This window comes from Crinia signifera, chromosome 5 (assembly GCF_055691185.1).
Source record: "Crinia signifera chromosome 5, ASM5569118v1, whole genome shotgun sequence".
NCBI classification, from domain to species: domain Eukaryota; kingdom Metazoa; phylum Chordata; class Amphibia; order Anura; family Myobatrachidae; genus Crinia; species Crinia signifera.
In genome coordinates, this window is record NC_139221.1 from 168,653,743 (window position 1) to 168,942,100 (window position 288,358).

Here is a 288,358-nt window from a genome sequence, read left to right on the forward strand (position 1 = left end):
TGCTATGCTCATGGCATTCATCTAGCTGTTATGGATGTATTGTACAAGAGTCCTGAAAGTCTAGCTTTAACAGCTAACATGCAATCTGATAATTCAGTTGATGAAGAGGATCAAATAAAGGTCACTGACCACAATATTGATGACATCGCTGAACTTTCATATGACTACTTGCACCTGATCCAGAAGGTTAGGAAGGTCATAAAAATCTTCAGACGGTCACCAACAAGAAATGACGAGGTACTATGGAAGTATGTAAGAGCTGAACTTGGACAGGAGTTAAACTTGATACTGGACTGCAAGACACGGTGGAATAGCCTCTTTGAAATGCTAAGTCGATTTGCACGTTTGAGGAGCTGTATCCTGAAGGCCATGGTCGATGTAAAGTCTCAAGTTCATTTAACAGATGCCGATTTTGAGAGTGTGCTAGAAATTGTCAGCTATGCAGCCAGTGAAACTTGTTGTAGAAGCTCTATGTCGTTGAGACATTAACCTCATCACAGCTGATGCTACAATTACATTTGCACTTCAACAACTGGAAAAACAATGTTCGACAATGGCAAAGAACCTCGCTGCTGCGGTGCGTAAAAGGATTATTGAACGAAGAAATTAATATTCAGGCGTTCTACAATACTTAAACAATCCTAGGGCCATAAATGACACAACATTCACAGTTGCAAACTCAGCAGAGGTCAAAAGAACTATGGTAGCATTGTTGCTACGTCTCCATTATTTAAATCGGTCTACATCTGAAGGTAGTGGTGGTGACTCATCATGTGAATGTGATCAAGTTACAGAAGCTTGTTCTTTAAGGAATCTCATCGGAAGATGGACAGTCCTGTGAAGTGGAACTAAGTCTACAAAAGCAACTTGAATTGGCAATGAAAGATTCTTTGACACAACCTTCTTTCCAACAGAGTCCAACTGATGAAAAGGATCTAATAAAAGCTGTTAAAACAGAGATGGTTTTATTTGAAAGTAATGGAAAGCATAGCTTGTGTCTTCAAAAGGCGTATGAGTTCATGATGACTGTACCAGCTACTTCTGTTGAGGCAGAGAGGTCCTTCTCTGCAGCTGGCATCATCTGCACTAAAGTACGCACACGTCTGGGAGATGAAACTATAGACACACTTTGTTTTCTACGCTCCTATTATAAGGACATGCGCTGTAAATAGTTTTACCATCCATTCTTGATTGCATTTTTTGTCTTTAAATCTTTTTAGTCTTTAGAAGCTGTTTAACAGTATTGCTGACAAAGTGACGGGGACAGAGGGGGCTGAGTTAAGCTGGGTACACATATGTACAATTTCATTTTTCTGGCGACCGTTCGATCGACCGAATACACGTTCGGCCGTCCAAAACATACGACCGATCTGCGCGTACACATATGTACAATTTTACTTGCGACGTCCGATGTACTCCCGTCCAAACAATCGCAAGAAAAAGATTGTACCACCGTACACACTCTCCCGATCTGGCTATTCGCACGATAAAAATGTTTATAAAAACCGTTTTACCTCAAATAAACAAAGTGTTCACAGTATTTTTTGTCAGTATTTCTTAATAAATGTTAAGTGTTTATGCAGAACAATGAACATCACATATCTATCTATCTTCTATAACTATATCTGTCAGGAATGCACACACAACGATTATGTATTTCAAAAGGAATGCACACACAACGAATATTCTTTAACAGCATGGCGCGGAAAGTACGGGGGAGAAGACTTCCTGTTGTTTACATGCTGCGCTGATGGAGGGATGACGCAGCTAGTCAACACCCACATGGGCGTGCTGCTTTTGGGAGGAATGATCGCAGGAACGGGCTGCATATCGATCGAACGTGCGTACACATGTCACTTTTCTTTCGATATGGAGCCGTCCTGTCGGAAGAATATTAAGCAGCAAAGAACCTGCGACCGACCGACCGTGGACGGCCAAGAGCGTTTTTGGCCGTTTATCGATCGCAATGAAGGGATCGGGACTGCGTACACATATATACAATCGAACGGCCGTTCGTCCGCAGAACGGAAGAACGGCCCGACGATTGTACATATGTGTACCCAGCTTTACTCGGGCCAGGGTCGGCAAACCGTAGTCCAGTCCATTCTTTATTGCTTTTTTTGTCTTTAAATCTTCTTAGCATCTTTAGAAGTTGTCAGATATGTTAATGGTTACTCAGATAATCATTGAGGACTGTCCTTGGACCATTTCTTGTTTTGTTCAAATATTGCAAAAGTGAATGTTGCCTTTGACAGTTTTAAAACTTGTATTTTGAGAATGCTAATAAAAACAAGCTATTTTCACAACTTTATTTGTACTTGTCACTCATTTTTATATTGGAAAAAGTACAGAATAAATAATATTTTCATTGGCCAGCTCAATCCCGGGATTGAGATTTTTCAAATTCCGAAATTTAAAAAATAACATGGGATTGGCATCCCTAGCCGGAACCCTAACATCATATGGCAGCTGTGCACCCACGCAGAGAGAAATGCTATAGCTGCTGGTAGCAGACACAGAGGCAGCAGCTCCCCAGTTTCACTGCAATGGTAGGGACATATCCACCACATTGGCAGTACCCCATAGATGCAGACTTTGATAATCAGGAGCGGCAGTGGTGGCTCCTGATTGGCCACTGGACTGCAAGCTCCAATTGGTTCGCAAGCCACTTGAAAAAGTTGCGGACTTGCTCTTAATACAGCTGGGCTTTACCCCAGCTGTTGTTGAACTACGCATCCCAGCATGCCCTGCAACAGGTTTAGCGCAGCAAAATAGCAAAACTGTAGCAGGGCATGCTGGGAAGCATAGTTCAACAACAACTGGAGGGCCAAAGGTTCCCCATCCCTGGCTTAGAAATTCAGCACACATCACATAGCAAATGTGATACGTGGTCCAGCTTGTTGCCATCACCTGATTAGATTTTGACTGCTGACCAGTGTCCTCTGATGAGATCGCACAGCACACATCGCTGGTGCGCCAGGGGAAAACACAGGATTTTCGTGAGGGGGTTTCTGCCCACAATCTCATCAAAAATGTATTATCGTAATGCTGAAATTATTTTATACATTCATACAGTCGACGCACATAGTATACATAAACACAGCCAACACACACATAGAATACATAGGACAGCTCACACACACACACATAGAATACATAGGACAGCTCACACACACACACACACACACACACACACACACACACACACACACACACACTAGTATACATACAAAAAGCTGAGAACACATAGTATACAAACAAAGCGGACACATTTGTCACGCACAATGGTATACAGACACACAGCCTACACACACACACACACACACACAGTATACATATGGAGCCGGCCGCTGTCTTTCAGAGGCTGGTGATTATATGCGCAGCGAGACTATGGAGCTTTCTCCGCCATCCCCCGTTGCCCCTGGCCACCCCGCCATACCCCCTATCCCTGCCCATCTCCCTGAAGTGGAGATGGGCAGGGACCTGCAGCGGCGCCATCTGGAAACTGGGACGCACGTGCGCGTGAGAAGCACGTGCGTCCCAGTCACATGGAGCGTCTCTGCGCCGGCAATCCCGGGCAAGAACCAGGCACGCTCCATTTATACATACACACAGATGAAACGCATACATGGTATACAGACAAACAGCCTACACACATGCACAGTATACATACACGAAACACATACATGGTATACAGACACGCAGCCTACACTCACATGCACAGTATACATAAGTAGTACACAGACCTGTTTCACATAAAAATAAAAAGCATCATCATTTATTAAAGCACATAAATCTCCTGAGCCCACAGATAACAGTCATGGAGAGGACTCACTGGGCCAGCCAGCATGATTTATTATAGATTACAACCCCTAATCCCCCAGCATCAACAAAATACCTGCAGTGGCAATCACTGCCTCACCCAGCCAGTGCATAGTGCAGATCCATTAATGCTGGAGGAGCTGTACACTGGTGCCCCCCCTACAGGCAGCCCAGAGGCCTCAGTCTGTGTAACAGAAGGCAGGAACTGACGCCGCTCTGCCAGTGATGTTACTGCGGCCAGCCCCTGCTGTGCTCCCTCCAAATGCCGGTAAACTGCACTGATAGATCGGTGGATGGCGGGGGGGTCGTGTGTTTCAAGATACCCGGAAACCCCTGCTTCGTGCGCGCCTGATCGCATGTAGGGAAAAAATCCCGGGGGATTTTTTTCAATCCCGGAATTTGGGATTGAAAAATGGTCAATCACGGGATTCCAAGGATTGAGTTCCCAAATAAAAAAAATGCTCAGATCAACCGCATATTTACCTTATATGGCCGGGTGAAAAGTGGGCAGGTGGCTGGGAGCCAGGCCAAGAAAGCAATGCAGTGCCGCTGGGGGCAGGCTGAGTGGCTGGAAGCCAGGCTGGGAGAGCAATGCAGTGTGGCTGGGGGTGGGCGGAGCGTCTGTGCAGCTTGCACAGCTGCACATGCACAGTCCTGAAATACCCGGCAATTTTGGGGCCAAATCCCAGGTTCCCGCTGATCCCAAATTGGCTACCCTAATCGCATGTGTGCTTAAACACATCGCTCAGCACAGTGCTTTAGAGACATCGCTTGCCCCGTATGTACGGGGCTTTAGAGACATTTACTCTCACTATTTAATTAGTTCATGAAGATGGATTAAAAAGGACACTGTTAGGGTTACACCTCTCCAAAAATAAAGGAGAAATAAATGCTATGCATTTTCCAACAGGTTCATGTTTATTTGTACCTAGCACATACAATAAAGGTTTACACAAAATGTTGATGGAAACTTTTTTGTAAACAAATATATATTTTAATATACGTATGCGATTTAAACACACACACAGGCAGCAGCATCCTCTTTCAAAAGAAGGTTCTTTTCTCAAGGGCAAGGTTGAACATAAAAATAGTAGCCGTACTGTTCTGAATCAACAATACTAAATACATACATATTAGAACATCTATATTTCATATTAAATAGTGCAAGGCCCACAAAAGGCATCCCTTGTGAAATTTACCAAAACATCTCACCATCCAATTACTTTCTTTATGCTGTACAAGCGCTTCTTCTACGTAGACTGGGGGACTGACTGGGGGGCACTGAAAAGAAATTATTCTACAGTGTCTTTTGATACAAAGCCTTTAGTAAAAAAAATACAGGAGGAAGCAAGATATATGTTAATTTGGAGGGGACATGTAAAATAAATTTGCATTTGAAGACCCTACACATGGCACTAATAAAATCATATACAAAAACTATAAAATCAAAATTCAAAGCTACCAGTATTTGGTTTAAACAACTCCAGAAACTCCAAATCTTTACACATCAAATATTTACATAATCAAAAAAATCCTTAATAAGCTCCATCAAGATATAAAATTAGCTATATATATATATATAAAAATGTATGGATTTCCCAGCAGCAGGTTACTACAACCAATTCAGTAAGCTTCTCTGCAGAATAGCAAAAAATGTCAAGCTTTTTATATTCCCCAGTAGTTATCAATATCAAATGACATTTCCAGACGTGCAGTTAGCGGCCAGTTCATATTCTTCCAGGACAAAGGGAAATATACTGTAATATATCTTTTACATCCCAAGGCTCATTGGATTATTAGTTCAAAATTACATCATTAGCATAATTTAATGACCAAATTTTTTTTATAAAAGAACAACCCAACCCCCCTTCCCCCAGTATTAAAAAGTATTAATTCCATCTTAAATCAAAATGTGTCATTTGTGCAACATGGTGTATGATTTAAAAATAAAGCAAAAAGAACTTGATAAAAATCCAAAAAGCCTTTAAATATATTAAAATGATCAACATTTAAAAAGGACACATTTTATGGACATATCGGATCATTATATTACATTGACGGAGGACACTGAGTACGTGTATGAAAACTGTGCTTGTCCACCGTTTTCCAGAACATAACAGGTTAGTAAGGTTTTGTAACATAAGCACTGCAGACAGCTCATGCATAGACCACATTAGTGCTTGTGTGAGCAGGTGGGGCAGAGATTTGGAGTTGAGAGGGGGTGCTCAAATTGAATTCTAAACTGCAGTGCAAAAAACAAAAAGTATCTATTATTTGTGAGTTACATTCAAAAGTGGCCAGTATTCACCCTGCATGCATTTGCATCCCTTGCACTAAAGCATGGTTTGTTCAGGTACTACAGTTACTTGCGCTTTCATACTTTATTCCCAAACCAGAATTGGGGTCTGGGGACACAATGCAGGCTAGGCAGACAATGTAGCTACACGCCAACCACCATATAAAAAAACAAGTGACACTTACAGCATCGGCAATGATATTTAGTGTGTGGCTAGAGCTGGTGAGGGGCTTCATTCCAAAGAAAAGCTGATTTTCCTGATTCAATACCACTAGAGATTAAGGAGACGTGTTTGGCATACTGATGCTCAGGATGACGGCAGTCAGAATTCCGACACTGGTGAGAAGATGGGTGCCGATCCTCCAACAATGCTCGTGATGCTGGGAAAGGTTTAGGCAGTATAGGGGAGATTAATGATAGGCTGTGGGTGGGGATGGTCAAGGTGCACGGGAAGTGTCAAGGTGCATGGGAAGTGTAAAGGTGCCCATACACAGTACAATTTTTCCTGTGCGTTTTTAACTAGATCACATTGGATCGCAATGCGATCAGAAGGCAGTACAAAAAGTAAGTGCAGCACATACTTTTGTACTGTGCAATGAGATACCCGCGGAAGTGCGCATTGCATCGCACAGCACACTTGTACAGTGTATGGGCACCTTTAGGGTTAGGCACAGAGAAGGGAGGGTTAGTGTTTAGCACTAAGGGGGTATGTTTTAGGTTAGGCTGCAGGAGGAAGTGTTAGACGCTAAGGAGTGGTGGTTATGGTTTGGCTGCAGGGAGGGAGAGATGGTTTAGAACACTTACCTAGCAGGTGTTGAAATTCTGCGCATCAGGATGCCACTGTCTGTCCTCTGACAGCCGGCATACCAAGTGCTGGGTCGCTGATACGGATATTAAGATAAGATAAATAGGTATCATATCATAGATCAGATATAGATAGGGAAAATCTTGGAGATTGGAGGGAAACGATGTACCAACTAATAATCCTGTAAACCATCAAAGGTTTGAAACATCTCCACCATAGACAAATATTTCCCACAGGCCCACCTATATGGGTCCTGCCTCCGATAGATGTACAGTATTTGTGGAGAGCATTATATTGATAATAGTTGTAAACGTATTATACAATATAGATTATCCAAGTATTTTAGGCGAACAAAGGTTAGAAGATTAATGTCTATACCTTCTTTTGAGAGTCACCACTAAAAAGGCACTTCCCTGGAAGAGATGAATTTTGGTTTATTTGCATTTTACATTATTTGATTGCTGATAAAGATCAACCTAACACTGTAGCATATGTTGGCCGAAAAAAAAACAGCAAATCCCACATTACAGTCGAGTCAGCCATTACAAATGTACATAGGAAAAGATATCCCCAAAACTTAAATAGTCTATATACAGTATTGCTCATGATATTCCATAGCAATATACATATTGGTTTATGATCAATGCCACTGTTTCTACACCCATCCATTTATCTTCTCAAATGTAGCATGTGAATAAATTAAGATTTGTCCAAAATGCAGCTGTGGGAGAGTGTGCATCCAACATGAGACCCGTGAATATTTTGCTATCTGAGAGAATAGACTCTTTGCCATTTTTACATTAAGCAATGCTTGAAAACAAAGGATGGACAGACAGATGACTTCATGAATGCAATGGTATCTGTGATGATTGTTGAACTTAGTCTATGATTTTCAAAGAGTTGTCATGAGTTTGTCTTGATACATAATGCTTTGCATGCCTCCCAAATTCTTCTGGTTCTGATCCTGAATGTATCGTGTGTTTCTGCCATCTCCACTGGAAGCTGGTTTCCATAATGGCCTGTCGTCATGAGAAGATGGCCTGCAGTGTTTGCACAGTTAATGGTTAGTGACAGATGAAACCATTCAAAACAAAAACATATACTGTATGATTAATGATCAACAAGCACTTAGTAAATAGTTTATTATCTCCACCCTATAACCCCCATTTATTTTGGGTGGAGTCCAATGAATTGTGATAACTTTGTTCTACTAGTCCAGGTGTTCAGAACGTCCCAATGCTCTTATCTTTTTTTATGTCCCCTCTAGGCACATCAACGGTCTTAGGGCCCGATTCAGGTTGGCTTGTTAGGCAGCATACATTCGCTGCCTAACAAGCCCATAAGCGCCACGCCTGCCTGCCGTATTCCACCCAATACCATGCGAACGTCCTGCCTTTTTATGGGGATGTCCATAAAATTCTGGGGGCGTTCCCCTGCTGCTGCCCCATGCACAACCCCAGCCCTCCCTCCCTCCCCGCATTGAATGACCCGGCAAGTGTGTAACTTGCCGATGCCGTTTGCTGATGAGGTTTGCACATGCACAGAAATGCGCAAACCCCGACTATCGGGTACGAAATCAGATCGCAATGAGCGATCCTGAATTTGACCTTTCGTTTTAAGGATAGCTATACTGTGCAAACATGTAACATAAGTATCTCAGTGATCCTTAAAACTTGGACTGTTAGGGGGCTGTTCAGCTATATGGCTAATTTATGGCAAAAGATAGCAAGCTTTTTACTGTGCTGAAAAACCATGACTGACATGTGGAAACACACTTACGTGTAACCAAGTTTATTTCCCCATGAGTAACCCAGCTTTCTGGGTTTTTCCATGAATGTAACCTTGCAGCTCATTTGGTCCATCTGTGGGGACTCACAAGCTTTTAGAAGATCCCTCCCTTAGTGTGCCTTGAGGATAGAGGTTGGGAAACACTGCTCTGTACACCTGCCAGAGAAAATTATCACCACTGGGTAGCAAAGGGGACTAAATCAGACTTTTTTGGGACCAAAGGATTGTGGGGGAATACAGCTTTTTATACTGTACCATAAATGACTCTATTCCACCACAATGTAAAAGAAAAAAAATGAATACATGAAACACAGATGAGTAGATTGTGCAGATTTGTAATGGATATGTAATAAAGCTTCTGTAGTTGTAGATGGCAAAGAAGGAACACACCACCTGTATAATGTACCCAGATACATAAAATTGGTGGGTAACTAGAACTATAGTTATCCATAGAGAAATGAAGGCAAGAGGGGAAAGAGTAATCCACATTGAATTGCTCAGAGTGGTAAATAAGGCATTCGTTCAGCTTTGCCAACATAAAAATGCATTCACTTTCGATCAACCTTGTCACAGTTAATGACATGTAAATGTGTAAAACAAAACCTGAGTGCCTGCAACTTTGTTAGAACAATCCCAGAATGTTGCCAGAGGGCAGAAAGTATAGTGTTTGTTGGGAGGAGGTATTGCTAAGGATCCCAGATCACGCTCTTGCCTGGCAATTATTTAACTACTCTGCAAATAATTAAGATATGTTCTGGAAAGAAAACTGCCACAAATCCACAATTTGTAGAAATCATAAAATAAACAAAGTAATTAAATGCGTGGCAACTGTCAGTATTCTCTTGTTTTGAAAAATGAGATTGACAAGTTGATAGGATAAGAAAAATGTTGTTAAATTTAAAAAAAAAGTAATTCTATTAGGCTAAAGCAGTCCATTAGTGTTTTCCTAATCCATACTCCCTGTTAGCAAGAGTTTTTATTGCCGATTTATAGTTCATGCATTGGGTCATAGGAAAGTTAAAAATGGAGGACAAAATACAAGGATTGTCTATGTGATTATAAAGCATTAACACCAAACTATTCATTCTCACTTTCCCTCCTGCACACAGGACTGACTTATCAAATTTACAGACAAAGGGGCAGATGTATTAAGCCAAAAAAAAAAAAAAAAAAGTCAGATCGCTATATATATATATATATATATATATATATATATATATATATATATATATACATATACATATATATATATATATATATATATATATATATATATATATATATACATATACATATATATATATATATATATATATATATATACATATACATATATACATACCATTATTATATTTGTAACTAAGGTCACTGAAATAATATTCTTGCTCTAAGCTCCAGAATCACTACTACAAAATAAAGAAATATAATAGTCTAGCCTGCCAGAAAGTTGTGTTGCAATAAATGGGAGGATACAGCTATTATGTTTAAAATTACAACAAATAGGTCATCAGCTGCAGCACACACAGACAAGTTGGAAATATAAAATAGGTCTGTTTTTCTATCAAAGGACAACTCTTCAAAATACTTAGTCAATCATTACATTATTATTTTTTTAGAGAAAGGAGTTTAAAATGTCCTTTGATGTCCTGTTAATGTCCTTTTAGAATAGAAATAACATGTATTCTCATATTTAAGTGAAATAAAGCCATAATCTATCTATCTACAGTATCTATCGAATTCATCCTACACACATCATACACATTCCACTGGGACAAGTAGATAACGCCTCAGACGCAGTATTAACAGTATAGGATGTAATGGTGCAAGTTGTAAATAAAATAAAACACAAATGTGTTTTATATGAAAAGGTAGAAACAGTAAAGAATAAAATAAATTGTAGACATCAGTAACAAAGAATGCATCATATCTCTGGTGTTCTTAATCCATTCTGCGTGTAAATCAGCTTCATGACCCAAGGCTCAGCTTTTAACAATGTTTTCTTTTCTATTATACAATCCTTAACTAAATAATCAGTAAATGACCTAAAAAGCAAAATTAAAGGAGAGTATTTTTACATTCTGATTGAATGTATTATTTACTAAACAGTGGTTTCTCAAAGCAACCAACTGTTGGAGGATATGCTCACAAATGTAAACCTACAATATTAATTGCAAAAACAGCGGTCTTTTGCATTTAACAATATTACGATTTTAAATTCTACAGGTAAAAAGCATGGAATTGGCATCTTTAAAAAGCCATTGTTTAGTAAATACCACTTAGGGTTAGTGTCTTGTTACATAAAACAAAAAAAAAAAATCCATTGTGCAGTTACTATTGTTTTCAAGATCGCCTAGTGATGGAATTATTGGGAGTACTGCCACTACAGAGTTTGGTATCCTCTTCTGAACAGGCCCATGTGCTGTGGATAAATGGGCTGGCTGTTCTCAGCAAAGTGTGAAATCTGGGCTGCTCGATCAGTAACACTAGGCACCTATATATACTTTGCTAGGTTGCCCAGCAACGCATAATTCCGCATTGGGTTTGCCTCTTATGTTAGGAACACCTTAATTTAAAAGAACAATATTAATTCCTGGTGTGTCAGATTTTTTATACTATTAATACACTTCACAATAATGGCAACTCCTTTGTTTCCGCATTCACTGCATAATGAGCAGCCTTCAAAGCAGCAATTAGCATGGTTTGCAGATTACTCATTAGATGCATCAGTGTTCCTTTGGGTGTTGTTACATCTATGTAAATTAATGTCACTAAACAAGTGTTGCTAAAGTGCACCTAATAATTCTATTTAGTCAACAGAGACTTGCATGCCTCCATTCCTTTCTTGTTTATCAGAACTACACGGGTGTGGTAAAAAAGATCTACAGCATGTAGGTAGACAGTCATTAGGCCGATATGCATTAGATAACCTGGATAAAAAAGGTAGACAGACAGTGGTTAAGGTTGACCTGTGCAAAAGGTCAACAAGAAAATGGTCAAAAAGTTTTTCTATTACATTTATGAGGTGTCATTTTGTATGTTTTATCAGGTGATCACAATTAGAGCAGATGTGTTTCCCCACAGACTCTTTGCTCAGGCTAAGGGGGTATTCAATCTGGCGTCACTGCTTTCGAGCTAGCCCGACAGCCGTGACCCTGTCCTGTTCTCGGTCTGCTCAACCGAGAATAAGCAGGCGGGATTCAATGTCCCTGCAGCGGGACGAGAAGGAGGCATGGCCGCGAGCTGTGGCCAAGAAGAGGCAAGCTGTGGCTGGGAGCTCGTTACTTCCCGGCAGAATGAGCCTGGCTGCTTGTGAAGTTGGGCTTGTTCTGCTGAGATACCCTGTTCAATACGGTCGGGGAAGACAGCATTGAATAGGGCCCCGCAGCCATCTTCCCCATCAGAAGATGGCTGCAGGTGATTGAATACCCCCGAAATTGCTTACTGCACTCGTTACAGATTACGGTTCCCAATCATTGTCCACGTGTATAGTAAATGAAGCAAAAAGGTAGGATGACATGAATTTCAACAAATCCTTGTGGAAAATTGTCTTGTTGACATTTTGTACCTTTCTACCTTAATCACTGTCTACCTTTTGACTCTGTCAATCATATGGTGTTGACCTACTGACTGTAAACCTATAATCCGGAACCTGAACTACACTCCTGAAAAGCACAGAAATGTTGTTAGAAGCTTTGTAAATGAAGGAAAGAAATGTCAAACCTGATATTGGAAGTTGTGTGCGGATGCCAGTGCTGCTGACTCGGTTGTATATTTGGAAGGTATTGTTGCTACAGAAACAAAACAAAGTTTTTAATTTATTGCACATAAATATACAATGATTAAATACTGCACACATTTATCAAAAATGAGTAAAATTATATTTTCTAGGAATATATACAGATAGCCAGTAGTCAGAACACCTGCAGCAGCATCCCGGTGCTAAGAATCCTGACAGGGGTCCAGTTGGTATACTTGCCTACCCCCTGTCCCCACCTAACCCTCCCGACCCCTAACCCTAAAGCTGGGTACACACCTACAGATCTATCTGTCCAATACAGTATGTCTGGTGGAAACAAAAACCTAGTAATGTGTGGTAGCAAATAACAGTCAACTATTGGCTTCCAAATGCTGGAAAATGTCCAAAAATATTCTTGTTAATTGAAAAAGATTTATATAAATTTGTCTGAATGACCATTGTATGTTTTCCGGTAATTGGGAACAAATGGTTGATGGCCATTTGCTCCAGTACATTACCAGGTTTTTCCCACCAGACAGATTGGACAGATAAATCTGTAGGTGTGTATCCAGCATAACGCTCACTCCTTGCAGCCTAGCCCACACTCTAGTGCCAAAACCCTACTTCCCTCCCACTCCCTAGCAGCCTCACCCTAATCTTCCCCAGATAATTCCGATTGGGATGCTGGCAGTCAGGATTTGAGGCAGTATTGTATTCCAGTGCCTGTGGCATCCTGACCATTGGTATGTTTACCACATTTCTATTCACTCAAATGAGCTTTAAGATGAAAAAAAAAAAAAACTACCGTATTTTTCGGACCATAAGACGCACTTTTTCTCTCCCAAAATGTGTGAGAAAAACTATGTGCGTCTTATGGACCGAATATAACATGTGAAGCAGAGAGCTGGAGCTTACATGGAGCTTACGTAAGGGGCAGCGCTCCCACTGCGCTGGGTGGGAGAGCCCAGATAAAGTGTGCGGGTAGCGCCGGTTCCTGGATACTGCTGCGCTGTCATCTCAGAGCATGGCAGCAGAGCCCGACATCTCAGAGCATGGCAGCAGAGCCCGACATCTCAGAGCGCGGCAGCAGAGCCCAACATCTCAGAGCGCGGCAGCAGAGCGCCCGCATCTCAGAGCCTAGCAGCAGAGCCGGCACCATGTGACTCCCCTGCTCCCCACCCCCCACCTCCATCCACAGGAGTGCACCGCGGGCAGCATTAGCTGAGAGCCTGGATGCGGGGAACCACTGGGTCTGTATCTACAATACTGTCTACAGTGTGTGTGTGTGTGTGTGTGTGTCTATGTGTATGCTGGCTCTGATGTGTGTGTGTGTGTGTGTGTGTGTGTGTGTGTGTACACGCTGGCTCTTATGTGTGTGTGTCTATGTGTATGCTCTATAAAGTGCAATGTTACTGTCACTCAGCCCACACTACTCTGCTTTGATTTGTACATAAATAACTGATGAATTTCTTTGTTTTCACTTAGAAGTGATAAGTGGAGCGCAGTTGTTCCTGCCTTTAATATACCCACTTTCAGTACTCAAAACCCCTGCTAAAAACTGACCAGAAGAATTAGATTGCAATCTTCATCTAAATTATTACACTATTTGGTTCAGAATATTTTTTTCCCTGTTTTCCTACTCTAAAAACTAGGTGCGTCTTATGGTCAGGTGCGTCTTATAGTCCGAAAAATACGGTATTTAGTGGGGGGATGGAGAAGTCTTCTTATCTTGCATTGCTCAGTGGCAGGGCAAGAGAAGGAGTATGTGTGAGAAGTCGGGAACCCTTGAAAAATGTGGCTCCCTCTCAGGCAGCGTACTCCACCCCCTGCTGCCGCATACCTTAACAGCCGGTGGGTTGCCATCCGCTGCTCTTCAGACAGCAAGTGAGGCACTTGGGTCTGACATGATAAATCTGCCATGTACAGCACCATGACACAAAAGCAGCAGAAGACAAGTTCTTAACAAGCTACTGACTATCTCTCCTTCATGTCAGCAGTCAACCCCCCCCCCCCCTTGTATCCAAGTCTCTAAATGAAGATATATTTATGAAAATAAATTCCTCTAATAAGTGAGGTAAACAAATACAGTAAAGTTTCCTCTGCCTAAGATAAAGATAAAGCTCTGATAAACATTCTATCATTTATTCTTTCCTCCAGCTTTACTAAAAAAAAAAAAAAATTACGAAAACACTGATACACTATAATGAAATAAAGCTTGCCATTATACCTAAAAGTGAAAAGGATTATATGTAATATCTTGATGAAAATATTACCAGGTCCATTGAGATGTGGGGATGGCTGGTGAATGAGGACATTAAAAAAAAGGAACACACTTTTCAGGTTCCATAAATTGTGTCACGAAACCAAAAGTATATGGCAGCAGCTGTCACTTTGGTTGCAGCCATTACTGAGAACTAATGTGGCAGCCAACAGGCCGCCTATTGAGACGCCCACTGGATGCAGCTCCAATCCACCAAGATGCACACCATTGAGTACCAACCAGCAGACATCAGCCAACATCAGACTTCTAAGCAACCCTATGTCTCCAACATGGCTGTCACCGTGATTGGGGCTTTTTGAATTCAGTCCTTCGTCTTTTTGCAGTAGAAAATTCGTTTTAATTTTCCAAAACCACATAAGAATTAAGAACTATAAAATGTTTAATTAGGCACCTAAGTTAGTTTATGATAGTCTAGAACCATCACAAATGAAGAACTTCCAATGCAGGAGTGAAGTTACCATAAATATCTGTGCAGGATCAAGAAAATCCTCTAAAGCCCCATACACACTAAGCAATATTGTTCACAAAATCGCTCAGAAAGGCTTTCTGAGTGATATTATTTACAATATCGCCTAGTCTGTACACTCCATACAGATACACGTGTTGTGAGAAAACCCCCTCCTTTGTCTGAACAGGTTCAGATGAGGGAGTCCTCATTAATGATGCACCATGACCATGCTCTCTTTTCCCCACCGAATTCGACAAGTGTGTGCCTCCTTGGCAATAAAACTGAGAAAATGGTACTCTTTACTTAGAAGGGCGCCCATCTCGGCCATCTCGGGCATTGAATGCACAAAAAAATCAGGTGCGATGCGACAGACGAGATGCCCGAGATTTCCCATAGAGAACAATGTTAAATGTCTCAATTGACCCGATTTTCCTGTTCAATGCCTCAATTGACCCAATTTTTCCATAGGAAACAATGTTAAATGGGCCACAGAGGCCAAATAGGCACCCTGAAGTGAATAATGGCCACCCGAATTGTTAACGCCACCCCACGATCAACGTCAACCCGAAGCGTGGCGAGCGCAGCGAGCCCGCGAGGGGCGGCGGTACACGTCCTACGACCTTTTCATACCCCCACTATCCACGTCGGCGTGGAGTTGAGAATAGAAAGTGTGGCGAGCGCAGCGAGCCACCGAGCCCGAAGCGTGGCGAGCGCAGCGAGCCCCGCGAGGGGACGCGGATACCTTCACAGGGCTTCACAGCTGTCCGCGTACCCTCGCCCGAGATGCCCGAGATTTTTTACTAACGATGCCCACGATCAAAATCGTGGGCGCCCTTCTAAGTAAAGAGTACCGAGAAAATAATATAAGGGGCAATGCCACTTTGACAATAGAGGATTTCCGGGTAGACAAAGAATCAGCGGTAAAGCGCTGGAACTTGAATAAGGACTGCCACTTGGACGCTGTGGGGTAACTCACTTCCCTATGCCACCTAATTAAACCCCCTCCCCCCATTAGGCAGAGATAGGGCCATTGGTAGGGTTTACGGCAACCCCCTACAAACTACAATGCTTTTCTGTAAGAATTACTGTGCAGGGACAATGTGGAAGTTAAAATGTTCCACCTCACCATTAGGAGGTGGTAAACTCAGTTCCACCCCATCCCCCCTCACTTTAACCCCTGGTTTCACTGACCACCGAAGCATGACCATATAATATAACTTCAATTCCAGAGGCGTGCAGTGGAATATCTAGAAGCTTGTTAACAGCTGGTTCATCCGAAGTGACACAGTAGCTGATAGTGGCTGGTTAGCCTGTCACAGCACTGTATCCGGTAGCAGCTGGTTAGCCAGTTGCGGTTCTGTAGCTGGTCACTGTACTGTAGCTGACAGACATTGGTTAGCCTATTGCAGTAAAGTATCTGGTAGCAGCTAGTTACACTAAACAGGAAGTTCACAGGATCGACGACTGGATGCCGCAGGGTGCAGAGTAGAAGCAGGATTCCGGGTATTTACGGAAGTCAGAATGACAGCTGGAATAGCAGCTATCTGGCTGCACATCGGCAATCCGGAATACAGTGGATAGTTATGCAGCAGCCATAGTCAACTGCGGCTAAGAAGCCGGACAGCAAGTGGAGTCTGGATCTCGGCTGGGAAGCCAGGCTATTGTCAGGGTACTGGTATGGCAAAAGGAACAAAAAGGGCCAAGTACAAAAACAAGCTAGCGTACGAAGCGGGTGTCTGGTAGCAATGTTGCTGAAGGCAACTTTCTAGTTCTGGAGCTGAACCTTTAAACCCTTTGCCTAGCACTGATTGGAAGGAAGGACAGAGGGAACATGCAATCCATGGCATGGACTGAAGGAGTTTCAGTCTGCACTACCAGGTGAGAGAACAGAACAAGCCACCAAAGATTTACAGATGATCTGGCTTCAGCCTGGATTCTTGGATTCTCTCCAAGTGATTGGCAGCATGAATGCAGAGTGAGTCAGACTGAGACACGTAGACACAAGTCTGGTAACCTGATTAAGCAGGTTCGTGACATGGTGTTTTAGCATACAATATAATGGTGCATCTGCAGATGCAGTAGTACATCACAGAAGACAGCAGGGGGCGTGTATTCAATTAAATTCACAGTAGCGGCTGTGACATTGTGTCCACCTCTCAACCAGCCCCTGAGTTTAGCACTTGAAAATAATTTAAATGTGTTCAACTTCATGATAAAAAAAATTACACTATACTGTGAAAGCAGCCCGTTCATGTTATGATTATACTCAGCACAATACAGAAATTGCTATTTCACAACAAAATAAAAAAAGGATTACAAGTGAAACTAATTTACCTGGTAATTCTGCATTTCAGACGTATTTTTTGTACTGTAGGGAGAAAAAGAATAGAAAATCTTAGGAAACACTGCACAACTTTAGAATTATAGGTATGTTTATTAAATATGGTCATGTCACAAAATTAAGTTCTCAGTGCAAAGCAGGATTTCCCTCCAGTTCCAACACAAACACATCTGTTAAATTGTGATTTCGTATTAATAGTAATACATTAGTATAATCATATTTACTTAAAAATGGATACAAGTAAATGGGAAACACACATTGCAGAAGTAAAAACAAACAATTTCTATATAGTAATGCTCTCATCTATTTTTTTTAAAGGATATAGGACTTAAAAATAAAGATTAAAGTTTCAGTAAGATCAATTCATTCACTCCATCTAGGAATCTTTGGAGTTAGAAATAAATGGGGGAAATTGGAGAAGAGTATAATAATCAAACACAGCCGAAGAACCCATTAGGGGGGGGGGGGGGGGGGGGGGGGGGCACACTTGGATGCTTGTGATAGTATGGAAATCCTGAAATGTACCAGTAACTGCAAAATATCCACTGTACTGTACCATAATCTATATATATGTATACAGTCTAAATGACTTCCGACATGCATATACGGATCCAATATGTAATGCCGGCGGACGGAATCCCGGCGGTCGGAATCCCGACCGCCGTAATCCCGACATGGGGGGGACGTGGAGCGCCCCCCCCCCCCTTCCCCTTGCGGGCTCGCTGCGCTCGCCACGCAGCGGGCCCGGTGCCTCGCTACGCTCGGCACACTATTTTATTCTCCCTTTCTGGGTGTCGTGGACACCCACGGAGGGAGAAAGTTTCGGGATTTCGGCGGTCGGGATTCTAGTGTCGGGATTCCGACCGCCGGCAAATTGACTGCATCCCGCATATACTACCCCTGTAAACTGTCCTACTTAGTAAATATGTATACATAATACAAATGGCAGTTAGTGGCTTTTTATGAAAACATTAAATTGGTTATTATCAAATGAGGGCTTATACGTAATCAATAAAATAAATAAAAATAATACAATTAGGCGGGATAGGGGGGTGCAGTTATTGTTGTGCCTAGGGGCACAATCACCCCTAAATCGGCCCCTGCAAAAAGTCTGAATGGATAATATTGACTATTATTCACTGTATAGAACATGTCAAATTATGTATGAGGCTGCATTGATTTCTCATGTACAGCCATAGGCGTGCACAGCACATTTTATTAGGGGGTGCACCGTCAAAGGGGTGTGAGTAGCTCCACCTATTGAGCATGTCTAACACCGCCAATCAGGCAGCCACAACATAATCTCCTGCCTATTTCAGTTTTCATCTTCTAATTACTCTGTGCAACACTAACAGCACATGCAAAGTGCAGTTATACACATATATGGATGACACAGGTATGTAGTAATATGACAATGGTCTAGTACAATTACCAATGCAAACACACATTATTGAAGGATGGGCGCTTCTTTAAATGGAATACGGTTCTAAAAAAGCAAAAGTCTTTCAATAAAGGTATCGCTAGCGGCAGGGAGGTGTTAATAGGGGTGGGCACAGCACATAACAGTTGGCATGTCGACATATTGTTCTTCTTGCGCACATTTAGGACCTAGTCCTAACTGCAGAATAACTCTATCCACACTGTGCCAGTTAGCAGTCATGATGGTAGACTTATGATGTTAACATTTTGTCAATGTCTAATTTTGACTGCCGACATTCATTCTAAATGTTGTCATTTCCCCTACATACCATGCATATAGTGCCAGATTTCCCACTAGGCACGTGCCTAGGGGCGGCACCTGCTGGGGGTGGCATGGTAGCTTCCTTCCCTGCATTATACAGTGGAAAGTGCAGATCGAATGGGTCAATGCATGGAATCTAATGGCAAAGGAGGAAGAGGCTCATTATATTCTATACTACGGGGAGCGGGGGAGGAACATTATACTCTGTAATGTAGGGAAGTGGAGGTACATTATATTCTATACCAGGCATTCCTAACCACGGTCCTCAAGGCACACCAACAGTGCAGGTTTTAGTGATATCAAGACTTCAGCACAGATGGATTAATCCATTGGCGGATCTAGACTTTTCTTCTAGGGGGGGCGGTTTACTGTTTAATCTTGACCCTCCCCCTTCAGTTCTGACTCCTCCCCTTCCCAGTCCTGGCTCTTCCCCTTCCCAGACCTATCTCCTCCATCATACAAATAAATATATTGTACATTTGTTATTTGCTTTATTTTAAGCAAAACACCTAAACCGGTGTATACCCTGATGAAAAATGTTGTAATAACATTTGAAACGTTGGATCACCTGACCGTTTGATTATTGTCATTTTTTCTGGAGTGCCACCCGTTTGTGTGTTGTTATATATTGGAGTGGGTCTCATCCCCCTCTCCTGGGAGGGCACCCGACCCGTTTGTCTGCTGCTGCATGGAGTGACGGCCACCCTCTGGACCCAATATATATATATATATATATATATATATATATATATATATATATATATATATATATATATATATATATATATATATATATATATATATATATATCACACACCAATAAAAGCACCAAATAATGAAATAGACAGAATATTCAGCAATAATGAGAAAAACAGAAATAAGTAACTTTTTGCTAAACAAAATCCATTCTTCAATTTCTACTATTTGCATAGCAATCAATCACGCTGTCCAGGTATACTGCAATTCCCCTATGAATATGTACAAGATTCCCTGCACTGGAAGAGAGGAGCTCCATCTGTACATATGATGCCAGAGAACAATAGCTCACCTTATTATTATTATTATTATCAGTTTCTCTTATAGCGCACACATATTCTGCAGCGCTGTACAGAGAATATTATTACCAGTCAGTGGCGTAACTACCGAGGGTGCAGGGGGTGCAGCTGCTATGGGGCCCGAGCTGTTTCCAGGGCCCGCTGCTCCCCCTGCACCCAGTCACGCTGCACTGCCTAGCTGGGACTTTCTCCAGCGGATTAACAGAGCCAGGACGGAGACAGCAGCACGCACGCACGCAGCATAAATCAGGAAGTGTCATCTCTGCATGTGCTGGGAACGGAGGTGAGCAGATACAGGAGCTTGAAGAGACTAGAGGCACACTGAGAGACAGTACAGAAACACTATAGTGACTAGAGACTGGTTATAGGATAGGAAAGAGAGAGCCAGGGAAGCCTTAATAGAGAGACTGCTGATAGGACAGAGCAGTCAGAAAACTGGGGAGTGTAGGACAGAGATAGAGATTGGGGAGTTAAGACAGAGACTGTTGCTAACAGACATTAGAGAGAGCTAGGGGAGGGAAGGAATGGAGAGACAGTCAGAGAGTGATAGGGGAGACTGGACACAGAGACTGTTGCTGGAAGAAACAGAGAGCTGGGGGAGTGATGGGACAGAGAGACTGTCAGAGAGAGAGAGATGACAAAGGCAAGTTGGGAAACAGAGACTGAGGATGGGACAGAGAGACAGCCAGAGAGCCTGGGAGTCAAACCACACAAAGACTGCTCCTGGGGATTGGATAGAAACAGTTAGAGAGCTGAGGGAGTCACAGCACACAGTGACTGCAGTTGTGGATTGTACAGACACAGAGAGATCCAGTGGATTCACTTCAGAGAGAGACAGTCAGAGAGAAGGGGAAGTCACAGGACACAGACAGAGAATACAGTCACAGAATACAGAGACTGGGATGGATTTCTAGACGCTGGGGGGCCCCTTTTAAAATTTTGCTATGGGGCCCACAAGTGTCTAGTTACGCCTCTGTTACCAGTTATTATATAGCGCACACATATTCTGCAGCGCTTTACACAGAATACGAGTGGGGGAGGCATTGACAATGGGGGTGCATTTAACATTGTAAGCACCCATTAGGGTGCTTGTACAATTAAAAATTGAATCGCATCGCATGCCGCTATATTGCATGCGATGCGATTGCATAAGACGCACTTCAATCAAAATCGTGGGCGCCGTGCTAGGAAACAAGTACCGAAAAATGACACCACACAAAAGCACAATATAATACCACACAAAAAGTATTCAATAATCTGGAGAACCCACAGGTATATAAACAAGCATGGAGAGCCCCACACAAATACTGGAAAAGGAAACTAGGTCTTAGAATGGTGAGCTTACAACTACCGGAATCGGGCCAGAACAGGCAAATAGACTCTCCAGAATAAGAATTCAGAAGACCCAGGAACTACTGGAGCTGAGCAGAAGCAAGTGAATCAGCTAGACATAAGCTACCACCGGCGGGGATTTGCAGGGCTGAGTCCATTATGAAGGCCTTGTGGCCAATCATCAATAGAGCAAAAAGCCCAGCCCCCCGGCGCTGATTATCCAGCACCCCCTGTTGCCAGGAAACCGCAGCAGCGGAGAAGCACTTCGGCCACTGCCGTCACCTGGTGTTCCCTGCTGCCTAGCAACTGCGGAAGAAGTAATCCTGTCGTGCCATCCCCCCGGGTCCCTGGTTGCCTTGCAACAGACCCCATATACGTTGCTGTGGGAAGGATGCACTGGAGGCTGCCGCACGTTGGGGACCTGTCCGGAGCGCGTCCGGCAATCAATATTATGTTCGTTGACCTTTATGGTTTATACATTACAAAGAAATATCTTTTATTATTATAATTTTTTACCATCTAGACTATTGTATATCATAAATAGAAAAATTATATGTTTTATCTCAGTGAACTTAATGATTTTCTTTACTCAGACATTTACAAATATAAACAGGCATACTGTTTGCAATTTTACTATGGAATCAGTATGTTATATTGAGAAACAGTCAATTTTATGCCACAAATGACCAGAGACCAGTTTTTGATGGATACTACTGTATTTATAAAAGGCCAACATAAATTTAGCTCACACACTTTAAAAAACTATGATCAGTTGCTACCGTTCCCAGGGCCAGATGCACTAAGCTTCAAAAGTGATAAAATGGAGAGTGATAAACAACTAACCAATCAGCTCCTGCTTGACATTTTTCAAACACAGTCTGTGACATGACAGGTAGGAGCTGGCTGTTTATCACTCTCCATTTTATCACTTTTGAAGCTTCTGTGACCCAGAATCTCTTGATGAAATCATGCATATAGAATGTTTGTTTGCCATACTCAATCACCCACAACTATATAATCCTTCACTCTTGTATAGCAACTCTACAATATTTACTTCATAAAAGGACACAAATCACTAGAATACAAAGATAGGTTAACCAGGCTGAGTATTTTTTCACTGGAGAAACAGAGGTTGTATGTTGAGGTGATATGATTAGTATGTTCAAATACAGGATTGGGAATCATATGGAACGGAGATGATTTGTTCACTAACAGGCCTATACTTAGGACATGCAGGCATGTACTGAGGCTCGAGAAAAAGAAATTCCGTACTGAATTAAGAAAAGGATTCTTCACCATTAGAGCAGTACAATTCTGGAACTCATTGCCGGTGGGGGTGATTACAGCAACTACTGTTAATGAATTTAAATCTAAATATTTAAATTTAAAACTGGATACATTTTTGGCCACTGAGGGAATCCTATAGATATGACTTACTCAAGTCAGTAATTACAAGTTAGATAGGTTGAACTTCGATGGACAAAACATCTTTTTCAGCATTAATTACTATGGGGGTTATTCTGGTTCACTCATTCTGGCAAATTCCTTCCTAAATGGACAAAACCATGTGCACTGCAGGGGGGGCAGAGAGAATTAGACTTGGGTGTGTTATTTTGTTTCTGTGCAGTGGAAATAATGACTGCTTTATTTTCACACTGCAATATAAATATCACTTTGCAGTAAAACCCCACCCAAATGTAACTCTCTCTGCACAAGTAACATCTACCCCACCTGCAGTGCACATGGTTTTGTCCATTTGAGAAGGAATTTGCCAAAAAGGAGTGAACCAGAATAACCCCCTTTGTTACTATGTTACTTCCACTTCACCAGTGTTGTGACTATTTTCCCTTTGTGAAAAGGACCTGAATGTGATGTGAGGGCAGAAGTTGGTAGTTGTTTATTTTATCTGTAATTTAGGTTGGTGTGGGTTATTTTCTTGTATTTTAAATGCAGTGGACCTTCACGTACTCCCTTTGCTTGCCACACTTCTGGCAGAGGTGGTTTGCTTCACTAGTCACAGTTTTATTTTCTCCCCTCCAGGTAGACGTAGATCCAGTGCATGATCAGAAATGTCCTCAAGTTAAAGGGGTTCTAGCTGCTACCATTTCATCAGACCAGAACTAATCTTCCTAAACCCTCATAAAACCTGGTAGAAGGTAAGTTAAGGCAGCACTTAAATACTTTAGGTCAGGCATGTCCAAACTATGGCCCTCCAGCTGTTAACCTACCAATCCCATCATGCCTTGCCAAGTTTTGCTATTAGGGAATGCTAAATCTATGGCAAGGCATGCTGGGATGTGTAGTTTCACAACAGCTGGAGGGCCATCGTTTGGACATGCCTGCTTTAGGTGAGTGGTTCTCAGGACCCAACACAGTTCACGTTTCCCAGGTCTCCCAACAGGTGCACGCATTATTGCCAGACACATTTTAAGTGGAGGTAATTATTTCACTTGATTCTGTCAGACCTGCAAAACATGCAGCGTGGGGTCCTGAGGACCAACTCTGAGAACCTGTGGCTATTCTATTGAGTTCGGGTGACTCTGAAGGTCAACTAAGAATGCCCTTTAGGAATAGCCTTTGCTACAGGTAGGCTTTCATAATTAGACAATTGCTTTAAGTGATTTAGGTCATTGTGAAACTATCAGCTCAGACAGATAGAGGAGTCCAGCTTCACAAAAGTAGTATCCAAAAACAAGGTTAGAGATCCAAGGGTACTTGGTTATATAAAATGAAATTACCTTGTGTTAGTACTCTATGCACAGGAGTACACGTAGTATGAATAGCCCTACTGCGTATAGCATAAACACAAAGTACTTTCATTTACTATGACTCAGTACCCAGAACATTGTTGTTGATTGTTTTTTTGTATAAAACCTGCCCTACATCATGTGTATTCAGCAATAATCGAATTATGCTGTTACCCACTATTCACCATTTGTAGACTCTGAACCTCATTGCTAGGAGATATTTTATGTTACACAGAGTTTATTGGAAACATGAAGCACCCGTGAAGACCCAGAACAGTGTGGGACAGAGGAACAATTTTAAGTCTGTTGCTGGTCCCATTGGGTGCTCTGTGGATCATGAAAATTTTGGTGGGTAACATGCTACGTGGGTTGTCCCCTGTATGTGAAAGCTTGAGGAAGATACTTACAAGAATAGCACAGGCTCATTAATGAAATCAAGAAAACAGAAGAAAAAGGCCCGTAATCAGATCTGATCACAGTACAAATTTGTTCTCAAAATGGGCAAAACCATGTGCACTGCAGGTGGGGCAGATGTAACATGTGCAGAGAGTTAAATTTGGGTGTGGTGTGTTGAAACGGAAATCTAAATTGCAATGTAAAAATGATGTAGCCAGCATTTACCCTGCACAGAAACAAAATAACTCACACAAATCTAACTCTCTATACATTTTACATCTGCCCCATCTGCACTGCACATGGTTTTGTCCATTTTGAGAACAAATTTGTACTGCGATATGATCTGAATAAGGACCTAAATGTATATTTAATTAAAATTAATTTGTCACGTAATGTAACATAGTAATTAAGGTTGAAAAAAAGATGTTAGTACATTGAATTCAACCTACAGTAAATCATATCTATAGCATTTCCTTTGTGGCCAAAAATGCATCCAGTTTTGATTTAAATCAATTAACAGTAGTTGCTGTAAATCACCCCCACTGGCAATGAGTTCCAGAATTTTACAGCTCTAATGGTGAAGAATTTTCTTAAATCAGTATGGAAATTCCTTGAGACTCAGTACATGCCCGTGTGTTCGAAGTATAGACGTGTTAGAGAACAAATCATCTACCCGTTCCTTTTGGTAGATGTAGATGGAATTCTGTATTTGAACATGCTAATTATATCTCCTCTCAACCTCGGTTTCTCCAGTGAAAACCTATTCAGCCTGGTTAACCTATCTTTGTATTCTAGTGATTCTAGACCATTTACTAGTTTAGTCGCCCTTCTCTGTACCTGTTCCAATTCATTTATGTCCTTTATAAGGTGCAGTGGCAAGAACTGAACACGGGAGTATTCCAAGTGTGGTCTCACCAATGCCTTGTAAAGAGGCACTATCACATTGGCATCCCCTGAATCCATTCCCCTTTTAATTCATGCCAGTGTCCTGTTTGCTATTGCTGCTGCACTTGAGCAGTGTGTACTATTACCCAAATAATGATCTAAAAAATACCCCAAATCCTTCTCTACAGCAGAATTCCCTATAATAACTCTATTATTTATTTATTTCATTTTTGTTCCCATAAGGAGTTACATTTATCAACTTTAAACCACATTTTCCACATTTCCAGTTTAATTAAGTCACTTTGCAGTGTATTCACTCTGAGTTAATTTTCTTAGTCAATTTCATGCCGTCTGCAAATATTGCAATCTTACTCACTATTGTCACTACCTATATCATTAATTAATATAAACAAGGTGAGTCCTAATATTGAAGCTTGTGGGAATCCACTTTGGACCTTACCCCAGCTGGAATGTATGCCATTTATCACCACACTCTGGATTAATAACTCTTTGTACAATCGGGGACAATTACAAATGTTATTTCCTAACCCTAAGTTACCTAGTTTTATTAATAACCTTTTATGAGGCACCTTGTCAAAAGCTTTAGCGAAATCAAGAAGTATTACATTAACAGATTTCCCTAATTCCAACCCCCTACTGACTTCCACATAGAAGCAAATGAAGGCTCAGCATGGGTTCATCAAAAATAGAGCATGTCAGACTGAGGGGCAGATTTATTAAGCTTGGAGAAGAGATAAACTGGAGATAAAAGGGAGAAAAGGTAAAAGGAGATAAAGCACAGCCAATCAGCTGTGTTTGAAAAAGACAGTTGGGAGTTGATTGGCTGGTGCTTTATCTCCTTTTACCTTTTCTCCACTTTATCTCCAGTTTATCTCTTCTCCAAGCTTAATAAATCTGCCCCTAATTTACTTATCACATTCTGCTGTTGATATGTGTTGCAGTTTAGTGGATAGTGGTTTACTGATGGTCACTAGAAACAGTAGGGGAACTAAAGTGAAACAACTATACAGAACCCCTATAATATTTGTTAGCCAGACACATGATCAGATGATAATCTGGTATGCATATGGATTATTTGAGCCTTGGTACACAAAGCCTCTATATGCCATGCACTGCAAGATGCCTGGTGAACCCACAGTTCCTGTTCTACTCAGCTAACATGCTGCTTTTCTGGACAAAAATGTGTCCTACTCTCATCACTATGCGAATAAGGAAAACACTGTAATTTCGCATTTTGTATGCAGATACAGTTACCGTCACACACACACACACACACACAATAAAGGCATGCTGCATATTATTTTAATTAACAAGGTATGCTTGTACTGTAAGTCTTCGGATAAATTTAAAAAAAAAGTTGTACAGACAGACACTTGGTGCTACCGAGTCATGTCATGAAGGGCTGTTTAACATGCAAGGAGGGTAGATGTGTGTCGACACATCCGTATGTAATTAGCGGACAAAGCCCACTTGGCAGCACTTGGATTGGCTGTGCTGTGAAGAAAGGAATACTACTTTAGGGACATTATCTGTTTTCTCTTATCAACCAATCTCTTATTTGTGTCTAGCGGTCTTTCTGCATGGCCTCCTGTGTGTCCCTGCAGTTTCTCAAGCTCAACATACAGTATTAAAAACAGTAATAATCTTCACTTTCCACTTCATCGCTATCCAAGCTTGATAAATATTTTATTAAATTCATTAAATCAAAAACTACCAGTCTGACCATTTGCTATACCTATGGCAATAGTGGCTTTTGGCTTTGCTGGTTATATTTTTCATTCTTGTTCATAATAACCAATATTTGGCTGGATGTTGTTCAATACAATACATGCGCTTCCCTCCTTACATTTTCTTTTTTTGTGTGTATTTGACACTGTTTGACCTGTATTTCTTTTCTTATATCAGTAGATAATTAATGCGATTATCTATTTTCAAACAACAAAAAGATGCATCATTCATTGTCTAGACTCTAGCCTCTGTACTCTAGGGGGCTTGACGCAAAAAGTGCATAAGAGCCACCGGCACTCATGCAATTTTTTTTCTGAAAATGCATCTTATTTCAATCATGTGTAAGAGGTCCTTGGCAAACACTAGAACATGACATTTTGTATGCCGATATAGCCGCAGTCAGAGTACACACATGCCTAATAATTTAACTAGCATAGTCTGATTGTGTGTGTCTTATTTACACAATAAGAAGGGGAAAAGGTACTTGTTTCCTAGCACGGCGCCCATCGCATAAGATTGTATGCCTTAATTAAGGCATACAATCTTATGCGATCACAAACAATTGAAAAGATTTTTAATTGTATGTACAATATCGCATCTTATGGATCTCATCTTATGCATCCATAAGATCCATGAGATCCATAAGATGCCATAAGACAAAAATTGTGAGCCCCCAATAACCATTATTAACGCCACCGGCACTATCAACGCCACCCCGAAGCGTGGCGAGCCCGCGAAGGGCGGCGGTACGCATCCTCCAACCTTTTCATGCCCCCACTATCCACGTCGGCGTGGAGTTGATTGTATATAGTGTGGCGAGCGCAGCGAGCCACCGAGCTTGAAACGTGGGGACGCGGACTACTTCACATGTATTCCGCGTCCCCTCGCCGGGCTCACCACGCTTCGGGCTCGGTGGCTCGCTGCACTCGCCACATTATATAATATCAGTTCCCCGCCGAAATGGATAGTGGGGGTATGAAAAGGTCGGAGGACGCGTACCGCCGCCCCTCGCGGGCTCGATGCGCTCGCCACGCTTCGGGTTGGCGTTGATAGTGCCGGTGGCTTTAATGGTGGTTATTGAGGGCTCATTTTACATTTTAAGGGTATTTTTACAATTAAAAATCATATGAATCATATACAATAAAAAAGAAAATCGCATCGCATCCGATATATCGGATGCAATGCGATGCGATATTGTACATACAATAAAAACAACCAAAATCTTATATACTTGATATACAATGCGATGAGATCAATAAGATGCATCTTATGCATCCATAAGATGCATAAGATGCCATAAGATAAAAATCGTGGGTGCAGTGCTAGGAAAAAAATGAATGGCACACTCAGGACTAGGAGCAAGTAAAAGGGCCATTAAATGTAGCTGCAGCGACAACAGGGGAGGACACAACTGTAGAAGAAACAAATGCAGATATGTTCCATAGATTTACAAAGTGTTCTATTTATTTATTTATTTTTTTTACCAAGGAGGGCTTCATTTATCAAGTGTTTATTTATGGAAATGTACTAATGACAACTTCCATTAAGCTGTACTAGTACTGTATGATATATTTGTAAGTAGACAAATTTACAGCGCACCTTAAAAGAACCGTAAAAGGTTAATACAATGGGGCAGATGTAGTAAGCCTTAATGAGAGATAAATGCAAGGGTGATAAAGAGAGATAAATGTCCAGCCAATCACCTGCTAATGGCCATGTTACAGGCTGTGTTTGAAAAAAAAAAGTCAGTAAGGAGCTGATTGGCTGGACGTTTATCTCTCTTTATCACCCTTGGATTTATCTCTGGTTAAGGCTTAATACATCTGCCCCTGTTACCTATGCATTGTCTGTTCACTATAATGCATAGTATGTCTTTTATAAACCAGAGTGTAAGTGACTACTGTGCTGCCAGCATATTTTACTGTTACTTAACTGCTGTGCAGTCCTAAACCATGTAGAAATATGTCATATTAAGCCAAAACCTCCAATAACCTAGTAAATACAGGGGACATATGGCGCTTCACTTACAACAGACAACAGTCACATCTGCTTTGTGTATAACGGATTCCCAGAGAGTAATATTTATCCAATCTCGTGTGTGTTTTACAGAAGTGACACAGCCTTGACAGGCCCTGCCAGAATAATGTGCAGAAAATATTCAGGATGCACTTTGTCGTTTATACTCCATTCCTCTCTGCACCTTATATTAAATACTCTGGCACAAGATATCCTCAGGGCTTCAAGGTGTGCTAAGCTCAGCAGTCAGACATTAATATACAGTGTATTAATCAAGAGAATGTATCTGTACAAAAAGACATACAGTGCCATTGCTCTGGTTAGGAGAATAGTTTTAGTGTATTTAATCTAGGTTTGTTTAAAAATGGTAATGTCAATGACAGATTTACTAGTTTTGTTAGGAACACTTGACCCAATAACAGATATGCTTATTAATAATAAAGAAAATTTATTGTCAGTAATTATGAAAAGTATAACATTATGCATTCAACCTAGTTCCACTCCACCTACCAGAGCTGAGGGGCTTTCATTGGGTTGTTAGCTGGAGAAAGAAAACATAAAAATTACATTTGTTTATTATTGAAAAGCATTTGTTTTGCTAACATTTGAAAAAAAAATAATAATTCTACATTTGCACCACCACTGTCAAATTTCCAATGCACTCATACACCTAACATCATAACCAGATTGGGATGCATTTTTATGATCCTAATCCTTTATACCAGGGGTAGCCAACTCCAGTCCTCGAGACCTACCAACAGTTAATGTTTTCCCAGGTCTGCTCACAGAATCACAGGTGAAGTATTTAGCTCCACCTGTGGATCTTTTAAAACGTGTTAGTCAGTAATGAGTGCACCTGTGAGGTGAGATGGAAAACGTGAACTGTTGGTAGCGCTCGAGGACTGGAGTTGGCTACCCCTGCTTTATACCATAACATCACAAAGAACCAGCACCTCTACATCTAATCTGTAACCGATCTCTAAAACTTCCGATAAAGTACAAAAGTGTTCATCCTCATCCATTTCTGGTTTCTTAGGTTCTTGCAACCCAACATTGCAAAAAATATCCAGCAATACACTACATGAGGTACTTGTTTCCTAGAAGGGCACCCACGATTTTGATCTTAGGCATCGCAAGGAAAAAAATCGCGTCGGCCAAAAAATCGCATGCGATGCGACCGACGCGATTACCGCAATTTTACATAGGGAACAATGTTAAATGGCCCAATTGACCCGATTTCACATAGGGAATAATGTTAAATGGCCCACAGACCCCAAATACCCACCCTGAAGTGTGAAATGGCCCCCCCAATTGTTAACGCCACCCCACGATCAACGTCAACCCGAAGCGTGGCGAGCGCAGCAAGCACGCGGCGGTACGCGTCCTTCGACCTTTTCATACCCCCACTATCCACGTCGGCGTCGAGTTGAGAATAGAAAGTGTGGCGAGCGCAGCGAGCCCGAAGCGTGGCGAGCCCCGCGAGGGGACGCGGAACACGCTCCCGAAGCGTGGCGAGCCCCGCGAGGGGACGCGGAACACGCTCCCGAAGCGTGGCGAGCCCCGCGAGGGGACGCGGATTACTTAACATGTATTCCGCGTCCGCTCGCCATGCTTCGGGCTCGTATTCCGCGTCCGCTCGGGTCAATTGGGTCATTTAACATTGTTCCCTATGTAAAATCGGTAATCACGTCGGTCGCATCGCATGCGATTTTTTGGCCGCATGCGATGCGACCGACACGATTTACATTTTACCATGCATTTCTATGTAAAATCACAGACATCGCATCGGTCGCATCGCATGCCATTATAAGGAAACAAATACCCTACATGATATTATCATAACTCATGTTTATTACAGCATAGCATTACATTACAATACACAGAACATGAATAAACATGAATAAATAGTTTTTCGTCACTATAAACAATCTGTTTCAGAAACAAATATTTTAGAATATTCCATTTTACCATCTCTGTAACCTCGTGTGCCCTAGATGAAGTCCAGTATCTAATAAAAACAGTAATTTTGTATTGCGAGTTAGACTCAACAATAAAGGTCTGTTTTACCCAAATTATGAACTTTGGCTGTCTCCATGCTAAAAAGGACTTTAATGTTGTGAGTATTAATGACTGATATTAGTGTTAAGGTGCCCATACATGGTGCGTTTACACCGTGTGAGGCGCGCTCCAGCGGGCATCTCATTGCACAGCACAAAAAGTATGTGCTGCACATACTTTTTGTACTGCCTTCTGATCGCATGCGATCCAGCCCATAACAGCTGCGATCATCGCACTGTGTATGGGCACCTTTAGACTGCAAAATAATAAAATAAATATTGACAAAATTAAACCTTTAAAAGTGGAATGTCTTCTTGATGGATATCGTCTACTAGGACGCCTTTCAAAAGTACTAGTCCTTCTTAACTTTCCGGCATGCGTTGCCTGGTATTCCGTCCGCCCACTATAAAAGAGAAATATATTTATATGTACTATAACACGATTTTTCAAATATAAGTTACTTACACATGCCTGCCGATACTCCCGCATTTTGCGGGAGCCTCCCGCTTTAGCCCCCAGAGAAACATAGAATTTGACGGCAGATAAGAACCACTTGGCCCATCTAGTCTGCCCCTTTTTAAACATGTTACCTCAAACCATATTTGATCCTTATTTTATTTGTAAGGATATCAATATGCTTATCCCAAGCATGTTTAAATTGTACTACTGTATTTGTGTCTACCACCTCTGATGGTAGGCTATTCCACTTATCTACTACTCTTTCTGTAAAGTAATTCTTCCTCAATTTTCCCCTGAATCTTCCTCCCTCTAGTTTCAGGGCACGACCTCTTGTTCTGCTGCTCCTCTTCCTGTGAAGAAGGTCTCCCACCTGTACCTTGTTTAAACCCTTGATATATTTGAAAGTTTCTATCATGTCCCCCCTTTCCCTTCTCTGCTCCAAAGTATGTATGTACAATATATATATACATATACAATGTCCAGTCTGAAAATCCGGACTGCGCATGCGCTAGTCCGGCGTGATGGGGGGCTGAGTTTGGACTAGCTGCCGCCCAGCAGAGCCTCCAGGGAGACTTTACCAGCACTGCGTAGTCTTTGGGTCACCCCTGCATGGTGGAAGCTGCAGGCTGAACACACAGAGGAGGGGGAGAGTGATGGGGAGCTACTGTTAGCACAGGAAGGAAGCAGCTTGGAGGAGAGGCTGGGGGAGGAGTAGAAGTGCTCAATTCACAGGTTAGTACATTTATTTCTGGCTGCTCCGGCAGCTCCATACTGGCTTGACTGTGTGTAGGCAGCAGTGTGGTGTTTTTGTAATATATGTAGCTTGGCACTGACTCCAATGTGTGTTTGTAGGTAACCCCCGGGTGTATCTATTAGAGCTGGCACTGCCCCCTTTGTGTGTGTGTGTATTCAGGTACTGACCCCTGTCAGAGTGTGTGTGAGCACACTGGCATTGTGTTTTTGTATAGGAGAACACACTGTCCTGTGTCTGTATGCATGTGTGTGTGGGTAGGCTGGTAGTGACCCCTGTGTGTGTGTGTGTGTGTGTGTGTGTGTGTGTGTGTGTGTGTGAGACATGGATGACCAGCAGACCAGTGCCGGCAGTCAGAATAACTATGCCGGCACACCAAAGCAGGAAATCCCGACAGGGGTTAGGTAAGTATACTTTCCCTCCCACTGACCACCTCCTCTCCACAGCCTGACCCGAGCCCTCTTTACCTGCAGCCTAAACCCCCCCCCCTCCCCCCCGCAGCCAAACCTCCACGTGCCCTTCTGCTGACAAAACCTAATTCCCACCCATCCCTGGTGTAACGCTAACCCATAGCAGTTACTCACCTTTTAGCATCCCAACAGTACCATAGCAAAAAAATAGGTACCTATATGTTTTACATTGATCAACCAGTTTTAACACATCCACAATTAGTTTTTTAGTCCTTTCAGTCTTCCTAGAGAATCTCCATGAAAAAAATCCCATGTTTAATAGTAACCTTACAGCAAGCACAGTAGTTAAAAACATGGACATCACTGTAGTCAAATCTGCATAAGCAATGTTTTACCTGAACCTGAATCTTGATCCTAATCTAATAAATTCAGATCGATCCGGTTTAGTATTTGCTGGGGTTCTTAGCCTGAAAAACGCATGATGTTCCACAGCACATTTCCACAAATGTTTACAAGCTTTAGAGTTATCCATGCGGAAAACGAATGTATGCTCCTGTTCTCTTCCCTATAATCAGAAAAAAGGTAATGTCATGTGACATGATGTCATTGCATTGTACTTAAAGGGGGGTATTCAATGTGCCGCTGCTGTTCCCGATGGGGGAAATAGCAGCAGCTCCCTATTCAATGCTGTCTTTAGGGACATCAATGAAGCGGGATCATGGCAGAACGGGCCTGACTTTAGAAGCTGTCGGGCCCATTCTGCTGATAATGGTGCTGGATTGTTGCGATCTCGGCTGCAGAACGACAATCCACGGCCGTTTTCGTGGCCACACCACTTTGCGCCAATTGGCAGGCAGGACATTAAATCCTGCCTGTCGCAAATGGGCCAAGATCACGGCTGTTGGGAGGGATCGACAGCCGTGATCCTGGATTGAATACCCCCAAAGACTCAAACAAATTGCATACATTTCAAATGTACTTACCTGCTCATCATCCTCTACGACTACTAGGGTTAACTTGCTTTTTTTGAAATCCATTTTGGTAATTTTAGGCCTACAAACAAAAAAGGACAACAAAATGCTTTAATGTCACAAATACTATATTGTACCATGTAAATTAAACATTAGCCTAAAGACATTTAGAGACATTTTATCAAGTTAGATCACAAAATTCATGTTTGAAAAAACATTATACTTTCTCTATCCCCACTTACACGGTTTGATGTCTCCAAATAGCATATAGTATACCATGTTCTATCTTTTACTTGTGCATATTCTTTTCAGAACTTTCTACAACAAGCTGTGCGTGAGGTCAAAGTGTCTCTGCTAAAATGTGCCTGTTTGCATAGATGTAATGCAAACAAATGTGTCTGTTTACTCTAATCTTAAGAGTAACCCTCAGCAATCCGACATTTGAAAAGTATCAGGCAAAGTGATTTATAATAGTTATTGCCAACTAGTTAACCAAATGAATTTAGTTGAGAACAGTAACGTAACAAACATGAAAAAAACTCTAACCGTTAAAAAAATGAAACATAGGAAGAAGCCCCAACAACAGACAGAGTAAACAATAGCAACATTATAATAATCAGCAATATCCCTAAAAAGCTAAAAAAAAAAAAAAAAAAATATATGTTTGTAGCTAGTGTTCCCTAAAGCAGACAATTAAAGATTCACATAGGCATCAGTGGCGTCCCTGCTTGTTTGGGTACACAGTGCAACAGAAACTGTAGTTCGTGTGGCAAAGCCGCATGCTGGAAAAACTTATTAAACAGCATAAATATCGGTAAATAATAATGGACCAGTTTTCTCATTTGCTGTTAAATAAGACCTCTTGCAAATGGAAAAAATAAAAATATTTTATACACTATATGGACAAAGTATTTGACCACACCGGTTAACTGAATCCAGGTGTTTAAATCTGACCCATTGCCACAGGTGTATAAAATCAGGCACCTAGACATGGAGTCTCCATCTGCAAACATTTGTTATACAAAAGGATGCCACCTTTGAAATAAGATTGTTTGTGAAATTTCATCCCTGCTGGATATTACATGGTCAACTGTAAGTGATATTATTAGAAAGTGGAAGTTTTTAGGAACAGCAGCAACTCAGCGACCAAGTGAAAGACCACTTTCTAAAGGCCCCCATACATAGAGCCGACTTGTCCTAAGGACAAGTCGGACCCAATTCTCCTCCGAGCCGCCCAGCAGCTCCCCGTGAGGCTCACATACGATTTAGGACATGATGTGCCATTTTTTACATGTGATAAATCGCATGCAATTTATCACATGTAAAAAAAAATAACAGGGAGCTGCGATGCTTAATAAATCAGTCGGCGCTGGACAGTCAGTCTCTCTCCACTGTCCAGCACCGTAGCGGTGAGGAGCAGTGGGGGCGGGCGGCTGGGGAGGAAGCAGCGGGGCGCAGTAGCGCGTTACCAGATCAGTGCTGGGGCGGGCGGCGGTGACAGTCAGTCTCCACTGTCTACTATAGCGCTGTAGCGGGCGGGCAGCCGCGGCCATTACAACTTTAAAATAACATGTCAAATGACTGCCCGGCTAATGATTGGCTGAGATAGAGCACTCTCAGCCAATCAGTGGCCTCCCTCCGCGGCCGCTGATTGGCTGAGAGTGCTCTATCTCAGCCAATCAAATGCCGGAGAGTCATTTGACACATTATTTTAAAGATGTAATTGTCGCCGCCCGCCCACTACAGCGCTATAGTAGACAGTGGAGACTGAGTGTCACCGCCGCCCGCCCCAGCACTGATCTGGTAACGAGCTGCTGCGCCCCGCTGCTTCCTCCCCAGCTGACTGCCCCCACTGCTCCTCACCGCTACGTCGCTGGACAGTGGAGAGAGACTGACTGTCCAGCGCCGACTGATTTATTAAGCATCGTATGTCCCGCCGGTCCGACCCCTGGGGCTGGGTCCGGTACGCACGGGACCACGCATCGGACCCGACCCCATGTCATGAAGAACCGATTTGGTCCGATTTATCGGGCCGATTGATCGCAATCGGCCGAAATCGGTCAAAATTGGCTCGATGTATGCCCACCTTAAGGCGCAAAAGTGGGCAACGTTCTGCTGATAATGGTATATGGCTATTTTTCAGGGTTTGGACTAGGCCATTTATATCCAGTGAAGGTCAATCTTAATGCTCGTGCATACCAAATCGTTTTGGTGTTGTGGCAACAGTTTGGTAAAGGCCCTTTTCTATTCCAACATTAATGTGCACAAAGCAAGGGTTATAAAGACCTGGTTTGAGGAGTTTAGTTTTGAAGAACTTGACTGGCCCACTCAGAATCGTGACCCATGAAGCACCTTTGTGATGAACTGGAATGGAGATTGTGTAAATCAGGCCTTCTCGTCAGAATGAATGGGCACAAATTCCCATTTACCCCGAAAACATGTGGAAAGCCTTTCAAGAAGAGTGGAAGTTGTTATATCAGCAAAAGGAGGACCACCTCCATATTAATGTATATGTATTTGAATGCAATGCCATTACGGTGTCTGTTGATGTAATGGCAAGTTGTCTAAATACTTTTGTCCATATAGCACATGCTATACATACAGATGAACCCCGGACCCAATGCCGGCGTTTACCTCCAGATATCGGTAATTCCGGCAGGTGTTCGGTAACTATACTTACATTTTTCCCCTGGCCTACTCAAGCCTCCCTCCCCCACCTAAGGCTAACCCCTACCATCCCCCCACCACTCCCACGATCGTGATTCCAGCAAATTATTATATAAATATATACTGTAGTTTGAGGGTGGGTGGTTGCTAAAATACAAGAGGAAGGCCTTTAGTTCTCTTCTCTCAATACAATTGTGCTTAATTTGTATCTTTTTCTATCTATATACAGTATCCTGTAGTTCCACTGCTTTCCCATTGCATCAGTGCACTCAACCTACCATTTAACTTTTTTTTTTTTCAACATTGAATTTTTATTGAAAGAAATTTTTGTCCAAAATACATTTTTTTTTGGGGGGGGGGGAGCAAAAGATACAAAATTGCCGATACAATTGCATCAAATCACAAACAAATAGACAATCTGGAGAGTATGAACAAATGTCACTAAATAGAACATGCCAGTAACTGAACCAATATAAAAGCTGTCTGGCCCTTACTACGGAAAGGTATTACAAGTGCTTATTTTGAACAAAGCTATATAGCCCTAACTAAGTCTAAGAGGCTAGAATAGACAAATCCGTGATATCACTAATCAAGTTCGATCTGCCCACCACATCACAATAAAGGTACCAGCCGAACCATTTCATATGTATTGAATTTGGGCACTAGAGTATCTAGCACCAGAAGTTTCGAATATGTAATGTTTATGGACTTTCTTGAGGATGGAGTCTATAGTTGGGGTTGCATCAGATTTCCAAAGTTTAGCTATGGTGGCTTTAGTTGCAATCAGCACATGGCCTACAATGTATTTGTCAGCAGCAGACATAGATAGTGGGAAAATATGTAGAAGCGCTAGGGCAGGATCTACGGTAATGGGACGTTTTAATATAGAGCTCAATCGCTGAAATACATCCGCCCAGAGAGGCCGCAACATCGGGCATTCCCAGAAAATGTGGAAGATATTTCCAACATGTCCACACTTTCTCCAACATAAGTTCAAGACTGTCGGCCAGATCTTATGCAGCCTCTCCGGGGTGAAGTAAGCCCTGTGTATCAGCTTAAAGAACATTTCAGAGTGGTGCAAACATCGAGAGATCTTAAAGCAAGACCTAAACACACCATCCCAATCCTCATCTGATAGGATCTTGTTCAAATCCCTTTCCCAGTGTAATTGAGGAGGACTTTTGCTCCGGTCCTGGAGAAAGAAGAAGAGAGTACCACCTAGAGATTCCTCCTTTGTGTGAGGCAGCACTAGCTAGTTTTTTAAGGCAAAGTGGGAAGTAGGGGAATAATTTGCGGTACCATTTAACTTTTTGACTGATGATCAGAAGTGACTTGGCTAAACAACAGTATCCAACACAATACAATTGAAGTTTAAAATGGCAGGTAAGCACAAGAGGTTTTTCTTTTCTTTTTTTAATAATTGTTTTTCTTATTTTGATTTTCATTTTTTTTTTTTAAAAGTGAAACATTGATACAATAATATTGAGCAGATTAAAAAGACTAAGACAAAATAAAACTGGGCAGATTAAAAAGATTAAGACAACAAACAATACAAAATCAGAACACATAAAGAGGAACTCAATTGTGGGTAGGATATTGTAAAAAACAAAAAAAATGGTGCTGGGGTTTTCTCACAGCTGCTTGGATTTTCAGGACTGAATATGGGATGTGGTGATTTCTATAGAAAAGCAGTATATTCTGCATCCAGCATCAGGAGCAAGGTCTTCTGCTTTCAGGGTACTAGGGGCCTTATTCTGCTTGGTGCGGTGAAACGTACATACGGTCCGTTTCACCGTACGTTTCCCGTATACGGACCGTGAGCGTAAGTCCGTCCACGGACGGTCACAAACACCGACAAAGGGGAGTGGCGTACACTTGACCGTACGCCACCGTATACGGACGGGTCTCCTCTCAGCCACCGATAACTGGCGTACAACAGAGCGTACGCCACCGTATATGGACAGGTCTCGTCCGTTTTCCCACCGACATCTTGCGTATATCTGAGCGTACGCCACAGTGCAAGTAGAAATTGAGTCTAAAAACATCCTTGTTGCTCTTAGATGTGGTTTATGTGTCTTTTTCCTAATAAAAAACTGGTATGTTTGTGTTACAGTGAAAAAGTTGACACATGTCGACTCCTGTGAATTGAGTGTCCTGCTTTTTAAAGTATACAAAAACACTTTCTGAATGGGTGTACATGGTTATAAAATAACTACCTTGACATATATAAGCAGGTCTTACAATGAATCTTACCTCAAATTAACCCATCCTTTACTTGTAGAGAAGTGTAGAAAGATACGCTTCCAATGTGTTTGAGGGCTGTGTGTGGCTTGCAGGTAGTGAAATCATGGTTTTCACTTAATAGCCTGCAGCATTGCTTATTACATTCAGGTGTATGTGTTTGAGTAATTAGCAGACCCAGGCGTCCGCTCTCATGCAGTATCTCTAGGGGTGGTCTGGAGCTATCTTTGGCATCCGCCTGTTTTTGTCCCAAAATGCACAGTGCTTTCGCCGACCGAGCGGGTGTCGCACCGTACATTTTTGGTGCACAACCCCGTGTACGCCCAGTTTTCCTCATTATTTCGGCCGCTCCCCTAAAAACGCCCCCCATGCCGCCCATAATGACTGTACTCTTGCGGACAGGTTTTTTCGCACGAAGAGACCCGTCCGTGAGCGGTGTGAGGTCGGCGCGCCTGTGCATTGCGAAAGTTACGCATGCGCAGATGAATAAAAAACCCCGATCCGACCGTGTACGGTCCCACCGCACCAAGCAGAATAACCCCCTAGGTGTGTAAGTGATTTCCAGTGTCTGAGACTCCCTGCGTGCAGTGTATTTCTCCCCGGAGCAGGGAAAACGACATCTCTCATTGCTCCTCCAAGCAGCTTCGGAACATCCCAGAAGCCCCCAGTACTCCCAGCCAGTCTTCTCCCCAGTGTTAAGATTGGATGTAATCAGAACGGGATGCGGTCATTTGGTCTACTGCATTATGGTCGACAGTCATTAGGTCGAATCCATTAGGTCGACATGCTAAAAGGTCGACATGACTCTAGGTCGACATGGGAAAAGGTCGACATGATTCTAGTTCGAAAGGTCATTAGTTCGACAGGTCATTAGTTCGACAAGGTCATTAGTTCAACAAGGTCATTAGTTCGACAAGGTCATTAGTTCGACATTGTCTATGTCGACATTCACAAGGTCGACATGGAGTTTTTCACTGTCTGGTGTGATAGGGGTATTATTTCAAATAGCCGGGACCTGCAGTACTCTAAATACAGCAGGGCAGCCTCCTGCTCTCTTCCCGGCTATCAATGGCTGTCACTTCTGCCTGGCGGCGGGTGTCCCCCAGTTACCACAAGCATGTATTCCCCCTTGGCAAAGAGCATGTAATCCCACATGGCAACGAGCATGGAACCCTTGGCAATGAGCATGTAGGCAAGCAGCACTTCCAAATGGAGCTAGCCTCCCTCTTGCTGGCGAATCGCCAGATTGTCTTCGCTGGCAATCCGCCAGCGGCGAGGCGCTCCATCTGACTATCTGACTGAGACGCGTGTGCATCTCACACGCACGCGCGTCTCAGTTTCCGGGCGGCGGGGCGACGGGAACCCTGTCCGTCTCTGCTTCAGGGAGACGGACAGGGTTAGGTGGGACATCGGGGAGGCGGGGGAAGGGCCGTCGGAAGGGGACGCGCACGCATCTTGTGCAGAACAGTTGGCTGCGATGGCGGCTGGCGAATCTTCCGCCATCCCCTGCAAGAGCGAGGCCCGCTCCACCTTTATGTTGCATAATTTTTAATAGGCATTATGGTGTTTGGCATAATACTTAATGGACATAATGGCATGTGGCTTAACATGTAATGAACATTATGGTATACATTTTTAATGCACGCCAATGTCCCTGTTTATAAAGCATATTGTGAATTTTTGCTCAATCTGTGTGGTATTTTATGAATTTTGGCTCATTCCATTTGGCATCATGTGTAAGGGGCAAGTATAATGGAGTCTAGTATTTAGTTGCATAATGTGTACAAGTTGTATATGGTGTGGTACACTACACTCAAGGACACGCCCCTTTTGAGTGGCCACACCCCTTTTATGGAACGCACCTTCGGCGCGTGCACAACTACATCCTTCACTTCTTTCGCCAAGGTGGGCCTGTGTACTTTAACCGTCAGGGCCTATTTTTTATCCAATTTCCGACCTCTCTCTGCTCTCCTCTCTCTCTTACCATGTACAGTACACTGGAACCACTAACACCCCCCCCCCTCCCCCTCCTAAACCCTCTCCTATCATGGAGTCCCCTCTGTCATTTTTTCCTGGATCCGCCCCTGGATGTAAGCAAACATTTATCAAGTATACTCTATATAATAATAGGTCTATGGGCAAATTTTACACTTCTTGATACATCAACCCCTCAGTCATTAAGGCACCCTCATAGGGCAGTATTCAATGAGAAAATTCTCCGTGCATGGAGAGCGTTTTATTTCGCTCTCCATGCACTCTCCGTGTTTTTGCGGAGATTCTCCATGTTTGGAGATTCTCCGTCACAGCACTTTATCCACTATTCAATGTGGCTGATGCTCGCCGCCACTCGCGGCGAGTCTTAACCCCTGCAGCGGACGAGCGTCCGCGGCAGTGAGCTTTCAGGGAGCCGGGGGACGGAAGCAGCCAGAGAGATTAAAGTCTCCCTGGCTGCTCCAGAGGAATGTGGTGGGGAGGGGGGCTCCCCAGGACCCAGGCAGCACAGGCTGCCCCCCCTTATAGCCAGCGGGGGACCCAGTATTCACTGCACTCGATCGTGCATATTAACGATCGGGTGCAGTGAATATATGAATATCTAATGAGCGGCTCGAGCGCTCCGGCCCCCTGCTGGCTGCACTGTGTAAAAAAAAAAAATATATTTTTTTTTTAAATTAAATATATATTCATGTGCTATAAGCACATGAATAAAAATAAAATGCCCCTTCACAGAAAAAAAAACCTGATTTTTTGACACCAAAATTAAAAAAAAAAAACCTTTTAGTTTAAAAGTTCACATTCCAGCTCCCCATCAAAAGATGGAGAATTGCTACACGGAGAGACACGGAGAAAATCACTTAGAAAGACGGAGAATATTTCACATTGAATAGGGTTGCTCGCTTTTGGAGAGCAAAATGCTCCGTCCAAGGCGAAAAAAGCAAAAATTCTCCATAAAACACGGAGAATTTTCTCATTGAATACTGCCCATAGTCTAGGCTTGTAGCATGTGCATGGTTAAGCAGAATGTATATATCCAAATGACTTTGGCTCTAATTAAGGCACCTGTGCTGAAGCAAGGATATCCTTAAAACCTGGACTGTTAAGGCATCTTGAGAAGTTGGGTATATTTTTGTCGACATTCATAATGCTGGCATTATGACAACACTGAATGTGGAAAAATGTTTCAGGTGGTCCAGTGGTGAACTTAACTTGTCAGGGGTCTACAGTGGAGTCTTCCAGTCCTGGTGCTCAAATTATGGACTGGAGGACTGCAGTAGCCTAAATGTAAAGGTGCTTAAACACTAGACTTTTTTTTTCAATGCAATACATTTTTAATAGGTTTTACAACATACAAAAACAAATCCAAACAATTAAACAGTGTAATGGTGCCCATACACGGTACAATTGCCAGGTGCAATGTGATGCACGCTCCCATGCACATCCCTTCGTACTGCTCAAAAAGTATGTTCTGCACATACTTTTTGTACTAGATTAGTTTACACCTCATTGCATTGCACAACATATGCGATGTGATCTAGTCCAAATTGCATACAATAATTGTATCGTGTATGGGCACCTTAAGAAAAATAAGAGAAAAAATAAACAAAATTACAAGTAAATAAAGCAAATATGTCATATCAAGTAGTGGCCCCTGGTTCTTACTGGTATGTGCATTCTTAAAGGCAATCATGAGATAATGTGTGTATAAAGAAGTATAAAAATATACCAATTGTATAGTAGTAAATATGCTTTAAGTGGAGGCGGTGGGCAGTCGTGGGCTTCATCATATAGTAGGCGAGCAGACAACTAGAAAACAGGCATTGCGTAGGGGTAATCTAACCATTTGGACCACACCGCTAAGTACTTAGTCTCTGCATTCCTGCCCAGGTATGTAAACTTCTCATGAGAGACCATTTCATTGACTAGAGATCCACAAAAGAGTATAGACGGCAAAGTTTTAGCTAGACAAGTTCTGTCAATACAGGGTGCAGAGGTCAACGTCTAGTCGGTGAGTCCAGAATTTCCTCATCAATTGCAGCCAATAGACAAACCATGGGCTCATTGAGAGAGAAGCTTGCAGACTAAAGTGAAGCTTGAATATTTAAGTGACTTGTGAGTTGGAAACAGAAGCAGGTGAGTTAGAATACAGAAAAAGGTGAGTTTGAACACAAAAGCCAAAACACATATTATTGTTATTACCATACATCTGATACAATGTTTGGCCTGGTGCAGTGCAGTGGATGTAATGCATTTGTTTTGAGGGAGACATTCTGGAGACTCGGCTGCTGTCCAATCTGCAAACAATTTTCTTTGCTGCAGGAGGAGATACGTAGGATGTCTGTGTCCTTGCAACCACCACTGTCTCAGAGAGCCCCCAGAAGATATTCTGCCTGGACTGCTGTGGGCTCTGAAAGTTAGAGACTGACAGAGGGCATCAGACACATTCCCCAAGTGGTCACACTGCAAAACTCATATGCTGCTCTTGCAGGTTTGAAAGTCCAAAGGCGAGCAACAAAGCTTATTAGGGGAATGGAGAATTTAAGCTACGGGGAGAGATTAAGCAATTTGGGACTATTTACATTAGAAAAGAGACGTTTAAGGGGGGACATGCTCAACATGTACAAGTATATCAAGGGCCAATATAAGGAACTGTCACACACCCTATTTTCTACTAGAAAGGAATCTAGGACGCGAGGGCATGAGTATAGATTAGAAGAAAAAAGATTTCATTCAGCTAGTAGAAAGAATTTCTTTACGGTCAGAACAGTCAAACTCTGGAACTCTCTTCCCAGAGAGGTGGTAACGGCTGGCTCATTAAATGCGTTCAAGGCAAAGTTGGACAAACATTTACTGGAGAAAAACATCCATAGGTACAAATAAGAAATATAATTTGTCTGTAAAATACCAGAACCTACCAAATCAGCAATGGATATCTATACCAGGTTGAACTGGATGGACGCAAGTCTTTTTTCAGCCTTACCTACTATGTAACTATGTAACTATGTATGACCAACATAGGCAATAAAGAACAGGAAGATATGAGGACTTCTACCTCTTCTAACTGTAGGACCAGGATAATTTCACCTCCAAAAAGGACTGCACTTCTTTTGGGAGATTCCATCATTAGAGGGGTTAATCTGGGAAATGCTACTAAAGTAGAGAAACAAGTAAGGTGCTTACCTGGAGCCACAGCTCCAAGAGATAAAGAACGCATGCTAAGAATTGTAAAGGCAGCAAGAAAAGATGGGGAGGTGGATGTCATCGTTCACCTAGGCACAAATGACCTGGTTAATGCTGAAGTCATGGCCGTAAAATATGAATTTAGAAAGTTAGGAACTGCTCTAAAACAGGTGGCAACAACTGTAACTTTTTCAGAAGTATTGCCAGTACACCAAGGGGAAGATAGAACTCTGAGAATTAGAAACTTCAATGTTTGGCTAAGGAATTGGTGCAACGAGGAGAGATTTTGATATTTAGGTCAAAGTCAAGCTACCTGGCAAGACAGAGCCTTATATAAAAGTGATGACCTGCACCCATCTTCAAGGGGAACGAGAATATTAAGTGAGAAGTTTGGAAGCTTCATAAGCAACTTTTTAAACTAGCAGAGGGGGGCAGTGAACCAAATAAGAATGAAGAAATCTGCTCCCCCAACCTAGAGGTATTGTCTCTGCAGGCAAATGGAACAGAAAGCCTATCCACTGCAACAGAAGATAATGCCGATCAAAACCGAATAGATATAGGCAGAAAGATGAACATAGCTAGCAGCAGGAGAAGCACAAACACAACTTTAAGAGCTATGTGTGCAAATGCTAGGAGCTTAGGAAATAAAATCCTAGAACGAATTGCAATAATGACAAGGGATGAACTGGATATTGTGGCTATTACAGAGACATGGTGCAATGAAAATCATGACTGGGACATAGCTATACCAGGATATACTTTATTTAGGAAGGACAGAATGGGAAAAATCGGAGGAGGGGTTGCAATATATGTGAAAAAAAATATAAAGACTACCTTAATACAAAGTATTGAAGAAAAAACGGAGGCCCTTTGGGTGACCATAGAAACAGGGGAGAAGGCGATTCTTCGTATAGGGGTGATCTACAGACCACCAGGTCAGGAAGAGGAACTATACAAGAGCCTATTGCAGGACATCAATAAAATGGCATTAAAAGGAGAGGTGATAATCATGGGAGACTTTAATCTACCTGATGTAAACTGGGAGCTGCCTGTTGCAAGTTCCACCAGAAGTAGGGACATGCTGAATTCCTTGCAAGGAGCATCCCTCCAGCAATTGGTGAGGGAGCCCACTCGTACGGACGCAATATTAGACTTAATACTTACAAATGGTGACAGAATATCTGACATAAATGTGGGTGAAAATCTGGGATACAGTGACCATCAAGCAGTATGGTTCAAAATAAAGACAGAGACTGACTCATCGCACACAAAAACAAAGGTGTTAGATTTTAGGAAGGCTGATTTTGTAGAGATGGGAAACTCTGTAAGGGATTCTTTGGCAGAGTGGAAGAACTTGGAAGGAGTGCAGGATAAGTGGGAAAAATTAAAACTTGCAATTCTAAAAGCAACAGAACTTTGTGTCAAAAGAGTTAGGAAAAACACAAGAAAAAGAAAGCCATTGTGGTTTGCAAAAGAAGTAGAAAGTATTGTGAAAGCAAAAAAGTTGGCCTTTAAGAAATTTAAGCAGACGCAGAAGAATGAGGACAAAGAGGTGTAACTTGTTAGACAGAAGGAGGCTAAGAAGGTAATCAGATGTGCAAAAGCACAGGCTGAAGAGAAAATGGCCCAGTCAGTGGGTAAAGGGGGGAAAACTTTTTTTTAGGTATATAAGTGAAAGGAGAAAAACAAAAAGTGGAATAATTAGACTGAAGACAGAGAGTGGAAGTTTTCTTGAGGGGGACAATGTAATAGCAGATAATATTAATAATTATTTCTGCTCAGTATTCACTGCTGAAAGAGAGGGGAAGGGGCCACAGTTAAGTTGCAAGTATAGTCAGAAAACTGAGGGAGAGACAAGTACATTTACAGAGGAGAAAGTCCTCACAGAACTCTCAAAACTGAAAGTGGATAAATCAATGGGGCCAGATGGGATACATCCAAGGATACTAAAAGAGCTTAAAGGGGAGCTGGTAAAACCAATAACAGAATTATTCAACCAGTCACTAGCTACTGGAGTAATCCCAGAGGACTGGAAAACAGCGAATGTAGTTCCACTGCACAAAAGTGGAAGCAAGGAAGAGGTAAGCAACTATCGACCAGTGAGCCTTACATCAGTAGTAGGGAAACTGATGGAAACACTCTTAAAACAAAGAGTTGTAGAATATCTCAAAACCAGAAATTTACAGGATCCAAAACAGCATGGGTTTACTGGGGGAAGATCATGTCTTATTGACTTTGACTGGGTGACTAAAGTAATAGATCAAGGTGGGGCTGTAGATGTAGCTTATCTAGACTTTAGTAAAGCTTTTGACACTGTTCCACATCGCAGACTGTTAAATAAACTTGAAAGCTTGGGATTGGATTCTAAGATAGTTGAATGGATAAGAGCGTGGTTGCAGGATAGTAAACGGAGTACAGTCAAAGGAGGGAAAGGTTACAAGTGGAGTACCCCAGGGAACTGTACTTGGACCGGTGCTTTTTAATATCTTTATTGGTGATATTGCAAATGGAATTGAGGGTAAAATGTGCCTTTTTGCAGATGACACAAAGGTATGCAACAGGGTAGACACACCAGGAGGGGTAAAAGAAATGATTGAGGATCTAGGTAGATTAGAGAAATGGTCAAGAGAATGGCAACTACAGTTTAATGCCAAAAAATGCAAAATCATGCACTTGGGTCTCAGAAATCCAAAGACTCAATATAGTATAAATGGCACTATAATGGAAACTACTGAGGAAGAGAGGGATCTAGGTGTCACTATTTCAGGGGACTTAAAAGCAGGTAGGCAATGTAACAAAGCAATGAAGAAGGCAAGTCAGATGCTTGGTTGCATAGGGAGAGGTATCAGCAGTAGAAAGAAAGAAGTAATAATGCCACTGTATAGGTCATTGGTACGACCTCGCCTAGAGTATTGTGTTCAGTTCTGGAGGCCATATCTCCAGAAGGATATAAATACATTAGAGACTGTACAAAGAAGAGCAACTAAAATGGTGCATGGCCTACATCACAAAACGTACCAGGAAAGACTAAAAGATCTTAATATGTATACTTTAGAGCAGGGAAGGGAAAGGGGGGACATGATAGAAACTTTCAAATATATCAATGGTTTTAACAAGGTACAGGTGGGAGACATTCTTCACAGGAAGAGGAGCAACAGAACACAAGGACATGCACTGAAACTAGAGGGAGGAAGATTCAGGGGAAATGTGAGGAAGAATTACTTCACAGAAAGAGTAGTAGATAAGTGGAATAGACTACCATCAGAGGTGGTAGACGCAAATACAGTAGAACAATTTAAACATGCTTGGGATAAGCATATTGATATCCTTACAAAAAAATAAGGATCAAATATGGTTTGAGGTAACATGTTTAAAAAAAGGGGCAGACTAGATGGGCCAAGCGGTTCTTATCTGCCGTCAAATTCTATGTTTCTATGGGTGTTAGAATATTTTTAATGATGCCAGTACTGGATATAGTGTCTATAACATAGGGACACAACCAAATTAGGTGCCAGAAAGAACCCCCCCCCCCCCCGAGCTCCACATTTGGTTCATTGCAGGACAGAGATACTGCCCATGCAAAACAATTTGTCTGGGTCATTTAGCCAGTGCCATATGAATGTGCACATAAAAGTAATGTAGGTCCTAAAATGCTCCCTATCTATAGGACACATCAAGCTAGCTAGTTTCAGTCTGGCATGTTTATGTGCCCACACCAGCTAGGAGAGTAGGTCATCAATATTTTTAAAGACCTTCTATGGAATGTAGACTGGGGATTGTTGTAGGACATAGAGCAGTTTAGGCTGGAAGACCATTTTAATCAAGTTCACCGTGCTGGTCAAAGTCACGGGCAACTTACTCCACATCCCCACCCTAGTGCATAGATAAGAAATCAATAAATCTATGTTTATTTGAACAAACTGATGGGAGTCATTTGAAATTTGGATGCCCAGATACTTAAAGTAGTTTGACCATTGTAAGGGTATCAAGATGTCTGGGCCAGTCAGGGACTTCCCGATCAATGCATAATGTTTTATCCCAGTTGATCAGTCCAGAATATTTACCGTCTTTGTTGATGAAAGCAAGTACTAATGGCATATAGTGGCCATAATTCCGGAGAAATAAGAGGACATCGTCGGCATACAGTGCTATTTTGTCTTCCCTAGTCCGACTCCCCACCCTCAGGCCATGATTATCAGGGCAGTTTATAAGCAAACAGGCAAGGGGTTCAATGGCAATTGCGAACAAATTGGGGGAAAAGGGGCATCCCTGCCTCATTCCACAATACAGAAGAAATGGGGAGGAGACAAATCTATTCACAGAGTTCCTTACCACCGGGTCAGAATAAAGCAGTTTAACATAACTAATAAATGTAGGGCCTATACCCATGCGGTGTATAACTTCCCAAAGAAGATCCCTATCCACAAGTCAAATGCCTTAGAAGGATCCAAGTACACTATAGCCGAGGAGTGGGAATCCTCGTGAGGCACTTGCAAATGGGTAAATAATCTACGTAAATTAATGGCCACTCATGATTGGCCCACCAGCCAATCATGATTGGCCATCAGGAATTCTCTGCTCATGATTGGCTGATGGGCGGAGCCACAGATGAAAACACAAGCTCAGCTTGTGTGTAAAGGATAGGTGCAGCGTCAATCATAGAAGCACAGCGTTTATCAGGCGGGTGAGTACAATTTCATTAAACAGGTACCCCAAACTTGGATTAGACTTGAAAAGGGGACCCAATTCTTCGTGTCAAAGGAGGTAAGTATCAGAATGTATGGGCTCTGCTTGTAATCAAGTTCTACTTTTCTATGTGTGTGTGTTTTGCATTTCTGTAGAAATTCAAGACCCAGCTGGGACATGTGGTTCTCCAAGTCGCTGTATGCGGTTCCACAACAATGCATAATAGTTTGTTCTATTTTTTACCATTCAAACAGCCCAGTGCCCGACGCTATGGTACACCAGGGACAGCCCAGGCAGGGTTAACTCTGGAGGGAGGACTTTATTGGAGGGGTCCCCACTCCCCCAGGGTCCCTGCCCGGGCTGACCAGCGACAGGGGATGAATGCTTTGGCTGGGGGAACTTGGGTAAAATGTTTACCCCGGCTATGGCATTACCCTGTTGGCTGTTTGGGCTCAGTGCTGGTTGCCAAAATATGTGGGACCCTACTCATTTTGTCCCCGTATTTTGTGAACCAGAACCATCCCTTGAGCCTGGTGCTGGTTTTAGAAATCCTGTGGATCTCATGAATTTCTAAATGCAGGTCTGGTTCTTTGAGTCAGGGGATGGTTATGCTCAGGAGGGGGGACCCCATGCTTTATTTTTTTACTTTTATGCATTTTTTGGGACAGAATCATGCACAGATCTCATTGATCTGTGTACGGTTCAGTCAAATTCGCCAGTCAGAACCTGGTCTATTTTTTGGGGTGATTTTTGGTAACGTTTACCAAAAATTGCATCTTATTACATTTGCGAATTGTATACTTTATATTAAGAAAACATCTGGATATGAATTGAATTGTGCGAATTTCCCAACAGGCCAAAATGTGTGATTTCACCGCAAAAAACATGTAAATTAACCGCAATTCGCCTCATATTACATTTGCGATTTGAAGACATTTGTTTTATTTGTGAAATAGTCTAAAATTAGAACGCTATTACATCTCGGCTCTGGAGTTTTGAATTGGAGTGATAAAAAAAAATCATTAATTCAAATAATGGAATAAAAGTGAGCCTTACCAGAAAAATAAGCCTATTTTGTTTGAACCTTCAAATATTAAGATGCCTGTTGGGGTCAGTCCAAGGGCATAATCACAACCATCTTTGCCCTGAAACAAAGAAAAGGCAAACAAAACAAAAAAAATGAATAAACTAATTTTACTTAACAAAAACACCAACATATACAGTGTATGTATATACACATACATACACATATATTTACATACACACACACACACACACACACACACACACACACACACACACACACAGGAATGAGTATCCCTTATCCAACATGCTCGGGACCAGGATAATTTTGGATAATGGATTATTCCGTATTTCAGAATATTTTAATATTTCAATGATGTATTTTGAAGTATCTTTCATTTATACAGCATTTGCATTTATGCTGTATAAAACATATCAACCACATGAAAAAAACACAAATATATTTAATTTGTTCTTCAAAACATGATACAAAATTTGTTTACTATCTCAGGCACTTAATTTGAATGCAAATCAATCATTTTCTTGCACATATTTAGTGCCAGTTACATATCATATCCTCAGTAGTGCTGTTACAGGGGTCCCCAGTAAGTTTTCGGGGGAAAAAAAATAATAATTCACTTTCTGGAAAGTAAGGTTTTCGGAATAATTCAGATGAGGGATAATATATAATATATAATATATTATATATATATATATATATATATATATATATATATATATATATATGCAGTACGGATGGTGTAATGGTTAGCATTACTACCTCACAGCACTGAGGTCATGGGTTCGATTTCCACCAATGTGCGGAGCTTGTATATTCTCCCCGTACTTGCATCTGTTTCCTCCGAGTCCTCTGGTTTCCTCCCACAATCCAAAATATACTGGTAGGGTAATTGGCACCCAACAACTTAACCCTAGAATGTCTGTATGCATGTACATGTGGTAGGGAATATAGATTGTCAGCTCCACTTGGGCAGGGAATGTTCAAATATTCTCTGTAAAGCGCTGCTGAGATATACACATACACACATATACAAAACAATTTTCCTCGACGCGCCCAAGTTATATCGTAAGTTTCCAATAAAAATATAAAGGCTGCCTATCACACACTGTTTCCAGTTGGCATGGAAACCACAAAAATACTACAACAAAGAATTGATGGCGCCACAGGATGACTTCTTACACTATAAAACCTTCTCGGGTCATCAACAATAATAAAAAGTCCCAAAAGTCCTTGAAAATATTTATTTTCATAAAAAGGTTCTTAAAAGATGATAACGTTTTCACTTTACAGCCGATGCTTTGTTATGATGTTTGCGACACTTGTTCACAGAGCTGGATTATTTTCACATAGGAGGAAACCCAATGCGCTTCGTCAGCATGTGACTTCATCAGGGGTTGTTCAGTTCTGACATTGGAACAAATCAAAGCGCTTTTTTTACAAGTCATAAATGGGAATTCCACGTAAATTTTCTCAAGGTTCCTTTAGGTCTGTGACATTGTAATCAAGGTCTTATGGACAAATAAGAGGCGAATCAAGCTCCCACACAATTTACTCTGCTGGGGTATCTGTGTCAGTATATATATATATATATATATATATATATATATATATATATATATACACAGACAGATAGATATAGTCGGGGGGTTTCAATTGATGGCAGGAAATAGACCCGGAAGGTTTTGCTATTCATGACAGAGAATGAGCGGTGTTTAAATCTATAAAATCTCAAGAGCAAATCTTATTTTTGCTAAAAAAGGTTAATTAAAAAAATATAAAATCACAGAGACATCCTACTGCCAAAGCAATGTCTTCTCATTTAGCATTGGGATCTGTACTCCAGTATCAGAGGGTATGTAAGTGTATGCGAATGCCTATAATGGTTTGTGTGTTCAATAGAGTGTGCATATGTGTATGTGAGCCCTGGAAAACATCAGACGGATGAGGTTTTTTTTACTCAAGCCATGGGCTTTTCAGAGTTTCTTTTTTTTTTTTTTTTTTTTAATCGGATCTTGTCAGCACATACCCACAGTAATAAGATATTGGTTTCAGTGAGGTTTTATACCATGCTCTATAAAAAGATTTGAACAATTTGGAGGAATTTCTGTTAAGGACCATCATTTAGTGCACTAGATACAATATATTTAAGAAAACAGCTAATCATTTGCAATTCTGATCTAAAGAAAAGAGGACTTAAGGCCGTATTCTAGTTCACTCTTTCTGACAAAATCCTTCTTAGGTGGACAAAACCATGTGCACTGCAGGGGGACAGATGCGTCTGATGTGCATATAATTAGATTTGGGTGAGTTATTTTGTTTCTGTGTAGGGAAAATACTGACTGCTTTATTTTTACACTGCAATATAGATCTCACTTTGAAGTAAAACCCCACCCAAATCGAACTCTTTCTGCACAAGTAACATCTGCCCCACCTGCAGTGCACATGGCTTTGTCAGAAGGATTTTGTCAGAAAGAGTGAACTAGAATAAGGCCCCAAATGCGTAAAGGACGCAAGAATAAGACTATCTTAGAAACATTGTATTCTGGTTGTTTGCATAAACCAGGGGATAAAGCGTGTATGTGCGTGCAGGGGGAGACATAGTAGAACTGAGTTCCACCATCTGTAATGGCAAGTTAGAACTAGTTCAACCTCCACCTTGGCCCTGCACAATAAGTTCCCCCAACTCTCCAACGCCTCTTTAAGCTCCGTCATGTACTTTATACTTATTAATTCTGGCAGTATACAAGTCTACATAAATCAGGTGTATAGAATGTAATACATTTAAAACAACTATGTTACCTTTACAACATGCATATTTACTCCATACATTTCAAGCCACTTTGCTTTGTTCAGATAACAAAGTTCTGCCTGAGCTGGTGTTTTCCCCCTTAGAGACAAAAGATTAAAAAAAAAAAACTTAAAACCTTACAAAACATCTACACACACACACACACACACACACACACACACACGTGTAGCATGCCGTCAGGGATGCAGTCAAAATCCTGACGGTGAAAATACCGACAACCATTAACCGAAGGTCAAAATCCCGACATTTAAATTCCTGACAAGGTCAAAATACCGACATATAGAATGTAGACAGGTGGAAAAGTCAACATGACTTTTGGTTACATCGTAGGTAAGGCTGAAAAAAGACTTGCGTCCATCTAGTTCAACCTGGTATAGATATCCATTGCTGATTTGGTAGGTTCTGGTATTTTACAGACAATTTATATTTCTTATTTTTACCAATGGATGTTTTTCTCCAGTAAATGTTTGTCCAACTTTGCCTTGAACGCATTTAATGAGCCAGCCGTTACCACCTCTCTGGGAAGAGAGTTCCAGAGTTTGACTGTTCTGACCGTAAAGAAATTATTTCTACTAGCTGAATGAAATCTTTTTTCTTCTAATCTATACTCATGCCCTCGCGTCCTAGATTCCTTTCTAGTAGAAAATAGGGTGTGTGACAGTTCCTTATATTGGCCCTTGATATACTTGTACATGTTGAGCATGTCCCCCCTTAAACGTCTCTTTTCTAATGTAAATAGTCCCAAATTGCTTAATCTCTCCCCGTAGCTTAAATTCTCCATTCCCCTAATAAGCTTTGTTGCTCGCCTTTGGACTTTTTCTAATTCTATGATGTCCTTTTTATAGTGTGGGGCCCAGAACTGTACTCCGTACTCTAGATGAGGTCTCACCAATGCTTTATATAGTGGCATAATTACCCATGAGTCCCTAGTTTCCATTCCCCTCTTAATACATGCCAGAATTTTGTTGGCCTTTTTTGTAGCTACATTACAATGGGCACTACATCCTAGTTTGCTGTCTATTTGGACTCCTAGATCCTTTTCAAGTATGGAATTACCCAGTTCCTCTCCACTAAGGTTGTAACTTGCACACTGGTTGTGTCTCCCAAAGTGCATAACCTTACATTTATCTACATTGAACCTCATCTTCCATTTTTTTGCCCACTCATCTAGAATTGCAAGATCATTTTGAAGCATGGTGACATCTTCTGATGATTTGATGACTTTGCTAAGTTTTGTATCATCCGCAAAGATGGATACATTGCTGAGTAACCCTATCCCAATATCGTTAATAAAAATGTTAAACAAAATGGGCCCCAAAACCGAACCCTGGGGCACTCCACTTAGTACCGGTATCATATCTGATATGGCACCATTCACAACCACTCTTTGTTTTCTATTACATAGCCAATTCCCTACCCATCTGCAAATATTTTCACCCAATCCTAGGTTCTCCATTTTATTAATCAATCTCTTATGTGGGACAGTATCAAATGCTTTAGCGAAATCTAGGAAAATCACATCTACAGCATTTCCATTATCGAGGTTTTTGCTATGCCATGGTCGACATGGTTTTCACAGTTTTTTTTGACCCGACGTGCCGACAGGCGGTATTTCATGCCCTACCATCCACTAGGGCAGGGCTGGGCAACACCGGCCCTCCAGATGTTAATTAACTACACATACCAGGATGCCTTGCATCAGTTTCAGCATGGCCACATACCAAAACTAATGCAAAGCATCCTGGGATGTGTAGTTCATTAACATCTGGAGGGCCGGTGTGTTGCCCAGCCCTGCACTAGGGCATGATGGGGGGGAATAAGATAATGTGCCCTGAAGCATTGTGAGCGAAGCGAAGGCTGGGGTTGACTTGCAACTGTGTCCATGTCGACGTTCGGGTCAAATTTAAAAAAAAAAAAACATATCAACCTTGCGACCTGTTGACCAAAAGTCATGTTGACTTTTTCACCTGTCTACATTCTATATGTCGGTATTTTGACCTTGTCGGGATTTTAAATTTCAGTATTTTGACCATGTCGGTATTTTGACCTTGTTGGGATTTTAAAGGTCGGTATTTTGACCATCGGTCAATAGCTGTTGGGATTTTGACCGTCAGTATTTCATACCGAATCCGCCATCAGCATTGTGGTTGGCAGCATATTTAGTAACTGCTAAGATCATTACAATTTAAGACACACTTTGGGGAACAGATTTACTAAACTTTGGAGAGTGATAAAGTGGAGAGAGATAATCTACCAACCAAATCAGGTCCTAACTTATACTGCAAAACCTGCTTTGACCCGCTTTTTGAAACATTTCTTAAAACGGGTCAGAACAAGTTAAACCCCTTTCACATTGAACCCGTTGTGAAAGGTACAAAAAAACGGTAATTCACCAGTAATATACCACCCATTCCCTGGAACCTGGCTTGGCCAATCAACTTTAGGAGTTGATTAGCTGTTACTTTATGTAGCTTATTCATTTATTAGATTTTTCTAGAGAACGTGGAGAAAAGTTCCATACAGTACCTGCATTCTGTCCATTTCTGAAATATATCAAGTTCAATAGCTTCAGTTTGATTTGGGATAAATCTGAATTCAGAAACCAGTTCTGGGGTGTATTCTGAGTGCTCACACTCACCTAGTTCAGCTACCACAAAATAAAACAGAACAATTATACTTTTTAGTATTGGGTTGGGTGCCCAAACAATTCAACCTTTCCCTTACACTTAAAATTGTATAAATTTTAGCAGTATAATAACCCACTACTTCCTGATAGTAGTATATGTAGCACTAGTTCCTGTAATGAAGCATGTGCTATTTTCTCCAACATTGTTAATCACAAAATATTTTTACACCAAAAAATGTAATCTGGGTAATTGAGGTAATTATATATTTATGGCAAATGGGGTTACAGCAGAATAAAAGGTGAATATGCTTGTAATTGCATATTAATGTATTGCATCAATCATCAAATAAAGAGACACTTTTTATATCTACTATCTGCGCTTTTTAATTTCAGGCTTTTATGGAAGAATTCACACTACACCATCATACTGTATTTCAAACATTTAAAAACACATTTATTATAATGACCGGACAATAGCTAAAATACCAATTCTACAAGAGCAATAAATATATTAATATAAACCTTTTAACATATGTTTAAAACGTGGATCATTTGACTAATGATCAAAAATAAATATAAATACTGACTCACTGACTTGGGATGGGACCGATGTCACATGTGCAGAGAGAGTTAGATTTGGGTGTCATTTTGTTTCTGTGCAGAGTCAATACTGGCTGCTTTATTTTTACACTGCAATATAAACATCAGTTTGAAGTACAAACCCCACCCAAATCTAACTCTCTCTGCACATGTTACATCAGCCCCACCTGCAGTGCACATGATTTTTTCCATTAGAGAGAGAATTTACTTTTCCAAGTGAACCAGGGTCAGGCCCCAAGTTCCCTGCAGCACAGATATCAAGGGCAAGCAAGCAGCCAATGATGGCCATGCTGAGTGGTCACAAATCATACGAGTGGGATGAACGGCAGAGCTGCCAGGTCGTGCCATGTATAGCATTTTTTTTGCATAAACTATGTAATAAATACTAGAATTTGCCATAAGTATTCATCAATAGCCTTCAGTTTCTTAAGGTTAAACACTGAAGTATTGTGTGAATGCCAAGTATATTAAGGCACCTGGCAACCCTGATGAACGGAATGGACACACACATCCGCTGAACTCCTGAGACTGACTCACCGAACCCCTGGGGTTCGATCAAACTCAGGTTAAGAACCACTAGAAGATCATACAAAAAGAAACTCGTCAGCCTCGCACAAAATCCCAAATCTATAGAAACTTGACAATAAGGCCCATACAGACTGGGTGAATTTGAGCAGAAAGTCGCTCAAAACAGGAGGTTTGAGCGGCTTTCAGCTCAAAGCCGCCCAGTGTGTATGGCTCCCGCAACATCGCCGGGAAAGCCGTTCATCTGCTGGTTGTACCAGCAGATGAGCGGCTTTCAGGAAGGCTTTGCATAGCTCTCCACTATGCGCCGTCCCCCCCCCCCTCCCCCGTCGGCGCCGGGCAGAGGGAAAGCCACTCAGTGTGTATGCACTGAGCGGCTTTCCCCGCAGTGATGAACGTGATCATAGTGTGTATGGACCTTAAGACTATTTGAATACTGCAAGATCTTCCCACTTCACTTGCAACTATGCAGACTTGTACTTTCAGTTTTTCACAAGCATCTGAAGGTACATTCTATACCAATGCCATTTTGCCTTCATACGTTTAAAAATCATGCCTCTCATATGTAAGAGGTAAATTTACTAAGCTTCTTAAAAAAAAAACCAGATGGTGTTGTCCATAGCAACCAATTTTTTGAAGCATCCTAGAAAATGATAGACAGAATATAATAGGTAGCTATGGGCAACATCAGCTCTCTTGACTTTTATCAGCTTTAGTAAATTTACCCCTAATAGTCAAGTTGTCTGCCCCTTCCCTTTAGAATGTCAGCTCTAACGAGCAGGGCCCTCTTTATTCATGTGCTTTTCTAAGAATATATCTCTGCCACTGTTATAATTGTGTCAGTGTCCACTTCTGCAAATGTCTTATTTACCATGAACTTGTCCTAATTTGCATTTGTACTGTACTGGGAGTTCAATCGACGTTTGGATGTTGCCCATAGACACCAATCAGATTTGATCTCTTATCTTCTAGAACGTGCTAAATTATTAAGTAGTAGATTCTGATTGGTTGCTATGGGTAACATCCCATCTTCAATAGAACTCATCTTATACCCCTTTTACACCGCTGCAAAATCCGGGTCTTGGGCGGTTCAAACGCGGTGTAAATGGGACACGCCGTGTCCCTTTACATGGGACTTCTACCCAGGTCCTGACCTGGGTAGAAAATGGCTAGGATCTGGGTAGAGGGCGGTGTAAATGGGTATGCCGGGTCATCCGACCCGGCTCCCATTTACATGAATGGGGGTCATCCAACCTGCCGACCCCAGCACCCGCAGGTTGGACGGGAGGGCACAGACAGCCTGCGCTACTGTCTGCTTTACTCTGCAGACAGCAGCGGTGGCGGTAGTGGAGGAGGTGAATGGATGCCTGTGTGCGGCATCCATTCACCTCCCGGAAGACGGCTGGGGGGGGGGGGCACAGGGGCTGGGGGTAGCCCAGCAGCTTACCTTGGTGCTGGGCTGCCCCCAGCATGGCGATCAGCGGTCCTCGCTTGGATGACTGCGGTCCCGGTGCTTGGAGATGATGTCAACTCCAAGCGCCGCCTCCGTCTACACTGCGGGTGGGCACCGCAGTGTAAACGGTGTAAATCCCGGATCCGACCCGGCTTGGATCCTTCTTCCAAATGCCGGTCGGATTCTGAATTTTTGGTGTAAAAGGAGTATTAGTAAATAAACTCCTATGTCCAAGTGTTCTTCAACTCCCTCCAGCAGTGTCTAATTAAGCCTTTATTGTGCCTACTGTTCCCACCTCTATCCCCCCCCCCCCCCAATAGTCTCCTCTTCACCTCCTACTCTCTCCCTCATCTCATTCTGCTTTCACCCCAATGCTAACCTTCCACCTCTTCTCCTGTTACCCCACTTTCATGCAGTACTGTCCCACCATGGGTCTGCAACCCCGTCATTAAGCCCTGCTCTCTTCTTCCTCTTCATGTCATCTCTCCTCCATCCACATAACATTAAATTCCCTCCCTCTCCACCTACTGCAGTTTCCCTTCCTAACTCAGGAGTCAGCACCATCATCATTACACTCTTTATTCTCCTCCCTCTAAGCAATCGTAGCTCAACACTACATAAACCCTTATAATCTTTTCCAAATCTCTAAAAACACTGTCCATTTCTCATGTGTCTTCTGGAATGCCAAATCTTTCTGTAATAAACTGGTTCAGATTAATGACCTTTCCATATCCCTGAATCTCCTAGCTAATACCTGGATTTTTTTTCCTCTGACACAATTTCTCTGGCTGCTCTCTCCTCTGGTGGCATCATATTCTTGCATACTTCCTGTCCCAAGGGTAACAATGGGTTGAGTCCTTTAATCTACCAGCTACACCTAGAAGGAATGTGTGTGCGTATACATGTGGTAGGGAATATAGATTGTAAACTCCACTGGGGCAGGGACTGATGTGAATGTTCAAATATTCTCTGTAAAAGCGCTGCGCAATATGTATGCGCTATATAAGAAACTTAATAAATAAATAATAAATGCACCTGACCATTCCTAACCTCCAAAAAAGAAAAAAAAATTACATTCTATACATTTGAGATCCATACTATACAACTCATACAACCTATTCACCTTTGAGTAGCTGCCATTTACCATCCTTCGGGCTCTACCTGCACACATTCCTTGACAAAATTTCCATCCTGGCTCGCTCACTTCTCTTCAGATCGGGAAATGGTCGTATTGTCGACCCAACTTAGGTCGACAGTCATTAGGTCGACAGGGTTCTAGGTCGACATGGATGAAGGTCGAAAGGTGTTTAGGTCGAAATGGGACAAGGTCGACTGGTCACCATGGGTTTTTTCACTGTTTTTGAGCCGACATGCGGGATTTCGTGCCCTACCATCCACTAGGGCGTGGTGGGAGAACAAAATAGTGTGCCCTAAGCATTGCGAGCGGAGCGAGGGGCTGCAGTTGACTTCCCACTGTGTCCAAAAAAAGGTGAAAAACCCCATGTCGACCTCTCGACCTAACCCATTTTGACCTAATGCATTTGTCGACCTAAACCTATGTCGACCTAGACACCTGTCGACCTTCATCAATGTCGACCTTGCTGTCTGTTGACCCAACGTTGTCGACCTAAGTCAGGTTTACAATACGATCCACACCCTTCAGATCTTCCCTCCATTATCTTAGGTGACTTTAACACCAGTCTCCCCACAGAATCCACTGCCTCTAAACTTCTTAAAATCACTTCATCATTTGTTTCTCCCAATGGACCTTCTCACCTTGGCACTCAATTGATTCTTTACACATTGTGACACTTTGATTACTCCAACCCCACATTCCCTCTCTTTGGCCATCACCTACTCTTTTAACTTATTGCCTTTTGCTTCACGTTTCTCACTTTAGCCTAACATTGAGGCTATTATATTTTATTTATATGGTGCCACAAGGGTTCCACAGCGCCTAACAATACATAAATTAGCAAAAAAAAAAACAAATAACGAATGACAGTACAAGACAATTTAGGACAAGTACATGGTAAATAAGGATAGTTACATCAGGGGACAGGACACTGAAGCAATTATCAGGGGGGCAGAGGTTTATATATTCAAAGAAAGGCACATGTGGAGTTAGGGTCCTTCTTGTGAGAGCTTACATTCTAAAGGGGAGGGTAAGACAGACAGGGGTGACACAGAAGGGGTAGCAGTGAGCATAAATAGACTGTTAGGATGAAAGATGGTTGGATTTTATGCAGGAGGGTGGGAAGACAATCAGTTCCGTCTTAGACATTTGAAGTCTAAGAAAGCGATGGATCATCCAAGAATAGATAGAAGAGAGACATTTGGAAATAAGTGAGGATAGAGGGAGAAAGATCAGGAAAGGAGAGGTAGAGTGGAGTATTATCAGCATAAAAGTGATATTTGAAGTAAGTCGAGTGAGCAAATGAGCTCACCCAGAGAGGGCGTATAGAGAGAGAGGAGGAGAAGAGGACCAAGAACAGAACCTTGGGAGACACCTACTGACATCGGAAGTGCAGGACAGTTGAGTTGGAGGCATAGTTGGGCATTTTTAAGTCTGACAGTGCAAATACAAGCATTAATGGTTACAGAATGTTCTTTCTGATGTCAAAAGGTGTTGTTGTTATTATGAAAGAATATCCAAATTAAGCAGGCAGGAGTAGTATGTAGTGAGGATAAAGTGAACTCACTCAAAGCAGTCCTTTGGTTTTCAGAGTAGTGGTTGTTATTTCTCCTTCTGTTTCACTTCGGTAAAACGCTGCAGTTATGTTTAAAATGAAGCCGCTCTTTAAAATTATGCCCTTCAAATATTGTCACACAGCTATATACCGTGCACACAGCCTAAACCAGCCATAGCCTATGCAATGATCCTTAAATGCATTGCATGTGCTCTGCTTAATTGGACTTTAACCCCTACTACAATGAAAAGTAATAAAAATGGCTAACAAACAACCAATGGCATTCCAAAATAACATGTATCATTATGAATTATATGAAGTACCTCCCTTCACAAAGGCAAGAGAGATTTTCTAGTTAACTTGTAAAATGAAGTTTGCCAATAACACACTTCTGATATCTGAAGCAGTGTGCAGAATGAACAATTACCTATGACAATATCAAATCAATCTAGGACATGGGGTGGAATAATCTGCAGCCCAGATCAGGTATGTAGAATGTTGGTTACATATGACAATATCAAATCAATCTAGAACAGGGGGTGACAGTAATTCCTCATCCTGACTGCTCATCTCTTGCTCTGCCTTTAACAAATTTGCTAAATTTACCAAAATTACAACTCAAGGTGGTAGGCTGCGAAGGGACATCTAACCTACAGTTTCTGCCTCGATGAGGTTATTCAATTGTGATGATCACTGATTCAGCAATATTTAAATACCATCTACTTATCCTGCATTGCATTGTTTTTTTGGTACATCTGGGTCGAAAGAGCGGGCAGAAAATTCTGTAGATGTGTTCCAAGCTTAAGAGAAATTATTTTAGTCAAGCACCATTTCTACATGAAGACACCTTCAAAGGGCCCAATATAAAATGTAGCTGCTTTGTAATCTCAAATTAGATGGAAGTGTTATTTGAAACCTACCTCATTTATCATAACGTTTGCCAATAACCAGAATGCCTAAATACTGTAGCCTGGTCATCGTAATTCATATGCCTTATTTGACATGTTCAAGAACATGACAATCTACTGAGACATTAAAATCTTCTGGATCTCAACTTGTTTTCTATATAGAAAAAGAAGCTAATATATACTATTACCCAACTATCACTACAATCCACTGAAATACAGGTTGAGTATCTTTTATCCAAATAATTCCGAAACCCAGATATTCCAGAATTTTTTTTTTGTGGTTTGTTAAAAACTTACTGAAGACATTTGTACCAGCACTACTGAGGACATGATATGTAACTGGCACTAAATATGGGCAAGACACAGATTGCTTGACATTCAAATGCAGGATCTGAGATTGTACACACATTTGGTTTCATGTTTTTAAACCTTGTTTTATGCACAAATAAAATATATTTGTGTGTATTTCATGCAGTTGATGTGTTTAAGATACTCAAAATACATAATTGAAATACATAAATATTCTAAAATATGGAATAAATCCGTTATCTAAAATTCTCCTGGTCCCGAGCATTTTGGATAAGGGATACTCAACCTGTATACCAGTATTCTGCACCAGATACTGTGTAATTGTAAAAGGCAATGAACTACTATATATGAAGTGTCCAGTAAAAACTGTATTCAGGTGTGAAATTGCAAATAGTTCTAAATCTAGTTTTGCTGAAACAGGTCTCTTAATGGTTACCATGGCAATTTGTTTTACTTCTATTTATATTAGCACCTACTTTATTTTCACAATAATATGCCATATGACCTATTAAATTGTGGAAATTACAGGGTTTTAAGAAGTTGCAATTACAATATAAGAGCTTCCTTTGTCCTCATGTCTCTAGCTTGCTGAGCCTACAGCTTTGTTATGATTAGCAAAGAATATTGACCTAAATGCACTTGTATCAAACAAGCAACACAATAGGGAATACAAAAAAAAATGTGTGGCAACCCTGATTTACATAGAAAAATGGTTTTAGAAAATTTTAAACACAATAACTTAAATCAAGACCTATAGATCAGGAAGATTTAGGGTTGTATTCACTTCTACAATAAAACAAATGGTCCATAGAAGAGTCACATTTCTAGCAAGGGTATAAGGTGCCCATACATGGTGCATTTTTCGGGTGTGATGTGTGCTCCCTCGCACATCACATCGCACAGCACAGAAAGTCTGTGCAGCCCGTACTTTTTGTATGAGATTGCAACGTATCTAGCACTTTGCTGTAGCACATTGTATGGTTTTTGTACTATATACAGTACAATCTACTACAAAAACGGAGTACAGAGTTCATCGCTCCGTGTATGGGCACCTACTGTATACAGCATTTCAGAATTACAAGTAGATCATTTTGCGGTCTGGGAACTAAAAAACTAAAGATTGTTAACCAACTAAAACTTGGGACCCTCTCCTGTATGGCAATATAAATAATAGCATGCTGATACTAAATATAAAGCTACATTACTATTCTTTTTTTAATTCAATACATTTTTATTGGCGTTTGAACTGTTTTGTTGCAACAAGGTTACATATACAAAACAACTACAAATAAAAATAAAAACGTAAAGCAACATAACATAAAATACTTATACAGGGGTACAGTAAAAGTAGTATCACGGAGCAGCTGTTCTTTTTGTAGGTTTGGCATGTACAACAATACAATAAACAAGCTCAGCTCACAAACTGACATGATGTAGTGTGTTTTATAATATTGTACTCAGACAAGAAATCACATGTACATATCGTCCCATTATGGTATATTAAATACCCGGTATGCGTCCGCTCCAAACCCCAGCACAGAAACAGGATTGTGCAACACATAAGAGTATAGTTGTAGTATACGGGACACAGCACCCAATCATAACTAGAACATTTTGAAATTATATAGATAAAACATAGTATAGTTGGGGAATGTAGACCTAGTGATCACATTCAGTCCTGATCTGTATGGTGGTACATAATCGCTGAGTCGATCCACCTGTTCCAAATGTCGTAGTATTTTTCTCAGAGCCCCTTGAAAGATAAACAAAATTTTCATGCCTGACTACCTCATTCGTCAAAGGGAACCACTCTCTCAGTGTGGGTCCACTGGGAGCCAACCATGACCTTGCAATGCAAACTTTTACTAAGGTACATACATTAATGACATAGCGCTGAGTGGGTTTGTCAAGAACATCCCCCATCCATAACTGCTAAGATGCACAACATAGGATTAAAAACATCCTGGGGGATGCCTGTACCCGCGATGGCACGGGTGACCTCCTGCCAAAATGGCGACACTGTCCTGCAGCTCCACAGAAGGTGCCAATAGGAGCCCCCTGGGGAACCACACTTGGGGCATTTAGAGTCCACCCTACCGCCCATTCTAAGCAGTCGAATCGGTGTCAAATATACCCTATGCAAGACATACAACTGGATTTGCTGAAATCTAGAGGACGTGGTGGAGATGCATGGACTACACAAGGCCATTTCCCAAGCCTCCTCAGAGAGTGGGCCAATATCAAACTCCCATGTCTCCCTAAGGTGGGGTAGATCCGATCCATGTTATGAAGACAGGAGGTCAGCGTAAACCACAGCTATAGCTCTACCCGTATTGCATGAGAACAATAGTGACTTAGCCGGGGAGGCATTAAGCAACGTGGGAGCGTGTCGAAGTTGAAGGTAACGGAAGAAGTGAATGTTGCGTATGGGACAGTCAACCTTTAATTGTTGAAATGTCTTAAAAATACCATCAGAGTATACTTGACCAATCGAGGTGATACCCCATTGGCTCCAAAACTCAAGAATTTGAAGACCTAATAATTCCGGAAAGGCCCTAAAACCATCCAATGGAGTATCAGAATCATACCCAGTAGCATGAAGGATGCGATTTACTTGTCACCAAATAGGCACCGCCTGTTTTAAGATAGGCATCTTAATGAGCGCAATATTGTCACTTAATAATATTTGCATTGGACAAAGACCCAGCAGCACCGGAGACAGCACCCGGGAGCATAATTTGCAATGCACATCCCCACCAATCCAATCTAGCAAGTGGGCCATCTGCGCAGGGCCGGCCTTAGGCATAGGCAAACTAGGCAATTGCCTAGGGCATTTGGAATGCCTAGGGGCATCAGCAGCTTCTGCTAATTAAAATGATATGCAGCATGCCTATATTCTGTGTGTGAGTGAGGCTGTATCTGCATATGAAATAGTGTATTCATGGAAGTTATAGCATTCCGTATGCAGGTACAGCCACAGTCACACACAAAATATATTCATGCCACATATCATTTTAATCATCGGAAGCTCCTTGTGTGTGCTGGTCATAACAATGCAAATAAGACGAATTTTCAGCAAAAAAGGCACCCAGCGTTAGCAGAACTGGCCAGGAGCTGCATGGCCTATTGAGGCAAGATGTATGAGGAAACATCTGTATCCAAGCAGAGGCAGAGGTCACAGTGTTAGCGGCTGTGCGAGTGCTGTCTGCGGGTGGGTTGGTTGTGCAATAGTTTTCGGCATATGTGTAAGGGGCATTATGTGTGTCATGTATAAATTCATTAATAATGTGTGACATATGTGTAACAGGCATTATGTGTGTCATGAGTATAAGGGCATTAATAATGTGCAACGTATGTGTAATGGGCATTATGTGTGTCATGTGTATAAGGGCATTAATAATGTGCAACATATGTGTAAGGGGCATTATGTGTGTCATAATGTGTAAGGGGCATTATGGTTATAAGGACATTAATAATGTGTGTCATGTGTAAGGGGCATTACTGTGTGGTATTATCAGGGGTGGCGAGAGAAAGGGGTAGGGGGTACAAATTACCCAGGCCAAAGTCTGATGGGAGGGCCCAGTGGGGGCCCAGGGCCCCCTCCCCTTAAGTGACAACAGCAGAAGCAGCTCATCTCCTCTGCCAGCACAGGTATAATGTGAATAATGTGAGGAGTAATGTATATAAGGTAAAGTGGTAGTACATTGTGATGTAACGTGAATAAGGGACACCATCGCATGATATAATGTGAATAAAGGGTACTTGTTTAGTTTCACGGCACCAGCATGGCGCCGTGCGTCTGAGTCCCCTTGCGGGGCTCGCTTCGCTCGCCCACGCTGCGGGCTCGGTGGCTGGCTACGCTCGCCACGCTATGTAAAATCAATTCCATGACAACATGGATAGTGGGGGTATGAACTATCCATGTTGACATGGAGTTAAGTTAGTTTATTTTAGATAGTTGTGGCGAGCGGAGAAGCCAGAAGTAGCACATGCTGGCGCCGTTAAACTACACAAGTACCGAATAAAGTTGCACTACTGTGTGGCATAATTTGAATTGGGGGTAAAATTGTGTGGCCATGCCCCTTTCCAGCAAGAACACACCCCTGTTTGGGCTGCACACCGAATGTGTGCGCTGTTTCTATTTAAAATATTGTGGGTAGGAGCACCAAAACGATGACTGCTATGATGAGGGTTGATGGTGCTGGGAAAGGGGAGCAGGGTCAGAGGCGGAACTAGTGGCGGTTCTAGGGGGCACCAGCCAAAATCTTGCCTAGGGCGTCATTTAGGCTAGGGCCGGCTCTGCATCTGCGCCTTGTAGTACAGTCTAAAGCATGGGTCTTCAATCTGTGGCCCTCCAGATGTTGTGAAACTACATACATACAAACTTCCAACATGCATTGCCACAGTTGTTCCTATAAGAGCATGCCAAAACTGTCAGGGTATGCTGGGACATGTAGTTCCACAACATCTGGAGGGCCACACTGTGGTCTAAAGGATGGAACCTCCATGCCTCCACTCTCGTGAGTCCTCGTCAAAGTATGCGATTTTATGCAAGCCCTTTTGCCAGACCATATGATAGAGAATAATATGCCATCAACATGCCTAAATATCTTAAGAGGTATATAAACTGGAAAATGCTGTAAGACAGAGAAGCTTAGGTTGGGCAATCATTTTTATTAAGGCAATCCTACCCGTCACCATAAGGGGGAGTTTACCCCACACCGATATTCTAGACTTTAATCCCTTCAGTGGCAATCCCGAGAATTTTACAGGCTGTGTCTCAGTGCCCAGTCTGGCAAGCCCGGAAAATTCCTCGGGATTGCCACTGTTTTCACTCACTGATCTCAGGCAGCTTTGCGCTGCCCGGCTCCCTCCCCTCTGCGGCGCCACCTCCTACCTCCTCTTCCCCCTCCCGGTTTCTTATTGAAACCCGGAGGGGGGGCAGAGGTCCGTTCAGCCGCTTATTGACAGTGCAGCGGAGCTGCCCGGACCTGGGGAGGTAGTGGTGGGGAGCGCTCCCCATAAAAAACTCGCCCAGTGGGGAGCGCTACCCCCCCAAAAAAAACCACCACTGAAGGGATTAAATAAAATAGTTGTGGCTGTATATTGAGAGGTACATAGCCTGTCGGGTCATTGGTTATGTATATGCCCAGGTACTTAAAGGAGTCAACCCACCATAGAGGGAGTAGCACAACGGGGGTAGCAGGGATTGCATACATTACTATTCTTACTGCAGAAGACACACTAAAGGTGCCCATACACTAGTAAGATTTATCTTCTGATCTGGCTGGTTGGAACAAAAACATGGTTATGGATGAGTGACAGTTTGTCAGTTTTCCAAGCAAATGGTCAACTGTCATTTGCTCTCATCCATAACCATGTTTTTATTCCAACCAGACAGATCTGCAGATAAATCTGCATGTGTATGGCCACCTTTACAGTATTTTGTCATACTCAGCCAATGGCTTGAATCATAACCACAACAGCTGTATAATATAATGTGATGTTGTTATAGATGCAGCCACAACATTCAGTTCAAGACATTAAACAGAGCTGAGGCAACTTGGTCTAGTATGTTGTTTCAGGATCTGAGCAAGCCGAAGAAACTAAATAGCCCTACACATGTTCCAAAGTGTGTATGGAGAGCGTTCTGAGCAATGCTGTTTTGCTCAGAAATCTAAGGTCAAGGTATCAGGAGCAGTGATCTCCGTTAAGAACACTGGCCCTGACCGATTCATTAACCTGCATTCAGGTTATTAATCAGCTGAAGACACAGACCCACGGGGCCGCGCATTTAAATCACTGTGTGGTCTACTCACAGTGATTTTCAGGCATTTTCTGATTGAATTAATGAAATAATGTGAAATCGCTCAGAAAATGCCAGAATATCACTCTGTGTAGGGCCCATAACTGTTACAGAACTGAATGACTACAACCTGATTGCCTTGATGTCTGTGGGCATGAAAATGTTTGAGCGATTGGTATTAAACCATCTGAAAGAAGCAGTGGTGGCAGAGGCAAATACAGTAGAGCAATTTAAACATGCTTGGGATAGGCATATTGATATCCTTATAAAGAAATAAGTCTCATATATGAGGGAACATGTTTAAAAAAGGGGCAGAATAGATGGGCGAAGTAGTTCTTATCTGCCGTCAAAATCTATGTTTCTATGTTTAAGCGACTGGTCTCCATTTGAACCCCTTGTAGTTTGCTTATTGGACAAACAGGTGTGTTGTGGATCCGGTCAACATGGGGCTACACTACAATCTGCAGCATCTGGATTTGATGGGTACCTATGCCAGTGTTCTGTTCATTGATTTCAGTTCAGCATTCAACACAATTGTTCCAAGCCTCCTGTACCCTAAATTACTTTATCTAGGGCAAGCACGTCCAAACTATGGCCCTCCAGATGCAGTAAAACTACAAGTCCCATCATGCCTTGCAACAATTTTGCTATTAGGGAATGCTAAAATGCTTTCAAGGCATGCTGGGATGTGTAGTTTCAAAACCGCTGGAGGGCCATAGATTGGACATGCCTGATCTAGGGGTAGCAGAACATAATAATGGATTCTAGATTTCTGGAAACAAGTAGAGAAAGCATGGGAGTTTACATGATTTATGAGGACAATCAGCACAGGTGTTCCCAGGGATGTTTTTTATCCTGCACACCGACTACTGCAACTCGGTCATCATCATCATTGGTTTGATCAAGGATGGGGATAAGTCTGCATATAGAAGGGAGGTGGACCGGTTGGCACTATGGTGCAGCAGTAATAACGTAGAGCTAAACCCACTTAAAACAGTGGAGATGGTGGTGGATTTTAGGAGGAAGTAAGTGACCATTTGTGATTGCTGACCATGTGGTGTCAAAGGTAGACTCCTTCAACTTGATAGGGTCTAAAAAAAATTCAGGACCTTAAATAGGGGTCCAACATTGACACTATCGTCAGAAAGGCACAACAGAGGTATTTTCTGAGGCAACTGAGGAAGTTACATGTTCCTCAGAAGATGTTGGTTCTCTCTTACTCTGTTATAGTAGAGTCTGTATTATGTTCCTCGATTACAGTTTGGTATGGTTTTACCAATGAAAGCAACAGATGTAGGTATGGTTTTACCAATGAAAGCAACAGATGTAGGCTCCAAAGGATGGTGAGGTATCTGTCTAGCCTTAGAAAGCGTGGAAAATTGCAGGGGGAACAGTTACATCAGGTCTGTGATCTGTTCAAGTTGTTGATATCAGACAAATTTTGAGTATACGTGAGTATACCTGGCCAATAAGGTTGATTCGGATTCAGATTCTGCTAGTGTGATTATTTAGGTCAGAACTATAATCTAGAAAGAACTTTGTACCAGAAGACGATGTGGGAATCTCTGCATACTGTAGCAAATATTATTTGTGATCTGGTCTTCAGGGCTGCATTTTATTTGATCAAAAATGTTACATTTCACCAACTATGTACAAACATTCCCATAAAACATACCAATATTGTATTGCCTTGTATAGTTAACCACTCTCATCTAAAAAGAAAGGTCAACACTCCTTAGGTCTACAGGCAGAAGGTCGACAGGGACTGAAAGTCGTCAGGGTCCTTAGGTCGACCAGCGTAAGGTCGACAATACAGAATGACGACACTTTTTTTTTTAGGAGTCTAGATCTAGACATCTAGTTCTGGACACTGTCTAAGTGTACGGCAGCCTCTCGCATCGCTCACAATGCTTCAGGGAAAACACTATTCTCCCTCCATGCCCTAGTGGATGGTAGGGCAGGAACCCTACCGCCTGTTCTGGAACCACAGTGGGGGAAAAATATTTTAAAAAACCATGTCGACCTTCTGCATTGTTGACCTTCCGCCAGTCGACCTAAGGACTCTGTTAACCTTCTGACTGTTAAGTAGCGCACGCAGGGGGGGTTTCTGGGTACCCAGAAACCCCCCTGGAGTCTAAGGGCACTAGGCTGAAAGCTGAGGGTCCCCTCTTTCCATGGGTATAAGAATTTTAAAAATCGGCCCTTGGGAACCGGAGATATCTGACTTCAAAGCAGTGGTCCCCATCCAAGCCTGTTAATTGCTCTTTCAAGTCAGATATTTCAGGTTCTGTCTGACTCAGAGTTTCTCTGAGGGTATATTCCAAAAGCTGGGACTACCCCCCATTGGTAGACACTAGTAGCTTGTCTCTACTGTTCCCAGAACCAGAGATATCAGCCTTCCAGCAGCTGGTTACTGCTCCAGCTCCACACACCTGGTATGTAGTTTTATATTCTCGTTGGCAGATTGCTCTGCCTCCTGAACTCTGATCCCCTAGTCCCTAATACCATTTGGTAGGTGGGATTCTCTAGTTTTTAATTCCATTAAAATCTAATAAATCTATTTCTGGGAACTGGAGATATCTGCAGTCAAGCAAGCTGTCCTCCCACCAGAAAATTATGGATAATATGCCCACTCCACTATACACCCCTCCTCTGCATATTAAACATCCTCTACCACCCTGGAAGTTATGTGTCAGGGCCCCTTCATTCAGCCCAATGCCCTCTTCTCCCACTCCATCTCCCACCATCTGTACAGTAAAGGGGTAATTAATGGAAATTACTGATCCAGGCGCTACATGCTGAGCGGGTGATATAATACCCCCTACCACCCGGGGGACATCAAAGCTTCCCCCACCCCTACCGCTGGAGGATCAGTAGTGGCCCCAATACATTGCTATGCCCAGGGGTCTACACTGCTGTTGACGCCCATGTATGTATGTATGTATGTATGTATGTATGTATGTATGTATGTATGTATGTATGTATGTATGATATATATATATATATATATATATATATATATATATATATATATATATATCTCTCTCTATCTATAATACTTTAATTGACCCGGCATATACTGGGTCACCTAAGTGTCCATCTCTGTGCTTTGCTCCGCCCCTCTGGAAACCCCGTTCTGAAAATCCTGCGTTTGCCACTGACTGTTGACCTTCCGGTGTCGACCTAAGGAGTGCCGACCTAATGACCGCATCCCATCTAAAATAGCAGAAAAAGATCTCCAAAATGCAGCAGTAATTATAGGGTGTGCTGGTATGGTCAAGTAAAAGGGGTGCAATAATAAATACTTGCTTACAGTTGTGTCCACATACACTCATCTATTCTTGTGTGACTTTGGTAAAGCGGAGCTTCTTTTCTTGTGACTTTTTCGGTTAAAATGTGTCTTATTCCAAAAGTGATGCAAATAAAATGCACATGCAGCTTATACAGATAAAAATGTGGCATGCCTATATTCCCTTATGTGACCATATACATACGAAATGCTACCTTAGTGTTTTCCAGTAAAACAACCATGGCTAAGGTTTTCCAGCAAAATATTGTAACGTAGCATCTCATTGTTGTGGTCGCACACAGAATGTAGGCATGCAGCAGCTCATTTATCCCTGAATAGATACTCAGCACTATAGACACAGCATGGCACGACTAGAAGGGAGGCTAAATGGGGACAAATCTGTACTGTTAAAGTCTCATCCCTAGACGAAGCTCAGAGAAAAGACGCTGCTTTAACCTTCGAAGGGTGGTGATGGGTGGTCACTCACTAGGTCCCCAAAATGCAGTGATTTGTCTTCTATGAGGGGATGGGGCTTATGGATACAAATTCACATAATTTTACCCCACACTCACCACAATGCAAAGCAATTCCCTGAAAAATCTCCTCATCCTGCTCACTTCCCTGATAAGAGACTGAATGATCTTGCTGCCTCAAAAATCATAAATCTTCCGGAACTCGTTAGAGATTAAGCAAGTATGGTCCACCGACACCATTGCACTTAGCAGGATAGGTTTTCTTCTGTGAGTATTCTCTGCCATTCTACATGCCACTGAGGCTAGAAGATCAAAAGTATTCAACAGTCAAACTTAGTGAAATGAAATGTTTGTAGTACAGTACCTTGTAAACACCAAGCTGCCAATTCTACTGCAGTCTCATAAGGACATTTTAACCTAGATAACAAAAAAAAAAATAAGCACATTACAACATTTACAGGAGTGATCATTCCTCCTAGTCCTCATGCACTTCATTTAACTATGGCTTTAAAATGTTAAGTTTTCATTAAACTTGTTATTGCTTCTAAACATTTTTAATGTGGCAACCATAACACAGGTAAATCAGAACTATTCATCTGAGGAGGGGGCGGGTCTAAAGTGTTAATCACTGCATTTAAGCCCAGCCTCCTCCACGGAGATCGGGTTTCCCCCTCCTGGGGGCAGGGCTTAATGACATCACACAAGACCCGCCTCCGAAGTGCTGCTGAAAGTTTCCTCTCCGGGCTTCTCCCAGAGAGGAGACTTCAAAAGTCGGCAACCCTGATATGTGTGTAGTTTAAGGGGACAGTGTAATAATAATAGATTATATAGGTGTGTTATTCTAATAATTAAAAAGTAACTTAATTTCTCCTTTTCGAGAAATTAAAGACAGTTTTGTTCTCCATAGAGGGAACATTTAAAACAACGGATTTCTGGTTTTGTAGTTTTAAATACTTACTTTCCTGAAAGAATGTCTTGTCTAAGCTGTAATACAAATAGATACCTAAAAACAGATGGGAGGGACCAAGCAAAAAAAAAAAAAAGTTTTAGTTGGTTTCTGTAAATGGACTATACACTAGACATATATAAGATTTCACATTATCTTTGAACAGCAGCCAAATTATAACAAAGCACTACAATTTCAGGTGCTAAGGATATCACAGGCTGTCCTACTGACTATTGTAGGTGTGTGAGAGAAAGAGCTGTAGTTTCACTCGCTGCCAACAGATGGCAGCATTTTGGAGACACAAACGGACACTAGATATATACACACACACACACACACACACACACACACACACACACACACACACACACACACTTGAATTTTGAAATAGGTTGCCTGATTTTAAAGACCTTCCGACTGTCAAAAATCTCAGGAGGAGGAGGATAAACATAAGTTCACAAGACAGTGAGCTCTGCACCATTATTCAGATTTGATCGCAGTACAAATTTGTTTTCAAAAAACATTTGCACTGCAGGTCGGGCATATGTAACATATATAGAGTTAGATTTGTGTGAGTTTCTGTGCAGGGTAAATACTGGCTGCATTATTTTTACACTGCAATTTAGATTTCAGTTTCAACACACCCCATTCAAATTGAACGCTCTCTGCATATGTTATATCTGCCCACATGGTTTTGCCCATTTTGAGAACAAATTGTACTGCGATCAGATCTGAATAAACGCCCATGTTAAGGGGGTATGCAATACCGGATCACGGCTGTCAATCCATCCCGACAGCCATGATCCAGACCCGTTTGTGGTTTGCCCGACAGCTAATCTGCAGGCGGGATTCAGGTCCCTCCAGCCGATCGGAGAAAAAGGGGGCGTGCCTGCGAAAACGGCTGTGGATTGTCAACCTACGGCCGGGATTGCGACAATCCACGGCCGTTATCGGCAGAACGGGCCCAACAGTATCTAAAGTCGGGCTCATTCTGCCGCGATCCCTCTTCCATGCTTTCGGTAAAGACACCATCAGGAATAGCAGTGGAGGATTCATAGCCCACGAAGACTCATCTAATTGGGGCCCACTTGCTACAGTGGTTATACCAAGGCCTTTATTAACAAGACAGAATGATCCTCTTTACTAGCGGCGGGGTGGATGACTTTCCATAGTGTCATGCAATGGAAAGCTGTCCACCCTGGAGAAAATTAAGTGTACTTTATGCATAACGATTAAAATGGATAATGCAAAACAGATTTACTAACACTACTACTACGGATTAGCTGGTTTTTACAATTCTTTTTGAAAATTGCAATTGGATATTATTATTATGATTAAAAAATGAAAAAATGCTTTTCATTTGCATTTAAAAATTAAGCTCAACAGAAAACAGAACTACTGTATGCATTCGGAAACTAAAGGGACATTAAAATATACCCATTGTCACAATCCCAGTTATCAGAGGCTCATTTTCTGCTAAGATGCTTGTCCCGGCTTGCGCTGCAGTTTGTGTTCAAAGGTCACTCACGGTATTGGCAAAGAGGGTGTTATTCAACCTGATTGCAAGGGCGATAATCAAATGACTGTGTATGTGCAAGTTTTCTGGGAGGGTCAGTAAAAACGTAGGTTCCGAAGCATTTAAATGGGAAGTCGCATGACAATCTCCGGCCTCGATCGACTTGTTTCTATTACAGATGCTGGGCTACACACAGACTGCACACAGTGGAAAAATCATTAGATGGTGAGCGGCTTGCTTATGGATTTTGAAGTTAATCACAAGGCCTTGCACAGCAATTCTCAGGCTTGCACTCTGGCTGGGCAGTGTTAACATGACCACCGGGCTTAGCAAATTAGCAGCCCAGCTATCAGATCTGAATTTCCAGCGATCACCCAAATCTGTCCACGCAGTCGCTGTAGAGCACGCCTATCTGACCTTAGCGGACACCAGTCACAGTACTCCGCAGCACTCTGCACCTGTATTGCAGGTCTTTGTTCTGCCAGCACCACTCCAAGTTTCCCTTCCAGGAATCAAAACATGGGCACAGACATTTTATAATCCATCACATGATCATCCACAGGCAGGCAATCTTGCACTTCCCGATTGTCAGCTAACCTCTTGCAGCCTATCACCTAGCACTGCTTCCTATTTAAAAAAAAAAAAAAAGACCACTCCCAAATCGCTAATGCATTCATGTTCTCAGCCTAGCTGCATCCTGTGCAAATCCTTTCTTGTAGAGAATCTGGTGCAAGCATCTAATCTGCTGCGTCACCTGGCTCTTCTTTGGTTCCAATGGAATTCTGTACCATGATCAGGTTCGGTCCGGACTGATATTGGTACTACCATCAAACCCTGTCATTATTGGTACCTACTGTGTTGGTCTTTAACCATCGGTACCTCCTTACATAGGTGTTCTCCTTTGGTGCCTGCTTCATTGGTGTACCACCTCAGCACCTGCTACCCACGATGTTCATCACAGATACATGCAAAACAGTGGTTACTTCCATCGGTACCAGTCAACATCAGATTCCAGCATCGGTACACAGTAGCAACCTCTGTGACCTCTGGTGCTCCTTTGCCTCTGCCCTGCTTACTGGGCTACTTGGTTTCAGATGACTTCAGCATCAATTTAGTTGCCAGCAAATTCCAGCATTTCCTTTGGTTCCAGCTGATACAGAGACTTCGCTCCGAGACTGGGACCACTGGAGTCTTATTCAAATAGACTTCTTGCTTCTTATTCAAATAGACCTCTTGCTTCGGGACTTTCCCATTCCAGGACTCTCCACTACTCAGGCCACGCCTTCGGGCTTCAATCCCATTAAGCCTCCACGCTTACACTTCTCTCCAGGACCAGAGCAACAAGCCAATCAGGTAAGACAAAACCCTCAGGCATGACACTAGTTTTCCTCATTTAAGCCTTTTTCCTCTCTCTATGTGGGAAATGTATCAAATCTGGAGGAAAGATTAAGTGGTACTTTATCTCTTTGATAAATCCCCCCCATAAAATCTTCAAATCAACTTTTGATTTTTTTCTAGCACGGCTATAAAATGCCATTAACTGATTGATAGGTACTTTATCTGTACACTTCAACTCTATCCCATAATTGAGAACTTATTCCGTCTGTCTGTCTTAAGCTCTGGTCCATTCCTCTATATATACCCCCCCCCCCCCCTCTTGCTCCACCTCTCATAGCTTGCGCTCTCCTCACAAATATCTCGGTTTACTGTTTCACACATTTTTTTTGTCTTGAAAGTTCTGAAAAAAGAGAAGGGAATGTCACTAACGCACAATCTTCAGACTATCGGTTAGCTGGGATAGGAGAAAAGGTTAGGGAGCAGGGCCTTGCTGGAGCATCCTAGCTCAACAGAGCTTAAAAGATGCAGCAATATTTCCAGGCCACTGCAGGGTGGGAAGAAGAAAGTGCTGCAACCAGGCAGGGGATAGATAAAGAAAGAACCAGAGATCTGGTAGCAGGGTATAAAGAACCCTATTACTGGCACTGGCTCCACCTAATGGGTGGTAGGTGTATGTGGAAAGGAGTTCCACCAGCTCTCAATGACCCCTTTAATACCGGGTTGAGGTGTATGCAATCAAAATCTGATGGTTCCACCCAGTACACTGCAGTATTGCACTTCCCTATTTATTATCCTATAACATACAAGTTTTAATGCAATGAGCGTTTGTCAAAAAGTCTAAAATTTCTCCTTTATTTATCCAATATACAGTATTTTATTTTCTCTTATTATCTCTTACTTTGAAAAATAAAGTAGAATAAATATGAAAATCTATGTGGCAGTGATTGTAGTAAACAGAATTACATTTGTAAAATAATAGACTCAAAGTAGATCTAGAAAACAACAAATGGTTATGTAGATCATGAACTGTAGGACATAAAAAGCTGGCCGTTCACAGTGCAAAAAGAATAAAAAAAAGCACAGTAATAATTGGACCACTGACAGATATATGCATATATACACACACACACACACAAATGTACGTACATACACACATACAAGAATACAGTTTCGCCTCCTATGTTTTACAGCTTCGCCCACAGCTGCTTGTATAGGTACTTATGTATTAGCAGGGCGCCTGGCTACGCTACGCTGACAACGTACATTAGGCTACGTGGTCAGTGTAGCCTAGCCGGGCGCCCTGCTAATATGTGTGGACTTACTTAGGTCGGGCTTCACCGGCGTGGTCGGCGGGATGAAGGGCAGGCAGCGGGGCTTGGGCGGCGGCCAGGCGGAGGGGAGGAGATACAGCCGGCGGGGAAGAGACTCGTACTGGGGCAGCGGCAATGGACGTCATTCAGTGTACTGCCGCTGGGAGAGCATCACATGGTTTCCCTGCTCCCCCAGCGGCACTACACTAACTGCATACATTGCTGCCGCCGGGGACTGTCATAGAGGATGGTGAACGCTGCTGCCGGGGACATCATTCAGGGTAAGTATAATGCACTGTACACACACACACACAATCATATCCCCACTATCCCCCGTCATACCCCAGTGTCCACGTGGGCATGAAGTTATTTTTATAAAGTTTGGTGAGCGCAGCGAACCACTGAGCCCATGCGAGGGGATGCGGATACGCATCCCCTTGCGGGGCTCGCTGCGCTTGCCACACTTTATAAAATTATCTCCACGCCCACGTGGACACTGGGGTTATGACATGGATAGTGGGGATATGAACCATTATGTATTAGCACAGGTCCAACTATGTAAATGACGTAGTTTGCATAAATTACATAGCCAGCATAGTGGTGCATTGGTATTCTCAATACACCACTACGTAAATTACGTAATGATCGCCCTGCTCATACATAAGTACCCTTGTATAACATGTGACACACAAGATATACAGGTGTTTGTTCTTCTGCAGGTTTGCAGTAAGAAGATATATAAATGTATTGGTCCAAAGTACCGGGAGGAAACCAAAGCAACCGCGGGGAGAATACACAAACTGCACAGTTAGAACCATGGTGGAAATCGAACCCATGACCTTCGTGCTGCGAGGCAGTAATGACCATTACAATTACAAACCATAATGAAAATAATATAGGTTAGAAGTGTACTATTAATCTGGTAACATCATATAAATAATAATTTCAATCACTTCTACCATGCATTGGACCTCAGCATTTTACAAAAACCAAAATTTCCTTGGCTGCAGTAAAATATTTAATACTATTTTAAAGATATTTTAACGATATCGTAGCTGATTATAAGCAACAGTTTGTTAATGTTTGTCACAAATATGCTGCAAATCTGTTCATACACAGTACATACCTTGTGAACTCTTCATGAAGATTGTTTGGTTCTGAGGAGTAATATTTAATTCGAAAGTGCAATGTATAGGGAGGACCAACTGTTGAATAAAAACAAAATCAATGAATTCTGTATGTGCAAATAGTAAAGAGTTTATTTGAAAAAAAAAAAAAATTTAAATGAACAAATCTTTCTAGAATGTTATTTTTAATATTTATACAGCACTAAGGCTTAACAGACTGTAGAGCATACCACTGAAGAAGCATGCTGACATTGCTCCCAGCACTAGAACATAGTGGAGTTTCCAGCTTATGTTGCTCTTTTTGACAAGAACTGCTGATACAATTATTATTATTATTATTATTATTAAGAAAACAGTGTATATGGTTTAAACAGCGCTTTTGGATCAACCAAAAATAAAATTACACCTTTCTCTTAAATCAATTTAGACATTTATTTACATAAAAAACGAAGTCCACCGGCCGGCAGAGACAATAAAATGTATCAGTATTATTACAATTTATAAAACATATACTGCTGACCAATTTGCTGGTTTATCAGGTCAATTACCAATATATAGAGAGCAAATACAGTATCAACTAAACTAATGTGACATAAGCACTTTAGCAAGCATGTATCCATTTGTTGGTTATTAATCAGAATTGTATGCAAAGCAAGAGTTTGTTAGGTGCAGTGCTATTCTTTGGCAATGATTAGAAACATATGTACAGGATGCCTTTTTCTTGAGTCATACTTAGAAACAAAGTTCCGTTTTTATGGAGCAAAGCAAGCAGACTTAAGGAGCGCTCACTTCCATATATCCAAACTTATATTAGCAATCATTGCAGTGATCAGTGCAGTTTTTTTAAGCCAAGAGTAATGGTTATACTTATACTCCGCTGTTAGGGATCTGTAGTCCACCAGCTGTGTGTTGGAAATTCACACCGTGAGCTGGTTCCCGGCTGCTGGGGCCTCCCCAGTTCTGCAGCCCTATCTGGAGTATCCGGCTTCGGTTGCAGGGGTCTCTCAGTCTGTGGAGTTTTTGTGCAGTAAGCAATCAGTCCTGTGATGGGTTTTCCCGCCTCCTCTTACATCAGCGGCTTCCTCAGACAAGGATAATCACTCCCTCCAAGCGAGGGTTTATGTAGGGCTTACTCCGCCCCCTTGGGCATGTGTTTAGTTTGTTCCGTCTGGTTATCTTTAGTTTGTATGATGTCAGTATGATTCGGCGCATGCGTCGTCAATCATTCCAAGCCTTGGTTTCATATGGACTATCACTTCCTGGATCAGACGCTTCCGATCCAGGATCCTGCATTTATGTTACTAATCATTGCCAAGGAATAGCACTGCACCTAACAAACTCTTGCTTTGCATACAGTTCTGATTAATAACCAACAAATGGATACATGCTTGCTAAAGTGCTTATGTCACAGTTTACTTGATTGATACTGTATTTGCTAATATATATATATATATATATATATATATATATATATATATATATATATATTATAAGGGCACGTTCGTGCCCTTATATTAAGGCTGAATCCAACGAACGGATTTTTCCCATAGGGAACTTTTCGGATGGGGGCATGGTGTTTGAGGGACTGCACCTCAAAAGTGACTGGACGTTTCAGGGCGAAATATAAAAAAATGACCAATTGGGAGCGATCTAAACTTCCAACTGTCAGTTTTTTTCTGACACTTGCGAAATGACACTTTGTCACCCATGTTAGTCTATGAGGGTTTTTTTGGGAAGGCATAACTCGGGGTAGAGAAACAATTGAGACTTGGGGTTTGTTTTATTAGGTAGATATTGTCCCAGTGGAGTGCCTTTTGGGGTTGAGGATTTTCAGATAGGTGCAGTTTTTTTTTAATTTACTGAAACGTCCCCCATTATAGAGATAGGGGTTTCAACTTGTTGCGCATGCGCAGTATGTACAGCAGGGGGAGCACTCTGAGAGGCTTCACTTGAGTGTCCCAAGATGGCCGACGGAGATGTGAGGCGTCTGCACAGACTACACATGGAGAAGTGTCCTGACTCCGTGCTGAGGCTGCCGAGGAGGTGTCACATAGCACACATTGTTGGAAAAGCAGGTGCCCGTGTCAGCTATAGCGGTGATCCCTCCCGCAGCCCCCACTCCCTTGCGTCCTCTGTCACCTACCATCCAGCAGGTAGGACACCAAGCGTTCGTCCGCCCCTCCCCCACTGTCATCCTAATTCTCTGCTCTCTCCATTGTCGGCGATCGTGTGTCAGCGGTAGCGGTGTTCCCTCCCACAGCCCCCATTCCCCGGCGTCCTCCGTCGCCTACCATACAGCACGGGGACGCCGAGCGTCCGCCCGCACCTCTCCCACTGTCATTCGCATACCCCGCTCTCTCCCTTGTCGGCGATCGGTCCCAGGCTCAGCATGTAGAAGACAAGCGGGTGCATAGCCGTTCCCGGGCAGTGTGCTGTCACACGGAGAAGTGTGTCTGCATACCAGAAGATTAACCCTATGTGGCTCAGTTTCCAGTTCGCATCATGGGTGAGTGGGTGGATAATGGGGTATTGGGGAGGTACAGGTACGAATCAGTTGCTTACCCCTTTGCTTTGCCCATGGGGCCTGAATATCTCAATTGAACACAATTTGTCCAATTGCCAGCAAATTGCATCAGTGGGGCCCAGATAGCGTGTTGTGAGGTCATCCATGTATGAACAGTGAGCAGTTATGGGAACATGCTGCCACAGGAGAAATGACTGTGTATTGCAGGGAATGATACTAGTGTAATGTAATGCTGTATATGGGGGTAGTCGCTGTGACCCCCGTGTATACGCTGTTACCCCCCGTGTACGCTGTGACCACACACCCCGTGTGTACGCTGTGACCCCCCGTGTGTACGCTGTGACCCCCCCCGTGTGTACGCTGTGACCCCCCCCGTGTGTACGCTGTGACCCCCCCGTGTGTACGCCGTGACCCCCACCCGTGTGTACGCCGTGACCCCCACCCGTGTGTACGCCGTGACCCCCACCCGTGTGTACGCCGTGACCCCCACCCGTGTGTACGCCGTGACCCCCACCCGTGTGTACGCCGTGACCCCCACCCGTGTGTACGCCGTGACACCCCCCGTGTGTATGCTGTGACCCCCCCCGTGTGTACGCTGTGACCCCCCCCGTGTGTACGCTGTGACCCCCACCGTGCCCCCGTGTGTATGCTGTGCCCCATCACTGCCCCCCATGTGTATGCCGTGCCCCCTCATTGCCCCCCGTGTGTATGCCGTGCCCCCTCATTGCCCCCCGTGTGTACGCCGTGCCCCCTTGGTGCACCCCCCGTGTGTACGCTGTGCCCCCTTGGTGCACCCCCCGTGTGTACGCTGTCCCTCCTCAGTGCCACCCCACCCCCCCACCCCCATGCCTGCACCAGTGCTTATCCCTCTGCCGGGGGGCACCTGCTTTGGGCTCTGACCATGACCCAGCTCTTTTCTGTATGCTGTCCACCCTTAGTGCCCAACCCCGTGTACGCTGTCCCACCTCGGTGCCCCCCCTGCATGTACGCTGTGCCTCCTACATAGTTACATAGTAGGTTACATAGTAGGTAAGGCTGAACAAAGACTTGCGTCCATCTAGTTCAACCTAGTATAGCTATCCATTGCTGATTTGGTAGGTTCTGATATTTTACAGACAAATTATATTTCTTATTTGTACCCATGGATGTTTTTCTCCTGTGTGTACGCTGTGTACTCCGTGCCCCTGTGTACGCCTCAGTGCCCCCCCCTGTGTGTACGCCTTGCCCCCCCACGTGTGTACGCCATGCCCCCTCCCCCACTGTGTGTATGATGTGCCCCATCACTGCCCCCCATGTGTATGCCGTGCCCCCTCATTGCCCCCCCGTGTGTACGCTGTGCCCATGAGTGCCCCCAGTGTGTACGAAATCCCCCTCAGTATCCCCCCTGTGTGCCCTGTTCCCCCGTGTGTGCACCACGCTCCGCCGTGTGTGCGCCGCGCCCCGCTGTGTGTACGCCGTGCCCCCGTGTGTATGCTGTGCCCCCTCATTGCTCCCCGTGTGTACGCTGTGCCTCCCTGTGTGTATGCTATTGCCCCTTAGTGCACCCCCCATGTACGATGTCCCCCCTCAGTGCCACCCCCCATGCCTGCACCAGTTTTGATCCCTCTGCCGGCGGGCACCTGCTTTGGGCTCTGACCTTGATCCAGCTCTTTTCTGTATGCTGTCTACCTTTAGTGCCCAACCCCGTGTGTACGCTGTCCCACCTCGGTGCCCCCCCTGCGTGTACGCTGTGCCCCCTGTGTGTACGCTGTGTACTCCGTGCTCCTGTGTACGCCTATGTGCCCCCGTGTGTGTATGCTGCGCCCCCCCATGTGTATGCTGTGCCCCCCCATGTGTATGCTGTGCCCCCCCTGTGTGTACTCCATGCCCCCCCCACTGTGCCCCCGTGTGTATGATGTGCCCCATCACTGCCCCCCATGTGTATGCCGTGCCCCCTCATTGCCCCCCGTGTGTATGCTGTGCCCCCTTAGTGCACCCCCTGTGTGTACGCTGTCCCCCCTCAGTGCCACCCCCCCATGCCTGCACCAGTGCTGATCCCTCTGCCGGCGGGCACCTGCTTTGGGCTCTGACCAGCTCTTTTCTGTATGCTGTCCACCCTTAGTGCCAAACTCCGTGTGTACGCTGTCCCACCTCGGTGCCCCCCCCCTGCTTGTACGCTGTGCCCCCAGTGTGTACGCTGTGTACGCCGTGCCCCTGTGTATGCCTCAGTGCCCCCCGTGTGTATGCTGTGCCTCCCCCGTGTTTATGCTGTGCCCCCGTGTGTATAGTGTTGCCCCCCCGTGTGTATGCTGTGCCCCCCCCCCCCCGTGTGTGTAAGCTGTGCTCCTCAGTGTACGCTGTGCCCCACCCCTGGGTGTACGCTGTGCCCCACCCCTGGGTGTACGCTGTGCCCCACCCCTGGGTGTACGCTGTGCCCCACCCCTGGGTGTACGCTGTGCCCCACCCCTGGGTGTACGCTGTGCCCCACCCCTGGGTGTACGCTGTGCCCCACCCCTGGGTGTACGCTGTGCCCCTCCCCTGGGTGTACGCTGTGCCCCTCCCCTGGGTGTACGCTGTGCCCCTCCCCTGGGTGTACACTGCGCCCATCAGGTGTCCGCTGTGCCCCCTCAATGCCCCCCCATGTGTACACTGTGCCTTCCGTGTGTACGCTGTCCCCGCCTCAGTGCCCCCCATTTGTATGCTGTGCCCCCCTCAGTGCCTCCCCGTGTGTACACTGTCCCCCCTCAGTGCCCCCCTGTGTACACTGTGCCCCCTCAGTGCACCCCCGTGTGTACGCTGTGCCCCCCCCCGTGTGTATGCTGTGCCCCCATAGTGCATGCACACACCCCACCCCCCTGTGTGTATGCTGTCCCCCCTCAGTACCTCCTCGTGTGTACGCTATCGCCCCTCAGTGCCCCCACCATGTGTACGCTGTGCCCCCCCTGGGTGTACGCTGTGCCCCCCAGGTATATGCTGTGTCCTCTCAGTGCCCCCGTGTGTACACTGTTTCCCCTCAGTGCCCCCACCGTGTGTATGCTGTGCCCCCCAGGTATACGCTGTGTCCTCTGTGCCCCCCGTGTGTATTCTGTGCCCCCCGTGTGTATGCTGTGCCCCCCGTGTGTATGCTGTGCCCCCCGTGTGTACGCTGTGCCCCCCGTGTGTACGCTGTGCCCCCTCACTGCCCCCCATGTGTACGATGTGCCCCTTCATTGTCCCCCCTCAGTGCCCCCTGTGTGTACGCTGTCCCCCCTCAGTTCCCCCCTATGTACACTGTGCCCCCTCAGTGTCCCTCCCCCTTGTGTATTCTGTGCCCCCTTAGTGCACGCCCCCATGTGTACGCTGTCCCCCCTCATGTGCCCCCCGTGTGTATGCTGTACATGGGGGGGCCATGTGTATGATGAGCCCCCTCAGTGGCCCCCCTGTGTACGCTGTCCCCCCTCAGTGCCCCCCCGTGCCTGCACCAGTGCTGGTCCCTCTGCCGGCAGGCACCTGCTTTGGGCTCTGACCATGACCCAGCTCTTTACCGCCATCACCATCCTGCCTGAGCTCTAAGCTTCAAGTGAGGTCTGCTGCTGCTGCTAAATTCATTTATTTTAATTAATTGGGATTCCAGCACCTTAAGTGACATTATTTTACCATTAAATGCATGTGATTTATGAATATTTTTGTATATGAATTTATTATTATGTGTTAATAAAATATTTTTGATATTTCAATTGAACCGACTCTCGTGCCGTACTTTATTCAAAGGTATAAGTGGTAGCGCTGAGACAGCTTTCCAATTATTTTATTTTACTACTTACAAGCTGGTTTGCTTGTTGTCATATGCGGCTTTCCTTGCCTATTAATAATTTTATTCAATATAGCGCCAGAGGTATGGTGTGACTCACTACCTCCCTCCTTTTTTTTTTTTTTTTTTTACACGAAAATTGGTCACATTTCTCTTAGCAGTATTTGTTCATAACCAAAAAACTAATTTGATCATTGCCCAAAAGCAAAATGGCCATGGGAGAGCTGCTGCGCATGCGCAGTCACATGTTGCACCTCCCATGGTCCTTTGCAGGGAGGACCATGGGAGGAGTTGTGCATTGTCGTACATGCGCAGCAGCCTTCCCACGGCCATTGCTGCACAGGGTAGAGATCCACAGGAAGCCCACCACCCTGGTCACCCCATCTACTCTACCCTTAACTCCACCGATCCAGTCCGGAGCCCACACCACTGCCATGCCAGGAAGGGGTGGCCTGGCACTGTGTTCCCGATCACCATCTGCGGACACAGAGGAAGAGGGGAGTGGCTGCCTGGAACTCGCTGCTGGAGGGGAAACCACCAAGTCAGACAGCGGGAGCAGATCGGTTGCCATTCCCTGGAGGAGCCCCCAGCCTGGTGGAGTTCTATGATCTGGTAGGGTCAGCGTATCATGTACAGGTAGGCATCATTGACTCATGTACCTCCTGGCACCTGTATACTAACCCTGTACACACACACCCATAGCCTATCCATACATTCATACATACACACACACATATTTAGCCTAACCCTATTCATACATACACATCCTCAGCTGATCCGTGACCTGGTAGAGTCAGCGTGTCATGTATATGTAGGGATAGGCATCATTGACTGTGTGTACAGGGTTATAACACAGGTGCCAAACACACACACACCCATAGCCTAACCCTATCCATACACACACACACACACACACACACACACACACACACACACACATAGCCTAACACTATCCATACATGTAGCCTACCCTATCCACACACACCCATCTGCACACTCTCTATCCATACACACCCGCAGCCTAACCCTATCCACACACACACCCGGCCTAACTCCATTCATACACACACTAACAGCCTAACCCTTTCCATGCACACACTCACAGCCTAACCCTATCCATGCAAGTGTAATTTGATCTCTGCCCCATGCAAGGCACATGCTCTCATTAAAATAGTCATGGCCTCGCCAGAAAAGACTACCTTACACCCCAGTTTTTGGCCCTACACCAACAGACCTTGGCCACCACAGGGAAAAACATTTTTTCACCATATTAAGCCCCATACAGTAATGTCCACTGCACCATATGCCTCACACTACAATGCCCTACAGTAAAGCTTTTACACAATGGGTTTCATGCTCTTGGATGGGTGTCATACTCATTGCCAGGGGTTTGTAATGCTTGTAGCCAGGGGTAATGCTCGTTGCCAGGGGTGTGTTCTTGTTAAACATTTAAATAAATCCAATGTTTATTCTTACAGTGAAATTTTAGATTTCTGAATTAAAAAAAAAAAAATTAAAAAAAAGCCATGAAATTCCATAGACAAAAAACCTTACGGTTTCACATGTCCCATTAAGGCTTCTTACACATGATCTGGCATTTCAGAAACCTGTTGTAACTCTTCCACTCAAACTCAAAAAAGCAATGAAATTCCGAATATTAAGGCAGACGCCTTAATGGACGTGTTCCTTGCGCAATACAGATATGGTACGCCATCACAGAGTGAGATTGCTGTCACTCACACAATGGTGGAGCTGCTAATTCACAGATGTGTGTGCTCATTGGAATACACACATGCAGCCCATGCAACTGAAGGTCTGAGCAGTTATGTGACGTACTCATCCTAATACTGTAAGTACCCGCAATCATCTAAAACGGTCTAGCCCACTGAATTACTATAGTGTTCATTCTAGCACCCACCATCTTTGAAAACACATGCAGTTCCTCTTCCCTGCCTGGGGTATAGCTGTCTGCTGTAGTGCTTCTAGCACAGTGTGGTCTGTATATCAGCACTGCAAACCAGACCTGTGCAAGAAACACTACAGCAGACAGCAATATAGAGGAACTGCATGGGTTTTCAAAGATGGCAGGTGGTAGAATAAACACTATTACTAGAACTATCCCACTGAGGGTCCAACATCTTTCACACTCACTACCTATATCCATTTAATTTAGTATTCACATGCAGTTACCAGAAACATCTTTCATAATTGCAAAAACTATAATACTCCCAACTACTATGCATCAACACTTTTTTCTCCTATACACCTTCATGCTGCTCTGTCTTCCCCGATACCTACTGCTGTGTGTATTGCCTTATCTGCACCAATGTGTCTTTCCCCATCTGCGCTGCCCTGTCTTTCCACACCGATGCCACTCTTTTTCTTTCAATCTGTGCCAATGCATCCCAGTCTATTAGTGATACTCTCTACCCCCTCCATCCATGCTGCTCTGCCCTTCTCATCCATGCCACAGTTTCCTTCCATCTATACTGCTATCTCTCTCCTATCTGGTCCACTGTCTTTTCTCCAACTGCTTCACTGTTTCCCACCCAATCGCATCACTCTGTCTTCCCTCCCCCAATCTGTGCCACTGTTTTCCACCCATCCGCATTTGTTAGTCTCCCATCAATGCTGCTTAGCCTTTCCACCATCTACGCATTTCTATTCCTCCTCAACTGCACCACACTGTCTCCTCCCCCAATCAACACCACTTTTACCCCATCCTCTCGGCTCTGTTTACTGCTCAGACCTTCAGTTGCATAGACTGCATGTGTGTATTCCAATGAGCACACAAATCTGTGAATTAGCAGCTCCACCATTGTGTGAGTGACAGCAATCTCACTCTGTGAGAGTGCTGAATCTGCACTTACCCACAGGCTGTGATGGCGTACCATATCTGTATTGCGCAAGGAACACGTCCATTAAGGCGTCTGCCTTAATAATCGGAATTTCATTGCTTTTTGGAGTTTGAGTGGAAGAGTTACAACAGGTTTCTGAAATGCCAGATCATGTGTAAGAAGCCTTAATGGGACATGTGAAACCGTAAGGTTTTTTGTCTATGGAATATATATATATATATATATATATATAACAGACAGGAGATCCGGCACAACCACTTAAAAGTCCAGCTCAGGCGGGTGCCCACACAGCAAACACGCTAATTAGAATCCACAGAGGTGTCGCACTCCAGCCCTTTTTCAAAAGCTTCTTTATTGCAAACAACGATGACACAGCAACGTTTCAATACACTTAAGTATTATCGTCAGGCTCATTGAACTTACAAACAGACACTGTTTAAATAATGAACACCGCGCCAACCAGCCAGGGTACACGCCCAGCCAGGCGGCGCTATCAGATGACATCATCAAACATTACTAAGTTGCAATATCTAAGACAATATATCAAAATGCTAAAGTAACCAAAACCACCTATAACATAAAAACAAACACCATGTAACATATAAGTCCATCGTGAATGAACAATTACTGCTATATTGATCAGGACAAAAACCTTCCCATATTAAGCATAATAAATACAGCGTGATATATAAAAAAGACATAGCAAAAAATCACAAAGTAACCAAAACCACTTATAACGAAATTACAAACAACATCTAACATATAGCGGATAGTCTCACTGATAGGTTTAGCATAACATCAGCGAGAATCAAAGGCAAAAATACTGAGAACATCGGTCAGAATTATCAAATGCAAAAACATCGAACAAATCAATGGAATCATTGTAGTAAAACATTAAGGCCCATATTTTCATTAAGCCCCTTAGGAGCAACTGTATCCAATCTTATGATCCATCTAGATTCACATTGCAATAATCGAAGACCACGATCACCCCCCCCCGTAGAGAGGGTGCTACGTGGTCTATCATACGGTATTTTAAAGACGCAATGCTATGTCCAGCTGTAAAAAAGTGGCGAGCCACTGGCTGTTCACTTTTACCAGTCTTAAGGGCTTTAGAAATCGAAGACCGATGTCCAGCCATTCGATCCTTAAAGCTACACTCGGTTTTTCCGATGTAGCTTAAGCCACAAGGGCACAAAATCTGATAAACCACATAACGGGAATTACACGAAAGTGTATGTCTGATGGTAAGTACCTTTCCCGTATGAGGGTGATAAAATGTAGGACCAGGAATCATAAATCTGCAAGTAGTGCAGGGACATCGCACACAACCCAATTTTTTTGATCGATCCATATCGGTCGGTGTGTATGTCCTTACTAGATGATCACGTAAATTGGGTGGACGTTTGTAACATGACATCAATCGGGAATTGTTAAGCTTAAGTTCAGGGTCACTCTGTACTATTGGCCACAACTTTTTGGCTGCAGAATTAATTTTAGTACTACAGGTGTTAAATGTATTAACCCAGGGAAACATTACAGTATTATTATTTCTAGTGGGCACATTATGGAGCAACAAATTTCTATCCAGATTAATCACTCGTTGTTTGGTAGCCTCTAAGGTATCTCTATCATAGCCCCTAGCTGCAAAATGGTGGACAAATTTGCAGCTAGGGGCTATGATAGAGATACCTTAGAGGCTACCAAACAACGAGTGATTAATCTGGATAGAAATTTGTTGCTCCATAATGTGCCCACTAGAAATAATAATACTGTAATGTTTCCCTGGGTTAATACATTTAACACCTGTAGTACTAAAATTAATTCTGCAGCCAAAAAGTTGTGGCCAATAGTACAGAGTGACCCTGAACTTAAGCTTAACAATTCCCGATTGATGTCATGTTACAAACGTCCACCCAATTTACGTGATCATCTAGTAAGGACATACACACCGACCGATATGGATCGATCAAAAAAATTGGGTTGTGTGCGATGTCCCTGCACTACTTGCAGATTTATGATTCCTGGTCCTACATTTTATCACCCTCATACGGGAAAGGTACTTACCATCAGACATACACTTTCGTGTAATTCCCGTTATGTGGTTTATCAGATTTTGTGCCCTTGTGGCTTAAGCTACATCGGAAAAACCGAGTGTAGCTTTAAGGATCGAATGGCTGGACATCGGTCTTCGATTTCTAAAGCCCTTAAGACTGGTAAAAGTGAACAGCCAGTGGCTCGCCACTTTTTTACAGCTGGACATAGCATTGCGTCTTTAAAATACCGTATGATAGACCACGTAGCACCCTCTCTACGGGGGGGGTGATCGTGGTCTTCGATTATTGCAATGTGCATCTAGATGGATCATAAGATTGGATACAGTTGCTCCTAAGGGGCTTAATGAAAATATGGGCCTTAATGTTTTACTACAATGATTCCATTGATTTGTTCGATGTTTTTGCATTTGATAATTCTGACCGATGTTCTCAGTATTTTTGCCTTTGATGTTATGCTAAACCTATCAGTGAGACTATCCGCTATATGTTAGATGTTGTTTGTAATTTCGTTATAAGTGGTTTTGGTTACTTTGTGATTTTTTGCTATGTCTTTTTATATATCACGCTGTATTTATTATGCTTAATATGGGACGGTTTTTGTCCTGATCAATATAGCAGTAATTGTTCATTCACGATGGACTTATATGTTACATGGTGTTTGTTTTTATGTTATAGGTGGTTTTGGTTACTTTAGCATTTTGATATATTGTCTTAGATATTGCAACTTAGTAACGTTTGATGATGTCATCTGATAGCGCCGCCTGGCTGGGCGTGTACCCTGGCTGGTTGGCGCGGTGTTCATTATTTAAACAGTGTCTGTTTGTAAGTTCAATGAGCCTGACGATAATACTTAAGTGTATTGAAACGTTGCTGTGTCATCGTTGTTTGCAATAAAGAAGCTTTTGAAAAATGGCTGGAGTGCGACACCTCTGTGGATTCTAATTAGCGTGTTTGCTGTGTGGGCACCCGCCGGAGCTGGACTTTTAAGTGGTTGTGCCGGATCTCCTGTCTGTTATATATATATATATATATATATATATAATTTGCCTGATAAACCAGCAAATTGATCAGCAGTATGTTTTATGAATTGTAATTTTACTGATAAATTGTAATGTCTCTGTCAGCCGGTGGACTTTTTGTATTTTATGTGAATAAATGGCTAAATTGATCTAAGAGAAAGGTGTAATTTTCCACTTGTTCTTTTAATTTAATTTTTGTTTTTAAACTTGTTTATTAAATTGTCTGGTATTGAGACGGTCTCCATTCTCCATCTTTTTTTGTTGCTCAACTGACGAGCCAAATTGAATGGAAAAATACCTGTTAGACCCATCCGATCAAAGATACCATTATAGGATTACCAGTGCTTGATGCTTTGTAAGTACGGTACGCATCCAATACAGATCCAAGATCCCTGCACTCTGGGTGATCCCCCTAAAGAAACCTTTCTACACTTGGCATTTCACATTTCTTTGTGAGTTTCGGTACGATTTACGGGTCCCCTCTGTATAAATCGGTTCATGTTCCAATAGAATTGTTTACAAACATTATCTTTCTGTATTTTTCCAAATCCACAACAAGGGATTCCCCTATTGAATTGCCTTAAGGAGACGCACCAAAGAAACCCAGATAGGAGTTTAACATCCATTTCTCCTGTGAGTATGGTACGCATTCTGATCACCATATAAACATCTTCACTGAAGGAGTGACCATCTAAAAGATACCTTTACACGTGTATCCATTCTCATCACTAAGTGAGTTCGGTACGCCACTCACTTTTTTCCAACCCTTCCCCTGGTTGCAACATTCTCATTGCAAGTCACTGATCCATTGTTTAAAATCCTTTTTCCCATATGTCACCGTGACCATCACTGCAACACGCCCTGCACCCCAAGAGTCAAGCGCCATCAATATCCTTTTTTTTCTAAATTCTACAAGGGAGGTACCCCAGTGATCCTCCATCGATATTGAGGCAGCAATGACTAAGTTTGCGCCTTGGGACTTTCTTCCTTTTTGTTTTGCACGTGATATACATGTATAAGTACATCGGCTCATGTGTACACAACATATCTGTGAAAGACATTGTTCAGACATATCGCCTCAGCCCTTCAGTACGGCAAATGTGGATACACCTGCTTGTGTGTACGGGTAACTGAACGACATGTTATGCTGGCTACAGGAACCGCTGACAATGACATCACAGACATAATGTGTGGCCGATTTGCAATTGTGTATAATTACCAAAATTGGTTGTATGGTTATTGCTGCAAATCGGCCAAGTGTGTACCAAGCTTTACATATTTCAACTTCAAGGAAGCAAATCAAACACAAATCATGTGATCAATATAGGAAAAACTTTTTTTTTGCATTGACTAGTTAAATCTTTGTCTGACTTAATCTCTGAGATACTTCATTACATATGGGTCAGTGAGGGATAGAGGTGTCACCACATTTTTTTTTGTGTGTTGTAAAAACTCCTAACCTCCAACCCCTCCTCAGTTTGAACTTAAAAAGCCTTAAGGATAGGTAGAATAAAGCAATTGACCTCTTTATCGTATATTCCATTAATAAGTGAGGGATCAAAGTGTCCCCCGATGAAGTAGAGAATAGAAAAAGAGATTTAACTGTTAAGTACCAAAAAAATTATTTTCTTGTATCTGGTGAACATTGTATAACACATGGGGATGTACAAAAGCAACCCCCAGGGGAGGGTGCATCCACATTTCATAACTCAATACGTTAAAGCCAAAGTCAAGCTCACTGGACATCAAAATTGGAGAATTTGGTGAATGCATGAAACATGGACCATGTCGCTGGTCTACATAACTGATCTGCAGAATATGTGCTGCCCATGAAGTACCTATAGAGATTGTGGGATGGACTGAAATGTTATCTGGAACATACAGTAGCTAATATACCAGCTTAATTGTGGTGGTAATCCGTTTAGCTAAAAGCCTGCTTAGAAATGAGTGGTATGTAGAAAACACTGCCCTTTTATTATGAATGGCTAAATATGGAGATTTGCAGGAAAATACTTTATTCTGGCACCATCCTAGCTAATATAATGTCCAAGACAAAAGCCAACGTTCAAGACAGACAAATAAGAAAATAAGATTTCAAGAAAAAAAACATTTTTTCTTTAAATCTTGGTTTGAATACAGAATATGAAAGGTTGCCTTAAATCCCTCCTTGGTGATTCATATATGCTACTGCTGTAGCAAGGACCAACTGAGTTCATATAGGTTTCTCCAAAATAAAGGGGAATAAAATAAATAGCTCTTAGCGCCAACATTTCTGAAAATGGTGGTTTTCTACAATGCCCCCACCTCCCCAACCATGGAGTGGTTATTATCTAGTCCAGGGGATGAAAGCTCCTGCCTTTATTCAGATTTTGCACATTAGTCCACCACCTAACTGTCTTGTTTTTTGGAGGTAGGGGAATGAACGGATTTGATAGGTGAAAATGGGAACCTGATCAACCCATTAGAATGTTTAACTGTAACATTCTGGAATGGAACTTTGCATGCTGGATTGTCTCATCTTCCCTTACCATTTCATGAAACAGAACTGGTGGATTTTTGAGTCCTAAAATAATGTTGACTAGCTTTTGAATGTCCTTGATCTTTTCAGTCTAAAAGATCTATATTTTATTGTCTGCTGGCCATGTTAAAAATCTTTTGGGATAGACCAGACATACCGATACCATAGCCTACCGTAACATAGCCTTTTTCGATTATGGTTGTTACCCATTTGTCTGAAGACATCTTCATTGGACTCTGAATTACAGTAATCACACACGTACTCCTGAAAAGTTTGAGCGTATGTGGCCTTCCCTTCTATGTCAAACAGACTTAAAATGGACCTTTGATGTTTGTTTCCGCTAGTCCTTTCTGACTAACCTACTGTAGATTTATCTCTGAAACAAAAACATATGGCCAAGGAAGATTGCCCCTTTCCCTAAGAGGACTGGGTTGTTTTCTGTTTAAAGGAACAACAAGAAGTTGGCAAATTTACCAGAAAAGTCTTTGTTTCTGTGCCCGCCTCCAATGATTTTAACCACATAACTCTTCTGACAACCACTGCTACAATGCATGCCAGAGGTGTCTAAGGCTGCATTTCTAGGTACTCTACTCCTACTCCGAGTTGTTCTGCTATGAACAACAACTTTGTCTTGGATTAATAGGTTTGGATAACCTATACAAATTAATTACGTCAAACCTTTTTTCCATAGCTTTGCTAACAAAGCAGAAGCCAGATTTTGTCAAATGTAGAACCCATTGCCATAAAAATCTATAATAATCTTTAAGATTTTTTTCTATAACTTGACTTGACAAACCACTTTGACTAAATCATCTACACTCTGTACGCCAACATTGAATTCATTTTTACCACTAAAAAGTCACCTCATTTTCTAACACCTCTATCCCTCACTAACCCCATGTGTAATTAAATGCATACCAGAGAAATATTTAACTGGTAAGAAACAAAAAATATATTTTCCCTATACTGATTGTTCACATGATATCTTCTTGATTTTCTGTTCATGGCTTGGAAATCTCCAGGGCTTGGTACACACTTAGCCGATTGCGCCACCAACCATGCATCAGACTCTGGCAAGTATACACAACTGTCCCCCAGATGAAGGCACAATACAAAAATCTGTTCATTTATATACTTATTTCAGAGCAATTTATTCAGTGGAAAACATAATGACAGGAGTAATGTTGTAATAGGAAGCTGCCTGGGCAGATGCACACTACATAACATAATATTTGCCAAATCTTGAAAATTGGAAGTATAAAAAAGGTGTAGATTTTGGCCAAGAGATTTTTGGAAACCGTTTATTCAGTGGTGAGTGGCACATTTGTACAGAAATCCTGCTGTATTGTTTTGGGCTATTATTTTGCCTCACCTTATCTAAAATGGCAGAAAGGAGATTATATGGTGAATCAACGTGTGAAAAAAAAAAAGTGCCATAAACAATATTTAATGTTGTACAATGACTACACATAGAATGGGATTGAAAGAAACCAAAGCATTTAATGGTACTTACTTTTTATTTGTTTCTTTATAGGTTTCGTATGATCCAGCCAATGCTTAAAAGAAAAGAAAGAAAAATGCATAAAAAAATTGTCATATCAATCAGAATACATTAATCATAAAATTCTCCACTAGAATGATTTTAAAAATAATTAAAATGATGATGGAGGATAAAATAATACAGACTTGTAATAAACTTTTCCTCAGTGTCCTTAAAAGAAGAGGTGCAATGTTACTTTATATGAATGATCCCTAACTGTACTTTGCATTCAATGCTATTAGAACATCACTGCAATTTCAAAAGCCATGACAAACATACCCTTTTGTTTCATAATCAACACCAGCAACTATTAACGCTGCTGTATTTTACTGAACTTAAAGATTATCAATTTGTTTGGTATACCCACTTCCATTCCTATTGCATCATTTGTGCATTTTAGAAAAATAACGGGGAAGATTACACTCAATGGTCAATATCTTTAACCAACTCCACCACCACCCCATAAACAATCCTTTGTGTGTGATCCAGAAGTCATTTTGACCACTATGAAATATCTGACTATGAGAATTATTTGTTAGTAAGAATATGTAAGAATTGAACCAAAAACTTCTCTATTAGTCCTAATTTGCATCCCCCAGACACTATTCTTGCAATTCCAACACTATGGGTAGTATTCAATGAGAATTTTGACGATGTGCAGCGAATCCTGTTAAGGATTCGCTGCACATTCGCCACTGCCCGCCGCCTTCCGGAGCCTCGCCGGCTCCAGTATTCAACGAGTCAGGGGCTCACTGCCCCTGACCGGCGAATTTTAACTCCTGCGGCGATGCCGCAGGGAGCCTGAGGACGACAGCAGGCAGGGAGATGGAAGTCTCCCTGCCTGCCCCAGAATGTTTGTGGGGGGGGGGGCACAGGCTGCCCCCCGGGATAGCCAACAGGGGATCGGGTATTCAATACACCCGATCGTGCATATGTAATGATCGGGTGCAGTGAATATATGAATATCTAATGAGCGGCTCGGCTCCCGGCGCCCTGCTGGCTGCTCTGTGTAAAAAAAAAAAAAACACAGCACATGAATAAAAATAGCATGCCCCTCCTCAGAATAAAATTCCTGATTTTTTTACACCAAATGTAAAAAACAAAAAACACTTTATTTTAAAAGTTCACATTCCACTTTACCATAAAAAGATAGCGATTGCTACTCGGTGAATCATGGCAATAACCTTGAAATGTATTCGCCATCTGGTCATTGAATAGGGTGATTCACCGTTTTAGTAAAAAAAAAAAAAAAAAAAAATCGCCTTACAGCACGAAAATAGCACAAAATCGCCATAAAACCTGGCGAATCAGCCTCATTGAATACTGCCCTATGTTCCTTTGTTGTAGCATTAAATAACATGGCTTTGAGATGCCTACTTTAAAACCAGAACTTAAATGAAGATATAGCCACTGATGAAAAAGGATTACATTTTATTTAGTATTCCTGCTCTATTTTATTTTTTTTAGTATTGATTTGTAAGTTTCAGTAACCACATAGGTCTCTAAAATGAGAACAGTACATAGATAAGGCAGGAAGATACATACCGATACTTGGGCAGCATCCATATACTGTAGGCCAAAATAATCAGTTTCCACCAAGTCCAAATGGTATACAATCTGGTCAAACAAATCCTGCCCTTTGGCTTGTTTCTGAAATACAAAAAGAACTGTGCTTAGCACATACAGCATTTATTTATTTTCTGTGGAATACTACTACACATCAAACACTTGATCACTACTACAAGCAGTATCAGAGTTCTGCATCACGGCAAACTGTACAAATTGCAACTGTAACATTTTATAATTTTTTATTTTTTTTAACAAAATTGCAAACTATGGGCCTAACTAAGTAAGGATCGCAGAGCAAAATATTTCACCAATGAGCAGAACCATGCAGGTGAGGCAAAAGTAACATGTGCAGAGATTAAAGATTTAGGTGGGATGTGTTTAAGCTACAATCTAAACGGCAGTGTAAAATTAAAGCGGCCAGTATTTACCCTACAGAGAAACAAAATAACTCACCTAAATGTAAATCTGCACGCTATATTTGCCCCACCTGCAGTGCTCATGGTGTTGTCCATTTAAGAAACATTTTTCTTAGCGATCCATGCTGAATTAGGCAATGTTTGAAATAATTTCCTAGCCCACAGTGCAATACTTTTATTTCACATATACAACCTAGAAAGTGTATGTTAAAATAGCATAAACTACAACTACTAAGACATTCTGAAAGCCTGTAAATCGTTCTTCCAATTTTTTTTTTTAGACATCCATTAAAATAAAGTAAATTTACTAAAATCAGGGTTGCCTACCTAACCCTCTCCTTCAGGGAGAAAATGCTCTGTTCCTGGACTTCCCTGGTAATGTATGATTGCCATCACATGTGGTGAGCTACAGTAGTTAAATCGATAAGAAAGGTGTTTCACCACAGGTGATGACAATCATACATTACCAGGGAAGCCCAGGAACAGAACATTTTCTCTGTGGAGAGGGTCAGGTAGGCAACCCTGACTAAAATTTAACTATTCATAAACTAATGGGCCCCATACATCAGCAATTAATTGTGACAATCCTCAGATCTGGAGATGATTGTCACAATTAATCTTTAATGTGTGGGCTCCCCCTTTTGGCGATCCCGATCAAAAATTGATCGGGATGGCCAATCGATTGCTGAATCAGATTTTTAAACATGTTTAATAATCTGGTATTATCTGCGGTTGTTTTTTTATATGTTCGGGCATTCCCGTTTCGTCGTCTTCTTCTATTTACATTATGAAAAGAAGTAACATCTGAAATCACAATCGATTGAGGTGATGTATGGGCACTTTCCAGATATGAAGATGCAATCTTTAGATGGGAAAAATCTGCCGATCACTGAAATAAATCTAATTTGTGGGCAAGTCAAATAGATTGTAGAAACCATTTATCTGGCCAAAAAAAAAAAAAAAAATCACTGGATCTGGAAAACCATTAATTGTGATTGCTGATGTATGGGGCATTTTCGCCAGCAATATGGCAGCTCAGCCCTTATTATCATTCCCTTATTATCAGTACGTACCCACACATTCTAAACGTAAAAAAGGCACCTTTATGAAGTCAATAATGAATAGAATACCATTCTCTGACCATTTCTGTTAAGTAAGTTGGCATATAATACAGATAGTTCAATGATTTTATTGGAGGGGTAGCAAATTTGTGCGGTTTCATAAATTGATAATGTATTCTATTGTAGAAACTAGTTTGTAAGTCTTCCATATCAAGTTTTGAAGACTTATGTGTTCAGAACACAAATAATTTTATCCCACAATCGTCCCTACTCAAACAAATCGATCAGCAACCGGAGTTCTGAACCATGGGCGAGATTTAATAGGGTGCAATTTTTTGTAAGGTTCCAAATTTGCGCCATATGACATGTTTAAAAATCTGAAATTTTTTTGACCAATTCTCAGATGTAATAGAATGCGATTTATCATGTCGAAACCGAAATGGCATGCAATTTGGTGCGAGTTTTGGTCATGAAAAAGTGATTTTTGGTCATGAAAGTGTTTGAATTAATGCCCATGTGCGATTTTTTTTTAGACATGGTAGTGTGCTTTTTTTATTTATTTATTTTTTTATGGCATGGGGAAAATAGTGCTTAAAAGAGGATTTAGCACTCATCTAAAATAATAAGATATTATGGGGACCTTGGTAAGTGAAAGTGTTTGGGTGCAAAGCATTTGTTTACATTCCAGAAAGAAAAAAATCTGATACAAAACGGAGCACTTGATTGTATTTTGGCTGGATGCAGTAAGTGTTCAAAATGATACAGAAACCTAAAACCAAGAAAAAAAACGGTGTGAGTTTTCATCAAGAGTTAAGGTATGATGCAAGGGTGGCAATAAATGTGGGTAAGGAGAAAAACATGTATCAGATTATGAGGGGGTGCTTAATTCAGATGCAGCTAGTTACTGTAAGGAGTAAAGTAACCTTGGGTAGCCTCGGGCTTAAAAAATGAAGGCTATTCAATTACAACCCATCTTTCTTGCCAAGTAAACGACCCCATTAAGGGGGAAAATTACTAAGGTGTGAGTTCTATTTCACATTGGATGTTGCTATGAGCAACCACACTTATTATTTAGCATCTTCTAGACCAGTGGTTCCCAAACCTGGTCCTCAAGTACCCCCAACAGTGCATGTTTTGCAGGTCTCAACACAGAATCACAAGTGCTATAATTAGCTCCACCTGTGGATCTTTAGCTCCACCTGTGGATCTTTTCAAATGTGCCTGAATAATGAGTGCACCTGCCGGGTGACCTGGAAAACGTGCACTGTTGGGGGTACTTGAGGACCAGGGTTGGGAACCACTGTTCTAGACTATAATAGATCGTATTGGATTGGTTGCCCATAGCAACATCCCATGTGAAGTAGTGTGTTCTAGGGGAATATAGTTAATATCCTAAAGGACAGGAATCTGGTGGTCAGAATCCCATCAGTGGTCATAATGCCAACGCTGGAACCCTAACAGAGGAATCTATAATGTTAGGCCGGAGGAGAAAAGGTGTTCGGCTTAGTTGATTTAAGCACCCCTGTAAGTATTATAGGCAGTGGGGATGCAAGTGTCAATATTCTGACTGCAAGCATCCTGACTGCTGGTATCCTGTACCCAACACGTTTAGGTCATCTGCCGTCAGGCCACTTAATGCAGAGTTCCTCATAATATATACTTGTCAAGAGTAGGCTCTGGGTTGCCGTGGGCTTTAATAGAATAGACCCACCAGTTCAATTAGTCTGCAGTAAATTACTGCATGCTCCCTTCAAAACAGACAAGAAACCGTCTGTACTCTTTTCAAGAGATGCAAGAGTAAATTAAACTAAAATGTATATAAACCCACACCCAGCTAAGGCATATTTTATCTTTTATAATCGGAAGCAACATATGGGCAAAAGCAGCTGAACCGGAATTACCGTAAAATTCAAGTACGATTACCAAAATTAACTTGGCATGGAGGAATACCATAAAAGGGTCAGTTAAACAGGAAAAATATGGCAAAGTACTGTTAAATCTCAGTTTGTCAGGAGTATTGGTGTGTACCACCAAATACAGGTTAGGTAGACTCAAGTCTCCACTGGAGCAACAGTGAATGCTTTTTTTGTTTGAACACCATCATGCAATGTCATATTATGAAGTTCGCTATTTCAGTTGCATCTTCTCTGCATTTGTGACAACGGGGAAGCACATTCTGCCCTTATTTCATTCATTAAAGTTTTGTTTTCTAGTTATGCTTGTAGTCATCATAGCTAGAGATGCGTGGATTGCATTTTTCTGTAAAGCAAACCTGCCCAAAAACTTTTAAGATCCCAGCGAATCAGCTATGGTTTAGGAGTTTCCCACCATGTTCATATTCCAAAATAAGGGAAATAGTCATATTCCTGGCATTGGATCTCGCATGTTTTGAATTCATTATAAGTTCCTCCTGTGGAGATTTGGGTGCAGTTTCACACAACATGGGATGGAGAATGCTTTACTGGTGCACACAGACCAGAGCTCCTAAATAATACATGTCATTACCTATTATCCTTTTACCTTTGGTCCCACTGGTGCTGAGCATTTAACTACCAGTAGGGCAGCACAGAGCTCCTAATACAGGGGCATTTCATGGTGCTCTATGGTGATGTAAATGCCAAAAGCGCCTAATAAATGGCAGTATTAACCCTTTACTGGTGCTGTAACTGCCCACAGTGCAGCCCAGAGCTACTTATAGTTATAAAGAGCTGAAAAATGACAGTATGCCACATGACTAGAAGAGCAGCTAGTTGAAGGCAGTGGCACTGTGTGTGTGCACAAGAAGTGTTGTTCCACTGCATTAATATAAGCGCGGTGAGTAGTTATGGATCATCAATTGATAGAAGACATGAGCAGCAATTATGTAATAGTAATATAGCTGCTGCCAGTCATTAATATGCTAGTACTTCAAAAGTTTTTAAAGTCACATCAAGGGAAAAGAGGGTTTAGGTCAGTACCTCTGAATTCTCACAAGCACCTAAACAAAATCGTCCTATTGTAGACCCAGTCTACCAAACGAAAGTCGTTGGAACTAATAATACTAATAACTAATAGTTGTGTCATCTGCGAACCCCTGATGAAGTCCCATGTAGGGACGAAATGCGTTGGGAACATTCATTTGCTGCTCTGAAATATTAATAAGACACCATTGAACCTTTTAACAGTCTGGATAAACCACCTGTATTGTGTGGAATAAGAGACTTTTATAATAAATGTATATGATTTTTGGACTTTAATTTTGCTTTTTTTACAATTCACTACAAGGCTATGTTGATGTAATTACTAAGGTAGACAAAAGGGCGCCATCTTACAATTGCTATCCATACTTTCCTTTACTTCCCCCATCCAACAGGGGATCTTGTAAGCAAGCAATTGAACACACTCTCCAATAAATATCAACAGAAGATTCAAAATGAGTAGTAATCCAACTTAAGCTTTCAATCCTTAGATATGCATGTCTCCATTTAATGCTACGACGTTTCGGTCCAACATATGGACCTTTATCAAGGAGCCTAATATACATGATGAAAAAAATGAACAGTGTACTTAATGTCAGATGCATAAGATCACATATAGCCAGATGCATCTAAAGTACATGGCAATAAGACTTACTAGGGACATCAGATGTGTGTTCTATCAGCGTGACGTCTGTGTACTTCCGACTTTGGCCGGAAGTTCGGCGGCATGGAGTGCCGGACCGTGGAACGCACATGACACGCATAGCTTCCGGGACTCCCGGAGCTATGTGTCACTGTGCTGCACCTCTATGTGTATCCAAGGCAACGGGGGATGGGGGAGACTATCAATGCATTGCCAGTATTAGCTGACAATTGCGGTTAGTGTGTATTAGGGCTGTATTGGGACATGACGGGTCCTGCATTATAGCACTCATCTAGTTATAAATGAGTGCGGGGTGCTTTATAAGTATTAAAGGCATGGTGGTAGGGTTAGTTTATGTTTATATTTTATTTTCATTTAATTTTGATTTTATTTTTATGTTGGTGGAGTTTATACTGGGTTTCTGTGGTCTACAGACGGAATCTAACAGTGTGTGTAGAACAAATCCAACTGGACTGTATTGTGGCTTGCGGGTGGGCTGGTGGTATGCGGACACCAAGAGGGGGACTATGGTTTATATGATGCTCGTTATGCATCTGACAACAAGAGGTGACAAACATGGGATGTGAATATCAATGTAGGCTGTGGAACATATAATCAGATAAGGGTCACATATTAAAGGTTACATCATACACAGCATGTAGGTCATTTTGAGCAGAGGGGTCCCGGGGGGGGGGAAAGAAGGGGGGAGGGGGAAGGGAGGGGTGGGATGGGGTGGAGAGGAGGGGAGGGAGGGAAAGGAACAAGGGGAAGGGGTGGTGCTGTGTGGGGGGGGGGGAGGAAGGGAAAGAGGGGGGAGGAAGGGAAAGAGCGGGAAGGGAGAGACGATGGCAGATACAGTTACTACCCAAGCAGGGAAAATACCGATGTACAGAATCTAGTTGAAAAGTGGGGAAAAATGGAGTACAGTCAACTGAAGTTAAGTCGAATTAGTGTCCTATTTGTGGACCAAAGAGAGTTCATGTTGAAGGAACAGAGTCCATAGTTCAAAGGAGAGGCCAAAAAACAAAGACAAAAAACAAAAACAAATGCGAACACAGACAGAAACAAGCACAAAGATGCATGTTCATCTTAGAAAAATGGATAAGGGGTTATTTTCATTTAGTCCTTTTGGTGCGAGAGTGCCAAGTTCATGTATCCATCTGCTCTCAAGCTTCCTAAGTAATAGGCCGCGATCACCTCCAGTCAATCAGTCGACATCTAAGGCTCGCTGTTTGGTGTCCTGCTGACAAGAAATGTCTTGGGGTGGGCAGGACAGCCGTCCCTGTTTCAAGCGTCGCGCGAATCGAGTTTCGATGGTTGGCCATCCTCTCGCAAAATTTTCGGGTCGTCATCCCCACATACCCTAGGCCACATGGACAGTTTAATAGGTAAATTACATGATCCATTTGACAGTGAAGGCGGAATCGGATTTTTATTGGTTTCCCGGAATGTGGGTGAGGGAACGTGGTCCCCGTGGTTAGGCTATTACAAGTCGTGCATCGGAAACATCCAGGTCGTTTGGTGTGGAGCCAGGTAGTCTTATTTTCGGTGTCGGGACTCAGGGTCGGTCTCATCAGGATCTGTTTCAAATTGGGTCCCTTTTTGTAGGCGACCATTGGGGGGCCGTGTCGTTGTAATTTCAGTGAGCTATCGGAGGAAATGATCAGCCAGTGCCTTCTCAAGCAAATTATAATAAAATAAAAGATAAAATATAAACATATAACTAACCCTACCACCATGCCTTTAATACTTATAAAGCACCCCGCACTCATTTATAACTAGATGAGTGCTATAATGCAGGACCCGTCATGTCCCGATACAGCCCTAATACACACTAACCACAATTGTCAGCTAATACTGGCAATGCATTGATAGTCTCCCCCGTTGCCTTGGATACACATAGGAGGCGCAGAGAGAGAGAGAGAGAGAGAGAGAGAGAGAGAGAGAGAGAGAGAGAGAGAGAGAGAGAGAGAGAGAGAGAGAGAGAGAGAGAGAGAGAGAGAGAGAGAGAGAGAGAGAGAGAAAAGGGGTTTTCAGGGTGCGCTAGGACCTTTCAATTATTTAAGACAGTATGGTTTAAAATAGGAAAAATTTAATAAACATTTGCTCACAGAGCATAGCAGTATAAACAAAGGTCGAATTGATACACTTTACAATGTATAAAATGACATAAACACAATTCAGGTCAACAGTCGAAATGCGCCCAATAGGCCCAACGCGTTTCGTCGTGAACACGACTTCCTCAGGGGCACAATACAACAGTAGGCAACGATGGTCACACTGTGAATTACAGTAAATACAAATAAATACAATGTCCATAAATTGGATAAAAACAAATAATAAGAAGAGGGTAATAGGTTGAGCAGGTGTAAGAAAAGGGAGAAGGAAAACGATTAAATATTGGTCCTTTGGATCACATACCAGTCAATGGTTTAGGGTTTGGACACCAACCAAATATAGAAATCTCACAAAGAGGAGATGTCCTTAGGTGATTATAACAATGTCCTAGAATTAAAGTTCAATAAAATCCTCAGTATAACATTTCGCTTAATTCAAAACAGATTATTTTCCTTTTGAAGTATGATGAAAAAAGTACATACCACCAGCTTGTTTACAGATGGATAAACAAATAGAGAAACCATTCAAAGTTATACGGCTATAATGACCACTTTCAATTGTAGATAGATAAGGGGAATCTGGTGAAGTGAATAAGATTGACACTCTATTATAATCAATTCAGCAACCTCTGCAAGTAGGGTAGAGATTGGCAGAAAAATACATAGAATTAAATAAAGTATATATCAATACATACTATTTCCGACTAAAGAAATGTACATAAAAAAAAATATTTTTCATAATTTTTTAACGGATTACATTCTTGAAAAAAATTAAGTTTAGAGGAACAACAGCATGTTCAACTCACATATTAAACCATAACATCAAACAGCAAAAATTTACCAATATAGGTGAGTACTTACTAGTAGCCCAATGGAAAGATGTGTACTGCTCAGCTCCAAAAGTGAGAGTGACAGACCAGTGAGTGAGCTGGGTATATATAGGGTGTAGAAAAAACGTCACTTCCTGTAGCTGTTAATGGGATGTGAACTATAAAGTGCCTATAAATGGGCATATGATGAAAAAAAAAAAAAAAAGTGTGTTCCACCTAGAGGAAATGCTGCTAAATAGCGCTACTATAGGTAAAAATAGATTGGGGAAGTTAAAAAGAAATTTTTGTTGAAAAATATAATTATATGGTGCTAATATAGATACGGGTGTGATATCACTTAAGGGAATGTGAATATTGATATTAATCGATTATAACTAATATACATCAATGGTTGATTGAATTACTAAATAAGCCTCACAATGAATATAGATGGTGAGGTGATAGTGATAAATAAATGTTACAATTCATCAAAAAAAGAATGATGATGAAGGTGATAAAAAATAGCTATGAGATCATGGTTTAATTTACAAAAAAACTGCATATAGTACAAAACAATTTAAAAAGAAGGATTCAATTGTATATTACTGAGGTCAGAAAATTGACAATAATTAATTTTAAATTGTAAAAAAGAGAGAAGTGGAAAAAATTATAAGGAGAATGAAGAAAAAGGGGGGGGGGGAAGCCACAGAATTTCTCAGAGAAAGGCCACTATGTCGACCCCTTCATTTAGACCTCTAGGAGATAATGTATCTAGAGTGTAAATCCAGTAGCTTTCTTGCTGGATGAGCTTGCGGCCTCTATCTCCACCCCTTGGATTCTCCTTGACTTTTTCGAGTATGGTAAACTTGAAATTATCTTTTGTAACTGTCAAATTGTGGTGATCAAGAAAATGTCTAGGCAGACTATGAATGCGTACTTTGTTTTTAATATTTCTCATGTGTTCCTGTATCCGTATTTTTGCTTGTCGGATGGTCTTACCAATGTACTTCAGGTTACAACTGCAAGTAATCATATATATAATATGATCCGAATTACAGGTTACAGAGTCCTTGATGGTATAGATTTTTCCATTATTCAAAGTGCAACTGAATTTGGTCTTATCAATGAATTTGCAACAAATGCATTTGTTGCATGGTAGAATGCCTGCTCTTTTTTCAAGAAAGTTGTTGGTAGCCGGTACTTTATACTTTCACCTATATTGGTAAATTTTTGCTGTTTGATGTTATGGTTTAATATGTGAGTTGAACATGCTGTTGTTCCTCTAAACTTAATTTTTTTCAAGAATGTAATCCGTTAAAAAATTATGAAAAATATTTTTTTTTTATGTACATTTCTTTAGTCGGAAATAGTATGTATTGATATATACTTTATTTAATTCTATGTATTTTTCTGCCAATCTCTACCCTACTTGCAGAGGTTGCTGAATTGATTATAATAGAGTGTCAATCTTATTCACTTCACCAGATTCCCCTTATCTATCTACAATTGAAAGTGGTCATTATAGCCGTATAACTTTGAATGGTTTCTCTATTTGTTTATCCATCTGTAAACAAGCTGGTGGTATGTACTTTTTTCATCATACTTCAAAAGGAAAATAATCTGTTTTGAATTAAGCGAAATGTTATACTGAGGATTTTATTGAACTTTAATTCTAGGACATTATGTTATAATCACCTAAGGACATCTCCTCTTTGTGAAATTTCTATATTTGGTTGGTGTCCAAACCCTAAACCATTGACTGGTATGTGATCCAAAGGACCAATATTTAATCGTTTTCCTTCTCCCTTTTCTTACACCTGCTCAACCTATTACCCTCTTCTTATTATTTGTTTTTATCCAATTTATGGACATTGTATTTATTTGTATTTACTGTAATTCACAGTGTGACCATCGTTGCCTACTGTTGTATTGTGCCCCTGAGGAAGTCGTGTTCACGACGAAACGCGTTGGGCCTATTGGGCGCATTTCGACTGTTGACCTGAATTGTGTTTATGTCATTTTATACATTGTAAAGTGTATCAATTCGACCTTTGTTTATACTGCTATGCTCTGTGAGCAAATGTTTATTAAATTTTTCCTATTTTAAACCATACTGTCTTAAATAATTGAAAGGTCCTAGCGCACCCTGAAAACCCCTTTTCTCTCTATTTCTATACTGGGTCCTATCTAACAGGGGACCCCCTCAGGGTTGCTGCTTAACTAAATTCACTGAGCGCATTGTGTGGCCTTCTTTTTCTCGATATCATCTTTGCTGTTAGATTCCACACGTTGCAGCCATGCATTTTCTCAATGACAGAACTAAAAGATCTTTTAATGCCAAAAGCATATTTTCAGAAGATGAGCAGGTGTCAGAGATGGAAGACAACGATAACGATTATTATGGATACCTTAATACTCTGGAAAAATTGGGAACAAAAGAGTTGAAAGGCTGGTACGACATCATCACGCTAGAGAAGTACCTAGAAGTAGGGCGTATCCCGCGAGGATTAAGAATACAAAAAACCCCGACCTATGGAAGCGACAATGTTTCGTTCTTGAAAAACTGGAATTCAATTTTGGACGATTGTTCCACCAAACTTATCAATCTATTGGTCAATGAACGTAAAAAGGAACTTATATTAATCGATAATGAAATCGGAAAACTCGAATCCTCACTATACAAATTTGATCTGAATGAGGATTTCAAAAGGGACACAACCGATCTACAAAATAAAATGAGTAAACTGGAAAAACCCTAATTTTGAGAAAACAAAAAAAGTTTACTCGGGACAAGAAAGATTATGCCAATGGCCAAGTTCACAATTGGCCTAAAGAAATTAAGAACCCTCAGTATAACATCAGACGTTTCCAACCTCAAAGGGAAGAACACCCCTACAGAGAACACCCCTACAGAGATAATCACAGAATGACCCCTTATAACAAATTTGATTATGGTAGACAGGGGATAAATTCCCATAGACACAACGAGCAATATGGACATACTTATAGATCCAATAGATATGATCATAATGACCAGAGAGAGAATTTTCAATCCAGAAGAAACTATAGGGGTCGGTTCCCCTCATATCGTGAAAATCCTCACCATAACAGATTTGAAGTATTTAGATCTCCGTCAGTAGATAGAACCCACCAACGTCATTTTTTGGAGGAAGGTCCCAGTTCGAATCCACCGCCACGGGTTACCAGAGAAGAACTACACACCCGGTTAGACTCACCCCATGGACAGAAAAGAAGGTTCGATGGAGAAGTAGAGGATCTAGAGGGGGGAAAAAACTCCCCAAAAAAGAAAAAAGCCCCATCCACTCAGTTGGTTCCGGAATCATCAACATTTCCGCGAAGGAGTTATCTGCAGCCGAGACATCGGTTCTAGATAAAGGGCTTAAATTTGCTCCTAACAACCACATTGATCCTTTCAATCTGTTTATCGATCTTAATAAATATGTTAGGAACTTGACCGTACAAAGACACTTTCTGAAAAATCCCTCCATTCAATCGGTACCCATAAATGATGCCCCCTTGGTTTCCCTACCCTCGCGGTTTTACCCGGTAGAATCAAGGGGCAGTCATATAGAAATTTTCTATGAAGCTGTCCGTGAGGATATCCGGAAAATCAAACCTAACAAACACATTTCCCACAATTTGAACATCAGGGAAAATAAAGCTTTGAATATCCTCAAAAAAGATGAAGATACAATCATACGTTCAGCAGACAAAGGAGGAGCTGTCGTTGTGCAGGACAAAACCAACTATTTAATTGAAGCCAACAAGATCCTTGGTGACCAAACCACCTATGCCAAATTGTCTAGTAATCCGACGGAGGACTTCAAACTGGATCCTGAGTATCTCTTACATTCAGGCCTCCAAAAGGGAGTCATCTGCAGAGATGAATTTGACTTTATGAACGTCAAATTCCCCACCATGCCAGTGTTTTACCACATTCCTAAAGTGCATAAGGACAAATTGCATCCACCTGGTCGTCCGATCATTGCTGGAGTCAATTCTCTTACGGCCAATTTGTCCCATTATTTGGACTTAAAACTCCAGCCTTATGTCCTACAAACACGCTCTTATCTTAAAGATAGTACCGCTGTGTTAAATCTATTGGAAGGGAAAATTTGGTCCTCCGAGTTTTGTTGGCTCACTATTGATGTACAGAGCCTTTACACCTCTATACCACACATCAAAGGCCTCGAGTCGGTGGGAAAAACCCTTAAGAACAACCCCTTGATGAAAGATTCTGAATTAACTTTTTTGACTGAAAGTATGAATTCCATTCTCGTCCATTATTTTTTTGAATTTGACGGACAATTTTTCCTCCAACAACAAGGCACGGCTATGGGCACTAAATTTGCCCCCGCCTATGCCAACTTGTACATGCGGGCATGGGAGGAGAACCACATCTATGGTACTGCCTTTGAAGAAAACATCATCTTGTACCGCAGATATATCGATGATTTGCTTTTTATATGGCGAGGTGACCAAACAAGTATTGAGGATTTCATGACACATCTACAAATCAATGAGTACAATCTGAAATTTACTTTTAAATCCCATCCAACGGTAATCGAATACCTAGATCTTGAACTTGAAGGTATACCAGACAAAGAAATTACCACAAAAACTCATTTTAAAGCTGTAGACGCCAACAGTTACATCCCGACTAACAGTTGTCATCACCCCACTTGGAAAAAGAGCATCCCCTACGCCCAGTTCCTCCGATTAAGACGTAACTGTAGTAAAACCTCTGATTTCGAACAACAATCACAACTGTTGTCTGATCGCTTCCTTGAAAGGGGGTACGATAGGCCATTCATCGAATCTTCGAAGGATAAAGCATTTACCCAAGAAAGAAATTCATTACTAGTACAATCTAAGAAAGACAAAGTTGATTTTAAATGCCGACCATTTATAACACAATTCAACTGTGAAAACCAACAAATTAAGCGGACCCTTGAGCGCCATTGGGATTTACTCTTGCGGGACCCCGTACTGGGATCTCACCTTCCGAATAAACCCAATCTTGTATTTAGGAGAGCATCCAATCTCAAAACTATGTTGGCTCCAAGTAGATTGAAATCATCAATTAATAAAGTACCGGCTACCAACAACTTTCTTGAAAAAAGAGCAGGCATTCTACCATGCAACAAATGCATTTGTTGCAAATTCATTGATAAGACCAAATTCAGTTGCACTTTGAATAATGGAAAAATCTATACCATCAAGGACTCTGTAACCTGTAATTCGGATCATATTATATATATGATTACTTGCAGTTGTAACCTGAAGTACATTGGTAAGACCATCCGACAAGCAAAAATACGGATACAGGAACACATGAGAAATATTAAAAGTACGCATTCATAGTCTGCCTAGACATTTTCTTGATCACCACAATTCGACAGTTACAAAAGATAATTTCAAGTTTACCATACTCGAAAAAGTCAAGGAGAATCCAAGGGGTGGATATAGAGGCCGCAAGCTCATCCAGCAAGAAAGCTACTGGATTTACACTCTAGATACATTATCTCCTAGAGGTCTAAATGAAGGGGTCGACATAGTGGCCTTTCTCTGAGAAATTCTGTGGCTTCCCCCCTCCCCTTTTTCTTCATTCTTCTTATAATTTTTTCCACTTCTCTCTTTTTTACAATTTAAAATTAATTATTGTCAATTTTCTGACCTCAGTAATATACAATTGAATCCTTCTTTTTAAATTGTTTTGTACTATATGCAGTTTTTTTGTAAATTAAACCATGATCTCATAGCTATTTTTTATCACCTTCATCATCATTCTTTTTTTGATGAATTGTAACATTTATTTATCACTATCACCTCACCATCTATATTCATTGTGAGGCTAATTTAGTAATTCAATCAACCATTGATGTATATTAGTTATAATCGATTAATATCAATATTCACATTCCCTTAAGTGATATCACACCCGTATCTATATTAGCACCATATAATTATATTTTTCAACAAAAATTTCTTTTTAACTTCCCCAATCTATTTTTACCTATAGTAGCGCTATTTAGCAGCATTTCCTCTAGGTGGAACACACTTTTTTTTTTTTTTTTCATATGCCCATTTATAGGCACTTTATAGTTCACATCCCATTAACAGCTACAGGAAGTGACGTTTTTTCTAGACCCTATATATACCCAGCTCACTCACTGGTCTGTCACTCTCACTTTTGGAGCTGAGCAGTACACATCTTTCCATTGGGCTACTAGTAAGTACTCACCTATATTGGTAAATTTTTGCTGTTTGATGTTATGGTTTAATATGTGAGTTGAACATGCTGTTGTTCCTCTAAACTTAATTTTTTTCAAGAATGTAATCCGTTAAAAAATTATGAAAAATATTTTTTTTTATGTACATTTCTTTAGTCGGAAATAGTATGTATTGATATATACTTTATTTAATTCTATGTATTTTTCTGCCAATCTCTACCCTACTTGCAGAGGTTGCTGAATTGATTATAATAGAGTGTCAATCTTATTCACTTCACCAGATTCCCCTTATCTATCTACAATTGAAAGTGGTCATTATAGCCGTATAACTTTGAATGGTTTCTCTATTTGTTTATCCATCTGTAAACAAGCTGGTGGTATGTACTTTTTTCATCATACTTCAAAAGGAAAATAATCTGTTTTGAATTAAGCGAAATGTTATACTGAGGATTTTATTGAACTTTAATTCTAGGACATTATGTTATAATCACCTAAGGACATCTCCTCTTTGTGAAATTTCTATATTTGGTTGGTGTCCAAACCCTAAACCATTGACTGGTATGTGATCCAAAGGACCAATATTTAATCGTTTTCCTTCTCCCTTTTCTTACACCTGCTCAACCTATTACCCTCTTCTTATTATTTGTTTTTATCCAATTTATGGACATTGTATTTATTTGTATTTACTGTAATTCACAGTGTGACCATCGTTGCCTACTGTTGTATTGTGCCCCTGAGGAAGTCGTGTTCACGACGAAACGCGTTGGGCCTATTGGGCGCATTTCGACTGTTGACCTGAATTGTGTTTATGTCATTTTATACATTGTAAAGTGTATCAATTCGACCTTTGTTTATACTGCTATGCTCTGTGAGCAAATGTTTATTAAAATTTTCCTATTTTAAACCATACTGTCTTAAATAATTGAAAGGTCCTAGCGCACCCTGAAAACCCCTTTTCTCTCTATTTCTATACTGGGTCCTATCTAACAGGGGACCCCCTCAGGGTTGCTGCTTAACTAAATTCACTGAGCGCATTGTGTGGCCTTCTTTTTCTCGAGATATATATATATATATATATATATATATATATATATCTGGAAAAGGAGGCACTCCCCGGATTTCAACATAGAGAAAAAAAAAACAGTCCACCAATGTGTTTCAATCTCTGCATTTATGCAATTTTCATCAGGTACACATACCTACTGTACATAAACACACACACACACGACCTTGATACAAATTGGATAAGCAAGAACTTTTAAAATTTAAAAAAGAAAAGAAACGGAAAGCGGACTGAAACAAACTCTATTTATGGCCTAGTACTCAATGATCCCAATATACAGGAGAAAAGCTACGAAAAACACAATTTAATCGGTACACCAAACCTCCGACAGCAGATTCAAGTTCCTCATTTATCAATGCCGATAGTAACCCTCCACTTTCACTCCCTTTAGGAGTCCAACCCCAGGTAGAGACCATGGGCACTCGACGCAGCAAAGGAAAAGGACCAAAAACCGGAGGACAGAAGGGCAAATTAATCAATTAGTGTTCAACTTATCGGATACCCCAGAATTTACTTTTATCGAAAGGATTATCTTTTACTCCCATTTAAAAGGGTCATGCCTTGTAGTCGAAGTGCAATGTTTACAAATTTAATAGAACTTTGAAAATGAAGGAACATTTTCGTGACACGGATACAGTAGTACCATCGGATCCTATTTTGTCACTTACGGACAATATAGGGAGGTTCTTCCTTTGAACCCCAATCATCTAGTCCTTCACTCAAAACGTTTGTGAGACTTATGAACAATACAGGTACAGATATTGCAAAGAAACATTCCCATATCTGTTCTAATTTAACAGGACTTGAATGGAAAGCATTAACTGAGCTTAAGAAAAGATCAGATATTGTCATTAGGAGTGCTGATGAAGGCTGTGGTTGTTCAGAGCACCCCTAAATATACAGCAGAGTGTTATCGGCAATTAAGTGATGCAGCCAAATATTTAAAGCAGCCGTATCCAACGTTGGCCCTCCAGATGTTGTGAAACTACACATCCAAGCATACTTTGCCACAGTTTTGGTATTAGAGAATGCTAAAACTATTGCAAAGCATGCAGGGATGTGTAGTATCAAAACATCTGGAGGGCCAACGTTGGACATGCCTGATTTAAAGCTTGATGCAGATCCTATATGGCAATAAAAGAAAGTCAGATCAGTTTTTACAAATGGCAATGCCAGGGCCACCTGCAAGTAATGTAGGGGCCCAGGACTGACCTTCAGCCTGGGCCCCCAGCGGCACCCCCCCCCCCCAGTTACGATTACTTACCATCGGTGGCGCAGCATCTTCTCCCACCGGGACTCGGAGCACTCACTGCACAGTGCAGCCTGCAGAGTGCCGAGCCCCTCTGTATCCTAGGCTTGGCGCTCTGCAGGCTGCACTGTGTTGTGCGTGCCTGGCCGCCGGGTGGGGGGATTTGTGCGAGTGCGGGGGTGGTGCCGTGCAACTGTGGGCAGCTGCCCGGGCCCCTCCAGAGAACGGGGCCCGGGACAGCTGTACCCCTGGCACCCCCCTGTCGGCGGCCCTGGGCAATGCAGGCTGGATCTATTTCTATGTGCAAAGCTTTAAGAGTTGAATATCCAAAAACACCCTTGTTTTATACATTTACAAAAATTCATAAGTAGGTGCAGGATCCCCCTGGCAGACCTATAATCTCTGCCAGGTGATCCCTGTATCAGACAATCTCTGTGTATTTAAACCTGCTTTGAATCCTTGTGTACAGAAAGCAGCTACTGTACATATATTCGAGAAACTACATATCAATTATTGGGACTAAAGGGATTAAGTAAATTGCCTGCAGTGGTTACCTTGTGTAGTGCAGGTATGGTTAGTCTCTACACCTCCATACCTCATCAATTAGGGTTTGAGGCGGTAGAGGCTTTACTTACCGATAATCCAAATCATCATGGTGTGCCCATTTTATTTTTTTCTTGAAATATTGAAATTGGTTCTAACCTGTAATTATTTTTACTTTGATGGTGGAGATTATATGCAGCACCTTGTCTTTGCGATGGGGTTCAATGTGGCCCCATCGTATGCCAATACGTTAATGTGTCATCAAGAATCAAAAATTTTTGAACTATCCATTCAGTACCAAAATATTATATTTTGTTATAAATATAGACAATTTATTGATTGTATGGGGAGACAATGGATCTAGTCTCAAAGAAATTCTTGATACACACAACACAAAGAAGGAAGCTGTACAATTTACTTTCAAAATCAGTGACTTATCGGTACACTTTTTGGATGTAAACATCGAGATGATCGATGGTGAATTGGTCACATCTCTATATAAAAAAGGATACCTATAGGAACACTTTATTGTTTAACAGCAGTTTTCATCCTCTACCATTAGGACAAGGGCTGCCCTATTCACAAATGCTCTGGATACGGAGAATCACTAGTGAAGAGGAGCAAACTAAATATGCATTGAATGATTTGATTGATTGGTTTGAGGAAAGGGGATTATCCCCGACAACAATTATTGAAATCTAGGGAGAAAGTACTTAGATTAATGCAAGCAGAATGTTTAATCCCTAAAGTTAAAAATTGTGAGAAAAGGATGATTATCCCCTGGTTTAAATCAATATTATGTTATTAGCAAGTAGAGTAAAAAAAAAAAAAAAAAGTGGCCTATTGTAAATACTGATCGTGATTTACCTACAGTACATAGTTAGGGTCACATTTAATACCCGCTTACAGTAGAGGTAGAAACTTCAAACAAATGTTAGTCAAACGTGATGTCACTGAGGACAAGAATAAAGTAAAACGGACACATTTTTTGTCCTGAAAACCAGGCTGTTATCTGTGCATGGTATGCACAACCTGTAGTACACTTACCGCAGGTGACAGCTTTTTTCATCCCGCAAAAAGTATCTGATTAGACATATACTTACCTGTACAATAAAATAGGTCATAAATACCTTGACGTGTCCATGTGGATTGGTATATGTTAGTAAGACTACATCTACAGAAGGAATGGCAAACCATCACACAGCCAACGTATTCATCTAATCGCTATTACCGGTTGAGAGCACAAACTCTGTAGTGTAACTTGAGCCTCTACTGTCCAAAATGCTTTCTAGTAATAGTATTGTCCAAGGCTATACAGCACATGGGAAAATTAACTACTCCAACCACCAATGAATGTAGGTAATTTAGAATACATCCAACACTTCAAAGGTTATGGTATAAAACATAGACTGACTCATGATAGACAGTCATATGGTCGACCACTAATGGACGACAGGGTCAAAAGGTTGACAGGGTCAAAAAGGTCGAAATTAGTTTTTAATTTTTTAGGGTGTCTGTTGACATAGGTCGACATGGACCGACATGGACACTGTCTAAAGTGTACCGCTGTGCTCACCATGCTTCGGGCTCAGTGCCTCACTGCGCTTGACCTTTAGACCCTGTCGACCTTTTTACGGTCTACCTTTTGACCATCGACCATGAGTGTTCGACCAGATGACCGTCTATCATGAGTCAGTCTATGTTCAGTCCAGATACCCACTTCAAATAGGGCCTAAGGACCTGATTTGTAATGTATTGCACAGCCACAAAAAAAGCACCTTTGCAACACTTGACAATTAATTTGCTAATGCTGCAGAAGGTGTCTGAGGAGAAAAGATGCCTCCTGCCAGCTTTGCAGATTCAAGTGCTTCGTCTGAAGACACAGCTTCGGATCATCATCGCGATCATTGGCCCACCTGAGGGGACTACACATTCCAGTTAAAAAGAACACCGGGCAACCACCCAAATATCAATCACGCTGTGGCTTAGGGGAACTACAAGTGACAGCAAGTGTCAATTTTTGGCTCACTATCTGTTTTGACTTAAAGTTTCAAATTATTTAAATTAATAGTTCACAAAACCATTAAGAATTATTTCAGTCCATTGGGCATTTTGATGTAATGGTGAGGTAAAATTTCCTTCAACGCAACCTGGATCCAACAAAACCATCTGGTTCTGGGTGACCCATACAGATGTCGAGGACATGTAACAAACTAGGTACATGCACATCAGGGCAATTGCCTTGCAAATTGCAAACAACTCTACATACAGGGAAATATACAAATTAAGTATATGCAGGCTTCTTTGGGGCAAAGTACATCACATTAATATGAAGCCCTTTATCAGGCCCAAAATGTATTAATATTTTCCAAACTTTTACATGGTAGATGTATGGTAAATATTCACATTATGGAATATACTGTAAATTCCAGTCCCCAAAATAATTTTACGATAGTGCAGGCTTTTGAAGGAAAAAAACGGTACAATTTGTTTGGATACTGCACAGAAAAATTGGCAACATGGGGGTCAGTTATATTCAAAATTATGTGTATAGCGCCGGGGGAGGCACCCTGCACTATTCTAATCAGAGCGCTGCTCGATTTCTGCTCGTGCCCATCCCTGGGGTGTGAGCACAAATCTGACAAAACGAAGGCGATGATGGCGTTTTGTGCACTAGCACAAAACAGTATCAATGTGGGGCCATTAAAATCGGAAAATACCTGTACTCAGGATTACACACACACACACACACACACACACACACACACACACACAAGTATAGGCAGTCTCATAATGAGCAGCGCTCCCTCCTGTCAATATTCATATTGTTTTGAATATAATTAACCCCACTGACTTTGAAATATGACTAGTCCAGTTCCAAAACAATCATTACAGTACACAGGCTTAAAGTATCATAGTCCTAAAACATACAAATTGTGTTGTCCCTGCTAATGTGGCACCGGCCATGGCTGGTTGAGTCTAGTGCTGATTCGTGATAATTATGGGGGGGGGGGGGGGGACGCACACTTTTTTATCCTATCAAACAACATCAAAAGGGACATTGGGAGCATGGACAGGTTCATGTGATGTCGACATCAGGCGTTAGTCACGCCATGTTCCTCTTGGAACATTTTGAAAAGCCAGGATATCTTTATGGGCCCTAAGCAGGTGCCTAGGTTGCTTTGCAAAAAAATCCACATCTCTGTGGCACCCCTGCAAATGCCTTGCAGCACCACAGGGTGCCTAAACAAACAGTTTGGGAACCACTGCTGTAGACAGCAGTGCAAATATAACACAAATCCCCTTAGTCATACACTGTGGAGAAGTGGTAATCGCAATCATGTACGAATAACAATTTTCTCCCATACCATCACATTATATATGTACCCCAATGGGCTTCTAGATTTGAAGAATAATCTTATGTCATAAATGGAAGTTCTGGCAAGGATTTCCCATAGCCGAGGACAGTCTGACTGTCCTCCAGGAGAGACTTGCATGAAATATATGTGGTTAATCAAACATGTCAAAAAGCTTGTATTATACAATGATTAAACAGTCATTATAATTCCTTAGATATCCACAATTCCATATAAGCTATGTACGCAATATACAGTATTAAATGATTTTGCAATTCATTGCAAATCGGGTATACAAGCAAACCAACCAAAATTTATTGCACATCCAATGGCACTATTACATAGGTAATGTGGTGGTGTTATATGCTGCCTGTAACTATACACTGCCCTATCGCAGAGTGGATTGTTTTGTGTATAGTGTCATATCTAATCAATGGATCGCAACATCAGGTGTCTATCAGCGTAACACTAAAAAAAAGTGTGTCATTAACTTCATAAAGTTCTTAAAATCACTGGTTGGGAAAATAAAAATAAAAGTACATTGTTTAAGTTTCTGTGGTCACCTTTCAAGTTTCACTCAGTGTTGATATTGTTTCCATGAATACTTTGTATAAGGTGTATTTGGCTTTAGAGATTGCTCTGGCATGATATGAAGAAATATTCTCTCTCTGCATAAACAAAGCACAAGAATCCAGATGAAACAGGTAAACATAAAGCACCATCTTGTGGAAAGTGGGCAAAGACCTTAAAACAATATCTCACAAGTAATCAAAATGTAACAAACTAATCCATTAATGACAAATTAAAAGAAAAAAACCACACACACACACACACACACACACACACACGCAAAAAAACCCTTTACAAGTATATATGAGATATGGGCAACCTGTGACAAGAACGTCCCTTGCTGCAGTGGTTTATTTCCTACTTTTGGGACCCCATTTTTATTCGTTTTTTCGATCAATTAAGCTTTATCGAAACCGGGACGTCGGGCAGTTGTTTTGGGGTGAATGGAGTGCTTAAAGGCATATCAGGTGTTCTGGGCAAATGGACATTGTAATAAGTGTGTTGGGATGGTTGAAGTTTGAGTGGCATACAAAAAGGGCAAATGCTGTATTAAATGCAATGTTTTAACTAGAAACAACTACATTTACAGAGCAGGAGGTCCTAATAGAATGCTCAAAACTGAAAGTTATAATAAAGAAAAAAAAAATCAAATCAATAAGGGCAGATGGGATACTTCAACGAAAACAAATGAAAGGGGGTGATGTTAACACCATTAACAGAATTATTTATCCAGTCACTAGTAACAGAAGTAGTTCTGAAGCAAGGAAGAGGCAAGCAAGGAAGAAAGGAAGAGGCAAGCATCTATAGCAGTGGTTCCCAACCCTTGTCCTCAAGTACCCCCAACAGTGCACATTTTCCAGGTCTCCAAACAGAATCACAAGTGACATAATTAGCTCCACCTGTGGATCTTTTAAACTGTGTCTGAATAATGAGTGCATCTGCTTGGTGACCTGGAAAACGTGCACTGTTGGGGGTACTTGAGGACAAGGGTTGGGAACCACTGATCTATAGCCCTACAACAGTAGTAGGGAAGAGGCCAGCATATACTGCCTTACATTAGTAGTAGTGAAGAGGCAAGGGAAGAATCTACAGCTTTACTGGAAACACTATTAAAAGAAAGTAAGAATAGCAGCATCTCTGAAATCCAGCAATTTACAGGATCCCAGACATCACTGATTTAGTGGTATTAAGCAGCCAGAAATCGAGGCGCGCATCTGCATCCCTTACCCACGCACTGATTCATCCAGCAACACACGTGGCATGATGTGCGTGCCGATTCCCTGGGATCTAGTTGGCATTTCACGCTGATCCCAAGCCGATCCCATGCTGCATGGGTGCCGCCATGACACTTGGTACTTCCTGGGGTTAATTGATGCTGCAACTTGCAGCGAATCACAGACAGGCAAGGGGGATATAGGTCAAGTATCTGGTACTTTTTCCTTGCCTAGAACAACTTATCCCTGATTACTCCCCAGAAGTCAGCGTTCTAGACTCCAGGTTCCCTGTTCAAGAGTTAACGGTGGTGGTGGCGGCTGCTGCTGCTGCTACTGCTACTACTACATCTCCCTGGTTAACCATTCACCAGCAACATTACCTTCCAGCTAATAACATCTATAGCTTTCAGAAAAAGAGGCTTTTCATCTTCTACCAGCAGAGATCACTATTGGCTCCCAAAGTCATCTACCATCATTGACTCCCTAGTCGACACAGGCATAGAGTCTCAAGTCTACACCCATCTCGGATCCTAGGCTGTCGACATTCCAATTCGGATGGCAGGCCGTCGACATCCGGCTCCCAGGCCAACATAGTCAACAGATCCCCACAACTACTTAGTAGACGGGTTCCAAGCCAAGAGTAAACCACAGACTCTCATTCACTAGCACTCAGCCATCACTACCATCCCTCAGTGATTGGCCAGTTAGGTGTGGGAACTCTGTCAGAGGGCTGCAACCTGTCCACCAAACGTAGCAAAGTCTAAACCTCCTTGCGGGGGTCCCTGGTGGAAAGTCAGTGAGGTCAGACTCCACACCTCTGTTCAGAATCACGTCCTCTCCCCCACCTAGCTATGTCCTCGCTCTGAGAAAGAAAATACATGTTCCCAGGATCAAATACAGCCTTTATAGACAATATACCCTTTGGACGCCAAAGGTTATAAAATCAAATGTGTTAAAGAGGGCATGTAAATTGGGTTACTCCACAATGATGTGTAAAGGTGAAGACTAAAGATTACACTTTAAATGTTTATTCAAATTAAGCCTGGCCTTATACGTATCCCCCCAAAATATGATAGAATGCAACAGCAGGGTTGTCCTGTGTGTACTGGCTTTATATAAACCTTTTGCTTTTGAGATCCTTACTGTTGATACAATATCTTGCAAAGAGGCTAAATAGATCAATAATTCATATAGTCAGGTTAGAATTTAATGAATGTGAAATATAAAAAGGAGCATATCTTCCGCAAATAGGGACAGCTTGCATAAAGATTCCCTGATCCTAATACATTAAAAAGGTAACCTTTCCATTTAAAATACATATTTTGTAATTTGTACATTGTATAAAATGTCACTGTGCATACCTTCTGCTACACCCCACTTGATGAATAATCATGGACTTGGATGGGGTTTTGACAGCATGATTTGGTCAAAGACATGTCAGTTTTCAGGTGATTTCCTTTAAAAAGCTCAGTTATAGGGTAAATAATGTGGGACTTGTATGATGAAGTCTTGTATAAATATTAATGCCTTGTTTTTAACATGTAAATAAGAGCTACTTTTATTAATTACCTTTAATTAACTTTATATAAAAACGGGAAATGGTAATTTGGTCTACAGCAAGATGGTGGACAGTCATTAGGTCGACACCATTAGGTCGACACGTTGAAAGGTCAACATGGGTATAGGTCAACAGGTCATCAGGTCAATACAAGCAACGGTAGTTGTATTGTGTATGGGCATCTTTATACTTAAAGGCTAGAAAATAAAAAGCAAAAAGAAATGTGATAGCTACTGTAGCTTTCACCCTTCCCTTAATCATTTATACAACAGACTTCCTGGGAGCAATAGAACCCATCTGTGGCCAGCAGGGAGTGACAAAGCCCCTCTAAGCCAGAGCAATAGTCCCTTAAGAGAATGAATGTGCACAGCTCGCAAGGATTACACAACAGCAAAAACCTGTTTCCAGTAAAATCAGTTTCAGATTACAAAAATAGTGCTTCTGAAGGGAAAAGGATCTTTAGCAAGTACAAAATATTAAGAGGATGAGGAAAAATGATTTACATGCCAGTTCAGTTTACAAAACACAAAAGGTTTTCTCTATTCCATATCGATATGGAACAATTGTATTCATTTTTAAATAGCTAAAAAAACAATATTAACATTACATTTATAGCAAAACAAATGTATGCAACAACTTACAATTAAAGCGCAACAGCTGCATTTTAAATTGAGGACGTTAGGATTAATCCTTTCATGTGTTATTGCTTAACATTCCTGTATACTAAATCCTGATATTGCTTAGGATTTAGAATGGTCAACCACTTCTACAGTGTTCTAATTAATGTAAATTATGAAATTCACAACAAAATCCTCACATAGAAAGTAAAAAACTGAAAAGTGTTATTTCCCCCCTCCCCCAAGCTAACAAAAGCAGGGGAATCCTACTTATATGGATTACTTAAAACCTTTCCAATGCAGAAGACCGGTATTAAAGTCTCTTGTTGAAAATATATAGCATTTGGAAGACCACATGGCAGAAATTATTTGGTCATATCATTTGTATATACATGTATGTACAGCAAATGTGAGGAGCATACTTTGGGTGCCAATGGAATAAACCCCATTCTTCTGGCTGCAGGCTGCTTATTCCCACATAGATGCATAATTGTATATACACTGCCTTCATATGGGACTCAACATGCACATACGCATCACCTGAGCCTACTTCTGATGTTCCTTTATTGGGTATATTACATTGTATGGTACTTGTGTAGTTTCACGGCGCCGCCGCGTGCACAGTCTGTTTAAGAAACTTGGCAGCTTGCCAGACGCTCTGTTTAACTGTGCGCGTGCCGCTCTAGCTGTTCAGCGTAGCGCGTGGCTGCTTTCCATATGTAAGCTACGTTATCAGCGTAGCGCCAGGCAGCAGCACGCTGCCCGGGCGGTGACAGGTCACTGCGGAACTTGTAGTTCCACAGTGAAATAGGCAGTCCTGCGCACCGCTGACAAAGCGTCTGAATCCATACTCCCTGCAAGCCGCTAAGAAGGGGGGGGGTATCTGGATTTAGACGCTAAAGCGTCTAGATTTACTAGGGTGTAGGGGTACATAGGGGTGCACTGTGCAAAACACTCTTAAACCTGTTCACAATGACACTAGTCGACGTAACAGCTGTCGACCTAGTTAATTCCAATATCCACGCCAACTGGAAGCGTGGCGAGCGCAGCGCGCCCGCGGTACGCGTCCTACGACCTTTTCATACCCCCACTATCCACGTCGGCGTGGAGTTGATTTTATATAGTGTGGCGAGCGCAGCGAGCCACCGAGCCCGAAGCGTGGCGAGCGCAGCAAGCCCCGCGAGGGGACGCACATAACTTCACAGGTATACGCGTCCGCTCGCCACGCTTCGGGCTCGGTGGCTCGCCACACTATATAAAATCACCTCCACGCCGACGTGGATAGTGGGGGTATGAAAAGGTCGTAGCACACGTACTGCCGCCGCTCGCCACGCTTCGGGTTGGCGTGGATAGTGGAATTAACAAGGTTGACAGCTGTTACGTCGACTAGTGTCATTGTGAACAGGTTTAAGAGTGTTTTGCACAGTGCACTCCTATACCCTAGTAAATCTAGATGCTTTAGCATCTAAATCCAGATACCCCCCTTCTTAGCGGCTTGCAGGGAGTATGGATTCAGACGCTTTAGCATCTAAATTCACCCCCTTTGATAGCGGTGTGCCGGGGTGTCGCACGGAGTCTGGATTTAGACAGATTTAGATGCTACGCTCATAACGTATCGCTGCACTGAGAACAGCTAGAGCGGCACACGCACACAGTCTGGCAAGCTGCCAAGTTTCAAGCGGTGGCGCCTGAAACTACACAAGAACCAACTGTATTGATTATCCTTTATTTTGTAATCATCATAAGGGGTCTGTACCCCATTACAAAGTGCATGAACAGAATTAACAACAATAAAAATGCAGGATATGGTTTATAAAAATCAGCAGTTAAAATAAGATGCTACAAACGTCCCAGCACTCAGTATGCCGGCGTTCAGTATACAGACACTCGAAAGTCATCAAAACACTGGCACTGGATCAGGATAACACCAGTATACAGACAACCGACACCCCGATCAGTAAGTAGGTGGGCCAGGGAAGGGGGGAGTAAGCTTAGGCATTACTGGAGGGATGGAGGGGGGGGGGGTTAGGTTTAGAGAATTATTTGAGTAAGGATGAAATCCTTAAGAAAAGCATATGAGGGAAGAGGGGCCAAGCCAGGCATACATTGTAAAAAAGTTAAAGGGCAGATAGGGATAAAACAGAAGAGAGCAAGCAAGAAGCATTAGAAAAATTCCAGAGGTAAGGAGCATAACATGCAAAATCTTGGAGGTGAAAGGAGAGGCATTAATAATTTGTGGAGCAAAGTAGGTGTGCTGTAGTATGAAAAGGTTGGACAAGCACTGTAAATAAGACAGGATTGGGTGATAGCGTTGTGTGTGTGAGAAGTGCAAATTGGGATCTCAAGGGAAACAGAAGTTTGTGTACGACATCGAGGGGAGCGGGCGGATGTAGCACATTTTGAGAGAAAGATGAGACCCAGTGCTGAGGGCAGATCGCAGTGGAGGGATGTGGGAGGTTGGAAATTCCCAATGAGTGGATAGTCAAGGATAATTCCAAGACAGTATACTTGTGGGTTAGAGGAGATGGTGGTGTGGTCAATAGATACTGAAATTGCTAGATGAGGGTAACCGTGATGGTTTAATTATTCTTCTGCTGTGGTAAAACCTGGTCCGGATAGTTAACATCCACCTCATGTGAACTTATGCTGTACCTGGCACACTCCCCCCCCCTTAGCTTCAACCACCCTGGCCGATTAACACTTAGCTTTTTGGATCATGAAATTGAACACTGTCAGCCCTAGGGGTTTGAATGAATCCATAGGACTCAATGCGTTATTATAAATGTATTATGATATCTGACACAGATTGTACACTATGAGCGACTATATGACTATATATAACATGCGCTAGATGAAGCATGATTGCCCTTCGTATCTGTTATTGCCGTACCTAGCTAGCTATGCTTGCAGCACCATTATGTCTTATGCTTGATGTACGTTTTTATTGGTGTGGTTTTTGTATAACGTTTGTAATTTTTGTCACCGTATCTTGTGTGTTGCGCTATGGAGAGCGCCATTTTTTGACAGATGGTTTAACTGGTATCCCCTGGCAACGCACCGTGATACAGCGTTAAGGGGTGATGACATCACTCTGTGGAGACTGTGGGGCTGGGAGTGGGCTTGACTCCCGCCTCACACACTGCTATTTAAATCTGATTCACTTGCCTATATGTTAGCCTGAAGACAACATGTAAATGTTGAAACGTAGCTGAGAGCTTATCTTATTAAAACCACTGTTTCACAAGGCTGGAGTGCTGCATCATTGTTAGATATATATATATATATATATATATATCTATCACTAATGCAGATAAAATAGTAGCCTGCTCCTTACTTTGCTTTAATATTATTTTTCAGTGGCGTCTGAGAGAGGGGGGGGGGGGGAAGCCAGGAAAGAGGCGAGTCGCCGTTTACCGCCTCAGAGATGTGCCCGCCAAATCCGGACTGCGCATCATTACTGTGGTGTGGGAGGGGATGCGGTCACACGGCGGGCGCACCAACCATTGGCGGCAAAGCGGCTGTCGTGTCACCGCATCCCCACCCACGCTCCCAGTAATGCTGTGCGCGGCAGGCACAGTCCGCCATTGACCACAGCGGAACAGTGCTCCCGGTCACCACCAATTGAAATGACAAGCGGCTATTCATAGTCGGCCCGCTTGTCATATTACTGGATGTCAGTGCGGCGGGCCGGACCTAAGTGTCTCGCAGGCTGCCTGTTGCCCACCACTGGCCTACTGGAATCTGGTGGCATAATCCACTACCACAAGTATAGATTGATGCCCTCAAGCATATTTTTCCACTGGCCCTATTAGATCTGTTCCAATTCGATACCAGTGAAGCGGCCAAAAGAATCTTAACTATGCTTTGGAGGGTTTTCTCCTCCTCTAAATGACAGCCACCCACAAATATGTACATGCAGCTCCCAATATAAAACTTCTTGAGTTGAGTTTTCGGGGGAACAACTGATCTATTCTTTTCCCCTATAAAGTGGTAACATGCTATAACAAATTATGTTTGAACACAAAATATGGCACACCCTCTAGTGGTAAAACCGCAACCACTTTACCAGTAACCACTTTTACAGTCTCAAGAGGCGTGTACCAGATTGCTATCATCATGTTGGTCTCGCCCAAAGTACTGCAATTATATTTTCTCACCAACCAGGTTCCATTGGGCCTCAGTCTCGGTTTCCTGAGGTGGTTCAGTGGCTTCAGTAGCTCTCCTGGACGCCAAGCTTTGGTGGTCTCTGGCCCCTAGCGGTTGACTGTTTCTTAGTGTCATGCCATGTAACAGCTCTTGCAGCAAAGGGAAGTCACTGTCCAGGATTAGTGGATAAGGTAGTCTGGAGGTCACTGCAGCCACCACCTTTAATGGGTGGCCTTGTATGGTCAGAGGAAAGTACATGTGGGCATTCCTCAACATCGCCATGGATACACAACACCCTGAATAGAGGCAGGACCTTGTCAACTCCTAGAGGAACCACATTGTCAGATACTATGGTAAGCTCACAGGCAGGGTCCATTAGTGCCCAGATTTCCCATCCTTCCAGCTGTACCATAACACGGAACAGGGTGGACTCTGCTTGGGATATATTTCCAGCAGCCATGCCGATCATTGGCCGAGCCGCTTTACCAGCACTTCAAACCATCTTACATGACCAGGCTCACTGCATTCCAAGCGCACATTAGAAGGCTGTGCCTTTGGCTTAACCACTGTGACCGGAGTTTTAATCCAGGGTCAAGTGAATTTGTCAAAATAGGTGTGGAAATCGGCAAACATTTTTATTCATCATAATGACCTGTAAAGTTAACCTTATATTAAAAAAATACCATTTTTATGTATATAAATAAAATGTGTGCAACGCTGGCATTTTTTTTATTTTTATTATTTTAAATTGAGTTTTTTTTTATTGAATTTTCAAACACAGAAAAAAGACATTAGGGTTCTGACCTAGGCAAAATGGACGTATATCAGGTGAGCACACGCAGTAATTTGCATATACACAGAGTATTAAAATTACATTGGATAAATGAAAAAGTGCTGACTCCCTTCGCCTATATAAATAAATCATAGTTGCCCGAAGGAGCCATCCAGGCAACCAAGAGAACAGGAGATATAGGAGCACATTTGTACAGTGAAAGTATTTGAAAATGTACCTCAGTCTCATACAGTAGTTCAGGCTGAGTAAGCAGTAAATTGCCATCTGCAGGAAACTCTATACTAAAACCTAAAATAAACCTACTAGGCGCCAACAAAATAAATTCCCCAAAAGAACCCAAAGCAAACCTCCCCATAACCCCCCACCCTGTATAACCTACCCCCAACTTAGGCATACCTGGAGCACAACCCACTAACTCCTATCCCACTACTTACACTTATTAAATCTACCCATGACTACCCTTATAGAAACTGACTCCCCCCCCCCTCCAAATGCTGGCATTTTTAGCTGACATTTTGCATATCTTTCACAGAGATTTTGGCACAAAGTGTTAATATTTAACGCAAACAGCAGAAAACAGCAGGCATGACAACCTGTGCAGATCAAATTGGCTTTGTTTAATGATTGGAAGCAGCAGCAGGACTGGCCCAAATAGCTGTAACAATCTCTGTATACAAGATCTCCAACTTCATCAATCGTAAAAAGATGCCAATATGCATTCTGACCGATCCTGTATGTTGAAATCAGGAGCAAATAATGGTGTGCTGTAATAAGTTGCACAGACTGCACATCCCCATTCTATCTCTAATTTAAAGCAATTACTTCTGGAATATAGTTCAAAACATTGTTTATCAAGTGTAATCTGAATAGATCTTATGTTAATGAGACCACTGTCCGTCCCTATACAGCCTTGGTTGTCGTCCCCATTTCTTGTGTGTAAAGGGGCATACACACGGTGCGATTTTAGCACATTTTCTAAGCAATGTGAAGAGATCGCTTAGAAATGGAGCACAGATCGCTCTGCAGTGATGGCGATGCATTGTCCCACGCATCGCCTGCAGGGAAAGCAGACGCATGCACTGGCTTTCCCTAGCCCCACTCAGCACACAGCATCACGGTGTGCACCGCTAGGTGTGCTGAGCGGTCGTGCTGAAGTACATCGCTCAGCCAAAAAGCCGGTTCATCACATCTGTATGCCCCGTAAGAGCTTATATAGTATTTGAGAAGTTAAGCATACATTCTAAATAATTTACTGAGCTCTAATTTAAAGGTGCATACACACGGAACGATTTGCTACACTTCACAAAAGATTGGGCCATGATCTTCCTGCATGCAGGGAAGGTCATAGATGTTAATGATCGGCGGGTACGTGCATCGTTAAAAAATTCACGGAATGATTGGGAATGCCCACATTGTCCTTCAAATTGTTCCGTGTGTATGCACCTTTAGTCCCAGACTTTTTTTTTTCATCACATCCTAAATGGGACACTCCTTGAAACTCGTGCCCAGTATCCCAGCCTTGAACTTGGAGTAAGGGGAATTATGGACAACACACTGCATGAGAGGCAGCTGCCTTAGCTCAAATTAAGGAGAGTCCCCGGATGTCTCCTTGTGATCCTCATAGTTCCAACAAAATAAAATAAAAAAAGTCAGCTTTTGCCATAAGGAAGCATGTTCTCAACTGCCAACAAGCATCTATTGGTACATGCAAAGACTGTCTCCACTGGAGACAAATAGGGTCTTTCTGGCCAAGGAACCAGGAGGGTACGTTGGCTTGGGAAGCAATGGAGAGTCTGCATGGCCTAGGAGCCAGGAGGGCACGGTCGGTCAGGGAACCAATAGTAAATTCTTCAGCCTGGGAGCTGGGGATGGTTGCAGCGTCGACCTGGGAGTCGATGGCGGCATAGTCGACCTGGGAGTCGATGGTCCCATGCTGCACTCGGGAAGCTGACTGTAAGCTGGATGCTGGAGACAATATAACAGCAGCTATAGCAGGTGGAATTAACCAGACAAGGTTGTAGTAACAACAGCAGGATGAGGTTCACTATAGCCGGTACTCAGGAGCCTTGGAGTCAGTCTCTGGAAAACTCTCAGGAGAATGATGAGTGAGGTTTAGAGTTGACGCCTGTGTCGACTAGGGAGTCAAAGATGGTGATGGCCCTTTAAGACCAATAGCAAACTCTGCTGGGAGATGCTGGAGTGCTCTATCCTCTTCCTTTGGGAGCTGGAGGTGGTAAGAGCAAGGAATGTAACCTGGCAGGAGGAGAGTTAGGGAGATTTGGTAATAGCAGGTAGCAGCAGCAGATTGCACAGAAAACCACAGGGACTCTGGACAGGAACCTGGAGTCTTGGGATGCTGACTTACGGATGAACACAGGGAGCAGACCAGTTGTTCAAGGCCCTGAGCTGTTCTCAAGTGAGTCCTTATATCCCCCTAGGTAGCTGGGGATTGGCTACTGACTGCAGCAGCAATTAGGTAACAACCAGGAAGTGGGATTACTTTAATACACCTAGATCATGTGACCAGTGCTGAAGTCAGGGAGCCTCACAGGAGCTTAATCAAGGAGGAATGCAGAGCAGCTGCAGCAGCATGGACACAGACAAGCCTGTAAACATTGGAAATCAGAAAACAAATGTAAACCAAGCCAGGTTTGTGACAAATTTCATTTTAATCCTATGGGCAGTATTCAATGATAAATTATGTGCAGCGAATCCTGTTTAGGATTCGCTGCACATTCGCAGGGTTCCGGAGGGCTGGAGCATTGGCTGCCAGCCCTCCCTTTCAACCTATTCAATGCCGCAGGGGCTCGCTGACGCAGGGAGCTGGGGATGCCCCCCCCCCGGAGAGCTGGCAGGGAGCACGGGTAGGGAGCCACTGAACTGCTCCCGCTTGTGCATATGTAATGAGCGGGAGCAGTGTGACATGAATATATGAATATGTAATGGAGCGGCTCCTGGCACCCTGCTGGCGAATGTGAAAAAAAAATGTAAAAAAAAAAAAAAATGTAAAAATTTCATATATATGCATGAATAAAATACCCTTCACCAAAAAAAAAAAAAAACAACAACCTTTATTTAAAAAAATCATTTTTCAGTTAATCTTTAAAAGATGTCGAATGCAAAACAGAATCACGGCGAAAATCACTGCAGAAAGCAGTTCTCCATTTGAGCATTGAATACACTCTTGGCGAATCGGACTAAAAACCCCATTGCAAAATAACGGCGAATTGTGGTGAATAGTCAGACATTTCGAGGTTTGCTTGCAGCGAATTGTCTCTATTGAATAGGGCGAATCATTTTTTCACAGAGAAAATTTGCCGTTACCCTGGAGAAATGCCTGATTCGCTGTAAACTACAGCGAATCTGAGGCATTGAATACTGGCCTATATGCAGTGGTGTAGGGTGCAGCCAGGGCACCCGGAGCAAGCTCATATCACGGCAGCCCCCCTTCCCAGCCATTAGTGGCAGCACCCCCCCTCCCCAGCCCTCTGTAGTAGTACCCCCCAGCCCTCAGTGGCAGTGCAGTACAGTCACAGTGCTACCCCTCCCCAGCAGCACCCACTCCCCAGCCCTCAATAGCAGTTGCCCCATCACCAGCCCTCAATAGCAGTAACCCCATCCCCAGCCCTCAACAGCAGACCTCCACCTTCCCAGAACTCAGCAGCAACCCTACCCCAACCCTCTGTTGTACTGTACCTCACCTTACCATCAATGTTTTCCTCATAGCATGTGGTGATGGTAGTAGCTGCTTCTGGTCTGTCTGGGAGTTCAGCAGTGCTGCTTCCCCTCTCTTCCTCCCACCGAGATATTGCAGGGGCGCCGGCTTCTCCCTCCCAGCAGGGCAACGCAGCGGCGCATAGCCTTACCCCGGTCTCCCTACTGCTCGGGCAATGCAGCAGTGCAGGCTTTACCCCTCTCCCTCCCCCCAGGGATGGGGGAGCCGCACAGGACACAGCAGGGGGGCGCCCTGCAAACCTTTGCCGCCCAGAGCAAGAGCTACGCCTCTGCCTATATGTGGATTATTTTCTTATGTGACAATTCTATATCTGGGTGCAACCGAGTGTTCAAGTTGTGTAGTCTTTTTGCAAATGCTGTGCACTGTATGAGTATGAAGGTTGCTTGTATGCCTGCCAAACAGATCTATCAAGTGGCAGTGGTCAGGTGTTAATTTTAGGAGTATACTTTTCACCTGCCATTTCAGAACAAAATCCTGAGTGGTAATAAATGTGGCCATAGGTGTAGATAAGACACACCGAAGGCTCCCTTTTTCATAAAAAAATAGAATTAGTAGTACATAGGGCTATTGAGCAGGTCTCTGGAGATGGTGCTATACTATTGCGCAAAGCTCCTGAAAGCTTTAGCGCAATGGCTAATATCTGAAATGGAGGGATGGCAGCACATACAGTATGAGAGCTCTGCTCTCTCCTTCATACAGATATTCATAAATCTAGCCTCAATATGCAATGCAGCATAAGATGCCTCAGACCCCATGCAACTCTAACATCAAGCATCATTGTTTGCAGAGGAGACCATGCTGATAAATTAAAAATAAATAAAGAGATCCAATACTGTAGCAGCAGACCAGATATCAATTATGAAAAAAGTAGCTTGCAACATTTCCAATAAAACTCACAATACTGAAAATAGTCCTACTGCTTTTTTTTTTTTTTTTAATGGGTCTTTAAAAACTGAAGATCTTTGTCTGGTCTTCAATGCATGCTTGATGTAGATTATGTATTAAAGAAAATGATTAAAAAGGTTAAGATCTCAGAACTTTTAACAGATGATGGGCCAGATGTACTAAGCTTGAAAAGTGATAAAATGGAGAGTTGGTTTATCACTTTTCAAGGCTTAGTACTCTAACTAAGAAAAAAATATGAAGGGTCAGCACTAGGGGCCTTATTCTGGTCTGTGCGGCCGGAGCCGAATACGCGGCCAGGACCGTGCGTCCTAAACCCCGCCTTCCATACGGATCGCTCACTCCGTCCGATTGCGGTAAGCCGCTGACCGCACGGAGCACGAGTGGATTTCTCATGTATACACCTCCTCCATCTCTGGGAACCTCCCCCATCATTCGATGGTCGCATACCATCGAATGCAGGACCGAGCGGTCAGGCAGCTCCCGCGAGCTCAGACCACTCTGGCATTTCTCTGTGCAAAAAGCAGGGATCTGGGCGGGCAGCTGACATCCGGCAATGTCATATGTCCATCCCCTACACGTGCGTCACGGCCGCATTACCATACGTACGCCCAGCGTTTTCATGGGAACATATGCATATGTTAATGAGGCCAAACAGCCCTTCATGCCCCTCTCCTCCCCCTGTTCGTAATGTAAACAATTCATGCAGAATTTGGACGTATGTCCCTTTCGCACATGCGCAGATATGCCTCTGCACATGCGCAGACACAAAACATCGGCGGAACGAACGCACGCGGACATATCCGCACCAACCAGAATAAGGGCCTAGGTGTTGCCCTTCTAGAGCGCTTCATTAGCGTTGCTTTGCCTAATGGAGCAGCTGCTGAGGTGAGGATGGTCAGTCCCCACAAACAAAAAAACCAAGTTAATACACCGAGAGTTAGCAGCGCTCTTATTTAATGATGAGTGAATACCACTTAAAAGGAATATATTTGGTACTTGTGAGTTATCTGGACGCCCGATTTTTTGATTGTATGCCTTAAGTTAAGGCATACAATCAGATGCGATGCGATGCGATATCGCATCGCATCGCATCGCATGCGACCATCGGATGCGATGACCCGATTTTTCCATAGGAATCAATGTTAAAATGATTCCTATGGAAAAAGGGGTCCTTTTCATACCCCTACTATCCAAGTGGGCATGGAGTTGGATATAAACCTGTGGCGAGCGTAGCGAGCCACCGAGCCCGAAGCGTGGCGAGCGAAGCGAGCCCCGCGAGGGGACGGTATTCCGTGTCCCCTCGCGGGGCTCGGTGGCTCGCTACGCTCGCCACAGGTTTATATCCAACTCCATGCCCACTTGGATAGTAGGGGTATGAAAAGGACCCCTTTTTCCCATTGAATTCCATGTTAAAATGGACTCAGTCCATTTTAACATTGATTCCTATGGAAAAATCGGGTCATCGCATCGCATCGCATCGCATCCGATGGTCGCATGCGATGCGATGCGATGTGCCCGATCCGACCCGATTTTGAAATCGGGCGTCCGGATAACTCACAAGTACCATATATTTTAATAATAAAAGTTGATGCTCATAGAATACTTAGAATGCACATTAGTGCAAGATGACAAAAGATCAATATACATGTAAAAAATGCACAAGGACAAAAAAAAAACCACACAACCATAAAAAAAAAATAATTATACCAATAAATTGACTTTGTGGCCAGATCTCACGTGGGGAGAGGAGTCCAAATGGGGGTTTCAATGTGACCTGCACTGTCCACACTATGATAGTCCCAGAAGGTGGATGGAGTCCAAGTGGTGCGGCAATGTATACTCCTGTGCACCAATCGAGTAAGTGGCTGTTTGTTGAGAGCCTAACCTGCTACCTTGTGGTAAGTTTGTATCCAATGGACAGGAAGTTGAGCCGATGACTTCCAAATTTTGGGGACCCGGTGGTCAGAGTAGTGAGCAGGTGTAAATTCAAATGTCTCCCCAGATCTGTAGCAACACAGTACCCAACGAGTTTCACTAGGCTACGCCAGATTTATTAAGGTGTGATAGAAATTAAGTATGAAAATTCCACACAGGTCGACAGATCAAAGCAGTTTGTGAAAGTCTTTGACTCCCAGTTTATGGGATTTACCTCAGGATACAAATAAACATGCACTATAGGACTCCATCCACGGACTCCATCCACCTACAAGAGACTGATACGGTACTTTACGAGCTGAAAATGCATTTTATATTCCCCCTTAAGCAATTTTTTCTAGCAGCACTATATTTTTAACTAATGTTCTGATTGCTTTTAATATCTACATTATTAAATGTGTTTCCGTTTAAACTATAATACCATTGGCACCCCAATTGCTTTTTTTATACCTATTTCTTGTCAAAATTGTTTAAGATTTTACGCCCTTTTTTTCTTGCTTTTTAGTCAACGGGGGCAGCCTAACATCTCCAGGAACCCTAGAGTGATGAGAAAAAACAGGGTGGGGGGGGTGAATTGGGGCACAAAGCAATATCTCTTGGTATAAAGTAATGCCCCTTCTGCAAGGCCCCCTCCCATTGCAGGACTATCACTTACAGAAGGGGATGATTTACTAAGATGGGAGTTCTATTAAACATGGAATGTAGCTATGGACAACCAAGAAGATAATATATACAGTATCCTTCTAGAAGGTGCTAAATAGAACTCCCATCTTAGTAAACTTTCCCCATGGGTGTCAATCGTCACTCACATAGAAAAGTTATAACTCTGACTGTTGGTATTTTACATATGCACACAACCTTCCTACTATGTCAGCAGCCACTGTTATTTATGTTCTGTGTGGGTTTTAGATGTTCACTGGATCAGTGCACCAGGTCTTGGCTGATCCATCTTGCCTTGTTTCCATGCATAACTTAGTCTTTGGGTGTGGCCGCCTCCTAACCCACTGAGTATATAGGTATGCTCCAAATAATAATCCCCGCCGGTTATATTCCTGTTATACTCTTGTTCCTGGTGATTTCTATGTTCCCAGAGATTCTCAGAGTCCTAGCGAATGCCTGTCTGAGATTATTCCAGAGTTCAGCGTATTCCAGCCTGTGTATCTAGGGCAGGCATTCCCAACCACGGTCCTCAAGGCACACCAACAGTGCAGGTTTTGTAGATATCCAGGCTTGAGCACAGGTGACTTAATTAGTATCTGAGGATTCTGATTAAACCATCTCTGCTGAAGCCTGGATATCACTAAAACTTGCACTGTTGGTGTGCCTTGAGGACCTTGGTTGGGAATGCCTGATCTAGGACCTCAGTGCAGCAGATGTGTGCTAGATTTCCTCCAGTCTGTGAGATCCTGCCTGTGTCAGAGAACCATTGTATCTGGTCTGTGTCCATCTTCTGTGAGTAACAGCAGCTTCCCCACACATTCTGGTGGAAGTCGCACCTGTCATTGCCATCTGCCATTGGTGTTCTCACGGCGCTAGATGGAGCCATAGGTCTTGTCCCGCAACAGAGTCATGGAGGCTGTTAGGGCGCAGGCCAAACTGCATGCTACTTGTCTTGTTCGTGTTTTTGGTTTGTTTTTCTCACGGCAGATGAAAGATATTGGTCTAGCCTTGGGACGTTGTTGCTTAAGCAGTTAGGTTGCAAACCTAACCGCAATACCTTGGTTATAGATCTTGTTTGGTTTATTGCGATGGATTCACATTATAGTGGTAAAGACCGCAAATCCTGTGTTCAGTCCTTGTCTGCAAGGTTGCATATTCTAATCCATGTTCATGTGCAGAGCCTAGTTTATCTTTGTGTTATATAGTCAGTTTATCCTCTTACTAATACCCCGACTCGGTTGGGACTTTGTGTCACCACGAAAGACCAAGTGGCATCAGAGTACAGGGTGGAGCTAGTCTGCCCTGGAAAGGCGGCTATTAGTGGCGAAGTCTAAGACCTGCACAAGTACCAGCTGACTCGGGGTATAGTAATACAATCAGGGTCAGGCTCAGGTGCTGCTGTGGCTTCACCACCTCGGTCACAGAAGCACAATTCAGGCTGTAATCAACATCTTGCAGACCTGCCAGTCAAAGCAAGGGTTAACCCCAAGTTTACCCCACATTATCATAATACTATGGCTTGGTAGAAGACTCATCCCTTCTCAAAAAAATTTTTGGGGGGGGAATCAGTTACTTCCATTTTTGGCCTGGTGTTTACAGTCAAACCCACCCACACCACACAGCAGTATGAATTAATTTTCATCACGCAAACTCTATTTTTAGCCGTACATAAAAAAAATGAAATCATACAAAAAAAAAGCACATAGAACAGAATAGCAAACCTCAAACTGTACTGATACATTGGATCACTATAAACTTACATACTAACATTTATTTAGCACTATTTATATTCACCAACATACTTTCTAGCACTACACTTTTTAACCTCTAGCTCCTGATTCTTTCTTATTAACACACTTTTATAACCTAGTTTTTAACTTGTGTGCTGCCCCGTGGTGACTGGCTTATGCTGGCCAGATAGAATAAACTATACTGAGTATGAAAAAAATACCATCATGGACAATCACTAAAGTAAGCTAGAGGTTTTAAATGTGTATTCAAGTCTATGGGGTCGCATAAATGCTCGGTGGTTTATAGGGCTCTGAACAATTTTGTGCTACATCAGGCTGATTTCAGCCAGCGAATTTTGTGCATTCTGGTGCCATTGCCAAAATGACATTGTGACGGCACATCGCACGCTTTGCCAAATATAGGATTGAACCTATGCATCATTGTAGGGGCACTTCCAACTATTACTCATAGCACTATAATCAAACCGATTACAGTAACAAAAACTACAATATTTTTGTAAACAATGACCTACATATTTATTTATTTATGGATATAGGAATAAAATAAGAATATAGAGATAAATCATAATACAATGGTTTCAATTATGGACGTTAACCATACTGTTAGCCTATAAACCATTTTTCTAAATACACACCTACTCGAGATATTAATTTGGGTGCTCTGGACTGACAGTTAATACGGTCAGTCGGAAACAGACATGAAATCAATATTTATTTATTTTGTCCCAGAAGGCTGTCACAAGTAAAATTCATGCAACATATACCTATATTAGATGAATTCACTCCAGATAATATAAATTTCTAATAAGAAGGTTCCAAAGGATGCCTGTGAAGTCTATACCTGTATAATACCTGATTCCTTTGAGAAAGCCGCTGACAGCGCAGAGCAGGCGGGGAAACACGTCAGGACCTATACCACATCCTTTCGGATATCAAGTCACATCCATTGCCGGCAGGTACCTCTAGTGGACACGATCTTCAACAATTTACTCCGGATAAAGCTGCACCTCTTAGGTGATTCTGCACCAGCAGCTGGGAGAAACTGATAACTGCGTGTCAACACAACAGGTACCTCCCTCACAATGTCTGGCCAGACATCCAAATAAATTATTAAGGAATATCAATGACTTATTAATCCCTACTAACATTTGCATACTAAAGCCATCCCCTGGCAACTAACATCGCCTACTAAAAACTCTGACAAAGAACTGTAAACTAACCATCTAAATCCTGCAGCCATCTCTAAGAGTATATTTAGTATGTGTAATAACTAAAAGGCCTATTGTGACAAATGTTATTAATTTTTATGAATTATTTATTAAAATAAATTCAATGTTTTAAATGTACCTATACCTCAGCGCAGTTCTGTTTGTTGTGTTGTTGTGTATTTGAATGTGAGGAGCTAAGCAAACTCCTCGTCAGAACAGCAGCTATTTAGGTATAGAAAATTTCGTAATTGTGTTTATTGAGATATATAGCGCCAGACTCTGTTTTTTTGTCTTCTAATTATTATAGACCTAAAAGGCATCCTACTTATGGTATTATGGACAGATTACAGTAGTACACATGATCAATAAAAAAAAATGTGGTACTTGTGGAGTATCACGGCTCCCATCGTATGCCATATGTAGTGGCATACGATGCGATGTTTTACCGATTTTTGAGCATTTTTGCTCAAAAATCGTATGCCATCGCATGGCATCGTATGCCATATGTAGTGGCATACGATGGCATACGATGCGATACGATGTTTTACCGATTTTTGAGCATTTTAGCTCAAAAATCGTATGCAATCGCATCGGATGCCATACGATGGCATCCGATGCGATGGCACCCGATTTTGCACAGAAATGCATCAGAATGCATTGAAATGTGTATTAAAGTAGTGAAATGCCCCCAAATGCCATTTTTCATAGTGCACCACCCCCACTATCAACGTCAACCCGAAGCATGGCGAGCGCAGCGAGCCCGCGAGGGGCGGCGGTACGCGTCCTACGACCTTTTCATACCCCTCACTATCCACGTCGGCGTGGAGTTGAGAATAGAATAGTGTGGCGAGCGCAGCGAGCCACCGAGCCCGAAGCGTGGCGAGCCCCGCGAGGGGACGCGGATACCTGTGAAGCCCGCGAGGGGACGCGGATAGCTGTGATGGTATCCGCGTCCCCTCGCCACGCTTCGGGCTCGGTGGCTCGCTGCGCTCGCCACACTATTCTATTCTCAACTCCACGCCGACGTGGATAGTGGGGGTATGAAAAGGTCGTAGGACGCGTACCGCTGCGCTCGCCACGCTTCGGGTTCACGTTGATAGTGGGGGGTGGTGCACTATGAAAATGGCATTTGGGGGCATTTCACAAGTTTAATACACATTTCAATGCATTCTGATGCATTTCAGTGCAAAATCGGGTGCGATCGCATCGCATCGCATGCGATTTGATCGCATGCGATGCGATTTTTAGCATACGATCTGCATACGATGCAGGTCGTGAGAGCCGTGATACTCCACAAGTACCAAAATGTTAATATTTAATTTTTAACTTTTTTTTTTTATTAATATTTTTCCTTTCATTGCTTTTCTTTTTGTTTTACACCCATTTGCAGAGTATATTTCACTTTTCACCTCTATGGAACGATCATAGTTATTTTCCATATAAAAATAATAAAATAATTTGTAGCACTAAGTATGTACAATATTTCATAAATTATCAACAATATTAATCACATATTAAAAAGGAAAGTAATCACTCATATTTAATACACCATATGACAGGTGCGACTGCCACCATATATCACAAATAAGATATCACTGGAGACTGAGCCCCTCCAATAACGTCATTTATTAGAAATCACCATGTACTGTATGTAACATTGTACACCTCACAATATTACTCCTTATACATCTTTTCACTTTCCCTTACTTCTTCACCATAATCAGCCCTTAAGTTTGGTTAAGACGCTCATCATTCTCTTTTACACCGCATCACCCCCCCAGGGAGGAGGTATGGTTACAGGATTCGGGGGAGGTATGGTTACAGGTTTCGGGGCAGCGGCATGGAACTCAGCCCAGAGGGCCCAACTCCAGCCCCCACGGACTCTCCCCAGGCCTCACAGATTGACTCGTGCACACTTTTTGTTTTGATAAAGCGGGTAAAACCGCGAAACGTTAGCACTTACCCATACTGTACAGTGTTGGAGTTTAATTTACAAAGTCTGTGGGAGTGCCGGTATTGTGGAACATGCATATTACATTCGACTGAGCACCCTGGCCATTGACACCATGGTTATTGCTAGTGCCGGTCCATAGAGGAGGAGATCGATAGATATGTTGTGCATTACTGTCCAGATGACAGGGCCGCTGAGCCCCAAAACGTAGATTTATTTTGAACACATGGATTAAAGTTAATCCAACGGTACTTGTTTCCTAGCACGGCGCCCATTGGGTTGATCGCATGCCTTAAGTTTAAGGTACTTAAGGCATGCGATCGACCCGATTTTATGTCAATCACCAGTGTATTTGCCGGTGAAAGAGAAAATCGCGTTGATCGGGTCCATCGCGGCCCATTATAACGCGATTTTTCCATAGAGAATAATGTTAAATTTTTAAAGTTAAAATCGGGTTGATCAACCCGATTTTACATAGGGAACAATGGGAAATGGGCCAATATGGGCAATTTCTCATTATATGTGGTTAAAAAGTATGGTTAAATGCCCCCCATTGTTAACGCCACCCCACTATTGACGCCAACCCGAAGCGTGGCGAACGCAGCGAGCCCGCGAGGGGCGGCGGTACGCGTCCTCAGACCTTTTCATACCCCCACTATCCACGTCCGCGTGGAGTTGATTTTATATAGTGTGGCGAGTGCAGCGAGCCCCGCGAGGGGACGCGTATACCTGTGAAGTTATGCGCATGCACTCGCCACACTATTTAATCAACTCCACGCCGACGTGGATAGTGGGGGTATAGAAAGGTCGGAGGACGCGTACCGCCGCCGCTCGCCACGCTTCGGTTTGGCGTCAATAGTGGGGTGGCGTTAACAATGGAGGGCCATTTCACCCATCGGGGGGGGGGGGTTTGCTATTAAAATGGGTGGTTTTCGGGCTTTTTACATTGAAATCAATGTAAAATCGGGTCTCAGGGACCATTTTACATTGATTCCAATGTAAAAGTCGGGTCGATCGCGTGGGTCACATCGCATGCGATTTGGTTGGCATGCGATGGATGCGATTTTTCCGACCCGATCAATACAATCAAAATCGTGGGCGCCGTGCTAGGAAACAAGTACCAATCCAACATTCAAATTCTATTTAAGTCTCTGAGCGCCGCTTTAATTTCGCCTGGCTAGATCATTATATAGATTTTTTATTATATTTCTTATTTTATCATCAGGTGGACTTAACCTAAAACTGATCTTTTGAGAAGAAATTTCTATATATAAAAATATTAAATTGAAGCCAAATGAATATAAAAATTTTGATGCATCACATAACAGACGATATAAGGACTGAAATCAACTTTTCCCTTGAACAGCATGGACCTATCCCGTAGGATACAACAGATTAACAGGACAGTCTGTAATACAAATATTAATATACCCTGTTGCTACAGTATCTAACCAATAGTTTTGTGAACTTTTTCTTTTTTCGACATTTGTTCTCCTCTTCCCTTACATTAAATAGCATCCACCCATATAATATAATTTATTAGACCCAATATGATGGCATGATTTGGATTGAAATAAAAATATGATTAGCTTACATCTAAGCACCCTCCCACCCCACAATGGTAGAGGGAGGGTGGATGACATCACAGAGACAATTGGATACAATCTGGACACATTGCCTGTTTTAACCTGTTCACGGCAACAGGATGGGTTGCCCCGAAGAAGTGAGGTCTGCGAAGCATGCGCCAGCACCTTCAGCTGTCTGAGCATCTTCCCTTGATCGATTAGACTAGCAGCTCAGAGTTTTTGATCCCACACCCCTTATAAAGGGCTCCAACCTATATACGCATTACTGCCCGTCTCCCTTGGTGCTCCGTGCAATGATTGTAATACCGCCTATCTACCTCCGTGTCCTGCATCCCTAACTGGCATCTGTGGGTGCACACAAGCACCCCAGTGTGAGTGCACATCATCTGTGAGGGAAATGATCTGCCTGGGAAGGCAGTCACTCTGGCATCTCACTGCAGGCATTATACTAAAGTGTAATCACACTTGTGATATAAATCAGACTATCCCTGGCATAAGTTTCTTCATACTATTATTATCCCCTGGGACAGTACATTAAAGCGCTGTTTAAAAGCGGCATGTTAATTAAAAACCTAATTTTGGGCAGTGATATAATATATTCAGGTAGAATCTGTCATGAACTTGAAAATTGCAGGTTGTCTTCCGTTTCAATGTTCTGAGAACCTGGCTTCATTTGGACTGCATCTGTCTTGCTCTGCAATGCTTCAGCTCTAATTGTGCACCTGTGGTATTCTAGCTTACTACAGAGGATACTAACCAGCTTTTAACCTCTCAAGTGCCTGATTGCTAGTTATGCAGCACCATTGGGTTTGCACTACTTTTCCCTGTCAGTAATCATTCTACCATGTTGGCATGCACTCCAGAATCCATAAAACTGATATTACAGGCAACTTCAGGAGCATTCATCCAATCATGGAAAGGCAAGGGATTTAAAAGCCTGGCTCAAGGAGACAGAAGTCATTTAAGTTATCCTTCTCCATTTTCTGAAGCCAAGTGGGCCATTCAAGTCCCAGTTATACCATCCAGAGTTTCTGCACCAAGCCGGTCCTTTAAGTTATCCTGCCGTTTAAGTTCCCTTCTCCTGAAGCCAAGTCGGCCTTTTGAATTATCTATTATCTATCCCGGATTCTCCACGCCAAGTTGGCCAGTTCCGTTCTTTGCTATTATCACCTATTCCTCAAGCCTCTCCTGCCACCAGTGAGTTCTCCTAGTGATGGGCCGCGACCTGCTGTCCAGACGCAGCGAAATCAAAACCCTCTTGCGGGGGTCCCTGGCTTAGACTGCTGGGCAGTAAGACTCTGCGCCCTTGCCAAGCAGTTCAGTCAATACTCAGACTGAGATTTTATGTGTAGGTCCTACATACTACCCGCCAAGCTTCAAGCACCACCAGCACAGCCCACTCCGGTTCTGCTGCCAGAGGAGGCTCCTCAACTTCCTCCAGCCACGACAGTTTGCACCATCCGCTCCAGTTCCAGCTTGCACACCAGCTCCTGTAGGGCACTCTCCCAGTGCTCCTTCGATGGCCAGGAATTCTTCAACCATTTGCAGTTCCTACACCAGTGCCGGCGGTCCATCATCAAGTTATTATTTCAGTTTACCCAATTAGGTATCCTTCATTTATTCAGTACTCCCAGATCCAGCATGCAAAGTTATCTGGCATTCTCGGACTCAAGCTCTAGTAAAAATCGGAGAGTCCTCAGATCCAGATTTCCTGTATCTCAGGTATCCAGCACTGGTTCACTGCGGTCACGACTGGGTCCCCAAAACCCCTATCGTGACAGAATCATTAAGAGTGCAGTATACACATGCTAAACCAATTCAAGACATTACACTTGTATCAATAGGAATAGCAGACAGGCATCACTACTACAGATGCATGTTTATGTATGTTACATCACTATCAATAAATTGCAACATGAGATACTTTGTATTATAAAAATTTCTCTGGAGTGTAAACTCTACTGATTTCTTGTAGGAGAGACAAATTGAAATGTATTATTACAGGGGAACCTGAAGAATCTCTTTCTGTGAAATAAGAGTTATATGATTACAACCCACAGAGACCGTATTGAGATCACATGACACAGGTGATGCCAAATAATATGCTGAGCTGTAATACCTTATATGGGGAATATTATGTACACATGGTTGCGCCACACGTACCGTTTTAACACACACCAATTTCATTTTGTCCCATTTATGTGTTTTAACATATTTCGCAGTTTAAAAAAAAGTTAAAAGGTTACATTTTAATGTAATTGTTTTTTCTTATGGTGCACCACACCAAGACAAATTCTTTCTTTTCTTTGTAAACCTGTGAACGTTAATTTTGCCAACTTAAAATATATGGCTGTCACTGAATAATAATTTAAGCAATTTTAAATGCTTATGGAACAGTCAATTACCGGAGGCTTCTTTGTAAGGCACACATAATTTATTAGAAGCAAGCTAAACTTCACACGTCTCTCACATTTGATATTTTAGTCTATTGTACAAAAGCGGCTCTTAATGGAGGTGTCTGAGGTTCCTTCCTTATTAATCAGGGAATGCACAATCAGGGGTACACAATGTACAATGCACGCACTATATCCTTCCGATCTACATCGGTACAATATTGTGCACTTTGGGCCTGATTCAGACCTGTTTGCTGCCCTCTCCTCCCCTCCCCCACCCCGCTGCCCGAATCCTCACCACCACATCACCTCGCATGCGGCCAAACGAAGGAGACAAATGGATTTCTGCAGTCCTTGCACTTCTGGGGCAGTCACTGACATCATGTGATGTCAGCAGCCCACCCTGCGTTTTTAGGGTATTGCACAACGTTTATTTATGGGGACATAAAATGCTGGACTTTCCTCTGCCCTCCCTGTCCCTGAGAGAACTGCTCGCAAAGTGTGAAACTCGCATGGGGTTTGCGTATGCACATATTCGTGCATACACAGGCACAGACCCCAAATATCAGGGAAGGGCCGAATTTAGACAAACTAGAAAAGGTCTGAATTGGCCCATTTGTATTAATAGTTTAATAGGCTTAAATAAGATTCTGCAAAAACGGCCATAAAGAGTATTTTTTATATTTTAATAAAAGAAATGAAAAGCAAACCTGTTTTTTTTTTTGTTCATTATTTCTTGAGCTAAACTGATTGTTGAAAATGTAATCACTTGGAATAATATTTTTCAACCATTGTCCTCCAAGGCACACCATCTGGTCAAGGCCATAAAACTTTACCGGACATGATTAGTCTATCTTTAACTTGGTGACTCAGTATTTTATTGTGCATACGCAGAGCCGCCAAGAGAAATCCTGGGCCCCGGTACAACAACTTCCTGGGGCCACCATGGACGGAGCTCCCCGAACACACTCTGTTGACCCTTGTTACACCACTGCTTCCAAGGTGCATACAGGGACAATAATTTAAACCTTAATGCCCATTACACATGTCACACACCCATTACATGGTATACCATATGCCATAATGCTCATTACACATTATGCCACACCGTAGTGGCCAGTACACATTATACCATACACTGCAATACCCATTACATATTTTACCACATGCCATAATGCCCATTATACATTATTCCACACACCGTAATGCTCATTGCATATTATGCCACACACTGTAATGTATATTACATATAATACCACACTTATTATTGTCACATACTGTAAGTTCCACTTACCTAAATGCTCATTGCTATGGGCTTCATGCTTGGTGCCAGGGGTTAACATGCTCTGCCAGGGGTTAACATGCTCTGCCAGGGGTTAACTCCCAAATCACGTGGCAGGCTCTCAGCAGGCCCTGGAGTCGGAGAGCGACAGGCCTGGGCCCGGGTAAACTGTACCTGCCCCCCCCCCCCTCGACACCCCTGTTCATACGCGTGCCAACATTAAGTGAGTGGACGCGTAAAACGAACCAGAATCGGGGGGGGGGGGGGTCATTATAAAATCAACTATAGTGGGGTATGAACAGGTCGGGAGCACGTGTACCACATCCGCTCGCCACGCTTCGGGCTGGCATGGATAGTGAAATGGAGGCATTTGCCAGTATGCAACATGGAGCACTGGCAAATGCATCCTTTATTGTGCATGAGACGCACTTGCGCACCAACCCCCCCCCCCCCTTTGTACAAGAGATGCATGCGCTACGGAACCCCCTAAACCTGTCCATCTCCCTGAAGCGGACACGGGCAGGGTTGCCGTACCCTGCCGCAAGAATTACTGAAAAGCACAAGTGTATGAGACACTCTTGCATCTCAGACAGATGGAGTGCCTCTCCGCCGGCGCCCGCATGATCGCTTGTCCGCCAGCGCTGGGGATTTGGCAGTTACCCGTGCTGTGTGAGTGAGGCTTGCCAGGGACAGAGCTGCAGCTCGCAGGGACAGTACAGTGACTACGCTGCCTGATGGGGACACTATGCCGACTACACAAGGCTGCCACAGGGCTGCCGTGGGGACACTACGCTGAATATATTGCATAGCCTGGTGCCATGATAATACATAAGTACCCAAAAATATTTTATACCCCTTTTACACATAGCCTTTTTGACCCATGTTTTCGAGGGGTCTTGTGGCTCGACCTAGGTCTCTGTCATGTGTGAACAGTGCTGACTGACGTTGGATGTCCAGAGTCTACTACCCTGTTCAGTAACCAGGTTATTCTGAGAACCAAGTAGTGTGAACAGCATTACTCAGGTCATAATGAGTTAGTTATACATGTATTAAAGGGTTTAAGTACGGAAACCATGGATTCAACCCATTCAGTGTCCAAAAGTCCAAGTCGAGTTAAATTCAGGTTTATTTATAAAAAGGTATTAGAGTCAAGGGGTTTACACATGGCACGAAACACACATTCGTTTTAGATTGTATAGTAAGGAATTGTGCTATATAGTCTTGCCTACATAGTCTATTTTTCTATTTAATTTCGATGCCGTGCCTCACATGATCAGTACAATTGCTCCCCGCTCCCTCGCATCTGCTGAAAATGCAGGACTATTTCAGCTACAGTATATAGCCAATGACCCACATGTTCATCGGGTCATGGTGATGCAGCTTCACAATATCGTTCAGTGTGTACACCCAAATAGCACAGTCTCCACCCACTATTACATGAAATTATCCCAGACAACTCAAATAGCAAGGTCTCCCACCCAATTACATGACTAACACACACAAATATGAGAATATAACCCACCAGTTTTAGCTCCCAACTAAAGTGGGAGCGCGACTTAGCATGTTCCTTGACGATTGAGGAGTGGAAGGCAATTTTTCAAACTTGTTTCCACGTATCTATATGCCAATCCCACATTGAACGATTTTTTTAAGCTTATTCACAGACAATACCTAACTCCTGCCCTTATGCACACAATGTGGCCATCCTACTCTAACACCTGTTGGCGCCAGTGTGGTAATATGGGAACTTTGTTCCAGATCTTTTGGTCATGCTCTAAACCTAGGGTAGCCAACCCTAGTCCTCAAGAGCTACCAACAGTGCATGTTTTGCAGGTCTCCTCACAGAATCACAAGTGAGCTAATTAGCTCCATCTGTGTATCTTTTAAAATGTGTCAGTGACTAATGAGTGCAGCAGCTAGGTTGTCTGGAAAATGTGCACTGTTGGTAGCTCTTGAGGGCTAGGGTTGGCTACCACTGCTCTAAACTTTCTGGACTGTGGTCAAAGGTGTTCGCCTTACTTTCTGAAATCTTAGGGACTCTTATCCCCCCCCCCCCCCATAACCGAAGATAGCATTCTACTTGCTCTCAGATTCCATCCCCCACGGATATCCGCTACGTTTTAGGCCATGTCCTGATCTCCACCAGACTTTACTTGGCAAGACATTGGTGTACTCCCCAAATCCCCATGATCTATGCCAGTGGTAGCCAACTCCAGTCCTCGAGAGCTACCAACAGGTCACAATTTCCAGACAACCTAGCTGCTGCACAGGTGCACTCATTACTCACTCATCATTTAAATGATCCACAGGTGGAGCTAATTACTTCACTTGTGATTCTGTGAGGGGATCTGGAAAACATTAACTGTTGGTAGCTCTCGAGGACTGGAATTGGTTACCACTGATCTATGCCATAAAGGAAGATGTCCAAAGCCATTTTCAGTTTGAATATGCAGGTATGGCCTACACACTGTCCCCGAAATCCCTCACTACTGAATGGGCAGCTTGGATCGCCTATAAACTGGCAAGTATTTCGAACTCTCCCTGATCTAACTGATCTTTCCCCAAACTGTCCCAAATATACAGATGTATCATGCCGATTCACCTCTGATTCTTCTTGTGCTGAGTAATCCTAATTATTGAATATACAGTACGTGGGTGTTCAATGTAATTCCTGTGTGATTTGTTGTGAGTCTATTTGCATGTTCCCCACTCCCATTCCCCTTCCCATTTCTTCTTTTGTACCCCCTCCTGTTTTTATTATGAAAACTCAAATAAAAATGAAATCGTAAAAAAAAAAAAAAAAAAAAAAAAAAGAGAGAGAATATGAATCTCTGTTAACACTCTAATTAAAAAAATCACCCCACCACACCGATAAATGAATTGACCAGCCCTCACCCTCTCACACATTAACAGTTCATGCGGGGATGCATGAACATCTGTTGCCCCACACATCACCGTCTACAGCATCGATAATTATCTCACATGCAATTAGTATTGCAAAAGGCAGCTCTCTTGCATTAAGAGCTGCCCTTTGAAAATCAGCTAGCAATGTGTCACTGGATCCCCAGTGGGTCTACTCCCTATTCCTGCCTGGCTGCTTGCTACTAGATCGTTCTCCTCCCCCCTGCACCCGGAAGGGGAAGTATGGTGCTGGGAAGGAGGAGGTCACTGGTCCAAGCAGCACAGCAGGAGACTGCCCTGACACAGGTGAACGTGGAGCTTCAGGGGTCGTGGGGGAGCTACAGGGGTCGGGTTTTCATTCATACGAAAATGTAATAAAAACCCTGCTAACAGGGTTTTTACCACATTATTGATTTACAGCATCCTACTCTAGGTCTTCACTTTCCCTGCACACTTACCTTCTTTCATCCTGTTGGAAAGTTACAGTAAGGTGCCCATACACTAGTGTGATTTTGATGGATCAGACTGAGCAATCAGGTGAAAAAGTGACAAATAGTTTGTGTTTCACCTCAGAGTTCGATCCAGTGTGCAGTCCTGTGCAGATCGGCCAAAGACAGTAGGGACTGCCATAAAGAATTATTGGATCCAGCAGTCCTTGCATGCAATACATTTTATGCAAAATGACTGCATACAATGTTTTGCCAGGCAGCTCATTAGAAATCTTATGCAAATTCTACCTTCAAGAAGGCCAGTCGCAGGGGCGAAGCAGGGCGGTCCCGTTTCAAGTAGTTTAATAAAAACGCGTTGAAGACTGGTCCGTGTCCCTCCACCTGCACGCTGCCCACCTCCACGAGTGAAGCTCCGATCCATCTGAGCCGAAGCGGCACCCGCCATCAATCCCGGCACTTGGTGACGTCACCCGGGAGACAAGAGAAGAGACGAGTGGCTTTACTAAGCAGCCGCAAAGACCTCCACCTCCATTCCGCTCCCAGGTACTTAGAGGTAGGGACAGCGCAGCAGCCCACGGACTTTTAAAGCTACAAAAGAGCTGTTTACATTATATTAACTTTTATTTTTCAGGTGTTTCTTTCCCAATTTAAATCTTTTACTATTCTTAACCTATCCCTGTTTTTAGCGCTCATTACTACCCAAACTCACGGTTTTATTTTAACATTCTTTTTAAAAGGTGGACTACAAGTCCCAGTGGGCCCATTAATACCCTGCATGCTGGGACTTGTGGTTCTCAGCATGTCCCAGCATGCAGGGGAGGTTTTCTGGCACTTGTAGTTCTCCTGGATAAAGCAATGTTACGTATGTGAGTTTTAACCCTATCAGGACGGCGTCCACTGGCCACGGACGCCGGTGACAGCCCCGGGCTTCAGCCCTGGATGGGTGAAGCCTGGGGGGACCCCTTTATTGGGGGGGGGGGTTCCCACTTCTCCAGGTACCCCTCCAAGGCTGACCAGCCACGGTGCTCATGTTTCGGCCGGGGGACCTTATGGAAAAAAAGTGTCCCCTGGCTGTGGCATGACACCGCGGGCTGTTGGAGCACGTTTCAATGGGAAAACATCTGGATGCAAATCCAGCGCGTGTAAACATCGCACTTTCAGGAAGTGTTTTTTGCATCTCATTTAATATGCGAATTTGGGAAAAATTGCGATTTCGGCTGTTTTGGGCAAAAATATCGCAAGTCACATTTTCGCAATCTCATTAAATGTCACCTGAAATGTATTAGACTGTCAATCAAGAAAAACTCTTCTGGATCAGACATCCTGGCTGGTCGTTGGGCAAGTATTTTGTTATATACAGTATATTTTATTTTATTCTAGTTTTTATTTTAGGTTTAACACTAATGGTTTTAGGTCTATGCTGGATCTAATTAGATCCTATTTGTAATTCAGGAACTTTAAACAGCACCTCCCAGTTCCGACTGTTAGGATAGGAGATAACTCTTATTCATCTTTATAGTGTTATTTGTTAAAGAAAAATTTTGAAAATGGTTCTTGACGGGCAGTACGGATGGTGTAATGATTAGCATTACTGCCTCACAGCATTGAGGTCATGGGTTCGATTCCCACCATGGCTCTAACTGTGCAGCGTTTGTATATTCTCCCAGTATTTGCGTGGGTTTCCTCCGGGTACTCCAGTTTCCTCCCACAATCCAAAAATATACTGGTAGGCTAATTGGCTCCCAACAAATTAACCCTAGAATGTCTGTGTGTGCGCGTGTACATGTGGTAGGGAATATAGATTGTAAACTCCTCTGGGGCAGGGACTGAATGCTCAAATATTCTCTGTAAAGCGCTGCGGAATATATATGCACTATATAAGAAACTGTTAATAATTAAATAATTAGTACTCTGTACATCACTATTTAATTTTCAAATGTAGTGCCTATAATAAAATATATTTGGAAAATAAAAAACTTACTATCCTGTTTTAGAGCAGCAGCTAGGTAAAGACAACTCCTGTCAGGCGCCCTTGGTCCAATCCCACTAAGTGATATTTGGTCCACACCGCACTTTTTTCCTGTCTGCAGTTTTCACAGAGATCAGTTTAGACCAGGGGTCGCCAACTCCAGTCCTCGAGAGCTACCAACAGTTCACATTTTCCCAGCTCACCTCACAGGTGCACTCATTACTGATTGACACATTTTAAAAGATCCACAGTTGTGATTCTGTGAGGAGACATGGAAAACGTTAACTTTTGGTAGCTCTCGAGGACTGCAGTTGGCTACCCCTGGTTTAGAGTAACCATAGAGATTCAGTTGCAGAGTCACTGTGTCTGGCTGCCTGTGAGGGGGAACAGCAGTGTGCCAACGTCTGTCCTATTTTAATGACAGACAACCAAGGGCAGCTGACTGCTGGAATGAAGAACTGGTGACCTGCGGTGTGCTGTGGCTATCCCTGGGAAATGGTTTTCAAATGTAGGCTATAATGGCCAGAGCTGGATTAAGAGCTTAATGGGCCTGGAGCTGAAAATGTTCAAGGGTCTATTATTTAAAAAAAAGTGGAGGAGGTGACGCCAATGTAGAACCCTTACGCTATAAGCCCCAGTGTCTCTAAATATATGAAAGTAAAAAAAAATAGCATACTGTAAATTTGCAAAATAGGAACGCAATTTTAATACTTATGATATATGGCCAACCATGTGATCAGTTGGTGTCTTTTTGGTTATCATCATGCTGTCATGATGATGGGCCTATTTTTTATGTGGAGGCCTGGAGCTGCAGGCTCTCTCTTCCTAGTGCAACAATGTTACAAGCACCTTAACAGATAAATAGCTAGCAAAACTGGAATAAAATGAATATTTGTAGTATTTTGATTACCCAACCTAATTACATATTCCAGCAATAAACATATTTAGGTCTCATTTCATATCTAGGTCAAAGTTCCAATCTTAGTCACTAGATAATATTTACACTTGTTAACAGCATTTTGAGCATGTGTAAGATACACAAAGAAAAACTGGATCCACCCTACTCAAAAGTACTTGGGACATATTAATTGGTCATAAGATGCTGTCCTAAATACTGTATATAAACAATACATAATTTCATTACGAAATTAACGTTTTTGGATCATGGTTGTTTCTAGGTCAAAGATAGTCACCAGGTAGGTCGATTAAAAAAAACAAAAAAACAAACAAACAGACAACTAATGTATGGGTTTAGGTTTATTTTAATAATTTAAAAAAAGTGGATTATTTTCTGTTCAAAAAGTTAAATAATAATATCCAATTATTTATAAAATTTGAGGTTTATCACCTTTTGTCCTGACAAAAAAAAAAAAACACACAGGCCTAATTAGTCCAGCTTTAGGTGTTGCCCCTCTTGCTTTCCTAAAACTTAAAGTGGGTTAAATAAATTACCTCAGCAACAATTGATGAAAGAGAAGCACAAATATAAAAAAAAAAAACAACAAAAGAGGAGAATTTAACAATGTGTTAAGGGTGCAAATTTCTGTTACGGTGTAGTAAATGGTGTAAAAGGGTAAAATGGTGTAAATAGTGAAAGGGTGCAGCATCTTGCACCCTTTGTTAGCCTGGCTAAACCCAAGATTCACACAAGACCTCACTGCCTTATGGGGCTGCAAGTAGTTTCATATAAAGTTTGGGCTGCTGTAAAAAGTACGGCTGTTGACACAATCCCCACCGCTATTTCTGAAAGCGGGCGCTTATTCAATGCAGTCATTCCGGACCGCATTGAAGAGGTAGATCGACAGAACGGACCCGTTTTGCTGAAAACTACTGTGGATTGTTAAGATCACAACCAGATCTTGACAATCTATGGCCGTTTTTGTGGAAACGCCCCCTTTTCACCAATCGCATTGAATTCCGCCTGCTGATACAGGTGAGTGGAACGAAAATGGGCCAGGGTCCCGACTGTTGGGACATACCGACAGTTGGGACCCAGGATTGAATACACCCCTAATACCCCTTTTACACGAGAGCCGCGACTCAGATTATTGCCGATCCAGTCCGGGCTGGGGCTTGGTGTAAAAGGGCAAAAAATAAAAAATAACCCGGCTTCTGTTACCCGGTGTCTGACCTGGCAAATGTTCAGGGTTGGACGCGGGGTTTCCCCACATTCAGGGGCCGTGTAAATGGGTAACCCGGGTCATCCGACCCAGGGACCCATTTCCTCCAATCAGGGAGCCCCAACATCTGGACCGCAGCGCCCTGAGGTCAGTCCGGAGGTTGGGCAGGAGCTGCGTACAGCCTCCGCTGCTGTCTGCGGTACTATGCAGACAGCAGCAGAGGTGAATGGATGCTTGTGTGCAGCATCTATTCACCTCATGGACGGAGGATGGGGGTGCACAGAGGCTGGGGGCAGCCCAGCAGCTTACCTTCGGTGCTGGGCTTGCCCCCCAGTGTGTTGGTCGTCGTTGCGGGAGTGTCGGGCGGCGGGTTTCCCAACGCTTGGAGAGGATGTCATCTCTGAGCACCGACTCAGGGCCTGAATTCACCGGCGCCCCCTACCAGCATAATGCCGGGAGACACCGGTGTAAAGCCGAAAACCCGGGTGCGACCCGGCAGTTTTGGTGTAAAAGTGGTATAAAAAAGGTAAAGGGCACCCTTTAGTGTCAGATAATTTTTTTTTATTATTTGTACAAATACTGTATGGTTATTAAAATAATTTTTTTTATTTGATATGCATTAAAATGTATTTTCTTGTCACAAATAAAACCGGTAACGTTTAGAAAACGCTGCAAAAATATATAAGGGATAAGTATTTAAGCGGTTTATGGGGCCAGTCAGAATAATTATGGTTTATATAGTGACCCTCGTCTCTCCTATCATTAAAAATCATCTTCAAAAATTGGTAAAGAATAAATGGTTTAAATCACTGGTCATTCGTTAGCCAATACCATGTTTTTAGAGTTGATACCCGGATTGGTTGATATAAGAAATACTACAAAGCATTTCATACTAATCATAATAATTAAGCGTGTGACACTTCTGTTCTCCTGTCTTGCCCTTGGGTATTTTGACAGGAAATGAGAAAGAGATGAAATCCCACCACCCCAAAAATAAGGATCCTGGAGGGGGGGACGGGGGGGGGGGACGGACAAGTAACAGTACTGAGACAGCTTAGCAAATGTGATGTAATTTGTTGTGGATACTACATCTTAATTAACTTGAGTAAAACAAAAACTAAAGTTTGGAGTGGAAGGTTCAATCACAATGAGGAAAAATTGTGACTCAAAGGTGGTCTCCTGATTGCAACCTCAGTCACCAAGTAACACACAAATTTTTTTTTTAGGTTTCTTGCTAGGGAAAGACATACTGTACAGATATAATTTTGACATTTATTTATATAGCACACATCTATTCCGGCCCGATTCAGAGTTGATCGAAAATTCTAAATTTTCCTCCAATTGGCAAAACCATGTGCACTGCAGGTGGAGCTAAGTGTAGAAAGAGTTGAGCCCTATACACACAAACTAGAGGATATTTAAAAAAAATATTGCTCAGAAAGGGGCTTTTGAGTGCTAGCTTTTAAAATATTGACTAGTGTGTAGACTGACTATTGTTAAAGACACACACCCGTGCATCGTCAACGACCCTGTCTACTGAACTTACGGGTTGATTTTTGCTATATAGCCAACAACTCACATGCTCACCGCGTCCCAGTGACATCGCCAAAAAATAGAGTTTACCAATATCGTTCAGTGTGTACACACAACTCGACCACCTGAGGCCAATATTGTTAACTATATCAGCTACAGCCAGGATCATCTAGTGTGTATGGGGCTTTAGATTTGAGAAAGATATTTTGTTTCTGTGCAAGGTAAATACAGGCTGCTTTATTTTTACACTGCAATTTAGTTTTCAGTTTGAACACGCCCCACCCAAATCTAAATCTCTCTGCACATGATAAATCTGCCCCACCTGCAGAGCACGAGATTTTGACCACTTGAGAGAGATTTAGCATTTGCGATCAACTCTGAATCAGGCCCTATTTTTCCTACCACAGGTCATTTTGTCAAAATACAATTAAACCATTATGTTTTTTGGATAAATGAACCCCAAAGTTTGCATTAACAGTTATTAATTAATCTGATGTGCTGTCTCCAGGAAGGGACATGCTGGAGGGGGAGTTTTTGTGCTCCCCCACTATGGCGGGCGAGATGTTAATACATCTAGTCAGTCTCCCATCCTGAGATTGATGGTAGTGGCCCCTTCATGAGAATATTGCGCCCTGCCACACTGCAAAAAAAGATTCAAGGACATGAGAGATTGTAAGATGTTGACTATGGAGGAGATTCTCTAAACTGAAAATGCAGGTAAAAACCCAATTATCGGGGTCTTACCGCATTTTGGGATGCTCTAAACCTCCCTCGCTGGGTTACCGCGACGGGGGGGGCAATCGCCAGAAAAATCTGGCGATGCCCCATAGAAGCCTATGGGATTCTACCGTGACCCACCGCCGCCCCGCACCAACCGCCCCCTCACCTGTGTCTGGGCAGCAGAGCGCTGTGCTGCCCAGACCTGTGACCACCTCCTCCCTGCACTATGATCCTCTACCGGGTGCAGGGAGGAGGAGAGCAGCGCCGGGTAAGGGAGGGAGGGGGGGGCGCTGGGACCAGCTGACTCTCACTGCAAAGGACAGCTCTTAACACAAAAGCTGTCCTTTGCCATAATTATCGCTTATGTTAGAGCAGGGCTCTACAAACCCCATGGGCCAGGCAGAATCTTGCTTCCTGGTGACCAGATTTTTTTTTTGGGGGGGGGGGGGGGGGGGAAGCAGAATCTGGCACTTGCAGTAACAGCCGGGCAGAGTGGTGGACAACTCACACGGCTGTAAAAGACCAGAGTCCATCGCGGATATTACGAAACTCGAGCCAGCGGGGGCGTGGCCTAATCACTGTGCACCACTGAGCTCCTGCTGATCCCCGCTGCATCTGAGGTCTGAGCGCCTGATCGGTCTTCCAGGTACCAACCGCCGGATCCCCGTGGCCTGCACACCAGGTCCCCTGCTGCCTTCACAACTCATGCTTCGCTGACTCCTTCACGGTCTGCAGTTCCCAGGCAGCCGGGGGTGCTGGCGCTGGCTGCCGTCCACTCCCCAGAGGCTGCGTCCTCCTGTGGGGCAGGGACCGCTGGCTGGTCAGCACTGTGTGACAGCAGCTGGAGCATGGCTCCCAGGAGAGGACTCTAAGAACTGGCTGCTGCTGATGGTGCTGCACCTTGAGACGGGTGCTGCCCTCCTGCCTTCTCTCTGCTGCCACTGTATTGCCAAGAGAGTGGACCTGGTGTCTGTGCGGTTCAGTCAGGTGCTCTTAGGACTCCTGCTACTATACCCCTCTAACTACCTGCCAGTCTGGTCCACTGTCCCTTATATCTAACTAAAGCTGCTTCCTTGAGGCCCTGTGTTAGAGCATTTGTCAAGCCATGTGTTACAGCATATGCAATAATTATGTAGGCGATGGGCGGCGGAGCTGGGCTGCGGATGTCAGAACATCCCGCCCCATATGTTAATAGATTATGTATTTTTAGGTTTCTAATATAATGCACACATATTACGCAGCGCTTTGCAGAGAATATTTTGACCATTCACATCAGTCCCTGCCCCAGTGAAGCTTATGCCCCCCATACACGGTCCGTTTTTTCGGTCCGTTCTGTACTTTTAAAGTACACATCGGATCGCATCCCTAGTGCATGCAGTGTGCATGCACTGCGATCCGTTCCGATGTGTACCTAGTACAAAAAGTATGTGCAGCACATACTTTTTGTACCGTACTATGTGATGTGCGGGAGCGCGCATCGCATAGTACAGAACGGAGCCCTACACAACGGACCGTGTATGGGCTCCTTTACAGTTGGGAGTTAATTGGCTGGTGCATTCTCTCTTCACCAGGCTTAATACATCTGCCCCACTATTCCCTACCATAAGTACATGCACACACATTCACTCTTGGGAGCCAATTAACCTAACAGTATATTTTTGGATTTATGGAGGAAACCGGAGTACCCGGAGTAAACCCAAGCAAGGGAGAGAATATACAAACTACATGCAGATAGGGCCATGGTGGGAATTGAACCCATGACCTCAGTGCTGTGAGGCAGTAATGCTAACCATTACACCATCTGTGCTGTCTAAGAAGTGAGTGTAAATAAAAAGGTGTGCGCTCATTAAAGTCTCATTTATATGAATCATGTTCTTGGTGTCACAATCACTACACGTCTTCCAGTATTTATTCAAACTTTAACAATTCAAGCTCAGTAAAATAACCCCAAATGGTACACAGAAGCTGCTAGAGGGCAACACAAAAAAGGCTAACAAAAACTGGCCTAAAGTTCTGCAGCAATGGGAGCAACTCAGCCATGAATGTTCAAACAATTAATAAAGGTCTCCTTAAAGTCTGCTGATTTGCATAAAACATAGCAAAGAACCATGTTGCCCCTTTCAGACCGCACAAAAAAAATAAAATACAGTATTTTGCAGATTTTTAACCGTTTTAAAATGGTAATATGTGCAGTCTGAAAGGTGCAGAGTAATTTTACAGCTTCCCAAAAAAGTTTTTGGGAAACGGTAAAAAAGCAGGGTCCTACCCATTTCAGACCCCTTTTTTTGCTGTCTGAACGGGTCTGAAACGGTACCCAGGCAGCCGTGAACACTATTGGTCCCCAGCACAGTGCATATTTAGGGGGGAGATTCTCTAAGGTAAAAATGCGGTAAAAACCCCGTTATCGGGTTTTTACCGCATTTTAGGATGCTCTAAGCATCACCCGCCAGGGGGCATCGCCATAGAAGCCAATGGGCTTCTAACGCGAACCCACCACCGCCCCGCCGCCCCCTCACCTGTGTCCGGGCAGCACAGAGCTGTGCTGCCCGGACCTGTGACATCCTCCCTGCACTGATCCTCTTCCGGGACCAGGGAGGAGAGCCCGGCGCACCAGCAGCAGCGCCGGGTGTGGGAGGGAAGGGGGAGCTGCCGGGACCTGCTGGGACCCGGCGACTCTCACCGCAAAAGGACAGCTCTTAACGCAAGAGCTGTCCTTTGCTATAATTATTGCATATGTTAGAACATATGTGATAATTATGATTGCGATGGGCGACGAGTTTTAGAGAATCTCCCCCTTAATGAGCCGGACACTCATTACATATGCGCATATGTAATGAGCTGTCAGCTCATTAAATATGCACTGCGCTGGCTCGGAGCAGATCAGCTACTGCTCACTGTCAGACCCCCTACCCTTCCAACGTCCTGCAGCTCTCCTCCCTGCCTGCAGTGCGGGAGCTCCTGCTGGCAGTCTAGGTGCGGGCTCTGGTGCCTGATCCCCTCTCTTTACCTCCAAGAGGTCACTGCCCAGCGCATCTCTAGGATGTCTCATGCTGCTTTCACACCGCAAACCTGCTTTAGACCAGGTATTTACATGCGATGTGAAAGGGGTTACACTTGCTCTGACCTGTTTTAAAAGACGTTTTAAATACCTGGTCTAAGAAGGTTTTGCGGTGTGAAAGCAGCATTATTTTAGACAACACTGCAATGCAGGAAGTAGTGTACAGGTTGGTCCTGCCAAACTGCTCCATACAAAAATATAAAAAAAATAGTAACCAAATTAAAATTGTAATTGTTGAAAGTGTCAAAATAAGCGGCTACTAGTCTTTTTTGCCTGAAGTATTGCCATCATACAGTAGATGTGATCAGTCATGGTCAGATTGGAATGCAGGATTAGCTGTAGACCAAAATAAGTAGAATAGTGATATTTATAAGTAACGAGGGAAAAGGGTATGGTTTAGTATCATTACCAGACTCAACTATAAAGTTAACTTGGAGACTTCAGAATACCTTTACATGTAAACAGTGGGAATATACCCACCTCTCTTCTTTCGGTCTCAATTTTCCAATCATACCCAAATGCAGGTTAAACTAATACATAGGTTGTATTCAGCTCCTAATTACGCATGACACGAACCTGCAACTTGTGGCTGGGAGGTAGTATTAAGCCAAGTCTATAATACAGGTCGAGTATCCCGTATCCAAAATGCTCGGGACCAAGAGAAGTTTGGATAACGGATTATTCCGTATTTTGAAGTATCTTGCATTTATGCTGTATAAACACATGAAATACACACAAATATATTTTATTTGGGTACTCTTTACCTAGCACGGCGCCCACGATGTCCATCGCGGTCATCGGGGGTAAAAAATCGCGGGCATCGCATGCACTAAAAAAAACGGGTGCGACGCGATGCCCGCGATTTCCCATAGGGATCAATGTTAAAAGTGTGATTGGACGCGATTTTACTGTTCAATGCCCGCGATTTTTCCATAGGAAACAATGTTAAATGGGCCACAGAGCCCTAATAGTCCCCCTGAAGTCTGAAATGGCCCCCACAATTGTTAACGCCACCCCACGATCAACGTGAACCCGAAGCGTGGCGAGCGCAGCGAGCCCACGAGGGGCGGCGGTACGCGTCCTCCGACCTTTTCATACCCCCACTATCCACGTCGGCGTGGAGTTGAGAATAGAATAGTGTGGCGAGCGCAGCGAGCCACCGAGCCCGAAGCGTGGCGAGCGCAGCGAGCCCCGCGAGGGGACGCGGATACCTGTGAAGCCCGCGAAGGGACGCGTTTACCTGTGAAGGTATCCGCGTCCCCTCGACACGCTTCGGGCTCGGTGGCTCGCTGTGCTCGCCACACTATTCTTTTCTCAACTCCACGCCGACGTGGATAGTGGGGGTATGAAACGGTCGGAGGACGCGTACCGCTGCGCTCGCCACGCTTCGGGTTCACGTTGATCGTGGGGTGGCGTTAACAATTGTGGGGGCCATTTCAGACTTCAGGGGGACTATTTGGGCTCTGTGGCCCATTTAACATTGTTTTCTATGGAAAAATCGCGGGAATTGAGGCACTTTTAACATTGTTCCCTATGGGAAATCGCGGGCATCGCGTCGCACCCGTTTTTTAGTGCATTTGATGCCCGCGATGGGCGCCGTGCTAGGTAAAGAGTACCTTTATTTGTTCAAAAAACAAGGTTTCAAAACATGAAACAAAATTTGTGTACTATCTCAGATATTGAATTTGAATGCCAAGCAATCATTGTCTTGTACATATATAGTGCCAGTTACATGTCATTCCCTCAGTAATGTTGTTACAAATGTCCCCAGTGAGTTTTTAGCAAAAAAAAAAAAAAAAATTCACTTTCTGGAATGTATGGTTTTCGGAATAATTCGGATAACGGATATTCGGATACGGGATACTCAACCTGTACTGCCTTACGAGCCACAGAACTTATGATTAGCAAAACTAATCTAATAATTAACAACCTTTTTTTTTTAAATATTAAGTTTTTATGAATGTAAACAGCACACTTAAAGATGCACATCTCGCAATACAACGCCGTGTTAAACGATGCAAAAAAGTACATAACAGTAATGGTACACAGTAGAAATCTATAAAGACACGCTGTAAACCTGTATAGAAACGGGGACACATAAAAGACTAGAACAAAGACAAACAGGAACAAAAGGGGGGGGGGGACGCAGGGCCAGTGAGAATACCTCTAGTGTAGAAGAGCATAAGTATCGAGTGAATAGCCCCTGATGTAGATTGTGACTATATTATTATAATGCCAGGAGAGTATCGTTAGTAACTGACAACCTTTTGACCACTCGACCATCCAGCAAAATTTAGGAAGCTGAATTCCTAGGTAAAATCTATATAGAATATTTTGTCCATGTTACCAGGAATTGATGACCCCTTGGATGTATACATACTGTAGCTCCATAGACTTCGCAATGTAGATTGTAACATCATCCGCAAAAGCAGATAGTTTTATTTCCTTCTCACTGACATTAATACCATGCCACGGCTGGAGAATACAGCAACATTTTTCTTCCATTTGAGCAGAGCAATAAACAAATGAATAAAAAAATATCTTGCACCAGAAAAAACATAGACGAAGCAGAGCATATCTTTCCTCCCTTCGCTCCGCGCCATTCGCTGATAATAGGACGTTTGAGCGTCTCACATGCACACGCATCTCATTTGTGATGAATGATGTGCCAAGGCGGTTCGCTACAGAGCGAAGGGAGGACAGATAAGCAAGGCTCCATCTGCATGTGGTGTTTTTGCATTTCTTACAATACTGGCACTTCAGCACATTGACAATGGCTTTGCAGGTGTCCGCTATAATGACACCCAAAGCCTGCAGGGAAGTGGAGGTCCCATCAGGTAGTTCAGTAATCGTCCTGTAGGCAGGAACCTCAAGGTAGCCACTAGCCCCTCCTCAGCAATGATGGCCATCAGCATATTAGTATTCTGCCTCTGGATGTATGAAGTCACCTTGCCTTCGTCCAGCAGGACCTTATTTTACCTTTCCTGACCCCCTCTCATTTCTCAACTTCAGATAGCATAGGCTAGCAACAGTTGACAGCGACTGGAATCAAATCACCGCACAATACAAGCAGGAAAAAAAAACATATTTTGAAAAGCTAGACCAAAGCAGTTGAGTAATGTAGAGCTAAAATTGAGCCTGTGTTATATACCCAGTAGATAGGGCCACCCTTTATTTAAAATATGTCAGTCTAAGGGGGAGTATTCAATGATTTTTTTTCTCCATGTGCAGCAAATCCTGTTTAGGATTCGCTGCACATTCGCAGGGTTCAGGAGGGCTGCAGCATTCGCTGCCAGCCCTCCCTGTCACCCTATTCAATGCAGCAGAGGCTCGCTGCCCCTGCTGGTGAATTTTAAACCCTGAGATGTAAACCTCCCTGCCTGCCCCAGAATTTGGCAGGTATTCAATGCTGTTTGCGAGTGGTGACAGCGAGCAGGTCTTCCTGCTCGCTGTCACCACTCACCCTGACAGCATTCAACACAGCCTCCGCATCCGCCAATTCCCCCTCGCTCCGTTTTTTTGAGCGAGGGGGAATTGGCGGATGCGGCTCCAGAAGCAGCGAGACCCGCGGCTAAAAACTGCGAGTTTTCTGCAGCAGCCGCGGGTCTCGCTGTTTTGGGGAATTCTCGCCGTCCTGTGACGGCGAGGATTTCCCCAGTACGTTGAATAGAGCGAGCGGCCGGCGCGGGGGTTAAACAGTGAGAATCGCTGGTTTTCAGCAATCCTCGCTGTTTAACCCGCTCGCTGCGGCATTGAATACCCCTCTTTGTGGGGTAGGGCTCCCAGGTCACAGGCAGCAGAGGCTGCCCCCCGGGAATACTGGCACGGGACAGGTGTAGGGAGTCGCTCCTCTGGTCCCGCACATAACAAGCTGGGACCAAAGTGAAGTGAATATATGAATATCTAATGAGCGGCTCCCGCCCCCCTGCTGGTGAAAGTGTAAAAATATATATATATATATATATATATATATATATATATATATATATATATATATATATATATATATATATATATATATATATATATTTTACAAAAATAAATAAATTATAAATATATATTAATGTGCTTCAAGCACATGAATGAAGATAGCATGCCCCTTCACAGGAAAAAAAAAAAAAACACCTTTATTTTAAAAGATCACTTTCCAGTTGACCTTAAAAAGATTTCTAATGCAAACTGGTGAATCATGGCAAAAATCAGGGAGAAAGCAATTCGCCATCCTAGCATTGAATACACTCTCGGCGAATACCAGTGAAAACCCCATTGAAATACACCAGAGAATTGCAGCGAGCATGAAACGGAGAACTGGCCGGCATTCACTGCTCGCTTACGGCGAACAGTGATCATTGAATAGGGTGAATCAGATTTTTAGTGAAAGAAATTCACCGCAAGGAGTGAAAACAGCCCGATTTGCCAAAAAAAAAAAAAAAGGGTGAATTGGGAGCACTGAATACTGGCCTAAGATGCATCGTAAGGATAAAATCAATCATTAAAGATTTAAAGTTATTAAATGATCCATCAAATCCACTGATTGTTTACACAATCATTCCAATGTGTGTGCATAGCTTCGATTGGCTGGGAATATTCTGGATTTCCAAGGAAATTGGGTGACAGATCAGATCGTCCATAAAATAGTACCGTGTGTGGGCACCTTTAGCCTTTTATTATAGGAGGTGTATGTATTGTATAGGTGCAAATAAAAGACACTACTGGAGGCCAATGGAAAAAAATATATATACATTAAACAAAAAGTAAAAAAAGGAGGGAGGAGGGAGCTGGACGGTATGTGGCTGGTCATGTTCAACTGCCCTGGATAAGGTGTTATACATTTTTTTGTTGCGGGTTAGCAATGGAACAGTCCTTAAAACAAGTTTAGCAATTGCTGGTGTCCAAGACAAATGGGGGAGGATATATGTAATAGAAATAGGATTGTTCAACAGTTAATCAAATAACTAGACAGCAAGACCTATTTCACACATATACTGTGACTCCATATAAGTGCCAGTGAAGTCATTGGCTAACAATATTTTCATTACAGACTACCATTTTTCCAGACGGGTCAAATTTGCAGGAAATGCTAATTAATTTGAGTTTAATTTAGGAAAATAAGCATGAAATACTGGCAAGAAGAGCATTACTTCCTACTACCCATAGCCATGGGGAAAGCTTTGTGCTGTGTGAAACTATAAAACAGGCAGATACGACTGTGCAGATCTAGAACTGCAAAAACTGTGTGTTCAGGCCCCTCTGCAGCCACAGAGGAGACCTCAAAATAATAAATTCTAACAGAAACTGATAAGCCCCAGTATTAAATTATAGAATTTAAATCTGAATACAAAATCGACAAAAAGCAAAGTCATCTTTCATCCTTTTTCCACATCTTTATTATATTCTTTTACTCTAAAACAATGCAATTTTTTTTTTAATCAGTAAAAGTCATCAGGTGCAGGTGGGGAAGAACAAAGGTCATTCTGTCCCATAAAAAGGAGTATAATAAAACTATGAACAACATGATAATTACAGGCTAAGAAGCACCGCACAATTCATACTGTAACAGTAGGTAATCTAGACAGATTTTAAAATACTAACTTTTGAGCAATAGATAGCAGGCAGTATGCACTCCTACACAAGTAGAACCAAAAGATCCAAATTGATCTGCTTGCTGGGCCGCTCCTATGCCCAGCGCTCCCAGCTGCCGTGTGACTCAAGAGTCGCTTGGCGGCTGCTTGTAGGCAGGGGAACGCTTGAGTTTGCTGTGGCCCACCCAGCATTTCTATAGACTCGTTCACCTTTGTGGGAACATCCACACTTTTCTTTGTGGGCACACCCATGAAACGCTGGGGGTCCACCCCGGAACAGCCCATGCCTACATGCACGTCGGCAAAGGAAATATTTTCCGAAGGCACCCGTAGCTGGGGCCTGCACATGCGCATTAGAGACAGTACGCATGCCCGGTCCCCCACCAGACAGTAGGACCAAATCAGACTGCAAGTATTAGCTATTCTAGCACTCTCCCTGCTGCTAAAGTGTCTGTGGTTCCAATTAATAACAGTTAAGTTATTAATGCATCTAATTTCAAATCACTGCCATTGGCCAGGGTATCTGGCTGGATGACCGTCAAAAGGTTTCCATTAACAATCGACATCCATTTTATGGGATTTTTTTCAAACTTCTCCATACTTTCATGTGGACACAGGGAATAGATTGGCCTGAAGCATGGCGAGCAAAGCGATGGTACGCACTAAAGTAATTGGGGGACATCAGGTATTCACTCACACACACACACACAAAAAGAGTAAACAAAACAAAAAAAAATTAATCATGTCAACCTTTTCAACTGTGGATATTAGTGTTCCCGCTAGGCTGTTTTAGCGGGGCGCAGCGCCCCGCTCGATTTTTAAATGGCAAAATGCGCCCTGCCCGTCTCGCAGCGCCCCGCTAAAACAGCCTCACGGGGAAGCCCAGCGTCGCCGTTGACGGCGATGCCTGGCGCTTCCCCGGCAGCACAGTGGATTCGGAGGGGCCGGGCCCGCCCCCTTTGATGACAATGGTGGCCCAAGCACGCCTCTTTCATTACGGCGGCGGCCTGGGCACGCCCTCAGCTGTGACGTCGGCGTGCCCGGTCCGCCCCCCAGCGCCCTGCCCGGTGTCACTCCTAGAGTGAACACTAGATATAATGACTGAACCTAGACATAATCTGATAGAGATCCTGGGGCTGCTTAGGAGTCTGACAGACGTGACTGATACTTTGTCTTTTGCCGCATTAGTGTCATCGCCTTAATGTCAATTAATACAAAGGCCTTTCCTGGTGGAAATTCATGCATCCAAATGCGCAAGGAATGAGACGTCCACTCTCCGGGGTAAATTTGCTAAGATGGATGTTGTATTGAAGATGGGATATTACCCATAGCAACCAATCAAATTCTATCTATTATCTTCTAGAAGGTGCTAAATAAATACATTCCCATAATATGCAACATCTCAGTGTATATTTTTTGCCTAACACCACTGGTGCTTTCCAGTCACCAGCCAGAAAAGGCCCTAACATTTATTCAACTTGGCATCTATATTTATAAAATTTGGACATGTGCAGTTGAAAAACCAATCACCTCACTGCAGCTGCAACTGACTGAATCGGGACCTTCATCTGGGAAGTTATTTTGGTTAAGTTTTACCAAATACATGGCACTGTAAGCATACAATATAGAAAACATAGCAAATTAAAAGATGACTTGCTGTATTCTCTTTATTACCCGGACAATCTTAAATCCAAATTAAGGTCCATACACACTGGGCAATTTTCCCCAGCGTTTATGGACACTGAGGGGCTTTCCCCCCTGACCGCCACTGTCAGCGGGAGCGGACGGCTTTCCATAGTGCAGCGCTATGGAAAGCCACCCACAAAGTCGCTCATCTGCTGGTAATACCAGCAGATAAGCGGCGGCTGGCAACGATGATGCGGGAGCGTGCAGCAGCGCTCATCGATGCCCTGTACACACTGAGGGCGGGATGTATTAATATACATCGCCGCCCTTCGCATGGCAGCCGCCGCGATGCGGCCGCATATGTACTAACATATGCGGCAAGCATCGGGTTGCGATGACGGAGACCCCCGCAAAACCTTTGATGTGGTCTGCGGGGGTCTCCGTCACCTCCCGGCGGCTGCCAGCGTCTCCCTGCGTCTCCTCCTCCCCCCTGAAGCCGGATGTCCTGCCGGCTGTGACACCTGCTGGGGGAGGAGGAGATCAGGAGGAAGGGAGGGGGGCGCGCGGGCGGCGATAGAAGCCCATAGCCTCTGGGTGGCAATACCCTGCCAAGCAAAAACGCGGCGGACGGGTGATGGTAAATAGGAAAAATACGGTAAAACCCCCGTTTTACCGCATTTTCCCTTTAGTACATCCCGCCCCCAGAGACTTTCATGCTGAAATTGGCTCAGACAAGAAAACTGATATGCTTTCACATGAAAGGAAAAATACGGTAAAACCCCCGTTTTACCGCATTTTCCCTTTAGTACATCCCGCCCCCAGAGACTTTCATGCTGAAATTGGCTCAGACAAGAAAACTGATATGCTTTCACATGAAAGTCGCCCAGTGTGTATGGGCCTTTATGAAAGTCTGTTTTGATCTGGCTTCTGAGTTTAATTTGCACTGCTATTGATAGTTAGGCTTGCTGTAAGGCATGAACTGCTCTTAGCCACAAAACAGCCTACAGCCAATTACACATAAAACTTTATCTGCACTAGTATACACAAAACGGGCTTTACATTCAGTGCCGGTTTTCTTTATTGTTTAAATGACAACAGTTGCTAGAAAAACAAAGCACATACAAATCTGGTTTCCTAAGAAGCAGAAACCTGCAAAGTGTCAATAGTAGTAATTAACCCTTTAAGTGCCAACATCTGTGAGATTTTGAAAATATTTGCAAAAAAGCTGACATTTGTTATACCAAGTCTAATGACAAATGTATAAAAACAGCATTTATTGTCTATACAAGGTAAATGTTACATGTCATTATGATGAATAAAAAGGTTTGCTTGGCAATTTTCACACCTATTTTGACAAATTCACTTGGCATACAAAGGAAGGGCCATATTCAATGCGTCTGGCGAGGGGGTTAAACAGCGAGGATCGCCAAAAACAAGCCACCCTAGCCGTTATAACCCCCGTGCCAGCCGCTCACCCTACTCTACATTCTGAGGGAATCCTCGCTGTCAGAGAATGGCGAGGATTCCCTCAAACAAGCGAGGCTCGCGGCTAATGCAGGGTGCCTGCTGCATTTAGCTACAAGCCTCACTGTTTTGGCCGTCGCACATGCCGTTTCCACCTCACTGTATAAAACCAGGCGAGGTTGTAGCAGCGCGTGCAGGGGGAGGTGGGGGGTGGCAGTTGAATAGTACAGAGTCCCTGCAGTGCCGCTGCCCCTCCCAATATGTAGATCAGCGACGAAGACAGCGGCTAATACCCACTTCTCAAAAAGGGGTCTTTCCCCCAGCCTGCAACCGCACCTCTGCTCTCCAGGGTACCGTGCGCTGAGCTCCCACCACTTCTTGCGGCTAGACGAGCCCGGCTTCCAGCACGCAACTCCTGGCAAACAGCTTGTTACCCCTGGCAAACGGCATGCAACCCGATTATGGCCATCTCTAGGTGCCAGTTAAACGAATAAAGTTGCCAACAGGATGTGCAAAATGCTGCATTGAGTATTCCCAGGGCACATTGTACTTTATACCGCTTTCAGACCGCACTCTAGACCTGGGTTATTGCCGTGTTCTTGCGGCCCCAACACGGGTCAAGGTGCGGTCTGAAAAGGCCACCACGGGTCGAGCAACACGGGTGTTCAACCCTGGTAATGACCAGGGTTGAACACGGCTATGACCCGTGTCAAGTGCAGTGTGAACGGGTGCCTGGGTCGAGCGACCCGTGTCCCGTTCACAGTATGGAGGAGGCAGCACTGTCAGCTCCAAGTACTGCCTCCTCCAGAGCCCCCGATGACGCGCCGCCACCCAGCTCCGCCCCGTGACGTCACCGACTCTCAGACCGCATTGCCGTGTTGCTCTGGGGATGGGACTCGTGTCCTAATCCCGTGTGCGACACGGCATTTGCGGTCTGAAAGTAGTATTACTGAATTGCCTAATAAAAAGGTCAGGGGGATTCAGTTCTCTATGACTGGTTTTAAGAAAGTTTATACTTATGTAATTCTTGCTCCACCTACCCTCCGCGACCACTGCCGGGAAAAAGCTGCTGCAGCAGTCAGAGCAGGTCTCCAACTATCCACCTACCCAATTACAGCAGAGCAGAAGCTGCTGCAGCAAGCACAGCAAGTCTCCAAATATTCACCTTCCCTTCCAAACCACAGCAAGGGCAGGAGCTGCTGCAGCAGGTACAGAAGATGCTAAAAACCCTCAATGAATAAGCAAACAGTCAAGAGAAAAAATAACTGACTGGGGATCGATCTCACAACGATATCTACAGTGTTCACAGTCCACTCTGCCGATGAGTCGCTTATTAATTTCAGTTTGTGAAAAGTTTTGTAAAGTGCAAATGTTTTTAATTTAATGGACCCTTATAGGCTTTTAAGGTCCACTTAAGGGAATCTGTTTATTGTGTTGTATTCAGAAAGTCATAAGCTTTCCAACAACATATCAACAATGCATGAAAACAGGAAAAGCATGGACCCTTATAACAGCACCCTTAAGGGCTCACCCAATTAAACCCATCTTCAAACTTAGATTGTCCCTTAAGAAGATAAGGTATAGATGGGGAAGCTCTCCCTGTTACCAGTGCAACAGATATCATTATCTGGAGGCTGTTGGAGAGTGTAGACGCACAAGCGTCTCCGATGTACACACGCCCCATTCGCCGCTGGTGATCTGCGTGCCAGGAGCCACACAGATGAGAGTGGCTCCATCTGTAGAGAGCAAAGTTTGAAGATGATTAGTTAAAGCGTTCCAGAGTTATCAGGGAACATACACACACACACACAGAGTTCAATTATACTTCGTAGATTGTCAAAAAATGCCTCCAAAAAAGTCGATTGAATGTACTATACATCTGGCAAACTCCTTTGCGCAACCTACAAAGGTGTGAAGGCGAAAGTTTGCACATAACACCATGCTTTATTGTAACCAGTCCTATTACATAAAATCTTTATTTAAGAATATATGCAAGCATGTAGAAGTTTTAGTACAACATCACTTAGTAGTAACATAACCTCTCTAAACTGATGCAATATGTTAACTAATATTGTACAAAAGGCATAAAATGTAATTTTAATATAAACGTCATCTCCAAGATTACTTGTCCAATTTGTGAGTGGAGCGTAGTAATGGCTGTATATTACCAGCCTGGTATTACCAGGCTTGTGATATCTTTCAAAGTTCAGTACATTTCTTCTAGATTAAATATAACCCCATAAACAATATTTATACTACAATAATTACAACCATGTTTTCTGAATTACATTTCAACTTAAATGACTTCTTTAAATATTATTACCCAATGACCTATTTTGTGTTTTAAAAACAACATGTCCAAAATAAAAGTATTCTACAACACAAAATAAATAAAAAATGGTTCATTTGCACAATAAAGTTATTAAATTGTTGCTGAACACCCATAAGCAGTGCTCAACACTTGGGCCAAGATGCATGCACGCACGTAAAAAATGTGGCCAAACCTCCAAAAATGATGGTTTCTGATGTTTGGCTGGGATTAGCATATGCACCAAGCCCAATATGAGATACATTCCAGGGCTCGGGTGCATCATTTTCAATTTTGCCTTGCCTGTCGAATCCTATGGGCTTCTAACACAACTGTTGTGATGAATCTAACCGGATCCCTTCCAGCATCCCTGATGGTGAATGTGTCACTTAACACATGGGCGGATAGGACGTCCATGTTTTGGATCCCAAGTCCTTCTTTGCAAAGGATGGCTCTTGTGCATACGGTATCACTAGTCGACAATATTCATGCGGAAACTGATGGCAAGCGCGATGATTGCTGCATTCCGCCCTTGATATGATACACACAATGCTACTGTTTTTCCAAGTATTCCAATTTATAGCATTTACCAATGCTATTAATTGGCAAGCAAAAACACTCTATATTCCATATAAGCTTATGTAATGGGTCATTTTAATGTACATTTATATAATAATGTTTGAAAACTGAATGTGTGAGGTATTATTCCAATTCGGTAAATAAATGCTTCGATTGTTTCAACCCAGATTATTATTGTCTCTTTATAAATTTTAATTGTATAACTGCAATAAAAAACATCCTCAGTTAATAAACTCTATTAAGATTTTGGTTCCCAATTTTGAATATATATAGTCAAATTGTATGAAAAGTTCATAATATCTCAGCTTTTCCCATGTTTGCGATACCGATACGTGGCCTTGTGAGGTCGGTATCGCAAGGAAAAATAGACTGTGTAGGCAAGGCAATTTTGATTATGTCACTTATAATGTATTTGGTCATAGGCCAAATAGCACGTACAGATGGAGCGCCTCCCAGCCAGCCGACAGGATCGCCAAATGTCCTGGGCTGGCGCACAATCTGACAAGAACATGCAAGCATCTCACACGCTCGTGCGTCCCGTCAGCTGGGCAGCGGGAGCAGCTTTCCTGCCTGTCCTTACTTCAGGGAGACGGGCAGGGGATCGGGTGAGCTGCTGAGACCGGCGAAGGGCTCCGACAGAATGGGGCGCAATGCATGCGTGTCCCCTTCTGTCGGCTGGTGGCGGATAGCAAATGGCAATAGCATCGCCAGGAGCAGTTCCAATGTTGATCCATCTGTAGTAAAAAAAAAAAAAAAAAGTCGCAAATGCACACTCAAAATAATACATAACCAGAATCAGTGGCCCTTATTAAGGTTGATTCATTCGCATGTAGGCGAGCAAACGGATCGCACACATGCACATACAGCGAAGGCACGCCTATAAGACCGGAGAATTCGTTTGTCTGCCACTAAACCCAAAGGGCAGCGTGCCGACGAGCGAACAGACACAGCACTATCTCCCTTTGAAGTAATTAACAACCCTATTATTTAAGAAAAAAAAAAAAGAACAGTGGTGTGAGGGGTTACACCTGAAAATACATTTTCACACAATAAACGATGTGTGTCATGTCCAATATTTTCTTTGCAGATTTGCACATCAGTAACATATTGAGTAAGGTTTGTAGGGTGATGAAGTTATGCTATGGAAAGCCATCCACCTGGTCGCTCACCTACTGGTAATATAGCAGATGAGCGGCAGGGCCAGCGATGATGCGGGAGCACGCATTAGCATTCACCACTGCCCCATACACACTGGGCAGTGTTTGAGCTGAAAACAGTTCAAGGGCGGGATGTATCAACAGATATCACCACCCCTCGCCACGATGCCAGCGAATATGTACTGGCATTGTGGTGCGGTGACAAAGGCACGCTGCATTGCTAGGGGGAGGAGGGGTTTAGCTTCCGGGGTCCAGGAGGATCTGCAGGAGGGAGGGGGGGGGAATCGCCGAGGCAGTGGGGATGCGGCAAAAAGAAGCCCATAAGCTTCTATAGGGTATCGCCACCCAAAGGTACATATGAAAATGCGGTAAAACTGGGGTTTTACCACATTTTCAGCTTAATACATCTCGCCCTTGCAAAAGACAACACTGAGCTACTTTCAGCTCAAAGTCACCCAGTGTGTATGGGCCTTTAGTGATAGACACCAATGAAGTTTGATCACGTGTGTGAGCAGCAGACAGCACAGTTTATAATCTATAGCACAGTGACCCTGGACATTGCCTACAGTGTACTTTACCTATTGCCTGTACACTACAATACACACGGTCACCTTGTAGGCACAATGAGGGTCCCAGCTTAATGGGTGGCACGGACAGCAGTGGGATTAGGCATAAAATCCAATATGCTACCTACTGTACGTAGAAGTGTCACTGCTTTTAACTGTTATGTACTAGCGCCATGAGAAAGGTACTCGTGTACTTACCAGCAGGTCAACGCTGACGTCCGTCCCATCCAATAGAAGGACCTTACACGTTAGCACGGACTTGCTGTCCCCAGCCGCGGGGATGTGAACTGTGGCTCCTCCACTGACCACTGGGGGAGACAAAGGGGTCTGGTGTGAAAACAGCACCCCAGCAACGGCGGCGGAAGATGCTGCTCCACCAGTGGATCTCATCACCATTGCTCCTCCATCCCTCTCATCTCTGGCGGCGGCAGCGATGCGAGACGCGGCTGCAGATCTTCCTCCGTGCCGCTGCATCGACCGCCGACCAAAGGTCCTCCGCAGGAACCGCAGCATCATCCTTCACCTCCTCCCGACCGCTTTTCTCCTCCCTTTTTGGCCCTCTCCTCCTCTTCCTGGATAATAAAGCTTTACACACCTCTCCAGCACAGCCCTGAAGAAAGGTGTCCTGCGCAACGTGAGCGCTAGATCGTATCCAATCACTCCCACCAATAGATCATCGATAGTGTGATAGTGTGACAGTGTGACAGCAAGAGCAGGCACTATGTACAACAGGTGCGGGTTACTAGTGCGCTCACTAGCCAATACAGATATTACGCAGTGTCCTTGTATAGATCCAAACTGAAATGAAAATCTTCATGTAAATTCTCTAATAAATCGAGTAAGAAAATCCAACACAGCAATGAACCCGGATCTCAGTCGGGTGTGCGCCCTTCTTCCAGCTCACACACCTGGGGAGAACTTCCACATGTACAGAGCTGCGGTCTTGCTCCAGAGGAAAGTTTGAGCAACCTCCGTTTCTGCTGCTAACCTACAGAGATCACCTTAGTGCTGCTGCCTGCCAGGACACGGGCACCTCGTACTCATTGCTAAAGGGCAGAAGCCGCAGCCTATTATACAGGAGAGAGAGGTATCCCAATACTCACACCCAACCTGGCTGCCGGAAAAACTGCTCCGATGACCCTAAAGTAATGATCTGCTGAGAAGTCCTTAATGCAGAACAGGTTTCTGACTTATCATGCGCTGGATCTACAAGTAAGCGGACACGGAGTACAGGTATATGGCACAGCCCAGAAGATCTGTTGCCTCAGTCTCTGAATTCCTCCGAAAATAATGTAAACGTTCTCTTGCAGAAGTAAGGAACGATCCCCTTTCTTCCGTACTGGTCTGGAGTAGTCTATTACATGCACTTGTTGGATCTGATCGCTTCTTCCTCTTCTGGCAAACTGGAATGACACACAGACATGGGTTTGTTTAGTTTCCCCCTCCCTCATTCCTCCTCCTCTTTCTGTGTCGTTTTCTTTGCCTTTTGCTGGATCTCCTCCCTCCAGTGTAGTTTGGCTGGTTCCCAGCTATTCTATTGACAAGCCTACAGCAGGTGTTTTAACCCCATGTGTGCTTCCTATTCCGACACATGAGGTGGACAGTCACCTTTCCATTTACTAGTTAATGACAATTGCTGAAAGAGAAATGTTATTTCTGTGTTGTACTCTCATAGGGGCCCATTTACTAATGAATATTTGCGGCTCATTACCCACAAACTCCCATTTTTGAGGTTTAGCTGCAAATATTATTTACCTCCAGAATATAAGAGGTGGGTGCATACCTCCCAACATGACCATCTCCTGGAGGGACACAATGCTGTTTCTGGACTTCTCTCTTAATTCATGATTGCCATCACCTGTGTTCAAACAGCTTTCTTGTCAATATCCCTGTTTTAAACAGGTGATAGCTATCATAAATTAAGAGGAAAGTCCAGAAACAGAGCATTTTGTCCCTCCTGGAGAGGATCATGTTGGGAGGTATGGGGGTGGGAGGGAATGTAAAAGAAATCTTTGATCATTGCTGCGATACTTCCTGCCCTGCTTACAGCTGTGATGCTGCCCAATATTGGGCAGCACCGGGTCCAGGACTGACCGCCATTCTGAGATGGTGGAAACTCATTGGTCTATAGCAGGCATTCCCAACCACGGTCCTCAAGGCACACCAATAGTGCAATAGTGATATCCAGGCTTGAGCACAGGTGACTTAATTAGTACCTGAGTGATTCTGATTAAACCATCTGTGCTGAAGCCTGGATATCACTAGAGGTGCGTACACACGGGGGTGGTTTTGTGTAATATCGTGGGAAATATTGCCCGCGATGGGAGTGTGCACCGGCGATATATCGACGGGTGCGCGCTCCCGTTTTTACCCCTGTAGTGATCGCTGGTGGCAGGAACATGCTCCTGCGACCAGCTGATTTCCACTGCCAGGCTCCCCTGGCAGTTTCTTTTTCATCAGCGACCATCTCTGGTTGCTGATGAAAACGAGAAACTGAGCAATATATTGCTCAGCCATATATTGCTCAGCAATATATGGCTGAGCAATATATCTCCTCATGTGTACGGGGCTTAAAACGTGCACTGTTGGTGTGCCTTGAGGACCATGGTTGGGAATGCCTGGTCTATGGGTTACTTACCGCACTGCCAGGGGTAATTGCTAACAGCGCATGCGCAGTCCCCCGGCAAAGTACATACCTCTCAACATGACCCTCTCCAGGAGGGACACCATGCTCTATTTCTGGACTTTCCTCTTAATTAATGTTTGCCATCACCTGTTTTAAACAGGTTCATTGAGAAGAAAGGCTTTTCAACAGAAGTGATGGGCTTGAGCACCACAGGTGACTTAATTAGTACCTGAGTGATTCTGATTAAACCATCTGTGCTGAAGCCTGGATATCACTAAAACCTGCACTGTTGGTGTGCCTTGAGGACCATGGTTGGGAATGCCTGGTATATGTGATCCTGTGGTAAATGCATACCTCCCAACATGATCCTCTCCAGGAGGGACAAAATGCTCTGTTGCTGGACTTATCTCTTAATTTATGATTGCCATCACCTGTTTAAAACAGGGATATTGACAAGAAAGCTGTTTGAACACAGGTGATGCCAATCATAAATTAAGAGAGAAGTCCAGAAACAGAGCATTGTGTCACTCCTGGAGAGGGTCATGTTGGGAGGTATGTAAATGACCCACATAACCAGTTACCATACCTACCTAAAATAATAAAAGTCAATGGGAGGAGCCAGAAGGAGGGTTTGGGGCATATTTTTATCAGGTTCTGAACATTTGTCATTGCAGATTTTTTAAGCAATAATAAATTAAGTTTCACCCAATTGTATTAATAATTACACACTTGGATAGGAGCTTGTGTTAAACCCCACACACACTGAGGGTTATTCTGGTTGATTGGCGAGGCTGCAAATTCGCAGCCTTGCAAGTCCACCAAACCCCGCCTTGCAAATGGTGGCTGGACGACACCTATTCGCAAAGACAAATTCGCTCTCAGGGCATGCGAATGGATGTTACACAGCAACATAGGTCATAGAGAACTGCATAGTGTCTCCTTTTCCTCAGGCAGAGAGAGACCCAACTCTCAGTCTAGCAGCCTTTTCACAAAACACCCCCAGATGGAGGTACTGGTTATTCATCTATGAGGCTAACAGTCCAAAGAACCAACATGGGCCTAATGTATGGGGAACCCTACCTCTCAAACCATCCTATCCCAGGATCCTATACCTGTTCTTATAAAAATTCCAATAGGTCACAGCATATCCAGGAAATCTCCATGGGTTTTAAAACACATATGTCAGAGACCTGGGGAAACATTCCTGCCTTCCATTACTATAACAGTGACCCTGTCAAATATCCTCACCCCCCCCCCCCAGGAGGTGGAATACTTGTAGCCCCTAAACAATAGACCTAAGAACATATATCTGCATTGGCTGGTTGTGCTCCAGATCTGTGTTCCACCTTAAATGTAAAGTCTTGCAAGTCTAAAAACCACCTTGTTACTCTCGCATTTTTCCCTTTATTTATAGACATCCATATTAAGGGAGCAGGATCAGTTACTAGTGCAAACCGTCTGCCCAAGAGAAAATACCTCAAGGTATCCAATGCCCACTTAATGGCCATAGCCTCTTTTTTCAATCACAATGTACCTCTTCTCATGCTTATTGAGTTTTCTACTGTTAGAAGTCGCCCTAGGGACGCGGCTTCCAGGTATTGCCTGGTGACCAGGATGCTGCATCTTTTCCCGGTACAATGGCTGGTGGCGTCCATCCGGCTTCTGACAGTGCAAATGGGATTGAGGGGCAGATTTATTAAGATCGGTAAAGTGATAAAGTGTCTGTTTTTCATCACCGGCCAATAGGCTCCTAACTGTGAAGTTACAGGCTTGGTTTGCAGAATGACAGTAAGGAGCTGATTGGCCGTGAAAAAAAACAGACCCTTTATCACTTCACCGAGCTTAATAAATCTACCCCTGAGTGCTGTCTCTTTTAAAAGTATTTCCTGTATACAGAACTTTGCTGGTGATAATCTCTTCATGTCCTAAATGCCTCCAGTCCTGTGTGTGGAATACTCTGCCTTGTTGATACCCAGTCCTATTGCTCATTTCCCTGCTTGTGATCAGGTGTACTATTTTCTATAGTCATTCTCTTACCTAGTTTTCTTTAGTGTTTTGTCCTTGTGATTATTAGAGTGTTTTCTGTCTTTACTGTCGCTCAATGCCAGTTTTTGCTTACAACATTTTTATTTTTCTCTGTAAATGCTGCTCTCTGTTTGATTCACTTATCCTACAGTTTTACCAGTATTCTATATTCATATGTCTTGCAGTTTTGCACTAATAAATTTGATACAGAAAGCAGCACCTCCAATAAATCCCTCCTGTTAGTGAGGGACAAAAAATGGTACAACAAAGTATTATCGGAGTGCGGTAAACCTATTATTATAGTACCACCCAATACAATAACATTTTATTTAAAATACAGTAAAAGTCACTCTTTATGTGTCCGATGTCAGCATATATTCAAGTAAGACACAGGATCCAATCTAGGATATAAGGCCCATACACACTTGCCGATTTTCAGTGCAAAATCGCTCAAAACAGGAGTTTTGAGCGATTTTGCGCTGAAAATCGACCAGTGTGTATGCCTCCGTGATGAACTGCTAGCGATGATGCGCGCTCCCGCATCATCGCTAGCAAACTCGCTAGTCTGCTGGTTTTACCAGCACGTCTACCGATGATGGCTGGTTTTTCAGCCATCATCGGTAAGTGTGTACGGCCGCCGGGCTGAAAGATGACAGACTTTCAGCCCGGCAGACCGCCCTACTCCCTCCCCCCGCTCCCAGAGCCTGCTCCACATGGAACATAATCACACGTTGACACGCTGTGCCGCCCGCTCCCCCACACAGTCACACAGCAGTGACATGAGAGGACTACGTTTCCCACAACGCCCGCTCCCCCGCCCGGCCAGCCACACATCATTCACAGTGTCAGCGGGGCGGCACTGATTGAGAATGCCCCGCCCATCTCCCTCCCCCTGCACGGAGACCAGCAGCAAGGTCTCCTACACTGCCCACCAATGATTATTAGCCAGTAGTATATATACATTGCTGGCATAGGCCAGCAATGTATATATAACTGGCACCACCAACTGCCCACCAATGTTTTTTTAAAGTATAAGCCAGCAATGTATATATAACTGGCACCACTGCCCACCAATGGATTTTTAAAGTATAAGCCAGTAATATATATATATATATATATATATATATATATATATATATATATATATATATATATATATATATATATATACATTGCTGGCACAGGCCAGCAATGTATACATTACTGGCACCACCCACTTCCCACCAATAATTAATAGCCAGTAATATATACATTGCTGGCATAGGCACGCAATATATACATTACTGGCACCACTGCCCACCAATGTATATTTTTTATGGTGGCAACGTATACATGGCTGGCGCAGGCCAGCCATATATACGTTACTGTCACCACTGCCCACCAATGTATATTTTGCTATTGAGGTAACATATACATGGCTGGCGCAGGTGAATAGATTTCTCCTACATGCACGGCTGCAAATAAAATTGTAGTCGTACACATGGGTGGGATTTTGCCCTGGCGGGGTTTACCTGATTGCTGGGCTCCGAATATATGCAGCCCAGCGATCAGTTCTGAATCAGGCCCCAAGTACAGAAAATGCACTGAATACAATGACCGCTGCTCCCAGCCTTAGAATTTAAAGGAATATTTACATAATAGGCGGCTATTATGTAAATATTCCTTTATATGAAAGATTTTCAGCAAAGTCTTTCGCTTCCTGAACATCTCTTGCTCTTTCTGGAAAATAGCTCAGTGTGTACGCACTACTTTGGGGAAAGATATATCTATCAGAGATTTTGGGAAAGTCTTTTGAAATGAAAATCTTCTAATATGTATGGGCCTATAGCCGTTTATTTAGAAAATTTCCAACTCTTTTCGTCAAATGACTATCAGGGAGATGGCTAAGGGTGGTACAGAAAAATAAGTGGCTCTAAGCATAATGATACAATATAAACATCAAATTATATATTTTTTAAAACATGAAAAATTTCCATACCAAAAATAGATTTTAAAATTAGATCAGGACATCAGAGTATATTCCTTATTGTACAAATAGAACATAAAATCTGAAAATTATATATACACATGTCCTTGATCAGAGGAGTGAGCAAGCAGGAAAACAATCCAGGGGTTGTATAGAAGAAAAGGATCTACCTACCAAATTAGGTCAGTAAGTCAAGAAAACTAGGACCAGATTATAATGATCACAGAAGGATCTCCTTTCTTAGCAATGGGGCAGCAATCACAGTGGATAACCTGAACATATTTCATATATGCTTATTAAAATTGATGAAAGTATAATTATGAATATCATAATTTTAACTGAATGGGTCCCATATCACAGGAAAACAGATTTCAAATAGTATAAAAGCTAATGTATATAAATAAAAAATACTACCTACCAAATTAGGTCAGTAAGGCAAGCAAACCAGGACCAGATTATAATGGTCACAAAAGGGTTTCCCTTCTTTGCATTTCGGCACCAATCAAAAATGGATAACCTGAACATATGGAGCGGAGAGCTCCATTAGAACAGGGCACGCGTGCGCACGCCCTCTTCCATCGGATAGCGGTGGCTTTCAATTTTATCGCCAGCTGAATCAGCGCGGCTCCATCTCTAGTATAAAACTAGTATATCTTGTGAAAAATCAATTGATAAAATAATAATTCAAAGGTAAGATTTTCTTGGAATAAATAAGGACATAAATCATTGCAAACGTATATAAATGCATCTGCTTGAATATGTCCATAGTACATGATTCCACTTGTATAGTAAGCTGCAGCCTTCTCATCCACAAACTGAGAGTGAATGTGGAGTGTAAAGGCTGGTTATTTATAGGGAAGTAACAATGGCGTACTTCAGATTTAAATTAATATCTCCGGAATGATATTTAGACGGCTCAAGGCATGTACCTCACAAGTGTACATTGCCCTTGAGCTGCCTCCAAGGTAGAGTGATGACAGGGGCTGTTATAATGTGGGGTATCCCTATTAATCAGGCTAAGTTTGTCTGGTGCAATTCACGCCAGAGGCCCATGAGCGCCGCCTGTCACATCCTGTCCCTCTGGGATGTGAGCTTGCTAGGTGGAATGCATACTGGAGGCCTGTGCATCCCACCCATCACATCCTGTCCATTCAGGATGTGAGCTTGCTAAGTGGAACGCACGCTGGACAGTGCGTTCCACCTATTCTACTTGTCCGCTCGGGGGAAGTCACCGTGGAGCACATACTGTTTTATAGTTACTGCTACCTATTTTATATATTCTGTGATTGCCTTTATTGTATCTTATCTTTTGTTTAAACCTTGCCATTTCTTTACTATCATTTATATGCCCTATGGCTTTTCCACCAGTACACACAATGTAGAACCCTGTATTGATTTAGTGTAGTATGTTCCTCTTCTTCAATTTTCTTTGTGTTTAATTTATCTATACCAATAGTGTCCCTGGTAATTTTGGGTAAGCTTGCACTGGCACCAGTGGCATAAGTCCTGGTGGCATCCAAGTACTGGTAGGCATATACATCTTATGGGAATTTGACTATTATATGCACAAGACCTGCTGGTGACCTCTGTGAGTCTTGGGTGTACTAGGGCGACTGTCCAGAAGACCGTTGTCAAGTATCACCTTCCCAGGAACATCCAATCCTTCAAGTCGGCTTCATCTAGTTTACTTAATTCTCCCTCTATGAATCATAACATCTACTTAAATAAATAATAGGGTGCTCCTCCCCACCTCGGTTCTGGGATAACACGGTACCTACTCCTACCTCTGAGGTATCTGTTTGAACCACAATCTCTTTTGAAAAGTCAGGAGTTATACAACACTGGTTGTGTACACAGCACAGTTTTTAACACCTGAAAGGATTTTTCGGTACTTCTTTCCTAGCACGGCGCCCATCGCATACCATAAGCCTTACAATGGCACCCGATGTTATACAATTTAAAATCGTATACCATCGCATTGTATGCTATTGTATGCCATATACAATGGTATATGATTTTAAATTGTATAAGCACCCTAATGGGTGTTTTTAATGTTAAATGGCCCCCCTATAAGTTTATAAATTGTATAAGCCCTGTAATGGGTGCTTACAATGTTAAATGCACCCCCACGCCACCCCCAGTATCAACACCAACCCGAAGCGTGGCAAGCGCAGTGAGCCCTTGAGGGGCGGCGGTACGCGTCCTCCGACCTTTTCATACCCCCACTATCCACGTCGGCGTGGAGTTGATTTTAGATACTTCGAGCCCGAAGCGTGGCGAGGGGACGCGGAATACAAGTAAAGTAATACGCGTGCGCTCGCCACGCTTCGGGCTCGCCACACTATCTACAATCAACTCCACGCTGAAGTGGATAGTGGGGGTATGAAAAGGTCGGAGGATGCGTACCGCCGCCTCGCCGCGCTTCGGGTTGGCGTTAATAGTGGGGGTGGCGTGCATTTAACATTACAATTAAAAATCGTATGGGGGGCCAAAATCGCATGCGATGCGATACAATGCATAAGATGCCATAAGATTGAAAATCGTTGGCGCCGTGCTAGGAAATAAGTACCGATTTTTCTGCCTCAGGGTTCCATTTCACCATATTTGGTTGTTTACCTTTGGTAAGGTCTAACAAAGGAACTGCTGTGGTTGCAAAATTAAGAATAAACCGTCGGTAATAGCCGGTAATCCCCGAAAAGGCTCTCTCCTGTGTCTTTTATTTACCAGACGGGCTAGTTTTGAATAGCCTCAGTTTTGTTCAGTTGGGGCTTAACCAGACCTCTTCATATGGTAAACACCAAGGGTGAGATGTAATAGGATGAGAGATTTGGTAAGAAATCTCCAGTTTTTTTAAAGCGGCAATCATTTAACTGCAAAACCAGTTTGGTTTTGAAGTGTTTCTTACCAAATCTCTCACTTTCTCTCATCCTATTAAATCTCACCCAATGTATTTCACTTATTCCATTGCTAAGCAGCATTTCTTTTGGTTGACCATAGCCCTGCCCTCAGGGCCGGCGCCACCACTAGGCATCCTTAGGCATTTGCCTAGGGCGCCGGCCACTGGAGGGCGGCCACTTGGAGCAGCCCCCCCCCCCCTTCTCCCAGATCAGGTGAGTGGCTCCCTCTCCTCCCCCCCGGAGCGAGACGCTGCTCCTTGCACCGGCACTGCCTGCCCTTCTAATTGAGTCTAAGACTGCCTGTACTCTCACTAAGGGCCTTATTCTAGTTCACTCTTTCTGACAAAATCCTTATTAGATGGACAAAACCATGTGCACTGCAGGTGGGGCAGATGACTTGTGCAGAGAGAATTAGATTTGGGTGGGGTTTTACTTCAAAGTGAGATCTATATTGCAGTGTAAAAATAAAGAAGCCAGTATTTACCCTGCACAGAAAGAAAATAACTCACCCAAATCTAATTCTCTCTGCACATTTAACATCTGCCTCACCTGCAGTGCACATGGTTTTGTCCATCTAAGAAGGATTTTGTCAGAAAGAATGAACTAGAATAAGGCCCCAAGTTCTAGTATATTTTAAATTTCTTTAAAGACAGCCTCCCTTTGTGCTTCAGGGATTCTTTATGGCTTAAGGTTCACTTTAACCCCTGGTTCTTTGATTATATTATGTTTTATTATATTTGTTCTGGCGGGCATTGCTGCAAACACACCCCTATTTTTGGGGGTTTGGGGAGAAAAAGATGGGACACTCCTTAATATCTTCTGCCTTTTTTATACCCCGGAATCAATCATTTTGATCCAAGAAAGATAGAATGGACAGGTTCGTGAAGGGGTATATAAATAGGGCACTGAGAAAATAATGTGTACTTACTGTATCTTTGAAAAACCTTTACTCAGATGTCTCCTCTCTCAGGTATGTAGCGATGGAAGTTCCAGAATGTCCAGCTGGAGAATTTGGTGTGTGGATTGATCCTAGTGGAAGGTAGGATCCGATATCTACCATCTATATAGTGATTACCAGTATTACACCATAAGATTCAAGTCTCAAACCTAGGTCACTGCCACCATACTCCAAATTGCGCTCCAAAGGTTTTTAAAAAAATTTAACGTGCCGTTTTTCTGCTATATGTATTTTTGCCTGAACTTTTTCACAAGCGACGAATCATGTGCAAAGATACCTTTTGAGGAGTATACATACCTATAACATCATGGGTATGGGTACACACCCTTAAGAAAACCTTTATAGGTGTCCCTAGCTACATTTATGTGTATGTTAGGTACGCTTATTAGCCAATGAACACCAACAGCCATTTATTGCATAAAGATAATACTACACATTGGTTGCATATATATTTTTATTTTTCATATCTAGAAATTCCATCATTATATTCTTGAGAGAGGAGCTCAATTTTTTCAGCGCCCTGTTTATATACCCCTTCACCGTCTTGTCCATATACCCACTAAGCTATTTGCTTAGTTTTACACGTCCCCTCGCGGGGGTTCGCCACACTTCGGGTTTGGTGGCTCGCTGCGCTCGCCATACTATATAACATCAACTCCATGCCGACATGAATAGTGTACTATAATGAGTGTACTTACTAAAGTGGGCGCCCAACTAACATATAAGTACCTTAGTGAGAAATCACCTAGCCTCATTCTTTAAAGAAGCTGATAGTGTCTCTGACGTCTTTACTTCTGGAACTATAGAGGCTCGCTCGCCCCATTCAGACAGAGCTCCCCACTGCCATCCGCCACCTCCCTGTCCGCCATTGCCGGTCCCCACCGCCTACCTGCACACCCATCTAACCCTTCTCATCTCCTTGAAGCGGAGACGGGCAGGGTTTCACCACCGAGCCGTCCCAGTCTGATGGAGTCCCTCTCAGCCAGCACTCGCCAGTGGGGATATTCTGGCAGGCACTGGAGATGAATGAGAGTGGCTCCATCTGTACAATGGGTTTCAATATTAATTTCAGCAGAACTATAACAGCGGATATGCATGTTACACCCACAGTTGTTTGCTGGCCCTTTAAATCATTTACCAACCCATCTCTCTCAAGTGTTATAATTCCTCCTGAGTTTAACAATGCCTTTACGCTGCCGTAACAACTTTACACATTTGTTTTTCGTGCTTAGCCGACCTTTAACCAGGGAAGATTGGTTTTGGTTCAATCGCACAAGATCATGTATTTTTAATAAGAAATATTTAACAAGGAGACCCCCTGCGTATGATGATAAAAAAAAAACAACATATAGGTGCATTAATGCAGGGATACAAAAAAAGGAAGAAAGATTTGTCCTGTTGGGGCGCACCAACAAGTAATTGAGTCCTAAAATATACCTTTTATTATTCTGAGTAGAAGCAAGCGAAACAATAAAAAGAAACACAAACAAACAAGTGAACGTGTGTGTGTTTTAAAACTGCACGTGCGGGTGTGCCGTGTATGCTAATTAATTATCAAGGATCAATAAGGGTTTAATCCAGTCTTCTGAATGTGATGCAATATCCTTGTGTAAGACTTGACAATGCTGAGTATGCTCAATAGAGGCTCATAATCACATCAGAAAGGGCTGTATTGCTGTTTGCATCAGGAGATGATACAATGTATCACCTAATAGACAATGTTATCAGAAGACAGCAATTGTTGCTGTTCCCCTGAAATTATTATGGATATTTAGTTTATCCTGCATGACAATCAGCACCATATATATTATTGAAATATTATTTAAATTTAAAGAGAATTATAACTGAGCAGTGCAGGCAGGATTAATTCTATGGTCTGAGCCGCAGCTCAGATATATCGTATTTCTATAGCGGTATACAGTTAGATGAGACAGAGGGAGTGCGGCAGCAAACAGTCTAGCCTTTAAAAGGGCTGGAATTACAAATAAAACAATCACAGAATGGCATACACGGATAGCAACGCCCGCATGGCTAGAGGATGCCCCGACCTTTAACCACTTAAGTGGTATGCCCGAAAATTTTCTGGGCTCAGCTGCACTGCCGCAACGGGCTGTCCTGGAAAATTTCTGGGCATACCACTAAGATGAAAGTGTGCACCAGTGGTGCCTGCAGCTGTGCATTACTGGCGCATCACCTGTCCGAGCACCCACCACTGGCCGCTCTCCTCTCCCCTCCCATCACTCCACCTCTCTGCTCTGGCGATCGTATGTGCAATTTATGGCTATATTTTGGTGAAGTTTATGTACAGATGGAGCCGGGCTCCCTCTTGCTGGCGAATTGCCAGACTGTCTCCGCTGGCGATCCGCCAGCAGCGAGGCGCTCCATCTGGCTCCATCTGACTGAGACGCGCGTGCGTCTCACACGCACGTGCGTCTCAGTTTCTGGGCGGTGGAGCGACGGGAACCCTGTCCGTCTCCGCTTCAGGGAGACGGACAGGGTTAGGGGAGGCGGTGGGGACCCCAGGTGAAGCGCCGTCGGAAGGGGGTGCGTGCGCGTCCCCTTTCGCAGAGCAGATGGGGGATGGCGGCTGGCAATTCTGCCACCATCCCCTGCAAAGACAAGGCCGGCTCCATCTGTACCTTACTCCAAGTTCAATTCGAGTTCAGTACCACATACCACCCTCAGTCACACGGTCAGTGTTCGCGAAAACCACCCAAAAAAGTGGGTCCCTGGGACCCTTCACTTCTGAAAATTGGGGTCCTACGTGACCTTTTCTAGGTCCCAACGGAATAAAGCCTCCTCTCCCCTTCTCCCCGGCATGGCACATGTGGGTCGGGGGGGAAGTATCAATTGGCCCACTCGCATAAAGATACATATACACCAGAAACTATATAAACCTGAAAACAGGGGCACTGCGTGCCGAAATTTAGGGCATGTTTTTGGGGGGGGGAAGAGGTGTGGTCACATAGTAGTACCAATTCACATTATAGCACACACCGTTATGCCCAGTACACATCACAGCACACACCATAATGCCAGTACACATTACAGCACACACCGTTATGGACAGTACACATTACAGCACACACCGTTATGGGCAGTACACATTACAGAACACACCGTTATGCCAGGTACACATTACAGCACACACCGTTATTCCCAGTACACATTACAGCACACACCCTTATGCCCAGTACACATTACAGCACACACCCTTATGCCCAGTACACATTACAGCACACACCCTTATGCCCAGTACACATTACAGCACACACCCTTATGCCCAGTACACATTACAGCACACACCCTTATGCCCAGTACACATTACAGCACACACCCTTATGCCCAGTACACATTACAGCACACACCGTTATGCCCAGTACACATTACAGCATACACCGTTATGCCCAGTACACATTACAGCATACACCGTTATGCCCAGTACACATTACAGTACACACCATTATGCCCAATACACATTATAGTACACACTGTTATGACAAGTATATATTATAGCACATAAGTGCTGCTTGCCTACATGCTTGTTGCTAGGGGTTATATGCTCCTTGCAGGAGTTACATGCTGGGGGGCATTTTATGCTGGTTGCCACAGGGGAGAGGGCGTTTTATGTTGGTTGCCATGAGGCGTGAGGGGGAGTTGGCATTTTAGGTTCGTTGCCACAGTGGAGGGGGGCATTTTTGGCTTTTTGCCACGGAGGGGGGCGTTGCCCAAGGGCTGGAAAAGCAGATGAGTAGATGAGTGGGCTATCAGCGGGGCGGGGGACTGGATGTGGCTGGAATAGCTGACATGCTGCTCTGAGTTGTTTTAGCCACATCCAGTCCCCCACCATCCTGACAGCACGCTCTAGACACCTACTCTGCTGAGAGCGGCTGATACAGCCGCATCCTATCCCCCCCCCCATCCCCCTTGCTTTCAGCAGCGGATTGGACTTACATGGCAGGGGCGTGGCCCTGGGGACGCACAGTGACTCTAACACGGTAACCTGCTCTCAAAATGCAGGGCGCGCAGCTTTAGGGTGCACAGCGGCAGCAACCTGTAAAATCTACAGTGATTGGCTGCCAAGCGGCCACTGTTCACTGATTGGGTCCCGGCGCCCGCTGCAGTGATTGGCTCGCAGCGGCTCATGGTGGCGGCTCACAGGTACAGAATCTGCACAGCGCGTCCTCGGAGACCGCTTTAGTTTTGAAAACTGAGTCCCCGGGGACTGTTTTGGGGTAAAATACGCGCGATAGCGCATTTTTGCGAACCCTGACGGTCAGACTGAAAGAGTCAATCAAGATCTAGAATCCTTCCTGCGTCTGTATGTCTCCTCATCTCAACTTGGTAAAACTTCATCCGTGGGCAGAATTCTGCCTCGACAATCAATATGACACATCATCTTCAGCGACACCATTTTTTGCTAATTATGGGTACCACTCCTGAAAACCAGCCCCTTGCAGTGTCTCCTGTTCCAGCAGTTGACTTAAAACTATGATGTATCATCAAGATCTGGAAATGTATTTGAGCATCTTGAGCAAAAAATTTGCTGACAGAAAATGTTGCAGTTCCTACCTTAAAAATTGGTGATCGTGTGTTGTTGTCTACCTGGAACTTGACACTCAGAGTACCATCTATGAAGTTCGCTCCACGTTTCATTGGTCACTTTCCAGTTGAACAGGTTATTAATCCGGCAGTTTACAAACTGAAACTTCCATTATTTCTAAAAATTCAGAACTCTTTCCATATCTCACTTCTGAAACCATTGGTGCATAACAGCTTCCATTCCAGACTTTCACACCTCCAAATGTCCAAACACAGATGGGTTGTCGAATATGAGGTTTGAAAATCTTAAGACTCCCGTATCCACTTCAAGCGTCTTCAATACCTTATTTATTGGAATGGTTACGGAACTAATCCAAGAATTCCATCATAAGTTTCCTTACAAGCCCAAGAAGTGTCCTAGGGACACCCATAAAGGGGGTGATCCTGTCAAAGCCATTCTAACATCATCCTGCTACAACCAATCTTCTGCACTTACTCCCTAAACTGTAATTATGCTGGGAGAAGGCTCTTGACTAACAGTGTCTCCAGCTTGATCCTGAGTATATCTTGCTTTCTGCAGCAAGTGCAGTTTACCATCCTGCTGCAGCTTGTCTCCCTCCAGTGTCCAAACTAAGAATTGTCTTTGTTTTATCCAAAGCCTAATTCGCTAATTTCATTGTGTCAACATCAATATTACCACCATTAGTTCCAGTCATCATTGGTGGACCTCTCCTGTGCCTGTGTTAGTGGTATCTGCCTAAGCCATATACTTACCTGCAGTGTTCTCCTGTGTCTTCATCCACCATCGATGGTCAACCTCAGTCAGGACCAATTCCTTGTTTCAGAGATTTCAGCATTGTGTTCATTACCCTCCATCGTTCCATGCGAATTCCTCGCAGTCATGCCTTCAGCCTCCTACTCCACCTACATACAAAAAAGGTCTCCTTTTATGTGGTCTAAGTTCATCAATAAACCCAGCTTCCATTTCACTCCAGCCACAGACCAGAGTCACCCCTCAGATATGATATATGTATATATATATATATTTACACACATACATATATACAAACAAGACCTGCACTCTCACCCCTGTGTCGAGGTAGCCGCTAGGGTGCCGTATAAATAGCAGTGCTTGTAAAGAAAACAGGGTACTTGTTTCCTAGCACGGCTGATGGGTGCTTACAATGTTAAATGCACCCCCATTGTCAACGCCACCCCCACTATCAACGCCAACCCAAAGCGCGGCGAGCGCAGCGAGCCCACGAGGGGTGGCGGTACTTGTCCTCCGACCTTTTCATACCCCCACTATCCACGTCGGCGTGGAGTTGATTTTATATAGTGTGGCGATCGCAGCCGTGCTAGGAAACAAGTACTGAAAACAGTGCTATGTAAATACAGTAACTCTCGTGAGGGAAAACAGCACTCACCAGTCTTCAATCACCAGTAATTCTCTGGGGCACGATGTCCCGTTTTTAATAATCCATATGTGGAGCAGGGGCGGGCTGGGCCGGGGGGCAGGGTGCCATGTGCCCCACGGGCCGCTTAGCCAGTCACTGGCTGCGGGCCGCGTTGGATCACCATCCACCTCCTCCAGGCAGCCCTCCTGCGCTGGCCGCGGCTTCCAGAACACAGCCGCGGCTACAGGAAAATGGCCGCCGGCCCCCAGCACGCTAAAAGTTGCCAGCCAGCCCCCGATGTGGAGCCTGCCGACGTTTCGGTCCTACAGGACCATTCTCAAGGCAGAGAGTATCCAACATCTCCCTGTTACCCATTGAATTGCTGTTGTTACCGTTAGGACTCTGTAGGAGGTCAGCAGACCTGCTCCCTGACTCTGTTGCCCCAACCTTGAGTCCACGAATATGTGCGGAGCTAGGCTTCACCTTTAACCGTCCCGGCTGTAAGGGCGAATTAGGTCCGCACAGACTCCGTTACAGTCAGGTCTTAGGAGGGGACAACGTATTCGTAGAGACAGACCAGTAGCAAAAGGATATCTAACTAACCCCGGAATGTGCAGGCCTATGACCCCTAAGGCAAAACAATATGCAACAATACACAGTGGCTGAATATAAAAATACAAAAGGCAACAATGCTCAAAGGGTGGTATGAGATAATCAATAGCAACAATGCACTGAAGATGGAATAAACTGTAAAATAGTAGCAACAATGCTCAGACGAGGGTACCAAATATACAACAACCTCTACTGAACTACCCTGCACTGCTAGGGACAAGCCCCACATTGCAGATACCCAAGGTGGAAACTGGATAATCAGGAGCCCAGAGGATAGCAGGAATGGAACTCGTAACGAGAACTTAGCTGCAGCAGGAACAGAATCTCTGGGACAACAGCAAGGGAGTTCAGGAACCAGGAAAACCACTGGAAATGTGAGGCAGGGTCCAAGTAGCTATAACCGGCGTCTGTGTCCAGCAGACGCCTGCTATTTATTCAAATCTCCCACCCCCAGCGTCTGCTGACATTAGCTGCACAGGGGGACGCTCGCCGGGCGGAAGTTCGGGGACGTTGCTGAGCAACGCCCCGACGCCCAGCAGCAGGGAGAATGAGGGCAGAAGTTCGGGCGTTGCTTGGCAACGTCCCCGACACCTCCTCTCCGCACTGCGCTGACCGCACGTCCCGGACCTTCTAGCTGCAGGAGAAAATCCGGGGCGGCGGCTAACAGTTATTTTGCTGTTGGATACTCTCTGCCTTGAGAATGGTCCTGTAGCACCGAAACGGCGCCAGGCTCCACATATGGATTATTAAAAACTGGACATCGTGCCCCAGAGAATTACTGGTGATTGAAGTCTGGTGAGTGCTGTTTTCCCTCACGGGAGTTACTGTGTGTGTGTGTGTGTATATGTGTGTATGTGTGTGTGTGTGTGTGTGTGTGTGTGTGTGTGTGTGTGTGTGTGTGTGTGTGTGTGTGTGTGTGTGTGTGTGTGTGTGTGTGTGTGTGTGTGTGTGTGTGTGTGTGTGTGTTTTTTCATCAAGGGTAGTAAGGATGGTGTAATGGTTAGCATTACTGCCTCACACCACTAAGGTCATGGGTTCGATTCCCACCATGGTTCTAACTGTGCGGAGTTTGTATATTCTACTACCATGCTTGCATGGGTTTCCTCTGAAAATATACTTGCAAGTTAATTGACTCCCAACAAAATTAATCCTAGAATGAATGTGTGTGTGCGTGTACTGTACATGTGGTAAGGAATATAGATTGTAAGCTCCACTGGGGCAGGGACTGATGTGAATGTTCAAATATTCTCTGTAAAGCACGGTAAAATGTGTGCACTATATAAAAAACTGTTAATTAATAAGGGTAAAGTTCCTAATTTAAGCAATAGATTGAATATTGTTAATAAAAGTGTGTCAATACTGCATACCGGATAGTGGAAGTTTTTTCATGAGCGCATCTCATTCAGCAACCGGTAAGCTTATCCGCAGTGCATTTGCACACAGGGAAAAAAATGACGTGAAAGAATTTTGCTTGCTTAAGCTAGTGATTATTTGTGCTATACTGCCACCATGTGGTTATAAATAATTACATTTGAACATCTCTGGTCGCTGATGAAAACTGAAAACACTGAGCAATATGATTGCTGTGCAATTTATTGCTAGCAATATATTGCCAGTGATCATATTGCTCCATGTGTACACAGCTTTAGAGAGAGATGGGGCTGCTAGAGTCTGTCTGAGACCTGCCTATACAGATAAACGGTGAGTGCCTTGGACTATGCCTGCCTGTTTTGTAGCTAAAAGAGCAGAGACTTTTGTATTCGAATTGAATAGAACTAAGTTTACTTTTTGCTGCTGAAGAAAAGCCTCTTTTGCTTTGAACTTTATGTGCTGCTGAGAAGCCTCCTGTTGACTTGCTTATTACTAAAAGTGGTTTATCATAGGAGAGAGCGCAAAACCAATTTTTAATAATATATAAAATATTTATTTTACGCAAATAACAAATCAACAATTCATAATGAAAAATAAAAGATTCATCAATTAATTAATCATACCTCCCAACAGTCCCTATTTTAGCGGGACAGTCCCGATTATTAGGGCCTGTCCCGCTGTCCCACCTGCGGGTGGCAGTGTCCCGCGGTGAGGGGGGGCTGTTGGGAGTCTCCCCTGTCGGCTGCTAAGCAGCGGGGAATAAACGCATTGCCGCAGCCAGGGGGCTGGGGGCATGGCTAGAGGCTCACAGAGCCTCTGGGTCATGCCCCTATAGTGGCAAAATGGGGGCGTGGCCTCGCGGGAGAGCCGTGAGTATAGGTCACGCCCCCTAAATTAGGCATCAGCAGTGTCCCGGGTCCGGGGACAAGAAAGTTGGGAGGTATGAATTAATTGATATAATAAAAATTCATTTTATATAGATCAACCAGCATGACCACATTCTGCATATAATTGTAGCTCGATTTTGCGGTGATACTATCGAATGTTCCTTTAAAAAGTAATGCACTTTGTATAGAGCATTTTAAAGGTATAGTTACCATCCATATTTATTGAGTTTGCAGGTCAGTCCTTATCCTCCTTATGAGTATATTTCTCTTTCAATGGTCCTGGTGACACAGCTCAACACTGGGATGTAGGAGGGTCCGAAGGAGCCAGGCACCTATCCTAAAGCTTTTAGAGGGTAGGCTCCTCCCCTACTGCATCCTGGACTCTTCAGTTCGTGTTAGGTGCCCACTGGAGTGGGTGCTATTCTAAAGAGCTGCAGGAGCAGCTGAAGAATTAGAGTAGTTAGGGGATTTTTATTATTTTATTAATTACTAGCTGACCCGCCCGGCGTTGCCCGGGAAAACCTTGGGGTTTCTTTATTTCCAAAATTGCTGAAAAATGTAATCTTACAGTATGCTGTGACAAAGACCTAAGATTGTAATTTGTTATAGATTCCACCATAATGTTAGAATGTGTTTGCATTGATACTCAACGCTCCTGAGTTGAAAACTTGTATGTGTTGATGAATTCCACATCCACTCCTGAGATTTAGCACCTACTGTATGACATATCCTCCAACATCTGAGGGTCAGAAATCGGGGTACTTATGTATTATCTGGACTCCCATGTTAAATGCACCCCATTTTTTCATACCCCTACTATCCAACTACGCATGGAGTTGATTTTATATAGTGTGGTGAGCGCAGCGAGCCACCGTGCCCGAAGCGTGGTGAGCGCAGCGAGCCCCGCGAGGGGACGCGGTCTCATAAGAAAAACGGGAGTCCAGATATTACATAAGTACCGAAATCCGTACAAAATCAGAAAGGGACATGTCCACACCTCAATTTCTATACTTTCAATGGTACAGTTTCTAGGGTGTGTAATTACAGGCGCTGAGTGCGTGGGGTCCGGTGTGGGCGTTACTTACCGCGCCATAATTAATTAAAAATTCACTGCTCCCTGCCACTGCCACTCCCCTCACCGAACCTGCCTGCAGCAGTCTCTGAGGTCTGGGGATCTGTAAAGCACATGCACCGAGCATCTCTACCAAACAGTGGGGCAGGCCCTAAGTGTGGGAGCAGGTCCGCGGGCCTGGCCACATGATGTCATGACGCGACGCACACTATCCGCACCACTGTAATGCACCACTGGGAATGGGTGCAATGGGCCAAATTCTTCCTTACACCCGCCGGGCCAATCCACTGATTCAGCCATCACAATCATCAATGGATGCATTGATAAGATTTGGAGTTTAAGAAGTTGAAGAATAAGACTGAGAAAAAGAATTGCCATGTTACAAAGTGTACAATTTACTCAATAAATCGTGAAAAAAATGTAAGTGTACATAGAAGTACAATCAAGAAATGAAAGTAGGATTAAAAAATAAGTTCTGATTCAAACTGATAATTGTTTGGATGGGGTGGGTTGTGAAACAAATCTATAGGTGAGGGTATGGATATTGTGGGCATAATTGGTGTTTGTTACACATACAGGGGGCCCTCAATTGATGGGATTTTCACTACAGTGTCGCGGTCACAGTGTCACCATAGGGGGATTCCCAATTGGGGTCCAGGTGGTCTTTTAGGGACCCTTTACAATCCTGTAGGTCTCTTCTCCTTGAGCTTACAGTCTCCCTTAATGATAGTCAATCACTGAGGGAGACCGTAGGCTCCAGGAGAAGAGACCAACGGGATAGTAAAGGGGTCCCTAAAAGACCACCTGAACCCCAATTGGAAATCCCCCTACGGTGACACTGTAGTGAGAATTTCTCATCAACTGGGGACCCCCTGTAGGTGTACCAAACACCAATTATGCCCACAATATCCATCCCCCCTCCACCTATAGATTTGTTTCGCAACCCACCGCCATCCAAACAATTATCAGTTTGAATCAGAATTTATTTTTTAATCCTACTTTCATTTCTTGATTGTACTGTACTTCTATGTACACATATTTTTTTCATGATTTATTGAGTAAATTGTACACTATAAAGTGACAAATCTTCATCTCAGTCTTATTCTTCAACTTCTTACACTCATAACATTCAAACAAATACATGCAGCGCTCATGCCCATCGACCAAACATTATCTATGAACCAAAAGAGTCTGGGAAACCCTTAAGGCAGAGCAGTGCCTGATATCCAACTGACTAACAGGGTGAGTGCAGTGTACCCACTTTGTATTGATCAATGGGTGCATTGGCCAGGACAAAGATTTCTCAGTGCAACTGGCCGGGGAGCGCAGTGACAGGCTGGAGGACTGGAGAGACGGATATGGGGAACAAAGTAGAAACGGTACATTAGGTACAGTTTTTATTTGCCGGTACAGACGGTTAAATAAACGGCAAATTATTTTTTATGTGTTCTGTGTGTTTGTGTGTTGTACTGTTTTTGTGTGTGTGTTGTAGTGTATGTGGTTGTGTGTGTTGTATTGTATGTATCTGTCCAATGCGTAAGTGTGTGAGGTGTGCTACGTATATACAGTATGTGTGTGTTGTGTCTTTGTGTATCTGTGCAATGTTTAAGTGTGTGTTTTGTGTGTGTCGTACTGTTTTTTGGGTGTGTGTGGTGAATGTGGGTGTGTGTTGTGCTGTTAGAGGTATGTTATGTGTGTGTGTTGTGTGTATCTGCCCTATGTGTAAGTGTGTAAGGTGTGCTATGTATAAATCTGTGTGTGTGTAGTGTGCTGTGTGTATCTGTGCAATGTTTAAGTGTGTGTTTTGTGTATTGTACTGTTTTTGGGTGTGTGTTGTAGTGAATGTGGGTGTGTGTTGTACTGTGAGTGTTGTGTTGTGTGTATCTGCCGAATGTGTAAGTTTGTGATGTGTGCTGCGTATATATGTGTGTGTAGTGTGCTTTGTGTATCCTGGCAATGTTTAAGTGTGTGTGTTCTGTGTGTTTGTTGTACTGTTTTTGGGTGTGTGTTGTAGTGTGTATGGATTTGTATTGTACTGCATGTGGTGTGTTGTGTGTGTGTGTATCTGTCCAATGTGTAAGTGTGTGAGGTGCTCTACGTATAAATGTGTGTTGTGTGTTGTGTGCGCGTATGTGGTGTACTGTGTGTGTGTGTTTGCGTGCGTGTGTGTACAATGTGTATGTGTGTGTGTTGTGTGGTTTATGTATATCCTCAATTATTTCCTAATTGTTTAAAGCCTTCACCATAATGTTAGAATGTGTCATTCATACTCAATGACAGCAATGAAATCAGGTGTGGAGTTGTTCCTTTGCAAACGGTTTCCCAGATCATCGATCTTTTCCCCAGAACATCAATGAAGGTAAATTAAAACTTGGTGTTTTTTAAATTTCTAAGTGAAATTTCCCAAAAACGGCTTTGAGGTGCACACCACCGGGTCCAGAGGTATCTTGTTGCTGAATTTGGTGTCTCTGAGTGCCACGGTGTGTCCGCAATGCGACGGACACGCACACACACACACACACACACACGCACACAGATTCTTCAACTTATTATATAGATACTCTAGCTAGGTAGGCACAGTGTGAGGATTCTCATAGTGAATCCTCACACTGCTAGCGCAGCAGGAGCTGGCAGCAGCGCGTCCTGTCAGCTCACTGTGCACAAGGGAGACCCTGTGCAGCGCTTACAGCTTCTTTTTTAGAAGCTGCCTGGGCTCCGGAGTGTCCTGAAACCGGCTCCACGTTTAGGTGAGGATCATGGGGGACAGGCGCTCCGTGATGGCGGCGGCCATTTTATGCGGAGCTTACACGCTGAGCTCCTATATGAGAGGACAGCAGCGTTGTTACAGGCATGTTCCAAGTGGTCCCCAGTCGAGGGGGAGATACTGGAACTAGGAAATCCTACCTAGGGAGCGGCTGACTGGGGGTGGTTGGCGCCAAAAGTCACGGACCCCGCAGCAGCAGGGACTTTGGTCTCTTCCCTCACTCTGTGTTTGGTGCCTTTCAGAACGCTTGCAGCGGAGCTGAGCTGGCTTACAGATCCTAGCAGAGTGTTTGGATTTCCTGGGCATCGTTTCCCCGCATCTGAAACCAACAGACAGCTAAGTGACTGAGTGCATTAAACCTGTATAATCGCTGGTACATTGTATGCACTGTATATATATATATATATATATATATATATATATATATATATATATCACTTTTCATCATGTCTGAGCAACATTCTGTGGTTTTGGGGGAAGGAGCCCTTATTGCACTGAGCGCGTGTAATGTATGCACACAGAAATTTGTCCCTGAGCAGATGGCCAAGGGGGGCTTATGTAACGCTTGCGCTGCTGTGAGACCCATGGGGAGTGAACCTCAGAGGGCAGAGCAGATTGAACCCGCGTGGGCCATTGCCCTAGGCAGGTCAGTGAACACTTTGGTGCAGCTACTGGACAGACAGAGTGATGGCTTGGTAGAATCCCAGAGACCTATGCCATCATCTCAGCAGTCCTCTGGCTCCTTGCCTCTTACCCAGGCAGACCCTGCCTTTATTCAGGTGATGCAGGATACTGCTAGGGGGATCAACAGGTTTAGTGAGATACTAGACAAGATTGATGTTGATGTTGCAGGGACACCTAAAAGGTCTTATGCTATGCCTACATTGGTAGATGAGGAGGAGGGAGCGTATACTGACATCCCCTGGGATCAGGGTGATGATTTTGAAGAGACCTCTTCTGCAGGAGTAGAGGATCTTATTGTAGCTGTGAAACAGGCTTTGAAACTGTCAGTGGAGGATAAAACTCCTGCTAAAGGTGTGTTTAAGCGACAGCGTAAGGAGGCTGTTACCTTTCCTTCGGATGAAGGTTTACAGGAATTGTTGGAAGGGGCTTGGAAAACCCCTGATAAGAGGCTGCAAATGCCTAAGAGATTCCTTAATCTGTACCCCATGCCGGAGTCTCATGCGGAGCTCTGGGAAAAGGTGCCAGTTGTGGATGCTTCAGTGGCACGTTTGTCCAAGGCTACTGTTTTACCAGTACAGGGCGGTGCAGCTTTTAAAGATCCTGTGGATAAAAAGCTGGAGGGTAACCTCAAGGCTATTTTTGAAGGGGTGGGATTCACCCTACGTCCTCTTATTGCTTCAGCCTGGGTCTCTAAGGCCATGATTGAGTGGGCTGGTGAATTATGCACCATGCTGCAGGCTGACTCTGGTGTATTGCTGCTGGCGGAAAAGCTAAAGGCAGCTGCAGAGTATGTGGTAGAAGCAGAGGAGGAAGCACTTAAAATGGCAACCAGAGTATCCACAGTGTCGATTAATGCCAGGAGAGTGCTCTGGCTTAAGGCCTGGGAAGCGGACAATGAGTCCAAAAAGGCACTAGAAACTTTAGCTTTCAAAGGAAAGTTGTTATTTGGGTCAGAATTAGAGGAAATAATTAAGCAGGCCACGGGCGGCAAAAGTACATTTCTGCCGGCTCCCACAGCTAAGCAGGCATCCAGATTTTCTGCCTTTAGGCCGTCCTTTCAGCCCTCCCCTAGAGGTGGTGCGTCCTTTCGAGGACAGTCATTCAGGGGAAAGTTTCAGTCCTCTAGGGGCAAGACCCCGAAGTCCAAGTTTGGCTCCTTTCACAAGAAGTCTGCCACCAAAGGAGAGGACAAACCCTCCGCATGACTGTCAGGGGATTTGCCCGACAGTGATAGAGGTGGGGGGGGGCGTCTCTCACATTTCAGGGACGCATGGGCTTCTCTAGACCAGGATGCCTGGGTGTTAGACATTATAGCCCAGGGCTACAAAATTCCTTTCAGAGGTCTGCCTCCGAAAAGGTTTATCCCCACATCCTTGCCAAAGGAAGCGCGGCTGCGTACAGCTCTTGTGAGAGCAGCTCACTCCCTATTAGAGAAAGGGGTGGTTTCTCCGGTTCCCAGGGCAGAGTGGAAGAAAGGCTTTTACTCCACTCTGTTTCTGGTGCCCAAACCAGACGAGTCTTTCAGACCAATACTAAATTTGAAGTCTCTAAATGTCCATTTATGGGTAGACCATTTCAAAATGGAGTCTCTACGGTCAGTGCTCCTGAACCTAGACCAGGGAGAATTTTTGGCGTCCATGGATGTCCAGGACGCATATCTGCATGTTCCTATACACCCAGAGCATCAGGCCTTGTTGAGGTTTGCAATAGGAGACCTGCATTTACAGTTCAAGGCGTTGCCCTTTGGTCTGGCCACCGCGCCAAGGGTATTCACAAAGATAATGTCAGTGATGGCGGCTGTGCTGAGGCTTAGGGGAATCACAGTGATACCTTATTTGAAAGACCTGCTGTTCAAAGCAGAGTCAGCAGCCATGCTTCAGAATCATTTGGCAGAAGCCATCAGTTTTTTGCAGGCTCACGGCTGGATTTTAAACTTGCAAAAATCTCAGTTGGTACCATCACAGAGGCTCCAATTCTTGGGAGTTATTCTGGATACCCATCTTCATCGGGTATTTCTCCCGGAGGTAAAGGCCAGGGATCTGGTCGCCTTAGTCCAGGAGATTCTCAGCGCTCGGAGCATTTCTGTATGGAGGTGCCTCAAGCTGCTGGGGAAAATGGTGGCGTCATTCGAGACGCTGCAATTTGCCAGGTTCCACTCTCGGGTGTTCCAATGGAACATCTTGACGGCTTGGTCAGGAAACACACAGACCATGAAGTCGGAGCTGATAGTGCTGTCTTCGGACACTCGAGACTCCTTGAAATGGTGGACAGAAGTGGACTTCCTTCAATGGGGTCGGTCATTGCAGGCCTGGAACTGGCTAGTGGTTACTACCGACGCCAGCCTCAGGGGCTGGGGGCAGTAGTCTTGGCCTCAGGCTGCAGGGCTTGTGGACTGCAGAGGAGTCAGCTCTACCGATCAACATCTTGGAGCTGAGAGCTGTCTGGAAAGTGATTTCCTTGGCGGGAGACAGGTTACTGAACCTCCCTTTAAGGATTCAGACTGACAATGCCACAGCTGTGGCGTATCTGAATCACCAGGGAGGTACACGCAGCAAATTGGCCATGTGGGAGGTGTCCAGAATCTTCCTATGGGCGGAACAGAATGTTCCAGCTGTATCAGCTATATTCATACCAGGAGTGGAGAATATAGAAGCCGATTTCCTGAGCAGGGAGGAGCTCAAGGAAGGGGAATGGAGCTTACACCCGCAGGTGTTTCAGCAGATCACCTTGAAGTGGGGAACTCCGGATGTGGACCTGATGGCATCCAGGTTCAACCATCAAGTACCCAGGTTCTATGCCAGAACGAGGGATCCACTAGCGGAGGCAGTGGATGCCATGACTATCCCCTGGGAGGGGAATCTTCTTTATGCCTTTCCACCAGTACCAATGCTGGCGAGACTTTTAAAGAAAATACAAGGGCAGAAGGTTCCGGTGATCTTAGTGGCCCCAGATTGGCCAAGGAGGTCCTGGTATTCGAGGCTTCAGAGGTTGTCTGTGGACTCATGGCGTCTACCTCTGAGGCCAGACCTTCTAAGACAAGGTCCATTCAATCACCTGGATTCAGCTCGATTAATTTTGACGGCCTGGCTATTAAAACCGCCATTTTGAAAAGAAAAGGTTTTTCTGATGCAGTGGTGCATACTATGATTAAAGCCAGGAAATCTGTGTCCTCAGCAAATTATTACAGAGTATGGAAAACTTACATTAGATGGTGTGAGAGACGGAAGTCACACACATCTCATTTTAAATTATCAAAGATGATGGAATTTTTACAAGATGGTTTCTCGTCGGGCCTAAGCCTTCAGTCATTGAAGGTGCAGATCTCGGCCTTGTCCATCTATTTCCAGAAGAGGATAGCCATTTTACCGGAAATCCAGACATTTTTACAGGGGGTATCTAGGTTGAAACCTCCATACAAGCAACCAGTAGCGCCTTGGGACTTGTCACTGGTTTTGGAATGCCTTCAGAAGGCACCCTTTGAACCTTTGAGGTCGGCGGACCTTAAGTTTCTCACATGGAAGCTGGTGTTCTTGTTGGCAGTGGCATCAGCTAAAAGGGTGTCAGAGTTAGGAGCTTTGTCATGCAGATCTCCTTTCTTAATTTTTCATGACGATAGGGCGGTCCTGAGGACAGTGCCTCAGTTTTTACCGAAGGTAGTCTCTGCCTTCCATTTAAATCAGGAGATAATTCTACCTGTGTTTCAACCCCTGAGGGTTCTAAGAAAAGGGACAAGTTGAAGAGTTTGGATGTTGTGCGTGCTTTACGCATTTATGTGGACAGAGTAAAGAGTGTCAGAAAGACAGACACATTATTGGTATTGTATGACATACAAAAAATTGGTTGGCCTGCATCTAAGCAGACTATTGCTAGGTGGTTGCGATCTGTGATAGCTTTTGCATACACCAAAGTGGGAAGGCCTGTACCGGCCAGAATAAATGCGCATACCACCAGGTCGGTTGCCACCTCTTGGGCGGTTCGACATGGGGCAACAGCTGAGCAGGTTTGCAGGGCTGCCACTTGGTCATCTGTTCATACCTTTGCCAAATTCTATAGATTCCATGAGTTCGCGTCGGAGGACGCATCATTCGGGCGAGCAGTGCTGAGAGCTGCAGACCTGAGCGTACCCACCCAAAGGACCGGCTCTGGAACGTCCCAGTGTTGAGCTGTGTCACCAGGACCATTGAAAGAGAAAAAGGGATTTTTGTAAGAATTTACCGTTCAAATCCCTTTCTCTGATATGGTCCTGGTGACACAGCGATCCCTCCCTTACGCTCAGTAAGTATGCCAGAAGTTTCATGATGATTCATGTTAAAATAGTTAAAAGTTAACAGTTATTGTTATAAAATGTGCATATAATATGTGCAGGCGTTTGTACTGTTAATGTATTCCAGTGGCTTTGAAAGATTGAACTGAAGAGTCCAGGATGCAGTAGGAGAGGAGCCTACCCTCTAAAAGCTTTAGGATAGGTGCCTGGCTCCTTCGGACCCTCCTACATCCCAGTGTTGAGCTGTGTCACCAGGACCATATCAGAGAAAGGGATTCGAACGGTAAGTTCTTACAAAAATCCCTTTATTGTGCCTCCAGATATATTTAGATGTCCCAGGGATGATTGAAAAAAAAAAACACCCACTGCACCTCCTGTGTTGGAGGGAGCCTCTTCTGCTGACAGGCTCTATTGCAGTTACCGTTGGTTGTGTGGATGACAGTGAATTATGCAGCAGTGTTCAGATGTTAGTTACTGGCTTTCAGATGCCTGCAGTGTGCGTCGCTCCCAGCAAATGCTGTCACTGTCCGCCCGCTCGCTCGCTCACCACGGCATCCAGGCCAGTCTGTCAGATCAGTGGATGTAAGTCCAGCACTATAAAAGCCTGATGACGGCAACAGTACATAATTAGTTAATACTCCAATCTCTGCTGCTGTTTGTATGTGATTGCTCAGAAGATCCCAAAGAGAAAACCAAAAAAATGTAGAATAACAAACTGCGCTGAGTCGGAGTAGGATTAAAAAGAAAAATTACCAATTTAATTTAGTATCACAAAACATATCCATTAATGGACTATACAGACATAGGGGGTTATTCTAGTTCATGCTTTCTGACAAAATCCTTCTTAGATGGACAAAACCATGGGCCTTATTTTGGTTCATTCTTTCTGACAAAATCCTTCTTAGATGGACAACACCATGTGCATTGCAGGGGAGGCAGATGTAACATGTGCAGAGAGAATTAGATTTGGGTGAGTAATTTTGTTTCTGTGCAGGGAAAATACTGACTTCTTTATTTTTACACTGCAATATAGATCTCACTTTGAAATAAAACCCCACCCAAATCTAATTCTCTCTGCACAAGTAACACCTGCCCCACCTGCAGTGCACATGGTTTTGCCCATCTAAGAAGGATTTTGTCAGAAAGAATGAACCAAAATAAGGCCCCATATGCACTGCAGGGGGGCAGATGTAAAATGTGCAGAGAGAATTAGATTTGGGTGAGTCATTTTGTTTCTGTGCAGTGTAAATACTGACTGCATTTTTTTTACACTGCAATATAGATCTCACTTTGAAGTAAAACCCCACCCAAATCTAATTCTCTCTGCACATTTTACATCTGCCCCCCTGCAGTGCATATGGTTTTGTCCATCTAAGAAGGATTTTGTCAGAAAGAGTGAACTAGAATAACCCCCATAATGTGGCCACATTTAAATATAAAATGTAATAAAAAATGACAGTAAGAAATATAATTCATATATGAACATAACATACAATAAAAAAATCTTTCTAGTCAGAAAGGCAAAGCACTGCAGATAGGAAGCGTGATATTGTATGCCGATTATTGGTTATCTGTAGGATAGTGGATTGATCCATAATGAGCAGATGTTAACAATAAACAGGTCTAGGTGCCACTTCTGTGGCATAACCATGGTGTTAGTAGTTTGCATGCAGATGTTAGTACCCGACTGCAGTTTACCTTGTTAGAGATGATATACAGTATATTAAGTGTCTGGCCAGACAGTAGAGTCTAAATACCTTGCAGATAGATGATTTATATAGATGGTAGCCTTCCGAGCCTCCCAGCTGCTGTAGCCAAATATCCTTAGTATAGCAACTTTATCTGGAGAAATCTGACATAGTACTGAGATTTAAATATAGAAGACAGCCTCCAAACCTTTATCCAAATTACTCCAAACCTTTATCAATTACTGTGTACATAGTACTCCATATTCACCATAGAAGGAGAAGGGAAGGTACCACAGTTAAGTTGCAAGGACATTCATAAAAATAAGGTAGATGGAAGTACATTTACTAGGGAGAAAGTCCTAACAGAACTGTCAAGACTGAAAGTGGATAAATCAATGGGGCCAGACGGAGTGCATCCAAGGATACTAAAAGAACTAAAAGATGTGTTGGTAGCGCCATTAACAGATTTATTCAACCAGTCACTAGATACAGGTGCAGTTCCAGAGGACTGGAAAATAGCAAATGTAGTTCCACTGCAAAAAAGCGGAAGCAAAGAAGAAGCAAGTAACTACAGACCAGTGAGCCTTACATCAGTAGTAGGGAAATTAATGGAAACACTATTAAAAGAAAGAATAGTGGAATATCTTAAATGAAACAACAGGATCCAAAACAACATGGTTTTAGAGATCATGCCAAACAAATCTTATTGACTTTTTTGGCTCCATTACCAAAATAGTATACTAGATTAAATGGGGGCCTAGATGTGGCATATCTAGACTTTAGTAAGGCATTTGACACTGTCCCACATCGCAGGCTGCTAAATAAACTTGAAAGTGTGGGATTGGATTATAAAACAATTAAATGGATAAGAACCTGGTTGCAGGATAGGAAACAGACAGTTGTAGTAAATGGAGTGCATTCTATGGAGGGACATGTTACCAGTGGAGTACCCCAGGGATCTGTTCTTGGACCAGTGCTCTTTAATATCTTTATTCAAGGGACATTGCAAATGGTATTAAAGGGAAAGTATGCCTTTTTGCAGATGACACAGAGATATGCAACAGAGTAGACACACCCGAGGGGTAAATCAAATGACTGATGATCTAGGTAAACTTGATAATTGATAAATGCAAGGGGAAGGGGGATGGAAAAGTAGACCAGTGCACAGGTTAAAGGTTTTGGTAAGGTATAAACAGAGTAAGTAAGTATAAGTCCACAAATCTTTATCCTGTATGAGAATATCATTTTCTCTGATAATTAATAGTGGTGGAGGTGCACCCTTGAGACTAATGGGGGTATTTCAAGAAGAAGAAGAAGACTCTTTTTTTGTTGGGGCACTCTTGTCTGGAGATCAATAAATGTAATCTCAGTTAGGAAAATTGTTTAATCGGTAATCAAAGGGGAAACGCCAAATGGGAGTACTCTGAAGATGCCGCTATTATAACAGTCAATACTAGTATAACAAATAAGTATAGAAAGATAGTGTACAGATGAGGGTTACGTCTAGTAAAAACTAACTTTTATTTATAAATTTCTTAAAAAAGGTACTAGACAAACATACATGGTTAGACACACCACAAACTATTTTGAAACCACACTTGTGATTCTGAAGGATACGTACGTACGTACGTACATATATATATATATATATATATACACAGGATTGACGGCGGCACTCGCAATCTCAATACAAACTGACTCAAAGAGCTCAGAATGGGTTCATGACGTTTCGGAATTTATTTCCGTTTTCAGATAATAAATTCCGAAACTTCATGAACCCATTCTGAGCTCTTTGAGTTAGTTTCTATTGAGATTGCGAGTGCCGCCGTCGATTCTGTGTATATTTGCTGCAAAGCTTGGAGGGCACCGCACCGGCTGATGTATTGTCTCTGTTGGAGTGCCGACCATACACCACTTTCTCTCTCTCTCTCTCTCTCTCTCTCTCTCTCTATATATATATATATATATATATATATATATATATATATCACAGAAGAAGGTTCCCCTATTGCGCCCAAGATGGTAATGAAAGCAGCAACTCTAATAGACCCCTGTTAGCCGGGCCCGGCTAAGCAAATAGAGATAGAAAAGAAATATAGAGTGCGCTACATACAGATCAACAATTTTAAAACAATAAACATTTATTTTTAGTCTTCACAAAGACTTCCAATTTAAAAGTTACAGCTGGTCTGTTATTGATACAGATGGTGTTGTAGGCCCAACGCGTTTCGTCAATAAATTGACTTCATCAGGGGCTTAGCGAACAATAAGTCAGCAAGGCGTAAAATCACTGTAAATAATACAAATAGTAGAGTTCATTTATATGAACACAAATACAAAAAGCAAATCATGGATTACAGTCATGATACGGAGTGGAGGACAGCGGAGAGGAAAAGAGATTTTAATGTCTTAATGAGCTCCTAACATAATAGGTGGCAGGCGTGAGGATTTTAATCCCGTTTGGTAGCATCAAATGATTAACATAGAAAAAGCTATTGAAATAGTCCCAAGGGATACAGAATCACCAATAGTGTGTAGTCACCTAATATAGATAATATTAATACCTTAAGCAGATTTAGCGGATCACATACAGTGTCCAGCAGATGAAAGTGAAATGGGTAGGATTGAAAGACTCCTATCAAAGTTCGATTCGAGTGAAGAGTTTAAACGTGATATTGCAGATCTCCAATCTAAGCTAGATTCATTAGAGAAAGAAATAGTCCTGAGAAAACAAAAGAAATTCATTCGTGATAAAAGAGATTATGTAAATGGCCACATTCATATCTGGCCAAATGATACTAGAAATCAAGAAATCCAACCAAGGAACTCAAGGCAAGAAACCTATTCAAATCGTAATTGGGAAGGCCGTAGCCGTGACCAATTCCGTTCCAACGATAGGAATCGCACTCGCTATCCATGTAGTAATAACTACCATAATAACCACTTGAACTATAAACCCTCTGACAGACAGTACGACAGGCCCAGAAGGCCAGACTATCGTTATACCAAAGAAGACTACCACCACAGAGGAACGGACAGAGGTAGAATACCCTCCTATCGAGACTATCACCACTATAGCAGAGAGGACAGAGAGCGGTCCCCCACCCCCCGTAAAAATTCCCATTTTTTAGATGGAGATCGGGATTCAGGTCATCCGTATCGCACAGTACGAGAAGAACTACATACTCGCCTGGAATCCCCGCACGGCCTCAAACGCAGGCTCAACGGAGACCCAGAGGTACTAGAGGGGGCAAACGGTTCTCCCAAAAAGAAAAAAGGCCTACTGGCCCCACTTCCTCCGGGGCAGGAATCATTAACCTATCAGCGAAAAAGCTATCTCCAGCAGAAAGCGCGATTTTAGACAGAGGTCTGAAATTCGCCCCTGATGGCCATATAAATCACTTCAATCTTTTCATAGATTTAAATAAATATATTAGAAATTTAACGGTTCAGAGACACTTCCTTAAAAACCAGACGAATGCAACCAAAGAATCGGTAAACAAACCACTCGTAGCACCTACATCCCACTTCTACCCAGTAGAGTCTAGAGGTAGTCACCTCGAAATTTTCTTTGAGGCGGTTCGTGAGGACTTCCGAACCATAAAACCTAAAAAACGTAAGCCCACTAATTTGAACCCTCAGGAAAACCAAGCTTTAAAAAGTTTAAAAAAGGATGAACAAACGGTTATTAAAATAGCTGACAAAGGAGGGGCGGTAGTCCTACAAGACAAAACCAACTATGTGGCTGAAGCCAATAAAATCCTTGATGACATTTCGACCTATAAAAAAATATCCTCCAATCCTACCCTAGAGTTCCAGAACGACCTGAAGACTCACTTAACCTTGGGCTTGCAGGATGGGGTACTATGTAAGGAAGAATTCGATTACATCTACGTAAAACACCCCATGTTGCCGATTTTTTACCACACCCCCAAAGTTCACAAGGATCAAGCTCAACCCCCGGGACGCCCCATTGTTGCAGGTGTGAACTCCTTAACTTCGAACCTGTCCCATTTTTTGGATTTAAAACTCCAACCTTATGTATTACAAAATACATCCCACCTAAAAGACAGTTCCTCAGTACTACAACTTCTAAAAGGAATGATATGGTCCACTGAGTACAGTTGGCTTACGATTGATGTACAAGGTCTCTATTCTTCCATCCCCCACAATAAGGGTTTAGAGTCGGTGGAAAAAATCCTACGGAATGAAATCTATAAATAAATCTAACTCTGAAATCATCTTTTTGATCAAGAGTATAGAATTCATTCTAAAACATATTTTTTTTTAATTCAACGGGGAGTACTACATCCAGCAACAGGGGACGGCCATGGGGACAAAATTTGCCCCGGCTTACGCCAACTTACATATGAGAGCCTGGGAAGAACAACATATATACGGTTCCCGTTTTGAAAACAACATAATTTTTTATAAACGTTATATAGACGACCTACTGCTGATCTGGAGAGGTGACGAAACGAGCATATCGGACTTTATGACATATATTCATATCAATGATTTTAATTTAAAATTTACATTCAAAACTAATATTTCTACTATCGACTATTTAGACCTTGAACTTATAGGCTCACCCGGTGAAGAAATCAAAACTCGTACCTTCTTTAAGAAGGTTGACGCAAATAGTTTTATCCCAGCAACCAGCTGCCACCTGCCTTCTTGGAAAAATAGCGTTCCGTACGCCCAGTTCCTTAGAATAAAGAGGAACTGCAGTGAAGATTGCGAATTCTGGTCCCAGTCCCAACTTTTAGCCAACAGATTCATTGAAAGGGGATACAAGATAAATCACATCGAAGAGGCCAGACAAAAAGCATTCGCACAAGAAAGAGAAAATCTACTGACGAAACAAGTGAGACCGGCCAAAGAATTCAAGAGCCGCCCCTTCGTGACACAATTTAATTGTGAAAACCATGAAATAAAAAAGGTACTAGAGAGGCACTGGACAACCCTGTTGCGTGACCCTATTTTGGGTCAACATCTCCCACCTAAACCCAATCTGGTGTACCGCCGGGCCAATAACCTTAAGTCCATACTTGCCCCCAGTAGATTAAAACCTACCACATCTGCAGTTCCTAAAACAACGCATTTCTTGAACAAAAAACCGGGTACAACCCCTTGTAACAGATGCATCTGCTGTCCCTTTTTCGACAAAATCCAGTTCCAACACACCCTGGAGAACGGAAAAGAGTACAAAATCCAAGAAGCAGAGACATGTAATTCCGACCATGTGGTCTACAGAATCACCTGTAGCTGCAACCTTCATTACATTGGCAAAACAATAAGACAAACAAAGCTCCGTATCCAGGAGCATATGAGAAACATCAAAAATAAAGTAAGAGTGCACAGTCTCCCCAGACACTACCAGGAGAAACACAACTCTGAGGTCACAAAAGAGAACTTTAAGTTTACGATCTTGGAAAAAGTCCCTGTTAACCCTAGAGGGGGCAATAGGGGTCAAGAACTTATAAAAAAAGAAAGTTTTTGGATCTATACCCTGAATACCCTCTCTCCCAGAGGACTTAATGAGGGAGTTGATATTGTAGCTTTCATTTAGCTCTTACCCTTCGACTATTTCTGGTGCTTTTCTCTCTGCTCTATTCTGGCACTTATTGTTTTGCCCTTTTGCTAAAATATCTGTGTATATATTGTTCCACTCTAAACTAATAGGTAGATCTCGATGTAAATGGGACAATCACCTCAATGGGCATGCCTATACTGGGCTTACTATTTGCGACCCCCTTTCCCATATCTATATATCGTTGTACCCCTTTATTCCTTATATTAATATCACTATTCTGTGTATAGGGTAACGCACCGTAGACATTGTACTTATATACTCCTGATGGGAACTTACCCCCATGTAGCCACTTCCATACTGATATTCACCACACCCTAGTACATTTACATGTGTTGTCTCTCCTAATGATTAGGAGATCTTAGGATTATATTTAATTATAGTACACTATTATGTAGCCTCCTTCGTTATATGTACTTATAGCACTTATGCACATAAACTAGTGTCACTCCGCATAATTAGGAGGTTCACAGTAATAAACCTGATTGTAGCACATCCATATGTAGCCACTCCTATATATGTACTTATAGCACTCATACACTTTTATATGTGTCACCCCACATGATAACTAGGTAGTTATCACTTTAATAATTAATTAATTAATTATATATATAAAAAAATATGTATCTAATAAGTTCACTGATAATATCCACAATTAGTGGTATACATAAACTAATATGGCACTTTTTTCATGTATTTTTATTTTTCATGTATCAGCCCTATTTTTTTTTTTATTATTATTATTTATTATTTTATATTTCACTGATTATATATATATATATATATATAGTTTTTGAGATAATATACTGCGAGTTGATAATGGTATGTATAAGGGGCCATTGTGCTATTAACTTCCACATATAAGCTATAAAGTTCCCCCTAATATGGCGCCTGTCTGGAACGCATATATACTAGCTTTGCGCTCCACAGGCTTAGTTACACCCTCACTCGGAGGTACGCCCACCCAGCTGTAGCTTAACCACTAAGGATGAGGTATGACGTCGGCGCAGTCCAATATGGCGCCCGTTTGGAAAGCACAGCGGAGACGCTGTGCGTTCCACCGCGTAATTAGGGAATAAAACCACTTATTCTATTCCCTTTATATAGCGACAACTAGCCCCAGTATGTATATACATTAATCTACCCAGCACTTCTAATACTATGCTCATTCAGCGTATATATATACGTTTTGCCACACACTGCTAGTTTTGGGTAACAGGAAGTAGTCACACTCCCAGTGCTCCATAAATAGCTGCATCTCTTATATGAGATCATTCTGATTTTGGATCCCTAGCTGTACACTTCCGGTTTTACTCCTAAAAGTAAGTACACTTTTAAGGCATTTAACTTTGGGTCATTGTTCTATACCAGTCCCTGGCTTGTAAAAAAAAGTTGTTTTGTATTTATTTCAAAGGTTCTAAAGTGCTTTAGGAACCATACCTGAAAACTATTGAAAAGCTGATGTAGGTCTTTGACCATTATGTTACTACATCTGCACTCATTCTTGTGACGCTGTAAGTTCCAAAACATATGTTTGTCACATATTGGCTAAAGGTGAAGGTGAAGGGAATAGTTAAAGATGATCATTTGATTATCCATATTTCTTCCCATAGATATGCCCATTTCCTGTTAAGGCACATCTCTGAAACACACCTGTGTGAATGACTTTTTTGGGTCTTTGACCCCACAGACGTATTATCAGCTTTCCTGTGTCATATATGTAAGTCTTTATACTTTCACTGGAGAACATCCAGCTAGTAGTGCTGGTGAAGGTGTGCTTATAGCATTTTGTAATATTTACATTCCTTCCTATAGTAACACCCATTACCTACTCAGGGTGCGCGTTGAGTTTCACTCCGTCATCTGCTGGACACTGTATGTGATCCACTAAATCTGCTTAAGGTATTAATATTATCTATATTAGGTGACTACACACTATTGGTGATTCTGTATCCCTTGGGACTATTTCAATAGCTTTTTCTATGTTAATCATTTGATGCTACCAAACGGGATTAAAATCCTCACGCCTGCCACCTATTATGTTAGGAGCTCATTAAGGCATTAAAATCTCTTTTCCTCTCCGCTGTCCTCCACTCCGTATCATGACTGTCATCCATGATTTGCTTTTTGTATTTGTGTTCATATAAATTAACTCTACTATTTGTATTATTTACAGTGATTTTACGCCTTGCTGACTTATTGTTCGCTAAGCCCCTGATGAAGTCAATTTATTGACAAAACGCGTTGGGCCTACAACACCATCTGTATCAATAACAGACCAGCTGTAACTTTTAAATTGGAAGTCTTTGTGAAGACTAAAAATAAATGTTTATTGTTTTAAAATTGTTGATCTGTATGTAGCGCACTCTATATTTCTTTTCTATATATATATATACAAATCTGTAGGGGCGGCACTCCACTGTAGTTGTCGCAGATGCGCAGTAATTGCAGATAGTCTGGTGCCCTCCGTTGTCAGGGGTACTGACCATATGCAGGGTGTGGAGGGGACGGTGGCACTCAGCAGCAAAGAAATACACCAGGCAGGTTTAGTGAGCCAACGTTTCGAGGCACAGCGGCCTCTTTATCAAGGTGTTGTTGTTTTCACCTTGATAAAGAGGCCGAGTGCCACCGTCCCCTCCACACCCTATATATATATATATATATATATATATAAGGAAAATTTTGCGGAACCCTTAAATATCCTTCTTTCTATAGAGACGGTCCACCACCGTCCCTTAAGTTGAACCCGTGCAGACACCCATTGTTAGTGGGGAGTGTGTTTTTTCTATTCTAAGGGGACCATATAATTATTCTTAGAAACACTCTCTGTGTACCATATCTTGGCGCTGAACTCCCTCTCTTTTGTTTATCCATATATATATATATATATACACACACAGTACAGGAGGTTGGCACTCTGGATAACAGAAAAATGGTTGATTGTCGCGGTGCCTTCCAGAGGAATAATATACAATAGAGTTTCTCCTAACACTGTGAGCCAGGGGCTGGCTGGTTGTGATGGGAAAAAAAGAGGCAGCACTCTGCGGGCTTTGTCAAAACACGATCAAAGTGTATTAAGGCATAGAGACGGACAACGTTTCAAAACCCGAAGGCTTTTTCCTCAGGTCCACAAATAACGAAAGTAACAGGTTGACAAAAAAACAACGGGGTGCTTAATCCCCGAAACGTTGGCTTATGCTGTGATTTTTGAAATACACGTTGAACATTTCCCGACTGTGTGCCGCTGCCTGTTATTTCAAACCTACTACAATCGTCTCCAGAAGGCACCCGGGTAACTGTATATGTGGGGGAGTGCCGGACCGAACCGCCAGACTCTATATATATATATATATGTAGAAAAAAACCAGAGAGCGCACAAATGAGCTAGTATGAAGGTACAAATTTACTATAATAAAAAAGCTCACATACATGTAAGTTAAGATATGCAGGTATGCAATCATATAAAAACCAGCAAGGCAGTAGACCACAATCAAAGACTCAGCGGCACGGCGGCTCGACTACAGCGGCTGGAATCGGAGGACCCGGCAGACGTCACAACGTCAGAGGATAATCAGCGTCAACCAAGGACCGCCCCAACGCGTTTCGTCAGCTTGTGACTTCGTCAGGAGGCGTGTCATGCATCACAAATGGTAGAGCTTATATACCCGAATGATGCACAGATCGTATATATCATCACTGATTGCTTAAAGGTATATTACCGGCAAATACATTAACGGAATAGATACAGTAGCAAAAAACAGACAAAAGAATACATTACAGTATGTAATGAAATACAATAAAAGTACATTTACATCATAATATAACAATACATGTATAATAAAAAAACAAGAAAATATATAAAATATATAAGGCAGAATGAATGAAATCGACACAGCATTGCACGACACGGACATCACAACAGGACTAAGCATGGACTAAGGGGTGTACCCCCAACTACAAAGCAATTATCCTCTGACGTTGTGACTTCTGCCGGGTCCTCCGATTCCAGCCGCTGTAGTCGAGCCGCCGTGCCGCTGAGTCTTTGACTGTGGACTACTGCCTTGCTGGTTTTTATATGATTGCATACCTGCATATCTTAACTTACATGTATGGGAGCTTTTTTATTATAGTAAATGTGTACCTTCATACTAGCTCATTTGTGCGCTCTCTGGTTTTTTCTACATGTTTACCCCCTGTGGTGTTTTGTGAAACACCAAACGGAGCACAGCTGCACTGCATGTTGATCCTGATACACGGACGGATCCATTCCATTTCTGGACTCTCTAGCGCTTTTATGGACCTTTTGTATGTATATATATATATATATATATATATATATATATATATATACGAGGTAAGTAGGTGCGGCACTCAGCTTTCTCATCCAAATAAAGAAATGACGACAGGACCAAGTCGACGTGTCGTGTCAACGTTTCAGTGCTTTTATTTGTGCACTATCATCAGGATACAAACAGTGTACTGTGATTCCAGTTTAAATAGCATCACCCATGTGTTGGCTGTGTGCAGGCACCTCCCCCCGCCCAGCAGGAGAGGATGACGTCACTGTCACACAGCTGACACTGATTACAAAGCATCAACTTGGTATAAACTTTTCAATACAAAACATACATATAATTATAATGAATACAAGATGTGAATATGGTATTACGTGATATCAATATATAAATGTTACACTACAACTCAAGTGAAAGAATACAAAAAATATAAAAATATATAAAAAAGTATATAAAAAAGTGCTAAAAATAGTGAACCGGAGAATGGTAATGGCAAATATATATATGTTCCAGATGGAGCAGAAAATATTTTTTGACCAACCTGAGTTGGCAGCTAATATGTCATCATATGTGAGATATATAGATGACGTGTTCTTCGTGTGGTCCAAGGAGGACAGTCATTTATTACAGCTTATCAATGCCCACAATGCCACTAGCTGTCCCATAAAGTTCACGGTTCGCATGAACCAAAGCCAGATTGATTTTCTCGATGTCGCCATAACACGCAGTACTACAGGGTTGTCCACTAAGGTTTTTTTATAAACCGACAGACCGCAACACAGGTCTCCACATCAACAGCTGTCATCCCAAATCTTTGAAAATGGGGCTCCCATACTCTCAGATGATCCGAGTGAGACGGATCAATTCTGAAAGTATGGAAGCAGAGTCACAATTAGACGACCTCATAGAGAAATTCATGGAAAGGGGGTATGAGAAACAGTTCCTCATTAATACCAAGAACAAAGTATTAAAAATGGATCGCAATGACTTATTAAAGAAAAAATCTGATGATAATATAGATAAACGAGAACGGTTACCCTGGGTAAATAGATACACCACTAGTTCAGACCAAGTGAGCAAAATTATCAAACAGCAATGGCCTATAATGAGAACTGACGCATCATTGCCATTTAAAGACACTGCAATCATGCCCTGTTACAAAAGAGGGCCTAATCTTCGTGATGTATTAGTAAAATCAGACGTCACAAGATATAAGAAAGACAAACATTTTTTATCACAAAAACCTGGTTGCTTTAAATGCACATGCGTCACCTGTCAGTTCATGCTAAGTGGGAGTAGCTTCAATCACCCCCATTCAGGGAAGAAAATCCCAATTAAACAGCATTTAACATGTAATAGCATGTTCGTGATATATCAATTATTGTGCCCATGCGGCCTCACTTATATAGGCAAAACACAACGTAAGTTTAAGGAGAGAATGGCGGGTCACCGGTCCACCATCAGGGCAGCATTAGCATCTGGTGACAGTGACCAACCGGTGGCCCGTCATTTTGTCAGTAAACAACATTCTCTCTCCAGCCTTAGATATCGTATAATAGACCAGGTGGAGAAACCTATACGGGGGGGAGACCGCAACAGAGCGCTGTTAAAGTGCGAAGCAGAGTGGATACATCGCTTGGATGTATTAGCCCCTCGGGGATTGAATGAATATTTATCCTTTGCTGCATTTTAATCCCCCTGTCCATATAATATACTCTCAAACTACAGACACATAATGGGTCTCCTTTAAGAATATATCCAACCACTGTCCATCTGATGTATCATGTAATTTTTCCAAATATGGATATGTATGGAATAAATAGATATTTTATGTAACAAATAATCTGTTTTATACCATTCTCCGGTTCACTATTTTTAGCACTTTTTTATATACTTTTTTATATATTTTTATATTTTTTGTATTCTTTCACTTGAGTTGTAGTGTAACATTTATATATTGATATCACGTAATACCATATTCACATCTTATATTCATTATAATTATATGTATGTTTTGTATTGAAAAGTTTATACCAAGTTGATGCTTTGTAATCAGTGTCAGCTGTGTGACAGTGACGTCATCCTCTCCTGCTGGGCGGGGGGAGGTGCCTGCACACAGCCAACACATGGGTGATGCTATTTAAACTGGAATCACAGTACACTGTTTGTATCCTGATGATAGTGCACAAATAAAAGCACTGAAACGTTGACACGACACGTCGACTTGGTCCTGTCGTCATTTCTTTATTTGGATGAGAAAGCTGAGTGCCGCACCTACTTACCTCATGAACATGCTTACTTGAAGCTGTGGGGCACCAGTGAAAGCTTCTAGTGCAACAGGAGTGCCGGTCCACCTGGATCTCTATATATATATATATATATATATATATATATATATATATATATATATATATATATATATATATATATATATATATATATATATATATATAACAATAGGAAAATCAATGGCGGCACTCATAGACTTGGTGGAAAAATAATGTTTCTTTATCAAATCATCACTTGTGCAAAAAAGATAACCGACGTTTCGGGGATGTACCCCGTTTTCAAGGTGCAGGTTGTTGTTCCTGCACCTTGAAAACGGGGTACATCCCCGAAACGTCGGTTATCTTTTTTGCACAAGTGATGATTTGATAAAGAAACATTATTTTTCAACCAAGTCTACGAGTGCCGCCATTGATTTTCCTATTGTTATCCTATGCATCGGAAGGCACCGCAGCAATATACACTCACTAAGGAACTGAGTGCCGGTCCGCCCCACACCTGTGTGTATATATATATATATATATATATATATATATATATATATATATATAGACGTCCAGACGGCGGCACTCACCCAAAAGAAACATTCACAGGCAGTGTTTCAACGTTTCGAACCTTTTAATCACGGTTCTTCATCAGGATGTACAAATAACAATAAATACAAAACCGTATTTATACATACCCAGGTGAAATCCACACCAATAGTGTCAGGCTAGGATTGGCGCCACTGAACTTGCTCCACGCCTCTGCATGACGCACACAACAAGCGCGTCACCGCGTCAGCAGTGGAGGCCCGACAGAGCGCCCAACCCCGCCCCCGTTTCCATGGTGACACACCTAAACACAGTACCCGGCACCAATATTGAATAAGCGGGAGACCAGTGACGGTTTACAGCGTGTCCGCCGCGTCATCACGCTGAGCCCTGCTGCCGTCCCCAGTCCATCCCAGCCACATCAGGTTACCAAGGTAACTGTGTGTAAATAAACAGACATAAGAATCGTCAGCACGCAGGCTGACACAGTAAGAAAACCTCCCCAATACAGATCAATTAGTGTCCCTCATAGCATTACCAGGGAGAAGAAACAATAATAAACACATAAAAAGAATAATACAATATAATAATAATATAAGTGTCGACATAAAAATAATACAATATAATAATAATATAAGTGTCGACATAAAAATAATGAACAAACAAAACATGAAAAAATGGCAGCATCAAAAATACAATAATCAAAAACAAGGCTATGAATGAAAGAGATGCATAAAAATAGCATACAAGATATCGACAATACTGGAGTCAGCAATCAAAATATATTATGAACGTTCACTGAATATTTACCAAAGTACAACTGAGGTGCATTTTACAAAAAACAGAGTAAGCCTCTGAATTCATTGAGGCCTCTAGGGGCCAATGTGCCCAGCCGTTGAATCCATTGAGCCTCACACTGTAACAATTTTAATGATCTATTCCCTCTACGTATAGACTCAGGAATGTGATCAATGATCATAAAGCGTAACATAGGAATCGTGTGATGTGCCTCTAAGAAGTGACGCGCGGCTGGTCACTCACACCTTTCTTAAGGGCCATCTTAATAGAATGTCTATGACCAGCAATGCGTTCCCTCAATGTATGCTCAGTTTTACCTATATAGCTGAGGGAGCATGGACACGTAATCATATACACAATGTACCTAGTATGCTCAGTTTTACCTATATAGCTGAGGGAGCATGGACACGTAATCATATACACAATGTACCTAGTGGTACAAGTCACTCTATGTCGAATTCCATATCTCCTGCCGCTGGAAGGATGGCAAAAAGAATCACCTGTAATAAAGGACCTGCAGGTAATGCAATTCAGGCATTTAAAGCAGCCTGGTTTAGCTCTTAGAAAGGACTCACTGCTGCTGTGTTGTAGTTTGCCAATATCAGTTTTAACGACTATGTCCCTTACACTCCTGCCACGAGTGTAACTGGGCATAATCGTGGTATCCGTTAAGTTAAGAGTCTGATCCATTTGGACCAGGGGCCACAATTTCTTAACACACTTTTTGACATCTCCACTGCTGGTGTTAAAGTGATTGACCCACGGTAATCGCTTGCCGATATCAGTTTTATCCCTATAGGTCAGCAGTGACTCCCTAGTCTTAGACAGGGCCTTGATCTTGGCCTCTTGCAGTAGGGTGTCATCATAACCCCTTTCCCTAAACTTCAAGGCCCCCAACCTAAAAGAGCCCCCAACCTAAAAAATAAATTGGTTAATAGCGCCCTCCCCCAAAAGAAAAGCAGGGTACTATCCTCAATAAAGGCTTCCACAGATGTGGTATGTGCCCTGGGTGTAGGGAGGTAAAAAGTGATGGCTCCAAAAAAATTGAATAGGTAACCATCAATGGTATTAAGTTTGTTTTAAAGGATTTTTTAACATGTAATACTAGAAGGGTGGTGTATATGATAGAATGTACGTGCAATTTGGTCTATATTGGCCGGACTTCACGACCTCTAAAGGTCAGGATTGGGGAGCATCTTCGAAATATTAAAAAAGGACTCCTCACACATGCCTTATCACAGCACTTTAAAGAGGTCCACAACAGCTGCACTAACTGCATTAAAAAGTTTTTAGCCATTAAATGTATCAAACCTAATTATCGACTGCGCAATTTGGATACTCTGCTGGCTAAAGCAGAAATGCGCAGTATATATGATTTTGGTACCTTAAAAACCCGGCGGACTGAATGCCGACTTTGAAATTAAATGGTTTTTATGATATTTATTTTTATGACTTTTTTTAATGATCATTCTGTCTTAAATCCACGCTCTTAGTAATTATATCTATCTGTATAATCTAATATTTATTAATTGGCCTTGCTAGATACAAACTGGTTTTGTACTTTTCATGTATATAATTTCATTGTTCATATGTATCTTAATACTTACTTTTAAATATCTGCCATTTTATATAGTTATGGTTTAAATGTATTGCTGACATAATTCTGCATCGTTTTTACTCTAGATGCGTCCTTCTACAGTAAGGATCTATGCTATAATAAGCAGGAGTCCTGTGAACTAGACCACTGACATTCTCCGTGTTTACGGAGCTTAAAGAACCGGAAGTGCGGCGCAGTGGAACGCAGAATGCGTTCCAAAAGCCGGAAGTGACAAAATCAAGTGCCGAACCCGGAAGTAGTCAGCGGTGCGGTGCTTTTAAAGTGTGTTATTTTGTGCTTTTTTATGTAATAAAACTGGCTTCACTATTATAAGCCCTTCTTCTCTTTGCATATTGGATTGCTACACCCTGCGGGGAATTCTGAATCATCTGGATCTGAGGATCATGAAAAAATCTATGTTTTAAAAGGAAGTATTTTTTTGCTGTACATATCACCTGTTTAAACACCTTATGTACTGCTAAAATACTGCACCTATCCCGGGCGCCGGTAATAAGCACTACTCTAGGACCTCGCTGTTAATAGAGGTCCAATGAAAAGAGATGAAGAGAAAGATGTAGAGGTGCGCTTAGATGTGTTTCACCAACAACAGATTCATCTTATAGAATAATAGAATAAGTTTATTCCAAACAATAAAAAGAAGAATTCTTTACATAAAATACAAAATACAGAAGTTTTCCGGTAGGTATTTTCACATAGGTGCATTTATTCCTGATTTGACCTTAGATGTGTCTTGGTCTAAGAAACCCTACGCGTTTCGTCCCTTGGGGACTTCTTCAGGGGTAATACACAGAGATCAATTGGTTAAGCGGTTTTTCACTCATAAATAAACTGTGAGAGAAAACTCTGGGATGTACAGGTTAAAATATGGCCGACGCTGGTACTCATGAATCACGATACGTCTGGTATTCATGTATCACGATTTCATGAATATTAGCAGAAGTGAAAATTATAATTGAACACCTCTCCAGCTGGTGTCCTTTCCAATTCTGCGGTGTACTCAGTGTTAGGGTTGAGTGGGGTGTTTGCAGTCTGGGTAGAGAGATCTCTCTCTACCCAGACTGTGGACACCCCACTCGACCCTAACACTGAGTACACCGCAGAATTGGAAAGGACACCAGCTGGAGAGGTGTTCAGTTATAATTTTCACTTCTGACCTTGCTAATATTCATGAAATCATGATACATAAACTTATTCTATTTTTAAAGATGAATCTGTTGTTGGTGAAACACATCTAAGCGCACCTCTACATCTTTCTCTTCATATATATATATATATATATATATATATATATATATATATATATATATATATAATCTGTATGTAGTGTGTGTGCCTCCTTATTCTGCTGTATGTAGCGTGTGCTCCTTCTCCCTGTACCATACAGAAACGAGGACCAGAGTGGGCAATCAAAAAAGACTAAGAGAGTACAATCTAGAGAAAAAGGCGAAAGCAGAAGGCGAAAAGATTCAAAAATAAAGTGAAAGGAAGGGGTATATTTAATCTCTCCAAAAAAACATTAAATGAGAAGGAAATTAACCTCTTGGAGAATGGACTTAATTATGCCACTGCAAGTAAACCCAATTTGTTTGAATTATTCACTGATTTGAACCGCTACGTTAGGACTCTTAGCCAAAAAAGATACTTTGCGTTTAAGAAACAAAGAGGACAAGAATACTCAGTAGCTCTGAATTCAGAGGATAAAGTTTTGGTGGAAATTCTTGAATCTCTTTCTACAGACGACGCAATTACAACAGAAAGCACATATATATATATATATATATATATATATGATATGAATGATGAGACTACTAGAATGAGATCCAAGAATAAATCTGAATTCAATCTGTTACAATATAGAGGACCATATATATAGAGTTTTTATAAGCACGCAATGGAGGAATTTAGAAAACTGTGATGAAACTGCGAGAGGCCCATTAAAAGATAATTTAACAGAAAAAGAGCAAAAAGCCCTAAAAACATTATGTGATGACAAAAGTATAGTTAGTTATCAAACAGGCCGATAAGGGGGGGGGGGGGGGGGAGTCGTTGTAGTGGACATGGTAGAATATTTAAAAGAGGCCTATGGACAATTGAGTGACTAAGAATATTATAATAAACTTACAAATGACCCCACTTTGAGGTTTCAGAATGAGTATAAACACCTGCTAGATGAAGGACTATCCATGGGAGCAATATCTAAGGAGGTTTGTGCTTTGTTATACATTCCACAACCAGTTATACCGATGTATTATTTTCTACCTAAGATACATAAAACACTGACCTGCCGTCCTGGGAGGCCCATTATAGCTGGAATTGGATCCATGACAAATAATTTGTCATTTTTTGTTGATAATCACTTACAAAAATATGTTTTACAGTTAGATTCTTATATTAAAGACACTACGCACTTTTTACAAAAAATAGGAAAGGTAGGATGGAAAGACAATTATTACTTCATCACTAGTTATGTAGAATCAATAAATTGCAATATTGATCACGATTTAGGACTCAAAGCAGTTGAGGAATATTTAAAGACTCGAGAATTGGGCACTTTTATTTTACAGTCCATTAAGTTTATATTAGCACATAATTATTTTGTTTTTGATTCTAATTTTTATTTACAATCGAAGGGTACCGTCATGGGGACCAGGCTTGCCAACATATTCATGGGATGCTTCGAGGAGCACCATGTGTGGGGCGGCTGCATGGGGGGAACCTGGTCCTCTATAGCAGGTACATAGATAATTAGATTTTTGTTTGGGAGGGGGATTTAGAGTAAGTAGTCAATTTCACAGATAGTTTAAATAATAATTTATATGGTTTGAAATTCACAAGCACCTTTCACAAAGAGAGAGTGAGCTTACTGGATATTGCTTTTATGGTCGAAAATTGAAAAATTAAAACTGAAACCTATGTCAAACCAGTTGATCAAAACAGATACTTAGAGTACACAAGTAATCATCACATTAAATGGAAAAATAATATTCCCATAAGTAAGTTTATGAGAATTAAGAAAAATTGTTCATCTAAAGAAACCTTCACAAGACAGAGTGGGAGTATATATCAGGCCTTTTTAGAACAAGGATATCCAGAAAAATTATTGATAGAATCCCTAAAAGCTGTGGAAAGAATGGATAGGGAGAACCTTCTAGATAGAGAACTGAAGGATAAATATAAAAAGAAAGAAAAGAAAACAGTTTGTCACACAGTTTAATACGCAAGCTATGACAATAAAAAAGATAGTAAAGAGATATTTACACCTCCTAGAACTAGACGAAGTTATGAAAATTGAAGTAGATATCAGGGACACAGTAGTGTTTCGAAAATCAATAAATTTGAAGAACAAACTTGCCCCCAGTTTCTTTAAAAATCCTGAAAAACAAACACAAAAGTCAACATGGTTACCAGAAACACCAAAAGGATATCACACTTGTGGGGGAGACAAATGTATGTCATGTAAATATACTATAAGAAAAAGTGCTAATATTATGTCCCAGGTGTCAGGGGAAAGTTTCTCTATTAAAGAGTTTATCAATTGCAAAATGGAATATATTATATACTTATTAAGCTGTAAATGCAGTTTACAGTATGTTGGCCGTACGATCCGGAATCTCCACGTGAGGTATATGGAGCATAAGAGAAACATCTGTAAAAGAACATTGACTAATAGTTCACATAAACATTTCGCAAAATGTCAGAAAGGGGATGCAGGAGGTATAACTATGATTGGAATAGAGCATATACCATATACAGCCAGGGGGGGGGGGATAGATATGTCCAACTATGTAGAAGGGAAGCCTTCTGGATCTTTAGGCTAAAGACCCTAGTCCCTCAAGTTCTCAATAACACCATTGAAATTAACAACATATACGTCTGGTATAGTGTGGTTATAACAAATTAAAAAATGCATTATTAGGTTAGATCTCTCCATCTTTATTTGCCTTATGACAAAATGACTTAGTGGGTATAAGAAGAGACTAGGAATATTAGTAGGTATTACACTGTATGTGGGGTAACAGGATACAGTAAAGGTATCGGGTATGGAATTGGATGAGTTCTTTTGGGTAATTCTCTGGGGTTAGGATGCTACGAAATAAGGTCCAATACTGGCATAAGTAAAAATAAACATTTATTATAATAATAAAAATATATATTTCTAGACAATATGATTTTTTTATATTTATTTTACATGTTTTAAATATATAAATTTAAGGTCTATTCATTAAATGTTGTTTAAATGATTTGGTTACCTGAGGAATAGAAATTTAATAAGGCGAGGCTATGAAAAGGTTAATATGAGGCTGTGTCTGTGTATATATACCGGGTTGAAAGCGAGGCTTGGATTGAAAGTAAAAGAGGCTTGATATTAGTAAAAGAACGGAGAGAAAAATGGCCGCGGCACTGAGCCTTTTTGTTATTGAAAACGAGGCATGGATGATAAATCAAAGATGGCAGCCACAATCCTATAAGCAACAGAGGCTAAAGCGAGGCTTGGAATGCAAGTCAAATAGGCTTGCTATCACAAAAAGAACACACCGAGTCTGCTGACGCTGAGGTGTGATATATTAGCATTAGATATATTAGATAGACAGCAGAAAACAGGGATATCGGGTGCAAGTGATTAAAATAATTATACAATTAGATTTTTATATAAACAAAAAGTGTGGCAGGTGCTGCTCTCAGAAGTGAATCTGAATCACTCCAAGTAGAAAGACCACAATTTTAAACAAAAGAGAGCGCAGTTGTCACACTATAATAGGATATAAAATTTATTAATAACAACACATAGATATAATCTCTATAAAATATATCATATTAATCAACACTGACATCTGTTGGGCACATTGATCAAAAAAGCATTGGAGACAATGGAGGTTATTCTGGTTGGTGCGTAAATGTCCGAATTCTTTCGGAGCGGACCACACGCCACGCTGTGCGGACATGGTACGAAGAAACGCGCACCGGTCCTCCGCATTCGGACGGACTCACACTTTAAGAACAGGGCGACATCCAAACCATGCGTGTGCGGTGGACACACACATATTCTGCACGGTCTTACCGCGTCTGCACGGTCTTACTGCGTCAGAACGGACGGGAAGCTGCCCGTACGCACAGATGCGGTGTATTATCGCAAAACTCACCATTATTATCTGAAGTCAGAAAACGGTCACATAACCCACTTATGCAATTAGCCAACCTCATTAAAAAGTGTTTGTTGAGAATTGGAATCAATTACATCCTAATAGATACTTAAACACATTACTACCACATCCATTACACACATTAACTCTTACATCATGTGAAGTGATATTTTAATCTTTGTCACCCCCTTTATCTAGCTTTTATGTATGCATATGATATCAGAATTGCACGTCAAATGCTATATTCTACAATGTGCTAATTATTACTAACACATAATAAAGCAAACGTAACAACAGTTATTAACAGAGTGTGTGTGTATTTTGTTGTTTGGAATAATGTAAATAGATCTACAATTATCGTACCTTTGTGTCTTGCAAGGATGTAAACACTACAATAACATACATCTATATACAGTATGTACCTTTTGGATCAGAAAATTATTATAAACAATTACACATATACTGTTTATTGTTTAAAAAACACACAGACAACGTCTAACTGTTATAAACTTTTTATTATTAACAATAATTTTTTAAATAATTAAATCTAACATAAAAACAGGCCTGCTGTTGTATTGGAAAATTGTACATTGCGTCAATGGTTAAAATGACTATATGTATTGTGTATGTTATATAAGCCGAAGTGTAGGCTTTTATTGAATAAATTTTATAACTGAGGAAAAAAAGTTGTGTACCTTCACCTCTAAGCGCACTCTGTTCCCTTTTTGTATATATATATATATATATATATATATATATATATATATATATATATATATATATGTATATAGAGACATATATAAATATATATGACACATACATACATATATACATACATGCATACATACTAAATGGAAAGCCTGTTTTTGTCCCTCTGCCCTTTACTCTGTAGAAGACATCACAGTCATAGTGCTCCTTCTGAATCACAACCCACCCATGAGTAAGCTATGACAAGCATGTAATGATCTCCACCAATAACAACTCATCAAAATCCGCTCAGTGTCTGTTCTCTGATGCAACGTGGCATGGGACTTAGTTAACTCTCAGGAATTTAGGGGGGAGGGGTTTTAACACAATTGCGCTGCTGGATATAGTGAATTATGAACTCCAAGTCAAGTGTGGGTATGACCAGAAAGGAATGAAACTGGACACGCTTGTAGAAATTAATATTTTATAAATGTAAAAAAAAATTTTTTTTTTTTTTTTTTTCAACCAACATATACATGTACAATAACACTAAAATATATAAAAAAGCATATTTAAGAATAAATCTTGAATAGTGAGGTGTCTCCAAGGTGGGGTAGATTCCCAATGATAGGGTTTAACTCAGTTCCAAGGAAATAGAAGAAAGCGCAATATTAAGCAGTCATGAATTTAAAGAAGCCAGATTAGCATGTAGACAAACATGCACTAGATGGTAGGCAGTTCTTATTTGTAAAATAGGAGAATTTATCTCACCCAGATGATTGTAGATAGCGGGGAGCCAAATAGATGTTTGTTTAGCTCGACCCAAGTGACCCTCCAGGAGGCAGGGACAAGCAGCTGAAGAACGCTGTATGTAGAGCGGCTATGATGATTGCGCTCAGTAGCGCTCCGTGGTGTTAGTAGCCTGCGTCCCCTTGTAAGATGAACCGGGGGACCGAGCCACGGTCACGGCCTGTGTAGCAGGTGCTCGTCGGAGCTGTTAGGGGCGGTAGATGAGTTGGCAATCAGCCGGTGGCCGCGTGAGACGCCGGCTTTGAATTTAGCGGTAAACGCTGGGAGTCAGCTGTGCGGCTGGAAGCTGAGTCGGAGGTGGAACCTTGGAGACACGTCAGGTGAAGTATGTATTGCGTCAACGCGTTTCGTACCCTCACAGGAGGGTCACTTGGGTCGAGCTAAACAAACATCTATTTGGCTCCCCGCTATCTACAATCATCTGGGTGAGATAAATTCTCCTATTTTACAAATAAGAACTGCCTACCATCTAGTGCATGTTTGTCTACATGCTAATCTGGCTTCTTTAAATTCATGACTGCTTAATATTGCGCTTTCTTCTATTTCCTTGGAACTGAGTTAAACCCTATCATTGGGAATCTACCCCACCTTGGAGACACCTCACTATTCAAGATTTATTCTTAAATATGCTTTTTTATATATTTAGTGGTATTGTACATGTATATGTGGTTGAAAAAAAAAAAAAAAATTTTTTTTTACATTTATAAAATATTAATTTCTACAAGCGTGTCCAGTTTCATTCCTTTCTGGTCATACCCACACTTGACTTGGAGTTCATAATTCACTATATCCAGCAGCGCAATTGTGTTAAAACCCCTCCCCCCTAAGTTTTGTCTATCTATGAGCCTAGCGAGCTCATTTAACACGTGCAGCAGCTGGTTTTTTGTGTAATAGGTGTATAAAATATAGCACCATTGTTATATTTATTATTATTTTTATTGGAGCGCCAGGTAAGTGAATTAGTGGATACCCTTTGGTACCCCTCCTAATCCACAACCCTTGTCCTTTTGCCTAACTCTCAGGAATGCACAGTAAACTTGTGCAATCCTGGATGGCTTGGCTGCTGATGGTCTGCTCCATAAATTATTGTCATATTGCCAGTTAGGTCAAGCTGCAGCACAAACCCACTCCCATGCACAAAATCATTATGAAGACAAAATCAACCAACAATAATGTTAGCGAAAATACATGCCAACCACAGGGGGAGGCTAGCTAGAGGAATGCCCAGGGGCACTGACCACTTGTGACCCCATTCAAAGCCACGCCTGTCCATACTCCATTTATTCCATACTTAATCTAGTTTAGAAATATCAATCAACTATGAACTCTATTCACCTATATGAGGCTATAGATTGTATGCTTGCAGCAGGGGCCTGTAACCCTAAGGTCACCAAGTCATCCCTTTATATCCTGGCTCCAGATTAACTACACAGGTTATGTGGCAGTTGAAATCGAGCTGAAAGCCATCCACATAACCTGTGTCATTAAGATGTGTCCTGGATGAAAGGGATGACTTGGTCACCCAATCTAACCCCTAAGTGTGTCTGTTGGTACTCACTTTGTTTTATGACTTGATACTATTGTAAAACACAATTGAATCAGCAGTGCTACATCACAAATATGATAAAAAAAATGATTAATGATGCATTATGTATACATACCACTTGCATCCGCCTGCACAACCTCACAGGCCTCCTCCTCCTCCTCCGGCTCAATCTCCGGATCTTCCTCCCTGGCCTCCTCCACCGCCACCACCTCCTCCTCCTCCACTTCCTCCGCCAATGCCACCACCTCCTCCTCAACTTCCTCCTCCACCGCCACCACCTCCTCCTCAACTTCCTCCTCCGCCAACACCACCAGCTCCTCCTCCACTTCCTCCTCCACCTCCCCCATCACTTCCTCTGGCACCACCTCCTCCTCCATCTCCTCCCTGGACTGGCGCACCTTTGCCTCTTCCCGGGCTTGTCGTGCTCGATCCCGTGCTGTGTTGGAGAAAATAACCATTAGTGCCACTTAAGGGTCATTGGGGAAGATGTATTAAGCCTTAACAAGAGATAAATGTGAGGGTGATAAGTAGAGATAAATGTCCAGCCAATTAGCTCCTTAATTACTTTGTTCAAACACAGCCTGTAACATGGCAGTTATGATTTGTTTGGATGGAGGTTTATCTCTCCTTTTCACCCTTGCAGTTATCTTTTGTTTAAGCTTAATACATCTGGCCCATTGTATGCATCACAATCAATAATCCTATAGATTTACAGTCATGATCAGCCAGTTTACATTATGGGCTTTAAAAAGTGATTGTAAGCAATCATGTAAAAATTTGCAATCATTGTGTAAACACTCACATCTAGCTAGACTGTCCCTGATTTGCTGAAGCAAATCTGGCTGCCGCCTCCTGAGGTCAGACCATCGCCTCTCCAGCTGGGCGATGGACCTCCGCACGTGGGTGCGGGGGTGAATATTCTGCGGTGTGCCGCCGCATAGGCAGTACGCTTCTGCCTGTTCCTAATGAACGGGCCCGCTTGGCCCAGCCTTCGCTCCATTACGGCGACCAGGCTTCATAGCTCCGCGGCAGAGAATGGTGCTGCTCTTCCATAGGACGCCATCTTAGCACTGGCACATGGCAAATATTCATGTCCTGTGATTGGTTGTTAAGTGTATTATTTGGTATAAACTTTATTATCCATTTGAACATGCACAGTGTGTATGCGCTACAAGAATCGGCTAAAGCAACGCACCGCCAAGCAACACGTGCTATAGCTTGGCATCGCATAGCTGTACTTTGCATTACTTACTGTATGCATTTATGTGTATGCGTACATTTAGAAGAAAAAACACATACACATACTTGCAGTTCTCCTGACTACACCATTATATTGGACACATTATACACCTAAGCTGGCTGGCTGCCTGCCTGCCTCCTACTTCAAATATATATATATATATATATATATATAAAAAAATAAAAATAAAACATACATGGTGAAAAAAGTATGAAAATCAATCTACTCACCAGACATGGATGATGACATCAGCTACAATATTGGAAACATAAAAAAACATTTCAAAATCTATGTACAAGGTATAATTGTGACCTGCAATATTGGACTAAAAGCAATACACCTCAAACTTGATACGTAGTGCAATTGATTTTGCCATTAAGAGGCCATGGTGCCTAATTGTTAATTTCTAGGACACAAAAATAACATAATTTTCCACCTTGATGGGTGTAATTGATCTCAAATTGGTTTGGTCTGTGCAACATTCAAAAATGTACCTGAAGAATCTTTGGGCAACAAAGTCCCGCAGCTGGTATCCCCTTCGGCTTTCCGGGGAGCGGGATGGGCACATTGGTGCATCTTGCGGCTCAGATGGAACCTCCCACTCATCAAAGGGTATCTCACGCCGCACAGCTATGTTGTGAAAGAATGCACACAATCCCACAATCCTCAACACCATTTCAGGCGCATACTGTAAGTCACCACCAGTCTAGTGGAGCACTCTAAATCGACCCTTTAACTGAGTTTAATTGAGCGCTCCACCACTTGCCTGGTGGCAACATGCGCCCTATTGAATGCCTCCTGTGGGCCAGGTGTTTTGGAGCAGTACGGTGTAAGCAGCCAGGGCATACATGGGTAACCGGAGTCACCCAGAACCCACGCATCACGGCCTTCAAGCTCTTGGAGTCTCAGCCAAATCCCTGTTTGTCGGATAACATGAGAGTCATGGGCACTTCCGGGAAACTACGAGTTGAAGGCGAGAATTTCCATGGATGGGCCACATACCACCATCACGTTGAGTGAGTGGAACAATTTTCGGTTCCTATAGATCTTCTCACTTCGTGATGGAGGCACAAATGGTACATGGGTGCCATCCACAGCCCCTATCACATTAGGGAAGCCAACAATTTGATGGAATGCCTGCTGGCTTCTGTGAAGGGTCTCTTGGGCAAAAGACATGGCAATGAAGTGCCCCTTGCGCCTAAACATGGCTGACGTCACACGCCTCAGGATTCTGCTGAAAGCAGGCTGGGATATTCCGGCAAGTACTGCCACTACCTGTTGGAATGATCCTGAGGCGCAGAAATGCAACACCGCCAGCAGCTGTGTGTGAGGCGGAATTGCCGTTGTGAGCCCATGACAAGGTTCTAGATCACTCTCAATTAAAGAGAGTATATCTAGAATGACATGTGGGGGTAACCGGTACCTAGTAAGTACCTCATCATCGGGCATCCCTAAGAGTGTCACCCGTGTGCGAAAGATTCTTGCACGTCCTGGCCTCCTTTGGCGATGAGGGGGTGGAGCCTCAAGTGCCCTCAGCCCATTAGCCACAAAATCCATCATTGCTTCTGCAACCTACAATGAAATGATCAAATGAAAAGGAAAACCTATGCATAGAATGCTCCACCAAAAATTCAAGTAGAAACATATGAATCCATACGTACAATAGATGGCCGCCCACTCAAGTCCCGAATATCCATAATGATCTACAATTATGTAAAAATAATATAACCTCACACAACTATTTAATCACAAATATGTTTCTTACATTTAACACCTAAACCAGTGGTTCCCAAACTGTGTGCCGTGGCACCCTGGGGTGCCTCAGAGCACTTGCAGGGGTGCCCTGGGATGGTGGTCTAGGTCTAATTCATTTTATTTATGGTCAATGTAAAAGGGAAAATCAATGCTTGTGGCTTCCAATCATTAAATATGTGAACAACCCAGAGTGAATACTGTCCCTCACAACATAACTGGACTTAAGGATCACATACTGTATAAACACAATTTATATATTTTTTTACATAATCAATAAGAAACTTTTGGCCTAGGGGTGCCACGAAAATAATTTTGATACTCCAGGGTGCCGTGATTTCAAAAAGTTTGGGAACCCCCGACCTAAACACTAATTAAGTATTATCTCTAATAACAATTGTTCATGAAATCATGTAGTCAGACACATGAAGGGAAAATTGTAACAAATATGTTAGGTGGTAATGCATGGGACATCAAAGTGTGCGCCTTCTTATGTTGTGCAAGTGCATGTTGTAACATGAATAAGGCCCATTGTGAACTGTAACAGCATGGGACACATTTCAGCTATTGATGGGACATGTAGTTCACCAATATATGGAGGCCCACAGGTTTAACACCTGTGTGTTAAATGGTGCCCAGGTAACATGATTCATTAATGCTAACAAGCCTTTGCTGAAAAAAAAAGTGTGTGATATGTTAAAAAATGTTGTATAAATTATTACCCTTACATTGTTAATGTATATCATCTCTACAATGACCATGGAAAATCTTACCTTAGACCCGGCCACAATACAGATCTGGAGACAAATGAACCTAGCATCAAGCCACTATTTATAGGCCTATCACATGTGTTGTGCATGACATCAGTGATGACTATTGCCTGACTTGTGGGCTGGATTTAAAAATGGAATTGGTTACTTACATTTGTTGTACATTCAAAACAATAGCACAGTACTAATGAACATTCACAGATAGCATTTATGTTTTTCTAAAGTAGTAGGTGGTCATTATAGAAAATATTTGAACATTTCACCTAAATTAGACTTTGAAGGTACGCCAGGTTTTGTTCAATAGAATTTCCGCTAGTATGGCCTATGCGCCGCACAAACAGCACGGTGTACGCTGCCGTACGGAACGCTGCCGCAAAGAAGGCAGGGTGGGGCTGATGTACGCCAATGACAGAAATTGTATATAAAGGTGTGCTAGAAAAACAAAATGGTGTTGCAAACATGGCTGGTTCTCATTCAGATGGAGAGCAAGAGTACCAGGACCTCATAGCTCGCATGGATTCCAGCACCTCCTATGTGCCCCTCAACAGAGAACAGGCATTGGGAGGAGAGCAGGCGGCTGGGCCATCAACATTAGGCCAAAGCACAGATGGCCAATCAGCAGCTGGCCCATCTTCTGCCTCAGCAGAATCATTGGGAACACAGCAGGTGGCTTCCCAAGATAGTAGCCTGCCCAGCACTTCAGGTACAGCGACTGGTGGCCGTGGGCGTGGCCAAAAGAGCCCAACAGAGGATCCAGACAAAACGAACATGGCATTCGAACCGCAGGAACTTGCCATACTGGTACCCTGTGCAAGGGATTGGATCGAGTGTCCACAGGAGAAGCTGACAGACACAAGGAGATGGAAGATTTGGGAGGACATAACCAAGGAGATTAATGTGGTAGCTCCACAAGTTCGTGAGACGGAGCATGTGAGGCAAGTAAAAGTGTGTTACATTTGAGCCGAAGTAGACCAGTAATGTTTGTATTATATGTTAGATGGAGTTGGTAAATGGTCGGTCACGTTGCTAGGAGCAACAGACATGACTGGCATGTCACTTATTCTATATTTATTGTAGGGTGAGTGTGAATGTTTGTTCTAAGTGTTGGTTTTATAGTTTAACATAATGTAAGTTATGTAGAATGAAGCACACGTTGAAATCTGTAGCAGATTACAATGCATGCTACATCAAACGTCAGGGGTGACATGTAATAATATGTGAACTTTGCTTGCAGGTGGCACGACTTCAAAACCAACCTCAAGAAGAAGCTGACCAATCGGCGGGAACACAGCCAAACCTCTGGGGCTGGCCCCATGCCACGAAGACTAGAGCTCACCCCCCTGGAGGAGACGGCTGTGGACTGCATAGCCATTGAGGAGATCTGGGGGGTGAGCAACATGGATAGCGAGGCCCCAGTGGAAGTATTTGCTGCTTATTTAGAAGGTAATTGGTTTGCATGGCATAAGTAGTTTGTACTAAGTTTCAAGGAATGCGTTGTAATTGTAAGTTTCTCTTTCACCAGCATCCCCGCCGTTTGGTCGTGCAAGTCTTGAGGAGGTGGAGGAGTCAGTGCCACCTGCCACCACTGCCAGCCATGTGCAGCAGCAGCAGCAGCCAACGGCCACACAGGATGTGGACAGGTGGGTGCAGATGCTTGGCCAGATTCACCAGCAGGGAGAGCTAGCATCAGAGCGGCTGCGTAGGACGGAGGAGGTCATGATGGGTCTTGTCAGCACCCAGCAGTCCATAGCTACCAGCCTGCAGGTGCTGGCAGATCAATCCCGCCGGCTAGTACTTATTTGGCGATCCGAATGCCTAGCGCATGACCGAGTGGTGTCCGCAAAGAAATACTTGCTTATGGACACCGCATATTTCTTGCCTTTTGGTTCGTTTGCAGTCGGTGTTCAGTCCGAATGCACGCCTACCAGAATTAGTGCACTCCCTCGTGTACGCCCATGTTTACGCCCAGTTTAGCCCACTTTGAAACTACGCCCCTCTGTACTTCCGAATGACGCCCATAATACGCCCATATCTCCCAAGTGAATGCGGTGCACATTTCTGTATGATATTAGTAAGAACGAGTACGGAGACGGCTGAAAAACGCCATCCGAAAGATTTCGGAAAATTACGCATCGACCAGAATAAGGCCCCATATTTCATATATTGCTTTGAAAAACTTAGTGTCAATAATGAAGCCAATTCTCACCAGCAATAACCACTGTTTCAAATGTCCCTTGTACGTTAATGTCCCGTGCAAAGCAACACAACTAATCCAATGTGAGATAAAATTGCCTCCAAGGTCTGATGTGCACACACCAGGAGATTTCCCAATTTGTAGGTCCACAGTATTGATGTGCAATGCCGCTGGTATAGTTACGTTCCCCCAGTGTCCTTGGGGCGGCAATGGCCGGGAGGGGAGAAGGGGACAGTTGGTGAGGGAGAGGGGCTGTACAGGAGCTGGAGGCTAAGACCTGCCATCCGCAGGTAACCTTACCTCAGCTTGTACTCCCGGAGCTCCGGCTCAGAATGTTGTGGAGCAGATCTTGATGTGCCGCAGCACCCGCTCGTATCACCCGGCAGTCTGGATCAGACCGTTTGCAGTCTTGTACGGGCAGCTGACTTACGCCAAGTGTTTAGGTGTTATAACACCGGGTTTTGCTGCGTGCACAACGTCTTGTAGCATGTGCTCACGGCATCGGTGTCGTGCTGCCCATTGACACCTCCGGTATCCAGCGTAAGATAAGCGTACTCACAGTCTCTGTGTCTCCTGTTGGAACAATGAGCAGTCCAGAGTCTTCTGATGAAACTGGTAATTTGCTATACCAGAGAAATGCGTTAAGAGCCTCCTATTTAAAACACTGACACTTTGGGGCACCTTTATACCTGCTTTTGAAGCCACCACCAGCTGTTACCTGGTCAGATTGCACCCAATTTATTGCTACCACAACCCCCCTCTGGACTGCTCATTGTTCCTGCGGGAGACACAGAGACTGTGAGTACGCTCATCTTACGCTGGATACCGGAGGTGTCAGTGGGCAGCACGACTCAGGTGCCGTGAGCACATGCTACAAGCCATTGTGCAGGCAGCAAAAGCCCAGTGTTATAACACCTAAACACTTGGCTTAAGTCAGCGGCCCGTACAAGACTGCAAACTGTCTGATCCAGACTGCCAGGTGATACGAGCGGGTGCTGAGGCACATCAAGATCTGCTCCACAACATTCTAAACCGGAGCTCTGGGAGTACAAGTTGAGGTAAGGTTACATGCGGACGGCAGGTCTTGGCCTCCAGCTCCTGTACAGCCCCTCTCCCTCACCAACTGTCCCCTTCTCCCCCCCCCGGTCATTGCCGCCCCAAGGACACTGGGGGAACGTAACTATACCAGCGGCATTGCACATCAATACTGTGGACCTACAAATTGGGAAATCTCCTGGTGTGTGTGCACATCAGACCTTGGAGGCAATTTTATCTCACATTGGATTAGTTGTATTGCTTTGCATTAATTTGAACAGGACATTAACCTACAAGGAATATCTGAAACCGTGTTTATTGCTGGTGAGAATTGGCTTCATTATTGACACTAAGTTTTTAAAAGCAATATATGAAATATTGTCTCCAATGCTTTTTTGATCAATGTGCCCAACAGATGTCAGTATTGATTAATATGATATATTTTATAGATTATATCTATGTGTTGTTATTAATAAATTTTATATCTTATTATAGTGTGACAACTGTGCTCTCTTTTGTTGAGGCTTGCTATCAGTAAAAAGCAGAGAGAAAAAATGGCTGCTGGACTGAGCCTATAGGTCATTGAAAAAGAGGCTTGGATATAAAAATCAAAGATGGCCGCAGCAACTTATAAAATACTGAGGTAAAAGCGAGTCTTGAAACACAAAGTTTGCGGAGAAAAATCCCCACGAACGAACACCGCATAAATAGCAGGGGCAGACGATATGGGGCATCCAGCTGAGGAAGCCGCCGAGTGACTAAAAGGTGGAGAAACAAGTCTTGGAAGCCCACTACTGCCCGGTAATACCATCCAGTGACCTAGTAAAACTGTCACTGTGCCCACCCCAAGTTAAGGGGAATATATATCTCAGAAGGAGACACCACTGGCCTGTATATTTGGACTTAGTCAACTGGAGCCGGTCCCTTCTAAGGAAGGTAGACTATGCCAAAAACGGATTACAATTCAACAGGCTCAGATAAAGGGAACAAGTCCTACAGTTAACCATCAAAAATCCAGAAGGGATCCTGCAATATGTGGGAACTGGCAACTATATACAGTATATACAAAATGCCTCTGATATAAACTGCACATTTGCTTAATATGCACTAGCCTCGAATTTTACTAGTATACTCAGCCTCGCCATTACAGTATATGTGTTATATGTTGTGTGTCAATTTATTTATATTATTGTTTTGCTATCGTATAAATGAATTTATGCTTTTTTAATAAATGAGTGATATCACATTATATGATTGAAATTAATGCTTTTTTGTAAGCAGCGATACCTTGTGGTATCAGCCTTGAGCTAGATACCATCCCTTTACCCTTTCCCTGTACTGTATGTAGCATTTGCTCCCCTCCTTTTACTGTTCTGTATGTAATGTGTGCTCTCCCTACCTGTGCTCTATGTAGCATGTGCTCTCCCTCACTGTGCTGTATGCAGTGTGTGCTCCCCTTGACTCTGCTGTATGTAGCATGTGCTCACTCTCCATGTACTGTGTGTAGCGTGTGCTCGCCTTCATTGGACTGTATGTTGTGTGTGTGCTCCCCTTACTCTGCTGCTGTATGTAGTATTTGCTCCAACTCCTTTTACTGTGCTGTATGTGTTTGCTCCCTTCTTTTACTGTTCTGTATGTAGCTTGTGCTCTCCCTCCCTGTGCTGTATGTAGCGCGTGCTCCCTTTTCGTGTTCTGTATGTAGCATGTGCTCCCCCTCCCTGTACTATGCTGTATGTAGCGTGTGCTCTCCATCCCTGTGCTATTTGTAGCATGTGCTCTCCCTCACTGTGCTGTATGTACTGTGGGCTTCCCCTTACTCTGCTGTATGTAGCAACTCCCCCTCCCTGTACTGTATGGGGGAGTAGACTGCACTAATACAAATGTGGAAGTACTTACTATTGTAGTATGTAAAGCTGCTATTTGGAGTGAGGGATCCTGGTATACATCAATATCTATAGTCTAACTTGTGTTATTCCACTTCAGTATACAGTGCAAAATCACCTATATCAGTGGTGGCCAACTAGTCTGAGGTAAAAAGCTTAAAAATATTTCTAGTCAAGCTAAAGAGTCGATATGATTCACGGCCGCAAAAATGGGATGAGGCCTAGCTGGTACAAGGCCATGCCCCATTGTTGTGCAAGCACAGTCACATAAAATACACTGAAACTAGCCAAATCAACATAAAATACACTAATAGAGTGAGATCCACACAAAATACAGCAGCCAATTATTGAACGACCGTGCATGCATATGGATCATATCATGTGAAGCCATTTAGCGAAAAAAAAATCCAGTTTCTTTTTTGAATACCATTGTCTGGGAGTATCAGGAAAATGCAGGTGTGCAACACATTTGTTGGCAAGCTGCTCAATCAGATTGTGTTGTCACTCAGGTGCCAAAAGGGAGGGGTAATTCTGGCTAGGAAAAAAAAAAATTGTATCCCAATTACACACTGAGTGAGAAATATCTACATAATAATCAGATAATACAGGGATCTTGGTTGCATAGATTTGCAGATATATGGCTAAGCCCCCAGGCCAAACGTCATGGCATCTCTGTGTCACTAGGGTCCCTAATACTGGGTATGGTTTTACGGTGTGGGCCCCAACATGTCGGCATAGGCTGACCACTCCAGGGCAGCACACAAATGAAAATTAGTTGGGGTTAATAAGAAGCACATAAGTGCTAAGGAAGTGAAGGTGTGATTAAAATAATACAAGATATATACAATGTGATAGGGAGTACATAAGTGTTTAGCAAATTAGCATATTGGGGATGGAGGTCCAACACGTGTTTCGCCTATCTAGAAAAAGCTTGTAGATAGGTGAAACACGTGTCGGATCCCCACCCCTCAGACTTGTGTTGCTGCCTAAAAATATGCTAATTTGCTGAATAGAATTTTTTTTTAATGTATGAAGGGAGAGAGCTAGCTATGAATATAAGCACCGTTGGGGTGACTAGGGCAAAAACCAAGCCCCCACCCCCCCCCCCCCATATCACAGCATTAACGCTGGTTTAAACATAGACCTCTGCAGATGCCTACATATATTGCAATATTTATGCGCAGGTGCTCATAGGGGTATCAGAATATTAGCTGTGAGTATTAACAGAGTTTGGGGTGACAAAGGTGAAAACCAAGCCCCTCCTAAATACCACAGTACTTATGCCTGTTTAAACAAAGACCTTTGCTGAAGGAGCTAAAAAGCACCTAGATATTAGAAATTAATCTCAACATTTATATACACATTCCACTGATGTGAGAAATCTGGGTTCTGTGCCAGACAAAAGAGCTACAAATTGGCAACTAAGCCTGACAGCTCAGTACTGAACCACAGAGCTACTAATGTAGCAATATAATTACCTACACTACAGCCATTTCTCACGGTCAGATCATATCCAGGGCACAACACAGGTTCTGTAATTGTAATACACAATCTTTTTCACAATATTTTAAAACTTATCCTATACACCAGGGGTGGCCAAACCTGTCCTCAAGATCTACCAACGGTGCATGTTTTCCAGGCAACCTGTGCATCTATAGTACAAATGAATGCAGCAGGTTTTAAAATGTGACAGTTAGTAATGACTACAGCTGTGCACCAGCTAGGTAACCTGGAAAACGTGGACCGTTGGTAGATCTTGAGGACCGGTTTGGCCACCCCTGCTATACACTATATATGTTACATTTGGTATGAGTATGTCTTTTTAATTCTTTATTTCACCGTGTCTAATCCCCCAATGCCCCGGAGTTTCTGTGAATAAAAGAAAAACAAAGGGACGTTTTTTAATAAAACTTTATTATATTGTAAGTTGATTCATAAAGACATACATAAAACATGTGTGCATCGAATCTCGCAACCATTTTTTCCTCTTCCTTATAATAATGACAATGTCTGATTGATTACATTATATATACAAAAAGAGGATAGAGAAGAGTGTCTTCTTTGTTGGCGCACAGAGGTAATTAGGAGAAAAATATATGTTTTTTTTTAAATTTATATCTTTATTAGTTATTTATTAAAAACTGTCATATTTGTGAAATATGTAAACAATAATTTTTGCCAATAAAATTGGTCAAACAGCAACGGTGTCCTTTATTGTCTAATTCTAATCGTAAAGTGGTTTTAATTATGCCTTAAATTAGGTTCTGTTTTTGGGGAATTTTATGCTTATATATATTAAAGCTAATTCCTGAGCATCAATTTAGAGAGAATATAAATCCTGATACGTGCATTATCCCTGCAGATTGTTTTAATTTGTACAGTCTGCTACTTAACTTGTGTGTGGTTTCAATATACTTCCACTGGGAAGCACAGTATCAAATAAGAGTTTCAGTATAATGCAATGTTATTGCTATTTTCTGAATACCACAAGCAATATTCTGATAATTTTCTCAGATTTATGTTCTGCCTTATGTTGGCTTGCTACTGAGTGTGCAATATTCTCCGTTCTCAATAAAAGAGTGGTATTCTCTGATATTACCAGTTTTGACTCACTATAGATCCAAGAATTATTCATGGATGTATTGTTGAGAATATGCACATAATATCTCTCGCTGGGTTGATACCCTAAACAGATATCGGATCCACTTTAAAGTATTGAGTGATGAGGTTAGGTGCGGTTTTCACTCCTTTTTTATATGATGAGTAATTTCTAAGGAGTGTTGGAGCACTTCTGATGTTGTATAATTATCACTGTTGTATTGCATATACACGCTTTTGAGTTCTTATTGATTCATGCGCATCTGTAGTTTATGCTGTGATTGGCCAATTGATTGTATAGTGTATACACATACAGCATATAAGTAACCAATTTATTGCACAGTGTGTGGGGAACACCCTTATGGATTGCCCAATATATTGGGTGCAGACCTTATATTATGTGCAATTCTGTTCAGGACATTTATATTTACAATTGCAGATGATATTTCTAATTAACACAGTATAGTAGTAGTGTTAACACACATCAGCCATATACATGGATTGTTCTGATTTTGTGTGTTCATCTGCTTATGGGGCATGCAAGGTATGTTACAGAATAATTCGGACAAATGTGTTGCCAAAAATCTTGCCCTCTGATACCTGCGTTGCCCTCTAATATCTGTAGTCCTGAATATGGTTACTTTTATTGTAAAATCTGTTTGGATATGCTAAGCGCTGTATTTTACAGATTGTACAGTGTATACGTGCCAATCCAATGTATGCACATTAATGATTGACCGTCTAATTGTATAGTGTGTACATATGCGGCATATAAGTAACCAATTTATTGCACAGTGTGTGGGGTCCAACTTTATGGATTTTCCCAATATATTAGGTACAGATCGTATATGTGTGCAATTTTATTAAGGACATTTGTAACACAATTACAGATGATATTTTCCATTAACACAGTATAGTGGTAGCGATATCACACATCAGCCATGTAAATGGATTGTTCTGGTTTTGTGTGTTTATCTGCTTTGGGGCATATATGGTATATTGCAGAGTAATTCTGACAAATATGTTGCCAAGATTCTTGTCCTCTGATACCTGCGTTGCCCTCTAATATCTGTAGTCCTAAATATGGTTACTGTTATTACTTAGCCTGCTTTATGTCTGTTTAATATGCTGAACGCTGTGCTTTACAGATTTCACAGTGTGTGGACACTGTTTTATTTGCAACGTAATTGCAGATGATAATTTTATAGTGTTACAACATACAAACAGTTACAATGTCAGCCGTCTGTAATGTAATGCAGATAGTATGTTTGCATTAAACATTCCACAGAAATAGTTCCAATATCGGCCGTTCTATCAGTTAAAGACACTGATGGTACGTTACAGCATATTTTTAAATGATTATATGGGGCAAGATGTCAAGATTATGCCCTCTGATTTAAGGTTCTGAATGCGTGCGCTAGCGCTGTATTTTGAATGCGTGCGCTAGTGCTGTATTTATCTGCCGTCTGTCTGACACTAGACGGTTTGTTATAGTACGTGCTGGGTAATTTGGATATAGTATGCTATATATTGTTTGTATCTAGTGATACTTGCGGTCCTAGCCGCAGGAACAGAAGCGCTCTTATCTACGTTAAGTCAAACACATTCAATCACAGTTCAATACATTTTCATATGATTTTTAGTTAAAGACAAGGAGCACCGTGACGCCGACGCGCGTTTCACGGGTAACAGTTTTGTCAAGCCACCTTGACAAAAATCATTAATGTGCTGTATTTATCTGCCGTCTGTCTGACACTAGACGGTTTGGGGAGGGGAAAGTGGGGTATTAGACACACTAGGTGTGTAGTTAGTCGAGCGTAGTTAGGAAGCTTTTTTGCGAAAGCGTACGCTCGACTAACTACACACCTAGTGTGTCTAATACCCCACTTTCCCCTCCCCACTTACAAACTGTATATATATTTGTTGTTGGCTACATTGGGGTTTCCGTTGGACACGGTCCCCAATCAGTACACTGACACGGCCTCTGGCGCCAGAGCCGTGTGTCCCTGCCTGTTCTAGATCCACATGAGCGAGGGAGTGCACACAGGCACACCTCAGACTCAGCTCTGCGGTTGGAACGCAGGTTGTGGAACTACTGGCTCCAGCAAGCCTAACAGCAGCGCTGAAACGGCATCACATCCGTGTTCAAGCGCGTGCTGGTGGCTGCACTAAGTGAGCCTCAGGACTATTGTGATACATTGTATATGATAAAGTTACAAACCTGACTTATCCACATTACATGACTTTGGTAATATAAACAAGTCTTCCGTGCCACACTATATCTATTATAAATAATAACGGTGATAACGGGTAGTGGGGTCCCGCTAGGTGAGGATTCTTATCCTTTTTAAAAATCACTATTTGTTGTCTTATGTGTTGTCCAGTCCTTTTTATATCTTCGCAACTATTTTAAATGAACTCAATAAAAGTGATGTTTTACTAAGTATTATTTCTCTAGGTGCACCAAGAAAAGGCACTCTTTTCTGTCCTCCTTAAAATATCCTGTCTGTGCCTCTGGTAGCACACCCTCGCATTTACATATATTCAATTAATCAATTATGCTATGTGGGTCCACCCGTTTGTTACAATAAATCTACCTCTGTGCGACTGACAAACCTTTCTCTAAACGTAATGCTAGGATTACCAATCTTTTTTTAAATTGCGGCACCCTATAGTATAAGATTTTTTTCATGGCACCCCTATTGCATCCCCCCCCAAAAAGTAGAAAAATATAGATTGTGTTTATATGTGATTCTTATGTTTAGCTATTTGGTAAATGTCAGAATTTATTTGTTTATACACATATTTTATGTTTGGCTGTCACAAGCACTGTTTTTTTCCATAAATAATTGACCATAAATAATTTTAATTGGTCCAGGACCACACTCCCATGGTACCACAGCCGGCACTAACCAGCAGGGGATGCCATGCAGGGAGGTGCTGGGCAGTAGAGGCACATTCCCTGCTCTACATCACCTGCTGGCTGCTGCTGCACATCACACTGCATGACAGGCACAAAAGGGGCGGGACTACTAAGAGGGGATGGGGCTACATGGGACAGAGGGGGAGGAGCTACAGGTGAGCAAGACTAAAAAAAAAAAATCAGGAGATGAGCTGCCAGCCTGAACTAGGTGAGTAAAATGTAAGAATACTACTGCTGGCAACTGGTGTGGGCATATGTAAAGGTAGCACTACTATTGTTGGTAACTGGTGTGGGCATATTTATAGGCAGCACTACTGCTGTCGGCAACTGGTGTGGGCGTAATGTATAGACATCACTACTGCTGTCAACAACTGGTGTGGGCATATGTACAGGCAGTGCTACTACGGTCGGCAACTGGTGTGGGCATATGTATAGGCAGCGCTACTGCTGTCAGCATATGTAAAGGCAGCTCTACTTCTGTTGGCAACTGGTGTGGGCATATGTATAGGCAGCGCTACTATGGTCAGCAACTGGTGTGGGTATTCTGTATAAGCCATATTACTACTGTCAGTAACTGTGGCTGTTATGTATAAGCAGAACTACTACTGTGGGCATATGCAGGCTAGGGGCATTACGTGTAGCATAATGTGTCGTAATGTCATATGGGCAATATAAGTGCGGCATATTGTGTAAGAGGCATTACGGTGTGGGGTATAATGTGTTATAAGGGCATTACAGCCCCTTCCCCATGAAGCCACGCTCCTACATTTTTCTGCCCACTGTCCCGATTTTGACTATTGTGGGGTAGTCACCAATTTTCTTTCAAGCACAGGACACCAAAATTGATAGTTAATGTACTAGTGCTTTGGCAACAAGTTTCCCCGACCAACGGGCTCAGATTATATCCAAGTCCCAAGAACTGTTCTATGCAGACGTACTTTCCTTATGGAAAGGTAGCACTCCTTTAGCTGCAGCTTGGATACAGTGGGTAGTATATAAAACGGGATGCGGTTAATTTCCCGGCGGTCGGAATCCCGACACTGGAATCCCGACCGCCGAAATCCCGAAACTTTCTCCCTCCGTGGGTGTCCACGACACCCATAGAGGGAGAATAAAATAGCGTGCCGAGCGTAGCGAGGCACCGGGCCCGCTGCGTGGCGAGCGCAGCGAGCCCGCAAGGGGGGGCGATCCATGTCCCCCCCTTGTCGGGATTTCGGCGGTCGGGATTCCGACCGCCGGGATCCCGACCGCCGGGAAATCATATCGGATCCTATAAAACACACTGATTGTATAAACTTGCTATTGTTATTATACACACACTACAGCCAGCACCATCACATTTCTCTTTGCTTTACCAAACCACCTGATGCAGTGCAGTGACAGCTCTACAGGTAGTAGCTGGGCAGTGCAATCACAGGTCTGAGCTTGGTTGACTTCCGCTGGGCTGACTCAGATGTGGCCCCTTCCTACCTTTGGGTGTACTGGGGTCGGCCGCAGAGCAGCGATGAAAGCCAGCGCTAGGTCAGTGTCTATTATAAATCTGACTGGTCGTGCTGGTGGTAGTGAAGGGTTGGGGCTGTCAGGGGCAAAATAAATTGTCTGGCTACCCCCAGCTACTTTTAATTGCATCTCCAGCCAGCTCCGCCTCCTCCACTGTGCCATGTAGTAAATAGAGAGCTGCCTGAAGAAGCTGCCATCCTGGTGGAACCCTGCCACAGCCATCTAGTTAAAAGTAAATAAATGCATTTAATTGGGTACTCTCCTGACACTGTAGTAGATATAGGGGGGGGGGGGTAAGGGGCAATTACATTTCCTTCTCAGAGACTGCAGAGTTAAAAGATTTTAGAATATATACTTTTCTTGAATTTACAGATATGTACACTTTTTTTTTTTCATTTCTAGAGTCTATGATATTACATCTAGGCTGTGGGGGGAGGGGGGTAAGGGTTAGGAAGTTAGAGCAGGGGGATTAGTGTTAGGCAGTGGGGTACAGGAGTTAATGTTAAATACTAGCAGTTTGTGAGGATTAGACTGCGGGGTGGATGTTTAGGCTGCTGGGAGGGATGGTTAGAGGGAAGGTAAGCATGCTTACCTGACACCTGTCTGGATTCCCTCATTCAGATTACTCGCTTCGTTTTCACACACACCTATACAAATACATACACATGGAAATCCACCTATTAAATTCCTGCCTTTGCCCCTGAGTAGAGAGAAGTACTTAAACACTGCAGTTTGCACACACCAACATATACAGTTCTAGTAAGCCCGCTCGAAGTAAATGCTTAGAAAGCTAGTCTGCTACCTTCTGTGTTTGTGCATGTGTGAGAAAGATATGTCGTTTCACTCTCTGCTAGCAGATGGCAGTGTTTCGGAGACTCACGAACACTAGATATATATATATATATATCTCAAAGAGCAAAAGATACCTGAAACCACGCACTAATAGAAAATAGCAGCACCTCTGAAAGTCCCCTGTTAGCTGGGACCAAAGAGCAAGTAGAGATACAGAAAAGGTCAGAGTGCGCTATAGTGAATTACACAATTTTAAAATACAAATATTTAATTAAAAATAAGCCTTACGTTGGCTATAAAACAAACATAATAGTACAGTCAATATACAAAGTGATTTCACAATCCAATGTGGTAGCAGGCCCAATGTGTTTCGTCATCTAAGTGACTTCATCAGGGGTAGTTGATTGAGAAAGGCACAATTGCACTGTAAGCGAAATACACATGATATATAGTACACATACATATGAACATAACAAGGTTTCAGCAGATGAAAATAAGAAGAAGGAGGAGGACAATGGAGAGCAATGGATGACATATTACGTGCCAGTATGGAAAGCCGTGGGTGACAGATAATATTCTAATATGGACCATACAGTATATTATTCCATATTGTGTAATAATATAACCTTAAAGCTTCGTTTGAGCAATTCATGGGTGGTTTAAACATGTATCTGACTGATAACTATACTTAAGACATAGAGATCTACTATGGGTATTGTAAATACATACATGGCATATAATGGTCCGATGGTATAATAATTAGAAACTGATACCTTCTTGAAGAATCTCTAATTGATAGAGAAAAGGAAACAACTGAGTATCCAAAATATGGACTGTATAACCATATATCTAAATAAAGAACATATATAGTGGCGAGATTAGGCATTTTCCTCTTAGATTTATACCACCACCATCACCTGATGAGTGTAAAAGGAGTTGGAATTATGTAGAGACTTACATATCGCCAAACATCAAAACATTTGTTTATCAGACAAAGGTTTGTTCATGAACACTTTGTTTCTCACAATTTCAATAAGGGTATTGACACCTCTAAATAACGAGGGTCCACAAGAAACTTTAAAAAGACAAAGCAGAAAAAAATTCCCATTCAGTATACAATATGGCTTAATATAAGACAATGATTAAAAAAGGAGTAACTGTGGCCATAGAACATGGTGAAAAAGTACTTACATAGGATTAGGTGACCGGATGTGCACTCTAGAATATCCAAGCACTGAATGACTGCCTGGGTGTACCTGTGGCTTTTTATAGGGAAGGGTGAAAACCTCACTTCCTGTCTAAATCCCCAGAGTGAATACACACTTGATAGAAATAAAGTACTATAACGCTAGATGAACTGGGCTGCCTTCTAATATGTATTTGCCCTAGGGCATTATCACTAGGTGCCAAAGCCTTAGTGTCGAATATAAACCTTAATTATACTAATGGAACGCAGGGCGATGCCGCCATGCATTCCAAATGGACGCCATTTTGTTTTCAGTGGAACGCAAATGCGCTCCACTATTACTTAAACTAGTGAGCAAGAAACATACCATACAAACGTGCTGACGTGATCTAAGTCCTTGCAGGTTATGGTGAGGCTTCAATTGCCTCTATTCTAAAGGGAATGGTTAAATTGCTGGGACTTCTAAAATGAACCAGCCGGACGTGATGCTTGATAGGGGAATCTAAGCTTATAAGTGGCTCTCTGAATGCCTAATGTATTTCACACTGCAAGGTGATTTAAAGTTATGGTACATATAACTAATAAAGAGCATGATATAGATCTACTAAAAATATAATTAACCCCTTACCGACGCAGCCTGTTTTTGCCTTCCTGACAGAGGCCTTTTTTTCAAATCTGACATGTATCACTTAAGTGGGGATAACTTTTTTTTGCTTTTACTTATCCCAGTGATTTTGAGATTGTTTTCTCGTGACACATTGTACTTTACGTTAGTGGTAAATTTTGGTCGATACAGTCTGTTTTTTTTTGTGAAAAATACCAAAATGTCGTAAAAAAATTGAACATTTTGCAATTTGCAAAATGTTAAATTTTCTGCTTGTGAGACAAATAATCATACCACTCAAAATAGTTAATAACTAACATAGACCATATGTATACTTTATTATGACATCATTATTTCAACCTGCTTTTAATTTTTTTGGACACTAGGGGGCAGCAGAGTCAAAATTATGCACATAACACAGTAAACGCTGCTTTTGGCTGTTCACGTTTGAACAGCCAATCGCAGCGATCGCTGAGGGGGGGGGGGGGGGCATCGGTGCCCCCCCTGGGCAATGAGGGAAGATGTCTGCTGTCCGGGACAGCAGACATCGTCCCTCTGTCACCGCGTCTATAGACTACGGACTCAGAATCCTGAATCTTTAGAAAGTGCAGAAGTGACCTGCTAATTAAAACTAAAGTGAGTTTTGTTTGATAACTATGTGCATTCCAGATAGGCGCCATTTTATTGGCACTGGTGGAACGCAAACGTGCTCCGTTACTAAGTGTTACCTGTGCTTACAATTAATAATATTGTTGTGCTCATAATGACTACAAGTGTGGCAATTATTATCCCATATATTATAATTGTATTACCGGGACCAAATGGGAGCAGTTCAAACATCTTCTAGGAATAAAATCCTACAGAAAACTGTTGGAAATTATCATAAAAGATGAAAAAATAGATGAAGTATCCGATGTTACAAATATAAAGTGTTTCATTCGTGATGGTGTACTCCTATTGATTAATCATTGTCCTATTTACATCGAGATCTTTACTAATTTTAAGCTTGCCCCAGCATACGCGAACCTCCATATGAGGGCTTGGGAGGAACAATTTGTCTACGGATCTCGCTTTGAAGCAAATATAATTATATACAAAAGATACATAGACGATCTTCTGTTAATCTGGCATGGAGATGAATCAAGTATTTCCGATTTTATGACATACATACATGAGAATGATTTTAACTTAAAGTTTACATTCAAGTGCGTGCTGTTCAGGTTTTCGGAGGATGCCTTCAACTCCACCTTCATATCCACTATAGACTTTTTTGATTTTAAGGCTCCTGGAGGACACTCACTGAAAATAGTACCAGGACATATATGATCCGAGTGTGAGTCTGTTTAAGGAAATTTACCTTAAAAACTATTCTTTTTTTCCACAAGGTGATTTGCACGTGCATTTAATAATTTTCTATATACCACAAGGTGGCGTAGTTCACCTATCTATATTTCTTATGCAGAAGCACCTATGAGAAAAAACTTTTTTAAAGTCACAAAATAATCACCTGTAATAATACACCCTTCCTGCCACTTTCCCCATGTCCGGAATGTTCCATTGAGACGTGCCGACAGGAGAGAAAGTGAAGGAGGGACATCGTCTGATTAAAAGACATCACTATATGTGAGCATTCACTTACTTGCTGGTACGCATATACAAATATCTAAGAAGGATTGTTGTATCACGCATTGTTTAAAACACTGAAGGTGCAGAGGTCATACCACTTTTACACACACACACACACACACATATATATATAGACGTATGGGGTATCTGGCACTCACCCGGCGTTGCAAAGTTTCTTTGACCCGGTGCCCTCACCTGAGGGTGTAGATAAGTGCAATATGCGTGCGTCACTCTCGGGTACTAATAGAAATAAATGACACTTCGTGCAAGTGCTGAAATCTATGTTTCGGTTTATTTTCAAACCGTCATCATTCCTGATGACGGTTTGAAAATAAACCGAAACGTAGATTTCAGCACTTGCACGAAGTGTCATTTATTTCTATTAGTACCCGAGAGTGACGCACGCATATTGCACTTTTATATATATAGATAGAGAGATGATAACCACACACACATATAGAATTTATTGTTTATTAGCATATTAAGGGATGTAGTGTTTCTTACTTTACATGCTCAGCCATGATAACATGTTTTTACAAATTAACTTTATTTCTAGCAGTTTGGATGTGTTCAATATACTAGTAACTTATAAAATAAGTATATGTAGTTCAGTGCACTTTTGGTGTTACATTTTAGCTCCAGATGTCCTGTAAATATTGCCTCTTATCTCTTAGTGTAGCCAGTGTCTTCATTGCCTCTAACTTGTCCACACAAAGCTCAACACTTAATATATCAATTAAAGCATCATTGACATCTTTGGCCATATTCCTTGCATCTCTGAAAAAGAAGAAATAGTTGTAAAGGAAAAACATCAGCATTTTGCATTTGCAATTTACAAATGGTATTATCTATTAGGCTCAAAGCATTTCTTGATGATAAAAATGGCCTAATATAGTATACGATTAATGATACATTTCAGCAGACAATGGACCCATAATCACGCGAAAATACACGGGATAAGGGGTAAGTTCCCCATTACATTTGCTATCACGGCTCTGGGAGCACTTTTTTTTAGGGGGTTTGCCTTATGGAAAAAATTATACCCAATAAGTGCGTGAACTAGGGGGGGAAAGGGATGCTGACATTGTGGCTAACCTATTAGTAGTAATATCCCACTGCTAATAGGATACATCCCTATATATGAAAAACACAATAATTCCAAAACAAAGCTTAAGAAAAAGCTCATAGCTTACAAAGCTGTTAAAATACAGTATACTGGTTAATTAACCACATGGTAAAAATGGGCTATTCAATTATAGCTCATTTTTACCATGTAGTAAAAAACTCTTCATCACACAAGAACACATGGGATCCAGGATAAGTTCCTGGACTAATGTGTTACCAGACAAAAAAAACAGCTCTTCTAGAGATGGAAATTAGGTATTATTTGTGTCTTATCCCTGAGAAGAAATGGTAATTGTATACCCTTCAGGATATCCATTAGCTGCAGAATGTACTTCAGCTAAAAGGATACTACCACAAATTTGTCACTTTAATATTTACTTTACACTTATTAATTTATTGGACAGGGAACTTTTATTTTGTCTTCACAGATCATTCAAAACTGTATCAACACATTTTTGAGGTCTAGGAGTATATAAAGTAAATATAATAATACATTTTGTTTAGATCATTTCTGCCTCCAATGGAAAATATACTTCCTCTCCTTCAAATTTATATGCAGTTTTTATTTTTGCCTTTAAGTCATTTGTAAGGCAGACATCAATTAAGTTTCATAAGCAAGGGTGACATTTATTTGGAGGAGAGATTCAGAAAGTGAAAGATTTGGTAAGAAATCTCCAGTTTTTTTTAAAGCGGCAATTATTTACACTTCAATATCAAACTCGTTTTGCAGTGTAAATGATTGTCGCTTTAAAAAAACTTATTATCACTTTCTGAATCTCTCATCCTATACATTTTCCCCCAATATGTCTGAATCCATAGTAATAAACCACAAACCATGTAGGGCATATTGCAATAGATACTATTGCTTGCTTATCTCTATGTGTAGAAATAATTAGATTTGGGTGAGTTATTTTTTTTCTGTGCAGGGAAAATACTGACTGCTTTATTTTTACACTGCAATATAGATCTCACTTTGAAGTAAAACCCCACATAAATCTAATTCTCTCTGCACAAGTAACATCTGCCCCACCTGCAGTGCACATGGTTTTGTCCATTTAAGAAGGATTTTGTCAGAAAGAGTGAACTAGAATAAAGCCCCATGTGAGAATACGGTGTCCATTTAATTATCTAAAATAAATATTAACACACCAGTTCAAAATCAAATCATTTCTAAGGAATAACTGAATAAAAGGCATTAAGCAGCAATTATCTATATACTGTACATGACATACTGTAACTAAAAACCATGTGTATTTTTTTTTATTTATAACCATAAGTACTGCTAACCCTAATCGATACAGGTTGATATTCCCATATACAAAATGCCAAAATACTTTTTGCAGGTTGACAAAAGATACAGAAGAGACTGCTTTCTGGTGGTTTAATGCACACAAACTTTGTTTAATGCAAAAAATTATTCAAAATATTGAATTATTTACCTCCAACATGTGTACATAAACTTTGTTTCATGAAAAAAGTATTACAATTATTGCATAAAATTGATTTCAGGCTATGTGTTATATTTACTCAACTCATTTTTAGAAGTGGAAATTTTGTTCATGGAAAACCAATCATATTCTAGTTGTGTCACAAACCTGGCTGGCTTGTACTCCGATAACCTGCTTCAGCATGTTGCTTCCAGTTGCTGTGTTCTCAAAGTTACCTAGCCTTGCTCCATTCAGATTGCATATATGTTGCCATAAGTGAGAAATTGTGCACTGCTTCTCCACTAATTGATACCAGTCTGATGCGGAGATTTCAGATCAGCTGTAACCCTTCATTTGCCCGCTTGCTGAAGTTCAGAGCTCTCCTATGAGACACCTTTTTATATCTTCCTAAATCCATACCTGGGATTGCAGTTTTTACCTGGTCAATCAGTGCAAGGCAAGGGGTTTAAATACCCAGCTCAAGCAATCAGAGATTACTTTGAGCAACATCGCTACTTCACTCCTGTACCATGCTCCTGTTTGTACCTCAAGTGAAACCTGTATCCAGCTGCAACTCTGACTTCAGCCACTGCCCGGGTATCTTGCCGCTTCTGGTACTCTGACACAATTTGATCTATGAGCCACAATCCAGACCCCAGCCGCTGTCAGCTCAACTCCAGTACTACATACTGGTCACTAACGGCTAAACTGCAGCTCCTGCTACTGGACCCTTATGGCTAACCATAATGCTAATGGATAACCAGCTGCTCCTGCTTTCAGACGCTATTACTTACCAATCAATCCTGCTATGTATCCCAAAGGGTAATCCAGTTGCTGATAGTACCCAGTTCCGATCACCTTCTGGCTGCTGCAAGCTACCAGTTGCAATTTGGGATCCAGTGCCACCAGTTGCTTTCCTGCCACAGTTTGTCTGATATCCAGTCACCATCTTGCATTAAAGCACTTAGACACCTTTTATCCTGTTACCAGTATCACCTTCAGCCTCGGAGTAATATCCAGTTGTTAGGCTTCAGCCTGGGTGCTTAACCAAAACCAGAGTCCACGGTTCATGTTTTCACCAAGCATACAGTATGTTCTGTTTATTTCCAGGATTATTCCAGTTTTCCTGAATTCAGTTATATCACCAAGTCAGACATCTTCCGTTGTAGTCATAATTATTACTGAGTCCCCGGATCCAGTTATTTACCAAGTCAACAGTCATAAATTTACCCTCAGTTATTTGGCATTTCCGAATCCAGCATCTTCAGATATTCCAGCACCCATGTAATCAGAGCATTCCGACATTCCCAGAATCAGAGCACTCCAGCATCCTCAGTATGGTTTCTTTTGCCAGAAACTCATCTTCGAATTTCCAGATCCATCTGCCCTACTGTTGCCAGTCTCTTTAGTGCAATTCTAATTCAAGTCTAGCCAGAACCAGACACTTGCTGCACCTCAAGGAGTTCCTTTGTGATCATCCAGCATCCACCACCAGACCCCTCCAGTCACGACTGAGTCCACAAATCCAATTTGTGAGTTATCATTTATCTAGCACCTTCTAGAAGAGAATACCTAAAAATTGGTTGGTTGCCATGGGAAACATATCCATTTCTAAAAACCAACACTTATTTACCCCTTAGTGTATAAGATGTATATGGAACATACACTAAATACATTTTCTTTTTAGGCTTGGGATGCGATGGCCCGATTTTTCCATAGGAATCAATGTTAAAATGGCCTGTGGCGAGCGTAGCGAGCCACCGAGCCCGAAGCGTGGCGAGCGAAGCGAGCCCCGCGAGGGGACGGTATTCTGTGTCCGCTCGCCACGCTTCGGGCTCGGTGGCTCGCTACGCTCGCCACAGGTTTATATCCAACTCCATGCCCACTTGGATAGTAGAGGTATGAAAAGGACCCCTTTTTCCCATTGAATTCCATGTTAAAATGGACTCAGTCCATTTTAACATTGATTCCTATGGAAAAATCGGGTCATCGCATCGCATCCGATGGTCGCATGCGATGCGATGCGATGTGCCCGATCCGACCCGATTTCTAAATCGGACGCCCAGATACTACATAAGTACCCACTTTTCCTGGAATCTGTATCTAGTTCTCTGGATAAAGCCTCTCCAAGCAACTATGTAATATATTAACAGCCTATTTGTATTGAGAATTTAGACTGAAGGCATTTCCTTTTAAATGTCAAAGCAAAATCAGATTCCTGCTTTGTTTAATGCTGGATACACACCTACAGATTTATACGGCACCTTCGGTTGATCTGCTGCTGCGGCGGGTAACTGGCAGGTGTGGTGTCTCCTGTGGGTTCCGGTGTGCCTACCGCCGTCATTTTGCTTCCGGAGGGGGCACAAACTTCCAGGGCTCTTTTGACCTCAGCTGGAGATCTGTACCAATAGCGGCCCCTCAGGAGGAATAAATTCCAAGACTGATGAATTCCTGATGCTGGTACAACTTATAAGTATCCTCTCTGTGAGCTTTGCTGCAGTTTGCTCCCAGTCTTCGTTGGTCTAACTCGCCAGCAGGGAATTCTCATTTTCAGATTCATTATTCCACCAAGTGGGCTATCTTCAGTTGCTGGAAATGCTTTCCTCAGTTTCTGTTCCATTTATACGCCAAGTGGGCCATCCTCAGTTGCTGGATAGACATTCATAGTTTGCCATACTCCTTGTATTCCCACCTGACTCCACACATTTGTCCAATTAAGTATTTCTCGAATCAGCCACTAAGCAGCAATCACCCTTTATAAACTACACTGACTGCTACTATCCAAATGCCACTAGGGTACTTCCTTTGGAGGGCCGCGACATTCTGAGTAGATGCCGCAAAGCCCAAATCTCTTTGTGGGGGTCCCTGGCGGAAACCGTAACTCAGTTAGACTCTGCGCCTCCGTTTGGAAAATGAGCCAACATTTTGGTGATCCCATAATTGCGAAGGCAGTCTACATTTACAACAGCTGAGCCACGAGTCACAGAACAACTACCCAGAGAGGCTCCACAAACCCAGTCCGTGACACATATTCCACTCTGTCATCAACACCAATGTCCCTGGTGTTCCAGTGGTGAGGATACTCTATCTCTGGAGACCCAGGTTCGATTCCCGGGCAGGGATTGCATTCTTTCTACCACTAAATACCAAGTGTTCCCCAGATCAGCCAGTCTCACATAGTCCCCTAGTCACCCATACAGACTTACACAGACCCCAGGTTCACAAATAAGCGCGACATACAGTATGGTGCGATTAAAAGTGTGCAGACATGATTGAGAATGAATGTGGCAATGCCATCTAGTGGATCATTTTAGGTATTGTGGACATTAGCAAAAGTATTAATACTGTTGGTTAGTTTATGGATAATGTCAAATTTAACACATTCATAAAAAAAAATGTGTTTATATTTTGCAGACCTTAATAATAAAGATTTATAATCCATCAATTTCACACGCACAAAGCATGTATGTCTAAGTGTTTTACAACGTTGATTTTATAGTTTTTATTAACCCTTTGAGTGCCATCTGTGAGAGCTGTTCAGAATATATGCTAAAAATGCCAGCGTCGCTCACTTAGGTTATATAAAGTCAGATAAAAAATGTTGTATAAAAAAAAGATTATATTTCCTTCAAAAGGTAAACATTACAGGTCATTATGATGAATATAAATGTTTGCCTGGTAATTTTCACACCAATTTTGACAAATTCACTTGGTACTCAAAGGGTTAAACATTATATAATATTTACTGAATATATATTGTATGACTTTTTTGTAAAAAAAATAAGTTTGTATTTCAATTGAAGCAATGATATATTATTGTTTAAAGCCATAAATTATTACTGTACACTTCATCTTCTATTTTTCACAAGTACACATTTTAAAGGTGTTCCAATGTATACACTTTAATCTAAAAATAGATAAATTATTTGGGCGTGGCCTGACGGTGGACGGAGCAGGACGTGTATACCCTGAGCTCCTGCTTCGTGTCTCCAAATCCACCCTGAATCAGAGCCTTCAGCGCCCATCCATCTACCCAGAGACTACCATCAGCTCGGGGACCACCAGAGAAAAGGTGTGGGAACGGCTGCGGAGTCGGGGGACCTCGTTTCGAGGTCCCTGCGGATTGTGGCCTAGTACCCCCTAGGAACCGGGGCCTCGATTTAGCCAGCCGCCCGCCGGGAGGAAGAACGCAGCCCAAGAAACCCCCACAACGCCAGACCAACCCGAGGCTGCCCTCGGAGGAGCTCCCCCAGTCCAGCAAAGCTCGCCCACGAAACGGCATCCCCGCTAACGAGGTAAGGGGACCCGTCGGGAGCAGCAGCGCTGGTATCGCGGCCGCCATATTGGAGGTGGCGCGGGCGGCAAGGCCTAGCCGGCAGCCGCCGCAGCATACGGCGGACCCGCGGACCCCCACTAACAAGGCTTCCCCTGCACGGCAGCGCAAAATCGCAGGGCAGTATCCCTGCTAGAAGGGCAGGGGGGGTCCACAAAGATCAGCAGTGCCCGAGTTGCGGCCGCCATATTGGAAGTGGCGAACGCGGCAGCCGGGCTAATAACAACTGAAGGGCAGCGCCAGCGGGGAGCAGTGGCCTCGCTGTCCCCCTCCACACACAGTGTGCAGCCACAAGAACTATTATTGGCCCTGTACTCTCAGCCTCTGGGCCCAAGCTGCAGACGCCATATTGGCTGTGGCGGACACAGCGGAGAGGCAACCCACAACATAAGGGCAGCACCATCCAGGAGTGGTGGCTCCTCTCTCCCCTACCCAGCGGGCTCGTATAGGGAAAAATGGCCCACTTCATTAAGCCTCTAGAAAGAGCCTAGGACCCTTCCCAGCACCAGACCCGACTGAGATCGGTAAAAGCCTTATCCTGCGTATACATACAAGGGCAAAGTTAATCCTCCCCGCACCGGCACATCTGGGGCTATATAGCCAAAACTGCCTTGTGCCATAGGGGCATCAATACAAAGATAAAGAGCGGTTACACGAGAACTGTTGTGGGGAATCAAGTGAAAAGCTGAAAAGGTCTCTCCCCCTGATGATCATTTTCTCTACTGCACTCAGACTGCAGGGACTTATCATGATATCCTGAGTGCGCACGATGTCCCGCCCGGGCCAAACCTGTCCCCCAGCACCGACTCTTTAAGCATCCCCATTCGACTATCCCCCACCTGGAGAATCCAATATAGCTTTGAGGTCACAGCCTTCCTACTCTCCTAACTCTGACTAAAAATGTCACACAAAAACAAAAAAGCTCCGCAAGCAGCCGGTAACTTCTTTGGCGCCAAATCAAAGAACACACCTAGCCCTACACAGCTCGCAGACTCCCCTACGCGCCAAGAGCTAACGGACTCTGCCATTGATCCCCACCTCCAAGCGGTGATGACAGGGCTTCTCGAGGGTGTACAAAATGCGTTCAAACACGAATTGGCCAATGCGGTTGCAGAGTTCCGCACCGACTTAACAGCCCTTGGCAACAGAACCGACGCATTAGAGTCCAAGACAGACGACATCTGCCGATCCCAACTACGCATGGATAAAGAACTCTCTAGACTCCATGAGGAATTGGAAGCCCTCAAGGAGCGCCAGGAAGATCAGGAAAATCGGTCCCGCCGCAACAACTTGCGGATCCGCAACATAGCGGAGTCTGTTCAGGGGTCTGCCATACCGGCCTTCCTGAAAACCCTGTTCCAGCATATCATTCCAGCTCTTTCAGACGAGGACTGCCTACTGGACAGAGCTCATAGGGCTCTCCGCTCAAAACCCCCCCCCTCCCAACCCCCAAGGGATGTCATTATCCGTTTTCATTATTACCAGACGAAGGAGAGAATCCTAGCTGCCACCAGGGATGCCGAGCACATACAATTTCAAGAGATGCAGCTGCAAATCTTTCAGGACCTGGCTCCCTCAACTATCCAGAAAAGGCGTGATCTCCAGCCAATAACCAGAACCCTTCGCCAACACAACATTCGCTACAGGTGGGGTTTTCCGTTTATGCTCCACGTCTCAGCTAACAACACGCTACACAACATCAAGACCCTGGCCCAAGGACAAGAACTGCTATCCAAGTTGGATCTCCTTCCATCTCCCCCGGTGGACACAGAGTCACCCCCAAGATCTCGTCGTCAGTCCCCTCCACCACCCGAATGGAAGAGGGTATCCCGCCTTCGAGTTGAAAACAAAGAGCCCAACTGAACTGAACTGTCTCACCTGTTGGCGTCACTCGGGTTATCACTGAACTGACTTGCTATGGGTGAGATCTATCCGTGTTGTTGATTGTCTTTTGATTGTTACCTTGAGCCCTCCATTAGGGCAGATTCCGTTATAGCGATTGTTTGCATGTTGTTTATAGGTCGTTATAGCTCCCACGAACTACCCCTGAAAGGGACGGTGCTGGCCTGGGCGGACCTGAACCCAGCTCCACCTCGCCGACTTACCACCCCCCCCAAAACTCCCTTTTTTGCATAAGTTCATAATGTATGTTGATTCATTGTATTTTGTAGCGGTCTCCTTCGGGGACCCTCTTTACCAGGGATTCCGCCCTCATGGGCTTTTCTTTATTCTCTTTACTTTAGTCAGTCCCCAATCTGTGGGGCTTCTTTTCCCTTCCCCCCCCCTCCCCCTGGCCTCCTTCCCCCTGGGGATGGCCTCCGTTCCTCTCCCGGGGCTTCTCTATAGCGCTGCACATACTCACCCGTCCATGGCCCTAAAAATTATATCAATAAACGTTAACGGTCTAAACGCCCCTAGGAAACGTACTATTCTGCTAGAAGCTTGTAGAAGGGAAAGGGCATCCATTGTGTTCTTGCAGGAAACACACTTTACAGGCAACCACCCTCAATTGAAGGGTCGTTCGTTCCCAAATAACTTTTTCGCATCAGCAGATTGTAAAAAGCGCGGTGTGGCCATTCTAGTCCGCAACGATGTCCCTTTCACTCCTACCAAGACAATTGCGGACCCCGACGGCAGGTTTATCATAGTGATAGGAAAGATCAGGACCCTGACTGTGACCCTAGTTTCTCTGTACGCACCCAATCAGGATCAATCGCAATTTTTTGACAATTTTTTTAAGAGACTGAACAAAGTTGCGCAGGGACATACAGTCATAGGCGGCGATTTCAATACAGTTATAGACCCGATGTTAGACAAATCCCCCTCGGCCCCTCACCCACGCACAGCAGATACCCCTAGAGCCACACGCACTCTCACGGCCGCCATGAAGCACTATGGGCTATGTGATTCTTGGCGCCTGAAACATCCACACTCAAGAGACTATACTCACTTTTCGGCCCCTCACCAGCAATATTCTAGGATCGACATGTTACTCATCTCCTCCTCCCTTATTCCACACGTTAGGGAAACGGGCATGGCACCATTCTCCTGGACAGACCATGCAGGCACCGTCGTGGACCTCGACCTTTACGACCGGCCGCCTGGAGCCAGAAGATGGAGGCTAGACAGCTCCATCTTGGAACACCCCTCCTCATTGAAGGAGGTCAAAGCTGCCATTACAAACTATTTTAAAGAAAATCCCACGTCGGACACATCCCCTGGCATTGTCTGGGAGGCTCATAAAGCTACGATTAGGGGCGTGATAATAGCTAAGGTCGCCTCTGTCCGGAAAAAATGGGCCTCCCAGATACATGCTTTAGAATCACAGCTGGCCACTCTACTGGAGCAGCACAAAAGCTCACCTACCTCTAGTCTGCTATCCCAAATTGAAACGATTAGAGGCCAACTGAACACACTTTTGGCTCACCGGGCGGCTAAAATTCTTCTTAAGCTTGGACAACGCTTCTATGACAAAGCAGACAAGGCTGACACTCTACTAGCCAATAAACTTAGACGGCAACAAGCTTCTAGGTTGGTTGAAAAAATATATTCCCCAACATTAGGATCCTGCACTTTTGACCCGACAGAAATAGCCAGGGAATTTCAACAGTTCTACAATGCCCTATATAATTTAAAAAGGCCCCCCCTCACATGCACCGCAGTTAACGAAGAAACAATCCCTTATCTTGCAGACACCCCCCTCCCGATTCTCCCTGAGGCCCAATTGGCCACCCTAAATGGGAGGATTACAGAGGAAGAGGTGATAGCGGCAATTAGATCTATGCGCTCAGCAGCTGCGCCAGGCCCAGATGGGTTTTCGGCCATTTACTATAAGCGTTTTGCAAAAGAACTAGCCCCCCACTTGGTGGTCCTGTTCAACAATATGCTGGAGGGTGCTTCCTTTCCCCCGGAGACGGCCCTGGCGGATATAGTGGTGATTCCTAAAGCAGGCAGAGACCCAACCATCTGTGCAAACTACAGGCCGATTTCTCTATTGAATATTGACCTGAAGATTTACGCAAAAATTCTAGCCAGACGTCTGGCTCCCCTGCTCCAATTCCTTGTCCACCCGGACCAGGTGGGTTTCATCCCGGGGCGCCAGGCGTCGGACAACACAAGGCGAGCGATTGACCTTATTCATATAATCCAGAAGCAGAAAAATCCGGCCTTGCTCCTAGCATTAGATGCAGAGAAGGCATTTGATCGTATATCGTGGTCCTTCGCTTTTGCCGTGTTGGAAAAGATGGGCATTTCAGGGCCCTTCTTGGAGGGGGTCAAGGCCCTATATCATACACCTTCCGCCCGGGTTGTTGTAAACGGGGCGAGGTCAGATCCCTTCAGTATAACCAATGGCACCCGCCAAGGCTGCCCCCTCTCTCCATTAATCTTTGCCCTGGTCATGGAGCCCCTGGCGGCGAGGATACGCAATAACACGTCTATCCATGGCGTCAAAGCAGGCTCCTCGGAGCACAAAATAGCATTATATGCAGACGACGTGCTCTTGACCCTCGCCGATCCAGTAAGCTCTATCCCCCATTTATTGGCAGAGATTCAACAATACTCCCGCCTTTCTGATTATAAAATAAATGTTGAAAAAACTGAAGTCCTTGACTTTCATGTGCCAGGACCTCTTAAAACTGAGTTGATAAAAATGCTACCTTGTAATTGGAACAGAAAAAAAGTAAAATATCTAGGTATTTATCTAACACATCATTACCACCAACTCTTTCAAGCCAACTTCCCGAGACTGCTAGACACGATTAAGTCAGACCTTTCCACTTGGTCCTCCCACTTAATCTCCTGGATAGGCAGAATACACTCTATTAAAATGAATGTCCTCCCACGCCTATTGTACCTCTTTCAGACCCTGCCCATATACGTCCCGGCTTACGTTTTTAAATTTTTACAACACCAATCATCACAATTCATATGGGACAAAAAACGCCCCCGTATAAGATTAAAACTATTGCAGAGGCCCTCCTGCCAAGGTGGCCTGGGGATACCAGACTTCAAAAGATACTACTATGCCTCACAGCTGTCCCAGACCGTTCAGTGGTGTAACCCCTGGGGCGCGAACAAAGTATGGGTGAACATAGAAGCGGGGGACTTGGGTCTGAACACTTTGTCCTCACTGCCGTGGCTACCCAGGACTAAACGTCCGCACTCAACAGTGTCGCACCCGGTGGTGTCGCGTGCTCTGGCGGTCTGGGATAGACTGAATAAAACATATAACCTGGCCCCACCACCCTCCCCTCTGATACCTTTGTTCCATAACCCCGCTTTCCCCCCCGGCATGGGAGGCTCTGTCCAGCTGGCTTAAAGATGGTATTTATTATTTAAACGACATATCGGACAAGGCATCCTTCCCCCAGTTCTCCGAAGTCAGAGAAGGCACGTCAATTCCCAACATAGATTTCTTCCGTTTTCTCCAGATTCGCCACTTTCACTCCAAGGTTGTATCTACAATAATTGCTAGACCTCCAACCTCTGTTGAATACATTTGCTGGAGGCGTGATTCATCTAAAGGGCTAATCTCTGCATTATACTCCCAGCTAGATCCCTTCGCAACCTCGTCCCGGGCTCCTCATGAAAAGGCTTGGGAAAGGGACCTAGGTCTCGCCCTGGACGAGGAAGACTGGGAGGAAATACGCGACAATGCAGCGTCAAGTTCCATCTGCGTAAAAATTAAAGAAAATACATATAAACTGCTATATCGCTGGTACTACGTCCCCTCTAGGCTGCATAGGATATTTCCCGAGGTCTCTGACAGATGTTGGAGGGGTTGCCCTGCTGAAGGTGACTTCCTCCACATTTGGTGGACCTGCCCCCAAATCACGGGCATTTGGAGAGAAGTGATCGACCTACTCACAGCCTTGCTGGGAGTTACGGTGCCCAGAGACCCCAGATACTACCTCCTCCCACTGAAGCCCCCCGGGTTTTCCCAACATCAGCACAAACTACTAAGACATATATCCTCTGCTATGACATGTCAAATTGCGGCTGACTGGAAAAAACCCACACCAGCCCCAATACAGGCAATTCTCACACGGGTGTGGTATGTTTATAAGATGGAATACATTACTGCAACCTTACGCCACTCACTTAAGTCCTTTCAAAAGGTTTGGGACCCGTGGCTTTCTCAACAAAACGTGCTACCCCCGTTTGAGCCATGTTAATGGAGGCCATCCCCCTCCCCCCCCCTTCATTCGTTCTTCTCTTGTTCCTTCTCCCCTCATCCCTCCCTCCTCTCTATCCCACCCCTGATGTCACGCCCTTTTCACTTCCCTCTTTCTATCTATCAACTCTCCTCTGACACTAAGTTAAATACAGAAAACTTGGCAAATTGTGATACACGCTGTCTTGATATATAGTGAAAACAGCTGGTCTGTAAAGCTTGTTTATCCTTGTATTTGCTCAATAAAATTGTTTATTTAAAAAAAAAAAAAATAGATAAATTAGACTGGCGCTAGCTGCAACAGCACTGTGTGTAATTAAGATTCTGAGGAGGTTCCTACTTTTAAACCGCTAAATAGTAATTAACCATATTCAAAGACATCTGCATGTTTTCATATTTTTTTAAGTTTAAATAGTATGAACAAACATAATTTACAAATGGATACAAGTTTATAATTTATTTATTATTCAATTTTTTTATTTCTCATAACTGACCATCCACAGGCTCTGTAAAAAATGCAGCCTACAGTGAAATGGGAATAATCCAACTAAATGGCTTAGATTATGCAGGTTGGCCAGATATTTTGATGTTCCAAAATTGCTTATGGTTTAACAATATTGTAAAAACAAGCCAAACAAGCTCTGGCCAGGTATCCAAAATATTGCAAAGTTGTTACAGTCTAAAAACAAATCTAGCCTATACAGATGAGGGGAAATTTACTAAGAATAGGAAAATTCATATTCGTAATACGAATATGAATTTACGAATTCGAATTCCAGAGGAAAATATACTAATCAGTCGTATTTGACTGATTCGTATTTTCAGATGGCGTATGGTATCTTAAATTTTCTGATACGAATTCAAATTTAATACGAATTCGTATTTTTAAATACAAATTCGTATTTTTTAAATACAAATTTATATTGACAGCCTGCACAGATCAGTCAGATGATTACATAACATCTCACACAGGACAGCAATGTGTATTTTTAGAAGCGATTGATAACTTAGAACATCATCATCTCAATATCAGAGCGGTTGAATACATCATCATTATTGTTTTTTCCATTTGGACAGGATGTTCAGTCTGTAAGGATGCTATTGAGGACATGCTAGATAGGGTCAATGCCAACCAGGAAACTAACGATAAGGTTGGAGGACGGTGTCTATTGACATTGCAAGATACATTGAATGCCACTACATTCTTGAATCGGATTACAAACACACTTAAAAGTAATGCTGAAATCTTATTATCCACTGGTTTAAGGTTTTTGGTCAGCGTTTTTAGGAATAGAGCAGGCAGGGCTCTAATAGTACAGAGGGATATACCATATAGTCTTATTATTGAAAAAAAATAAACATTTGTTGTATGATTTCAATAAAAGTGGTAACAATCTGTGCCTGGCCGCTAGTGCAAACTTCTGGACAAAGAGAACACCACAGACTCCATGAGAAGTCAATAGCTTCATAAAGCTTTGAATCTACTGCTTGATAAAGCAATCGCTAAGGGCTGGATGTATCAAGCTTCAAAATTTGATAAATTGGAAAGTGATAAACAACCAGCCAATCAGCTATCTGTCATTTTTCAAAACCAGCCTGTGACATGGCAGTTTGGAGCTGATTGGCTGGTTGTTTACCACTCTCTATTTTATCACTGGCCCTTAGCAATGTTGCTTTAAAAAAAAAAATCTCTTAAACGTAACAATTATAGTATTGTATTACAACAATGGAAACAAGCCTTACTTTAGCACAAACTCTAAAAACTCTTGACATTATTTTAAAGGTACAGTCACTTACAAGGCATGGTTTTGCAGGATAAGTGATTGCCCCTTTAAAAAAAAGTTAGAGTTCGGCCGACATTCCCGTACAGCCGCCAAACTGGCATTACATTCTGTCAAAAGAATGCCAGTTTCTTTTTCACATTTTGCCCCACAATGTACCACCACAGAAATAAGCACATGGGTGAGATTAAATGCCAGTTCAGCGGCAGTGCGAGATGTCCGCCGAACTCAGATGTTTTTTTTTTTTAAAGGGGAATTAATTTACAAGGCAAAACCATGCCTTGTAAGTTAATTCCCCATTATTCATAAATATTCCTCTCCATAGTCCCACTGCAGCACCTGTAAAGAATGAATACCTCTTCCTTTTTTGCAAAGGGAAATGTTATATCTATACAGTATATCTGCCTTCTTGTAGATGCTCAGAACCTGAACACAAACAAGAGGGATAGAATGGTAGTTGTTACATTGTTTACAGTATACAATACTTTTTTTTATTCCATATACTTGCAAAAAAATATACTGCTTTTAATGACTAGAATAATAGGTAATAGTACCATCCCATAGGTTTCTATATGCAGAGTTTTCAACCCATATCATAGTCCCTTCCAACTTGTCTTGTAACAGCAGTTGCTGCACTGTTATTAAAAAGGAGTCAGAATTTTATTTGGGGTCATGATTTGGAAGTTCATGTTTCACATGCTGTGTCTGCTTTATATGTGCTCCATGATGCACAAAGGGTGCATAGAAAGGATGAGACTAAGGTTGGTGAGTATCAAGACCTACATGTGTCTTGATACTCACAACTGAGGCTGCAGCAGAAAGGTTTAAAGCTGTTAACCTCTAAGATACCACAGAGTAATTGTCTAAGTAATGATAAATTAACAGTGATTTTGTAATGATAAAATAATTTCTTGTCTTGTGGATAGGTGGGAAGGACCATACCAGATGTTACTGACCAGTGCCACTTTCTATGAAAGTAACATAGTAAAATAGTAATTAAGGCTGAAAAAACCAATGCCTTGTAAAGAGGCACTATCACATTGGCATCCCATGAATCCATAGCCCGTTTAATGCATGCCAGTGTCCAGTTTGCTTTTGCTGCTGCACTTGAGCAGTGTGTACTATTACCCAATTTTTCATCTATGATGACCCACAAGTCCTCTTCTACAGAATTCCATATAATAACTCCATTTAGCCTATAAGTAGCTTGTTTATTTTTGTTCCCATAATGAATTACTTTAAATTTATCAACGTTAAATTGCATTTTCCACCTTTCCAGTTTCATTAAGTCACTTTGTAGTGTATCCACATCCTCTCCTGAGTTCATTTCCTTACTCAATTTCGTGTTGTCTGCAAACATTTAAATTTTACTCACTATGTCACTTCCTATATCATTAAGGAATATATTAAACAAGGTGGGTCCCAATATTGAACCTTGCGCGACTTCACTTTGGACCTTACCCCAGCTGGAATGTATGTACTTTACTACCACTCTCTGGGCCAGATTCTCTAAGCTTCAAAAGTGATAAAATGGAGAGTGATAAACAGCCAGCCAATCAGCTCCTGTCTGACATTTTTCAAACACAGTCTGTGACATGGCAGGTAGGAGCTGATTGGCTGGCTGTTTATCACTCTCCATTTTATCATTTTTGAAGTTTAGAGAATCTAGCCCAAAGTCACTGATTGTGAAACCAGTTTTTAATCCAATTACAAATTTTATCTCCTAACCCTAAATGACCTAGTCTCATTAATAACCTTTTATGAGGCGCCTTGTCAAAAGCTGTAGCGAAATCATGTAGTATTAGATCAACAGATTTCCCTAAGTCCAACCCTCTACTGATTTCTTCATAGAAGCTAATTAAATTAGTCTGACATGATCTATTTTTGACGAACCCATGCTGAGCCTTGGCCCCACACACAGCACAATTTTGTAAGGCTGACCGGTCTATAATTTTCAGGGTTAATTTTGCAACCTTTCTTCCATATTGGTACTACGTTAGCAATCTACCAGTCCCTTGGTACCGTCTCAGAGTTTATGGATTCCTCGAATATCAGATATAATGGTAATGCTATGACAGAACTCAATTATTTTAGTATCGTAGGGTGTATTTCGTCTGGGCCACGAGATGTTACTATTTAGGTTCTGTAATCTATTTTTGACCATTTCCTCACTCAAACATACAGTTTGGAAGCAATCAAGGGCCTGTGGGAGATCTTCTGAAGATTCTTCTCATGTAAATACAGAAGAAGAAAAAATGTATTACATAATTCAGCTCTTTTCCTTCTATTACCTGGGTACCCTGCTTATTTTTTAGTGGGCCAATATTTTCCTTCCTTAACCGTTTCCCGTTTATAATACTAGAATTTTGGGGGATTAGATTTGCTGCGGCTATTTTACGTTCAGTCTCTAACAGCCATATTGATTGTATTTTTTATATTTATTACACTCTTTATATGCAGCAAATGATTTGGGTAAACTTTTTTTTTACAGATTTCAAATTTGACTTTGCTATTACACCACATAGGTTTACTTTTGATATTTGTTCATTTATTTAACCTATTTACCCTTTTATTTACCTCCAGCAGTATTTTTTAAGCTTGCCACCTTTTAGTAGTATCCATACCTCAGGTAAGTTTGAGGAGTTTTTAATGTATATAAACTGGAAGGAAGGAATTATTTAGAGTTTGCTTTTCTGAAATGTAAGGATTTAGTTGCTCCAATATAATTATCTTTGTTAAAATTTAAATAAAATGTGATCATATTGTGATCACTGTTCCCCAATGTCTCCCTTATGGTTATGTTAGTAAGAATGTCCCCATTTAGGGCATCCAGTAAAACATTTCCCTTAGTGATACTACTTATACCCCTTTCACACCAGCCTAAATTCCCGGGTTGAGTCCGGGAACAACCCGGGACTAGCTCTGGTGTGAAAGGTTCCCGGGACAAAATCCCGGGCTAATTTGCCAGCAATCCAACCCGGCTAGGTACCAGGGTTACTCCCGGGTCCTTCCCGGACTACTGGCTGGTGTGAAAGGTGCAGGGACATGTCCCTGCTTCCCGTGTTGCCTCTGCTGATGTCAGCTAACGCTGATTTGCTAGCAGGGCAACTTCCTGTTGTGCTGGACGCTCCCATACACGCCCAGAGGCAGCAAACAGCGTGCAGGGAGATACAGCGTGCACGTGCTGTGGGCAAAGTGCATTTTAAACCCTGCAACTCGGGCAAATTGGGTTTTAATCCCTGCAAGTCTGGCTGCCATGTCTTGGACGAATTAAGAGGTGAGGAAGCTGTTAGCCATCAGAGGGGAAGAGGCGATCCGGCGCCAGATTACAGGCACTGTGAAGGATGCCCAGATATACCACAACATTGTCAAGGCCCTGGCATCGCGGGGCTTCGTCCGCAGCCAGCAGCAAGTGGTGAACAAGTTGAAGGGGCTGAAGAAACAATTCCACTGCATACATGACCGCAAGCGGAATAACAGCGGGGCTGCAAGGCAAGATTGGATCTTTTATGAGCTGTGCAAAGCATGTTTTGGCCACACTGCACTGAGTGACCCAGTCAGCCTGTCATCCTCCGGTCACTCTCTCATCGGTGGTTGATGAAGACAATCAGTCGATGGACAGTCTGGCCAATATCACTTGGGCCAACATCACCGATACTAGTCCCAGATGACACCGATTTAAACTCCTCCGTTAACCTTGCAGATGACAGCATAAGCGGCACCAGTGTAGAAACCATCCAAGAGAGTGATGTGCCCGCCACACCCAAAGAGACACCCCAGAAAGCTCTCCCTGTGATGCGCACCAATAGTAAGTATGTATCCTTGCTTGAATGTCCTAAGCACTTGCATTCCAATACACAGCAATGCTGCACTATACGCCACCATAACCGTCCACTACAAAGTTTGGTGTCGCAGAGTGTATCAAGTGTAGGTGGGAGTAGGCCACAAACACATACGATCACACCACTGCTTTTTCTTATGCCTTTTTCTCCTTCTTTTACTCCCCTTGCAGTATATACAGTTCCACTGCGGAAGCGCAAAGCCACCAAAGTAGAGCTCGCAGCACGGGAAATGACCAGGGTGCTCTGTGAAGAACTGCGCGACATGGACAACAACATGCAGCGACAGGAGGATGCCCGGCAACTCCATTTCATCGAGGCAAAAAGAGAGCTGCAGCAGACCTTCATAACGCAGATAATGGGTCACCAAGAGTGCATCTTGCACAGCTACCAAGACCGTCAATTCCAGTTCCTGGAACACATCCTGCCTCGCTTTGTGGGTAACAATATGCTCCCAGCTAACCAAGAACCTATTGCCCCTGAGCATAGCTACCAGCTGTATTCCAGAGGTCCATACTATGATCCTCCTAACCCGCCACCATCCTTGCCTGAATACCCTGTATACAGCCAATTGCAATAGGCAGTTTAAAATAGTATTGATGTTTTAAGGGCACATTTCATTTTGAAATAGTATTGCTGCTTTAAGGGCACTTTTGTAGGTAGGGGGGCGGGGGGAGGTTGGGTTTTTAGGGTGTTATTTTTTTATTTATATGTTGGGCACTTTATATGCCTGTGCACTTTACAGGTTTGATGTTTACAATGGCCGACCGATGTTTGCCGAGCACTTTTCAAGTTTACAAAAAAGTTGGCCTGATTCATAAGGTCCTGTTTAGGGGGCGGGGGTGATATTTGATGCTTGTGGGGGACGGGGCTGGGATGTTTGATGTTTGTGGGGGGCGGGGGTGGGGGGGTTGTTTGATTTGTGTAATGTGCCTTTATATTTTTTGAATTTATCTTGCACTATTGTGCCTAGAAATAGGCAAAGTTTTATACTTTTATATATGCCTTCTCATTTGTTTTCTTGAAGTAAACAAGGTTAAAACACTACAACTGTTTGGTGTCTAATTTTTAATAATCAATAATGTAATGTGGGCCTAAAAAAGGCCATTTTCAATGATAAATGCAGGGTCAACCCGGGTTTGGTATGAAAGGTACCGACCCGGGTTGTCCCTGCTTCAAAAGCATGTGTGAATGGGTCCCAACCCGGGAATGTCCCTGCTTGTCCCGGGAATGGAATTCCCGGGTTTGTCTCTGCATTTCTGGTGTGAAAGGGGTATTAACCTATCTTTCCTATTTATTTCTAGTTCGTTAAAGTCACCCATAATAATAATGACCCCTAAGCTGGCCACTTTTCCCACCTGTAGCAAGTATACCTTGTTTTTATACTTTCAATTTTATAAAAAAAAAATTTTAAATAGAACAATTTTTATTCTTATTCCATTATTCAATCATTAGCACTCTAACTTACAGTACCTTTTCTCTATCTATTTCTTGTACTCATTCTTTACTGTGCAGAGATTGGAATGCATGTATATGTGTACACATCCGTTTGCACAGAGTAGAAATCATTTAATGGCTACTTACCATGAAATGATTTGTTCTCCTCTGTCTGGTGCTCACAGCTGCTGCCTAACCCAAGAGTCACTTGGTGGCTGAATGAATAGACAGGAATTTGGGGTGGGTGTTGACATCATCTGCCCACCACCCCGAGTAGGCAGGGGAACGCTCAGTGTTTTTATAGGTGAGTCTTCCATTTTTGTGGGAACGTACATGAAATGCTGGGGGTTCACCCAGCAATGCCCCCTGCCTGCCAATCAGGTACCTTCGCAAAGATAAACTTAGCCAAAGGTGCTCGCACCCGGGGCCTGCACATGTGCATTGGCGAAAATGCGCAGAGCAAAACCATCGGTGGAGGGGCTGAATTCAGACCTGTGCGAATGGATCTGAATCGGACCCTTAGTTATACTCCAGATAGAAAAATATTATTTTGATTCTTTGGTATTGTTTTTTGTACTTTTATTTTTGACCTTTACTTTAAAACACGTCAATTTTATTTCAAAAAGCCCATAGTCTGTAACAGCCCCGTTTTGTATATAAAGAAAATGTAGACTTCCCAAATACTGAAATGGTGGTCAGTGCTTTATAAAAGATCAACGAAGGAAACTGGATAACAATTTTAAACCATACGATAAAATACACACATTGGTGGTATTGCATGAAGGGATGCATGACATTAGAACACAAATCTTCTATTTTGAGATTCATTTACTTACCCACAAACATAAATGTGTCCACTTTCTTTCGTTAATATTTTTGCAATATCTTGAGAGCAAATTTTAAGATAATCCTGTACATATTTTGGAAATTGTTCAATTGTGCTGCTTGGCGATTCTCTTGAGAAGCACACTTTCAAATGTTTTAATGTCCCATTTTCAACAAAACGATTAAGTTCCTCCCTAAATGCACAAGGGAATAAAAATTGTTAATGTTGTAAATCGATATTAATTTAACATTGATGTTGTATTCTTTTTTTTTTAACATCAATGTTAAAAGCAGTGATAAGGGAGGAGAAATGATAAAGTGCCTGGTACTTTATCACCGGCCAATCAACTCTTAACTGTCCCTTTTTAAACCCAGTCTGTAACTTAACAGTGAGGAACTGATTGGTCGGTGATAAAGTACCAGGCACTTTATCACTTCTCCTCCATTATAACTGCTTCATACATCTACCTCTAAAAATTACCCTGCCTTTTCATGCACCTGAGTGACATCACTAAACTAACTGAGCATCTGCAACTTTATATATAGGCAGGGCGTCCGCCTGAAAATGCATCAGGATGGTTGAAGCTAAGGGGGGAGGGGAGTGTGGCAGGGATAGCATAGTTCCACACAAAGTAAATGCAGAACAACAGGATTAGGACTTAGAGCAGCACCAGCCGGACTAATAAGGACCAGTCCAGGTTTTCCTAAAGATCTGCCGAAAACATGTTTTTTGCTAATTAACATCACCTGTGGTTTCCTGTTAAAAGTCAGTTCAGAGCAGGGGGTCAAGGTTTCCAATGAAGTTAGTGGCTGAACTATAGGCTTAGGGAGTGTGGGGGGCAATGCTAGTGACCCTGGAGTGTTGTATCCATGTTGTGAAGCCTGTACATTGCCTGCTGAAAACCTGCAATGCTGTAACCTGTTAATTGCTAAACTGTGAAGCCTGTATGCTGTCTGTACTATGAATAAAATAAACAACTTCAGTTTCATCCGGTGTTTGTGACCGCAGATGGCTTAGGGCGAAGTCCCGGACAAAGTGCTGGTGCATCTATTCTAAATAAATAGTGTCCAAGTGCATCCAAAGTGCTTGATGAAAATGTGCCATCTGTGGTGCTGCCGCAGACTTTACCCAAAGTATAGCCCAGTGCAGCATGCTTATTGGGTGAGGTATTAATTGCTATTGATTGTACTTCTCATGCAATGGAAAGTGTTTCTTCATCCGTTTTTCCCTGTTTCTTTTTTATGATATATATGTCATATTGTTTTTTTCAATAAATTATTTATACCTATTCAATCTAAATGATTGTAGGTATTGGAGTTGACTATCTTTTTATAAACACCTGTGCCAAACTATGCATTTTTCTTGTAAATCATTTGTTCAGGAGAAGCTGTTGCTCCTCTGGTTAGTAAACCATGGACATGCAATACACTCACATGTATCATTATTTTTACCTTTCATAAATAATCTTTATGGCTTAAACTTTACCTACAAACTGTATGGCAACTAGTAAATTGTGCAATGGGAACACTATTACAGTTACTACAGGCAGTGGGCCAGTTCCGAATATTAAGATCCTTTCCCTTGGCATACCTGCAGGCCCAGCACTATATAACTGGTCTATATAGGGTACTTTCCCCCAAAGATTACAATAACCCACTTGACAACTTGCTACTAAAAGTAACCTCCTCTTTTAAGGCAATTTCTGTGCATTACTCCTTCCTTCATGCCCCCGTCGATTAGGACACTCAAACAGGCACAATGAAAGGATCACTTTTCATCATTTACTCTTAAAAAAAGTTTGAGTACATTTGAACTATCGGTTAAACTTGTCCCACTAGAATCTTACTGCTAATTATTCTTGAATATACTCCATAAAACATATTTATCACCTCATCATTAATATCTCATGGGAACGCTGATTCATTCCTGCCCTAGGTGGGGATCCAGGCACATAAATTAATTTTCTCCTTATTTATATTGTGAGTTATTGTTACACAGTATATATTATACTTTGTCCATCTTTATCATATAATTATTGTAATGTTTGTATACCGTATTATATATGTGGAGATTATATTTTTATTGTATTCTTTCTGACTATGCTTCAATTAAAAATAAGATTTATAAAAAAAAAAAAATTTTGGGTACATCTATTTTTTAATAGGCCGCAGAGATGCCAAATATAGTAAACTAAATGTTGCTATGAAAAGGCACATTTAACGACAAATAATTACCGAAATAAGTAGTCTTTATTATGACTCCGACAACCAAAAAATAGCCAAGTATCTCCAAACATCTGTCTGTTCTGTCGATAGAGCATCTCCCTATATAAAACGAATCAAATAAAAACATCAATTAGAAAAGGTTTATAGCTTGAAAAGAAAAAAAATGACAACTTCAAATAACATTTTTAGAACTTTTGTGAAATGTTCAAATGGACACTTGTGACAAGAACATTGGACTAGATTTTTAGGGTAGGTATATTTGTGCTAGGTTTCTGATCTGCATGTTTAAAAACCTCAGGGAAATGTTGGGATTAGTAGAACTATAACAAGAGCTTTTGGTCTTTGGGTTCAAGCTGGCTGTGGATTTCAAGGGTTTTTACTAATGGAGTGAGCGCAGGCTCAATCCATTAGGCTAAATAACATTTGCACCTGGGCAAGAGCAATAAAAAGCTGTCAGGCTGGACATTCATGGCCAAATGCAGTAAAATTTGATTTTTGTTAATGTACAATTTTTAGGCAAAAAAAAGCCCAAAATAGCACTTTTTCCTGAAAATCACACATGTAGTAATGTGCAAATTGCTGTAAAAATGGCACATATTGACCTGCCGAACAACATAATCTCACATTCACATATGCAAATGTATAGGGTGAAAGTTTTCAAATCACACCCTAAACATAACCAAAAAGCGCTAAATAAATAGAATAGGTCCAGCCTGGTGAGTTTGACAGAACCATACACAGATCAGTGAGTGTGATGAAGTTAAATCGAAAAGAAAAACAAAAATGGTGTGGGCCCTCTAACAGGCAGCGGTGCCACAGCCTGGGAACACTTTTTATATAAGGTCCCCCGGCCGAACCAGGACTACCGGTGGCTGGTCAGCCCTGTACGGGGTACCTGTGGGAGTGGGGACCCCCCCCCAATAAAGGTGTCTACCCCCAGGTTTCATCCACCCAGGAGATGCCTACAGTCTATCTGGGCTCAGCTCAGGCCTGATTGGCTGTAGGTGTCTTCATGGAAACACTTAGAACCAATCAGTGATGAGCAGAGTCCCCATTTTGGACTAGATATGCTAAAGCAGCATGCATTTTGAACTAGATGCAATATGATCTTATTTAAATTGTATGTGCTGCACAGAATTTTTGGACTTTACGATGTGATGCAGAGCGGGCATTAGATGCTGTGTGCATCACCAAAGCATCTCTTCAGAGAGGCTTACACAGCACCAGCCATGACCCCTTAGTGCTGGAAAATGGGGCGTGGTCTGTGGCCGTACCATCCCGCGAGGTCACACCTCCCTATGACATTGGCCAGCTCGGGTCCTGCTTTCTACTTTGAAAATGCTGGGAGGTATGCATCAACACACTTTATTTTGTGTGTTCACAATATAAGTTAAAGTGTTGTGTACCCCTTCCGAAGACCTTGGAACACATTGTATTTTAATCACACTGTTTCCTTTCTTTTTCTGTACCCTTTTGTGCCTTATGCGTGGAAGCTTTAATAAAAATATAATTTGTTGTTTTACTCACCATCGATTTCTCCTCCTGTCTCTGCTGCTCGCAGCCACTGATTTTTGTGAATTCCGAGCAGGCGACGATGTCCTAGCAGGCAAGAGAACACCTGCGTTGTGCCAGGCACTCCCAAAATTTGCATGTGCACCCCCACCTTTTTTGATGGCACGCCCATGAAACACTGTCCGTCCACTTCGGCAGCACGCCCCCTGCCACTCAATCTGAGAGCACCTTGGCAGCGGCGAAATTTGCCGAAGGCGCTCGGGCCGGGCCCTGCATATGCGCATTACAGAAAATGCGCATGCGCACTTGGCCCACCATCGGACAGGGGCCGAATTCAGACCTGTCCGAGCAGGTCTGAATCTGCCTCTAAGGCCACATGGTGTAAACCATTAGTTCTCCTCTGTGCGGGCGCTTGCAAAAAGATGTGTACCATTAAACATACTTTAGTATCCCTGCACAGGGACGTGTAAGGTTAGGGGGTGTGCATTTGGGCAGCGTTAACATGCTCACTGGGCTCCGAAAACACACACATCCAAATGAGCAGGCCTGAATCGGGCCCTTAGTCTGAGGGGCATTTAGTTACGTCTGTGTCTCAGGGACGCAAGCAATCAGTTTTGAAGTTTATATGAAATCTGATGCGTGTGGATGCATTTTATGACAGGCGGGAAGACCGAGTTGTATTTGGGGTATTATTTTGGAGCAGGTTATGGGTCTATGGCATGATGAACTGCTGAAGTCATTATCAAATGGTCAAATAAATGTGACCCTTTTCAAAGTAGAAGGATGCTTATTTTTTCATGTTGTCTATCACTGTTAATAGCAGCAATAAAGACACCTGCTGGTAACATGAATAAATGCTATATTTTGGAGACAGATAAAGAACTACAACATAGAGTGAATAATATAATATCAACATTTTATCATATTCAGTTTGACACTATCCTCCATGTCTTTGAGGATAGTAAATCAATACCACTTACCGGTGTTGTAAAAAACCAATGAATGGTGCAATTCCAGTTCCAGGTCCCACCATCACAATAGGAACAGTTGTATCAGAGGGTAAGTGGAACAACATGGAGGGCTTGTGATAAATGTATATCTAAAACAATAGAACCTGATGTCAGTGAAATTATTGTTACAGTATATTTATGTTGCATGAACACATTTAAAGAAAATACAGTATGTCACTGTCCTGCCTCTATAGAATTATGCAATGGTACAGCAATATATGAAGCTATAAAATGTATTATTGTACATCATAGGGCATGTTTCTTCTGGGATACGGTCATTGGGTCACCAGCATGATGGTAGACAAGCATTAGGTCGACATGCATTTAGGTCTACATGGTCATTAGGTCGACATGGGTAAGGTCGACAGGGTCATTAGGTCGACATGGTTTTTTTTGCTGTGCTATGACCCAAAATGTGCCGACAGGTGGTATTTCATGCCCAACCATCCACTAGGGTGTGGTGGGAGAATAAAATAGTGTGCCCGAAGCATGGCGAGCATAGCAAGCCATGCGAGGGGAAGCAGTGCTATGTTTCAGTCTCCATGTCGACACGACATGTGCCGACAGTCAGTATTTCATGCCCTACCATCCACTAGGGTGTGGTGGGAGAATAAAATAGTGTGACCAGTGTAGCAAAGCACCGTGCCTGAAGCATGGCGAGCTCACGCGGTGCTATGTTTTAGTGTTTATGTTGACTGTGTTCACATTCCGGTAAAAAAAAAAAACATGTCGACGTTTTCAATGTCGACCTTACCAATGCTGACCTAATAACCCTGTCGACCTTACCCGTGTTGACCTAATGACCCGGTCGACCTAAAGTCACGTCGACCTAATGGTGTCGACCATAATGCTGGTGACCTAATGATCCATACCCGTTTCTTCTTGTGAAGCTTAATGAAAATTACAACTTAAACAAACAACCCCAAAAACTTTCTGACAGCAAGGTATAAGCTGCTATTTCAGCAAAAATATTTTTCACAAAATTATCTGAAGACTGTATAATTCCTTAAGATGTTATTGAGAATGTACATATGTAAAACCCCAGTAGAAGACTTTGAAGTGTACTGGTGTTAGTTCTCAAATACTCCCTTTTCCATCAAAATACTGTGTCAGGCCTGGGATTTTTTACCCTGAATTTTGTTGGGTCTCCACTCTCCTGTCCCAGTTTTCAAAGAAAGGTGCATCAAAAGTTTTTCCCAGGTAGAAACCATTTACACTGACAGGTAAAACCTGGAAAAGCAGGGCAACAGGAGGCACTGGCAGGCAAGCAGTTGGTGGGCAGCGAGAGGCATCAGCAGGCGAACAGCAAAAGGCACGGGCAGGTCAGCAGTGGGCAGGCAGCGAGAGGCATCGGAGGGTGAGCAGAGGGAGGCACCGCCAGGCAATTATGAGCGGGCAGCAAGAGGCACCGGTGGGTGAGCAGTGGGCAGACAGCCAGAGGCACTAGCAGGCGAGCAGAAGAGGGAATTTCATGCCAGTGGAAATGGACTATAAAGAGAGTGACTAAAGAAAGAATTTTTCTAAATGATTCTGAGCAGAGTGGATGGTGTAAGGGTTAGAGTTGCTGCCTCATAGAGCTGAGGTCATGGGTAAGTATAAACTTACTTTTCAAAGCGAAGGCTGGAGAAATCACTTGTTGGTGAGCGACCATCAAATGAAAAGCGTACACATCCACCTTGCACATGGCATGCTAGTGTGGGAATCAGTCAGGGTGTGTGTGTGTGTGTGTGTGGGGGGGGGGGGGGTGTTCGTTGGGGCAGCGTTTACCTGTAAATATATGCTGCTTAGCGAGCAGGTCTGAATTACCCCCACAGTGAGCTCAGCTGCATCAAGTGTGAATGAGCTGACAGGTCTATTAAAACACTATACATTACGGCCTAGCGGTTAAGGCCACAGCATCCTATGCACTGGTGCTAGGGTCCGGATCCTGCTCAGGAGCAATTCATTTTTTTTAATGCCACATATCATTTATTTTATACATTTAAATGTGTATTTATGTACACTTTGCTTCCACTTTACTTGTGTATGCCGAGCTTAACTCCGTAAGGTTGGGCTCCTTGTGGCCAATAGTCTCAGCATGCCACTATTTTGTAAATGTGCTATGAAGCTGGCTCATTTAGCCTCAGGGATGCCGAGCTTAGCCCACCCTTGAAGAGCTATTCACGGCATACATTTCCGCACCAAGTACCTTAGGCTGAATGAGCAACTATGTAGCATATTCTCACCATGGCAGCAGGCCTAGACTAGATTTACAGCAGTGTTCTGTAGTACTGTATACAGTAGGGGGAGGTGCAGAGCTGTTTGCATTGACCTTCCAGGGTGTATGGTAATAAAATCGACATACATATTTCTCCAGCAACTCATCAATAAATCTTTGTTATATTATATTTATTTACTTAAATGTCCTAATACTGCAGAACACATTGCTTGTTGCACAAGTCACTAGCCGCGGCGTAGAAGGCCTACCCTTTACCATAATCGGCAGGTGTTTGTCAGATGCAGCAACCATTTTATTTGACTATGACTTGCAGAAATTATTCCAAAATGGTGTAGGGATTGAAATGCTATTGTAGAAAGTGAATTTATGTTCGAGAATGGTCTTTTGTTGAAATTACAGTGAACAATGTGTAAAAAAAAAAATATAAAAAAAAAAATATAAATTATAATTTTTAATTAAATATATATTCATGTGCTATAAGCACATGAATAAAAATAAAAAATAAAAATAACATGCCCCTTCACAGAAAAAAAAAACTGATTTTTTGACACCAAAATTAAAAAAAAAAACCATTTAGTTTAAAAGTTCACATTCCAGCTCCCCATCAAAAGATGGAGAATTGCTACACGGAGAGACACGGAGAAAATCACTTAGAAAGACGGAGAATATTTCACATTGAATAGGGTTGCTCGCTTTTGGAGAGCAAAATGCTCCGTCCAAGGCGAACAAAGCACAAATTCTCCACAAAACACGGAGAACTTTTCTCATTGAATACTGCCCTGAGTGTTGTGTTAGATAGAGTTGTTACTTTTTTATATTATTTTTGTTACAAAAAGATTGTATCTTTTTTGTTTCTGATCACTATCACTCAGGTTAAAGATTTCTTCTACGTTTAATACGTCTTGAATAGATCAGAACTTTATTTGTTTGATAAATATAATCTGTGTCCAGGTACTTGTTACACTGTTGGTGTTTTTCTGATTACACTTGTTTATTATATCACTGTGTGTTTAGTGTCCACACTTATAACAGATGCATATATTGATTCACAGATATGTTTTTATCTTTTCACTCATTTTTACAACAGTAATAATATATCTTGAACAGTGGGGAAATGCTGATTTTTTGGCTAGTGGCTCTCAATATTGTTTGTCCTGATGATGGGGGCGACCGGTGTAAATATTTTACATTTCCTTTTGAAATTAATTTTCCTGCTGGGTATGTATATGAACCTACACCCACATTTTGCCCTCATCCCCTAGCATGCTCATCCCCTAATCGAATCCATAAGTTTTTTTCAGAAAATAAGTGTCCATTTATGGACACAAGAATTATCCTCTAATAGGATCCTGCCTTTAACCTATACACAAAGGTTTAGGTATGTACTATTTTTTATTATTTTAATATTTTTACAGCATTTCTTTTAATGTACAATTGGTTACATGTTCATATCTTTCACCATTTAGTGAAAAAAGCTTTCCCCTGATGAAGTCATTTTTGACGAAACTCGTTGGGTACTCTATGGTTGGATGAAACAGAATCATTAAACTTTTTGTCTCTGTCTGAGAAATAAAATACTTGTTGAAATTTTAATCATCTTGTCTGCCATAAATTGTATATAAAGGGTGGTGGACATCACATAGCGCACTCTATACCTTTCTTATTTCTATCTTCTCCATCCTTCACTAACAGGGAGGATTAATAGAGTATATATACTGTATATATATTTATATTTTCAGTTCCCGGCACTCTCACCTCTGGTAATATATGGACTCCGGGTGGCTTCTCAGGTATTCAAGTGGATAACAATGCTGTAGGACGGCGGCACATTGATTGGTGTGGTGGAGATCGAGCCAAGATCCTCTTACAGAGAGACGCATGCTGGATCTACATGCTAGATACAGTCAGCCCCAACAGGCTCAATGAACAATTGATTTTAACTGCTTCCTTTAGTTTAGACCTTCATTAAGATCTATTGTACCCTGGTTACTTTTTCTGCATCTTTTCCATTGTATGCCACTTGTGTTAATATTTGTTGCACATTTATGTTACAGCGTCTGGTTCCCTAGCAACCGACTTCACTGGGAGGCGACGTCACACCCTTGTGGACGCCGGTGGAAGCGGGAGCAGGAATGGAGGGCTGAGCATTCATCTGGGTGTTGGTGAGGGCATATAAAAGGTACGTTTGTAACATGATTTATTGCTTCTGATGAAAATTCTGTTATTGAATTGAAACGTTAAGCGACCTGTGCAGTCTGGCTGTGTTTATTTCCAAGAGTGCCGCTGTCCTACAGCATTGCTATATATATATATATATATATATATATATATATATATATATATATATATATATATATATATATATATATATATATACACACACACACACACACACACATATATATATATATATACATATACACACACTTGTTGCCAGGGGTTACATGCACATAGCCAGGGGTGTCATGCTTTTTGCAAGGGGATACATGCTCATTGCCAGTTGTTACATGCACATAACCAGTGGTGCCATGCTTGTTGCCAGTTGTTACATGTACGTAGCCAGGGGTGTCATGCTCGTTGCCAGGGGTGTCATGCTCGTTGCCAGTTGTTACATGCATGTAGCCAGAGGTTCCATGTTGTTGCCAGGGGTAACATGCTCATTGCTAGGGTTTCTTATTAATTGCCAGTGGGTTACATGCTCGTTGTCAGGGGCAAAATATATCGCTATCCAAATCTGTAACTTCTGGGTAGCAATATACAAGCAATATATGCATGGTTGCCTACCTGACCCTCTCCTTCAGGGAGAAAATGCTCTGTTCCTGGCCTTCCCTGGTAATGTATGTTTGTCATCACCTGTGGTGACACCTTTCTTACCAATTATTTAGCTCCCCACAGGTGATGGCAACCATACATTACCAGGGAAGTCCAGGAACAGAGCATTTTCTCAATCATGGAGAGGGTCAGGTAGGCAATCATGAATATACGGCCCACTACCATCTATCTGTCTGTCCTGTAGAACCTCTAGTATCTGTCTCCTCCAAGGAGGCGGCCATTTTTGGAGGGACATTTTCTGCAGATTCTATACAGATGACCAGACCCGTTGGATTCTGCCACCACAATCCTGGCTCCCAGAAGCCACCACTTGGGCTGGAGTACCATGAGAGATAATACACCAGCCAATCAGTTCCTTTATAACTACACAGTCCATAAAACGCAAGGCAGAAGCTGATTGGCCGGTACTTTATCTCTCATCATTTTACCTCTCTGACCTTTGATAAATACTCCACTGACAGAGAGAAGACATACCGGGTGGAGTGAGCGAGCCCCGGTGCAGGAGAGTGCTGGCACGTGTAAGCGGCTGAAGAGAGGAGAGCCTGCCCATGGCTTGGAGAGCCGCGCTGACCAGAGCGCAGGAGAGGGAGGCAGGACAGCGGCGCGTACTGATCAGAAGACCCCAGCTGGCGGTCACTGTCAGCCACTCTGACACGCTGCCAGGTGACCTCACAGGGTATGCCGGGCAGAGTACGGCTCCTGCCGCAGGAGAGATTCATCGGAATGCCCCTGCGCACTGCTAGGATGGCTGGCGTGCAGCCAGCCTTTCTACAGACCGAAGGAGCAGCTGTGTGTGCTCGCGCATGCGCACCAGCCCTCCCGCAGCCATTTTAACTGTGGGAGGACTCGAGGCTGGCCGCGGCCATCGTCAATCAGGGCACAGTGCCGCTGCCCAGCACGGAGATGCCGCGGCCGGCACTGTTAGGAAGGGTGGGCATCTGCTTGCCTATTAAAATGTGCTGGCCCACCGGGAAACTTCCCGGTTTCCCGGTGAGCCAATCCGCCCCTGAATATATACAGTCCAATACTGCCATCACGGTCCGAGTTGCGGCTATGTATGACTATTGCTAATACACGTGCTGCAGGCTTATCTCTGCTGCTATCTGCCGCTCTATCAAAGTGGCTGTGTGCTGTGGGTGTGTCTGTACTGCAGGCCGGCTAATGGGACTAAACCCCGTGTATCACCCGGCTTCTGTAAGACACTCTGAAGCTATCAAGCGGCTATGTGTGAATGCCGCCGGTCGGGGGTCCGCATGCAGTCGGCTATGATAAGCCTGATTCAAACTCATACCGTCTCGCTTGCTGACTGCCTGTCTACAACTATTGCTGTTATAATTAGCTACACATATCGCTCAGAACATTTCCTAACAGACATATTTCAAAACATAAACACGGGAGCTGCGGTCATTGCTGCCAACGACCGTTTCACCAAAGATTCCTCAGGGCACAACGACATACCCTCCAACATTTGAAGGGCAGAAATAGGTACACATTCAGAAAGGGGGCGTGGCCATGTGGAAGGGGGCGTGTCACAACACAAAGGGGGCGTGGCATTACACAACACATCGTAATGCCCGTTACACATTTTAGTAAACGCCGTAATGCCAATTACACATAAGGCCACACACCGTAATGCCTATTACACATTGTACAACACATCGTGATGCCCATTACATACTAAATAACAAACCATAATGCCCATTACATACTAAATAACAAACCATAATGCCCATTACATATTTGATGCATAAATGCTGCTTACCTACATGCTCATTGCTAGAGGGTTCTTTCTTGATGCCAGGGCTTCATGTTTGATGTCAAGGAGGATTTGGCTTCATGCTTGTTGCCAAGAGGGAGTGCATGGCATGTTGCCAAGGGGGAATATAATGCCGATTGCAAAGGGTGGGGGACTTGCTCGTTGCCAAGGGGGGGGGGAATGCTGTTGTCAAGGGGAGGAATTGCTCGTTGTCAAGGGGGGGGAGAAAATGCACTTGTCAAGGGGGGGGGGGGGATTGCTCGTTGTCAAGGGGGAGCCGCCGGACACACACAATTGAATAAAATGATAGCCGGGCAGAGAGAGCAGGCTGTGCGCGCTGCCCGGCTGTATAGTGTAAGCAGCGGCAGCATCCTCGTCCCTGACCCTCACTATTTTCAATTCTCCCGCTGGGCGCCGCGGCCGCGAGCCAATAGGAGGTCGCGGTCAGACAGCCAATCATGAGCGGCTGCTAGACCGTGACCTCCTATTGGCTCGCGGCTGTCCACACTGACTCCAGCCTGAGCCTAGGGAGAAAGAGCCTGCCCTGGGCTGGGCCTTGAATTACGCGTTAGAGACTATGCTGCTGCTGCTGCCGCCGCTTTAGGTAAGCAGAGGGCAGAAACTAAATCCAGCCGGGCAGCGCATAGACAGCTCACTGCTGTCTGTGCGCTGCCCGGCTCTGAATTCGGTACATTCGGTACATGTTTAATTTGCCGGTACAGACCGTAAAAAAACTGTACTGTACCGGCAAATTCGGTACTGTTGGAGGGTATGCAACGATATGTGTAGCTAATTATAACAGCAATAGTGGCAGACAGGCAGTCAGCAAGCGAGATGGCGTGAGTTTGAAGCAGGCTTATTTCTTAGGTTAATAAGTGCAGTGTCAGCAGCACTTGTTTGGATGCTAATGTTACACTAACAGGGAAGTGCTGAGCCTGTGAGCGCTTCCCTGATAGTGTAGCAGCACAGCATGGCACAAGCACAAGCTACAGATTCTTCCATTCAGCATCCGGTCTCTTTAGCCCCCCTACAGTAACAGTACGGGGCGCTGCACTCATTACCCTGCACCTCCTCTCCCGTGCACACTGATGGCTTCTTCTTTTTCTCCTCAGGCTCCGCTGATCCCACTGCCCACACGCCGAGGTGGAATAAAAAAGCAGGAGAAAAGGGCGTGAGATTAAAAACACTTTTCTCTCTGGTAAGGCAACCAAAAAAATAAATAAAAAATGTAATAGCCTGCCTGACCGTTTGTTTAAAAGACGCGAAGGTGGGGGACTAATTACTACCAATCATTAACATTTTAATACTACCCTAGACATCAAAACTTGGTCATTTTCTCGTCTTTTTATTTACCTGGGTGTTGGGTAGTGATAAAAGTGTTTTGTTTGTTTAAATGAATGCTTTATTTAATGTTTTTCTTTTTTTTTTAAGGATAAACTTGAAAAAAAAAAACACATCCCCGCCATAGAGTATAAGCAAACATGCACCCCATAGAGTATAGGCACACACAGAGTCATGCCACCAAAGCACAGGGTCACAGGCAGCGCTCTCGCGTAGCAGGAGCTCTGCGTGAGCTCCAGCAGCCGGACGCCCTTCCACCATGGCAGCCACTCACCCTTCCAACGTGCATGCCGGGGCACAGGGTCAGAGCGCTCTCAGGAAGCAGGAGGCAGTATCTCTGAGTGCGCTCCAGCAGCCTGCCCGCCACGGCACAGGGTCACAGCAGTCTCATGGACCCAAAGGCAGGAGTCCTGCGTGATCTTTAGCAGCCTGCCCGTTACCCTTCCACTGTGCATGCTACTTCCCCTCCAGTACTGTATGAGTAGTGCAGTGCCTGCTGCTGAATTCTGTCACCTGCTGCATTTCAGGATGCGCTCCTACCAGGTCCCACTGACAGATTAAAGCAGGTACTGTTTATTCTGAGTGGGGTTGTAAGCAAGTGGTTGTGTCTGGTACATTTTTTATATTTTTTAAGTTTAATTGTGTTGCTTTACCAAAACTTTACAAATATTTTTTTGGGGTGGGAATAAAAATTTCTAGTTATGCCTGCTGCCTGCTGCATAACGTGTAGTTATGTGTAATGTGTAGTCAGACGAGGGCCGTGTGAATTAAATGGCATCTGCTTAACAGGGGGTGGGTGCTGAGACAAACTTGTATGGCACCTAAGAGAGCAGGGTAAACTTGTGGCCATCTAATTAGGGGCAGCCTATGGGCAGCAATGGGGGAAAGGCGGATAAAAAAAAAAATACTTTACACCCAGAAAACCTCGCAAGCCTATCTTCAACAAGGGCAACACTTTTCATGCAGGCTGCTACTCCTCACTGCTCCGCACATTCTCTCACACAAAATGCAGCACTGCACCTAGTGTGGCCAATCCCGGGATCGGCGGGATCCCGGGATTTGGCCTAAAAAAGTCCGGGATTTCAATCCCGGGATTGGAGAATCCAATCCCGGGATTAGATTGCGCATGCGCAGTCTAATGCCGGGCAGCGCCTGAGCACTCGCTCAGACGCTGCCCGGCTGTTCCCGTAACCTAACCCGGCGTGCGGCCTGCGTAGCGTGACAGTAGAGGTCACGCTGCGCAGGCCACACGTCACCAGTGACCGCCTACCCGCCTCTTCTCCGCCGCCCGCAGCACGCCGGCTTGACTCCGCCCGCCTGCCCGCCTCCGCCTGCCCGCCTCTTCTCCGCCGCCCGCCTGCCTCCGCCCGCCTGCTGTCTTCTATGGAGGTGCACTTGCCGGGAGGCACCGTGCACCTCCAAACCCACTCCCGGCCGCCCGCACCCTAATGTATTGGCATCCCTAACTGCACCTTAATAATCTAGCAGGGCGGAGCTAAACACAGTGGTTGGAGTTAAACAGGGTGGAATAAAATAAAAAAAGGGATAAAATGGGGTGCAAATAAAATATATGCAATCTGTGACATTAAAAAAAGGGATAAAATGGGTGTGAGATTAAAAAAAAAGAAAATAAATGGGCGTGAGATTGAAAAAGGGGAATAAATGGGCTTGATAATTAAGACTAACTACTAAGACTACTAACTACAACAGGAAAAAGAAGTGGAGCGCTACAACATGAATGATTGGTTACAATTGATGTATGTAAACATGAAAAATATTTAATATGATATATATAAAATTATTATGGTGGTGTGCAAATAATAATTTTATATATATCATATTAAATATTTTTCATGCTTACATACATCAATTGTAACCAATCATTCATGTTGTAGCGCTCCACTTCTTCTTTTTCCCATTGTACTTTTCTTAGGGGTCTGACACCCCCTAGTAGGAGCAGCTTGACAAAACCACCCTAATAGGCGCCCTTCTAACTTTAGGCCGTAAGGCTAACAGTTACCCCCTTCTTTTGTACTAACTACAACAGACTAGACATCTCTAGAAAAAAAAACATTTGAATAGCACACCAGACCATCACTTCAAAAGATGTCAGATGAATGAATTTTAAAGGTAGGAAAAAAATGACACCAAAAAGTAAACATTTGAATACCCGCCAAAATGTATATTCTGCGGTACTTGACACTGTGAGGGTGGATTCAGGTTCACTCGCAAAGCACATTTGTTTTGCTAATGGACAAAACCATGTGCACTGCATGTGGGATAGATGTAACATGCAGAGAGAGTTAGATTTGGGTGGAGTTTGTACTTCAAACTGATATCTATATTGCAGTGTAAAAATAAAGCAGTCAATATTTACCCTGCACAGAAACAAAATAACTCACTAAAATCTAACTCTCTCTACACGTTACATCTGCCCCACCTGCAGTGCACATGGATTTGTCCATTAGCAAACCAAATGTGCTTTGCGAGTGAACCTGAATCAGGCCCTATATTCAGGAAAAAAGTCTGTACTGCATTGATTAGATACACATTCTGGAAAATCTGTTCCTTGAGGACCCGGTGCCTTTACTGGCTAATTACTGTACAATAAAAACAGTAACCAGTCAGCACCACCTGGCACCCTGCCCCTAGTGATAGGAGACAGGAAGACCCGTATGTGTACAAATTACTGCCGGCTCTAGTCCCCTATGCTTCCCTGTCTCCTCTCCAGTCTCCATTCTGTCTGCATTATGTCAGCGCCAGTCTCAATCCACAGATTAGGAGGAGAGGGACTGATCACAGATCACAGCTCTGCGCGAAACTACTAAGGAGAACGGGGAGGAGTCACCTGTCACACTTACGGAAGTTTCGTACAAGGAACTGCCTGTCAAGCTCTGCAGATAAAAACCCGTACAGGGGTTCTTAGCTGGTACAGACCGTAAAAAAAAAAAAATGGTACTGCACCGGCTGCATCAATAAAGTTGGAGGCTATGCTATACTCACATGAACGATTACTGGTGAGACCAAGCTGCTATGCAAGACGTTACTACCGATAGTGTGGGTATGCACTTAGAGTAAATGTAAATAAATAAATAAAAAAAATCACATTGGGTAACTCATTACAGTATATTTTTTATGATTAAATTACTGTGTTCTTTAAAGTATCTGAGTGGGTTTAAATAAAAACAATGGAGACAATAGCAGTTAATAATCACTTGCCATAAAGTACCTGTGGGATAGCAGTAACTTGATTTGTACTGCCAGCAATATGCAGGGGCTTGAATTTTTCATCATTCACAATTTCAGATAGCCAGCCAGTACACACACCTTTTCTGAGCACTGACGGTTCTGAATGTGTTGCAAACTTCACAACATTAAAAACAACATGTAGTTTCCCATGATAAAATAATCTTGAGCTAGGGAATAAAATAAACAATGTTGTTACTTACAGTATTATTTATTAAAAGTTAACAGCGCTTCTATAAATAATATTTGGCCATTCGTGCCAGTCCCTTTTTCTAATATATGTATGCACATACTCACACAGCACTGGTTAACCTTTCAAGCACTAAAGCTCCATACACACGAAGGGAAACCTCTGACTGCCAGGGGAAGCCGCTGATTGCAGAAACATGCTCCCCCCCAACCAGCGACCACCGAAGGGATGGTCACGAGAGCGTGCTCCCAGTAACTGTCACCCCATACACACAGGGATATGGTTGCTTAGCAACCATATCCCCAGCGATTATTGCTAAAATCGCATCATGTGTATGGGGCTTAAGACTATTGTATGTGACAATAGAACACATGTTTTTTCAATTTTTTCAAATTCTTTAAGAATTACTGCTCATGCGCAATTTATAGGAATTTTACACTCCTTAAAGAAGTAATTCCCAACCTCAATCCACACTAAAGATATGTATAATATAGTAGATATATCTGCAGATACAGTACAGATGGAGCCACACTCAACCATTGCACCAGCACTCCAGACACACTGAGGTGCATTGAGGCACGCCATACAATCTGAATGCAATACACACTACAACCGCTGGGTGGATAATGCAGCGGCGGATTAATATACGGTACAGTACTGATGGAGCTGCATCATTCGCCGTGAACATGCTTGTGCATCTCATTCTCGGCGAACAGTGCTCCTTGCCAGCCTGATCTTCACCACCGGGGCAGTGGTGATCGCTGCTGCCCGGGACAAGTAGACCCTTGCTGGACGGCCGTGCGGTGGTGGGACTCGGCATCGGTGAGTGTTAGCAGTAGTGCGAGCACCCTAACCATGGCCCCCAACCCCCCCAGGCAGTGGCCCAAGGACCAACCCCCGGGCAGTAGCATTAGAACCCCCCCCCCCCCCCCCCGGGGCTGCTTCAAGATTGTTCCCGGGCCGGATATCTTTACCAATCCGCCCCTGCCAGGTGTCGTAGGCTAGTGCAGTGGTTCCCAACCCTGGTCCTCAAGTACCCCCAACAGTGCACGTTTTCAGGTCTCCACACAGAATCACAAGTGATAGCTTCACCTGTGAATCTTTTAAAATGTGTCTGAATAATGAGTGCACCTGCTGGGTGACCTGAAAAACGTGCACTGTTGGGGGTACTTGAGGACCAGGGTTGGGAACCACTGGGCTAGTGAATAAGTGTGCCGCTCTCCATGCTCGGAGACTCGGGTTTGATTCTCTGTGACAATGACAAGCCCACATCTATAGAGCAAGCAATGGCATAGGTTTTATGTGTCTAAGGGGAATGCTGAAGGTGTATCTGATTACGCTATTTACCCACACCGCTATCCAGGTTTGGGCTCACATCCTGTGCAACTGGGAACCGAGCACCTGGCAGGAGCTGACCCAGCAGAGAGCAGGATTGTTCACTGTCACCTCCCCACAGTCCAGCGATGGTGCCCTGGCTGCAGAGGAAACTCCTGCAAGCTTGACAGATGATTGGAGGGGGACCCCACCCACGGTTGTTTTGGCTTCCAGTAACTTAGGGAGGACCTTTTACCTCTCCTGATTATACGTCTAGAAAAATCACTTATAGCTATACAGTGTTCGCGAAAACCACCCAAAAAAGTGGGTTCCGGGGACCCTTCACTTCTAAAAATTGGGGTCCTACCTGACCTTTTCTGGGTCCCAACAGAATAAAGCCTCCTCCCCCCTTCTCCCTAGTATGGCACATGTGGGTCGGGGGGGAAGTATCAATTGGCCCACTCGCATAAAGATACATATATCCTAGAAACGATGTAAACCTGAAAACAGGGACACTGCGCGTCGAAGGTGCGCTAAAAATTTTGGACATTTTTTTTGGGGGGGGAAGTGGTGTGGTCACATAGTAGTACCAATTCACATTCCAGCACACACCGTAATGCCCAGTACACACCGTTATGGCCAGTACACATTACAGCACACACCGTTATGCCTAGTACACATTATAGCACACACCGTAATCCGCAGTACCTATTATATCACACACCGTTATGCCCAGTACACATTATAGCACACACCGATATGCCCAGTATGTATTATAGCACACACTGTAATGCCCAGTATGTATTATAGAAAATAAGTGCTGCTTACCTACATGCTTGTTGCCAGGGGTTACATGCTCCTTGCAGGGTTACATGCTCCTTGGAGGGGTTACATTCTGGTTGGCGCAGGGGGAGGTGTTGTTTATTCTGGTTGCCAGGGGGTTATTCTGGTTGCCATGGGGGTGGGGGTTATTTTGGTTGCCACGGGGGTGGGGGCGCATTTTATGCTCGCTGCCCTGGGCGGGCTGGTAAAGCTGATACACTGCTCACCAGAGTAGGTGAGCAGGCTGTCTGCGAGGCGGGGGACTGGATGTGGCTGGAAGAGCTGAAACGCTGCTCTGAGTTGAGTAGCGTGTCAGCTCTTCCAGCAACATCCAGTCCCCCAGTGCGCTGACAGCCCACTCACCTCTCATGCCGAGAGTGGCTGTCAGTTGTTACAGCCATATCGCATCCCGTTCCCTGCTCTCAGCAGCAGAATGGACTTACACGGTGGGGGGCGGCAAAAGGATGCAGAGCCACACAGACACTGTGACAGTGAACCTGCTCTCATAACAAATGGCAGTGCGCGCGGCTTTAGTAACTGGCAGGGCGCGCACTTGCAGTGATTGGCTGCCGGGCGGCCACTGTGTAATGATTGGGTCCCGGCGGCCGCTGCTGTGATTGGCTAACGGCGGCTCACAGGCGCAGCTCAGCGCGTCCTCGGGGACCCCTTCAGTTTGAAAAACGGAGTCACCGGTGGCCGGCTAAAGCGCGTATTTGTGAACCCTGGCTATAGTTACCGGACAGTACAATAAAATCTATTTGTGCTACTTAACACGCAAAGTATTATTCATGGTGGGTCTGAATTAACAGGCCCATTATAGTCTATGGGGAATTTGTGTCTAATTTGCACCCTGATATCTCCAGTTCTGGGTGTCCTAGAGACTGGATACCATATGAAAGAGGAGACTCTTGGTTTTCAAAGCAGACTGACTACTAGTTAATGTGATACCGGCAAGAGAAGCGGCAAGCAACCACGGACAGGGTCCCCTCAAATTGTGTGCCTAGCATGCAGGGCTTTCTAGTGAAGGGGATTTGGATGCAACAGTTTTAGAATATTCACACTTGCTTCATTGACTTTGAAAAGAGAAGTCTTCTAGGGGAGGGGGAAGGGAGAGGTGGGGGTGACCAGCCAGCGTTAAGCAGCGTCTCATTATGCCAGCTAAAACACGGACAATGTTGAAGTTATGTGACCATCTAATCCAAAGACAATATGGGCAATGAGCTGCTGGTTGGAATGATAATCTATCCTTCTCTAATTATATAGTCCAGAATGTGTTACATGGTCAGCAGCTTTGGTGTAAAAGCATGCTGCTATAGAATTGCTAAAGCTTAAACCCTGTTTACTTTCTGCAGCTCCTCCCCTCGAATAGCCCTATTGGCCTGCCTAGCGACCTAGTGGCTCCTGATCCCAAGTCTCAATATGCGGCTTAGGCTTATTGGGACTCATAGTTCCACAGGGGTAACTCTGGAGGGGGGAACCCCTTTATTGGGGGTGGACCCCACTCCTCCAGGGTCCCTGCCTGGGCTGACCAGCCACGGGTTGAAAACTTTGGCATGAGTAACGTGCATAATAAGTTTCCCCTGGTTGTGGCATTACCCTGTAGGCTGTTTGGGTCCGGTGCTGGTTGTAAAAATACGGGGGACCCCTACTCATTTTGTCCCTCTTATTTTGGGAACCAGGACCGGCCCTTGAGCCTGGTGCTAGTCTTAGAAATCCTGGGGATCCCCTATGTTTTTTATCCCCTGAATTTCTAAAACCAGGTTCTTTGAGCCTGGGGCTGGTTATGATCAGGATGGGGGACCCTATATCGCACCAGATCGCTTTTTTCACCCGTGAATTCGCATACTTTGAAATAGTCGATTTACAAAAAAAAAATCACATCCTATTAAATGTCACCCAACATATCAAACAACTGCAGATTTTATTTTAAAATAACTACAATTATAGATCTTTGCTGGTGTAAAAGGAGTATGAATTCATAGTTCTATTCGGGAAATAGAAAAACTGAGAAAGTTAACAATGCAGTAATGCATCCAAAAGTGTTTTTACCTGGCAGCAGAGTATGGCCTTGCTTTTAATCTAGGTAGATGCTCTGGGAAAAAAAGAAAGAAAAAGAAAACATAAATACAGACACATTCAGGATGTCTTCTAAAGGAATGATCTGCATAAATACTTTTTTGCTTTAAATTGGCATATGAGGCCTCATTCAGATGTGATGCTTGTTATTATTACGGTTTCAGACATTCAACATCCGCAAATGTGAATATATACTAATACACCCGGAAGCTAATGTGAGCATCTAACAGAGATCAACTACTACAATGTCAGTACCACTGCCACAGATCGGGTCATTAAACCCCTTAACCCTTTGAGAAGTATTTAATGCTCCTGATTCACAGTTTTTTTGGGCCGAATCGGGCTGTTTTCACTCCTTGCAGTGAGTTTTTTTTTACTGAAAATCTGATTCACCCTATTCAATGTTCACTGTTCGCCGATAGCGAACAGTGAATGCCGGCCAGTTCTCCATTTCATGCTCGCTGCAATTCGCTGGTGTATTTCAATGGAATCGGGACATCTGTCAGAATGAACTTAGGTCTACAGTCATTAGGTCGACCCCACTAGGTCGACTGGCTGGAAGGTCGACCTGACCTAAGGTCGACATGGACCAAGGATCGACATGACTTAAGGTCGAATTTGCATAAAGGTCGACATGAGGAAGGTCGACTGGTCATAATGTCGACATGGGTTTTTCACTGTTTTGCCACAACGACACGGACACAGTTGGCAATGAGAATCGGACCCTTGCATTGCTCGCTTCGCTCGCGATGCTTCGGGCACGGTGCCTCGCTGCGCTCGGCACACTATTTTATTCTCCCACCACGCCCTAGTGGATGGTAGGGCATGAAATACCGCCTGTCGGCACATGTCGGCTCAAAAAACAGTGAAAAACCCATGTCGACCTTATGACCAGTCGACCTTCCTCATGTCGACCTTTATGCAAATTCGACCTTAAGTCATGTCGACCTTGGGCCATGTCGACCTTAAGTCAGGTCGACCTTCCTGCCAGTCGACCTAGTGGGGTCGACCTAATGACTGTAGACCTAAGTTCATTCTAATAGATGACCGCATCCCATTTCAATGGGGTTTTCACTGGGATTCGCCGAGAGTGTATTAAATGCTAGGATGGAGAACTGCTTTCGGATTCAGTATTGAATCCCGGCGGTCGGGATCCCGGCGTTTAGAATCCCGACAGCCGAAATGCCGACAATGGGGGACGTGGATCGCCCCCCCCCTTTCGGGCTCGCTGCGCTCGCCACGCAGCGGGCGCGGTGCCTCGCTACGCTCGGCACACTAATTTATTCTCCCTCCAGGGGTGTCGTGGACACCCACGGAGGGAGAATGTGTTGGTATTTCGGCGGTCGGGATTCCGGCGTCGGGATTCTGAACGCCGGGATCCAGACCGCCGGGATTGTAACTGCATCCCCTGCTTTCAGCATGATTTTCGCCATGATTCACCGTTTTGCATTCGACATCTTTTTAAGGTGAACTGTAAAGTCATCTTTTAAAATAAGTTTTTTTGTTTTTTTGGTGTAAAAAAAAATCTGATTTTTTTTTCTGTGAAGGGCATGCTATTTTTATTCATGTGCTTGAAGCACATGAATATATATTTAATTTTAAAAATAATATTTTTTTTTTTAACACATCAGCAGGGGGCCGGGAGCCGCTCAGTACATATTCATATATTCACTTCACACTGCTCCCGCTCATAACATATGCACGAGTGGGAGCAGTGCAGCGGCTCCCTACTCATGTCCCCTGCCAGCTCTCTTAAATAGGGTAAGGATGGTTAGAGGGTTGGAGGAGATTTTAAACTAGGCAATAGGGGGGTGGGGATAGCTAGATACTATGGGACCCATAGTGAGAAAAGTAGGATTGGGGTCAAGAATCAATTTGGGGGAGGAGGAGGGGGGAGGACATAGTTACAGGCAATGTCTGAGGTACTAATAAGGGTAATATTGTGGGTAATTTATGGGGTGCTCCAGGAATATTATGTAATAACAGTAATCTTACCTCATTACAGCTCTTAGGTACAGATGACCTTAGGGTATGGGAAGGAGCTAATGACATAGGAAGAAGTTTCAAAACTGTGGGAATGGTGGGGAGGGCTGTAGAGAGTCTACTGAGGGGGAGGTGGGTACGAGGAAGTTAGTAAGGAATACAAATAAGTCCAGAGGAGAAATTCAACACAATGTTAGGGACGCAAATAGAAATAAACTAATTAAAATGCCTACTGGCTAATGCAAGAAGCTTAGCACGTAAAATCGGGGAACTTGAAACTGTGGTCACTAGGGAAGATTATGACATTATTGGTATTACAGAAACATGGTGTAATGAGTCGCACAATTGGGCATTATGCATGGAGGGATATTCACTCTACAAAAAGACAGGGAAAATAGAAAGGGCGGGGGGGTGTGTGCCTATATGTTAGAAAGAAATGAGCACAGGTACAGAGGAAGACTACACGGAGGCCGTGTGGGCAGAGATAACTGACAATAACAAAAAACCTAATAACAGAATTTTAATAGGGGTATGCTATAGACCATAGGTCTTCAAACTGTGGCCCTCCAGATGTTGTGAAACTACAAATCCCAGCATGCCTTGCCACAGTTTTAACACTCCCTTATAACAAAACTGTGACAAGGCATGCTGGGATTTGTAGTTTCACAACCTCTGGAGGGCCACAGTTTGAAGACCCATGCTATAGACCACCAAACATAAACGAAGGGGACGAGTCTCTTCTTTTAAACCAAAGCAAACAATCATCAGATCAGGGTCAGGTATTAATTATGGGTAATTTTAATTCACCGGATATTGATTGGAAAAACGAAACATGTAAAGAAGCAGTGGGTTCCTAAGCTTACTTAAAGACCAGTTTATCACACAAACGGTAGAAGCTCCAACTCATAATAAGGCATGATTGGATTTGGTATTAACAAATAACATAGATTTAGTTTCAAACACAAAAGTAATTGCACACCTAGGGAACAGTGACCACAATATGGTTTCACTGGAAATCAGCTTCAGTAAAATACATCATAAAGGATCTGCAAAAATACTAAACTTCAGAAAAGCTAACTTCGAATTATTCAGAGAAGCCCTAAAAAGAATTGTGTGGGAAACCGTTTTTGAGGGGATAAATGCTGAGGAAATATGGGATACTCTAAAAAATGTACTCAAATCATTAACTATTAAATACAATCCTAAAGTAACTAAGGGTAAATTCAATAAAAAAGCGCCACCATGGTTGGACAAAAAAGTTAGGTCAACAATCAACAATAAAATGAGCATTTAAATTCTATAAAAATAACTTAAATGAGGAGGCATTCACCAAATACAAAGAATGAAACAAAATTTGCAAAGGGGCAATCAAAGTAGCTAAAAGGGATTATGAAGAGCGCATAGCCACTCAAAGTAAAACTAACCCCAAGAAGTTTTTCAAATACATAAATAGTAAACGTATAATTAAGGACAACATAGGCCCACTAACCGATATCAATGGAAAAGGTTATAAGGAGGAGAAGGGAAAACCAGAACTGTTAAATGAGTTCTTCTCCTCAGGGTTTACTAAGGGTGAGCAGACTGTGGAACGCACACATACCACAAATGGGATGAACAAGCCGGACCGCAATATTGATTTCTCTACCGAGGAAATAGTATTGAGGCTCAGCAAAATCAAAACAAATAATTCACCTGGGCCAAATGGGATTCATCCTAGGGTACTAATGGAATTAAGGGAGGAATTAGCTTCCCCTCTACATTATATCTTTGATAATTCACTATCTTTAGGAAAGGTATCAAAATACTGGAGAATAGCAGAGGTAGTGCCATTATTCAAAAAAGGAAAAAGAGGATCCCGCTAATTACAGACCTGTTAGTTTAACATCAATAGTGGGTAAACTATTTGAAGGCTTTTTAAGAGATGGTATCCAGGAATATTTAGACCTTCATAGTTTACTCAGTAATAACCAGCATCGGTTCGTGAAAAAATCGTTCATGCCAAACTAATCTACTTGGTTTCTATGAAGAGGTTAGCAAAAACCTTGATAATGGAAACGCTGTAGTTGTGATTTTCCTAGATTTTGCTAAAGCCTTCAACACAGTACCACACAAGAGGTTGATAAATAAAATGGAGGACATGGGATTAGGGGCAAATATCTGTAAATGGGTAGGGAACTGGCTGTGTAATAGAGAACAAAGGGCCTTATTTTGGTTCATTCTTTCTGACAAAATCCTTTTTAGATGGGCAAAACCATGTGCACTGCAGGTGGGGCAGATGTAACTTGTGCAGAGAGAATTAGATTTAGGTGGGGTTTTACTTCAAAGTGAGATCTATATTGCAGTGTAAAATAAAGCAGTCAGTATTTTCCCTGCACAGAAACAAAATTACTCACCCAAATCTAATTCTCTCTGCACATGTTACATCTGCCCCCCCTGCAGTGCACATGGTTTTGTCCATCTAAGAAGGATTTTGTCAGAAAGAATGAACCAAAATAAGGCCCAAAGAGTGGTCGTGAACAGTGCCGTATCAAATATGATACCAGTACTAAGTTCCACAGGGTTCGGTTCTTGGGCCCATTTGTTTAACATTTTTATTAACGATATTGGGATAGCATGGGGTTACTCTGCTCAGTTTTGTATCGTCCTCAAAGATGGATACATTGCTGAGTTATTTAATCATCAGATGTCACCACGCTTCAAAATGATCTTGACAATCTAGATGAGTGGGCAAAAAAGTGGAAGATGAGGTTCAATGTGGACAAATGCAAGGTAATGCACCTTGGGAGACATAACCAGTGTGCTAGTTATAACCTAAGCGGGGGTGAATTGGGTAAATCAGTACTCGAAAAGGATCTAGGAGTCCAAATAGACAACAAACTGGGGTGTAGTGCTCAATGTAATATAGCAACAAAAAAGGCCAACAAAATTCTCGCATGTATTAAAAGGGGCATGGAAACTAGGGACTCAAAAGTAATTATGCCTCTGTACAAATCATTGGTTAGACCGCACCTCGAATACGTAATGCAGTTCTGGGCCCCGCACTATAAAAAGGACATCATAGAATTAGAAAAATCCAAAAAAGAGCAACAAAGCTTATTAGGGGAATGGAGAATTTAAGCTACGAGGAAAGATTAAACAATTTGGGACTATTTACACTAGAGAAAAGACGTTTAAGGGGGTACATGCTCAACATGTATAAATATATTAGGGGCCAATATAAGAAACTGTCAAACACACTTTTTTCTACTAGAAAGGAATCTAGGACGCGAAGGCACGAGTTTAGATTAGAAGAAAAAAGATTTTGTTTATCTAGAAGAAAAAATGTCTTTACAGTGAGAGCAGTCAAACTTTGGAACTCTCTTCCTGGAGAAGTGGTAATCACAAAGCGTTTTGTCACAAAGACTTTATCAGGGGTCTTACAGACCTTTGTCTAAGGAATCA

The 288,358-nt window shown here is 42.9% G+C and overlaps 2 protein-coding genes and 3 long non-coding RNA genes across 14 annotated transcripts in view; 3 read left to right on the forward strand and 2 right to left on the reverse strand.

Moving 5' to 3' along the window:
• Positions 1–4,719: 4,719 nt before the first annotated feature.
• On the reverse strand, positions 4,720–169,746 carry EPB41L4B (erythrocyte membrane protein band 4.1 like 4B). The gene is made up of 16 exons (XM_083188266.1): positions 168,485–169,746; positions 95,457–95,561; positions 93,885–93,927; positions 77,626–77,704; positions 72,348–72,392; positions 71,754–71,806; positions 55,237–55,357; positions 52,701–52,788; positions 49,913–50,001; positions 34,100–34,169; positions 33,512–33,681; positions 31,790–31,899; positions 29,949–29,979; positions 17,511–17,544; positions 12,432–12,499; positions 4,720–7,963 (listed from the first exon to the last, which is right to left on the reverse strand). The coding sequence occupies exons 1-16, from the start codon at positions 168,800–168,802 to the stop codon at positions 7,816–7,818; spliced, it is 1,572 nt and encodes a 523-aa protein (XP_083044392.1). The 5' UTR covers positions 168,803–169,746; the 3' UTR covers positions 4,720–7,815.
• Positions 104,973–105,591, forward strand: LOC146079597 (uncharacterized). 2 transcript variants are annotated; one of them, XR_014474634.1, is made up of 3 exons: positions 104,973–105,064; positions 105,160–105,245; positions 105,387–105,591. It is a non-coding gene; the product is annotated as an uncharacterized LOC146079597 (long non-coding RNA). The 2 variants fall into 2 exon arrangements; XR_014474633.1 differs by having other exon boundaries at positions 105,019–105,245.
• LOC146079598 (uncharacterized) lies at positions 110,023–110,576 on the forward strand. Its single transcript, XR_014474635.1, has 3 exons — positions 110,023–110,114; positions 110,210–110,295; positions 110,437–110,576. It is a non-coding gene; the product is annotated as an uncharacterized LOC146079598 (long non-coding RNA).
• On the forward strand, positions 168,564–213,422 carry LOC146080711 (uncharacterized). 2 transcript variants are annotated; one of them, XR_014474961.1, is made up of 5 exons: positions 168,564–169,519; positions 169,597–169,711; positions 172,327–172,394; positions 178,771–178,839; positions 213,228–213,422. It is a non-coding gene; the product is annotated as an uncharacterized LOC146080711 (long non-coding RNA). The 2 variants fall into 2 exon arrangements; XR_014474960.1 differs by having other exon boundaries at positions 168,564–169,711.
• A 28,484-nt stretch (positions 213,423–241,906) lies between these two features.
• Positions 241,907–288,358, reverse strand: part of MTRR (5-methyltetrahydrofolate-homocysteine methyltransferase reductase) — a 110,189-nt gene continuing 63,737 nt past the window's right edge. For all 8 annotated transcript variants that reach the window (XM_083188271.1, XM_083188275.1, XM_083188273.1 and 5 more), the window contains 6 exons: positions 282,908–282,950; positions 278,516–278,702; positions 267,110–267,228; positions 264,627–264,716; positions 262,403–262,585; positions 241,907–242,226 (listed from right to left, as the gene is read on the reverse strand). In XM_083188271.1, the coding sequence (XP_083044397.1) occupies positions 242,082–242,226; positions 262,403–262,585; positions 264,627–264,716; positions 267,110–267,228; positions 278,516–278,702; positions 282,908–282,950 (767 nt within the window). In that variant the 3' untranslated portion in view covers positions 241,907–242,081. The remainder of the gene's footprint in view (positions 242,227–262,402; positions 262,586–264,626; positions 264,717–267,109; positions 267,229–278,515; positions 278,703–282,907; positions 282,951–288,358) is intronic.

Excerpts from the sequence above, each read along its gene's own strand:
- EPB41L4B (XM_083188266.1), bottom strand. The coding sequence starts at position 168,802 with ATGATGCTGCGGTTCCTGCGGAGGACCTTTGGTCGGCGGTCGATGCAG. Across the intron at positions 93,928-95,456 it reads TGGATGCTGCCCAAGTATCG|CATTGGCTGGATCATACGAA; the intron begins GTATGTATCTTC and ends TTTTCTTTTAAG. Across the intron at positions 12,500-17,510 it reads CTGAAATGCAGAATTACCAG|CAACAATACCTTCCAAATAT; the intron begins GTAAATTAGTTT and ends TTGTTTCTGTAG.